The sequence below is a fragment of the Spermophilus citellus genome (genome assembly GCF_964194105.1).
Source record: "Spermophilus citellus genome assembly, chromosome: 9".
Classification (NCBI taxonomy): domain Eukaryota; kingdom Metazoa; phylum Chordata; class Mammalia; order Rodentia; family Sciuridae; genus Spermophilus; species Spermophilus citellus.
The window spans coordinates 4,053,920-4,297,712 of record NC_138191.1 but is presented as its reverse complement, the minus strand read 5'-3'; the positions used below and the strand labels follow the sequence as shown (position 1 = coordinate 4,297,712).

The window sequence follows — 243,793 nt, the reverse complement described above, 5'->3', positions numbered from 1 at the left end:
GAAATGGTGCGGATGACAAATGTTGTGTCATATATATTTCATCGCAACTAAAAAACAGAAACTCATGGCAGCAAACACGAAAGGAATGAAAAGCAGGCATTACTCGGGACGCAGGAGGAAAGTAGGTCAAGATCTTTATTGCTAGGTGGCCTCCTCTGCTGTCCATCAGGATAGAACATGGCTTAAGCTGCTGACCCACAAGTCCTTGTGAGCAGCTGCCTGCCCCAAGAGAGGCACAGAAATTGGGAGATATTCCGACTCCTCGGATGGGAGTTCACAGTCTAGCTGAGCCTATGAAACGGACACACCTGACCAGGGAAGAACAATTCAAGAGAGATTGCGAAGCAGTTGTCAAGTGGGTGGTGTGGCCAGTGCAAGGTGTCCTAGGAAATTAGCACAGGTTCCTATTGGTGGGAAGAGGCAAGAATCTCCAAGGCAGAGGCACTGAAAGATGGGTAGGTTTTGGACGCTGGGTCATGAGGGAGAAATGATCCAAGCAGAGGGAGAGAGTGGTCACAGGCTCCGTAGCATGGACACCTAGGGAATCTCCTAAGGAGCATCCACCACGTGCCCTGGTGGCCTGGCTGGTCTGGCTAGGACTGAAGATGTGTAGGGACGGAGTCGACTTGCTGCTGGAGAGGCGTCTAAGACTGAGGTGTGGAACCTGAGATCATAGGAAAAGGAGCGGGGACGTGGCCTTTGAAGCAGGGAGGCTTTAGGTGACTTTGGAGAGATGCGAACAAGAACACGCTGGAAATTGTTGCTGCTGGAAGAGGGAGAGAAAGGGCAAGGTTTCCCAGGCAGGAGACGGTGGCATCTCGGCCCCTTTAAAAGTAGGCCCCCTTTGCTCCTGAAAAAGGCCCACCTTTGACACCAGCAAAGCCACTTCCCTGGTCTCCGCAGCCACCTGAGCCCTGTGGCTCTGGAAACATATCACCAGGTCCGCAGCCAGCTCCACTCTCTTGCCCCTGGTTGCAACTATATGGGCCGTAGCTGGGGCCTTCCGTGTCTAAACGGCACGGATTGGACTCGCAACAGCCTAGGTCTTGTGGGTACGGGATGGGATTTGGGCTGGAGCAGGGGCTGGGACATCGAATGGGCTCCCCACACGGCTCAGGGCTCGAGCAGGGTGCTGGAAGGGGAATTGGCTCTGAGCGCTCACAGGGCTGTGGGCATGGGCGTGGCCCTGGATTCTCACACTGCACTGGGCGAGGCCTGGGAGCTGGACGCGGAGCTGGACGCGGAGCTGGGCGTGGAGCTGGACACGGAGCTGGACACGGAGCTGGACGTGGTTCTGGGCTCAAGCAGGGTTCTGAAAATCGCCGTGCTGGGGGACAGGGGCGGGGTTCTGGAATTGTGCATGGTTCTGGGCGAGGCCGGGGACGTGGAGCAGGAAGTGGGCATCGTGGCCTAGACGGCTCTGGATATCGGTCAATGCGCTGCGGTGGGCAGGACCTGGGGAATGGACGTGGCTCTACCCGTGGCCTCAGATCTGGGCAGGAAGCACCACCAGAGGGCTGTGGGGCACAGCTCTGAGAGCAGCCTCTGATGGGAGGGATCTGGACAGGACACCTCTGTGGCGGGACTTGCCTGGGGCAGCACGGGGAGGAGATCTCCACTCGGCACTTGGGCCCACATCTCTGCGAGCAGCTTGAAGGGCGGCCTCGGGGACAGTGGCTGTGGTAGATGGGTTCCGAGCGGCGGGGTGGGGTGCAGTAGTTGTAGGAACCTGAAGGGCATCGTGATGGCAGGCAGCTGCTGTAACGTCGTGGCGGGGAACAGCTGCGGTAGGAAGGCTGCAGCCGGCGCGGAGGGAGGCACCGGCCGGTGCTCTGCGACCGACGCTGTCCACTGAAGCTCCCATAGGAACCCGGGGTCTGGCATTGGGGAGCGCAGCTCCCGTAGGAAGCCTGGGACTGTCGCTGGGGGGCGCAGCTGCTGTAGGAAGCCTGGCACTGTCGCTGGGGGGCGCAGCTGCTGTAGGAAGCCTGGCACTGTCGCTGGGGGGCGCAGCTGCCGTAGGAAGCCCGCGACTGGTACTGGGAGGCACAGCCGTGGTAGGAAGCCTGGGACTGACGCTGCCGCTGGGGGGCGCAGTTGCCATAGGAACCTTGATACTGGCCCTGGGTGGAGAAGCCTCCCTGAGCCTGGCCCACTGGTGTACATTCCACGTAGGTGTGCACAGGCTGGGGAGCTGGAGCCGGCGCGTAGGTCTGGACTGGGTATTCCACATAGCGAGTTTCCGTGTAACAAACTGGAGCACATTGTACGTAGCAGGTCTGAGCCGGGCATGGGACTTCATATTGCACGTAGGTAACCTCAGGCTGGCATGGAGCCTGGCACTGGACGCAGGAAATTTGAGTCTGGGAAGGAGCCTGGGACTTCACCTGCGTGGTCTTGGACTGGCATGGATCCTGGCACTTCACTTGCGTGGTTTTAGATTTACTTGGAGCCTGGCTCTTTACCTGGGTGGTCTTAGACTGGCCTGAAGCTTGGCCCTTCACCTGGGTGGTCTTGGACTGGCATGGAGTCTGGGAAATTTGAACTGGACATAGTGTAGGACACTCCAAAATTTGCATCTCATAAGGGGCTTGGACCAGCACCTCGCTATTGGCATATGGGCCGAAGGAGGGTCCCAAGGAGGAGCCCTTGACACAGCACTGGGGCAGGCAACACTGAATCTGCTGCTGGTCACACATGGTCGTAATGCAGGTGGGTGAGTGGAACCTAAGGGCAGAGAGAGAAACGTCAGGGGGTGAGAATTGGGAGGAGGGACCAGGACCTAAGAGAAGACACCTTTCATATTTCGCTGAACTTTCTTCCTCTCCCTTCAACCTGCACCCAAGAATCCTTACTGACTTAGTTGGACCCAGAATTAGTCACCATTGCTCATGAGACCTGCCCTGGGTATGCCTAAAGGCCTGATTGTAGATAGCCAGGTTAGAGAGGTCCAGGATCTTCCCCGGGAGGATGGGTATACCAGTGTCCGACACCAGAGGGCGCCGATGACTGGCAGATTCTCCACACTTCCTAAAGGGCTGTGCTGGGAACAGGCTTAGGAGGAAGGGAAATAAATGTCTTGCTCCCAGAGCTTGGATTTACTCACACGTGCATATTGGCAGCACACATGTATGTGCACACACTTTAAAATGAACTATGGAACATAGTACCGTCTACTCTCACATGAATGTCAAGGCATCCATTGGAGAGTAATGGATCCAGTTACCAGTCAACTCAAACTTGACATTGAATATTTGTTTCTCTGTATTTGATCTTTTTAGATGAATTCAGTTAAATACAGCCTCGTAAAAATATGCAAAATCATTCACATTCAAAACGCTCTAGCCTTGGAAGGGCCTGGAATCAACCTGGTGACTTACCTAGACATGTTGCTGCTGTTAATCACCCAGCATTGACAACCTGCTGGCTTCAGGAATGCTTTGTTTATTTTTCTTTCCTTTTTTTTTTTCCTCCTCAGCCCCACTGATGAATTACTAAGACGGAGTAACTCAGGAAGTACAAGATTCTTAATCACAAGACGGTTGTTCAGTCCCACGTCAAGACCTACAGCCAGGGCCTTACAAACACAACCCAAGGCACGCAGACACCCACTCCAATACCACACTTAGCTTGGGAGAAAACACGGGTGGCTGACACTTCTCTGTGGACAGGCACCCCACTGAGCACTACAGAAGAGGGGTGATTGGATAAAACCAGCTCAGACAACAAAACACCTCTCAACAAACTTCCAGGATGCTGCAGAAGCTCCCAGTGAAGAACAAAGCCAGACATTTTCCATTTATAGAGACTAAGTACATCTCCCCTCGGGGAAGGTGATCCTCCCTCACCCGACTCTGTTCACAAGATACAAATAACTAATTTATTAATTAGTTGTTAGTTTTCCAGAAAGAGCAGGTACTGAGGAGGAAATCAGTTACCTGAGGATGAAGCCAACATTATTAAAGACAAATACACTGGCTTCATAGCCCTGTCTCTTCTCATGAACTCTAAAAATATTCTTATGTCTCTTAAAATGCGCCAGGCTGCTCCTCGGGCCAATTTCCCCCTCTTCCTCTGCTCCCAGCTTCTCCTTCACCTGCCTGACTCCTGTGAATGTGTCCACCCATTGAACACCCCCCCCAACCCCAAGACCCAGCTCCTGCACTCACCCTCCTCAGCAGACACGCGATCATTCAGGCTAAGGCATCTGGGCAGAGGACCGTCTTTATATAAAGGGCCCTGGGTCTGGCTCAGGATGAGACAGCCTGTTGGCATCTTCCTGGCTCATGGCCCAGGTTGGCATTCCAACCACTGGGGCCCTCCCCTGTATGCCTGTCCTCGAAATCACCTAGAGTCGGGAGTGTCTTGCTTCAATGTCAAATCTTCCAGACTACGAAAGAGCAGATCATTGTTTTCTTCCTCTCTCTTCACCCTATCAGTTTCTTCTCCATCCCTAAGAAGGGCTGGTAGGGGGCTTGATGAGGAGTGACAAAGGACTTGATGGTGCTATCCCCTCCCTTCCTTCTTGCCTCAGATTCTCTCACCATGGAAGATTTCCTAAATTAAAGCAACCAAAATTACCTCAAGGCCAGAGACACTATGCAGAATGGAGAGGGCCCAGGGTCAGAGCTGATTCTAAACCCAGGTTGGCTTACTTACAGCTGTGGGACCATTATTACTAAACCCAGTATTAATTTACTCCTTTGCAAAATGGGTATAATTAAATATCCCCTTCTGATTATCATAAAGATTAAGGCAGTTATTATATCCAAAACCAGCCAAGAATGATTTTCAAAATAGCCAACATCCACTCAGAGTAAATGCATTTCATAAGCAGCAGACACAGCTGGATCAATGGGCAGCTGCGACAGCCCCGTCTTGAGTTGAGAAAACTGATGGCCACATAGCAGGTGATCAGCTAATGCTGCAGGGGAGTACTTGACGGCAGCAGGAGGCTGCTGGGGCTGTGAAGTGGTTCTTGAAGGCAGCACCGTGCAGAACAGAAGTATTAAACCGGCATCCTGTGGGTCAGAAGCAGGCAAGATGGATATCGTTCCATGCTTTTCCTGCGTAAGATTACAATTAGTTATTTTATATTTATAAATAGAGAGATTTCACCTGGAATTCCAGACATCCAGATTTTCTTCAGAAATGAAAAAACCTGATGGACGGTCAACCTGCCTTCCACCCACCTGATTCCCAGCGGCCCTCCTTGGACAGGACACACACTTTTCTGCAAAGCTCCCTCATCCTCTACTCTATCTACAATGCTTTTCAAAGTGTGGATTTCCTTGTTTTAATTTACTTGTGCTCTTATTTTTCTTTGCTGAAATTAGAAAAGAAAGTAAAAAAAAAAAATCCTTCTGCCTGGATCATTTCACTTGTTCTAATCACCCTCCAGCCTTTGTGTGCATTTAGAGCCTGAGCAAGCTCATGAGCAGAGATTTTAGATTTAGGCAGCTTTTGAGCCCTAGTACTTACTAATGAAAGCTACTTGACTCTCATGAGCCTTGGACCCATTATCTATAAAACAGAAAAGAGGTGGAGGGGGTGGAATGGTGGATACTTAACCAGCCATTTAGCTCTATGGGCTCCAGGGTCTTCATATGAAGACAGAAGTGATCATACATTTTTCACCAGGTTCTCAGGAAGATACAATCAGATAATCAGTATGAAAGTGATTTGTAACCTGCAGTGCACGTGCCAATCATGTTGATGAAGTCTCTCCCATGGGGATGTCTCCCAGTTGAACGTGACTTCAGAGTCTTACCTTGGGGTCCCGTCACTCATTCCAAAGGAGTCCCCAGATAACATGGTAGACTTGAATAGGATTATAGACTTTCAAATGTTACAGCAGCAAGACCCCCAGAAATGACCTGGTTCTACCCTGCCCTTCTATATAAGAGGACTTTAAAACCCAGGAAGAAAACCCTAATTTTGGAGGTAAAGCTAATGGCTCTGTGTCTTCTCTTCTGTTCCATTGGTCATCTTGGCCATCTTGGTGCCCATACCATGCTGTTTTGCTTACTATAGCTCCATAGTATAACTTAAATCTGGTATTGTGGTGCCTCCTGCTTTGCTTCTCTCTAAGATTTGCTTTGGCTATTCTGGGCTTCTTATTTTTTCAAATGAGTTTTATGACTGCTTTTTCTATTTCCTTGAAGAATGTCATTGGAATTTTGATAGGGATTGCATTGAGTCTGTATAGTGCTTTTGGTAGTATGGCCATCCTGAAAATATTAATTCTGCCTATCCAAGAACATGGGAGGTCTTTCCATCTTCTAAGATCTTCCTCAATTTCTTTCTTTAGTGTTTTGTGGTTTTCATTGTAGAGGTCTTTCCTCCCTCTCTCTCTCTCTCTCTTTCTAAATATCTTTTTTAGTTGTAGGTGGACACACAAGTCCTTTATTTTATTTTTATGTGGTGCTGAGGATCGAACCCAGTGCCTCATACGTGCTAAGCAACTGCTCTACCACTGAGCCACAACCCCAGTCCCCTCTTTTCTCTCTTTTGTTAGATTGATTCCCAAGGTTTTTTTGTTTGTTTGTTTTGTTTTGTTGCTTTTGTTTTTTCTTTGAGGCTATTGTGAATGGGATGGTTTTCTTTAGTGAACTAAATTCCAAGTAACCCTAGTTTCAGAATAGGACTCTTTCCACTTCAAGTTATTTCTCTGGTCACACATTTTGGTCAAGGAGTTCTGAACATGGATAGCATCCGGCTTTGGTGTTGACTGAGAAGGTATTCTGGAAAGCAGTAAAAACAGAAAACTGAGAACATGAACCAGCTGTTCCCACCTAAATGTGAATTCTTGAGTCCTAATAGCTTTGTGTCTCTCCCACACATCTTTTGATGAAATGTGTAGTTTTTAAGGGGAAAAATACCTTTGCATCTCTGTATCCTGACATAATGTGTCTGTTGGTGGATGATTGATAGATGATTGGAAAGCTGGGCATGAAGCTGGGCTTGGTGCACATATCTTAAATCACTGGAGGATGAGTGGGTAGGCCAGAGTAGCACAGCAACCCTCAGTGCTTCTTAAAAGAGAAGAGAAGGCGTGGGTAAAGGTGTAAAGGGCCTGGAAGGTAAGTCTTACAGACGAAAACAGGCCCCAGTGGTAGAGTCTTCAATGATATGATTTCAGAAATGAGTCATTAGACTAAAAGCAAAAATATTTAACTTCCAATCCTCTTCCTTCTCTGAGCTGAAATACTCTAGAGCCCAAATGTTCCCATTGGTTGAAGAACTAGAATGAGTACTGAGGTAGTTTAAAGGCCGAGATAAAGGTAGCATGGTCTTTATTCTTCAATAGTCTAGAATCCTACTTCCAAAGCACATTCCTTATCTTGCAGTGCCTTCAAACTAAATCGCCCCTTTAGATTGCCCTGGGGTGATCTTCTAGTCTCTGTGAGCCCATATGTTTTTAGATTTGGGGGGTTTTGACTCAACCAACTCAAAGATAAGTCATTCTCTCCCCTTAGAAAGTTCCTCCTCCTGAGGGTCTGTTCTTGCACAGGGGCTTTTTAGAATAGTGACCAAGTTACTCTCGGTCCTCCTTCTAACTTAACCCAACATACAGTCCCCACATACTCTTCATTCTACTCCATATTTCTCTCAAATATTCCTCCTAATGTCCCTACCCACTGCCCCTGCTGGATCTTGGTGTTTAAGCACCCACGTGGTACAACAAATCCACTATTTTCTCTGCTTTTAGTCTTTCTTCCATTTAACTTCCAAGTAGCCACTAGAATGATCATCCTTAAACAACAGTTCCCTTTGCTTCTCGCAGTCTCCTGGGGCGATGGTCAAACTCCTTAGCAAAGCTTACAAATCCCTGTATAAACCGCTTCCTTCTGGCCTTCCAGGTTCATGGCCCTCCCCACTTACCTACCACCCCCATAACATCGAATGGAGTCGGCGAAGTGGTTTCCATCCCCACACATGCCTCAGTACCCCTGGCAGCAGACCTGTCTTCCCTTCCTGGGACGGCCTCTCGGCTCTTCTCCACTCAGGAGTTATTATTACTCATCCTCTGAGACAGTCCCAAGTCACCTCCTTGGTTGTGTCCCCGCTCCCAAGGCCATGATTCACTCTCTGCTCGGGCAGCACTTTAGACACACCTGTTTGGGGTTGTCACGTGCTCTGATTATTTACATTCCCAGCTTCCACACTAACTGGGAGCTCCTCAGGGAAAACAAGTCGTGTTGTAAAAACTTTATGTCCCAGAAACAGACACTGGGCTAGTGCATAGGATTTACTTTACCTTCTGGTTTAATTATTTAACTCTAATTTATACAAATATACACACATCCACACATATACACGATGCCTGGTCTATGTCTTATGTTGCAGTTTATACACTGAGTTTTCCATTATCTATTGAAATATAATCAATAGATACATGATAACATATTAAAGCCATATTCAAATCCACAACAGAATCAAAGAGAAAGGGTGAGATAGATAAATACATAAGCAGAGGCTATCTCCAGAGAGAGATCACTAATTTTAGAGAATGGTCCAGAGGATATTTAGATAGAAGGGGCTGTTTAGAAATAGCAATGTAGGTTGGAATACACATGGCTAGAAATATGACATAAATCTGAGAACATTTGATTCACAAAATTCTACAGTTATCAAATTATAAAAATAGATAGCAAAAGGTAGAGATGGAGTTATAGATTTTCTAAAAACATGGAAGCATAAATGGTACAAATTGGGAATGGAACGGAAGTGAAAGAGGCCTAGCGGTACAGGGGAGGACCTGGAGGACCTGCGGACGCCTTGATGCTGAGAGAGGGGAAGCCACTTGAAAAACACACGGGCGTCTCGGGACAATTCAGTGAGAATTTGCTATATCACTAGCCAACGTGGTACAGTTAGTTAACTGTCTTTTTTTTTTTTTAACAGAATCCCTTAATCCATCTTTTCAGATAATTTGATATCCTACTTGAATTTTACTTTATGGGATTTCAAAAATTATAAAGCTTATGATTTAAAGTTTTTCTTGGTAAAATAGGCAAATAGAACTGAAAGATCACACACACTATTTTTATAATTGCTTAACTTTATTTTATTTTTTTCTTTTTTGGTACCAGGGATTGAACCCAGGGGCGCTTAACCACTGAGCCACATTCCCAGTCCGGTTTTTTTGTTGTTATTGTTATTTTAATTTTTATTTCACTTTATTTTTAAAATTCGGATACAGGGTCTATCAAAGTTGCTTAGAACCTCGCTGAGTTGCTGAGGCTGGCTTTGAATGTTCGATCCTCCCTGCTTTTCGGGTTCTTCCATTCCTTTAGCATGAAGGCATGTCCTCTCCCGCGCCTCTGTGGCTCCCTCACCTCAGGGGTCCATTCCCTGCTGAGCTGCTGGGATTACAGGTGTGTGCCACCCCACCTGGCTGTTAGCTGCCTTAATCTTTAAAATAGCCCTGTGTGGTGCATTTCCTTATCATTATGCTATCACTGAGATTCACAAAGAAAGTAATTTGTGGTAGGTCATTAGCTTGGAAATGGCAGAGTCAGAATTCAGTGCCAAGTTATCTTCAAAACAGGCCTGTGGGAGAATATAGATCCTGGGAGGAAGGCGGCCTTGAGTCAGGGATACACAGAGATGCTCTGTGTTTATTGCAGATCCTTTCCAAGAGTTATGACCCTTTGAGACTATAACTTGACAAACCTTAAAAGAATTTTGTGATGTCTTGATTACGAGACCTAGGACATAAATACCTGCTCTCTGCTGCAAAGATGAGTGATTCCAACGGATTCAAGAAGACCCTTCTCCCTTTGTGTCATTTCGTAAGGTTTCATTCTATGCTCCCTTTCATCACTACAATAGCCAGAGGTGGTAGGGCTCATCCCTGAAATGGAGGTGAGACTTGTCGTCTAAGGTGGAGCTGTGCTTTTGAGCATTGAAGAAATCACTAATCACTAAGATACCACTGAGTATTTCCTCCCTAAGCCCAGCTTGAACCGTCAGAGGCAAACGTAAACCACATGGTACCTATGTAAGGGTCCGGCGAAGCGTCGGAGAAAGAGACCACATGAGACTAGCTTCATGCAATGGCAAGGGGGATTTATTAGGGATCCGTTCCAGCGTGCTGGGGCTCTGTGCTCACTCAAGAAGGGAGAGCAGCCCAGAGCCCAGAGCAGAGGTCAAGCAGAGCTTAAGTACACTTTTTGGAGAGGGTGGTGGGCTTTGCATACATCAGAACAAATCATCATGAGGCGCGGGGAAATTGAACAACAACTCTGAGACGTGATTAGTCCATTCATTGGTGGGAACAGTTTGGGCAGGGGTGATTGGTCACTTCTAAGTGGGGTACACATTCAAACTGATTGGTTCTGGGGCCTATATGCTTATGTGCCATGCTACCTGGAACCCTTAGCTATTAAACAACCAGGGAATCAATGGAGATATTTACTGGGCAGTTCCCGCATTGTCCTAACAACTTTACAGAGATTACAGGTTCCGGGGATAGCAGGGGAATTGTAACAATAGGCTTTTTCAATTGTAACAATTGTCTTTTACTTTTTAGCCCAGGCCTTGTAATCTAGAAGCTTTACAATGCCCTGGTCTTTTACACTTTAACTCAAGATTTTGCAGCTTAGAAATTTTACCTTTACACCTATGTGTCATTACACTAAAGGAAAAGGTAAAAAAAAAAATAGTACAATAATATTAGATTTTCACCATAATACTAAATAGCGGAACAAACAAACACACTCAAGGTTTGTGTCCAGGGGATCAAAGAAAAGTGAATATTAAACAGAGGAACTCCCCACTTCTGTTTGCAGCTATCACTAGCAGAGGCATTGAAAGTTTAAACAGAAAGCACAGAAATCAATGGTAGAGAAGGTCAAATGGTTATGCAGGGAGACATGGAGAGGGATAGAGAGAGAGGCTGGTGCTAGAAGCTCACAAAGTGCCCATTTTGACTCTTTTCCACACTTTGAAATTTGATACCATTGCTTCAGTTCAGTGGAAACTTATGTATATTTTATTGGCAGAATGAACACTCACCTAGGCGAGTTGTGACTCTACTTACACGGAGAATTGGGGCTTTTGACAGGCTTACTATTTCACAATAGTCATTTCACTGAACCCATAGCATTCTAGGCCTAATGAAGAGCTAAATCAACTACTTTTTAAACCAGAGTAAATTCTCAGATAATCGTCACAGTTGGTGAATCGTGCTTAATCAGATCCTCAAGTAAAACAGAAATTAATGTTACAAGTTCATCATTGAGCTTTCAATATTCGATGATTTAGAAAGCAGCCAAGGAAGCTCTCTAGCAAAGGTAGAGCAAATACCCACCAGTCTTCCTGGGAAGCCTTTGACTATGTTCAACTCCCTTCAAAATCGCCCCTAGGCTGGGTATGGTGGCCCATGCCTATAACCCCAGCAGCTTGGGAGGCTGAGACAGGAGGATCAGAGTTCAGAGTTCAGAGTCAGCCTCAACAACAGTGAGGGACTAAGCAACTCAGTGAGACCTGTCTCTAAATACAATACAAAATAGGGCTGGGAATGTGGCTTAGGGGTTGAGTGCCCCTGAGTTCAATTCCTGGTATCAAAAAAAAAAAAAAAAATCAGGCCCAGGGACCAATAAAAATAATAGATTGATAGGATGCTAGGAAAGACTTCAGGATGCCTACACTGGTTAGAAAGAAAATAGAATATCAATTATTAAATCAAAATTTGAATATATAGATGAACTTTTTATGTTCAAATTATTTGCTTTGGGTTAATTTAGGACTTCTTACACCACACACACACACACACACACACACACACGTGTATATAACATATATGTATATATAAATAAATCTTGGGATTTATTTATTATTGTAAAATCCATATATTCATTAGAAATCTGTTTTATTACTACAAAGGCATTAGAAGTTGTGTCATAGCCAACAAAAATCACTTAAATTACCTGAGCCTCAGGTGGATTATATAAATCCCCACACTAATTAGAGAGTCAGAGATAAAATTAGGCAGAGAGAACTACAGATTGAGTCAAAACAATTAATGAAATAAATAGAAAGCTGTGGAGACAGTGTGAGCATTAGATAGGAATAAAGATGAGGAGAGAAATATGTGAAATAAGATTACATAGATTGTTTATCAGAAAAATTTCAGGGGAAATTAAGATTAAAAATATATGGTTCTGGGCTGGGGCTGGGGCTGGGGTGTTAGTCACTGGGTTTGATCCTCAGCACCCCATAAAAATAAAAAAAATAAAGGCATTCTGTCCATCTACAACTACAAAAATAATTTTAAATATATAAGATTCCTCACACCATACACAGAATTTAATTAAAATAGGTTATACACCTAGATGCAAATGCTAAAATTGTAAAATTCTTAGAAGAAACATAGGAGTCATTCTCCATGACCTTGGGTTAAGCATTGCTTTCTTAGATATAGCACCAAAAGTAGAATAGAAAAAAATGGGACTTATAAAAATTGAAAACTTTTATGCTATAAGTTATATCATTAAAATGAAAAAATTATCCACAGAACAAAAGAAAATACCTACAAAGGACTTTTACAACTCAATAATAAAAAGAGATAATGCAATTTTAAAATGGGCAATGGTTGAATAGATAAGTCTTCAAAGAAGACATACACACAACCAAGAGGCACAAGAAAAGAGGTTCCACATAATGAACTGTTAAGGAAATGCAAATTAAACTGTTAAGGAAATGCAAATTAAGGCCATAATGACATACCGTTTCACATTCACTAAAATTACTCTAATAAAAAAGACAATTACAAGTGTTGCAGAGGATATTGAAAAATTGAGCACCTCAATATATTGCTGGTGAAAATATACATGCTACAGTCACTGTGGAAAAGAGTTTGGCAGTTTCTCAAAAAGTTAAACATAGCTACTACATGTTTCATCGATCCCACTCATAGTAAAATGAAAATTCCACCCCTGCAAAATGAAAATAAATATCCTCTCAAAAACTTATAAATGAATATTTCATAGCAGGATTATTTCCAATAGCCACAATGCAGAAACAATCTAAATATCTATCAACTGATGAATGAACAAACAGCATGATAAACCCATAAAATGAAATATTAATTGACCATGAAAATGATTGAGAATCTGATCCATTGCTACAACATGGTTGAACCCTGACTCTCTCACTTGCACTTATGCTGAGAGAAAGAAGCCAGTCATGACAGACCACGTAGTGTAAAATTTGATTTGTATGAAATGTCCATAATAGGCAAATGCATACAGACAGAAAGTAGGACTTCAGGGAATGTGACTGTTAATGGCCACACTATTTCAGAATGAGGTGATGAAAATATTCCAAAATCAGATTGCAGTGATAATTACACAGCTCTGTGAAGATACTAAAAACACTGAATTTTAGGCTAATTGGAAGAACTGTATGGAATATGAATTGTATCTCAATAAGAATTATATATCTATATGTTTGTGTATAAATGCATAAGTGTATGTTGCATATATACAGATAGATACAAATGCATAGACATGTAGCTATGTAGATGATATACACACATTTATATCCATGAATCCTAGTGAAAGCAAAATCACATTCATGAAGCACAGTATCACAAACTTTTTGAGATCCAGCCTCCGTGCCACACCTGACACCCTCTGCAATATCCCTAGGGATCAGCCTCTGCTTAAACCTCAGCCAGGGAACTTCCCCAAGCATCTTGGGCATGCAAACGATCCAGACTACACAGTTCACCTGGAAGGCAAACTAAAACCCAAGGAATCAGTGTATTCCTCTTGATGATAACAATTTGTTGGAGGGTGGGGGGTGGTACCTGGGATTAAACTCAGGGGCACTCAACAACTGAGCCACAACTACTGAGCCACATCTCCGGCCAGGCCTTTTTCTCTTTCTTTCTTTCTTTCTTTCTTTTTTTTTTTTTTTTTTTTTTTGGTATTTTATTTACAGACAGGGTCTCACTGAATTGCTTAGCGCCTTGCTGTTGCTGAGGCTGGCTTTGAACTTGCAATCTTCCTGCCTCAGCCTCCCAAGCCACTGGGATAAGAAGCATGGCTATCCCACCCACCAGGCATGACCCTTCTTTTATTTCTTCCCTGCTGATAGTCATTGTCTCACATAATGGACAGGACATTAGTGCATCAAGTGGAGCTTATTCAATTCAGTCCACCTAACAAGTATTTGCAGACCACCTATCAGGTTCCTAGAATAGGTTAGGGACAGTCATCATCCATTCAGTCCACAAACACTCCCTGAGCACCAATTCATAGTCTCTGCCCTCAGGGATCTTATAGGCTAATGGGGAAGACAGGAAGATAAACAATGGTGGCCGCATAATAAGATCTTTGGGAGATCCAAGTGCAGAGTAGAAGCCCAGGAAGAAGAAGCGTCAGGAGTCACAGCCTTCCAAAGACTTTACCTTCTACTCAGGAGGAAAAGCTACACATTACACCAGGGAGAGAATGCAACCAGGAGCCCCTCAACATGAGGCTGCGGGGCCCGGGACACATGAGGCTGGTACCTGGGATAGAGTTTCAAGATTTAGCAAGTAAAAATACAAGATACCCAGAAGAATGTGAATTTTACAAAGACTGCGAATATTCTCAGTGCATGTATGTCCCACAGAGTTAAAACAGTTAAAAACGATGTTTCAGACTAGTACAGATGGGCAGGACGACAGTGATGTGGTAATGGCGCTGACTCATTCATCCCTGCATGCCTTTACTCATGCAGAAAATATTCATTCATCAAGTATTCACCAAGTAAAAAGCGTTGTGCTGCGCCCCACAGATGCAGAGGTAGTACACAAAAACAAACAGCGCAAGCCTTCGGCTGAGCGGGCAAATATTAATGGAAAGGCCCCACAGAGAGCCAGCGACACCCTCCTTAGTGTTTAATAGGGAGATCCAGAGGGCAGTGGAGAGCTCTAGGGCTGGGGCAGGGGTGGGGACAAGCCATGAGACAGAAGGAGCTTTTCTGGGTGAGCAAACATGGGACTGAGTTTAAAGGCTCAGCAGAAGTGCAAAGAGCAAGCTAGAACAGGGGACACCGTACGCCAAGGGACAGCAGGGGGGACTTGAGGGACGGCAGCACGTTCATGCTGCTACAGGCAGTGGCAGAGAGCAGGAGGAGGGAGCCAGGGCGTGCGTGGCTATAAGAAGCCAGATCTGTGTCCTCCGGAGGCTGGTGGTCACTTTAGGTAGAGGCGTGATGTGCTCCAACTCTGGGTGCCCTGGGAGGGACGCTAGAACAGAATCGGGGAGACAGGGGTGGGAACTGGGTCATAGCCCAGGAGGAAGGTCATGGTGACAGGCACTGTCCAACACAACTGACCCTATCTGATTTGACCTCAAGAACAAAGAATAATGATAAAATGCAACAATAAAAATAAAATTAAAAAGAGCCAGTTGCAGGATGGAGCCCACACAGGACAGGGCGGAGCGTGAGAGAGGAACGAAACCAAGGCTCTCACCCTACAAAATTTAAAGCCCTGCCCATCTCCAACCTCTCACTCATGTCAGCCAATACATGCCCTGTGCGGGGAGCAAAATTAAAAAGAAGAAGTAAAAGCCACAGTTAGGGGGCTGAGCACCCCAGGGCATAGTCTTCCAGGTCAGACATTTGTGCCAACGCTAAGCCGGTACTTCCATCAACTGTGTGGCAGCACAAGTCACTTGCCCTCTCTGAGCCTTGGTTAGTTCCGTCATATATAAAAAGGTAAATAACACCTGCTTCCTAGGTTGCTATTAAGGTTAATAAAAGGTATGTGAAGGGTCAAGTCATGAATAGGCCCTCAATAAAGGTAATTATTTTATTAGCATCATTATATTATCATCACTGTTACTTAAAATTATAGGTATTGTTATTACATTATGATTCAGCTAATGGAAAAATAATGATTTCCGTAACAGTTTGCCATGAGCCAAAATTATTTGGAAATCAAAGAATGTGCTCATGTGACATTGGGTGTTATTGAAAGAGTTGCAGATTAGGGCTCAATGGCGCTCCCCAGGGAACCTCTCTGAATCTTCAGTTCCTCATCTCTCCTTTCTGTTGGTTCTATCTGTTGCTTACTTTCCAAAGAATGCTATAAAAATAATACGTATGATAAATATTACAACATTGATATAAAAAGTTGATATAAATCCCTCTAGGCAAGGAGGTTGTACCCCTCTGCTTGTGGGGCAGTTTTAATCCCCAAACCTGGGACTGATTAAATGACGAAATCACTGACCTGCTCTGAGCCTGCATCCTGGGAGTGGCCTGGACAAAGCGATGTACTCCCTAGAATGTGTGGATACTTGAAGTGAGCCACACTGCCTGGAGGAGCATGGATCAGCCCTGGGGTGCAGGAGAGGCGGGGTGTGTGTGTGTGTTGGGGGGGGGGTTAAGTCATGAATAGGCCCTCAATAAAGGGGGGGGTGTTCAAGAGCAAGAAGCAAGAGGCACTGAAAGAAGAAACTTCATTATTTCCCAAAGTGTCATTCGGCGTCTGAGGTTCCCGCAGAGGGGATTTTCAGGGCAGAGGTCCAGGGGAAAAGGAATTTGTTTGGAATATAGGAATGAGGCCTCTGAAAAAGTCCGTTTTAGCATCTCAACCTCCAAGACTGGAGAAGCAATGGGAGGGAGGGAAAGTTGAGAGGAAGGTGGTCAGCGAGCGTTTACCTGGGGCCTCCCACAGTTGCTCCTCTGGAGAAAGGGCTCAGGTCAGCAGCAGCCCCCAGGGCCACGGCAATCTCCAGAACCCGTGTAAAGTGACACTCACAACACAGGGGCTCTGTGACACCAGAACTGGGGGAGAAGATGGTTCTGAGGTGCCCCAGGCGGAAGCCACAAACCCCAGGGCTATAGCAGCCCCAGCAGACAGAGCCTCGGCCACCGCAGGGAGCAATTACACAGGCACATGGAGCTGGGCACTGCGGAGGGGACTTCAGAGGACAGCTGAGGGGACATTTAGGAGTGTGACTTTTTTCGGCACTTGTAAAGGGGCTGGCACTGCTAGTGGTGCTGTTGGCACCCGACTTGGCTCTATATAAGCTCTATATAAGCCTTCTTGTCCCCAAAGGAAACAGGTCATTCGTTCATTTTGATCCCTAATTTCAGTGATGTCTGGTGACGTATTTGAGAATGTTCCTTTTCTTTTCATTCTGTGTGTGTGTGTGTGTGTGTGTGTGTGTGTGTGGTGTGGGTGTGCTGGGGATTGGGCCCAGGCCCTCAAGCCTGCCAAGCAAGTGCTCTACCACTGAGCCACAGTCCCGGCCCAAGGACGCGCACTTTTCAAGGAGTGCATTGGAAGGCAGAGCCCCGAGAACTAAAGCTTCTACAGGCCGCAGCTTCCCTCTCGTCCCCACAGCCCAATAACCTCTTGCTTTTTCTCTGACTTCTGTTTTTCCACACAGCTCTACTCCCCTGGAGCGGTTTTGATGTTTTATTTTGTATTTTACCAAGCATTCACCTGACTCAGTGCAGGAGCAAGGGCCACCACTGACCAGAGATAAGCATCTTTCCTGGTGTGAGGCGCAGCCTGTCTGTGCAGAACAGTCACTTTCACATCCTTGGAGCAGGCTGACTCTTACAACCCTGGGGCTCCAGGATTTCCCTGGGCAGAGGCCAAGGGGAACCCCAGAAGCCAGAGATGGCCCAGATATCTGCTCCCCGGGCCTCCTGTGGTCAGCCATTCCACTGGAGGGCCTTCACTCATTCATTAATTCAATAAATATGCATTGTCTGGTTTGGTCCCATGTTTTGCAAGACGCTTTTGTCATGAAGATGAGCCGAGTTACCTTGAGGACATATGTGTAAACAATGCACAGTAAAAATTCTGCTATGTGCAATAAGAAGGCACCATGACGCAAGTGTGCGCTCCTAGCGAGTGTGCACATCAGGACAGGGTCATGCCTATATGCGTGCTTTTCTGCTTCTCCAGATGGAGGACCTGTGAGGGCAGAATTCATTCATCTCCGTATCCTGGGAATACCATCAACAGAATGGGTAGCCTTGGAAAAGAAATGAATTAATTGACCGACTAAATAAAGGAATGAACAACTGAGTGCTTGTTAGACCCATGGGAAGAGGCTTGGAACACCTTCCTTTGGACTTCAGAAGCTCCTACGGCTAGGTCCAATGGGACGCGACCCAGGGATGTCATTATCTATCAATGTCCACAATATGAGATGAACCGAGAGCACAGGCAAGGAGACAGCCTGGGGAATTGTAGCACCATATTGGAGCAGGTGCTTTGAGGGGCAGTGGGAGCTGGGGAGGGCAGGAGACAGTGCCAAAGGTGATCTGGTCATGAGAGAGTCTGCTGAACATTGCTTTAAGGCAGGGTTTAAGTGTAGAGAATGGTCAGATAAGTGAAAATCCATATTGTCTCATTGGTAAATTTGAAATTGGAGGCAAAGAAGGCTTAATTAAGCAGACAGTTAATTAGTTTCTATCTCTATTAAGTACTCAAAATATAAGAGCAATCCATTTCTGAAGAATTTAGGCTGGTGGGGAAGACGGAGGGGTACACAAGTGGTTTCTCTACCGAGAAGCTCTGGGTGCTGCTGGACCATGGAGGACACATGACTCAAGACAAGGGAGGGTCATAGGGACCCAACTCACGCTAGGAACAAGGGGGAGGCCATTGTTGACGTCAGGATCAAAGACAACCGGGATTCCAGGCTTGAAATGTGGATAGAGATGAAAAGAGGGGACAGGTACCACATAAAAGGGTCCACATTAGTCTAGGAGAAGAAAAAGATCAGGACAAAGAAAAGCTGAGTTATTATTCAGAGGAAGAGAAGATTCTTGAAGATGATCACCTTTGTCAAACGTTCCAATGAGCCCACTCCACTTGACTATTTTGACCATGATTGCAACCTCAGAGAGGCTGATTCCAGAGAATGAAGAGCAGGAGCCATTATTTAATTTCTTTATTAATGAATGGGCTTAATGAAAAGGTAAATAATCCAGGGGTAAAATACAACTTTACATGGGATTAAAAGGACAAATAAAATAAAGGCACTGTTTCTTGAGAGTTAAAAAAAATTTTTAATGGGATATAAAGCAATATCCAATGGAGTACCCCAAAAATGTAGAATTTATTGCAAGAATTTCAAATATTTACCAAGGAAGTGAATAACGAGGGTTGGGTTAGTTAAAGAGGTTTGCTCACAGAATGAAGGTCACCGTTGGGAGTGGCCATGATCACGGGTGAGGTGATGATGCTCTTGTTAATGATGATGATGATCTGAATAGGGTGGTGATGTCAAAAGAAGTGTACCCTGTGGAATAAATGTATTTCTTCGGGCTTTGAATTACAATGATGGAAAACTTACACACACACACACACACACACACACACACAGTACTAGGTGTTTATCCTGGTTCCTGGCACAGAGCTCCAAAATTCTTAGATTTCCTTAATCGTGGGCATATCTTTTGTTATCCAGAGCAAATCCCTTTAGGCCTTACCTGAGTTTATGGTCATGAGGTGCCTTAGGATGCAGCTCTGGAGAGCTTCAAGATTGGGGTTGGCCAACGTGGTCAGAAGGATGGGAACTGCAAGGTCGGGGATTTAATCAATGAGGCTGACGTAAGTAAACCTCTGTAAACTCCCTAAAGCACAGGGTTCGCTCAGCTTCTGGGTTGAACGTGTTCAATCACTGGCAGAGTGGACTGATGCAGGAAGGCGTAGGAGCTCGGCACCCCTGCCCTCCCCACATACAGGCCCTAATGTGTCTGCTGTGGTGTGGGTAAAAGTCCCTCTTAGGTCCATGTGTTAAAGGCTTGGTCCCCAGTCTGAGGGATTGTTGGGAAGCGGGGGAACCTTTAGAAGATGGGTCCTAGTGGGGGGACGTTAGGGCACTGGAAGCGTGGCCTTAGAGGGAATATTGGGGCCCTGGCCTTTCCTTTTTTCTCTTTCTTTTACTTTTAGCCATACGATGAGGATTGCTGCTAGGTTCTCCTACCATGATGTGCTGCCTGGCTGAAGACCCAAGTTCAATGGGCCAACCAAACACGGACTAAAAGCTTCAACACTGTGAACCCAAATCAACCTTTTCTCCTTATACGTTGATTATCTTGGGAATTTTGTCACAGTGATACATAGCTGACTAACACAGCGTCTCTTCCACGTGACTGCTCCTGAGTGGTGTCCTTTATAATAAACCTGTAAATAAGTAAAACACTTTTCTGAGTTCTGAGAGTCATTCTCCTGAATTGTTGAACTAAGAAGGGGTTCGTGGTAACTCCTGAACTTGTAGTCATCCAAGCAAATGTATGGGTAGCCTGAGAACCCCTTTTGCAGCCAGCAGCTAAAATGAGAGGCTCTTGAAGAACTGAGCCAATAACCGTGGGATTTAGCCTTGCTCTGGGAGTTGGTGTTGGAATAGTATTGAATTGTGGGACCCTCAGTGAGTGCTAGGGAATCTCAGAATTGGAGTACAAAATCAACATGTCTGTGGTGTCAGAATGTACTTCTCAGCTGTCCAAAATCATTCACACACATTTATTCATTTAAACTTCATAATAGCCTATGACTTAGGCAACTACACTTAAATAACCCCCAGCCCCCGCTAAAAGAAGTATTTTCTAGTGTAGAGAAGCTAATAACTTACTTCAAGTTCACGTAACCAGTGTTTTACTGACATAAGATATACTCTAATTCATGTGTATCAACAATGAAAAAACATTTCAGTGATGTAATAAAAGGTCCATTCCCTGTGTAAATGGAATAATCATTATTTTGTAGAGCAGCATTTTTAGACAGTGTCCTGAGTGTCATTTGGCTTAGTAAAGGTGTAGTCTCTTCTTGGCCAAAGCAACCCATAGAAAGAGGTCCACACAGAAGCCCTGAGCTGGGCCCCACGGTGCTCACCTGTAGTCCCAGAGGCCTGACATGCTGAGGTAGGGGGGATAACAAGTTTGAGGCCAGACTCAGCAACACAACTTATCCAGACACTGTCTCAAAATACAAACAAACAGATAAAGATGTAGGGTGTAGCTAGGTGGTGAAGTATCCCTGGGTTAAATTCACAGTACCATAAAAAATAAAGCCCTGAGCCCAGGCAGACCTGAGAGGCCCTGTGCAGGCACAGCCAGAATCACAGCTCTGGTCTCCATCATTTGATATTCTTTTGTATCTCCCTTTTGATGCCAACAGAATTATTTGCTTCTGGAAATAATCTGGGGTTATTTTTCTCTTTTTGAAATTCTCTCGCTGCATCACCCCACATGGGGGAAGAGCCCTCTCACCACGAGTCAAAGAAGGGTTTGCTGTGAATTGCAGTCTGCTGTCCTGGGCCCCTCCCATTGGAGATTCCTGGGGCGTCTTGATGACAGGCTGGTCACACACAAGATGTGCCTCTGGAGACTGTCCCTTTAGCCATCCTCATGGTTATGTCCAGTGGGTTCCTAAATCTCTCAGAAAGAACCAACAGCACAGCAGAGGTGGGGGCCGAGTGGTGACCAGGAGGGAGTCCAGGGCTTCCCCGAGACTTTCCCAAGACGTGGTGGATTAGAAGGACACGGAGCCCTGAAGCCTGCACCTTGGCAGCACCAATGCGTCACATGCAAAGAACCCCCAGGCCTTCTGAGAGCCATGAGAGATGTAAAGCCTGGGACTAATGGGTTCAAATTGATGCTTTGGAAAGATTGTGGGCTGCAGTGTCGAGACAGATTGGAACAGAGTAAGACCACAGCCAGGAGACTCCTCTTTAGTGTTTGGTGGTTTAGGTGAGGGGTGGGTTATAAGAGACAAAAGAGTTCAGAATGTGTCTGGTTTCTGGACTAGACAGATAATAATGGCATTATTCACTAAGCTGTAAGTGAACGCAGGGGAGGCTTATTGAGTGGATACCAGGAGTTGAGGTTCATTTTGTAAAGTTAGAGTTTGAAATTAGAATGAAATTCTTGACTGGGGTGAAAACTAACTGGCAGTCAGAGGTATCAAACAGGAGCTCAGGGACTTCATCGTTGATGTGGAAGCCATTTAGTTGAAAATAGCTTTTGCAATCCCAGATAAGCCTGCTGTGGGTGCTAGAAAGACTGCAGGAGGCCGGACAGCAACGCCCCTACTCACATGAAATTGACATTAGAATTGAGAAAGGTGGAAGGAAAAAAAAAGTAGATAAGAAACCAGTAATCTGTGGTAAGGAAATTAAAATAAATAAAACAGAATGAAGTGATTAGGAGTGACACAGGTGTATTTTAGACTCTAGGGCCCTGAGGTCTCTCCGCCATCCACATGGTGGTGTTCACCCATACCAAGGAGTAGGAGAGAATGCTCAGGACAGAGGAGGAGATTGAGAGCTGAGGGAGCCGACAGTAAAGGGCAGATTCTGACAGGCCCAGGGTCTTGCTCTTCCTGTGTGAACCTGGGCAAGTTATTTAATTTCTGAATCTCAATTTCCTTGCATGTAAAATTAATGGAGGATCAAAATAATACATTTTAAAAGTCGTGAGAACTAGTTGAGAACATTATATGAGGGAATGCATAGAACACTTTCTGCAAAAGCCAGGCCGTGGATGTATAGAATTGGAGAAATCAGGATTCTTGGACCGTGACAGAGCTGTCACTGGTTCATGCATGGTCCCCTTAACTTTTTAGTTAGTTAATCCTCCCATCTTCTCATTCATTCATTTGAAAAGAATGGGAACTCACTAAACAAAAGCTGGGATCTTGACAATAACCCCCATGCCCAGCCCACTCTCCATCTCTGCTCCTCCCACCCAAAGGACTTATTGTTCTGAAACAAATTTCCACCCACATTTTCTTTTTCTTTTCATATTGTAGTCATATATGTAACAACATAAAAAGGATCATTTTTTCCTGGTTTAAATGTATGAATAGGCTGTCATGCTTTACATAATCTTTCAGAAATTACTTATTTTGTCTACTCACATTGTTTCGTGTTGATTCAGCTGATTCATTTTAAATGTTGAATCAATCTGCTGAGTACATATCTAATAATGAATCGTCGGCCTTCCACTTAATGGGCAGTGGGTTTGTCCCCATATATGACTGTTGTGGGGAGTGCTAGCAGTGTCTAAGTTTCTGCTCATGTTAGAAATACTATTGTTGTTATTAAGAAAATAGAGTAATAGGCCTAAAATCAGAGGAAATTCACATTACCCAGAAGACGACAAAATCCTCAATGGGCACTAGACTGGTCTCTCTCGGCAGGAAAGGGAAACCACAGGCTGGACTCTGCGTACCCCATGCAGGGTGCCTGGCCACCCGACCCACACTCCCAGGCCAGGCTTCCGTCCCAGCCCGGCCAGGCTGAGCCCTGGGGGATACAGGAACCTGTGGGGCTGACGCTGGTGACAATAAGTGAGGGACACTGAGGTGCAGTAGGAAGACTTTATTATTCTGTGACACAGAAGGAGTGCTGGGGAGGGGAGAAGCTTCCGCAGGAAGGTTTCAGCATCTCAGAGCCCAGGACGTGGGGGACGAGAGAGGGAGGGAGGACTGGAGGCGGGACAGGTCTTCTGCACTCGGGTTGCCCGAGGTCCTCAGGGCCCAGGTTAGCAGCAGCCCCCAGACTGCTGGCCACCTCCACTGCTGCTGCCACAGCAGCCACCGCCACCTCCACTGCTGCCACAGCAGCCACCGCCACCTCCACTGCTGCTGCCACAGCAGCCACCGCCGCCTCCACTGCTGCAGCAGCCAGAGCTCTGGTGTCGGCGGCGGAGAGACCTGCGGGGCCTGTGGTGGCTCAGGCAGCAGCCCCCACCCCCGGAGCTGCAGCAGCCGCCACCCCCCAAGCTACAGCAGCCCCCAGAGCTGGAGCTGCAGCAGGAAGAGACTTGAGGGCTCTTAGGGGGACACTTTGGGGGGCATTTGGGGGTCTTGCACTTTTGAGGGCACTTGGGAGGGGGCTGGCACTGCTGGCTCTGCTGGCAGGACATCTTTGAGAGGAAGGCAGTGAACCTAGAGAGACAGTTGAGAAGCCATCAGCACAGTGGTAAGCAGAACTATGTCCTTCCTGTACTCTGGTCTCCAGATCCTCGCTCCACAGCAGCTTATTTGTGAACAAGGTCTGTAGCCGAAATTTGGAGGCTGATGTAAAGTATGATGAAGACTCTCCCTCCCTCTCTCGCTCTTTCTCCCCTGACCACCTTCTCATGGGCTCCGGTCAGGCCCCTGGTAGGCTGCCAGCTCTGCAAACAGCCAGCCTTGGGCTCAGAGCCTCCTTTGCTAGATGGACCATCCTGAGCCTGTCAGGTGGGTCCTCTGGGAGAACTCACTGGAAGAGGGTTAGAGGGGAAGCACCGAAGGCTCAGAGGTCAGCAGGTAACCCCAGGGCTCCTGTGGTCTCCTCCTGACCCCACTGTTCACAGAGCAGTTCTGCTCGCTCTCCCACCCTAAGCTGGGACCCTCACTGCCTGCTTCTCCCCAGCTCCTGACCAGACCACAAGAAGTCAGGAGAGGAGGTCACCAGCCTGGGCCCTGGTCAAGCACAGTCCCTCACACGGGCTGCCCCTACCTTCCTCTGCCCTCCCTCCATGCAGTCCCATCTGCCTTCCTCCCTGTCCAAGGACTCACCTAGTCAGCGGAGGACGCCGGAGCTGTCACAGGCAAGGCCGAGGACTGAGGAGCCTGGCTCTGGAGCCCTTTTATCTTGGGCCTGCCGTCTTTCCGGGAGTGAGACACAGCCTGTGTATGAAGATCAGTCACTTTCACAGCCCAGGAGGAGGGAGACTCTCTTCCACTCCCAGCCCCGGGGCACCAGGATCTCCCTGGGCAGGTGCCAGGAGGAATTCCAGGAGCCAGAGTTGCCCAGATATCTGCTCCAGAGGCCTGCTGCAAGCCAGCCATTCCACCTTATCCACTCACTCACTGCTTAATTCCATAGATATGCAATGTCTAGCTGGGGCCCATGATTTTGCAAGATATCAGTGACACAAAGATGACCTGCTGCTCTGAGGAACTTATAGTCTTCGAGCATGAATATGGAAGTAATAATCTGCACGTTTATGTGCCAGCTGATCTTGATCTTTTGTTCAGTTCCCTGTAGCTCTTCCCTTGAGTGTTTGATGATCTGTCCAAGTTATGAACCACTTGAAAATAGCATATGTTTTAATTGCCTCTGCATTCCAAGTGCTTGGTGTCGTATCGGGCATAGTCATCTTGAGAAGATTAAACATCAGGAAAGAAGCAGGCAGATATTTATAAATCATGGAGGCAAAGACTCGGCTGTGGTGTGGAGGGCGTGAGAGTAGGTGGGCAGAGTGCAGACCCAGAGGAATCTATGGGATGTAGAAGCTAAGGCCTTGGAAAGCCAAATGACCCCTGGAGAGCAGTGGGCACATGAGGGGGTGGTGCCCCCATCACAGGGAGGGGGAACTCGAGATGTGGAAGAGTCAGGACAGACAAATATTATTTTGAAATTAGAAGTTCCAATAAGGTTTTGCTTCAGGAGAGAAGAGGCCTGAGAATTAGAACAGCTTCGGCATTGAACATCTTTAGGTAACATCTTTAGGTAGCTATTCACAGAGAAGAGGGGTTTTAATGTTGAGGTTAATTCAATGCCTATCAAACAGGGTCACATTGCTGTAAATAAGGAAATATCCCTAAATATAATGAGCTCATAATGTATTCAGGTATTGCCAGCTGGCCGGACTGGTGATATGACCTGGGTTCAAAGGAGCAGCGTGTATCAATAACTAGGAAAATGGTGAAGAAACCTCGAAGTACTGAACTTAAGTTTCTAAGGCAGGATGGCTCGAGGACCCAAGGGTCAGCCCAGCACTGGAAGAAGCCAGAGAGCGAGCACACCTGAAATCTTCTATTTATTGGGGAAAAGACATTCGAGAAAGTTCCACCCAAATAAGGCAAGGGATTGGGCTTGGAAGGGTGGAGTCTTCTTGGTGATGTCCTGTGGTCAGCAGGTTGACCAGCATCTTGGAAAGCCACACCCATCTCAGGTGCTTGTGGGATCACAGGCAGAGCAAGAGAAAAGTCCCCATATGTCACACAGCCCAATCAGGCAGCAATGTCAGGCCAGTCCCCTCATATGCTCAAATGCTCATAGCTCACATCCACAGCCCACGGCTGGCTCACGACATTCAGGGTGTTTTTTCAGAGAACAGAATAAGGAGCTGAGGTTGTGGCTCAGTGGTAGAGCGCTCGCCTAGCATGTGTAAGGCTCGGGGTTTGATCCTCAGCACCACATAAAAATAAATGAAGAAAATAAAGGTATTGTGTCCATCGACAACTAAAAATATTAAAGAGAGAGAGAGAGAGAGAAAGAGAGAGAACAGAACAATTTTCTGAGAGACATCTGCCAGAGTCTAATAGGTATATATCTATAGCAGGGCATCACCTAAAACAAATCTAATTGCCTTCTTGATAATTAAACAATGAATTGAAGAGGTACAGAGGTTGAGGTCTCTAAAAGAGAGCGTGCACGCTAAGAAAAAGAGACAAAATGGGAGCTGGAACTTCTAATGGGCAGGTAGGAGATGTATCAGTCTGCCTTCTGTTACAATCACAAAACACCGGAGGCCGGTATTTTCTGTTACTATAACAAAATATCTACCCTGAAAGGAACAGAGTCTTCCTTTGGCTCACGATTCTGGAGATACAAGGTTTAGGGGCCACATCTGGTGATATCCTCTTTGCTGGCGGAGTCCCAAGGCAATGCAGGGCATCCCATAGTAAATGACAGAGAACACACATGGTTTTGTGTGGTTTCTCTCCATCTTCTTACTGAGCCACGAGGATCTAATCATGGCTCTACCCTAACAACTTTAATGCTGTCACTTTCCAAATGCCCTGCCTGTAAACATCACAGCTAAGTTTCCACCCTCTTAGTACCTCACAACACAGGTTGATTTTTAACACCGGAAGCTCTGGGGGACTCTCAAACTGTAGACAAAACATGGGGGGGAGATGTAAAGCTGAAGCAGTCTGAGAAAGAAAGTTGAGATACTCACCTGAGAAAAAATCAGAAGAAAAATGTGACATTTTAGGGAAACATGGGAAAAGAAATGACAGGATGGCTGGTGAGAAAGAAAGGTGGTACAACCCCTCTAGAAAGTAGTTTGGCAATTTCTTATAAAGTTTAACAAATACTTGCTGCATGAAAATATTGAAATAAAAACTTATGTTCAAAAAAAAAAAAAATAAGAATACTCACAATGTCCAATGCTCCAGAGACAGAGTCCACTGGGGACATGGAAATACTGATTGAGTGGTGAGGACTGAAATTATTTTATAATAATTTTAGAAAAGACTAGACAGGCTAGTCTCTGTAAAACAGAGACAATTATTTCAAGGAGTTTATGGATAAATAAATGATGAGTTTTCTGAAAAAATACAGGAACCACGATTTTTATACTACACAATGCAATTTTTCCTATTATAAATTTGTATTAGGGCTGGGGCTGTGGCTCGGTGGTAGAGCGCTTGCCTAGTACGTGTGAGACACTGGGTTCAATCCTCAGCACCCCATAGAAAATAAATAAATAAATAAAACAAAGATATTGTGTTTATCTACAATTAAGAAAATTAAAAAAAATTGTATTATGCATGATCACAATGGCCAACTGTCCATTAGATTGTGGTATTGTATGGAAATTCAGAAAGCTTAATTTTTGAAAAAAAAAATATTTTTCTTAAAACTTGATTTTTAAGAGAATAGGGAGTCTTAGAAACGATTATTCAAAAGCCAATAAGTGATGAAAGTGGTGATAACACCCACCCTGATTATATCTGTAGTGAGAAGAAGTAGGGTTGACATCAGGGAAAGAGAAGATTGAAAAAGAGCTGAGTGAAACAATGAGAAGCATTTCAGAGATTACCACCGAGATTACTGCTGATCAGTATCTCTTCACATGCTTTGGTATTTAAATGGGCATCATTCTGCCTAACAAGATTCCTTGCCCCAGAGAACTGGTGCTACCTGAGGTAATCAGAAGTCTTTGTTTTGTCCTGTTTTCCTTGTGGGACTCAACTGAGGCCATAGTAGGTATTTATGGAGATAAAGATGGCAAAAGAATGAGGGTTGGGTGTGTCCATAGATAGCTATTGAATGTTCTACATGCAGAACATGAGTCTGGATAATCTGGAAGTTTTGGAGAGATTTGACACCACCCTCACCTTCAAAGATGACTTTAGAAGTAAAGTTTAGCATTTAGGAGGCCAAACAAACAGGTACTCTGCTTTTATATCAGGCAGACAGAGCCTAGTGCCGACAGGTTATTTTCTGTGAGATCAAGTTGTGACTCTCTGGAGGGAGAGACCATGCAATGGAAATGAACACAGGTGCAAGCAGAGATGTGCGAGAGTGAGACGGAGGGACGGGTGAATAAAGCATCCAGGGCAAGGATTTTATACAATTAGAGTGTTAGTAATATGAAAACGGTGAAGAAGAGATTGTGATATAAAGTAATAGGGGGAAAAGAGGTAAAACTCTTTGAACTTAATAAAAACTAGAGAGCCACACGTTACTCTCTAATTGAATGACTGATTCTGTGTAGTGTACAAATTTAGAGAATATTATCCTATGTGCAAGAAAAATGAAGACTCGTTTAATGGGAATTACAGCTAATAAGTACTACAGTGAAATCAATACTAGTGGAGGTCATGTTCGTGATTCAAGAGACTCAAGGGATTGTATCAAATGAGTTGATGATAATCTCCGTATTTTCACTTTTTCTTATGGTAGTAAGGATTGACTCCTTTCTAGATTATCTATTTGCTGGCTGTAGGTAGGAAGTCTGGCTTGTTAGCCACAGTTGTTTTCTTTTTTATTGTATTTGCTCTTTTTGCATATACATGACAGTAGAATGTACTTTGACCTGTTATACATACATGGAGTATGACTTAAATTAGGGTCCCATTCTTGTGGTTGTTCATGATGTGGGGTTTCACTGGTGATGTGTTCACATATGAACAAAGGAAAGTGATGTTGGCATCATTCTACTGTCTTTCTAATTCTATCCCCACTCCCTTCCCTTCATTCCCCATTGTCTCATCCAATGAACTTCTACCCCCAGCCCCACCCCCACTCCCCACACACTCCTTATTGTAGGTTAGCGTCCACCTATCAGAGAGAACATTCCACCTTTGGTCTTTTGGGATTGGCTTATTTCACTTAGCATGATAATCTCCAGTTCCACCCACTTACCAGAAAATGCCCTAATTTCATTCTTTTTTATGGCTCAGTAGTATGCTATGGTGTGTATGTATATCACATTTTTTTTATCCACTCATTTGTTGGAGGACACCTAGGTTGATTCCCTACCTTAGTCATTGTCAATCGAGCTGCTGTAAACATTGATGTGGCTGTGTCACTGTAGTAGGCTCATTTTAAGTCCTTTGGGTATAAATGAGGAGTAGGATAACTGGGTCAAATGGTGGGTCCATTCCTGTTTTCTGAGGAATCTCCATCCTGCTTTCTAGAGTGGTGGCACCAATTTTCAGTCCCACCACAATGTGTGAGTGTACCTTTCTCTCTGCATCCTCACCAACATTTACTGTTACTTGCATTGTTGATGATTGCCATTCTGACTGGAGGGAGATGGAATCTCAGGGTAGTTTTGATCTGCATTCCTCTCATTGCTAGAGATGGTGAACATTTCTCACATGTCTGTGGGCCATTTGAGTTTCTTCTGTGAAGTGCCTGTTTGGTACCTGCCCGTTGGGTTGTTTGTTTGTGTCACCACTGCTTTTCATAAACAAACCACAGCCTTCTCCTCCTCAAGGAAAACGCAACAGCTGGAGAGCTGTATAAACCACACACAAAGGGCAGGACTGGGGGTCTACGGAGGGGTCCCTGCTCACCACCCACCAGGCTCCTCCAGCCCATCCTCAGTGCAGCCTCAGGTCCCCCTCCCCTTTCTCCTGGCCCCACCTACCTGCCCCACCCACCTGCCCTGCAGCCTCTTCTCCTGAGGTCAGACTGTGAGTTCCTCCGCCCACAGGGGAAACCCTACATACCAGGGCAGCACCGCCCTGGATCCCGCCTACAGAGCAGGCCTCCTGACCCGGGAGGACCAGGGGATGGCAGGATGGCATGAGTGTGAGACCAGAGGGTCCTCGTCACCCACAGAGCAGAGAGCGGAGCCACCCAGCCCCACTCAGTTCCAGGCACTCCTTCCTATTGACCCCGGAGCTGGGAGGAGCTGGGGACAGGAGAGGGTCTTGAGGGTCTGCCATTCTGCCTCTGGGAGCAGCCACACTTCTCTTTAGACTGATGACTCGCCTTCAATGTTTAGCGAGGCTCATGGGTGACATTCTCCAACAACACTCAGGGGCTGACTACACTTTGCACACGTTCCACACACTGTGACATTCACCATGTTTCTGGAACCTTCGAAGACTGCCAAGGAGGAGTCTCTTTCTGGGCCTTCACTGAGTTGTAAATGGAGCTCAGCTTGATGTTTGTTCTCATAGCTCTCTTAGCTCCTTCATGGAAATTTCCGTGTTTTTTTTCCTTCTTTGTTCTTTCTATTCCTTTGCACTAATGAAGATCAGGAGACCATAAGGCTGGAGATGATATGGTACAGAGTTGAGTTTAATCTAAAACCTGTAGCTAACTTGTGATTTTGCCTTAGATTGGACAGGTAAGCTTGCCCTAAAATGAAGAGAGTATAACAGCTAATAAAGACTTCTTCAAAACTAACATTTTAACTCTATAAATTTCATTTTCTTTCAGATGAATTCCTCTTCATATCTCCCTCAATACTCAGCCCTCCTTGAAGCCATGCCCCCCAAAAGCACAGTCCCAGAGGTCATGCTCAGGGGGTCAGGAATGTAGGTCCCCTGGCATGTTCCCCAGCAGGGGACAGCTCCATGCTGATAGCTCTATCCCAAAGCACAGTAGAAGCTCAAACTGGGCCTGAACGCCTTTGTTAATCTTCCATGATAAAAGGAGAGCAGCACAGTGTTAAAGATGGGGTGCTTAGAGAAAGGGAGGGGCTTGAATAAGAATGTAGGGGAACTGGATGCTGCTAGGTGATTTTTCTCAGTTTAAAATCTTCTTTTCTCAGCCTGGTGACAGGGACCTCTCTCCATAGTTTTGCTTAATTTTCTAATGTGTGGCACAAGTCATGTTTCTCCCATGTGTTCTATACACATCCGAGAATTCTAGGGGCCAAAGAGAGACAGAAATGCTGACTCCAGCAGTCTTCCAAGTTCTGATTTTCCTGTTAGACTATCTATCTCATGTACAAATGATTGACACCAAGAACACCCATTTAATTAGAGGGACGGTCCACCTGTCAGTCACAGGACCATGGATAGCTCATGGCTCCTTCAAGACAACCACATCAGATACCAGACTCCAGTCTCAATCTGCTCATCCCCCTGCCCCCCCTCCAAAAAACACAGAGCAATAACCAGGAACCTATTAGTAGTGCAGACCCCAGACTAGGTCCTAAAAATTCTTCCTGTAGAGATTCCAGGATATAAGCTTTCTGCTTAGGAGATAGAATAGAAAAGGGGAAGAAAAGAGATGTTATGTATTAAGGACACAAATGACCATCAAAGATGGCGGAAAGATAAGAAAACACAAAGGTTGAATGTCCACAATGGCTTGTAAAGTCTCCATGTATCTTTTTATTTAACCCTTACAACAGAGCCACAAAGCCACTACTGATATTTCTATTTTAGAAATTAAGACTCAGAGAAGCAAACCCCTCCTGCCTGAGTTCACTGAACTTGCTGTAAGTGGTAGAAGTGAAGTCAGAACCTTGAGGCGTTTGATTCCAAAGCTCCTGTTCTTCCCGCTCGATGAGTAGCTGCTTTTGCCTAAGGGTGAAACCCACAAGCTTGTTATTCTGGGGAGCTTGCTGATGAGGGTGTAAGTTAGACCCATCTCTGGACAGGATGGGAACTCTGAGAGGAGACCACCCTGTGTTAGCCTGGCTCACTCTGGGCTGAGCCCAAGGAACCACCTGCACACGCCTGCTGCTGTGCTCTGGGGATCTCCCCCCACGAGCTGTGCTGAAGGTGGTCCCAGAATGGGTCCTCTGGTCCTCAGCAGAAGCCAACGTGAATCAGCTCCAGAGGGCGGCCCTTCCCTCCTGGGCTTTCAGTGGTTCTCACAAGTCTATTTCAAGTGAGAGCCCACTGTCCTCTCCCCGACTCTGGCTTCAGTTTTAGTATGGGCTTTTTGTAGCCTGACCCAGCCTTCCCCTCCAAACAAGATGAGCCTCTTCATGCTCCGTGCCCGTCAGGCCTCATTTATTGTAAGTATCATTTACTTTTGTTGTTGGACAGTGGAGAACACGCTTCCTTCCTCTCCCCCACGCAGCACGAGTACAGAGCATGTGGTCAGTGCAGCAGGCTCATTAGGGAATGAAGGAGCCCTTCCTGAGGGTGGAGCACCTGAGGTCCAGAGCTCCAGGTGGGGATCAAGTGGGAACTCCTTAGACATGAGGCCCAAATCCACTATTCCTGGGCTTTCTGGAGCCTCCTTGGGTCATTCCCAGGCTGAAAGTTCCTAATCACAGGGACAATGAAAATCAAGCTTTTAGGAGATCTGACTTAGAAGGAACAGGCTTATTCCGAAAAGCTCTTTTAGGTGAACAGAGGAACATGAGAACCAAAGGGATCAAGAAGCAGATGGACGAGGAAAAGAAAAAGAGTAGAAAGAACCAAGGAGCACCAAGTGTCATGAAAAAGAGAATTAGAATGTGATTTGTGTGCATAACTCTGTTCTGGGTCCTGCCCCCCCCGCCCCCCCCCATGTGGATCTGGGTCCCATCATTTAACTTCTCTGAACTCCAGTTTCCTCATCGGTTACCACAAAGCATTAATGATATTGATCTTTCCCTTACTCTTGCCTACAGCTGCTTTTAAAATGGGATAACAGACTTAAAATTGCTTTGTAATTCCAAAAGACCATAACAACTAAATTCAACCTTGCTGCTCCCCCCAATTTCAGGGGGATTTTATTCCAACAGGAAAAGCAAAACAATAAACAGATGAATGTGGAACAAAGTATCAGGGAGTAAAACAATCAGGCCGAGCAGCCCCAAGGCAGGGTGAGGGACAGAGGACTGCGCTGAGTCGGGGTGATTGAGGAGGGCTGTGTGGAGCACTTGGCATCATGATGGGTTCGTGACAGTAGACAGGATCTAGCTTGGTGTCTTCCGGTCTGAGAAAGCCTTAGGAGCTGAACCCATGAGTGTTCTCCCGTGTCCCCTGAGTAATCAGAATGGAGTCACACAACATGGGGAACCTTCCACAGGACAGACACAGGAATGGGGGAAGATTCCGTCCTTTATTCGGCAAGAATATATTAAGTGTCACCTTGTGCTTGACCTGGGAGACAACAAAGCAAATAAGGCCTGGCTCCCAGCTCGTGCTGTGCCCAGGCTGGTAGGTTAAGATGAACAGGTCTCCCAGCGGGTCGTCCACGTGGGCCAAACACGAGGCTGGCCACGGGGATCTCCGCGAATATTACTCACCACCGGCCTTTCTCAGCCCGGTGCTGCACATACTATTCCACCCCCTCTCCGTCTCTCGGGGCCCAGCCCACCCCAACACCCGTCTGTGTCACCCGGCAGATGTGTAATCAGGTCAGCAGCAGCCTTCCAGGGGCGGAGCTGCCGACAGGAATCAGATCTGACTGGGACATCTTCTCCACCGACTCCTGTCTCAGGACCTGTTCAGATTCCCCTTCTCGCCCAGCACGGAGCCCAGGAGAAGGGCTGTTCCCAGGGATGGAGGAGGTGACCCACCAACCTCTGCCTATCTCCAGCATCTCAGGAAGACACCTCTGAACTTTGAGGAAGATCCAAGGAATTGACATGGAGGCTATGAGAGCTGGAGAAGGCTCCGGTGATGGCGTTCCCCCACCTTACCCATTTTACAGAGGAAGAAATGGAGGCCCAAAGAAAAAGCTGCTTATTCAATGGGATAACAGAAATTTGTGGTAGAGCTGGCCTAAGGAAAAGTTGGGAAACAACACTTTTTATCTGACATGATTGTCACTTTTTACCAAGTCACTTTTCATATTTATTGGCACAATCCTTCCAAGTGAGGATAGGAAAATTGTGTCACTTAGCTAAGATGTGCTTGGCACTGTTTTAGGCAGTTTTGTGGGACACAGTTGACCTACATGCAGAGATCATGTTACTTGTCTGGAGTCGCAGGCTCAGTAAACACGTCTGTCTGACTCAAAGGTCCAGCTTTACCACGGTGCCAGCTGTCTCTCCCCCCACCCCCAACTTGCCAAGTAGTGCAGATCAGTCATTTTTTTTTTTTATTGTTGGTCGTTCAAAACATTACATAGTTCTTAATATATCATATTTCACAGTTTGATTCAAGTGGGTTATGAACTCAGTCATTTTATTGCTCAGGTAAGAGAATATCACATGTAAAGGGAGCAGTAATGTCCAGCACATGGAAGGCCCTCAACAAATAAAGGGCTATTCTCTCTCTTCTTCCCTTTAGGTTTCAAGAATAGCTTGGAGGGCTGGGGATGTGGCTCAAGCAGTAGCGCGCTCGCCTGGCATGTGTGCGGCCCAGGTTCCATCCTCCAGCACCACATACCAACAAAGATGTTGTGTCCGCCGAGAACTAAAAGATAAATAAATAAATAAATATTAAAAACAGAGTAGATTGGAGTCATTTTTCTTACAGGTACTTAATAACATTGGCTATGTATTCATACACAATCTATTTATAATAGGTGTAAAATAAAAATGTAGATTACATGAGTATGCTGTTCACGATGGATTTGGGTGAAATAGGAAGTCTACCTGTATGCATTAGCCTTATTTATCAGAAATCATTGCAGAAGCACTTTCCTGGAAGAGGAAACATCATAAAAACTATCCTACTCAGGGAAGGGCCTTAGAACTCTACTCTGCAGACTTCTTCTACCACTTCAGAAAAATTGTGGTGAAACAGACTCATTCTGAATTCCAGAGAGCAGCCCCTCAGCCTGTTCAAGAGAACTCTCCTCCGTTTCCCAGGGGTTGGATTTCATCTTCTGGACTTACCGTTCTTTCTAAATCACTGGTAGTTCAGTCTTATACTGTACACACTGTGGAGGGACCCAGAATTAGGACGTCTGGATTACTTAACCTAAGAAATGGGGCATCAAATTTTTTGAGTTATCAAAAGCAGGCTCATGTTGAACTTTTGGTTAACCTAAAAATGTCCAGAAATGGAATATTCTGAAGGGGACAGCCATCAATTTTGGAAATAAGCATCAGTGTCAAGCAGAATGGCCTGATGCTGGGAGGCAAAGACCACCGGATACTGGCACTTGAAAGCACCTTATTTATAATAGGGCCCAAAGAAGGGGAGGTGCACCTGGTGGGAGCCAGGAGGGAGGAGGGCAAACTGATGCCATTGGGCCATTGTTTTGGACTATCTGTTAAATATGCTCTAGAAATATGAATTTCTTTTTGCAGAGAGAACTGTTAAAAGGCCCAACTACTGGGCTGGGGATGTGGCTCAAGCAGTAGCGCGCTCGCCTGGCATGCGTGCGGCCCGGGTTCCATCCTCAGCACCACATACCAACAAAGATGTTGTGTCCGCCGAGAACTAAAAAAATTTTTAAAAAAAGGCCCAGTTACTGATGTGGCACCACCTGTCTGCTGGACACTCCTCAGGGGCGGTCTGGATACCTCTGCAGGGGCAGTGCAGCACTTGGCAGAACCTTCAGGCCCTCTGGCCCTGCCGCCTCGTCCACCCTTCCTTCCTGCCACATCCTTACACTTGTTGGTCCCCCTCCATCCACAAAATCCGCCTGTGCTCTGACCTCTGCCTGGAGAGTATTCTCCCCTCACACTCTGTCATTGACCCCCACTCCACCTGGGGATCAAGTTACACTGCCCATCTCCCCCGTCAGGGGCACTCTGGACTCTCCCCTCATAGTTCCAGTCATAGATGCATCTTCACTTTGTTTATTGGATTATATTCTCTTCTCTCTCTCTCTCTCCTATAAGCTCCGAAAATGGTAGAGATAGTGCTGAGAACAGAGGAGATGTTCTGTACCTACTTATTAGGTGAATGAATGAAAATCTGACACAAGTTGCTTATCCTTCTTCCAAACCACCCAGGCCTCAGGCCACTCAGTCTCCTGAAGCCCATAAAAGAGGAGGTCCCCACTGTCGGGTGTTAGGGTTCACTGGGGGGTGCTCCTGGCTGCCTCCAGAGTCTGGTTCCCTTCATGGCCACATCTCTTTACACTGTCTTTTCTACCCGTCTCCTAAACCCATGGCAGGGCTCTTCCAAAGGTTTGTTCTCCAAACTCAGTCCCGCACTTCATGGGGATTGGGGACTGTATTTATTTTCAAAATGACATTAACTTTCTAGGCTCTAGGTGATGGTCACACAGGTGTGTTCATTGAGTACTAATTTATAATTTGTGTACTTCTCTGGAAATGTGTTATATTGGAAACATTTTAAAAGCCTTAATAGCCACTCAAATAACAAAAGAGAGAGATGGAGAAGGAAAGAGAAAATCATAAGAGAAATAAATGAAAAAACAGTAATAAGGGAATGATCAGATAAATCATCGACTAGACACATGATAGAAATGATAGAGTATCAAAAAAAAGATATGATTACATGCACTAACCAGAATTCATGCTCAACATTCATTTGTTGTAGAACAATATATATATATATAGTGATCCTACAAAATAAAAAAGGGGACTATTAAGACAAGAAATTGATTGAGATTTATTAATGAGTCGGGGTTCATTCCCTGCTCTTCCTTACTCCATATTCCTAAGCAACCACAAAAATCTCATGTTTTTGTCTTTAAGCTTTGTAATTCCTTCCCTTCCTCCCATACAAAATCAATACAATTGGCTAGAGAGAGAATTAGGATAGCAGGAGGAAAGAGGAGAGGTTTTTTTTTCTAGGTCAAGTTCTGCAAAACAGAGACGCCAAGATTGGGAGGAGAAGAGAGAAAATGAAGAGGGAGCTGGAAAGATTCAAACCGCATGATTAGGACCAGAGCCTTGGGCAGCAGAGGGCAAGAACGCGATCAGTAAAGAGAGAGATGAAAGAAGCCACAGAGCCTGGATATTAGAGAATACTGGGGAGTTTAATGAGGAATTATTAAGCAACTGTGGAGGTTGAATAATGAGAGGAATGGAAATCGGGATTTTTAAAAGTATGTGATGGGTGGCAGAGTGGATTCAGTGGATTCCCTACAGTATTCTGTGATACATCAGCGCTGGGCTGGACTCTTCGGATGCCATTCTCTGCAGATTAGACCACAGAGGGCTTCAGGAATTACTTAGCTCGTGAGTTCTATGTATAAGCAATACTTAGACAAGGGTCTAGACCGATAAAACCCAAACTGAGTAAGGCTATCCCTAGAACAAGTACGGAACTAGAAGTTGACCAGTTTTAATTTTGATCTACAACCTCTGTATGTTCTAATTACATTCTTACATAGCTCTTGCTGGCTATATGATTTTAAGTGATAAGTATAAAAAAAATCTCATGCTCATATAAGTTGCAGAATAAGCATATTCCACCTTCCCACTTGGGAATTCAAGAGGAGCACAAGGTCCCCAGTAGGGCTGGCCCTGACTCTGAGGGGGCATCCAGGGGCTGGGCCGCCAGTTTAAGCTGTTTGGATGGGCAGAGGGGTATGATCTGAGCAGCTACGTGTTTTTAGATATCCAAAGGCAGCAAACGACTCAAGCTGACTTTCTGCTAGGGTCCCAGCACAAACCAGAGACTGCTTCCGTAACACAGTCTCCCTGGCTCTCGCTCATTCTTTTATGCATTCACCAAACATGTGTTTTCCTGTGCATCAGGTCTGTGGCATTGTTTAAAATAGTGGTGCTCCCTCTGCCCAATTTTTAATGTGTGCATTTTAGAGTCTCTTGTTATAAAATTCCACCCAACAGAACCCTCCACAGATAGCCGTGCAAAGGAGAAAGAAATGCTAATAATGATGGGCAACTGGCCCGAGGGAGCTCTTCCCACACGTTCAGCTTCCCCGTGGAGACCTCTCACTGACGGCCAGAGCCAACCTGGGCAGTGTCTACCCACTTCAGGAGAGCTGTAGACTCTTTGTTAGGCCTGGACCCTGTGGCCTATGAGATAAGAAACTGCAATCTACCAAAGTCCCCTGTGGGTTCAAGCTACAGCAACAGCAGTGGGACCGTCATCTGGCAATGGTTCAGAGAAGACTGGGTTTCCCAATCCCTTCAACATCCAGAAAGATAAACCAAGAGCTTACATATGTCAGTCATGCGGCCATGAGAGCCTGTCCCTGGCCGGACCTTCTCCTACGACTAATCAGAGGGCAGGAAAGAGGCGGCCTCAGCCCAAATCTTCAGCCTAGATCCTGCTAACTTGCATAGAGGAGCTATGCCCAGCCCTCTAGAAGGCAGGAGGGCCCAGGCTGGGGTTGACCAGGTTGGTCTGCTTGCTCATGTTGATGCAGATCATTCTAATTGAAAAACAAGAGTGATAAGAGAGAGCTTTTCGGACAGAAAAGCACGACAATGTGAATGAAAGAGACAGACAGGAAGCCACCGGGCATTGCATTCATGGTTTTATTCTTGCCAAAGTTTGGGGTTTGCGCTGACTTTGGCAGGCTGCCTTGATAAAGAAGCAAAGGACGGAGGTGGAGTGAGGAGGTTCTGCATCACTGGGGTGGGGGCTGGGGAGGGACAGAGCTGGTGAGGGTCTCAGAAGGCAGAGCGGGGCTGTGCGCTCCGGAGCAGGCCCATCTTTTTATATTTAACAGCAACAGTCATCCTCACGGTCACAACACGCAGGACCTCGGGACCTCATGGGGATGATTCCCAAACAGCAGCACCCAGAGCCGCAGCCCCCAGAGCCGCAGCCCCCGGAGCTGCAGCACCCAGAACTGCAGCAGCCAGAATCCTCACAGCAGCCCGACGATCCTGTGCTGCAGCCCTGAGGACGCTGGACCCAGCGTCTCAGGGGACTGACCCCGAAGGTCCGGGGAGCCAGACAGCAGTAGCTGGTGGAACAGGGAGCAGAGCAGGGGTCAGGGGCACAGCCCTGCGAGGATGAGCCACCCCCAGAGGCCGGAGCGTAGTAGGTCTGGGAAGGAGAAGACTGGACGTAGTACGTCTGGGTTTGGCAGGGAGCTGGACATTTCACGTAGGTCGTCTGGCAGGGAGCCGGGCACTTCACGTAGGTCTGGCAGGGAGCCGCGCATTTCACGGAGGTCGTCTGGCAGGGAGCTGGACATTTCACGTAGGTCGTCTGGCAGGGAACTGGATACTTCACGTATGTCTGGCAGGGAGCTGGGACCCTCACATAGGTTTGAGCTGGGATTGGAGCTAAGTATGTCACAAAGGTCTGAGGCTGCGAGGGAGCAGGGCCTGTCACACAGACAGTTTGGGTCTGGCCTGGACCCTGGCCCTGAACAGCAACACCACCGGACCCTTGGGCAGACCCCAATCCTGAACCTTTCACACAAGATGGAGCAAACTGTGCCTGCTTCTGCTGGTCACACATCTTGCTGTGGCTTTGTGAAATCTGAAAAGAGAGGTCTCATCAACACTGTGAACCTTGGAGGGCTTCCAGAGAAATATGCAGCTTCCCCTTGAGACAGAGTGACAGGCAGGCGGGGACCTTCCAGAGGTCCTTGATAAAGGACCCAAATGCTTGGGCACCCAAATGCTTTACCCCTGGCAGCTGCCAACTGTCTCCAGCCAGGGAGCACCCCGAGAAGGAAAACCGATGTCCACAGACCCTGAGCTAACTCCAGGCTCAAGCTGAGCCTGACAGGAGCCAAGAACAAGGACAAGGTTGGCTACGTGTCTGCCATTTGCTCCCTGATCAGCTGGACCTCATTTTACTTCCTTAATCAGTGGACCTAAGAGAACACCCCACAAGCGCACTCAGAGCAGGGGTTTGGGGAGCACAGGTCTCTGGATTCCCTTCCCACACAGAACCACTCGCTACACCTGTCCCTGGACTCTCACGTCCCCGGCTCCAGGCTTCCCGCCGGCTGTACCGTTGCCTGTCTTCATGGCTGTCCAGGGTCCAGTCCTGGCTCATCCTTCATCCTGGGTCTCTCCAGCCCAACCTCACCTGCTCTGTTTCTTGACAAATCCCGATCCCAGGTCGAGAGATTTACCTTCTTTCCTGGAAGAAGCAAGACTGCAAGGAGGCAAGGATCTGAGGAACCGGCAGTCGGGAGACTTTTTATAGGGCAGCAATGAGGCAGTTTAATGGCATCTAATGAAACACCGCGGACATCACGAGGACCAGGGCTGATGCTGCATTGGCGAGATTCCTCCCCAGTACGCCTGGCTCCTCAGTCACAGGCAGGGCATGTCTCGGCTTGACTTTGAATTTTCCCAAACAGATAAATGATTCCTGCTGCCTTCTTCATGAAACAAGTCTACCTTGAGTGATGCTCATGCAATCTGTCCCTAATGGAGCTGTTTCTAGGCCACTGGAGTCTTCGAAGACTTGTCCAAGAGACAGCTAGATCCGCAATGTTGAGTACATTGTGTGTTGCTACCTGGATCTGGGTATTTGTTCAGGGGGCTTTCTTGGTGGTTTATGCTGGCCTAGGTTTCGGGCACAAGAATGTAGTTCAGTGTTCTCTGGATCAGAATGGCAACCAGCCCCCATGGATCATCAGGTTATTCCAAGTACACTTGAGAAACTGGGTATGCTCTTGGTGATCCCAGACTCTATGTCTAGCTGGTCTCTCCCCAGACACCTCTGTTCTAGGACCTCCTCCTCCTTCCCTTTCTGGGTCTCACTTCCAGGATTAGATTCCCAAGAACCCGGAGTAGGAGGAATCACAGCCCAATGAACCCTGTGAGATCACAGTAATAGTAGCATCTAACACCTAGCTCCATGCTTTTTAGGTGTCAAACCATCGACGAGGTGGGTACATTCACAGATGGATGTTACTGAAGCTCGGAAAGATTTAGGGAGTTACTCTCCTCCAAAGCAGGTAAGTAGAGAAACCGGAATTCGTATGCAGGAAACCTGCTTTCACAGACATGATCTTTATCACTACTGTGTGTTGGCTTTTCTGTTTGGGCAGAGCACCATCCTGGGATCCTGCCACCTCTCCTTTCCCCAAAGCAGTAGATGTTAGAAAGAAAGGTGGGATGATCGCTCTTGAGCACTTAATTTGTACTGTGAGCTCTCTCAGCCTTTTTGTCCGTGTTTAATCTTTGCAGTTAGCTTGTGAGCCGGGTTATGTCAGCCTCATTTTTACATAAGAGGAAACTGAGACCCAGTGGCCTGACTGTCTCAACGGTTAGGTGATGGAGTATCAGTGGAACCCAAACCTGTCTATTCCCAGAGCCTGAACTCTCCTTCCTGAGCCATCTTGGGTTGCTCAGTGTAAGAGGCTAGTTTTGAGTCTGAGCCTAACACTGGCTCCAAATGTCACGTAGGATCAGCCGGAGCCTCTCAGGTAAAAGATGCTCCTGTATTTGTCCAAAATAGATCCTGGATTCCCCTGAATCCAAAAGCTTTTAGGCTCACAAATTTCCTAAACAATAATAACAACAACAACAACAACAAAAACCAAAGCCCACTATTTCAGCCAGTTCTTGTCAAGTATGCTCCTGAACAATTTGGAAGAAATAAAAACAGGAGGTTCTTCCCCAGGCTTGGGAAGTGTCCTGCCTCCTCCTGTCATCCCTGCCTGATGGGCATGTCACACTCCATAACCTCCTCTATGGAGCCCACCAGTCCCTCTTCCAATGGGAGGGATGAGTCGGGAGGGACTTTGGTCCAAGTCCCAATCCATTCCTGCTCCTCGAAGCATCTCTCCTCAGGGGTGATCCAGGCCTGACGTTCTGTTAGTGGAAGGGGAAAGCAGAAACCTCTTAGTAGGGTCAGCTCCTTCACATGAATAGCTTCTCAAATTTAGCCTTCACAGTAGTGTGTCAAAGAAACAAACAAATAGCTTGCCCAGGCTCACATAGCTAGAAGTCACAGAGCCAGAACTTGAACCCAGGCATAAGGGACTGCAGATTTAATTGGTTGTTCACCATGACACATTGCTCCTGGCATTAAAGTCCGTCTTGTCTTAGGAACCATACTTTTCAGTCCCTCAACAGTCGGTCACTAAGAAGCGGGTTATGTTGTATGTAGGATGCAACAGTGCACTTCACAGGAAGGAAATGCCCCCAAAAGCTGGTCAATTTAACTCAGGTCCACAAAATAGAAAAGAGACTGGGGGTGCAAATAGGGAGAGCTGAGCTCTTCTGATTCTACCACAGCCCCATTCTGTGACTCCACAGTGTCCTGCCCTCTCTGGGCATTTCATTTTTCTCTAGCTAGGGAAGCCCCTTCCAGCCATGCTATCTGTGATTGTAGGAGCCTGTTCTAAAAAGGAAAGGCAGACTTCCACAACCTAGCTCTCCATGGAGCTGTTCCCACTGTGATTTTCATTTTCAAGCCACCATCTAGCATCATAAGACCAGAGAGATGTTAACTGAGTGAACGAATTAATGGATGGATGGATGGATGGATGGATGAGGGTGCTCCATCCATGTAGGAAGGGCTGTCCCACATTGGCCAGTCTGTACATCTCACATCATCTGGTGAGGCTGACTTCCTGCTCTGTGGGGTCAGGATCTCACTAATGGTTTTGACATCTCCAGGCAACGCCAACATCCCTGGTGAGAGACACTGCATCCATGTGCCACCTAAACAGGTGGGTGGGTTGTGCTCCACCCACTTTATAGGAGAAGTCAGATGACAGGAGCCAGCTCCAGGATGAGTCATGGGGTTATCTCCAAAAGTCCCCAGAAGTTTCCTCCCATTTGTTTCTTTGGACACCAGCTCATGGAATCGCAGACTTGTGAATCCATGCAATGATAGTCCAGCAGATCCACAGGATCATAGCTGCAGATACTCATCTCTGGAGGGGGAGGGACTAAAACAGGACCTGGGGATCTTGTCTCTGCCAGGATGCACGTGAATACCAGTGTCATTTAGCCCTAATGAGCTGCTCTTCTTAGGAAGATCTACTGTTTTTAAAAGCTCCCTGTAGCCCTCCTAGTTAATTTGTTCCATGATACTTAATAGTTAAGAATATATATTAGATTAACACCCAGGTCCCTTACAGCATCAGCATCCGTGAGACTCAAGCGGGTGGACGGCATGAGGAATAGGGCTCTTCTTTCAATTCACCTGGGCTGCATTCTAGAAAGGTTGTGACCTGTCCGTCCAGCCCCAGCCATGGCAGCCACTGACCTCCGCCCTTTCCCACCCCCATGATGTTGTTGGGTGAGCTCCAGAACCAGAGTTTCGGACAGTGTCCTGTGAGCAGTCCCTGCTCGGCTCTCTGGGAGGACGGAGCCAGGAGGACTGTTTGTTTCCAGCATCCTGAGCCAGCGCAGCTCCTTGGCAGGTCCGAGGACCGCAACAGGAGTTTGGGTGATGCTACCCTACCCCTGATGCTTCCCAGATCTCTGAGTATCTCCAAGATTCCTTTTACTTCTTCAGCCCCTCAAAACCCTTGAGGATAAATAAATCCCCTGCATGGACCTCACTGTTTTTCAAAAAGCCAGAGTGTCTGTTTTCACGGCTGACACTGCTATCCTGAAGCACGTACATTTTGTCTAACATAGAGAATAAGGTCCACTCTTCTCCAGGAAGAAAAAAGAGGCACTTAACAAGTGAAAAGAAAAAAATATGTGACTTCAGCTGGTGTTGAGTGTAAGAACAGGAGCAGCAACAACCAACCAGGCTCATTTCAATGGCTACTCTGGCCCCCACCTCAGTTCTGTACTTGCTCTCAGTAAATGCATCTGAGCTTCCTGCATGACCACATGCAAAGACAGGTCTGCAAGACCAGCTCTATCAAATCCAATGCTTCTGTCCTGGAAGAGAGCCCTCAATCAGCAGAGCTCTGTGGTTAGGGGACTCTTTACCTCTAGGACAGAGAATGGAGAGAAGGAAAATGTTTTGCTGGATTCCAATCCTGACTACTAGGTCTCTGCAAATGGGTTTTCTTTAAAGATTGGGTCTCTATAGTATTTAACTAAACATATATCCACAGTACCACCAGTGAGAGCAGCTACAAAGACCAGTACTTTTCCCCATTCCATTCCCAGATGGACATGGGCAGCTCTGTTGCCTTAACCTCAATCTTTTAGCAGGGGGATGTTGCCTTAAATTGTGAGTGTAAAGCAACAAGTCAACTTTTTACTTACATAGGTAGGATTTTCTGTCTAAAGAATTTGAATGGCATGTCTACTTCATGACCAAAGTATTTTTTAAAGTTAAATTTGTCTGGAATTGTAGTCAACCCTTATTTATTAGTTTCAAAAATAGTGCAGAACTTTTGATTTTATTGAAGGTATAAACACATGAAGAATATTCCCTGCGTGTGTGATCACGTCAGAATGAACCCCACTATTTCGTATAACTGCAGTGCATTAATAAACGCATTTTAAAAGAAGTAATTTATTAATGCTTATTAGACTGATTTTCCGCCAATAGAATCTAGATAAAAGGAAAAAAGTGGTATTAAAAGAAAAGTCGTATTGAGGCTTAAAGTAAACTGACTGTTGTGAAGCACTTGCTTTAGGATATTTTCCATGATCTTATGAATGTAGATATTGACATAAGGCAAAAGAAGACAAGTTCACAAAATGCTCAGAGCTGTGGTGGCCTCTGAGAAGCCAGCCTTGCAGGGTTATTGGATGGATGGAGACAGAGGAGAGCAGAGGAGGGAGGCGGAGGTCACCCCCGAGCCTGGAACACATCCTTTGCCCTTTAGGTGAACCTGTTCTTCAGGGATCTCCTGGCCCAGCTCAGCAGCAGCCTCCAGAGCAGCCGCCCGAGCCCCGACACTGCTGGCCACCGCCACTGCAGCAGCAGCCAGAGCTCTGGTGTCGGCGACGGAGAGACCTGCGGGGCCTGTGGTGGCTCAGGCAGCAGCCCCCACCCCCGGAGCCGCAGCAGGAAGAGACCGGAGGTGGGCAAGGGGCTGGGCACTTGGGGGAACACTTAGGGGGACATTTGGGAGTGGGACACTTGGGAGGAGGCTGGCACTGCTGCTGGCTTTGCTGACAGGACATCTTGGTGGGGTTGGGGGAGACCTGAATGGAAAAAGAAAAGAAAAGAAAGCTACACTGTAACTCAATGTTCAAAGCTGTTAAGTTTTTCCCATTTTGAAGTCTCCCCCCCAGGGTGACAGGGAGGGTAGCTAAAGAATACACTTCTACAGAAGCCTCTCTGAGACAAGGAGTGCGACCTCTTCACTTTTATCTCCAGATTCTTCTGGTTCTTGGCATTCAACAGATGTTAATAAGTGATTCTTAGCTACTAAATTGAGGCATTGGAAGTACTGGAATGGACATCTCGGGCCATTGCAAGGACACGTTTAGTGTACTGCAATTCTACCCACGTGAATCTATGTACAAATAGAGTCTAGAAATTGGTAGAGAATCGCGTATAAAAGAAATTTGGGATATGCCTAGTCAGAAAAAGCTTCCCTCAGAACAATGGGCCAGGGGGCAGCAGGCCAGCCTGAGGCCAGGGACGAGGCAATCCGGATCACTTACCACCTCCCTTCCTGTAAGAGCTCAGAGGCGGCCTTCCCAGTGGGCTCCCGCTTTGTCCAGAGCGGACCCTTATTCCGACCTTCACTGTGGGTCTTCCTCCTCCACCCTCCACTACTCCTTCTCCCAGAGTCTCTCTCCAGCCCTGTCTCTGTCCTGCTCATCCTCTCCCCCACTGGATTTCATGGAAACTCTCACCCTGTTCCCAGACACACTGCAGAGGCTTCCCTGAGGAGCCAGCCGCAGGGACACATTTATAGGGACCCAGGGCTGGGCTTCAGGGTGAGCCAGGCCTCCGGAAGGAGCAGGATGCGTTGTTGCCTAAGTGGAGCGTGTCGGGGTCACTCCTGACATTCCCTGCCTCTCTGCTCCTCCCGGGAGAACAGGGTGTGGGAATGGGCAGGCTGCTTCTCAGGGACAAGGGGTGGAGTCAGGCGGCTGCGTGGTTGGGTGACTCATATTCTTTTCTCAGGCCTGGTCTCCCAGCACCACATGGGAACTTGGACTTCAGGTCGAGGGTCTGATGTTGGGGGTGCCTTCCTTCCCAACCTCCCTCCAACCTCTCAGTCCTTTAGGAAGACCTTTGGCACCAGGAATCCAAGACTACCCAGGGTTAGCTTCCAGCATATTCCAGCCAGATTTAAGCCAAGGGTGGTGGGTTTTTACCAGATGGTCCATCCCAGGTCTCATGTACCCTTCTCCACACCTTTAGACCACATCAAGTCTCTATTCCCACCTGGGGACAGAGACACCCTCAGGCGAGGTGCCCTGGTCTTCATATTTCTCCTCTGGTAACCATTCAACCTGGATCCAAGGCTGCCATGTTTGTCTACGTTGACTTGATTTGCCGATGGTTGTTTATCTATCAAAGGGTTTCTTGAATGGAAACTTTCTAGTTTTTCCTATCGAATGGTGTGTGTGTGTGTGTGTGTGTGTGTGTGTGTGTGTGTATGTGAGAGAGAGAGAGAGAGAGAGAGAGAGAGAGAGGTGTATGATTCTGTTCTATTTAAGTAGCTCGTGAAGAGAACACTCAGGTGGCCTTAAGACTTATGCCAATTCACAAACCCTTTGTAGCTCTGTGTTTATCAAGTGTATGCATACACACATGTACACACACACATGTACACACATACATGTACACATACGTACACACACATGTACACACACAGTTGCAGTTATTAAAAAAAAGATTGATTTTTTTTTTGCTCAACAAATATTTAGAGAGATGATTAGAGGAAAAGATCTTTCCCATAAGAGAAACAACTCTTTACCTTTACCCACTGAAACACTGAAACAGACAAGGAACATTTAAAGACGTGGTACAGGTTCCTCTCACCTTCAGAAGGGCCATAAAGGTAACCAACTCAATGTAGCACAAGGTTGATTTCTCTTTTTACAGACGTGATGATATATGTTACATTCTATTATGTAGTGTACACAATCACACAGCACTTCTGAAGGTACCTATGATGTAAAACAGATGACCGACGATGACCACTGCATATGACAAGGGACATGGCTAAATTCCCAGCCTACATTTCTTCTCTAGGAATACGGAAATTACCTGTTTTTGTGGTCACTTCTGCTATGACTGACCCTGGGATTCAGAGGTGGGGTGGTCCAGAAGTGGGCAGTTTTCTGCAGGTCTGTCTGTGGGAATGACCTCCTGTCCTCCATCTCTCTTCCTGTCCGATGTCCTCTGTTCATGTGTTTATGACTGGCAGTGCACCAGCTGTGCAGGGCTGTCCTACCAAGAAAGGGCCACATCAGAGCCAGAACTGCTCTGGTTATGTGAAAAACGAAGCTTCATTCATCTGGGGAAATAATGAATGTATTAGTAATACCTAAAAAAGAATTTGATCAAATATAGTATTAGATCTTAATGTCAAGTCTTAGAAAATGGTATATAAACGTTATCTATAACATAACCCATGTCCTCATTCAAACTGAGTTTTTTTTGAAGTTTAAAGAAATTTAATAAAATCTAAAAAAAGATATGTAACTATTAGAAAGTAGGATACAAAGTTATTATTTTAAATGTATTAGATTCAGATAACATAAAATATTTCAATGTGCAAACTCTTGGTATTATTAAGAAAAATGTCCTAATAAGATAGCATATACTAGTATAACCTAAATTAAAATTAGGAACAGAAATGCCAATTTATATAATGACACAAAGCTTAAAATTAGAAACTATCTTCATAAAAAGGATCAGATCCCAAATGAATAAGAACTACAAAATGCTCCACAGAGAGTTTAATAAGTAGAGAGACATACTATTCTCTCAGAAGGGATGAAATTATTTTTTTCTTAGACTAATTTAGAGATTTCATTACAAAACAAAATTCAGATTTTTGTTGAGAATAAAAGTCACTAAAATTTTAAATACCCTTTAATATCATTCATATTATTTGGAATTCTGCTGTAAAAAATATTTTTATGTTTTCCCACATGTGTTATCTTTCTGTTGCTGTGACAAAATACCTGAGACAAATCGACTTGATGATTATTGTCAATGAATCTGACTTAAGTGACATTTGACATGGGCCTTTGGAGGGACACCTCACACCCAAATGATAGCACATTTATTTATTCATTCAATCATTGATATCAGTTGGAGCTCATGTATATTTATTTAGGCTATACTTTGAGGTATAACTCAATGCTTCATTATCTATTTTTTTCTGAAAATTTCTCTGCTTTGGCCATTGGAAGTTCTTTCGGTTTGACTTCTATGCCTGTTTGATAAACCGTGTGGGTAGTTGTTCTTCCAATAGTTCTCATATCTTTTCCTGAACAGTGTCATTTCAAAACGAGGATCGGATGACACTATTGGGATACCATGGCCTCCAGGCCCTCTCAGCAGTCAGAGTGAGGTAGTGTGTGTGTGTGTGTGTGTGTGTGCGCCACACTCAGGTGTGCATATGTGGCGTGAAGGGTAGAACCCAGGTCCTCGGCCTTCCAGGCAAGCCCCCCACCACTGAGCTGCATCTCCAGTCAAAGCAAATTCTTTTAAGTGCACTTGACACATTTGTTAACATCGACCTTATTTTGTGCCTTGAAACAAAACATAACACATTTAAAAGAACTGAAATTATATAAAAGATGTTTTCAAACCATCATGGAATAGAAACAAACCAATAACTGAAAGATATCTACAGATTTACAAAACATGGGAAATTAAACATCACGCTTCAAATGATCTGTGAATCCAAGAGGAAGTCACAAGCGCAGTTAGAAATCATTTTACATGAATAACAATGAAAGCACAGAGCACCAGAGGGAAGGACTTGTGCAGTCCTTAGAGGGTGACTTATGGCCTAGAGCTTTACGTTAGAAAGAAGATGTGTCTCAAGTCAATGATGCAACCTTCTTAACAAAGAAAAGAAAACCAAACTAAGTCAAAAGCAAGAGGAAGATAGTAATGGAATTAATAGCATAAATAAATTACCTTGGAAACAGAAAAACAGTATAGAAACTTAATTACTAAAAGCTGCTTCTTTGGGGGAAAGATAAATACAATTGGTAAACTTCCAGAGAGTGACCAAGAAAAAAGACACAATTACACATTTTATTTATATGAATCCTTTGACAAATTAGCTTCTGGCAAATCCTCTATGGCGTCTTGATTTTCTCAATGGGAATGCCTTTTCCAGCGCTGACTTCTGTTGGAATCACTCACTCCCTGTTTCGGGTGCCCTCAGTGCTGCCTCTGGCAGGGACTGTCCCTCGGCCTAATTAGAAATGCAGCGTGGACCAGAGCGTGGACCACTGCGTTTCCTCAGAGGACTTTTGCTTTTCTGACTTTCCCTTCCCTGTTTACCAAGGGAACCAGGAATGATCCAGGAAGGAGAGGGAAAGGGCCCATCATTACATACCAGAAAGACAGAGCCTGCAGAGGAGGAATCGGAGGGAGGGCAAATCAGCTGTTAGGGAAATGCCAATTACAACAAAATGCGGTGACATTTTTCCTGGAAAATATTCAGGACATTCGATAATATCTATAGGCCCGGACAGGAACTTTATTTTATCGACTACTGGAACAACTGTGTGTGTGTGTGTGTGTGTGTGTGTGTGTGTGTGTGTGTGCTGTGTGTGCTGCTAGTTAGAGTTTAAATTAGGACAGTCACTTAAGAAGACAATTTGTAGTTTCTTTCACAAGTAGAATTTTTATACCATTTCCCCTATGAGCCAGTCACCTAAGCATTTCCTTAGGATTTAATTTGTTTTAGTTTTGTGTTGCTGTAGGAGAGGACCTGACTCTGAATAATGTTTAAAGAAAAGAGGTTTTGGCCGTCCAAGGACATGGCGTCAGCATTGGCTTCTGGTGAGGACCATGGTACTGTGTGTGTGTGTGCGCGCGCGCGCTCATGGGAGAGAGAGAGAGAGAGATAAAGCAAAAGGATGAGTTGGGAAAGCCAGACTAGCTTTATACCAACCTGCTCTCATCACCAATCCAGTCCCCTGATGTCTACCCCACTCCTGGAGGTAGTCAGTAACCCCTTTTGGGGGTGGTGTCCCTCCCACTCTGGAAGGCCCACCACTTCCCAATACGACTGCACTGGGAAAGCCCTCAGCCCTTGACCGTCCGGGGCACGTGGTGTGTGAAGCACAGCAGAGTCCTATCTCCACGACTTCAAAATGTCCATCACAGGTATCACACTCAGGTGATGCCTATGGCCGGTTACAGCGCATTTGGTTCCATGGTTTCCTTTTCCGATATTTGTTTCCTATAATTTTTTACTTATACATGGCAGTAGAGTATATTTTAACACATTTATACAAATGTGGAGTCCATCGTATTCTATTTAGGATGCCAGTCTTGTGGTCGGACAGGCTGAGGAGAGTCCCCGTGGTGCATTCATCATTAGGGAAGTTTGTCAGAATCATTTCACTGTCTTTCCTCCTCCTGAGCCCCCTCCCTCCTCTTCATTCCCCTTTGTCCAGTCTACTGAACCTCTATTCATCCCTTCTCCCCTCCTTGTTTCGTGTGAGCATCCACATATCAGAGACAACATTCTACTTTTGGTTTTTGAGGACTGGTTTATTTTGCTTAGCATGATAGTCTCCAGATCCATCCATTTGCTGGCAAGTCATAAAGTCATTTTTTTTAAGGCTGAATAATATTTCATTTGTGTGTGTGTGTGTGTGTGTGTGTGCGTGACGTTTTCTTTATCCATTCATCTATTGAAGGGCACCTACATTGGCTCCATAGCTTAGCTACTGTGACTTGAACTGCTGTAAGCATGGAGGAGGCTGGTTCACTGTAGTATGCTGATTTTAAATCCTTTGGTATATATAGAGGAGTAGGATAACTGGGTCAAATGATGGTTCCATTCCAAGTTTTCTGAAGAATATCCATACTGCCTTCCAGAGTGGTTACACCAATGTACAGTCCCACCAGCAATGTATGAGTGTGCCGTTCCCCCCACATCCTCACCAACACTTATTGTTACTTGTGTCCTTGAATTGCCATTCTGACTGGAGTAAGATGGAATCTCTGTGTAGTTTTTATTTTCATTTCTCTAATTGCTAGAGATGGTGAACATTTGTTGACCACTTGTATTTCTTCTGTGAAGTGTCTGCTTAGTTTCTTTGCCCATTTATTGATTGGGTTAATTTTTTTAAAGTTGTTGATGGATCTTTATTTTATTCATTCGTTTATAAGTGGTGCTGAGATTGGAATCCAGTACCTCATACATGCTAGGCAAGCGCTCTGCCATTGGGTTCAGTTTTTATATGGGAAACATTCTGTACATCTCCTAGTATTTCCTATAAATTTTTAAAGCTTGTAAATTTATTATTACATAACTTGACATTAGAAACACAAAGTTTTCCCTTTTTATTATCTCAAAATTTTCCTAGCTGTAACTAAGTACTGACCTTTTCAAATAGGTCTAGAAATCAGCTTTGCAAACTCTATTTAAAAAATTGGCTTTGATCAAGATTGCTTTGGAATTTTACATTACTTTACATTTATATTTTATTGCATTATCCAAAATATAAATGGTATATTTCTTAACATCCATTCATTTTTTTCTTTCAAGTTATAAGTAATGTATTTAAACATTCTTCCCAATTCTTCTTGGGTTTATTTCAATGTTCTTGACAAGAGTTAGTAGTTGTATTAAAATTGCCTGTAGCTACTGTAACAAATTACCAGAAACTTGGTAGCTTTAAACAACAGAAATTCAACCTCTCACAGCTCTGCAGCTAGACATATGAAGTCATGTAACTGGGCAGAAATCCAGAGAACCGTGAGTTCTCCCAAGGCCCTGGGGGAGAATCTTTTCCTGTTCTCCTTCACTGTCTGGTGGTGGCCAGCATTTGCCCCTTGATCCTCCTCAGTCCAGTCACTGTCTCTGTGGCTGCATGGCCTTCTCTTCCTTGGGTTCACTCTCCCTTGGTCTCCCTTTCATAAAGACACATATGATGCCATTTAGGGCTCATTCTCATAATCCCAAGTAATCTCACTCTCTCAAGATTCTCAATTTGATAACCGCAGAGGCCCCTCTTTGCTAAAGAAGGTTTCAGGATGAGGACGAGGACATATTTGGAAGGCCATTTTCAGCCTAACACAGTCATATTGGAAGTGGGTGTCTTTGTCTGTCTTTAATTTTTGAATCTTCTAAAAAAGATGTTAATATATCCACTAATTAGAAGATATCTGTGCATTAAAAGAGATCCATTGATTTCCACTGATCATTATGTCTATCCATTTTCCTGAATGTTTTCGTTAAGTCTAGTAGTCTTTCATAAATTTTCCTACATTTCCTAGTTGGAGAATAATATCAAAATGGTAAACTTTTTGGGCTGGGGAGGTGGCTCAAGCCGTAGCATGCTCGCCTGGCATGTGCGGGGCGCTGGGTTCGATCCTCAACACACATACAAATAAAATAAAGATGTTGTGGCCACCGAAAACTGAAAAACAAATATTAAAAAATTCTCTCTCTCTCTCTCTCTCTCTCTCTCTCTCTCTCTCTCTCTCTCTCTCTTAAAAAAAAATGGTAAACTTTTCCAATTTCTATTAAATATTTTTGCGTGGTCGTATTGCTTCAGAATCTGAATAGCAGGGTTGCTTCAATGCTGACCACAGGTTTCTTCCACTGGCCTCTTTTATTTCTTTGTCTTTTTAATTCGTTCTTCTGGTGACATATGACAGGAGGATGTATCCTGTCGTATAGACACATGGAGCGTGGGCGCCCGTCCTGTGGTGGCACACAACGTGGAGTGTCACTGGCCATGTACCACGTGTGAACCCAGGAAAGTGACGTCCGCTTCCTTCTAGGGAGCCTCCTTCTATTTCTCGTGAGTGTGCTTATTAGGTGTGGGTCTGCCCAACGCTCTCTGCTTCCTTCACACTTGGTACAACCACTTCCTACTGTGGGTGGCGAGGCCCCATCTGGCCCTCCTTGCCCTTATGACTCACTTCCTAACCCTCTTGTCCGTGCCCAGGCCCTGGCCTCTCTGCCGCACTTGCTGATCCCCAGACAAACCAAGGGTACTTATTGCCCACAGCCTTCATGCTAGCTTTTCTAGCTACTGAAAAACTCTCTTCTTTGTATTATTAGAAAACTAATAATTCTGCCATCTCCTCAAGGTCTCCAATTAGACGGCATCTTTCAAAAAAGCCTTCCCCTTTTTCTCTACTACAACATAAAACTAAACCTGAACATCATTATTCTTCATCTCCCCTTTATTTCCTGCAGCCTTATCATGCATTACAAATTCACCTATTTCTTTTCTTTCTTTGCTACTTGAATGAGGGTTCCATGAGAGCAGAGAGTAAATCCTTTTAAAACACTGATGTAGAGAAATGTATTTTCTAATGATGATACACCAACCTTGCATTTTTAGATCAGTCAGTGACTGGACACAACACGTTCACTCTTTGAACATTCTACTGAGCAAATTCCTCACATCTGGTTAATGACTCTCACACAGATGTTTATAATTGATATGAGTTTAGCATTCTTTTGAGAGATCCTAGTCCAAATTGTAGTATGAATATTTTAATTTTGTGACAAACACCTGAAGAGATCAATTTATAAAGACAAAAGGGTCGTTTGGACTCACCATTTGTATGGGTTAGTCCATGATCAGTGTCAATCAATCATTGCTTTGGGACTGTGGCAAGCATGATGTGACCATATGGCAGAGCAGACCATTCACTTTATGGCTGAGATGGGAAAGAGAAGAAGATAATCTTAATCCCCTTACAGGTATGCCCCCAGTGACCTGAGACCTCCCTCTGGGCCCCTCCTCTTGAAAGTTCCATCACCTCCCACTAGTGCCATGCTAGAGATCAAACCTGTACTATGTGCACCTTTAGGGGACAATTAAGGTCCAATTTATATAATCTTCTAAGCATGACTGTGATTTGTAAGATTTTGTAAGCATGATCATTGCTCTTTGAGGTTATATTTTAAAAGATCCATTCAATGCCTTTCTCTGAGTTCAAGCATCAGAGCATTTACTCATCCATCAAGTCATATATTAGGCACCTGTTATGTTCCAGAATCCAGGTGCTGCATGCATATGGGATGTGACGGTGGGCCAGGCAGAGAGGTCCCGTGCCCAACGTCACCGGCAAGGTCACTAGATGCTCGTTTTTACTGCCAGGGCTGGAGGTCTGAGAAGTACAGGCACCATTCTGTCTGGATCCTACTGACAGGAGGCACCTGGCTGAGAACGGGAGAAGAGAGGTCAGTAAAGATCATTTTGCCTCTGGAGGGACCAGTGGTCCAGGGCTTCAGCAGCAGCAGCAGCAGGGCCCTTAGCTCATGGATTAATGTTCTCTGTCAAAGTTAGACCTGTCGTCTGAGTCTCCCAATACATAACTACATGTGTCTCCTGTAATCTAAAACCTAAATTTCCCAGCCCTTAGTTAGATGGAGTCATTGTTAAGTCACAAAACCACCTGGTTAAAATGTCTCCACTTGAGCCACCCCCCGCCCCTCACTGTGTATCTCCCTCCTCAATTTTCAGTCATGTAGACTGTAACCAAACTCCTCCTAACAGACAAGGGGGCGGTGCTGTGCTCAGGGATAAAACCTGGGCAGACTTCCCACCCGTGTGCTTGCTTGCCAAAATGACTTTTTGGTAGCCCAGGCTCCTGCAGAAGTAAGTAACTCTTGACCATGTGGGCAACACCTTGTGGCACCCCGACATTTCCAACGTCACGGAGAGCAACAGGGGGCCAGCCCTGGCAGAGGAGTAGCAGCAGCTAACCAGAATCTGGGTGAACAGGAGCCGTTGGCCCAGGGTGGTGGCTGCTTCCTCCTCCCAGGGACCACGTCTTTGACACTTTGCTTCTCTAGGTTAGAAAAGAAAGTTTTCTGACTTTGGGGAAATAATTCCTTCGGACGTTGCTTCCTTGGTTCTTCCAACACTCGCAAAATCAATTTCTGATTTAGTGGTTCTCTGTCTGCCAGAGTCACAGTGGTTGGCTCTGCTTTCTGGACTGGACCTTAGGGGAGGTCCCAAACCAGTCCAAGTCAGTCACTGTCACGGGAACATCTCTGTCTCCAGGACAAAAATAAAATCAAAAGAAGAAAGAGAGAGGGAGGGAGGGAGGGAGGGAAAGGAGCACAAAGGAAGGAGGGAGGGGGGAGGGCAGATGGGCAGACAGGCTTCCCCTCCTGTGGGCTGCAGTCCCAGTCCTCTGTATTCCAAGTCTCATGATGAGGTGAACTTCAGCCATTAACCATTTCAGTTTAGTTCCTCGCAGACCAGCTGGTGCCATTAGAATCATAAGTGACTTGGAGAATGCCTTGTCCCTGCTTCTCTCTATTATCTTCCCTGGAATGCAGAACAGATGAGGAACAGCACTCCCAGGCCTGTGCCCTTCTGTCCACCCAGGCACCATGACAACCAGTTTGCAGAAACCCCTTTCTTGCCCTTTACATCTACAAAACCAGACTCCTCAGACACCACGTCAGAGCACTTGTGTTTGCAGACAGTCACACTCACTCACTCAGGTAAACGCTTCTTACGGAATCTTCTGTGTGAGTCTATGTTTTAATTTGATATTTCTGGTGACCTTGAAAGGACCTTAGAGCAATCCACCCCTTGACCTTGGCAGCTCATTCCAGACTCCGTGTTAAGGGCTGGCCTCAAACCCTTTGTGTCCCCTGACTCTGGGGAAGGGGCTGAAGCAGAGGGTCCTGTTTCTCCTGAGTTCCAGACCTCCCGGAAATGTTTGGTAAAGGTTGGACTTTATTTGAGATGCCATCATTCCCTCTCAAAAAAGGAGAAGAGCTGGGTTCAGATTATATCTTTAAGAGGAGGCTAAAAACTGCCTTCCTTTTTCTCCCCAGAATCAGGGTAATTTAAATTTTGAGGCAAAGATTTTTTCTTACTGGTAAGGGTTGTCATGTGCAAGTTTAAGGTAATTAAGATTGCTGCAGGGAGCAGGGTATTGTGGTGCATACCTGTATTCCCAGGGACTTAGGAGGCTGAGGCAGGAGGATGGCAAGTTCAAGGCCAACCTCATCAACTTAGCAAAGCCCCAAGCACTTAGCAAGACTGTTTCAAAATAAAAATAATTTTTTAAAAATTAAAGGGCTGGAGATGTGGCTCAGTGGGTCGCCCCTGGGTTCAGTCTCTGGTATATAAAAAAAAAAAAAATTGCTGCCGTGAATTTTTATTAGACCTCTCCTTAGACAGTGACCGGTTTTACTTGTTGCCAATACCATGTGACAAGGACAGCAGATCCAAAGAGACACTGCTCTTCCAACTCAAAAGGATGCTCTAGACTAGGGGAGCCTTAGCGGAAGTATGGGGACATTGGTCTGTGACAAGCAGAGGTCTCAAAGGAACTTCAACCAGAAGAACATCTTAGGGAACTTTAGATCATCTGGAGGCGCACATGAAAGCCAATCACTTGGCACTCTGAGTACAGGTTTATGGGTCTCCGGAGACCCATAAACCATGTTACTAGCTCAAGGGTGACACCTGGAGGCGCTATACTCATTAGCAACACTCTGACCTGACACACTCACCTCTAGGCTTGGTCACTTTCCACGGAACCTAAATCATGGAAAACCAGCCTTCCAAACACAATCTCCTTTCTAATGGACAGTCACCAAGGGCACTCCAGCTTTATTTTTTCTCCACTCATGTATTTGTTCATTTATTTTTAACTGGTGCTTTGTAGGTAGACATAAAGGTGGGATTCTCCATGGTATATTTATACATGCACATCATGTAATTTTCGTCAAATTCACCCCACATTTCCTTCACTATTCCTCAATCCACCTCTTCTACTCCACTGACTTTCCCTCTGTTTTTATGATATACCCCATCCTCACCTTTTATCCCCCTTATTTTACTCTAGCTTCTACATATGAGAGAAAACCTTCGACCCTTGGTATTTTGATTCTGGTTTATTTCACGTAACCTGATGTGCTTCAGTTTCACCCATTTACCAGCAGATGCTTTCATTTCATTCCTTATGGCCGAGTAAAACTCCATTGTGTATTCATACCACATTTTCTCAATCCATCCCTCTATTGGTGGGCACTTGGGCTCTTTTTATATCTTGGCTGTTGAGAGTTGGGTTGCTATAAACATTGTTGCTGTGTGTCACTGTGGCATATAGATTTTGTTCTTTGGGATAAAATCCAAGATGTGGCATAGCCGGATCATACAGTGATTCTACTCCTAGCATTTTGCAGAATCTCCATACTGCTTTCCAGAGTGCTTGTACTAATTGGCCGTCCCACCAACAGTGGATGAGTGTATCTTGTCCCCACATCCTTTCCAACTTTTACTATTGTTTTCTTGAAAATTTCCCTCTGATTAGAGCGAGACAGAGTCTCAGTATGGTTTGATTTGCATTTCCCTGGTTGCTAGAGATGTTGAACATCTTTTCATTTATTTGTTGGCCATTCATATTCTTTATTTTGAGAAAAGTCTGTTTAGTTCTTTGCCCACAAAGTGAGTGGGTTATTTGATGTTGGTGTTAAGCTTTTTGACTTCTTTATATGTTCTGGATATTATCCCATCCGGGAAGTCGCTGGCAAAGGTTTTCTTCCTTTCTGGAGGGTCTCTCTGCACACTCTAGAGGTTTTGCTGTGCAGAAGCTTTTTTTCAATTTAATCCATCCCACATATGGATTCTTGATTCTGTTTTTCAAGGGACTTGTTTAGAACGTTGGTGCCTGCACCAGTACGTTGGAGTGTTGAACCTATGAGTTCATCAACATTTGTAACGTTTTTGGTCTTATTTGTAAGTCTGATCAACTTTGATTTGGATTTTTGTGCAGGATAAGAGATGGGGATCCATTTCCATTCTTTTACATAACCGTTTCCCCAGTACTTTCTCAACATAGAGTTTGGAAACTTTGTCAAATATTGTATTTATATGGTTTGTCTCTGTGTCTTCTATTCTGTTCCATTGGTCTTCATGTCTATTTTGATGCCAATATCATGCTGTTTTATTACTACAGCTCTGAAGTATAAATTGGAATTAGGACTCGTGATACCTCAGCTTTGTTTTTGGGTTTTTTTTTTGTTTGTTTGTTTGTTTTTTTCCTCAGAAATGCTTTGGCTCTTCTGGGTCTTTTGTGCTTCTATATAAATTTTAGGTTGTTTTTCTTCTGTGAAGAATGTCGTTGGTATTTTGATGGGCATTGCATTGAAACTGTATATTGCTGTGGTAGAATGGCCATGTTGGCAATATTAATTCTGCCTGTCCAACAGGACATGGGAGGTCTTTCCATCATCTAAGGTTGTCTTCAATTCCATTCTTTAGTATTCTATAATTTTCATTTTTAAGATCTTTTACTTCCACGGTGAGATTAATTCTCAACTATTTTATTTTGAAGAGGTTATTGTGAATAAGAGCTTTTCTGACTACTTAGCACAATATACTATTGGAGTATAAGAAAGCTATTGATTTGAAAGCCATTGATCTTGAATCCTTCTACTTTTTTAAGTTTATTATTAGCTGTGGAAGTTTTCTGGTGGTGGTGGTGGTGGTGGTGGTGTGAGTGTGTGTGTGTGTGTGTGTGTGTGTGTGTGTGTGTGCGTGTTTGCTCTTCTAGGACACAGGATCATGCCATCAAACAGAGATCATTTGTTTCTTTTCCTATTTGTATTCATTTAATTTCCTTCTCTTGCCTGACTACTCTGGCTAGAGCTTCAAGAACTATATTTTATGCAGTAGTGAGAAGGGACTTCTTTGTCTTGTTTCTGATTTTGGAGAAAATGCTTTCAGGGTTTTTTTTCCATTCAATATGATGTTGGCTTTGGTTTTGTCTTATAAAGCCATGTAAGTTCATTTTAACCCTAATTTCTCCAAATTTTTTATATGAATGAGTACTAGATTTTTATCAAAGGACTTTTCTGAATCTCTTGAGATCATATGATTTTTTTTCTTTATTTCTATTTATGTGGTGAATTACATTTATTGAACCAAACTTGGATGTTGGGATTAAAACCCCCTTGGTCATAGTGTACTGTCTTCTTTGTGTGTTTTTGAATATGGCTTGCTATGAAGAGTTTTTGCATTTATTTTCATCAGGGATATTGATCTGTGGTTTTCTTTCCTTGCTGTGTCTTTGTCTGGTTTTAGTATTAGGGTTACAGTGCACTCATAGATTGTACTTGGGAGTCCCCACCCCACCCCACCCCGGCTTTCAACTTTATGGAATAATTTGAAGAGAAATGGTTGTAGTTCTTCTTTAAAATGTCTAGCAGAACCAAGCTAAGAAATCATCTACTCTTGGATTTTCTTCAATGGAAGGCTTTTAATTGTTTCAATTTCATTACTTGATATAGGTTTTCTATATCTTCCTGGTTCAATTTGGGCAGGTCATATGTATCTAGAAATTTGTCAATACTTTATAGATTTTCCAGTTTATTTGAGTACACAATTTCAAACTAATTTGAATGATCTTCTGGATTTTAGAAGTGTCTATGGTGATATCTCCTTTTTAATCTCTAATTTTGTTAATCAGGGTCTTCCCTCTCTTTCTTTTGGTTGGTTTGGCTGAGGGTTTACCCATCTTTCTTATCTTTTCAAAGAACGGATTCTTTGTTGCGTTGATCCTGTGTATCTTTTTTCATTCTCAATGTCATTCACTTCAGCTCTGATCTTATTTCATGCCTGCTCCTCCATCTCTGGAGTCTCTCTGTCTAAGCGTCCATCTCCTGATTTCACTCCCCTTCTCAGTGACTTCCTTCCGGGAACATTAGGTCAGCAGAGACTTCTACAGTGACGCTTCTTTATGGGGGGAGCCACCGGGCATTGAACTCAGGGGCACTGGACCACTGAGCCACATCCCAGCCCTATTTTATATTTTATTTAGAGACAGGGTCTCCCTGAGCTGGTGACAGCTCCTTTGAAGGATAAACTTGTCACTGAAAGAGGACGGCCAGCTGAACCAGTCTATTAACCTTGAACCAAATCCAAGGTTAACAGAATTGTCAAAGAATTCCCTGATCTGCACCGAATCTTTGTAGATTTGTTAGGGAATTGGATCTAAATCTTTGCACTTACAATTCTGGTTTCTCTGAACTTCATCAGTTGTTCATACTCTAGTGTTAGAAATAAGGGATGAAGAATAGATTAAAAATGGCAAATGATAATAATAGGTTAGAGTTTTTGGCAAGATAATAGAACCAAATTGAGAACAAGCTCACCATATAGCAAAGGCCCGCCTTGATTTCATACCGCAGGTCTTTCAAAAGGTTGTGTACTGGAGTACAATCCAGCAATGTAAACAGAATCCAAGTGAGTCCATCACATATTACTATTAATTTTTTAAAAGAAAAAAAACAATATTCTGGAATGGCAGAGGCTGGCTTCCAAAATGATAGCCTCTTAAATTCTAATGTTTTAAACAGATTGGATGACAACTTGGTTTTATGTTGATCAAAAGACATCAGCTTAGTTGTTCAGCTACTCAAACCCAAAATTTTATCCATCTTTCATGGACTCTCCAAGAAAAGCAAAGAAGTAAGTCTTCCAGAATAATAAATTTACAACTTCAGCAGTCGAGTTGCCAGAGTAGACATTTTGGAAAACCCAAGCCACTTGACAAGAAGACAGTTTCATCCAGGAGAGGATCAAAAGAAAAGTCTGTTGCAACTGTAAGATGTCAGGCACTTTAAAAAGGATTGTAAAAATCTCCAACAACAACAAAAAGAGGCATAGGGCTATTCTGAGAAAACAAAAGGGGGTTTCCCCCACTTGTTCATGCCAATACTTTAGGGAAATAAAAGTTTTATAAATGGGGAACACACAAGTGCATTAATAGACCCTGGAGCTACTCCCTCTGTTCCCCTTCCTCAGATTAATGAACTAGAACAAACAGTGGGGATTTCTCACCAACCTCTGATTGCACACACATCTCAACCTATAAAGCTCCAACTGGGATTATGATGGTCACATTCTTTCCTATTTGTTCCTTCAGCCCCTTATACCTTCTCAGTAGAGAGGTCTTAAAACCTACAACACACACACTTCTTTCTCTCCAAAGAGAGAAATGATGTTGGAAATGGCACCAAAGAAGCAAGAGCAAGACAGTTAGGCAAGAAGAAAGTGAAATCATAGAAATTCAAATCCAAAAAAGTTTTTTCTGAGTTTGAACTGATAAATGATACTCATAATTTATTACAAACTTTGCCAGACCATTTGTAGTATAAACCATTCACATTTATTGGAAAATTTTCATTCAGATACCCCATCAAAGTTTTATTACCTAACATAATACTACCTAAAAGTAGAAACTATTAGAGCATTTGGGCTAATAATAGAGAAATATATACTGAAAGACCCAATTTTTCCTTGCACTAGTCCTTATAACACTCCAATTTTTCTAGCAAGGAAACAAATTGGAAGGGTTGGCACTTAGTACAAGATCTGAGAGCAATCAACACTACTATAATTCCTGGTCATCAGTAGTGCCCAGCCCTCTGATATTCTTTTATCCACCATTCCCACGGAGGCAAAGCTTTCACAATTACTGACCTACATAGTGTTTTCTTAGCATCCCAAGAGATCTAAGAGATCAATATTTGTTTGACCTGACCTGAAACAACCTTCAATATATGATGTATCATTCAGCTTTGCATCATTGTGACAAAGTGCTGATAAGAGATTCACTTCAGGGAGGAAAGATTTATTTTGGCCTGAAGTCTCAGAAGTTTCTGTGCATGGTAGCTTAAACTGGTTGCTTTTAAGCCTGTGGAAAGCCATACATTATGGTGGACATATGTGGCAGAGGACAGTCACTTATATCATGGTGGCCAAAAAACAGAGAGAAGAAGGACCCAGATACAAAATATACCCTTTAAGTTCATGCCCCCAGTGACTTACTTTCTCCAAATAAGGTCCCAACTCCTAAAGTTTCTACCACCCCCCCATTAGCCCATTAAGTTATAAATCTGTAAATGGATTAATCAATCCATGATATGATCAACTCCTAAATGCCCCACTTCAAAACACTGGTGCATTAGGGACCAAGTTTTCAACATGTGAGATTTTGGTGGACACTGAAGATCCAATGATAACACTTGGAATATAATATTCCACAACTACTTAGAAGGCCTCACTTTCTTTCCTTAAACATTGAAATCTGTTTAAGCACACTAAACTTCTGAATGTGATCCATACCAATTCACTACGTAGCTGATCTCCATATTTGCTCTCCAAATTTGTAGGCCTCTCAAACTGGTAGCATATATCTTTTGACTCAGTTTTCTCCAAAGGGACACAAGTTTTCCAAAGATAAACTTGAATTTCGCCAAACTCAAATAGTACTTAGGACACCTAACTTCAGAATAAAAACTGTTAATAACCCAGACTAAATTTCAAAGGTGCTTCCTTCCCTGAGCCCTCAACAAAAACGTCAACTTCTTGGATTTCTAGGATTAGTCATATACTGCCATAGTAGGATACCAAACTTTTCTCTGATGACTCAACATTTATATACCCTCTTCAGAGAATCCTTCAGAGTAGACTCTTACCTCCTGGTCTTCAAAAACACAGCTGACTATAAACACCATCAAGGAACATTTTAGTAATGCCCTAGCACTATAACACCCCAATTATAACTTTTTCCTGTGCATGACAATAAAGGAAATGCTTTGGGGAGTTCTTGCTCAGAAGTGTAGTGAACAGAACGGCCTTTAAGATATTAGAGCCAATAATCAGATGGAGTAGCCAAAGGGTGCACCCTAAATGGAAGCTATATCGCCCACAATTCAGTTTCTAAAGATGAAGAAAGAGACATGGGCTCTCCTCTAATTCTTATACTCTTCCTTCTGTTGAAACAGCTTTGAACTTTCATGATACGCAACACTACTCTATTAGCGACACGCGTCCCATGAAGTCCTACCCTTAACGTCACCTCATGTCATCATTTCTCATGGCAATATTAGCCCAGCTACTCTCCCACCACCTCCTTTCAACAAGACTCCTCCTGTGTGTTACTTGGCTCAGCTTCTCACTCCCCAACCGGAACTACGGGAAACACCACTGGACAATGTAGACATCATGTGGTTCATGGATAGATCTGATTTAAGAAATGACTCAGGGAAATACAATGCTAGAAATGCCGTTGTCTCTTTTGTGGAAATCATATAAATTACCCCACTTCTTGATGCAAAATCAGGCTAGCAAGCTAAACTGATTGCCTTAGACTGGGCCTGCCAACTGGAGAAGATAAAATGGCTAATATCTACAAAGACCTTATGGATGCATTTGGAGTAGTCAGAGATTTTCAGACGCCCTGGAAGCAACCCAGTTTCTTAACCCCTTCAAGACAACAAATCAATATTAAAAATGGCCCAAAAGTTTCAGATATTTTAAAGGCAATTCAAGAAAGTTTCTTGAACTGAGCTTACGTTGTACAGCTCTCATTCAAAAGAGGTACAAGAAAGACCCTCAAATGGAATTATAAACATGGAAAAGTGGAGGAGTTATATTCTCTCCCAAAACCAACGTATGGTGTGGACCAAATGACAGACCCATTCTCCCCAAGGGACTTCAGTTATCTTTCTTACACAGCAATTGCCCCATGGAAAGCTGATCCCTATAAAATGATAGTACTATTGAACACCATCTCCTACTGTTTCTCCCAATGTGTATTCCCAGTGCACATCTCACCTAACCATCTGGAAAGGCCCTGATGGATGGCAGGGATGCTTCAGTTTTTTTGCTCTTGGGTCCGCTTGAGATGTGCAATTAGTCTTAGTCTAGTTGCCATCTTCTCAGGAATGCAAATATATTTTAAGACAGGACTTGGTGTTCTTTCATTGTGTTAAAGCATCTAATGGCAGGGAAGTGGTAGGGAAATCATGTTAGGAAAAAAAATTATTTCCTTCTGGGGATTTCTTTCTAAATCCTACAACAACTAGGGAACACATTTCACTCATCAACGATTTTGTAATATATGGCCACTGTTCCAACCCTTGCACTGTGTTTATCACCCTAACTCCTCGGAATTAGTGTGATGTATCAACGGAACAATAAAGATCCACCTGGCAAAACTGACAGAGGTTTTGTTTGTTTGTTTTTTGTAATTGTTTTTAGTCATACATTATTTTTATGTGGTGCTGAAATCGAACCCAGTGCCTCACCTGAGCGAGGCAAGCGCTCCGCCACTGAGCCGCAGCCCCCAGCCCCCCGACAGAGGTTTTTAACTTTCCTCTGGTCTCACACAACCTTTCTTCCACTCTATTTGAAAAACACTGTCTTTTCCCCTTTGAAATGTTAACAGGAAGTTCTGTGTGCCCAGACGTAGGAAGCTATGAACCATCTCTCCTCAAGGGAGATGTTCTCCACTATTGTCCAGGTCTTATTAAAATTCTTACCCCCAAATCACAATTAATTAAGGACTCTTTTAATAATGATCTCCTGGAGGGTGAAGATATCATGGAAATCCTATTTCCTGGAAATGACATCAAAGAAAGAACTTCCTTCAACCACATAGAAAGGGATCCTATCGGGTAGTATTAACCAACCCTGGTGCAACAAAATTAAAATACACTGACACAAGAATCATATTTCTCATCTTAGAAGTGGACCTCTCATTAGTGTGAACCTTCACATCTATTTGGAGACCTTTAACTAAAATTGAGTTACAACCCAGTTCTACATCTTCAATAGCAGGACAAGAAGCAGTGAGAATCTGCTTCATGATACAAGACCAGGGCAGTACATATTTTATGATGTTTTTGTTTGTGTTGCTTAAAACTATGTGTCATTCCTTCCAGGAGGAAGGGCCAGATGCCTCTTAATCCCTCCTCCCCACCCCCCCACCATAACCTTAGACATTTGACAGACAACCTATAAATCTAAATAATATCTCTTTAGGAGATACTCTGATCGGTAATTATTTGGATAGATCTGATTAATTGATTAATTAATTGAGCAAATAGGTAGAAGGATGCTAATGTACTCATTTCATTCAATTTTTTTTAGGATATTTCTATTGAGAAACTGATGTGACTCCATTTTTTGAGAAACCAGCCTCTAACTCAGAGCAAAGCCTGTCCAAGGAAGGGGGCGTGACCCTGGTCCTAGGAAAAACCCACAGAGCACTCCTAGGCCCATACCCACCTGCTGAGTTGTTTGTCTGCAAATAACAGGAGAGATCTGCTGCCCCAGGTGTCCCTGACTCAGTCAGGCTAGGTGAGGACCCAGCCTATGGAGCAACCCCCTAGCAGCCACCAATCAGCATGAGACAGGGAAATACCTGGGATGCCAGATGACCCCCCGGTAGTTTATGGTGGTTGATAACATGTTGGGAAACCATGTAGTTCAGCACGTACACCCCTCTTGGCTTAAACCAATCAGTTCAAACGAATCCCCCTCTTGTAGTAACCAATCACCCCTCCCCAACTTGTTCCCTCCAGTGAATGTGCTGATCAATGCTAAGAGTTGTTGTTTGATTTTCCTGCGGTATGGAATGATTTGCTGTGTGATGTTGTGACGCATAGAGTATGCCCCCCAAAACCTATAAAATCTCACTGAACAAAGAACTGGGACTCACTCCCTGGGACCGCTGTGTTGGGAACAGTTGTGAGTCCAGGCTCGAGCTTGCAATAAAGATTCTTGTGTGATTGCATCGGATTCGGCTCCTGGAGGTCTATTGGGGTCCCACGAATCTGGCATTACACTATCACAGAGGTCCTAACTTAGGAAGGAACTTTCAAGAAATTTTCCCTATTAGAACTCCTAACTGTATGGTATATAATTCTTTTCAAATGGACCTCTGTGCTGCTGTTAATACTCTTTGCTTAGAAAAACCCCAGTGCTCTGGAAAATCTCTAGATATGACAGTCAAAAAGTTGTCACAGCACGCATGCCATGCTATCGCATTCTTTGCCCCCAAGCTGACCATTCTTGCTTTTGTGGATGGGAAACTACTGCACAAGAAAAAAAAATACTACACACAAAAAAATACTCCTACACAAAAATAAAAATGAGTATCCAAAAAGACAGCTGGAATTACCTGGTGGATTAAAATTCTCACAACAGCTAATCAGCAATCAGAACTGCTACTGAGGCCATTAAGTTTCCCCCTCCGTTCACAGCTGAAGTTGAAACTAATTGCATAGCCTAACATTCTGAAAGGCAGGGGGAAATGGAAATATTGCCTAAATGTACACTTATGAACTTATTTTTTTGTTTGTTTGTTTAAATAGAATATTCAGCCCTATGTATTTCAGAGTTCTACCTGGTAATATTTTCCTAAAAGTTTGAATCATATTGTAATTCTAATACAACCCTATGTGTATTTAAATTTAATTCATTAACAATCCAATGGTTTGTTAATGTTTAATTAAATCAATTGTTAATTAATTGTTTAATTAAATTGTTATTCTTCTCCAGGTAGCATTAGCTGAAAACTTGTTCTCCTACCAAGGAGAAAGGTTAGAATAGAGTCACAAAAGAAGAGGAGTGAAAAAAACCCAAAGACCTCAGATGATGACTTGACCGTGAATTTATTGCTGTGAATCCCATACTTAGAACACTTTCCACAGCCTGCTGAAAACCAGTATTGATGTGAGTCCCCGAGAAGCCAGGTCCAACCCGTACCACGGGACGGCCTCAGGAAGCTGACCTTGCACATCTGTCAATTGGTTGGGTCAGGAAAGGGTGGATGAGGAGGGGGTTAGACTCCAGGCTGCCATGTGTCTCTTGTCCTCTAATTCTTCAATTCTGCTCTTCAGCGCCCAGGTCCTCAGCAGCAGCCGGAGCCCCCGGATTGCTGACCACTGTGTCTACAGCAGCCGCAGTCGCTGCTACAAGTGCAGTTACTGCCACACGTACATCTGCCACTGCTGCTACCGCAGCAGCCACCACTGCCCCCACTGCTGCCACAGCAGCCCGAGCCCTGGTGTCGGCGACGAAGAGACCTGCGGGGCCGGTGGTGGCTCAGGCAGCAGCCACCACCCCCGGAGCTGCAGCAGCCCCCGGAGCTAGAGCCACAGCAGGAAGAGTCTGGAGCTGGGCCCTTGGGGGGACACTTGGAAGGAGGCTGGCACTGCTGCTGGTTCTGCTGGCAGGACATCTCAGTGACGCTGAGTCAACCTGAATGCTAAGATAGAAACCTATTAGATATTCAATATCCAGAGACATAAAGATTCTTCCCTTTCCCAGGGCCATGGGTCAAGATATATATATATATTTTAATGTGGATCTACAGAAGCCTACTTCAGGCAAAGAGTATGGATGTCTTCACTTTGTACTTCTAGAATATTCTTAGCATGTAATGAGCTGACACATCTAATGATACTCAAATATTGGAACTGATGTGCTATTTTTGAATGAACAAGTCCATTACTGACATGTGTACATCAGTAGGCACCAAATTCAAAACTTAGTGGGACCATCATTTTCTGATGTGTATTTGGGTCTGTGTAACTACGACAAGCTTCCCTCCGAGTGTTGAGCTCAGTCACCAGAAGGAGTACAGAGCACCTGCCCTTATCTCTCAGACTGCAGGGACAGCCCTTCCCAGGTTGGTCCCTGCTTCGTCCAGAGCAAACCATACGCCCGGTCTTTCGTCCTCGTCCATCATTTCGACTTCCTCCTCCGCCCCCCACTTCTCCTTCTCCCAGAGTCTCTCTCCAGCCCCGTCTCCGTCCTGCTCAGCACCCCCCTCTGGATTCCCATAGAACACTCACCGTGGTTCAGACGTAGCCACAGACGCCTCCTGAGGAGACAGGACAGACGAGGAGCCAGCTGCAGGGACACATTTTATATGGGACCCAGGGCTGGACTCAGGGTGAGTCATGCCTCTGGAAGGAGCAGAATGTGACTGCTGCGTAAGTGGGGTGTGTGTGGAGCTGTCCCTGACATTCCTCGTGTGAGGCCACTGTGAGCCATGCTCTTTCCCTCAGTGAGACCCCAGTCTGGGAAGTCCAAACCTTCTAACAGACTGTTGTAGTGCCATGGCTGCTGACGTCTTCTTTCTTGGATAGTCGTGGGTTTCTTCCTTTCTAATCTCCCTTCTGAACCTGCTCTTTCCTACCTCAAGAAAGAGCCTTCGGACCACATGGGGTCCAGCAGGTTCAGGAAAGTTTTAACAGAATGCCGTGGTGCCTTCTTCCCAGCGTCCCCAAACATGTTTGGTCTGTTGTCCCAAGTCCAGGGGTGAGCCGGAGCCAATGGTGTGCGAATCTTCTCAAGTCTGCCTTCAGTGTCCTTGACTTCAGTCACTGGTGGTGGGAACGTCTATACCAGTGAAACTGAAAACATCGTGTCTTTTTCCAGCAGAAATCCCACTGTTGAACATTACCCATAGCCCATTTTCCAAGTCTCAGCCCACTCCCTTGGACTACATATGTCCCTTACTTTTAATTAGGTGGATCTCTGCCTGTCTGTGGGAACAGACCCCTTTAGTCAGTACCTCAGTTTCTCACATAGCTGCCCAGGAATCCTCAGATTGGCCGGGCACAGTGGTGCCCGCCTATAATCCCAGCAGCTCAGGAGGCTGAGGCAGGAGGATTGCAGGTTAAAGCCAGCCCCGCAATTTAGTGAGAACCTATTTAAAATAAATAAAAAGGGCTATGGATGTGGTTCAGTGGTTAAGCACCCCTGGGCTCAATCTCTGTTACAAAAAAAAAAAAAAAAGAAAGAAAAGAAAAGAACCACTCAGGTTGTATCATAAGAGATAGCAGATCATACATGGGCTGGCCTCTGGAGTTAAGGGTACCGAATGCTCTCCTGTGTGGGAGCACCCTGGTTTTTATTGACTGTTGTTCTGTGACTCTACCCTTTCTAACAGAGTCCACAGTGAGAAGCCTGGTAGCCCTGTCCATATTTTTACTAATATTATAAACATTCTTAGGAAGTTGTCTCCCACACTTTTCTCCAAACCATTGCTCTCTCCCCCTCTTTCCCTCCCGCACTCCACTTCTCTGCCTCCCAACCTCCTCACACATAAATGTGTACACACACATACACACACACACACACACACACAGATATGCACTCAGACACAGACACAAGCGCACATTAGCTATGGTAACCATTAAGAAAATAACTGAGATCTTCTTAACATGTAAGAGAAGGAAGGCAGAGGGAATCTGAGAAACCAAAGAGCAAATGTCCTCTCTGGTCTGCAGATGCTAACACACAACAAGGTGGTGGGGGGAAGAACAGAAGTTCACTGGATCAGACAAAGGGAGTGAGGGAAGGGGGGATGGGAATAGGAAAGACAGTGGAATGAAGCTGAGGTGACTTCCCTGTGTTCATACAAGCACACCACCTGTGAAACTCACATCATGTGCAACCACAAGAATGGATGAGTTATAGTCTATATAATATGTCAAAATATACTCTACTGTCATATATCTCTAAAAAGAGTCAAAACTAAAATTTGATTTTAAGAATCAAAAGCAAAACAAAACTTTCCTTCTACTTCAGACCGTAGGCGCCTACGATGAGAAAATCAGTGCTGGATATTCTCACATGGAGAATGTTCCCTTTAGTAGCCAACTCTTTTCATATATTTTCATAGAGAAGCATATTTACCTTCTAACAAGGTCCTTCTAGAAACATCTACTATAGAAAATAAACACCAGATGCTGACAGTGTTGATGCTAGTGTTGAGAAATTCGGGAACTATGATAAGCATGGATGACTAAATTCCCAGCCTACGTCTCCTTCCTTGACAAACCAGGAACTAGCTGCCATTACACTAACTTCTGCTACCAAGTCTGAAAGCAGGTCTTGGTCAAAGAGTTCCTTTATAAGCATCTCTCTAGGAATAGTCACTGTCGCCCCTCTCTCCCCCAAATCATGCCATGCCCTAATCTCATGGCATTCAAAACTCAGATGAGAGTCTCATGGAATCAGAGGTGAAATTGTAGGCTTCAGGAAATAGTCATCCCAACAAACAATCTCCGTCACATCTTGGTCCCTAATTCGTGACCAGTACTACCCCAATATGAAAACCACAGACAAACTTTAGATCCTGTCCTCCTTAATCTCCCAGTCAAGTGGGAGAGAGAGGCAGAGATACCCAGAAGTCTGAAAGTCATGGTGGACCTCCGTGGGAGAGAGGTCAGCAGGCAGGGCATGAGCAGAAGCCGACTCAACCGTCCGCGCCAGGGATTGTCACTAAGCAGTCTTTAAAAATGGAGCCGGGATCCCCTAGGAGAGCAACTGATTTAGAATTTCTGGGAATGGAGACCCAGATTGTTATTCCTTTTACAAGATAACCAGCTGATTGTAATGTGCATCCTGGGTCAGAAGGCTCACTTTAGACACAGAGGAAGAGATCCCTGTTAGATGAAGACGTCTGTTAGGCTTCCTGAGGAGGCAGGCAGTGGGTACTGAGGGGTCCACCAGAATGAGAGCAACCATGCCACAGCACCTCCCCGTGGGAGTCCAGCATCAATGGTGCATAAAGAGGCATTGTCTTATTTCTTAAATGAACACACAACAATATTCTTTTCTATTCATGCAAAAGTAATACTCAACATTGTTTCCAACTGTATGCTACATACACTTGAATTCAAATCTTTAACATTCACTTGTGCCTCCACCAACAGATATTGTAAACATAATAACAAATAAAAGGAAAAAATAATATGAAAACTCAGTGATGTGATAACCTGCATTCTACATCGTTCCAGGTGTCCCACACATTAACTAGTTAGAGACCCCTGGATGTGGAATCAGGAAACAGAGGCTTCTAATAGGATGAACTGGGGGACAAAGAGGACATCCAATGTGACTTCTATGGAGGTTTCTGTTGGGTCACATGAGATAGATAAGATAGATAAGATTGAGAAAGCAAAATTGTGCCAACAGCTTGACTAACTCACACCTCAATAACGGTAAGTAACCGTGAGTCCTTCTACATGCAGCAGGGAGCCATGTCCTGAGCATGGGAACTGAGTTCTAGTTTCAGCTACTTCTACCATTGCTTGTGACTTGGAGTCAGTGACATGACCACTGCACTCCTCAGTTTAATCATTCTCTTTCAAAATGCAAGAATCTCTTAAATACCTCATAGGACAGATCTATGAGTATGCATGTGTGTGTATATAGTCTAGATTTCGACGGAATTTATCAGATCTCAATTTTTACAGTCTTACAAAGTTTGCAGTAAAATGGTCTATAAGCTAATGAACACAATTTGTTGCAAATGAACAAATTATGAACATTATGAATAAATCATAATGCACCAATCACCATAATAATTTAGTTCTGAGCTGAAATTTTAACAAATCTAACAATATGAAAATACATATGAGTGCATATATATTTCATAAAGGATGACATAAAAATAGTATTATCAGCCAATAACAGGATTACATACTCAGAAAGAAAAAGACAATTGATTTGAAAATGGTTAGAATTAGTAATAAAATTCTCCTAATTGACTACATGAATTCAAAATTTAGAATGAAATTATGAGCAGATATATCCCTTTCCATATGAGTCATTAAACATGAAACATTTAGAAATCATCTAATAAAAATTACCAACTGTATTTCACTGCATAATCATTGCAGACTTTATGTACTTGTTTCCTTTTTTGCAAAAAATGATGTTGCAACCACCATGTGACACTTTTAAAAACTGTGCCAGTAATACTTGGAAATCATTTTTTACAGACCTGTCTTTGGTGCAAGATTAGGATGCACAGAATACTCGTGAATGTGTTGATGCTGTGGTGATGATTATGTAGTGAAATATGGTATTTAGAACCCGGAGGATGAGACTACAGAATGATCTAAGGAAGAGTTGAACTATGAAGAGTTCTTGCCATTCTCTTTTAAGAGAAGAATAATTTTCATAAGTAATAAAACACCAAACGATATTTTGACATTTGTTGAGGACATAGATGATTAGGTTAACGACCTTCAAAATCATGTGATTGATAAGAGAATACTGAAAGCATAGAGATAAATAAGTAATGGTTATATTTAAAAAAAAAACTCACAAAATAGAGGAACAAAAGCAACAGTCAATACTTGGGCCATGTTCACTCTCAGGCACATGGAAGTGGCACAGCAGATACACATGTAAAAGTGTATGAATACCTTATGATTCTGCCAGCTATACAGCTTACTTCCAGATACCCAAGGATCCAGTTATATTCTCCAGGAGATAAAAAGGCAACAAATAACAAAGATTAGGACCCCAATCCTAGAGCCAGACTGCTGGAGTTTGATTACCTACCAGGTAGTAGCTGTGTGACCTTGAGCTAGTGAATAAACTTCTCTTTTTCTCAGTTTTCTTGTCTCTAAATAAAGATTATAAAAATACCTTTTCTAAAGGGTGGCTATGAAAATAAATGAACTAATATTTACAAAGATTTAAACATTGCCTGCCAGATGATATAAAGGCATTTGATTTGTACATATACAAATGGAACCGTCAGTTTCCAGATGAATGTATTTTTCCTCTATCAAACAGAATCCTTGTATCTCTAGGTTAGCCACGTGCTCAAATAAAGGATCACATGTGGCAGATTCTTTGTACACAGGGTAACTAATAAGATACAATGAAAGTCATGTTCTGAGGCTTGGAGAGCTCTTTCAGAAGGATCTGCCCTTTTTCTTTTCAGGTTGGGTGACTTTCTCTCTTTGCCTAGTTGCTCTCGGCAGCACCTCCAGTATTGTGCTGAATAGAAGGAGCTAGAATAGGCGTCCTTGTGTTAATCCTGATTTACAGGAAAACTTTGAGGTTTTACAATGAAGTATGATGTTGGATGTGGTTTTGTTATATGTGGCTTTAATTGGGTTGAGGCACATTCCTTTATACCTAATTTTTTTAATCATGGAAGAATTTTGAATTTTGTCAAATGCTTTTCTGTATCTATTAAGGTGATTATATATATATATATATATATATATATATATATATATATATATATATATATAGTGATTGATTGATTGGCTTGTGTTAAATTTTTATTTGTGAATTATGCCTCAATAAAGTTGGGGTGGGGAGAAGAACCTATCATGTTCTCTCTTCTATTTTTTTCTCCTTAGAAGAAAGATGGTTGTGTCTTGTGTGTACTGAGGCAGCACCAAGGATGGAGAAGTGGAAAGATACAGTGGACTTGGCCAGCTCCCTTGCTGGACCCAAAGTGAGGCAGAGCATCGTGGCAGAGCATCGTGGCAGAGCATCGTGGCAGAGGGGATCTTCTCAGGACATGGCAGCCACAAAGCCAGAGAGAGAGACTTCAGGAACAATGAATCCCCCAGGTCATACCCCAGTGACTCCTGTCCTTCAGCCATGGCCACCTGCCTTCAGTTACCTCCCACTGTATTCAAACTAGGATGGACTGATGAGGTCAGAGCTCTCATGATCCAATCCTTTCCCCTCTGAATATTCCTGCATTCACACAGGCGCTTCCGGGGAACACCTCACATCCCCCGTAACTGGGTGCTTGCTGACTGGGCAGAGACTGCTTTACCAGGGCCAGCTAATTCCAGACAAAGCACATTACCTGTCCATGAGCCTGCCTTGAATACACACATCAACCAACCCAAGCCCGTACTCCCAACCAGCTCCTCACACCTGAGTCCCCACACTAAGCCAGTATTTCCCTGACCTCAAGTCAACCAGGGCCAGGTACCAGGCCACGAAGGACAGCCCCTACTCCTCAGAGTCCACCGTGATCATTCAGAGTAGCCAACCCTGAGCTCTTTTCCTTGCCCTTCTTAGCCTCTGCTCGAGGAAAATGCAATAAAGGTTGTGGCCTGGGCTTTCCCTGGCTCCTAACCAAATCCTGGTGCCTCCGCATGGTCTCTGAATGGCATGGTGTGCCCCTCTTTCTTAGGAAATGTAAATAAGAAATGTAAATCCACAGGAACATGTGCAAATATATTTCTAGATAAGACAACAAAAATTAAACTGTTGAGATATAGGGTATTACATTTTATTTGTAATCAAATATGCAAATTAACTGCTGAAGTGATTATACCAACTTATACTCCCATCCTGGCCTAGATTTATTATCTTTCACCCCTATTCTAGTTTTCTCCTAGTGCATATATGGTTTTATTTTTGTATTTGTATCTCTAATGTATTTGGAACTTATATTGATGCATGATGTAAAGAACAGATTCAAATTTTATCTTTTCCCACATGCCAAATCAATTATTTCAACACATACATATTTCTTCCACCTACTTGAGAGACTGACTTATTGAATACTAATTTTATATGCAGTTAGACCAATTTCTGGGATTTATTTTACTTTGGTTTGTCTATTCATGTACCAACGGTACAAAGCTTTAATTTTATACATTTTATAATATATGTTAATATCCGACACCCTTCTCCATTGATAACGCCCCTCTCCATTGATATTCTTCTTTGGAGTTGTCTTATTTATTTATTTTCTCTTTGTTCTTCAAAATAATCAATCCACCTTTCTCCAGGGGGAAAAAATAAGCCCATTACATTTTTAGTGGAATCAGAATTGTGTTGATTAGGAATTAGAAGACTGGTCTCTTTATGTTTCACTCTTTTCTAAATAATCCCTATTTCTGCAGAGTATTTAAAAAAATGAAATAATATTTCCCAGAAAAAAATAAATAAATAATCCCTATTTCATTATGATCCAAAAACATTGTATTACTGCTACTATGGGATTTTTAAAGGTGTCCTTTGTGTACTCACAATAGTCATTTTGTGAAAATTTCATGGCCATTTGAAACTCAGGTATATTCCAGTTATGAATTTGATATACATATTCAATGTATTTGATTGATTATAATGTTTATATCCTCTATGTGCTATTTTATTTTTTTTAAGAGAGAATGAGAGAGGGACAGAGAGAGATAGAGAGAGAGAATTTTAATATTTATTTTTTAGTTATCGGTGGACACAACATCTTTGTTTGTATGTGGTGCTGAGGATAGAACCCAGGCCGCACACACGCCAGGCGAGCGCGCTACCGCTTGAGCCACATCCCCAGCCCCTCTATGTGCTATTTTAATATGTTTCTCTATACTTGTCCCCAAGTATCCTGTAATTTATATTCTATAAAAATTTCTCCTATGTTACTTGGTATACATGATTATTATATTTTTATATTAATTATTTAGCTCAGCAAAATAAAATATTTTTATTTTTTGTTACCATGTTTTATTAGTGCATTATACTTACACATAATAGTGGAATTCATCAGTGCACATTTACATATTCCCACAGTATAATAACATAACCAGGTCAATATCATTCCCCAATATTTCCCCTTTCCCTCCCTTCCTTCCTCTTCCTGGTCTGCTACCTCTTCTCTGCAGATCTCTTTGATTTTCACAGGATACCCCCCTCCACACTTCTTTTTATTTTTTCTCTTTAGCTTCCACACGCAAGAGAAGACACAATCCTCTCTCAACACGATGCACTCAAGTCAATCCATTTTCCTGCAAGTGGCATGATTTCCTTCTTCTCCAGGGGTGTGTAAAACATCATTGTGTATATATACCACATCTTCTCTGCCCATTGCCAGACATCTAGGCTGGTTCCACAGTTGGTCATTGTGAATTGTGCTGCTATCAACATGGGTAGGTATACACTGCTATAGCTCATTGAGGAGTGGCAGAGCTGGTTTATGTGGGGGTTCCATTCCTATCTTTTGATTTCCATAGTGGCTGTACTAATTCATAATCCCACCAAGAGTGTAAAAAGTATTCCTTTTTCCTCATGTCTTTGTCTTTCAAATATTGAAACTTGAATTCTGTCTTGTCCAATATTTGTGTTTTACTGGGTACATTTATCTAGTCCTTGATTCTAGTTCCTGAATAACTAACTGCCTCTTGAGTATAGCACACAGTTGAATTTTCTTTGTGAGCTAGTCTAAATCTGAAAACTTTTTTGAGGTGAATTTGTTTGTATTTATTCTTTTTTTAAGTATCACAAGTATCTAATGCTTTATTTTCCAATATTTCTGAAATACAGCTTTAAAACAGCTTCTAGTTATCCAGTTTACTCAGTTTTTCCACCAGACTCTCAATATCAACTCCTTCCTGATAGATACTACCGTGCAGATTCTCACCTCAAACAACTTCACTCTTCTCTGTGTACATGTAGTTGTGACCGTAGAGAAATAATAAATCAGAAATAGGGCTGGGAGACATGTCAGTCCTAGGTCACATTACTTTATGGAAATGCCCTTTGTCACTAATTCTACCACTGTTAATTGAATTGAAACTGTAATTCCCAGCTGACCCATTTGTTTGCTAAAACTCCCCACCCTCCCCGCACATCCTCAGGGGCTGCCGATCATCTGGTAATTGCATCAGAAAAAAACTCAGCAAGACATAAACCACTGAGATCCTGGAAGTTTAAGCTGTTTGCTGCTTTTCCCACTTGAAGAAAGGCCAAACCAAATCAAGATTTCTTGCTCACTCTCCCGCTCCTGAAACGTCTCCTGGCTGTTACTCCCTATCCTCTGGCACCGAGGGATCCCCGGAAAAGGCTGATTTTCTCTGCCTTAGAGTGACTTGACCTTTCTGTCTCCTCACTAGAAGATTTTCACTTTATTCTTAAAGTGCCATCATTTTACTAGGCTGTGTCTCGCTATTTTAACCTGGTATGCCCCCTTAAAATAGGCACTCAAATCCTTTTAAGAAATGTTTTTGAGCTGTATTCTAAAACACCTGCTTCCTTCATGATTTTGACTCCAACTACATATGTAACTGGATTTTTGCTTGTCTTTTCTATCATTTCTTTATAATTTTTTACATAATTTTAAATGTCTGTTTTTCGTATTTTTTTTATTTCTAATCTCAATGTTTCTTACTGTGTCTTCCATTGGATAGTCCTCTTTGCTTTTGCAATTTTGTCTTTATTTCTGAAATAGTTTTGTCATTTTTATTCCATGTTATTCCTGTTTTTATTCCTATTTTGACCTAAAGTGCTACCACTTCTATTTGATCTAAAGTGCTTCACCTCTATTTTCTAGTCATAGATCCCCTAATTTTTTAATTATTATCATTAGTATTATTGTTATCATTATCATCATCATTTGTAGCTTTTCTTTGTAGTTTCAATTGTTTCATGGAATTTCGAATGTTCACGGTCAATGGTAGGTTATTCTTTTCATCTGCTTTGTGACAACATTCCACTCCTCTGCGTTTTTGTACACTGGATAATTTAGTGCACTTTTTCGCAGTATTTTTGTTTTTTTACAATATTTGTGTTTGTTCTTTCTGTTGTTGTTGTTACAAATATGGGATTTTTCTTGACAATCTTTTACCAGTCTGTGCAAGAGATGGAGACAGGAAGAGAACCTGGCTCGGCATTTTTCGGTGTTTCTCTGTTCCTTGGTGGAGGACGGGTGGCCACGCTTCATCTGACTCTCAGCATCTAAGTGCTTCAGGAGAGGCCTGAAGGGAGCCGTGAGTTCCCGTCACTCACTGCAAACTCAGGACCCCCTCTGCATTCCAAGGACCTCCATTCCCTTTCCCAAAATGCCGTTTCTTCAGATCTGCTACTATAGGGTGCCCTGAGCCATCGCGGCAGTTAGAGTGCCTGCAGACACCCCAGTTCAGCCTTGGTCCTGTTCACAGATGCTGCTGCTCAGAGCCCTGCCCTGGGAGAGGTACTCTCCAGTGACTTCTGAGAACTGTCATTGCCACTCCACGGGCAGAGAGGATCCCTCAGGAGGGGATCTGCATAGCAAGGTCCTGGGGTGCACAAAGACGAGCCCCATCCCCATCCGCATCCCAGGGAGAAGCTTTAGACTTAGGTTGTTCTAAAGATTGCCCCTCTGGAAATCAGTAGAGCAAGCACACCTCGGGAGGGAGGGGGGGAAGTGATCAGACCACGTGCATATAGATAGAGTATAATGAAGACCATTATTGTGTATAATTACAATGAAACAATAAAAAACAAGGGAAAGATTGCCCCTCTGAACCACTTCTGGCTTGATTTTCCCAGATTTCGCACTTATCAAGAGATCCTTGAAAGCGTGCTTCTGAGGCCCTGGGCTTAAGGGATTTGAAAAGAAGAAAAGGGTTGATAAGCACCAGGCCACTTCACGAACAGGCCACAGAACTCTGTTGTGGCAAGGGACGAAGGAGATTGGGATCCAGGACCAGGACCTGGGTCAGCAGAACAGACAGAACCCCTCACAGGCCGGGTCTGCCCCGTGGAGAGACGTGTCACGCTGGGGCAGGTCCCGGTGTTGAGATGCTGCTCAGGGGTTTCTCTGTGATGTCCAAGGCCTGGGGCAGCAGCAGCCCCCAGAGCCAGAGCTGGGGCAGCAGCCAGAGGCCCCCCTCCTCGAGGGCTCACAGTCACAGCACTCAGGACTCCCCGGCCTGTGCCTGTGGAAGGGGCGGGGCCTGTGCTGGCTCAGGCAGCAGCCCCCACCCCCAGAGCTGCAGCAGCCCCTAGAGCTGGAGCCACAGCCGGAAGAGACTGGAGCTGGGAACGGGGCTGGGCATGGGGCTGGGCACTTGGGGGGACACTTTGGAGGTCCTTTGGGAGGAGGCTGACACTGCTGCTGGTTTTGCTGGTAAGACACTTTGATGGGAATTTTCTAACCTGGAAGTTAGTCATAAACAACGAAGGATGGTAATTGTGTCTCCTTAAAACTAAATCGTATGGGATGGTGAATGAAATGCAATATGTATATGTGTGTGTGAATATATATATATATATATATATATATATATATATATATATATATATATATGTGTGTGTGTGTGTGTGTGTGTGTGTGTGTATAACTTGTATATGAGCCGTATACACACTCCTATAACATTTCATTCACTGTCCTGTAAACACACAAATGAAAAAGAAACAGCTTAAATCTTACTAAATAACATATATTGTTGAAAAAATTTATGTAATAAGAAACTTTTTATTTATACAGAACCAGACCAGGCACAGTGGCACATGCCTGTAATCCCATGGCTCAGGAGGCTGAGGCAAGAGGATCACAAGTTCAAAGCCAGCCTCAGCAATGGCAAGGCACTCAGCAACTCAGTGAGATCCTGTCTCTAAATAAAATACAAAACAGGGCTGGGGATGGGGCTCAGTGGTTGAGTGCCCTGAGTTCAATCCCCAATACTCCCCCCCCCAAAAAAGAACATAACAGTATTTCTTAATCTTTATGAACGTAAAGCATTCACACTCCAATGAGGTATCCATTATCTAAATATAAGAATAGATCCTGGTGAAGTTGTGAGACCCACATTTTTCTCAGCTCAAGACAAGGTATCCAGAGACCCGAGTCAGACGGACTCTTATTCCTGCTCTTACAGCCCAGGGTCAAGCGTATAGCTCCCCTTTCTCCATCTCCCTTGCCATCCTTCTGTTATGCTCAGCTCTCTCTGGTCTCCCAAGTTCCCACTCACCCTGCACACACAGGGGAGTCCCTGGGGAGTCAGAGAAGATGAGGTGCTACAGTGGGCACGTCTTTTATAGGGCCTGGGTTGGCTCTGGGATGGACAGGCATGTGCTTGGGTCATTCCTGACATCCCCTGCCTCTTGTCCCTGCCTTCCAGGTGGCCTTGGGAATGCCGAGGACTCTGCTCTAAGGCTGGGGTTTAGAGAGGCTTTAGCCAGTCCCACTCGTTCCTGCAGCTGGTCCCTCCAGTGCTGCCTGGGAAATCTCAAGGAGCCAATGCCTGGACAGGATCTCAAGGAGCGACTTCTGAGGAAATCAGAGATCCACACCACAGCTTCTGGGGCCCAGGCTTAGGGATTTGAAAAGAAGAAAAGAATTGATAAGCACCAGGCCACTTCACGAACAGGCAACAGAACTCTGTTGTTGCAAGGGACAAAGGAGATTGGGATCCAGGACCAGCACCTGGGTCAGCAGAAAAGACAGAACCCCTCACAGGCCGGGTCTGCCCCATGGAGAGACGTGTGACACTGTCTTATTCCAGTTTCTTCCATTCCCAAGGATAATCTTCTACGTTCTGATTCCAAGGCCAGGTAAATTTTCTGAGGCATTGAATCAGGGACCATTCATTCGTGACCCATGTAAGATTATTAAGTGGGTCAAGGTGGTTTCCTCAGATCTGGTGGTGTGCCTAAAATTCTTCACTTAAAAAATCAAAATGCCTTTTTTTATTATAAGGAAATAATTTCTTGAACTGGAATTAGGAGATCAGAGTTCAAATTATAGCTCTGACTTTATGAGCTGAGTGACCTCAAAGACTTCACTTAAGACAACAGAAATTTGCAACTATATGATGGGCATATTAGCACCTTCCTTTCTGAAACACTGAGATCAGTTAAGTTCGACTTAGCACAGGAGAAGACACAGGGAGATGCTTAAACAAGGCCAATTTTTAAAAGAATATGTGATACATTTAGGCACTTTGCTTGGGCATTGTGAGATGGACAGTATTTAATTCCTGTCCTCAGTAATTCCATTTAAAAATACAAGTAGGCTAGTGTGAACTTTTAAGGGTGTGCAATATGTCATCAGGATTCTGAGAAGCACAATTATTTCAGGTCAAAAAGCAAGGGGAATCAAGAATTTTTTAATCTTGTTAGTGAGGAAAGAGCAAGGAATTTTATGTCATTTGGGATTAGGGGTGTGTGTGTGTGTGTGTGTGTGTGTGTCCCTTCATCGTTTCATTTCATTGATTGATCAGAAATGGGTTTACAATACAACATGAACTTGGAATATAGCTTCTGAAAAAGCTAGCCATCCTTCCTTCTCAAACCCTTTGGTCAACTAAGGCACGCTCCTTCTTTAATTTGTTTTTCTTCGAGTCTCTGATATATCTCCCTACCTTTGAGAGTGTTCAGGTCAAGAGTGAAAAAATTTTTGATATCTGAACACAGAGCAACTATTCAAGATACTGTATAATCCCGTCAGGTGCACAGTGCACATCTGTCCAAATCTGCAGGTTTATTGAGGCAAATGGCATGTCTTGAGACCTAGGAACTCCCAACCCAGCGGGCAGCCTGAGGGCCACTGTGACGCCCATGTGCACACACGGTGAGAACTGGGCTGGGAATCTCCTGACTCACTGTTTCCCAAGGAGATTGTGGGGACACTGGATCATCTGATCATACCCTAGATGACACCAAGTGAGGTTCCTCCTTCTCATTGACAAAGACGGTAATGACCGTGAAGGAAGAGACGAGAGAGGCTGTGCCTGTTGGAGTGTGCTTGAGCCGTGGCACCTGCGTGAGCATGCTAGCAAGGCCGAGTACGAGCACAGAGGCGTGGACGAAAGCTGGGATAGAAGACTGCGAAGGTGATGAAATGTTGCCTGTGTTTCTGTTTGTTCAATATGGGTGGCCACTGTGAAGGAATCCAGCTCTGAGCTGTTGATCCCAGTGCATTCTCGGGTCCGTGTCCTCAGGCATTGCATCACCAGAACACGAGCACTTTGAACGAGGTCTTTTCCCTGTTTCTTTGTCTAGGAATTATAGCAATTGCCTGTGTAACACTGATAACATGAATGGAGGGTGGATGAAATGTTATTAGAAAAATGACTTGGGAATCATTTGAGATACTCTCTTTACATTACCTCCCCTTCACCCAGAAGGTCGCTGACCTGCAGGCTGCTCCTGTTAAATGTCTCCCAAAGACGCAAAGGGGACTGGGATTGCAGCTCAGTGGTAGAGCACCTGCCTCGCATGTATGAGGCCCTGGGTTCAATTCTCAGTGGCACCTATAAATAAGTAAAGTTTCCTCAACAACTAAAAAACGTTAGAAAAAAAAACTATTAAAGATGCAAAGGTTTGGGTGTGACTTCAAACTAACTCTATCACAAAACCTACTCACCACCAAACCATGATCTCTCATTGTGGCGTTACCTCTCCTGCTCACCAGACACAGGACTTTACCAACATCATTCACCCCTGTGCTCCATCTTCTGTGAACAAGAGAATCTTTTACAGTTTCTCCCTGTAGAGTTCATCTCTTAGCTCATTCCCACCTCTCCTCTCCAGTCCTGAGCTCCCAGCTCTTAATGCAGACCTAGAGGTAAGGGAGCGCCTATGGTTTCCCAAGAAGCGATGGCTGCCCAGCAAGCTGAGTCCCGGCGACCACGGCACGGTGTCTAGATCCTTCCTAAAGTCATTGTAACTTCTGGACACCAATCTGTTAGACGGCTGGGAATCTCTGGTGACCTTTCAAGCAGGGAAGAGAGGAGGAGACAAGAATATCAGGATAACCAAGCAGGCACCCTTAATGTGTAGGCACCATTTCTTGCTCCTCTAGGATCCAGGAAGGGCCCTAGAGCCTGCCCCTGGGTCCCCATGAAAGGCATCCCTGACCCAGTTCTGCCCCCTTGTCTGCTTACTTCAGAGGGACTTGACCTTCTCCTTCTGCCATCATTGTGTTTCTCCATGGAAGCCATCAAGGGGCTCTGAGCAGGAGAGAAGCAGGCAGACAGACAGCCCCATTCAGAGACTGTGTTTTAAGGAAGGACAGAGGGACATGGAAGAAAAGGGCTTGAGAAAAGGGGGTAGTTTGTGCGGAACAGGAACTAGCCCAGCAACAATTGTATGTGGGCCAGAAAATAAGAGCACAGCGGCTCTGAGCTGATCGAGAACTTACCCTAAGCTGTCTGAATTGCACATGCTGTCAATAGTACAGCCCTTCCTAGCTCCATCCTAGAGAACTAGTAGAGAACAGACTCTGTGGCCCAAGCACCTAGGTTTGAATTTTAAAGAACAGGAACTTGCCATTGAAACCTGAGACAAATGTGTTCAAGTGCCTGTGCCGCTGTTTTTCCATCTATAAAATGTGGATAGTAGCTGTAATTACCTAATAGCAACATCGCATAAATTAATTGCTCCCTTTGTTAAGTGAGTTACACATAAAGCACTCAGAAGAGTGCACGCCACGTGTGAAGTATGTGTTTGGAATTATATATTCCCATAATTGCATAGCTCTGAGTTAGGTGCGGCAGAAGGAGATGCAGCTTGCATGGTGAAGAGCTCGAGCTGAAATCCCACCTAAGGCCTATCTGCAAGGTCAAGGAGCAGCATGAAATGGTGGCAAGGATATGAAAAGGTGTCCAAGTGTTAGGGGCTTTTGACCATTATTATGAGCAGAGAGATAGTTGTTTAGAAAAAGCAAACGCATCCACGTTCTAGGTTTAAACACAGGTTCTACTGTTTAATTCACTTTCAACTTGAATTAATTTGTGTGGAGATAGCCTCTCAACATACAGTGGTCACAGGAATCCCTCTGGGAACCTGCCCACGTGCCCTTCCTATGCCCAGCTCCAGTCCTCCCCTGCACTGTCTCCGTAGGCACCACGGGACTCATCCTTGTGAGCCACTAAATCTGCCACCAGTGTCCGCCTCCTCTCTGGGGGACTGCTGTTGTTCTGAGGGTCAGTGTTGGTATAGGCAAGGTCAAGAATCCATCCTGACCCAAGGTCTCTTTTCCTTGTCCACCCTTCCTAGACTGACCCTTTGGAAATTCTCTACTTGATGTGGATTTGAAAGTGCTCTCTGGAGATTCTGGCCCCAATGACCCCCAACCCCCTTTTTGCCATGTGTTCTGACTACTGTTGACCCTGCTTCAGTCGGGTCCTTTTTCCAATAGCCCAACTCATAGTAGCCCTTAATGGCCCTCTCACCCTCCCACTCACCTAGGCTTCTCCCAAATACAGATTCCGGTATCAAAAAATCTGTCCGCCTTCCCGCTGCGGTGCCTTTCTGGGTTCCTTCGGAGTCCGGGGCTGGAAGGAGCTGGGTTCTGGATAAAAGGCCCTTGGGCCACACCCACCTCTAATTAGAGGCTTTATGGGGAGCCCACAGCACCATCCCTCAGGGGTCCTTACGTCCTTGCTCCACACAAGGACTCTTCCGCAGCCTGGTTCACACGCTCTCTGAGACTCAGCTGTGCCTGGTCATCACTTCCACATGGTCACCCCTCCTTTCCCTCCTGCTTCCCACAACACTGCTTCCTCTCTGCTCCCTCAGCCTCCAGTGAGTCTCCCAACTCAGCCTCACTGGAGTGCTGACAGCAAATGGGCACCACTGATTGGCTACTGGTATTTGGGAAATTCCTTCTCCGTCCATTTGGCATTGACTCCATTCCAAGGAAGACTTTGATATCACCTAGGAACTCGGTAACCTTACATTTTGTTCTCAGGTTGGCCTCAGAATGGAATAAAATTGGAAACAAAAGAAAAAATAATTTCTACACTAATTATCTGGAAGTGGGACCAAATCAACAGTATTTCTTAAAGGCTCTCCCAGGTGGTGCTGAAGTGCAGCCGGCCTTGGAACCCTCCAGACTAGACAAACAGCAAGTTCTTGATGCCAGAAAAATTGATCTGGGAAGGCTCTCTACAGGATGGCATACTGAGGGTGGACTTGGAAAGCTACCTGGGAGTTCCAAATGTGTATTCTTACAGAAAACTGGTATCCTGTGCATATAAGTGTTAGTGTCTAAGAATTAAAAAATAAATCAGTGTTTACCCCCATCCCTCCAAAATCCCTTAAATCTTCATTTAAAGGTGTTAATTGGCTGAAATATTTTTTCTTAAGTATATAGTTTTATTCAGTAAAATGACTAAAATGCAAGCATTTATAAAAACATGTTTTCCCACTATACAATTTCTTGGTAGTAGTTTCAAATCTTTCCCAAAGGATTAAAATCAGCATACTACACTGATTTTTTTGTTTGTAGCAGTTCAATTCACAATATCTAAGCCAGGGAGCCAACCTAGGTGCCCTTCAATAGATTAATGGATAAAGAAAATATGGTACATATACATAATGGATACTCAGCTATAAAGAAGAACGAAATTATGGCATTTGTTGCAAAATGGATGGAACTGGAGACTGTCATGTTAAGTGAAACAAGCCAGTCCCAAAACACCAAAGGACAAATATTCTCTCTAATATGTGGATGCTAACAAGGGAGGGCAGGGAGGGGATGTATAGAAGTTCATTGGCCTAGATGAAGGGGAATGAAGGGGAGGGAGAGAGAGTGGGAATAGGACAGACAGTGGAATGAACTGTACATCAATTTCCTCTGCACATCTATGGATACATGACCAGTGTAACTCCACATCATGAACATATAAGTCTGAATTCTTGCTACAAGCAGCGGGAGCCATTGGACTTTCTGAGCAGGAAGAAAGGGAAGCTTTAGAAATCAGCATTCCCCTGGAAATAAAGAGAACTGTGTTCAAGTCTCAACCTTGCCAATCTTCTTGCTTGCAACGTTTTTTTTTTGTTTGTTTGTTGTTGTTTTTTTTTTTTTTTAAAGTCACAGAAACAGTTCTGTGGCTGTTTCTTCATCTAAACTTGTCTTGACTCCAATAAGAGTCTATGGTTATAATGGAAAATGCTATTTTCCCATTGATTCACTCACCAATCCATTGTTTCAGCTAATAATTGTTGAATGCCTACTTTCTTCTTTGTGCTATAGGGAGCAACAGAAAGCAGACAAAATTCCGGCTTCCCCAGAGCCAACAGTCTAGAGGACATGATTATCACAGCTTCTCTAAAGAGAAACTTGAAAAAACTCAACACTAAATAAAAATCCACAAGAATAAGCAAGAAAATCCTTGTTTAGTTAAAAAAAAAATCTCAAACTGACCAGGCACTATTACATAATAGAAAAATAAAGTTTGAAGCTCTAAGGGAAAATTATGTTGTTAATAAAAACAACAAATACCTAGAAATGATCTCAGTAAAAATCATCTTAAGAAAAATCACCTTAATAAAAGCTTGAGAACTTATGTCAATGATACTACAAAACTTTTCTTCTATCAGATATGAAATAAAAGAATAGAGAGGTAAGTCTTTCCTCAGGAAAGGAGAAATAGATGCTGTGAAAAAGTCAGTTCTTCCCCAAATTATGACTTTGTAAAACTGAAAGCAAAATCTGAGCATTTGAGTACATGAAAAGATTCCTTAATTTAATATGGAAGTGTAGTTATGTGAATGTAATGTCTATATTTGTAAAAACAATAATGAAAGGACAGGAATGTATCCCACTAGACTTTTTAAATTTCTACTAACATGTATTGATTGTACATACTGATGGAGTTCAGTGGGATATTTCCATACGTGCAAATAGCATGCACTGGTCAAATCCAGCCTCCTGTTCCTACCCTTTCCACCCCTACACACACCCTTCTCCTGCTCTCTAGATGCTTTTTAAAGGGATGAAGCTATACAACTAAACGTACTTGCACAGCTCTTCTCAAAACCAAATATTCAGGTTCTGCCTCACATTCTTCTTGCCCCTGAGAGACTGATGGACACCCTGGTCCTTGGACCTCCTCTGGGTGATGGGTGGAGTTCAGGTAAGAAAGAGGCAGAGCATTGAATCTGCTCAGGTGTCCCTGTGTTAGGTTGTGTGCCTTCTCCAGGAAGTCCCCGCGGACTACCCAGCGGAGGTGCTAGGTCATCTCCTGCCTAATGGACCCTTCCACCCACACATTGTCGGCTTGAGAACTTATGTCAATAAAACTACAAAACTTTGATGGGCTTGAAGGTCCGAGTTGGTATGTTTATGTAGATGCTTATGTTGAGAGCAGCCCTTTCACAGTTTCAGATATGAATGAAGCACCCCAAAATAGTCTGTGGCGCCCTTTCCAGGTGACCAGCAACCAGCCATCTTTTCCTAGAAGGTCATGCTGTGCCAGGAACTAGATATGTGCCCAATATAATACTCCCTTTCATTCTTTCTTAGATCTTTAAATTTTGTCCAGAAAAAAAAAAAAAAGTATGTATTGTCCAGATATCAAGAGCTGCACTTCTCCATCCCTGTTGTACAAACAGGCAGCCCATAAATAAGATTCAAGAAGTTATTGGAACTTTAAAAAAAAAACTCAGTAAAGAGTTTTTCTTCCTGCCTAAAACACAGCTTTTAGGATCAGAACTCACCTGAGCACCTTCCCTGAAACAACTGGCAGCAATGGCAAAATAACAAGACCAAAGGGACATCCTCTCTGCTGCGACATGAAGCCACCACATTAGCCAGGAACCAGCTACCTTGATTTCACAATATCTGAATGGAAATAGCCTTTTTAAAAAATTGCTCTGATTTTGAGTTGCCATTAGAGCAAGAGAACGTGATTCTAACCCACATGCACACAGACCAAACACAAGGTAAGACAGACCCAAACTAATTAGATTTGAAGATACCCTGAGTGTGGAAGGCCAGATGGGGAAGAGATTCTGCTCACCATGAAAGGAAACCCAGCAGCCCAGGTAGCAAAGCCCCTGGGGAAAGGAAGGGCAGGACAAGACCCTTACTTCAGGAGGAGGCTGAAGCTCGCCAAGACCCACCTCCCGAAGCCCACCTCCCTTGAGGCTGCTCTCCCTGTGTCCAGCCAGAGTAACTCAGGCCCCCTGCTTGGTAGTGTCCTTTCTATACTGCTTTGGGGATTAATTTAGGGGATTGTTTGTCTGTTTTAATTTTTTTATTGTTTAAATTAGTTATACATGACAGTAGAATGCACTTTGACACATCATATATAATGGAGTATAGTTTCCCCACTTCTTGGTTTATAGCCAAAGGACTTAAAATCAGTATACTACAGTGACATGGCCACATCAATGTTTAAAGCAGCTCAACTCACAGTAGCTAAGCTATGGAACCAGACTAGGTGCCCTTCAACAGAAGAATGGATAAAGAAACTGTGGTATGTGTGTGTATATATATATATGAATATTACTGCCTTAAAGAAGATTATTTATTTTTTTAGCTAAGAGGTAAACACTAAGGACAAGGGTCCTGGGGTGTAGCTCAGCCGCTCAGTGCCTTCCCAGCATGTGCAAGGCCTGGGGTTCAGTCTCCAGCACTGAAAAAACAAACAAATAAACAAAGCAAAAGCAAAAATAAAAACAGCAAACACGTGGACAAGGAAAAACACTATGGACAAGGACATCCATTCATTATTCATTTATTTGAAAGAGCTGTATTGAGGATGAACTTAGAAAACATCATGCAAATTGAAATAGGCCAGCCACAAAGGACCCTATATTGTATGACTTTAGCTACAGGAAATATCTAGAATTTGCAGAGGAGAGTGAGTGTCTTCCAGGTGCTTGGGAGAAACTGAAGCATAATTGCTAAAGGTACAGCATTTCTTTTTTGAGTGACGAAATGTTCTGAAAGGGAGTGATGATGGCCCAAATTTGAGAAGATCCTTAAAACCATTGAATTTATGCTTTAAACTGATGAGCTGTATAATATGTGAATTATATTTCAGTGAATGTCACACAATTAGAGATAAAGAAAAAGAGACATGTGAATACTTCTGATTAAAACAGAGACCCAGACCTGGCCCTCTCCTGATTTGGTGTGGGCAGGGGAGATTGGGCGGAGTGCAGTCTGCCACTGCCTGCTTCTAAATCACAGGCTATTCTCTTCTATGTCCAACCCTATTTTCAGGCCTGGTTCCTGCTTTGGGGGGCTTTTAATTCAAGGAGAAAGTCAATCAACCATGTGACCCGTGCATTTCATTCAAAAGGCATCTGCGGGAAACCTACCACATTCTCAGAGCGTGTTTTCTAAACACAGGGACACAGAGGGAACATGTGGCCTGTGAGCTCCAGGACTGCAGGATTTGGTGGCCTCTCAGAAGATGACTGCAAAAAACCCTGGGCATCCAAAATGAGCATGCTTAAGCCTTACCTCCTGAGTCACCGTGTCACAAGGAGACTGAGATACAATGTCAGTTCATTCCACTATCATGGTGACATTATCCTCAGCTCCCTCATTCTCTTTGAGAAAGATGTGGGGAAGTGAGGGAAGCTAGGCTGTGTGTGTGTGTGTGTGTGTGTGTGTGTGTGTGTGTGTGCGCGCGCGCGCACTCGCTCACACTGTATTTACCATCTACGTGAAAGTGTAGGTGAACATGAACTCTCGTGCACAGCATGAGAGTCTGCATTGAGGGACTGGATACGAGGTGCAAGACCTAATGGGATAAGCAGATCTGTAACATGCAGCCCGTGTCCCTTTACATCTCAGAAAACCCTGAGATTCGTTCACAAATTACTGCAGAAACACCTCCCTGTAGGCATTCTTGCCTCTATCTCTGCAGTCCTCACACCATCGGGTGTGAGCTCCCTGAGTGAGAAGACCCTTTGTCTCATTAGCCCTTTCTATGATTTCCTGGTGTTCCCCAAGAGTTCATGAGTTGCAAACCTGATCCCCAAATTCATATGCTGATGGTATTTGGAGGTGGGGCCTTTTGTAGCCAACAGGGCTAGATAAGGTCGTGGGGCTGGCCCTGTGATGAAACCACCGGCTTTATAGGAAGAGGAAGCGATGCCTGAGCTGGCCCACCCGAGTGGGTACACCCCACTCTCTCACCACGTGACGGCCAATGATCCGTTAGGACAGAAAGAGGGTCCCACACTGGGAGCAGCGTCGGCCAGAGCCACCACTGGTTCCAACTCCCAGAGCCACTGGGTTGTGACTGCTACTGACCACACCTGTCAGGAACCAGACTGCCAAGGCCCAGGGCTCCTCAGCCCTGGGATTCTCCCCTGCTCCTGCCCTCCCAGGGTTACAGCCCTGTCGGGACTTGGGGGCTGCCAGGTAGAAGTTTCTGTTTCCCCAAGTGCTCTTCAAAGGTCTGTGCAAAAATTCGCCTTTACCCTCAGTGACAAGAAACTGTCATTTCATGTTCCCAGTGCATTCTTATCCCTGCTAGCCCCTCTTGAGTCTCCTGGGTCATATTTCTAACATTCATCACTTAGCTTTTCAGGCCCTGTTGAGGATTACTTTTATGAGTTAATTTGACTGGTGGTACCCAGATTTTTTAAATAACTGTGTGGATCTTGCTGTGTAGATATTTTTTCATGTGACTAACTTTCCATAATGTGATGGGCCCCATCCAATCAGTTGATGGTCAAAAGAGCAAAGACAGATTTTTCTAAAGAGGAAGGATTTCTCCTCAAAACGGCAACATAGACACCCTATCTGTGTTTCCAGAATGCCTTTCTGCTGGTGTCTATTTATATCCCATCTTCATATTCTTTTGGTCACTGGAATTACAAGATATTTTCCACAGATGGGGCATCTTGAATGAATCCTTACCAATCATTGCAAACTCACACTCTGAAATGTTCTTTAATCAAGGAACTATTTCCAAAGATTCTGTCGTGAGCAGATAACTATGAAGCAGGATTTATGAGAATAATTGGAGAGGAATATGCTATGGTGATTAAAAAAGAGCAAAGTTTACAAAGGGAAGAATCTAAGAATTGTCTTGGACTGTCCACTGTTAGTAAGAACAGGAATCAGAATCCATTAGTCACTCTGTCACACACTTAGTTACTGACGATGTAGCCAACTCTGGAGACACAAGTCAATATAGAAGAAATATAATCTCTGCCTAACTTGTCCATATTCCAAAGGAGAGACAGAGGGTTGACAAATAGAATCTACCTGACTGTTAGCTGTAGGCTTTCAGGTAAATGAGGCCATTGCACTGGGGGTCTTCAAGTGGTACAAGGAATCCCCTTAAGACCTCGCCGTATTTCTTAGGTTTTATCTCAGTGAGTCCTGGTGGCCCAGCAAGGATGGGTCCTGAGGTAGATTAGTGGTTCATCACGTCCCATCCCTCACCTTCTGGGAGCTGGTGGAGCCGGCTCTGCGAGACATCCTGTCCCAACATCATAGAGTGCGGAGGACAGTGCAGATCCTGTGGCCATCCCCTCCTGGGTCCTGCAGACCTGTTTTAATGTGTGGATGTCAGCAGGGCGTAGTGGAATTAGCTTTTCCTGAGCATAAGAAAGCACTAAGAATCCGAATAGGTGGCTCTGTTCCTCTCCTCCGAACTCCAGGAAGCCAGAGCCTTCCTTTGCACAAGTTCTTAAATAAGAACTAACTTAGCAGCAAAAACTGAGCACAAATTTATAGATTGATCCAAAATTTGACTTAAAGGTGATTTATTAAACATTGTTCAACTTTATAACCTTTTTATAAAAAAATAACATTTCTGTCACAGTTACCTAAAGTTGATTATTAAAGGAACATTTTCAATACATTTTTGCAGTAGGATTCTCCTTGATACATCGTTATACACCTACTTCGTTTGTCTCAACAATGCATTCACATTTTAGGTCTATTAAATCAAAGTCCAGATATGAGGAGAGCCACTCTGGATGATGGGCACCTTCCATCCTGAAGCAAGAGGCTTTGATGGTCACTACATTTCGTAGTGACCTGAACGTTGTCCCAGTCCAGGAAGTTGAAGGTGTGTCTTCAGATGTAGGCATGTACCCCCTGGGGTTGAGCCACACTCAATTCCTTTGTGATATTACCCCTTTATAGGGATAGACTGTTCCCTGGAAACTCCCTTCCTGTGTCCCCTTCTCTTGCTCTGCCCTTGGGTGTGGCCTTCCTAGATGTCAGTCAACCTGCTGACAGGAGACATCAGGAACCTAGACTCAGCCCCCTGAAACCTGACCCCCTGCCTCATTTGAAAGGCTTCTCCTCAATAAAAGGGTTCAGCAGAGCTTTCTCTCTCTCTTTCTCTCTCTCTCTCTCTCTCTCTCTCTCTCTCTCTCTCTCTCTCTCTCTCTCTCTCTCTTTCTCCAGACCCTTAAGGTCAGAGGAGCCGTCACAGGACCTCAAAGAAAAAGGGACTGTGTCTCTTGTGTGATTATTCTGTGCAGCCCAGTTCCCCTGGAGTGACCCTGAGTGTTCTAGTCACATGGAACGTGACATAGATGTATTTTTAAAAATTAATTCCTTTGTTTGAGAGATTGATTTTTCTCCCGATCAGCCAAAGTTAGAAACCTAGGGATCCGCTCAGAGAGGAATAGGACTTGGTAAGTATGGTGGAAAGACAAACCTAAAACAAACAAAAGGTGACACAGGATCAAGGAGATCTCACAGGTTTACTGAGGTAAAGCAGCTGTTTCACCGCAGTCACCTCCAGACATCAGGAAGGGCAAGTGTGGAGCCAGCCCAGGTGGCTGTGCCAGTGGCCACTCCTGACACAGGCCTGGTGTAGCATGTGCTGCAGTCAGGAGCTCGTGAAGGGGTGAAGGCACAGAGACTGGCCCAAGACTGGCAGAGGCCTTTGGCCTGTGGGTTGCTCAGCTGACGCTCAGGTCCCAGGCAGCCGGCAGCCCAGAGGCAACAGCAGTAGCTGCAGCTCTGGCATCAAAGCCAACCGAGGCCACAGCAGCCCTGGAGCTGAGGCCACGCAGGAAGGGACCAGAGCGGGGTGTCTTGGGAGGACCCTTAGGTGGATACTTTGGGGGACATTTGGTGGTGGGCCCTTGAAGAGGAGGCTGCATGGCTGCTGGGTTTGCTGGCAGGACATCTTGGTGGGAGCTCAGTCACTCCAAAACCCAATCCAGATGTTTTATAAACTTGGGAATCTGCAGCCACTGACTCCTCCTTTGGAAGCTCCCACAGGCTTCCTAGTATCTTGAGCCAATCAAAACTACACACCTACACACACATTTTCTCATTCTGTGTGTGTGTGTGTGTGTGTGTATGTGTGTGTCTCATTAAAGCTTCTATCTTTTTTAAAAAAAAATTTTGGATGTTGATGAACCTTTATTTTTTATTTATTTATCTATATGTAGTGCTGAGAATCGAACCCAGGGCCTCATGCATGCCACGCAAGTGCTCTACCGCTGAGCCCCAGCCCCACCCTAAAGCCTCTGCCTTGTCATTTTTTTTTTTTATATCCCTAAGACGTGGTACAGATCTTCAAGTCGTGGAACCGGCCCAGATGCCCACCATCAGACGACTGGGTCAAGAAAGTGTAGTAGGCATACGCAAGGGAGCTGTCTCAGCCATAAAGGAGAAGGAGACTACGGCATTGCTGGTAAATGGATGGAACTGGAGACCGTCCTGCTAAGAGAAATAAGCCAGACAGAAAGTCTAGGGCCAACTGTTTTCTCTCAAAGGCAAAAACTCAACCAAAACAAGAGGGGAAATGGGGAGGACCCCATGGAAACAGAAAACTGATGAAACAGAGAAAGAGGACTGAGGGGGAAGGGGGAAGGGCAGACCAGGAGGAACTGTGGAGCGAACTGGCCACGTTGTGCTATGCACATCTGTGAATACACCACAGTGGATCCCACCTTTCTGTACCCTGTAAAGCACCAATTGTAAAAAGCTATAAACCCACAGAAGGAAGACCAGTGGAGTGGAGCAGGGAACAGGAGGGAGGTGGGGAGAGAGAGGAAGTACTCTGAACTGAAATGGAGCAAATTATATCACATGTGTGCATGATCACATCAAAATGAGCCCACTATTGTGCATAACTATAACGTACTAATAAAACATGAAGGATACGGCACAGTTCTTGTCAGACAGAATATCCAATAAAGTAGAACTGCATTACATAAACCCCCTCTTTTGTACACTTCTATATCCCAATGTCTAGAAAAACACACAGTAAGTAGTAAAAGTTTTACAAATAAGTTTTGCTATATGAAAAATATATGTGTGAATCAATGAATGAGAAAAGAAAGACAAGGGTAACCAGGAAGGAAGGGAGACAGGAAGGGAGGGAGGGAAGAAATTATATTCAGGGTAAAGGAAAAGATACCAGATGGCCCTTCCTGGTGACTTTGGGTCTCACCATTTTCTTTATGTGCATCTGCCTTGCTCCCTGAGCATCTACAAATGTGTATATGAGATATAAGTGGCCAGGGACGAGCCCTCCTGTCCTTACGGCCAGAGGCCACTGAGACACTGTCAAGATTTTAGACTAGCCACTGGGACTCTGATTCCCAGAGCAAAACCTCTCCTCCTCTTCCCTTCTCCCCAGGACCTCCAACCCAGCCACCTTCAGCTGTACTGCTGCCATCCTAAAGACCACTCACCTGGTCAGACCCAGTGAGGACCAGGTAGTCCCTGAGGCGTCAGGACACATGAGGAGTTGGGCTCTGACTGTTTTACAGGCAGCTCTGGCTGACTGGGCTCCCTGTGAGCCAGGCTCTGGGCCAAGCAGGAAGTGGCTCCTCCCACAGTCAGGTACCCACAGGGCCATTCCTGACATGTCCCTCCCGCCTCTTCAATCCACCCTCACCAGGAAGATATCCAGTGACTTTGAACCTGGAGACCTAAGCCTCACAAATTACTTTTTCCCCCCTGGGGTGACGCACAATGAAGCAGCCTAAAGATTTTGGGCTCTTGGACTAGGAATCTGGTTTCTCAAGATATTATGGTCCTGGTTTTTGTTGTTTATTTTTAAGTTAATTAATCCCCTTCTTCCCAATTCATTCTGTGATCCAGCTTTCCTTGACCCTTACAGAAATGCCTCTTTAAACCTTTGAGCCACCTGCCAGCTCTGTGCTGGGCAGCTTTGGGCTCCCCTGCCTGATAAATAAGTAAATAAAATATAAATAAATAAAGTATAATTTTTTACTTGAACTCTGGATATTCTCTCTCTCCCTCTCCCTCTCCCTCTCCCTCTCCCTTTGCTAGTATAAGAATTTATTAAACCATTAAGTCCAAGTTTTCAATTCTGCCAATATTTTAACATAATTGACACAGGTACATTAAAATAGGTTGGAAATAATAATCTAGAGCTTATATATACATATGTTATATTGATATTATAAATATGGTAATTATATCTTTATTCTTATTACATAGTTATATATTCTATATTAAATTTGATTTTTGAAGTTCCACATCTGGGATAATGGGACAAAACGGGCTTAGCATCTACTACATCACACTCTGGAGCACTGGGAGAGGGTCTGGTTTTCTGTCAATGGGCTTCTATAAGAATTGGATACATACATCCTTTCCCCTTACAAAATCTTCCCACTGTTAAGGAACCATAAACTTTGCTCTATATGACACGTGAATATTTAACATTTCAATACCTCTCTGCTAGCAAGGGCTGGCAGATAATAAAGTGAAGAGGGGAATTCAGAAGTGTTTTTTTTTTTTAAACTATCAAATAGAATCTTTTGAAATGGGTATGCTTATTTTCACGTCACATTTTGTGCCAGTAAGATTGTCACTAGTCCTCGACGTGGCATGGGTACACCACGGTTTCAGATCTTCCTTTACCTCCCGGTTCCACCCTATTGACCTGCTAGAGATCTCATCAGTGTGTGTCCAGGAAAATATCACTCACATTGACAGACACAATGAGAACTGGGGGAGACAGGTGTTGGAGACCTGGAAAGACAGATGGGGATGCTACCATGACACCAGCCGCTGTTTCCACACCTGAGCCTGGGGCCAAGGGGAGAAGTGGGGTTCTTGGAAAATGGGAAACTGGACACGGCCCTCTGCCGGGCTGGAACCTAGGCCTCTGAGAAGGGCCCTGGCTAGATCTGCTGGTGCTCCTGTGAGAAGGAGACGATGATTCTAGACACAGGGGGAAATGGGGACCAAACCAACTGCTGCAGCAGTTTTGAGGCAGGAGGCGGGCGGATTGCTGGAGGGGCGCTCCCAGTCCCCTTCTCCTCCCCGGGCTGCTCCTTCCCTCTAGCGCCCTCTGTTCACGGGTTCTGATGGACAACCAGAGCAAAGGAGAGGGAGGCTCCCAAAGCCCAGGCAGGATCCCAGGGAATGGGAGGGCAGGTCTGGGGTCAACAGAGAACCTGGGTGGGTGGGAGGACAGGGAGGCCAGGCTGCATCCGTGCTTTTAAAATGCAACCTGGAGTCAGAAAATGAAAAGTAATGTCTGTGACTCCAGTGGGGTCCCGATTCCTGAAAAACGGGAGTGGGGAGATGATTTCGGAAAAACCAGTTGTGGTCAAGAGACGAAGTTGAAACTTAGGAAGATTTTTTGACAGATCTCCTAGAGTACTTAGGAGTTACTAGTTTTCACAATAAAGGAGTAACTATGTCACTCAATAGTAAGGGGACCCTGCACAGTTTTGTGTGAACCTCAAAGTTGGTTAAGGCCCAGCACTAGATCAGGACTCAAAAAAAAAAGTGGGTTCTAGCTCTGGCTTTGTAGCATTTTCATCTGCGACTTTGGATTAATTTCTTTGCCTCAATGAGTATCAGTCTTGGGTTCATCTGACATAAAAATCTTATAAAGGCAATGTACTTAAAGCAGTTTTATAAATGAAGTGCTTACCTATTGCTCCAAAGGGGGAACAATCATCATCCTAATGAATTTGAAAATGTGTTTTGATAATAAAATGATTGGATACAATTCGTTTATCAGCTAAAATGAAGAAGAAGAAGAAAAAAGACTTAACTTTGGGACTTCCTGTTCAAGAAGGCTGACTGAAGACACCCTGCAGGATTTTACTAGTCACTAGTTAGTAAGATAAGAATCGTCTGCTCAGTGACATGTCATCTGAGGTTTAGATGGAGAATGCTATTGAAGTTTGTCAAATGCTTTCTTTACATCCATTGAAATGGTCATTTTTGGTTTCTTGATAAATACACTGAATTACATGGATAGATTTTCTAATAACAAAATATCCCTTGCCACCTTTCACTGTTGGGTAGAAGGAGGACTAGTTCTTCCAACTAACACAACTAGGAAACTCTGATAAACCACAAGTTGTAATTTGGAAGGCAGCACAGAAATGCCAAGCCGATGGGAACCAAAGGGGTAAAGATTCCAAAAAGAGAAGCTGACTTCTACCCCCACTTTACCCAGGACCGTTGATCAGTGCTGGGCAGGCAGGACGAGAACACAACTGGGAGGCAAAGAAATCAACTGCACTTTTAGCAGCAGAGACTTGGTGGCCCTGAAGCAAGCGGTTGGCTTTTCCCTAAGGGTACTTGCCAAGGTTGGCGCTGTGTACCACAATAAGCTCACACCTACTGGAAAAATCTAGAACATTGCAAAGCTTCTGGTGATTTGTGAGACAAAGATCAGTGCAGCTCCCATCCAGCGTGGGCTACTGAACCAAAGTCACTCGAGTGAAATTTGGGGCAATGCAAAAAGACACGCAGACATGGAATACCTTTTTCTGAGCTTCAGGACAGCTTCTCCAGCTCCTGGCCTCAGGCTCCCACAAGGCAGGCAAGAGAAAGAGAGGCTGATGGGGGGCGGGGGGTGCATGTTCTAGAGCTGGCTTTTATTGGGGGACGCTGTTTCTTAGAACATTCTATCCGAAAAAGGGCAAGGGGTAGGATTACAATGAACAGGTGAGTGCAGATCAACCCCACCTGGTGACGCCTACTCCTGGAGCCGTGCCTCATTATCCCCAGCTGGGGTAAATGTCCTTGTATTGCAGGGCGCAATAATTGTTCAGTACCTCTTTACTCAGGGCTTAAAGGTGTGTACACAGCTACTGTCCAGAGCGGCTCCCCCACAGATTAGAGTTCAGGAATACGTCAGTTGAATGTGGCTTCAATTACAGCAACAACAGAACTCCCTTTCTGTACTGTCAGTTGTGGTTGCTGTTGTCCCCACAAGTGACGTCACATTTTTACATGGGCAGCACCTCCACCAAGACCCACCTAGGCTCTCCTCTCCCACCCAGCACCCCGTGATGCACTTCAGGTGCCATGAAGTTCTCCGAAGAGCTTCTCCAGCCATGGCCCCAGTCCCTCTCTCCCACCCAGCTCTCATTCACATTTCATTCTCAACATCTACCAAGTCCAGCTGGATCAACTCCCCAAGACTAGAGCTGATTACACCACCTCCCTCCCGAGGGCATCGACAAAGCAACAGTGGTGACCCCAGGGCTGCAGCCTTGGCAGGCACCTGTGCTCCACCACTTAGCTCAGAGGATCAGAGCTGAATGTCCAGCTTTCTGACCTCCTGTGAGGCTGTGAGCTACTCAAGGGCAGAAACGCATCCTGTTTATTTCCATATTGCCAGTAACCACAAAGGACGTGTTCTGAATTCAGGGTGTGCGAGCTGAACGGGTAAATAAAATTAGGATGGCAGCCAGAGGGTTTGAGCCATGGTTAATGGGACTGTCATTGAAATTTCCTGTTTACCCTTTGTCATTTCTCAAAATATGTGTAGCACATTGTTGAAAGCCTGGGTGTGTGTGTATGTGTGTGTGTGTGTGTGTGGAGAGAGAGAGAGAGAGAGAGAGAGAGAGAGGTGGGGTAGATAGAGAGAGGGAGAGAGGGAGGGAGAGGGAGTATGGCGCTGCCTCTTGGCGTTGGAACAAGGACCCCCACTTGAGCTGTGCACTATATAACCCAGCTCAGAACAGAGGGCTGGGTCCCGTGTTTCTCAGCCCACAGCTGCCTCAGGAAGAGCCTTCTCTTGCCCCCACAGAACCAGGTCCTCCTGGGGGGAGGAACAGAGCTGGAAGGGGTGAGCAGACACGTTTGTTCTGCAATAGGGAGAGGGAGGTAGGAAGACAGGGTGGGGTGGTGGAGGGGCTGGGGGTGGGCAGCAGGACCATGACCAGGAAGAGCCAGACTGGGAGGAGGAGGAAGCTGAGGAGCCCGCGAGCAGCCGACCTCAGGATCTCCTGCTCCCGGTCTGCTCTCTCCCAGAGATGTCCTCCCTCCCTCTCACCCCTTCCCTCTGGTTCAGTGAGGGGAAGCCTGGAGGATGGTGGAGCTCTGTGTGTGTTGGGGCACTGGATACCTGCAGGGGGCGCTGTTCACGTTGGGTCATGGGATAGCCTGTGGGGACCTGTGCAGAGAAACCTCAGAGACCTGTCATCTGTCCTCTTGGCAGGAGGGAGAGAAGGGAGGAAGGATAAATCATCTCTTGGGGTCCATGTAAATCCAAATCAGTCTTCACTTTCTTTCTCCACCTCCTACTGAAGGACTGAGTTTAGCAGGAAAGAATCTCCAGCTAAACCCAAGAATGTGGAGACGCGGGCCAGAACCTTGGCATCGACACACATTTCGTTTGGGCTTTATTTTGCCCAGGCTCACTGACTCCCGTGGAGATGTCCTTCCAGCAGAAGCAGCCCCAGTGCTAGCCCCCTCCCAAGGGCCCCCCACTTAGGGCCCCCCCAAAAGCCCAGCACAGTGACTGCCTGCGGCCTTCTCCGGCTGTGGTCCAAGCTCCAAGGGCTGCGCTGTCCCCAGATCCCAGGGCGGCTGCTGCCTGAGCCACCGCAGTTCCCACTGATGCCAGGGCCAAAGCTCAGACTCCCGTGACACGGCAGTGGTCAGCAGTCTGGGGCCCTGGGTGTGGCCACAGCTCTGGGGGCTGCTGCTGACCTGAATCCTGACGCTTAGGTGATTTCAGAGGAAACAAGGAGCCCAAGATCCGAGGAAAAGCCCCAGCCTGATGCACCCTTCCTTAGGTATCCCAGTTTCTCCTGAACTGAACAGCCCAAGTGTTCACGCATGTTATGATTTGGATCTGGGATGTCCCCAAAAGTCTCGTGGGTTGAAGACTTCGTCCCCAGGAGCCATGTCCAGAGGGGGGGGCCTCATCGGCAAATTGGTCCATTCAAGGGATTGATCCTTGAACGCGAGGAGGTGGGAACTGTGACCAGGTGGGGAACGACTGGAGGAAGCAAGTCACTAGGGGCATGCTCTCGGGGACAGTATCTTGTCCCTGGCCCCTTCCTTTCTCTTCTCTCTGATTCCCCACTGCCATGAGATGAACAGCTTTTCTCTGCCCCATCTTGCCACCACCAAGGTCTGCCCACCTCAGGCCCAGAGCAATGGAGCCCGCTGGCCATGGACTGAGACCTCTGCAACTGAGCCAAGGTCAACCCTCCCTCCCCGGGTTGTGAGGTAATATGTCCACAGGGAAAAGCAGCAACTAACAAAAGTATTGTGAATCCCAACGTGCCAGGTGACATTTTAAGCACGGGGGATAAACTTGAAACAGACATCCATTAGAGTGCGCACTTTCCCACTCAATGTAGGTTGGTACCTTCATTTTCATCCTTTGTGAGGTGGGCCTCGCTCTAGGGGGAATAAACCCAGCCAAAACAAAACTTTAAAGCATGAAAAGATATTTTTGTGGGGTGGGGGTGGCTAAGAAAGGCATGTATTGACTGTTGTCTCCTCATCTCAGCAGGCCAATACCTTAAGAGGGAAGCGGGTGTCCTAATTACTGCTGTTGCATAACCAATTACCCCATAAGCTTCTTAGTGTAAAAATCAACAACTTAGTTTTCCCACAATTTTTCAGATCAGGTATTCAGGGTAATTCTTGTTTTAGGCCCTTGCAGTCAGATGTTCACTGCTGCTCTGGTCACCTGAAGGCCTGGCTGGGAGGGACATACGAGAAGATTCATTCAGATGATTGGCAGTCAGTGCTGGACAGCTGGAATATATGTCCACAGCATAAGTTGGCCACGTCATTCCAACATTCCTCCCATTTTCCATCTTCTCCACTCTCAATTCTATACTCCACTGACCTCCCTTCTATTTTCATGGGATTCCCCAACCCTATCTTTCTCCCTTATTTTTCTCTAACCTCTGCATATGATGGAGGGCTTTAGCCCCTTCACTTTCTGAGTCTGGCTTATTTCACTTTCCCCAGTTCCATCCAGGAATTGCCGTAACACAACAGGAAATGCCATAACTTACTTATTATTTATGGCTGAGCAAAACCCCATTGTGTATATATACCACATATTCATTATCCATTCATCTGTTGATGGACACCTAGGCTGGTTCTCCAACTTGGTTGTTGTGAATTGTGCTGCTGTAAACATTGATGTGCCTATACCACTCTAGTATGATGATTTTAGTTCTTTTGGATAAATTCCAAATAGTGGTATAGCTGGGTCATATGGTGGTCCCAATCCTAGTTTTTTGAAGGACTCTTCATTTTGCTTTCCAAAGTAGTTGTACTGATTTATAGCCCCACCAACAATATATGAGCATGCTTTTTCCTCACCTCATCACCAGCATTTATTATGATGATTTTTATTCTCATGATTGTAATTCTAACTGGAGTGAAATGAAATGTCAATGTAGTTTTGATTTGAGTTTCCCTGATTGCTAGGGATATTGAACATTTTTTTTTCATTTATTTGTTGGTCATTCGTCTTTCTTCTTTTGAGAAATGTCTGTTTGATTCTTTTGCCCACTTGTTTTTTTTTTTTTTATTGCCCACTTGTTGATTGGGTTTTGCTTGTTGTTGTTTTTTGTTGTTGCTGTTATTGTTTTGGTACCAGGGATTGAACTTAGGGTCACTGAATCACATCCCAACCCTTTATTATTATCATTATTAGTTTTCAGACAGGGTCTCACTAAGTTGCTTAAGGCCTCCCTAAGTTGCTGAGGCTGGCCCTGAACTGGTGATCCTCCTGCCTCAGCTTCAGAGTCACTGGGATTACAGGCCTGCCCCACCTCGCCTGGCTGATTGAGGTGATTTTGGTTTTTGGTTTTTTAATGCTAAGTGTTTGGGTTCTCTATATATTCTGGACATTAATCCACTGTGAGAGGAATGGGTGGAGAAGCTATTCTCCTGTTCTGTAGGATCTCTCGTCATGCTGCTAATTCCTCTCTCTGCTGTGCAGAATTTGAGATCAGGCACTGTGCTGCCTCTAGCATCCCTCTTCTTTCTCAATATTGCTTTGGCTATCCTGGATCTCTGTTTCTTCCATTTGAATCTTAGGACTGCCTTTTCTAGTTTGCTGAAGATTGTCATTGGTATTTTGTTGGGGATTGCATAGATCTGAACACGACTTGGTAGTGTGACCATTTTAATAATGTTAATTCTGCCTCTCCAAGAACATGGGAGGTCTTTCCAGTTTCTAAAGTCTTCTTCAGTTTTTTTTTTTCCTTAAGAGTCCTGTAGTTAAGATGGTGATGAAAGACTAATGTCTTGTCAAAAGATAACAAAGTTATTTGCATTCATCATAGTAAATTGATATCTCACTCTATTAAAACAAAGTGCAATGGGAAACATGACTCAGCTGATTTCTGCCTACCAGAAACACGGATGGAATTTGACCACTTACCACTCTTGTCCATCATGTTCTCATCACTCCCATCAGCTTCCGTTCTGGAGGACACAGGTGCTCCGCAGCTCTGGGGCTCTCAGCCCAGGTTGGGAGGACCACACAGCACTAAGATTGGAAGAGCCCGAGGATCAAGGACCAGGGAGGCTGGAGCTTCTCCTCTTTTCTCCTCTCTGCCACACCTAGGGCTGAGCTTCTGGGGTGTCTCTGAAGGATCCAAACTGGCCCATGAGGCCTATTACCTTTGAGTTCCAAGGCTGTTTGTCAACTCCTAACTCATGCCCCTGACTGTGACCATGTGAAAAGCCACCACTCTATCCTCACCCCGACCTACCAACCCCCTCAAAAGGGTCTCGTGCACTGGGGCGTGTGTATGACTTGCTAGGTGCCTGCCTGCTGCAGGCTCCTGCACCCGATGTCCATCAGCCCAGGAGTAACAAAGACAGGGACGTGTTCAAGGTCGCAGTGAATAAGGACAGCTTTATTCTTCACAGGAACACAAAGGAAGATGAACCCCCGAGTTCCTGGAAACCAGCAGGATGAACTCTGGGGGACACTCTGCTCTTCCAGGAACATCTCAGCAGGGAACAGAGGGAACAGCAAGACCAGGCCAGGGCAGGTGCCAATCATTTCAGAACTTCCTTTTCTCAAATGTTTTCACTTAGTTTCATGATTCAAGTCATTAGCAGCCCCCATATTTGTGGCCACTGCCGGAGACTCCAAACTTCTGACCGCTGCCGCCATCACAGGAGTCGGAGCTCTGGCGACGGCATCGGTGGGACCTGTGGTGGCTGTGGTGGCTCAGGAAGCAGCCGCCCTCGGAGCTGGGGCCAGCGCAGCCCCCGGAGCTCGCAGCGCAGCCAGAGGCCGCAGGCAGACACTGCGCTGGACTCTTGGGGGGGCTCTTGGGTGAGGGGCACTTGGGAGGGGGCTGGCACTGCTGCTGGTTCTGCTGGAAGGACATCCTGGCAAGACTTTGACCTTGAACAAAATAATACAAACATTTGAGCACAGAGTTTCAGACCCATGCCTTCCCACTTCGCTTGTCAAACCTTTCCTCCTCCCATAACTCAGCTGATTTCTCAGCAAAGACCAGTAGGAAAGACGTGGGAGCTTGGAGGGACGCTTGCATTTGGATAAGGCATCTTTGAGGATGTCACATGGATCCGTGTGACAAAAGGCTCAGAACAAGAATGGGAAAGAATCGTGAGGTCCTGTGGCTCATGCAATCTGTGGCTCCCTGACTCCTACCCCCATCTCCCCCCTCGCCTTCATCTCCCCCGGCTGCTCCCTGTGGGCTTCTTCCTGAGCTTCTATTTCAGGTCTGAGCTCATGTCCCCACACACTCTGAGCTGCAGATCTGTTCCTGTGGGGCACTTACCGGGTGCAGGAGGCAGAGAAGGCTGTTTCTGAGGAGCCCAGGGCAGGAGGCCTTTTATCCCGTGCAGAGTGGGTGACACATCACCTGAGCATGCCGCTGTTTCCACAGCCAGGGGAGGTGACAGTGCTGGACACTTCAGAATTACCTGCCTCCAGTGTCTTCCTGGGCACGTGCCTCAAAGTCTCATAGGTGGGGCCAGGATGTCCTTGTGACCACCCAGTTACTTCCCTCTGCTCCTCCCTGACCGTGCCGCCCCGCCCTTGCCCATTCACTCATTCCCTTCCCTTTTGCTTCATTCAACAGTAGTAACATGAGATGCACATGACAGGTCTCTTCCCTTGGAGTACCTTGCAGCCTTGACCATCACTCAGAAAAATCAATATATTGGATCTGGTGAGATGAGCACTCTCCGAGGTGTTTACAAAGACCTCAAGCCTCGGGGCCCAGCCTCGACAGTCAGTCCCCCATTGCACTCCAGGCCCCAAAGAGCAATAGAGCCTTCAAGTGCTCGCTGGGAGTGGCAGCCGGAGAAGGCCATTGGCCTGAAAAACTATGAAGTGTGGGGTGAGGGGACCATCATGCCCCCCACGTGGCCGCAAGTGGACAAGTAAAGGAGTTGGCGAGGATAAGGCCCTTAGAACTCTTCAGTGATAAGACTTAAAACCGAGGTTGTTAATGAAGGACGAGGAGGAGAATACTGTGTTCCTGTCTTCCTGGCTACAGGATGTGGATAGCAACTAAAAGAAAAAGTGGTTCGTGTGTTTGGAGGGATGTGGAAGAAATCTGCAAAGAAGTGATGAATGGCATCGAGCTTGTGTTTAGATGGTTGGTAATTGTGAGGTGGATGATGGTGGAGGGGGTACGTGTGCCCCATTCCACAGGTTGGCCAGGTTTAGTGTAAACCATGCCATTATCCCATTGGATTTCATTCTGAAATTACAGCCGCAGTCCTCATAGAATTTCAGCTCAAGCATGACAATAAAGCATACTACAGATATTTACCAAAAAGAAATAATATTGAAGGGGACTTTAATTCTCACATGCTAAAATTTAATTAGTTCAAATAGACCTTACAGTGAATAGTTCAATCCATTGTAAATTTGAAAGACTGGCAGCCTGTTTTTAGATGCTAAATACATACTGAATAGAAAAAGCTAGTATCCTTTTCCTCTCCAGTCTAAAAATTACTCTTTTTAAATCCGTGATTCCAAAAGTTCTTTCTGATGTGTACAAGAGCACAACGCCCCTGGGACATAGATAAAAGGATTTCTGGTGACAGCAGGGACAATCTGGGAGAGCCCATGGTGCACATATGCCATATTTTCTTTATCCACTCATTCGCTGAGGGACACCCAGACGAATTTCACATCTCGTTATTGTTAATGAGGGTGCAGTAAACCAGGAGATGCAGAAATCTCCTCAACTATCAATGCCCTTTCCTTTGGATATAAGACCAGGAGCAAGACTGACGGATCATAAGGTAGTTAATTTTCCATTGTTTGTCAGATCTCCACACTACGATAATGTACATGCTGGTGTCCATACTCTATGGTGATGGTTGTACCAGTTTACAGTCCCACCAATAGGTACAAGCGTTGCCCTTTGTTCCAGTTCCTTACCCAGGGGTGTTCTCTCTTGTCTTTTGAATAGAATCCGTTCTAACAGGTGGGAGGTAATATCTCATGGTGGCTCTAATTTGCATTTCCCTAATAATCAGTGATGTTGAAACTTTTCACCGACCTGTAGGACATCTGTATGTCCCTTTTGAGAAACGTCTAAAAGGGTCCTTTGCCCACTTCTCAAGTTGCATTATTTGTTTTCTGTTACTGAGCTGTTCTTGTTCCTAAATACATTCTGGCTATTAGTTCATTGTTGGATGTAAGGTTCATAAATATTTTCTTCCATTATTCAGATTATCTTTTCACTCTTGCTGTTTCCTTTTCTGTGCATAAACATTTTATTTTGATGAAATCCCATTTATTTTTGCTTCTGTTGCCTTGGCTTTTGGCGATCAAAATCCAAAACTTTTTTTCAGGCCAATACTGAGAAACTTTCCTCTTATATTTTTTTCCTAGTAGTTTTATAATTTCAGGTCTCATATTTAAGTCTTTAATCCATATTAGCATAGAGAAATGTTTGTGTACACTAATAACAAACTATCCCAAAAAATGAAATCAAGAAAATAATTCCATTTACAATATCTCTAAAATAATACTTAGGAATAAATTCAATCCAGGAATTGAAAGGTCTGTGCACTTAAAATTATAAAGCATTGATGGAAGAAAATAAAGATGATACAAAAATGGAAACATATTCCATATTCCTAGATTGACAGGATTAATATTGATGAAATCCTAGAGGTGGTGTCAGCAAGATGGTAGAATTCCTCAGCTCCACTCTCCCTCACATAAACCCAACTAGCAACTATCTGCAAACATGACCACCTCATGAACACCCCAGAACTCCAGAATGAGGCTGAGACACTTCCTTGGACCACAGAACTAAGATTAGCTACAGGCAAAGGGTAAGCGGAGAGGCTTCATTTTGACCACATCAACCCTCTCCCTGATGGCCCAGCTTGAACACAGGACTCGGGGAGACCCACAGTCTGAACAGGAGTCAGTTAGATGTGAACACTCAGCTCCCTCGCCATTCTAGGCCCTCTTCCGCAAAGCATTCTCCTGTCTACAGGAAACACTGGAGGTATCAGTAGGGTGACATCACCTGGTGTTAGTTAGAAGCAAGGAACATGTGTAGGGCTCAAAATGACCAGCAGCGTGATCTTTTGGTTGCTCTACATTCCAGCCAACAGAGGTAAACTGACGGAAAGTCTAGAAGACAGCACTGTGTGCAGTAAATATGGCCAAGAGGACTCCCAAGGTTGGCTCTCCGGCTGACCTCCCCACACAGCTCTGGTGCACTCCCTGAACCTCCACTGGACAGGAAATTAAACTTCAAGGGCACCACAGCTATTATTTACTAAAGGAGCAACTGAACCCATCTGATCTCAGCTGCTGAGCCTCAACCCAGATAATCCTGAGCATCCGCCTTAACCCTTCCCCAAGCTGAAAATCAGGATCAAGGTTGCACCTAACTACAGAAAGACATCGGGCCCCACCCAGGCTTCTCCGTAGCAGCCAAGTGGCTAATATACCAAGCTCAGTGCTCCACTTAAGGTTACTGTAGGATGGGGCTCAGCCTGTGTGCATGCAGACCTTTTTAGCACATTCTCTAAATCTCCTCACCCTGAAGAGCAGTCCAAGATAACTTACTCAGTCTTTGTGACCAGCATGTAAATTGCAAACTTTAGTCCTCGCTAATAAGAAACACAACTTACCAAAATACCCAGAAACAACCCCAGAGCTCAGCCAACAGCCCTGCCTGACTTCAGAGGTGAGCTCGTGGTCTCACCAAACTGGGGAGAAGAGCCAGCAATTCCATTCAACTCCAGAGCACAGTTGACATTCCAGCTCCACTAGAAAATCCTACAGCCAGGGCTGCAGCAGGCTGACCCAACCGGAATCCCAGGACAGACTAAATAGGGAATGTCAATCCACCAAAGAAGACCAGTGAAGGCTAGAAGAAATAGCTATTCCTCAAACACGCAGGCACGATGCAGGGCAGAGGATTATAGGAATATCAGGGGACAATTACACCTTCAAAGAGAAACTAATCAAGTTCCAATAGTGGACCCTGAAGAAACAGAGACACATTAAATGACTGACAAAAAATCCAGGACAATCTTCTTAAAGAACTAGAAAAAAAGAAAGATCAAAAATTAAATTCAATGTGGAAAACAATTTATGAAGAAAATGAGAAGTTTGACAAATAAATACAAACAATAAAAAAAAAACAGAAATACTAGAGAAAAATACAATATGGAACCAAAAATTTAATACAAAGCTTCAATAGGAAACTTCATCAAACAGAAGAAAAAAAAATTGGTGAACTCGAAGATAGAATGTTGAAATTATCCAGTCAATGGAGCAAAAAGAAAAATAAAGATGAAAGAGAATGAAGAAGGCGTATGGAAATTGTGGTATGTCATCAAGAAACTCACCTTGGCATAATGGGAACATTACCAGAAGAGAGGAAAAGACCCAGAAAACATAGTTAAGATACTAAAGGCTTGAAATTTCCCAAACATGGAGAAAGATGATAATGACCAACTATAGGAAGCTCAGGGTGTTACAGTGAAATTCCACAAAAAAAGGAGTCCATCACGACACATCATTATCAGATTATCAAAAATCAAAGACAAAAAAAATAGACTGAAAGCAGCCAGAGAGACATTGCCCCCATACAGCTGGAGTAGATGTCTTGACGGACACACTGCAGCCGTCCAGGAGAAAGTGGGATAAAACGCTCAAAGGGTTGAAGGAAAAAACTGCTAGCCAAGAATACTTGATTTCACTGGTAAGTTTGTCCTTAGAAATTAGGGGGAAATAAAGATCTTCCCCAGCTAAACAAATGCTGAGGGAATTTATTACCACAGGCCTCCTGTGCAGGAATTGGTTAGAGGATTTATTTCAGTTGAAACAAGGAGATATCAGCTAATAACATAAAACATATGAAAGTAAAAACTCAGTGGTAGAAGTAGAGCATTGACTTATTCAAAATTCGCTACAACCGTAAGAGTAGCATATAAAGCAATTTTAACCCTCTCTACCATGAGTGAAAACTATTAAAAACAAGCATAGCCACAATCAATGTGATTCCCTGCATTAACAAGGTCAAGAATAGGAAGCATGGGACCCTCTAATTGATGCATAAAAAGCATTTGACAAAACTCAATGCCATGTCATGATAAAAGTTCTCAACAGGTAAGTATAGAAGGAATGTATTTCAACACAATAAAAGCCATAAATGGCAAAACCATATCTTGGTGAAAAGTTGAAATCTTTTACTCTAGTACAAGGTACAAGCAAAGATGTTCACTCTCATCACTTCCTTTTTAATAGCTCTCAAAATTTTGTCCAGAGCAATTAGGCAAAAGAAAAAAAAGAAAAGAAATCCAAACAGGAAAGGAAGAAGTGATTGTCTGCACTAATGACATGATCTCGTATAGCAAAAATCCTAAAGGCACCACCAAAAAAAAAAAAAAAAAAAAGTTAGGACTGATAAATTAATTAAGTAAAGCTACAGAATATAACATCAACATACAAAACACCGCAAGATAACTATCACTAATAACAAGTTGCTCAAAAGAAAATTAAGAAAAAAATTTATAATAGATAAAAATAATAAATATTCAGGTGTAAGTTTAAGAAATAAAATTCATATAGTGAAAATTATAGAGCAATGATGAAAAATTGAAGAAAATGCACATAAATGGAAAGATATTCTGTTCTAAAGAATTGGAAAGATTGATATTGTTAAAATGCCCTTACTACTCAAAGTGGTCTCATATTCACGGCAATCCCTACCAAAAGTACAATGCCATTGGTCACTGAACTAGCAAAAGGAATTGTATCATTCATATAGACCTGCAAAGAGGATGGAAAGTCAAAAAAAGTCTTGAGCAAAATTAACAAAACAGGAGAAATCACAATGTTTTACTTCAAAATATATTACGAAGTAATTATGGTCAAAACAGAATGGTAGTGGCATAAAACAAACTCATCAATTGGTGGAGCAGGATAGAAAGTCCAGAAATAAACCATGTGGTTACAGCGATTTATTTTTTACAAAGTTACTAAGAACAAACAATGGGGAAAGTGCAGTCTGTCCAATAAATCATGCGGGGGAAACCGGGTATCTACCTGCAGGGGAATGAAATCAGACCCCTATCTCTATCCACTTAAAAGAATCAATTAAAAATGGATTGAAGAGTTAAATGCAAACCCTGAAATGGTAGAGCTATTAGAGAAAAACATAGGCTGCAGCTCTGTGCCCAGCTCTTGCTCTGTTAACCATGCCCTTTGCTCTGAGGTGGAAGCTTTTGAATTTGCTGCACCTGGCTTGTTGACTCTGGCCATTATTTCCTGAACTATTGGCGTCCTATTCAGGAAGTCATTGCCAGTGCATGTGTTCTGAAGTGTCCCCCTGTGTGCACTTCTGGCAGTCTCCGTGGTTCAGGTCCATTTGAGTTGGTTTTTGTGCAGGGTGAGAGAGAAGGTTCTAGTGTCACTCTTCCACATGGGGGCATCCAGTTTTCCCAGCACCATTTGTAAGAGACAGATTTCCCTCCAAGGCATCTTCTTTGGCTCATTGACTTACCAAGAATCAGTGGCAGTAGCTGCACTGGTTTGTCTCTGTGTCCTCTTTTCTACTCCATTGGTCTGTGTCTGGTTTTATTTCAGCTCCATGCAACTTCTTGTTACTATGGCTCAGTCGTATATTTTGAAATCAGTATTGTGATGCCTCCAACATTGCTCTTTTGGCTTGGATTATTTTTAATTTTTTTTTTCATTTTGGATGTTTGGGGTATTTTTTCTTCCATATGAACTTTAGGATTGCCTTTTTCTATTCTGTGAAGACTGTAAGTGGCATTTGATGGGGGTTACATTGATTCTAGAGATCACTTTCAGTAATATGATCATTTTAACAATAGTAATTCTGCTGATTCATGAACATAGGAAATTTTCCTATCTTTCCGTGTCTTCTTTAATTTCTTTCTTCAGTGTTTTGTAAATTTCATTGTTGAGGTGTTTTACCTCCTTAGTTAGGTTTCTTCCCAATCCTCAGTGTATACCCAAAGAAATTAAAGTCAGAAAATCGTACAGATGCCTGCAGACCTATATTTATAACAGTACTATTCAATAAGTCTAGGTGCTCATAAACAGATAGATGAATAAAAAATATGAGGTATAAATACAAACAATGGAGTATTTTTCGGCCATAAAGAAGAGAAAAATTATGTCATTTGCAGGAAAATGGATATAACTGACATCATAATGTTAAGAGAAATAAACCAAACACAGAAAGACAAGTATCACATGTTTCATTCATTTGTAGATCCTGGGGCAGGGGTCTGGAAAGCAGGACATGAAAGTAGCATGGAGACTATTAAAGAAGAGGAGGGGATGGGAGGTCGTAGGGGGAGGTAATAGGGGTGGGTGGACATGACCAAAGAATGTCATTTGCATGTACAAACATGCTGTAATGAAACCCATTATTGCATTAACTAAAACACTAATTAAAAAGAAAACTATGACATTGCTCTGGACAAGATTTTTTTGGATATGAAACCTGAAAACTCAAACAACCAAAACAAAAAAAGCAAGAGTGCCTCAGACAAAGAACTTCTGCAGAGCAAAGGGAAACGTCAGCAGAAGGAAAAACAACCCACAGTAGGAGATAAAATATTTGCAAACCATATATATGATAAGGAGTTGATATCCAAAATATATTAGGAACACAAATAACTCAATATCAAGAAAACAATCCGATTTTAAAATGGAACAGGGCTGGGGATGTAGCTCAGGGTGGAGTACCTGCCCGGCATCTGCAAGACCTTGGGCTCAATCCCCAGCACTACCACAAAATAGTAAAATAAAACAAAACAAAACAATTAAAATGAGCAAAGGACTTGAATAAACATTCTCAAAATAAAATATGCAAATGATCTTCAAGTTCATGAAAAAAGTACTGAGCATCACTAAACATTGGAGAAATCACATTAAAACCACAAGATATCACCGCCACACACCTCTTAGAATGGTTTTTACCAAAGAGGCAAAAAATAACAAGTATTTCTAAGGATTTTAGGAAAAGATAACTCTTTACATTCTTTGTGGGAAAGTAAATTAGAACAGCCATTATGGAATATGGTATGGAGGTTCCTCAAAAAAATGCCACACGATCCAGCCATACTGCTCTTGGGAATTGTGTGTCAAAGGGCTTCTGTAGTCCTGTGTTCCTTGCAGCATTGTTTACAATATCCAAGTATGGAATCACCTAAGTGTCTATCATAGAGAAAATGTGGTATATACACACATAGTGGAGTACTAGTCAGCCTTAAAAAAACGAATTCTGCAAATTCTGTCTTTGAGACATGGATGACATTATGCTAATTTTAAAAAGGCAAATTTCATATGCTCTCACTTGTAAGTGGAATATTTCAAAAGTTTAATTCATAGAAGTAAAAGAACAGTGATTAGAAGAGGTGGGTCAGGAAAGAAAGGCAATAAGCATTTACTGGTCAATGGATGCATAGTTTCAGCTACACAGGGGAATAGTTTTGAGATCTATTGTACAGCAGGGTAACTCTAGTCAAGAGTAACATATTTCAAAATAAGTAAATTTCAATTGTATCATTAAAAAGATGTCAAGTAAGTGAAGTGATGGATATGCTAATTGGCTAAATTTAATATGTGTGTGCGTGTGTAAAATTGTACTCCATAACTATGAAAGTTATGATTTGTCAAGTTAAAATAATATAAACAAATAAATAGAATAGAATGTCCATACTACCCAACACAGTCTATAGATTCAAGAAAATATCAAAATTCCAATGACATTTTCACAGAATTAGAAAAATCAATCCTAAATTCATATGTAATTACAAAAAACCATAAATAGCCAAGGTAATATTAAACAAAAAGAATGAAATCAGGAAAATATACTGCCTAATTTTAAAATATATTCCAAAACCACAGTAAAAACAATATAATACTTGCACAAAATCAGATATATAGTTCAATGAAACCAAGTAGTCCAGAAATTAATTCATGCATTTAGTCAACTGATCTTTGATAAAGGTTCCAAGCATACACCGTAGGAAAATCACAATTTCTTACGAAAATGGTGTTGGGAAATACTTGGAATCATGCATTAAAGAAAAGTTTAACACATCACCAACTTTATTTAGCATGAGTCTACCAACACAATTCACCAGAACTGAGCAGTGTACAGAGAAATAATTTTAAAAACCCTTCCATCAAATTATGTGAAACTTGTATATGCTTGATCTAAAAACAGGGTACCTGAGAGATTTATAGTGGCACAAGTTGAAGGAATGCAAAATGTTAGGCACAATTACCCAGGATTTTCATTGTCGGCACACTCTTGATCAGGCAAAGGGGAAACTTCAGATATGAAGGAAATATTTCAAAAGTTTAATTCATAGAAGGACAGTGATTTTTTATACATTTTTTATACATTTCACAGTTACTGATAATACTCTACATTATATAAGTGAATACTGATTGGGAAAAAAAGAAAATGGCACTGGGAATCGGATATCTGCATGCAGAGAAGAGTGAGACTCAACCTTCATCTCACCTCATATGGAGAAATCCTCTCAGCCCCACTCGGGTGAATTTTCGGTTTCAGGCTAACTGCTGCCCTGGGAGCAGCCAGCGACTCGCTCTGGTGATGGTCCCAGAGCAGAAGGAAAGGGCATGTTTCATGCCAAACTGGATGAGAAGGCTAAAGAGGGACCAGAGCAGAGGAAACACGGCTTTGCTGGTGGTGTCAAGCCTGCAGCATGGCAGACTCGGGTGGGGCAGCCTCCGTGGGAGGGTGCTCTCAAGGAACTCCGGGTGCTCCGTTGGCTCTACTCTGGCCCATGAGCGGTGACCCTCCCTGGAGACCCCACTCTGTGACTTTTCTCCTAAGTCCAAGGTTTGATCTGGTGCCACCACCAGACCTTACGTCATTCATTCCCACAATCCTCCACTTGAGAAGCCCAAGCTGAGTAGGAGCTAGATCAGTAAGTAGTTTGCTCAGGCTGAGGTTTAGCAGAGAATAAGAGGCACAGTCGTGGCCTCCAGGGATCTGACCACCTGGCCCAGAAGATAGACACTTGACAAGTGTTCACTTGTGATGACTGAGCCCTGAGGGAAAACGCAGGCACGAACAGAGCTGACTTTGACCTGGGGTTCAGACCTAGTTGTAGAAGAGGATAATCATTTTTCCACGAAGAATGATGTTATGGTTTGGCTACAGGGAATCCCCCCAAACCTCCTGTGTTGATGCAGGAATATTTAAAGGTAAATGATGGTGAGGTTGAGAACTGTCACCTCATCAGTCCATCCTAATTTGAACGGACTAGCTGGGTGGTAAATGTAGGTAGGTGGGGCATGGCTGGGAAAAGTGGGTCACCAGAGACCTATCCTAGAAGGATCTCCACCATGCCCTTCCGCCATGATGTTCCTCTTCACTCGGGCCCAGAGCAGTGGAGTTGGCCAACCAGGGACTGAACCTCTGAAACCATGAGCCAAAAGAAATGTTTGCTCCTATAAGTTGTTCTTATCAAGTGTTGTGGTCCCAGTGATGAAAAAAATGACTAATACACGTGGTTTCCTGGAAATAATACAAAGCCCACTTTAATCCCACTTTTGAGTTGCTGTGAGGCAACCCATGTCCCCCAGAGTGACTGGAGCACTTCAGGATCCGTCAACAAGATGATTTCTTTTTCCTCGTGCATCAGAAGCTGACTTGCGGGTGGATTCTTCTCAACCCCATCTCTGAATGCCTGACGTAGTTCCTGTTTCCACATCCTGATGGTCCCAATTTTTTCCTTCTTGAGATGGAGCTCTTTGACTCACACTTCTCTTCTGGAACTTCTTCTCCCACCTCTAGACCCACCCATTTGTTCTCAGATTCTACAGTGAACCTGAGGTGATGGGAGAAGGTTAGTGAACCCTCGGCCAGGTCACTTCTCCTAGAGCCTGGGTCAAATGCTCTGCAGTGAAATTTGGTAATGGTCTGGACATCCCGAGGACCTGGGATAACAATGAAGGAAAAACTTACCCGCCCAGCTCCAAATCAGGATGTTATGACCTAATAACATGTGCTTCTGCTAGTCCAGGAAGTGTTTTATTTGAGGTGTAGTTCCTGGGCGAACCGTCTAAGCAGGCATATAAGTAATAAATGAGCAAACAGTTAAACAAACAAGGACATCCATTCTCCTTAGCAACGTAAGACTGGTGCTATGAAAGGCAGCTGAGTCATTCTTGGAGAATATCAGATGAAAATCCAAAGATGCCCCTGGAGAAGAGATTTATTCCTGGAGTTGATAGTTTCCTACTATAGAGTTTTAGGTGCATAGATTTGGGTTAACCTGTTGTTCATAATAGATTGCTCATCATCAATCCACACTGAATCTTCTTAATTAATAGATCTATCTGCGTAACTACTTGCCCATTTTTTAAATAACACAAACACACACACACACACACACACACACACACACACACACAGGAACCACCTAAGTGAAAACCGGAATTTGATAGTAAGTTATATGTACCTTACACCTGACCTGTCCCATCTGAGATAACCATGATCCTAAATCTTGTATTTATCATTGTTTTATTTCATTTTTTCATGTTTTATCATTTTTTATTCCTAAAAAAAGTTTTTTTGATTTTTATGTTTCTATTTTAAGTGGATTTCCTGAGGTATTACTATACAAGCCAAAAAAAAAAAAAAACAAACATTTAAGTCCCAACAAACACCACTACATGTAAACACGTTTCCAGTTTGGATACAGCAGTCCTATCACCCCAAAATAGTCCCTCATGTGCCTTCAGAGAGTCTCTCCACTCTATCAGCCTTGGGCGATTACTGACCCACTTTCATTTTTACAACTTTGCCTTTTCCAGAAAGTCACGCAATTGGAATCGTATAATATGGTGTAAAGTTTGACTTCTTTCACAGAGTACATATGATGCACTTGAGATTCATTCCTCTCGTTCTGTGCATCAGAAGTTACTCCTGTTTTATTGATAAGGCCTTCTATTGTATACACACACCATGTTTTGTCTTGTGTTAGCCATTCAGCAGGGAAGGCCATTGGGTTGTTCTGAGTTTGGAGCAGTTATAAATAAAATCACCACAAATTCTGGCCTCGGTTTTTATGGAAATATAAATTTTATTTCTCTTGGGTAATTATTTAAGAATAAGATTTCAAGGAAAAATAGTAAATGGATGTTTAAGGTTCTTAAAGAAACAACTAATCTATTTTCCAAAGTGGCTGTTATGATTTTGCGTTCCCACCAGCAAAGAGTGAGAATTCTAGTTGCTCCACATCCTTGATGGTACTTGGTATTGGCAGTTATAGTTTTTTATTTTAGCCATTCCAAGGTCTGTGGAATGGAAGCTCATTTTGTTTTTAATTTGCATTTCCCTAATGATTAATGATGAGTGTCTTTTCATGTGCTTACTTATGGTCCATGGGACTTAAGTAAGCACATGAAATGTCTTACTTAAGTCCAAATATTTTCTCCATTTTTAAATCAGATTGTCTATTTTCTTATTACTGATTTTGGGACATTTTTAATATTCTGGATAGAATTTCTTAATCACGTATGTGTTTTTAATTGGCTCTTTTTAGTTATACATGACTGTAGGGTTCATTTTGACATGATCATTATTATGGCCTAGCTTAGTAAGCACCCTATAGATTATAGGATATCAGTAAATAAGATCCGGTAAAATTATAGGATCAGTAATATTAAGTTATTCTGGTTGTAAGTTAAAGAACTTAGCCTAAGTAACTCCATTTAAAAAAGAAACCATCTTGATTAGAATGGGCAGTTAACCTAATTAAGAAACTTTAATTGCTGCAACCCCTGCCCAACCACAAATGTCACCCCACCCCTAACAAAAAGTCCACAATGCTTGCTATAGACACTTACAACACTGTAGAGGTTCACCTAATTGCTCATTTTAGCTTCTGTAACTGAACTTGCTTTGTAACAGAGCTTGCCTGTTCTGTGCGATTGCAGACCCCTACGCATGGGGGAAGTGGTGTTTATGAATACAGGAAGGTGGGCACTGCACCCTGAACAGCGTCTTGCTAAGGGGCAGTCGCAGGCCAGCTAAATAAAGACCCTCCAGTTTGGACAAAATTCGGACTCAAGAGTGTTTTCTGAGCAGTGGGCACCCAACAATTATAAAAGTGCGGAATATGATTTGTTCTCATTCAGTCCCCAGTACTCCCCCATTGCCTCCCCATCCCTCTCCCCCATTCCCTTTTCCCTACTGATCTTTCAAATAAAACTATAAGTAAATATCACATATGTGTTTTTAAAATATTTTCTATAAGTCTGTAAGTTTCATTTGCATTTTCTTAAGTGTCTTTTGAAAAGCAGAATTTTTAAATTTTGATGAAGTCTAATATTTTCTTTTTGAAATATGCCTTTGTCATAGCTGAAGATTTTTTTTTAAGAGAGAGTGAGAGAGGAGAGAGAGAGAGAGAGAATTTTTAATATTTATTTTTTTAGTTCTCAGCGGACACAACATCTTTGTTGGTATGTGGTGCTGAGGAACGAACCCGGGCCGCACGCATGCCAGGCAAGCGCGCTACGGCTTGAGCCACATCCCCAGCCCCAGCTGAAGATTTTTTACATAACCAAAGTTATGAAAATATTTTCTCTTGTGTTTACAGTAGAAGTTGGGTGGTTTGTGTTTCACATTTGGTATATTATTGAGTTAATTTACATATAACTCCACCTTGAGCTGATCTCTATATAGTAATAGGCAAGACCTTTTTAAGCATATGGATGCCCAAGTGTTTCAGTACCATTTTAGAAATGACTGTTGCCTTTGCTTAAAATAATTTAATCATCTATTCTGGATCTAATTTTGGACTCGGTATGTCATAGATTCACCTCTTCTTTGGGAAAAGCATCTTTCTCTCACTATTTAAGTACAAGATTAACTTATTGTTGTTGTTGTTCATGTCTTTATCACATTGAGGATGTTTGCCTTCTATTCCTTGTTTTCTAAGAGTTTTTATCATGAATTGTACTGGATTTTGTCAAATGCTTTTTTCTGCTTTTGTTAAGATGATTCCATACTTGTAGTTTCCCTTTATTCGATATGAGCGCAGTATGTCTCCTTAGAATCGCTGTCCTGTCTGAATTTTTCTACAGTTACAAAAATGGGTTTGATTTTACGAATCATGCATATCTTTATAATGTGTGATCTAGCTACGAATTGATTTCCTCAGCCTCTGAGTCCAAGATGAGATCACCATCAGTACCCTTGTCCAAGTCACCGTCGCTGAAAGGACCAACCATTCGAGCAGTCACAAGCCAGTTCCATGTCATGCTTTAGAATCTACAAAGGGATGTGTGCCGTGTCACAGAAGCCAGTCGGACAGCTCTGGTGAGTCACAGTCCACCCAGCGCTGCCTCTCCTGCCCCAGCTCACAGCCTCCACGTCCACCCTTCTCCTCTCCTGAGTCACCCAGAAACTTGGGAGCTGACCCACCATGGAGACTGGCCTTGCTCTTCAGATATTGTTGCCTGTTGACTCAAGACTGTGCCTGTTTAAACCAAAAGGAGTCTTTGTATTTGCTTCTCTTGAACAGTATAGAAATGCCGTCCATTTCAGCAGACTGCTGAGCCCCCGATGAGGTCAGCTTTGTTCTTCCTCCACAGAACCTGTCATTTGTACTGCCTACACACCACAGTGGCAATTCGTTACTTGGTGTGTCCCCTGTTGGCTGATTGCCGGCACCCTTGTGCGGGCTCGTGGGACCTCCTTCCTCCACACCTGCGTTCCTGTGGCTGAGCACAGTGGCTGACCCACAGATGATACTCTGACACTCGGTGTTAGCTGAAGGGTGATTGACTGAGCGAGAAGAAATTCAGGAGAACGGGTGGATGACAGCCAAGAGTAGGATCTGGTCTGTGGGAGAAAGGAAATGGGTGATATCCCCATCCTGCTCATTCCCGGAGGTTAGACGAGACTTTCTTGAGGAAACCTGAGTCCTGGCCAGCAGCACCTCCATTAGGCTGGTCTCTTCCTCCTGGTGACCATCTACACCAAAATGCCTTTGGGTAACTACTGTGGGACACAAGTTGTAAACTAGGACCCTCTGGGTAAACCGGGAGACTCACCCCATCCATAAGGCATTGTCCAAGCCTTGCCCTGCCCAACGAAGCTGACCAGGAAAAAAAGAGGCATTTCCACTCTTCTCTCCCTGTTCACCCTCATCATAAGTCTGCACAGAAAATGGTGTCCATCTTCATGGCTCACAGTTTCTCCAATCAAGAACCTATTTACGGGCTCCTCCAACATGAGGGAAAGGGTTGACACACCAACAGGAGGCTGAGGCTGCACACAGGGCCCCCGGGGGGATCAGGACAATGTCAGGGTGCAAATCCCCTCCCCCGCTGTGTTCCCCACCCCTCCAACCTGAGCTGCGTCCTAAGGTCACTGCAAGTCCTTCCCCATGGGGTCGAGAGATAGCTCATAGGATCTGTCGGTTTCAGAGTGGGAGAGTCCTCAGATGGAGTGAGAAAACACAAGTGTCTGAAGGTAGGAAGCTAGTTCTCTAGGTTTTAATGTCATAAAGAATAAAGGACATTTGCTATAAAAATATTTCACTCAAAATATCATATAAAATAGTACTAATAGTGTAAAAATGTAACCAATTGTGTCCACTGCTTATGACCTGCTTTTCACCAAGTAACACTAAGCCATCAACGTTTTTATCCACAAGAAAATATAAACCCAGGATAGAATATTATTTTAATAACAAAAGGTATTTAAATGACAGGTGAATTATTAAAGTTTAATTATAGCCTTAATTATATTTTTTCTTTGACCATAGCATGATGTGACAATTATTCAGATAGGAAAACAGATTTTAGATTACATGAATTTACTAAAATCAAACAGAAGATTTTTTAGCTCTGAATAATCCACTTATTTGTCCACCAAATACTAAGTGGACTCTGCCCCTTAGTGCTCAGAAAATCAGGGTGCCTCCTGGATGACATGAGGCGCTTCCACCAAACAAGCCCACACATTGCCCACGGCTTCCCCATTGCCAGGAACTCAACAGGCCACCGTGGACGGCACCTGGGGGCCACGGCCATTGGTTAGCCTGGAGACTTTGTGCACATTATATTACAAAACATATCGCTTGGAATTTAAAAATGACAATAGAAGGGAGATCAGTAAGGCACAGGAAGGGGATTAGAGGAGGGAGAGGGAAGGGAGAGGGTGGAACTGGGGAATGACCCACAGATTATGTCACGTGCATGGATGAATGTGTCACAAGGAACCCACTATTATGGACAACCAAAGTGCACCAATAAAGAACATTACAAAGAAAGAGAAGGAAGGAAGGAGAGAAGAGAAGGAGTGAGGGGGAAGGGGCAGGCCCTCAGGTAAGCCTGTGGACGGTGTTGGGACAGTCCCGCTTCCTGGAGGTTCCAGGAAGCTGCTGGAAACCTCGTCCTGGGCAAGTGCCCAGCTGTCACCTCCCCTAGTTGTGAAAGCAGCAGCTCAGGTGACGCATCACAAAGCGTATGTAGGATAAAAGGGCTGCTGCCCTGGGCTCCCCATCCACAGCCTCCACAGCCACAGCCTCCTCCTGCATCCTCTGCACCAGGTGAGTGCCCAGCAGGGAGTGGGCCCAACTGGAGGTGTTGGAAAGTCAAGGTCACAGAAAGGGGAAGGGAAATGGTGAGGTCTAAACAGAAGAGTACTGAGTGGGTAGAAGTGAGGAGAAGTGAGGTCAGGAGTGAGCTCCCGTGGGACACGGCAAGAATTCTATGACCTGAAAGGCCATGGGAACTCCGATTCCCTCCCACCCCCTTTCTGTTCAAGTCTCTTATGTTTCCTGTGACATCCGTCCTCCGGAATGGTTTTCCCTGTAGAGAGACACAATCCACCAGGGTTCTTTGGAGAGATGAAAACTTGGGTGTCCAGTTAGATTGACAGCAACCGTCCTGGGTGGAGAGTAAAGTATGAGGCGACTGCTGTGACCCAACCAGCCGCAGTCACAGCAGCGTCCCTCGCCCTCCTGCCGCTCCTGGCTGGGAGGCAGCTGGCCTTCCAGCAGAGGAGGGGTGGCCCAGAGCTTTATACTGACCTTGTCTTTGGTCCATCCAGACTCGTGACTCCCGTGGAGATGTCCTTCCAGCAGAACCAGCAGCAGTGCCAGCCTCCTCCCAAGTGCCCCTCACCCAAGTGCCCCCCCAAGAGCCCAGCACAGTGTCTGCCTGCGGCCTCTGGCTGTGCTGCGAGCTCCGGGGGCTGTGCTGGCCCCAGCTCCGAGGGCGGCTGCTTCCTGAGCCACCACAGGCACCACAGGTCCCACCGATGCCGACGCCAGAGCTCCGACTCCTGTGATGGTGGCCGTGGTCAGCAGTCTGGGGGCCCTGGCTGTGGCCACAGCCCTGGGGGCTGCTGCTGAGCTGGAGCCTGATGCCGAGACAAGGGATTTCAGAGGAAACAAGAATCCAGAGTCCACAGAAGCCCCGTCCTGCCTTTCCAGACACCCTGCCCTGGCTCCCACAGGCTGGGCGGGAGCTCCTGTCCAGGGTCCACTCTCCAGAGGCTCTTTCTGTCTCGTGTCCAGGGTCCCACAGTTCCCCACCCTTCCCCTGCTGGGTACTCGAATGCTCTGCACTCTTCCCTGTACCTGACCCTGTCCTAAAATAAAGCTCCTGCTCCCCATCACCACTGGTGGCTCACTGTCCTTCACTGCACCTCCCCCAGGTGGCTGGTATGTGCCCCCCCCCGCCCCTCGAATCCAGAACTTCCCCCAGGGGGTGCAGGACCATCACTCTAGACTGGAAAAATGGTGCAGGTTTTACTTAGTCATAAATTAAGTTATGTCATTTGCTGGCAAATGGATGAGATGTGAGGACATCAAGCTAAGTGGAATGAGCCAGACGGGGAAAGTCGAGGGTCTATGTTCTCTCTCCTAGGCAGAGGCTGGAGAGAAACAGGGAATTTTAAAGGGGGCTGGGGGTCCCATGAAAATAGAATAGAGAACAGTAAAGTAGCAGAAGGGTTCGAGGGGGAGGGAGGAAAGATGGGACAGGGGAGGAACAACAGAATGAAATTGACCAAATATGCTCTGTACATGTATGAACATCTCACAGTAAATTCCATTTTTATGTTTCTCTATAATACACCAATAAAAATGATAAACTAATAAAAGATCAAAAGACTACAAGAAGGGGATCAGGGAGAGGGAGAGGGAGGAGGGGGAAGAAAGGGGGAAATACTGGAGACTGGAATGGAGCAGATTATATGCAGGTATGAAATGGCCAAGTGAACCCCATTGTTGTGTACGACTGTGATGCACTATTAAAAACAGGGAGAACTGGAGACCTGTCAGGCCTTATGTGCTGGATCTACGTGCAGCAGGGGAGAGGAATGACATATTCTATGAAAACACATCTCATGGTGAACTCCCCGGGCTCTTATACAGAGCTTCCATTCACTTTCAACTAACTGTTTTGGCATTTCAATTTAAAAATGTGAATTTTTAGTAGGCAAGTATATATATATATATATATATATATATATATATATATATATATATATATGTTACATATATATTATATATAGTAGGTTATATATGTTATAATGATTATATATAATATGTAAATATATTATAGATATAAATTATATATATATATATATTGTTGTTGTTGTTGTTAAGATAGAATAAGCCCTTTTTTTTCAGTTGGGGGGAATTTGATCCTCCAAAGGACATCTGGAAATACCTAAGGACATTCTGGGTTGTCAAAACTTGAGCTCAGAAAGAGTGCTACTAGCATTTAGTGGGCAGAGGCCAGGGGTGCCCCTGCACATCCTACAACAGAATTATCAGTCCCCAAATACCAACAGTACAAAGGCTGAAAAGAAAACCTGACTATAATTAAAATATAGGAAAAGGAAGGGTTAGACACAAGAATAGACGACTCCATCTATCAATAAAAATTCCACAGAGATATCAGAGAGTTAACCAGTTAAAGCTAATAATGTTGTGGATCAGTGGAGGAGATAGGCTGAGAGTTTAAAATGTGCAAGAATGTGAAGAGTATTGCTAGAATTGTGAATTAATAAGATTGCACAATCAAAAATTGTTAGTGCTTATCATGTGCTAGGAATCCCCGAGAGACTATAATGAACTCATTTAATTCTCATTTAATTCTCTGTAAGCAATCTGTTCTCTTAATAACTACCTTTTACTAATGGGGAAATTGTAGATTCTAATAATTTTACACCAGGACCCAGGTCACACTGCCAGTAATCCAGGCTCTGGGCCACTTGCCACTTCCCCTACCCTTGAACTTTTCAAGACATCGTTAAAACTGTTGGGTCTTTTTCACTTACCATTTATTTTGGCCTGTTAAACTTTGTGGTTTACTTGTTTTTATTTATTTTTTTAAAATCTGCAGAACTAAGAGCCCAACATATGAGTCATAACTTCAGTAAAACTTTTTTTAAAAATTATTTTTGTCCCCATATTTGGGAACTAAAATATGAAACTTGAATGCCTCCTAGGCTGAAATCATCTCCTTAGGGGTGAGCCTCATCCACTCCACCTGCCAGGGGTTGAGATACTGGAATTAAGGAGTAGTCCATCAAAGGCAGGCAGAACAAGCCCAAGGAACGTCACAGAACTGAATTAGATTCCAACACTGAAACTAAGGGAGAAATTGATATGAGGCTGGTATACCAAGTGAAAAAATAAATCTATGGAGCACTTTTAGGATTTGTTGAATCCAAAATCAGAAAAGTTCCTTAAGTCTTTGGAAAATGTCCAACCATTTTCACTACAACATTCAAAGACTCAGAATTTCCAAAGTATTTGTAGTGTAAGAGATAACACTCTGACCCACTGTCCGGTCAGTGTAATCCCCTGAGTTGGAAACCACAGCTGCCAAGCTTAAATTCATTACCACAAGCTGCCTCTCACTTGAAACTTGAGAAATTCCTGGGTAGCACTCCACCATGGGACAGAAATTGGGTCAAGTAATGTTGAAAATATACCTCAAAAAACGTCCAGGCTGGGTGAGGTTGACTGGGAGGTTGGACTTGCCGCCATGTGTGGGGTCTTGCCAGATGACCCGAGAGTCACGAGTCACGAATCCCACCGATCTTGACAGAGCGACTTCACTCATCCAGAATTGAGGGTCAGTTTGTAAAGAGTGGCTGGAACTCATGGACTACGCTGCTAACTGTGCATTAGCTATAATCATCTACCGAGGATCACAGAATGAAGGCTGAAGGTTCAGAAGCACCTGCCAAGTCTACGCTCTCAAGGCCAAAGTGCGATTTTTGCAGTCGGGGGTCCACCAGGAAGGGAGAAGAAACAGGAGTCAGACCAAGTAATAAAGTTGGGATCTGCAACACCAGGACAATCTAAGACAGCCATCAGTCGTGCCATTCACACTGCTCTGTGGACCTCGAAAGGTGAGAGAGCTCAATGAGTGAGGAGATAACCCGATTCCCATCAGGAAACCACCTCCGCCCAGTCCAGGATCCAACAATTAATAATTCATTCATTCAAAAACTCTGGCCAAGTATGGTGACCTGTGCTAGTAGAGGAGGTAGGGTACGTTCATCCCTCTTTCTAGTGGATTTCCTAGTGGAAATTGGAGACAGAAATGCAAGTTTGAGAAACACAACGAAGGACCCTCACCTGGAACAAAATTGAGTGGCTTTGCTGGTGGCAGAAGGTTCCTGTGATGACATCTTGCTTTCATCCTAAGGCAGCAATGGGGGGACATGAGGGTGACAGAGGATGGCGGTGCATGGCCTTCCCAGCCTCCTTCCTCCAAGTCCCAGTGTGTGCATGGGTGGGGGTCGCACTTGTACCTGGAAGGCAGTCAGCTCCCTTACCTCAACACGGGGGCCAGAGTGTAGGACCCCAGAGCAGGATAAATCAATAAATAATAATATTGATCAAAAACCACGTTTTAATTGCATGTGTCATATGAGAGATTTGTCCTAGTCTTAGGTTTGATTGTGCCTTAGAAGAAATGCTTCTCTACTCTACAGTAAAATACAACAGGAGAATCCTCCATGTCCCCCTTGAATGCAGTTCCACAGACGTTAGCCCATCACCTCAGGACACTGCGTCAGTTGTACACAGTGGCACTCCCAGGTCTATGCACTATGATTCACCTTCTAGTTAGGACAGTTCACCTTTCAGCTAAATTCCCCTGGGCTCTCCAGCCTAGATGGATCATCCCCTCCTCCAACCTACTCCTCAAACTTAGAGCAACTGACTGATGGACAGATCTCTCATCCCACGCAAGTTACATTTCCACTTTAACACCGATGGTGTATTGTGCTTCTTCATCTCCCCCAACTCTTCCACCCTAGGACAGCCATCACCTGAAGAAAGAAGGAAACCAAGGGAGGATCATCTGATCCCCAGCCAGTACACTTAGAGAACATTCTGGACCCTTTATCCGCCACATCCTGCCCTCAGACACCGGCTCTATCTGCCACCACCCCTTTCCAGGACACGGCTGCCCTGGGCTGCGTGAGCTCCCAGGACCAGCTGACCTTGGAGAGGTGGGGCTCCTCATCCCGTGTCCCTGCTGTATGCCATCTCAGCTCCGAGGCCGCTGACCTCACCTCAGCCACTCCCCAGTGAGACGGATGACAACCTCCCAACACACTGGTGACTGATACCCAAAGCCTGGCCTGAGGACTCCCCACATCTCCGTTACAGCTCTTATCACCTCGGGTCACGGACACGGGACCCCTGTCTGTCTGCCCCACCAGGCGGGGAGCCACTGAGTCAAGACCACACACACTCACTCATGATCAGAAGCGCCTGCGGCCTCAGGGACTCTGTGTCTGCGACGCGGCCTGGTCTGCACTGATATTAGGTTTTGAAGGAATCATAGAGAATAAGAAGGAAGCAGGAGAAGAAAGGAGAAAGGAGACGCAAGAGGGACGACACCAAGCAACGGCGGGGCGAAGGAAGGGCACCTGGACAGTCGGGGCCCTCCTCGATCCCTTCTCATAGAGAACGTTAAAATCACCCAGAAAGACACTAAAACTCCCTGGCTGCACTTCAGACCAAGTCAGTCTTTGGGGGAGGAACTCAGAATTCAGTAGTTCTTAGAAACTTTCCCAGATGGTTCCAATGAGCTGCCCAGTCCCCAGCTCCTAGATAGCCTTTGTACCTGGCTATGACTTTCTGAAGTAGCTAGATTTCTTCAGCTCTCTCTGCCTGCCCCCTACCCTGAGGGTTGAGCCCTGCTCAAAAGTGAACACAGGAAAGAGCTTAGCTGACAGGTCCCCCTACGGCCTCCAGAGAGGGTTGTGAGGTCCCGTGGAGTTTTCCAGACACAATGTTTGTTAGCGTTAACATCGGAAGACTTTCACCTCCCTTACCCCAAAGGCCTGAGTTTACGGAGCTGTCATTAATGCCAAGAAGGAGTGTTTTCCTAAAAGCTGTTTGGGAAATGTCACACAACTCATAAAATGTATTATAAATAAGTAAATGATCTATTCACTGACTGAGAGTGGGAAGGGAGAAGGAACCAAGAAAGATCCAGGCTACAAAAATCTTCTAAGAGCCTTTTAACAAGTGCATTAGGCAGTCAGAACTCAGTGGGTACAATTTCTTTTGTCCCTCTCTGTGTTCTCCTGTGCTACACAAGCACCCCTTTGATGATATCTCGAGTGTATTCCAGAACTTTCTAACCATTTTCAGAGATTCAGTGATTCTCCCCTAGTGTCTAGAAGTATATCCCCTAGATATACTGAATTCCTGCCCCCCACCCCTGGTCCAGCATAGCCCAACCATCTCCTAAAGGTCAGTGTGGGAAAGACGCACGGTCAGTCTGTCACCCACTCCCTGCCTTCCCCTCTACCTGGTGGGTCCACTGTCTCCTTCACAGAGGAATTTTAAGGATACTTTGAGGTGAATTAAAATGAAAACACAATATGTCAAGACTTATGGGATACAACCAAAGGAGTGCTCAGAGAGAAACAGCTGTAAGGTACCATATTAAGCAAGAAAAAAATTCTCAAATCAATAACCTAAACTCTTACCTTAAGACTGGAAAAAGAAGAGAAAATTGAACCCAAGAAAAGGAAGGAAACAATAAAGATTAAGTTCATAGCTACACTCTTCATAATATCCCCAAATTGGACTATTAAGTAACTTAATTCCCTCCTCCTCTGAGGGTTGTTAGGGTCACATCATCCACATCTTTCTTCATTGGAAGGCCACAAGCACAACTTTGGAAGTATTGCTTCATGCAGTTGTCTTTTAAATCACATGGAGACAAATGCAAAGTACATTTATCCTATATTGTATATTTGTCTCTGTACTCTATCAGCACTCCTCAGATCCTTATTCCAAATGTTCATTATTCAGCAATGAGAAGGAATGAAATATGGATACACACCACAGCATGAATCAACCTTGAAAAAAATCTGCCAAGTGAAAGAAACCAAAACAGAAGACTATATATTGTGTCATTCCATTTATATAAAGTGCACAAAATAAGCAAGTCCAGGAAGCAAAAAACAGATTAGTGATTTCCAGGGATACAATGGGGAGCAGAGAATGGGGATGAGGGTACAGCCTTCCCTCCAAGAGTCATCGAAGTGTCTGAATCCATGCTGATGGTGTTTAGAATCTATTGAAAGTGACTAAATTGTACATGTTTAAAAGATGGTAGTATTGTCCATTCTCACCTCCCATCTTACCTATGATTCAGTTAGGTGTCACCAAGTCAACCTTGTTGGGTGACAAGAAAGTCTTGACTTGACCATCCACGCCGATCAGTTAAGGAAGATTCATCACTGACGTATAAGTTATGCCACTGAATCAAACTGCACCCAAGGAAGTTAGCCTGAAAAGTCACATGCCTATCTCCATAATACCAGTTCACTGATGAGTCAAGAAGTCCTGCTAAGATCGTGAGCCCAGACGGGCCGCCATGTTTCCTCCACCACCCCAGGATGGTGGGATGCCTGTTCTCCTAGACATGACACTCGGGCAGGGTGACCCTGCAGCGCTGCCCTGGTACTCCCTCCATGTCCAGGGAAGAGCTCCTTCTCCAGGATCAGAGATGAGAGACGAGAGTGTGGGGCACACGAGAAGCAGGCAGCGGAGGAGAGAGGAGACCTGCGTTTCCTGAGGACTCCTTCCTCACTGCTCGCTTCTGAACTCTCTGACTTGGAACTTGACAAACTGGGATTAGTTATCTTTCAAGCACTGTCCACGGCTGACTCAAAACTTCATCTGTTTGATCAAAAATGCTCCTGTCCTTACTTCTGGAGAATCGTGATACATGTAAAATAAAAACCCACTTCTTCAGGGCGTCCCAAGCCCCAGACTTGTCTAGACAAGGTTCACAGAAATGGGAGCACCACCCTGGAAATGGTGTCCTTCCTCTCTTGTCCTCCGGGGTAGGCCGTAAACTCTCCCTTGTGCCCTGGGTATTCCCAGTTGTGTCCACGGTGCCTGGCCTTGGTTCAGGCTCCACAAAACCGTTCTGAATTCAGACACGCAGAAACGAATGGCTTAAATGAGAGGAAGTTCCAGGAGGAAGGGTAAGGGTGACAGCTGGGAACCTGGCACTGGCTTAGATTGTTCAGGTTGCTATAACAAAATACCATAAACTAGGCAGCATGAAAACAAAAAAAAAAATTCTTACATTTCTGGAGGCTGGAAGCCTAACCTAGTCAGTTTCTAGTGAGGACCCGCTCCTAGGCCCTAGTTCTGATAACTTAGTTTTGTATCCTTATACACAGAAAGAAGACTAGAAAGATCTTTGGGGTCTCTTTTATGAAGGCGCTAATCTCCTTATACGAAGGACTCGATCTGATGGCTCAATCACTTCCCAAAGTCCCAACCTCCTAATGTTGGGGATCAAGATTTTACACATGAATTTTGGGGAGAGATGAGCTTTCGGTCCACAACAAGGCCTTGGGCCCAATGCTAAGCCAGGCCGTGAGTGGGTTCTCCTACAGGATCGTAGACCAGAGGCTGGGTGGGTTTTACATGTGACGCTGACTTCCCTGGACGTGACTAGTGCACTGAGCTGTGCCATCACCAGTGTGGCGCCCTCCCAGGCCTGGCACCGGTGGCAAAGCCCGTGGATGGGGGCCGTGTCTTCCTTCATTCTGCACCTGTCTTCAGCCTTACCACGTAGGGGGCAGAAAGGCCTCCCACTGTCCCTCCTCAGGAGCACCTTCTCCTGAACAGCATCCATTGGGTGGGGCACAAATGTGAGTGAAATACACAGAATCTGAAGGGAGCTGAGGGGCTCCCCAGCCCTCCCCACTGACCACCCTGAGCCACCATCTCCTCCCACCCAGAGCAAGCCATTAACCCACATCTGTGAAGAACTAACCACATCTGTATGTTCCAGGAAGACTTGGAAAGGGAGAAGAAGGGAGAGAATGGGGATGGAGGGAGGGAGGGAGAAAGAAGGAGAGAAAGAAAGATGGAAGGAATTAAGCCCCTCTAAAAACAAGTAGTCAATCATATGGTTATATTTAACATTCATTGGAGAACAGGACATGATGTAAAAGTGTTGCATTTAGAATGTCTTATAAATGATCCTTATGTTCTTTTATAAACTGTTACAGCAAGTTATAAATAAGCATGAATATATCTGTCTGAAAATAAAACAATATGATTTAATAGAAAAAAAATAACTTCAATGGTATTTTTAAACTATTTTTCTTTGAAAATGTAGCAGATACACAATAATAATTGGTAAACTCCAATCAGAAAAACCTCCATCTTCCATAGGAGATACAAACTTCACATATTTGTTGACTTTATTTGTTCTACACGACAAAAACCAAGTCAGCACCACTGCCTACTTCCCTAGGAACCCCACGATTGGATTCTTGGGTGACAGGAGACTTCTCAGTGGGCCCTGCTCCACCTACAGAGCTCTATTTCTCCATTCTACACTCATTCCTCTCATCAAAGACTCTCAAGAGGATAGTAACTGCTCCTCTGGAGGTGTCGGGGTGGGGGTTACGTGGAGGTCGGACAGCTCACACCAACGACGGGACCTCAAGCCTGCAGACACTGTGCTGGTTGCCCTTCAGCATCTTGCACCTGACACTTGATCATACTGACAAATGTGAAGGTCTTCATATGTCCATCTCTTTCCTGACAGATTGTGAGCTACCCAAGGTCAGAAAAGTGCTATCTTGATCCTTGTAGTTCTTCCAGCAAAGTCCCTGGGGCGGAGTCTGTGTTGAGAACCCTGAGCTGAATGAAAGCTGGGAAGGGGTCGAATGGCCACCTCCTGCAGGCCTCAGTGAGTGAAGGTGGTCAGTCATCAGAACTCCCCGGCTCCCTCCTGCCAGACATCCTAGTGAGTGAGTCCGAGGGAAGAGGATGAGTGGGTGGACTTGGCCATGTCCCAGCTGTCACCTCCCCGGGTTGTGAAAGCAGCAGCGTGCTCAGGCTGTGCATCACCACCCTGCACTGGATAAAAGGGCTGCTGCCCTGTGCTCCCCATCCTCAGCTCCTCCAGGCTCAGCCTCCTCCTGCTCCTGCCTCTGCTGCATCTGGTGAGTGTCCAGCAGGAGGCCATCCTCATCTAGGAGTGGACGAACAGGGGCGGGCCTTGGAGGGCCTCTGGGGACAGGTCAGGGGTCAGAGAGCACAGAACCTCTGAGGGAAGTTAGAGTCCTGGCTCTCAGGTCCTCCCCGCTCTGGTTCTTCTTGAGAGACCACAGGGACTCTCTGGAGTCACCAGCCAATGAATGCATGTGCTGGTGTTTCTGTGAGGACAGAGGGGGTGGGACTCGGGGCGTCTGGGCATTCTCCTCTGGAAGCAGGGCAGAGGGGAAGGACGGGAGGTCCTCCAGGTCAGAGGATGGAGATGGCTCTCCATTTCCTTCCTGCAGCCACAGCCCAGGAGGCAGAGGGCCTGAAGAGCCAGGGCTCACACAGCCGGTCCCAGGGGAGGAATGGCCAGAGCTTTATACTGACCTTGTCTTTGGTCCATCCAGGCTCGTGACTCCCGTGGAGATGTCCTTCCAGCAGAACCAGCAGCAGTGCCAGCCCCCTCCCAAGTGCCCCTCACCCAAGTGCCCCTCACCCAAGTGCCCCCCCAAGAGCCCAGCGCAGTGTCTGCCTGCGGCCTCTGGCTGCGCTGCGAGCTCCGGGGGCTGTGCTGGCCCCAGCTCTGAGGGCGGCTGCTTCCTGAGCCACCACAGGCACCACAGGTCCCACCGATGCCGTCGCCAGAGCTCCGACTCCTGTGATGGTGGCAGCGGTCAGCAGTCTGGGGGCCCTGGCTGTGGCCACAGCCCTGGGGGCTGCTGCTGAGCTGGAGCCTGATGCCGAGACAAGGGATTTCAGAGGAAACAAGAATCCAGAGTCCTCGGAAGCCCCGTCCTGCCTTTCCAGACACCCTGCCCTGGCTCCCACAGGCTGGGCGGGAGCTCCTGTCCAGGGTCCAAACTTCCCCAGAAGGTCTTTCTGTCTGAAGTCAGTGTCTCACAGTCCCCAGCCCTGCTGAGGAGTGGTAGCAGCTGTCCCTGATTCTGTCCAGAAATAAATGTTCTTCTTCTATTACCATTGCAATGTCACTTGTCATTTTACCTGTCCCTCCCCTCAGTTCCTAGCCAACACAGCCCAGCTCTGGCGCAGATGATGTGCATGGGGGGAAATCACTGATCTTCTTCCCCTACTCATGGAAGGGCTGCAGAGAGTCAGGTTGGAATGAGAGGAAGAGAAGGATTGCAGGCTCGAGGCCCTGCAGCTCAGAGCGGAAAGACTGCATTTCCTCTGAAACCTGAAAAGACCCAAATTTGCAGGCTCTGATATAGGAACTTTCTGGATAAGGCATTTCTAGGGTTTTAATTAAGAAGCAGTGGATCAGGAGATGGGAACACAGACTCTAGGCAGATGAAGAGCAGAATAAAAAGACCGAGGAAGGGAAAAGATGGAGCAAGACTCAGGGAGGAAGGTTAAATTAACTCTATGAAAATCCAGGGAGATGAACGCTTAGAGAATTATTTAAATTATTCAGGTTAATCAGCAGAGACATGGCTGGGAGTGATGGGTATATAAGAAAAGAATTCTCAGAAAAAAGGAAAAGAGAAAATGAGAACTATTGCTGCAATTATAAATAAATATAATTAAAGAAGCAAATATTAATTAATCAAACAAATATTTATTAATTTTGAAACTCTACCAACACATTGAGGTGCTACAATCTTATACAGTAGCATGCTTCGGCCTAAATTGTAAAATCCAGGTTCTCTTGAGGTTGAAAAAAATGCTTCTACGTGTGAACCCAGACCAACATCTCATTTTGCCAGAAAGCCAGTGAAATGGCACCCAGCTCCCGCCCCAGCTCAATTGCAAATATTAAGAGGAATTGATGTTAGGGACTGAGTAGAGCAGGCAGGAAAAAGCTATAGATAATGCTCTATGGCTAATAATTAAGAAAGAATTTCCCCCAACTGTAAAGTAATTCTGATAATTTGGGGGATCAAAAAGACCAGGAGAGAACAAACAAAACAAAAGTCAGAGAGACCCTGAGAGGGACCGAACATCAGACCTGCACCAACTGGATCCAATAAGCAAAATGTTTGCTGAAGGAGGAGCCACAGGTTTGGCTTTCAGTACAGATTCAGTTTAAAATCCCTGGAGAGCACTTAGCCAGCTGGGGACAGGAACCACGTGAGCCATGTGGAGCGGAGGGGCGGGCCAGCTCCCAGGGGGCAGCTGTGCACCCTGAGAGAGCCTGCAAGGTTTCACAAGCTGGGTGCAAGTGACATGGACTTATGGGAGACTGTGCCACAGGCTGGACAGAACCGGAGGATTAGAACCCACACCCACCCCCCACCCCCCCATAGGGGCTGCAGAACATGCTCAGAGGCTCAGAAGCGCCTCAAACCACCACTAGGAAGAACAGCAGAATTCCCGCTGTGGTTAGTCTAACCTGATTGAAGAGAAAAGGGAGCAGTGTCAACCGGGAAGTGCCTTGCTGATACACCAAGGAGATCCTGGGAAGCGGAGAGGAACAGAGCCTCTTAAAAATGGAGCCAAAGAGAGTTCCCAGCAGAGGACAAAAACTAATCTCCCAGACCTCATGAGGGTGACAGAAAGTCCTAAGCCCTGGATCCAAGTATTCATTCAACACATTTTTATTGAGCATCTGCTGTGCACTCAGTTCTGAATACCAGAGATTCCGCAGGAAATCAGAGAGACAAAGTTTCTTCTCTTGGGAATTCAGGATTCAAAATGGGCCCAAGGGAGACTTTTCCCAATTATATGTGCAACACAGAGAGCGAAGCATCATGATCCATGAAATTAGAAGGGAAACAAATAGGTAGGGGAAGGAGATCGGGGAAAGGGAAGAGGGCAGGGTGGAGGACGAATTACAAAGTGAAATTGATAAAATTATGTTTTCTGGACACAAAACCATGCCACAATGGACCCCACCATTCCATATAATTAACATGCACAAAAACATTTTTTATTTTAATTCATTATATATGACAGCAGAATGCATTACAATTCATGTTACACACAAAAAAATTTAAAGAAATATTTGTCTCACTCTTTAAAATGTTGTTTCAGAGAGCAATACACCTTTAATGTCAGGACAAAACACAGTGGAAAAATACTACACACTTACATAATTGCAATTTCTGAACCCTCAGTCAGTCGCGGCCAAGCTTCCCCATTATGGACCAAACCATCGCCACACTCATGAGGATTATCCACAGCTCCACTGATCTCCCTAGCCACGCTGGCCAAGCTGAACCCCTCCCTCCCCTAAACTACTCCTGGAGACCTTAGAATAAATATCCACATCCCTGGGACCCAGGGGCACAGCCCTCGGGGGGTATCCAGTTTTCCAACCGTGGCGCCCTGCTCAGCCAGATTTCTTACTCCCTCTGACTTACCCTTGGCCTACTGTGCCTTTTCCACTTTTAACTCTTTCTCTCCCAGATAACAGCTGTTCCCTGGAGAAGCAGGACTCAGACTACGCTTGACTGCAGAGCCAACGTTCTTAACAAGCCCATTCCACTTTGCCTTAGATCTCCCGGGTGTGTCTGGGCCCTTAGTTCCCCTCTCCTCCAGCACCAGCCCTCTCTCCCACAGGCAGGGCTCCCTGGGCTCCTCATGATGTTCCTGTCCAGCTGGTGGCCCGCACACAGATGGGGTACATACACCTCTGCTGCTACCTATCCAAATACTGTCCTCACAAGCCAGGGACCTCGACTCACCCCCCATGTGCAAGCAATAGCAGGTGACAGCTTCCACACACAACCTCCTCTTCAGAGTCCACTCAGACAGAAGGACTCACACCCAGAGGCCCTGACCTCAGGCCTGAGGACTCCCCACCAGTCATGCAGTCACCATGTTGGATTACGCTTTTATTAAGTGTCTGCCCCATGGAGGGAAGACCAGAGGGCAAGGGGAAGTCCTGGAGACCGAATCAGGACAAACTGTATCATGTTTTATAATATGTCAAAATGAATCCTAGAGTTATATATAACTAGAAAGAACCCATTAAAAAAAAAAGGCCTACAGGAAGTTTGAGTCATAGGTATTTTTTGAGTTATAGGCATATGAGGGTGCTTTCCTCCCGAGAAAACTCTTGGCACCTGGCCAGGAATGTACGAAGGGCCTTAGAACAGAGATTATAAGGAAGTATCCACTTTAGCACATTCTGAAGGAGGAAAAGAGTCTGGGAAGGAAGGAGGAAGGGAAAGAGGAAGGGAGAGAGGGAGGGAGGGAGGAGAGAGGGAAAATAAGAAATGACCACATTTCTAAGAGCCTCCAATAACTTCTTGGCTGTCCCTGGGCTCTCATCCTCTCTGACTCCAAACACCCATCCCCTCCCTCTTTGGAACTCTTAGGTCCACTACCTACCTATAAGGTAAAGGTTATTGTCCTGAATGTGGTTTATCTTGAAAAAAATAGAAAAAAAATTACTATTTTAATATTAGATATTAATTGGATGAGAAATTCATCTCCAAAATTAATGTGAGATTCACAGGGAAAATAGCATTGGCTTGCATCCATTCTTCACACCCAAAATATGGACACTGTCAGATCCCCTTCACTAAATGGGATTCACCCAACCTCACCATCACCCTGATCAGCTGCAACCCATTCAACAAGATCATTTTTACCAATTGCCATTCATGTTTGCAAACTTCCTCAGCCAGGCCAGGCAGAGGGACCGCTCTCCCTGCCCCCCCCCCCCCCCCCCCAGTGCTAGGATCTTTCAGTGAAGCACACTGTCCCCTGGGGTCTTAACAGTGACACTGTTCCTTAGTAACATGCTGCCTACCTCTCCTCACTCCACTGTAGCTCCCTTAGCTGTATTCACTTTTCCATCACCACCCCTGCCAATCCACTCCTGCCCGGGGCCCATGTTGCCTCTGAAGACGGCAGACTCTGTGGTTAGTCACGTTTGTCACAGAGAACAGACTCCTTAGTCATCTGTCTGTCCAGTTACGCAGTTCATTACTCCAAAGCCAGTTACAGAACAAGGCCTCTGTGAGTGCACATGTGGCCTGAGTAGAAGCAGGTAACGGGCTTCCTGGGCCCCTATTGTCATACGCATTGTCCTGCATCCAGGAGGTTAACCAAGGCCTGAAGCTGGGCCACGGGTGTGTGGAGCCATCCCCCTGCACCCTGCTGTGCATGACAGACTGCCAGACTGCGAGTCCTGTCTGGGACTTCTCAGCCCACAGACTCCTCAAGTCAGCTTTCTCTGGCTTCTTGAAATCAGACCAGTGTTTAGCTGGAGGCAGGCCCTGAACTGGAGGAACTGGGAAGGTGAGAACAGGCCTCCATCAAAGGAGAGAATCAGAGGGTCTGGGGTGGAGGCTGCAAAGGGAAAACGGAGTTAGTGAGCGCCTTCGGGGTTCTGGGACTGCAAAGGCCGTGGGCCCTCGGCACACCCTCGTCCTTCGCCTGTACTTGTTCTGAGAGACTTGCTCATCCTGCTAGACCTCCTCAAGAAAGCTCTAGGTTTGGTCTCTGTGATTTCATGGAGATAAGATGCCTTGGGTGCTCAAGAGAAAAAGCATCTCCTTCCAATGAATTAACTCCACATCGGCCTTCCTTTCTGAGTTCAGAATTAGAACATGAAACCATCAGAGAAGAGACACTGACCAGAAGCTGGGCCGCGGGTATATATACCAAGCCTGTTTGAATCTCTCCAGGACCCTCTTGCTGAGATGCCCTGCCAGCCAAAGCAGCAGCCGTGCGGATCCCCATATCTCCCCAGAGTGCCTACCCCGATGCCACTCCCATGCCCACTTCAGTCTTGTGCTGTGGGCCCAGCCCCAGGGGCCCATCTTTTCCACTGGCACCAGATCCAGAGTTAGAAAATTGAGGCTGGGCACACGGGGGCTGAGGCTGAGGTTGACCTGGAAAGTGTGGTTTAGATGAGAAGATTTACAGGAAACCTTCTAGACCTTCAGGAGTCTCGTCTGAAGTGTCTCCCCATCTCCTGCCAGTGGTCTAAGCCCCTGAGCTGAAGTCTTCCCCAGAAGTCCCCTGGCTGCCCCTCAGCTGTCCCCTACGCATGTTCTTGTTGGTGCTCAGCATCACTCATGTCTGACTATAATGAACAGGGCTCCTCCTTTCCACCTCTGTGTGGACTTTGCCCCTCCTGGGCATGTTCTGCTGCTCTCCCTGCTTACCTCCTGGGTCAGCGCTGCACAGGACTGGGATGAGCAGACCACACTTCCCTCCATCACAGGGAGGCTGAGGAGCTTGCCTGGTGGGTCAGGAAAAAGGTTGGGTGGGTAAATGGCTCTGGCAGGGGACGTTCACTTCATTTCTGTGGACAAGAGCTGAGTGTTGATGAGGTGGAAGGGACTCTGACAACTGAATAGACGATGGCTGCAAGGAGAGAAAAGGGGAGAGGATTGCAAAGGATACCCCAAGAGAAACGTAGGGAAAAGAAAGGTAAAAATGAGATCATGGCTAGGGACATATATTCATAATCTCCAAGATTTGTTCACTACTTACTGTGCACAGAGGCCTGGCCTATAGGAAATAATTTAATCCTCACTCTGATCCTTTGGGGTCTACACTACCCTTCTCCCATATTACAATGGTGGGGGGCAACATGGAGTGGTGGCCCACGGTTTCATAGCAGCTACAGCATAAACCCAGATAGGTTAACAGAGGAAACCAGGCTCCTGAACTCCACGGTTTCCTGAGTTACTCTACAATGTGCTCAAAAATGTTAGCAAATGGTGGGTTTCCTCTGTAATTCTTTAAGTCCTCAGTATTTTGGGTCACGAGCCATCCATGGGTTACATGTGTGTCACCGCACATCGAAGTCTAGTGGATAGAAACATCTGGTGTCTGGGAATGACCATGGACATCTCCTCTGGTCAACTACCCAGGGACATTGTGAATTCCTATTCTGCTCTGCCACGTTCCGCACAGCACCTGAGATGGGTGTGACGTGCCAAGATGTCAATCAACTGCTGGCTGCAAGACATCAGGAAGCAAGACTCTGCCCTTGAACCCTTATCCCTGCCTTTGATGCATCCCCTCAAAAAAACCACTGAAGCCATCCTTCCTTTGTCTAGTTCCAGCTCTTGTTTGTCTGACTCTTTGTATTTTGTTCTTCACTAACTACTTTAGACTCTTAAGTTTTCAGCAGGAAGAAGAATCCCCTAATGAGACGCTGGCCATCACCCCCCCCACACTAATTTTGCTTTTTAAATGTTATAACACTAAGACTCCAAACCACATGAGCCTTTAAGGAGTTGTTCTTCCAGAGTTTCCACCCAGAATGTGGCACTCAGCGGCACCAGGCACTGAAATCACGGTTCTTGAGGTGCACTAACAGCACCAACTCATTTTGGGGATGGCGATGCATAGGGGGAAGAGTCAGCCAACATTCAAGCCAGAATGTTTATCAGGAAAATTCAGAAATCCATAGAGATATCATGAACTGTGAGCTAATAAAGTAAATATTAAGAGAAGCTAGTTTAGGGCCAGATATATCAGGGAAATTGGCATATCTGGTAGTATATGAAAGAGGTGAATTTTAAACTTCTTTTTAAGGCCCTAAGGAAATAGCAAAATGGAAATTAGTTCCCTCCCCTATGTTCATAGGCCTTCGTTTCTTTAAGACCAAAAGGAGCCCCAGGAAGGAGCTGAAGTCAGACAGCTCCAATAAGTTTGGATTCACTGCTCAGCTCATCAGGCTATGAAAAGATGTCTTTTAGAAATTGCGACTGCTGTGGGAACTACTGATTCACTGCCACACACCATTCAAAGTTTGAGCAAGCTCTTGGATAGAACCAGTCCAAGGACATGAAAAATGTTGAGTTAAGATGCAATTATGACACAGAGAAAGCAAAGGGTGAATAGTCTTGATTTCTGGAAAATAATTTGCCAGGGGTTCTAAGAGCTTGCAAAGTCTTAGATTTTTTTTTTTTTTTTTTTTTTTTTTTGCTTGGAATCATAAAATGGATGGTAAGTTTAACTCATGGCCTTAAAAATAATATCTCAGGATGGACATGACAGAGATTTATGGGTCAGGTTTACAACTCCACATGGGCAAGGAAAGAAACAGATCTCAGCCTTTGGTTTGCCCATTAAACCCTGCAACATGTCATCATCTACCAGGAATCTCTAGAACCAGGCATAGGGACTTGCAGAGCCCTTCCAGTGAGGTGTAAGCTCCAAGATGCCACCAAATCCCTGCTATTGATGAATCCACTCAGAAATGCGAATAAATGAGACCAGAATCAACCAACAGTTTGTATTTGAGACACGGGTACAGTCAGGGGAATCCAGAAGCCCACCTAAAGTTGACCCAGATAACTGAGTTCTCAGTAGTTATAGAGAAACAGATTGTTCAGTCCCTGTCAGGAGGCTCCTAGACCAACCCCCAGGTTCATTCATTCAACAAGGGTTTACATGGTATAGGTTTAGACACTTGGTGCAGAACAAGACCACGTGCTCTCTCCTGGACCTTTCTTCCAGTGGGACTCTTGGGGACAACTTCTGATTTTCCTTGCAAAAGAACAGATTTAGATGAAGGGGTTTCTATATTCAGTTGGATTCTCATTCTGGGGTATTGGATGGATACACAAAGGGCCTCTAAACTCATTAAAGGCATCTGTCATGGGCAAATTTTTGAGAACTGGATATCATTGTTTTGGTGGATACAAGAGGGACATCTAACATGTGTGCTTGGTCTCACACCAAAGGGAAGAGCTCAGCGACACGGGGATAGATTGAAGATTCCGAGGGTGGCACTCAGCAGCATTGTTCAATTGAAAGGTGATGTGTTCCTATCTCCTTCCTGTCTCCGTTTCTCAATCCCCAAGTCTCAGTGTTAAAACTTGACTATTTCACATCTCATAGCTCTGAATACAAAGTTTAGAAAAACTTACTGAGTAGAGGGGAAAGGGAAATAGAAGGTAACTTGGGTTGAAGGACCTGATTCCAGTGAGGAGGATGAAATCTTGGACGGAGTTCTCTTCCCATTTATGTTTGCAAGCAGGAATGCTCTGAGGGAACACTTTATTCTGTCCCTGAGGTCTGAGATCTTGGGCGCTCCCAGAGCTCCCTCAGCCCCATTCTCCGTCAACCCCAGAATTAACTCTCCCCCTGGCGGCCCCTTCAATACGTCGTAGGTCTCCAAGCTCCTTTTAGTCTCCGCCCCTGGTTTACTACCCCTCGACAGGTACAGGTTCTACACCTTGCTCGTCCCATTCCCCTTCCCTAGAAATGCCGGGTGACAACATCTGGATTCACCATTCACTTGAGTCCCTGCTGAGCCACCCCAAAACTCTGACGTCAGGCCTGAGGTTATCTAACTGCTTCTCTCTCGACCCCACATTGTCAGCCTAAGGGCCGGAATGATAACTTCTTTGTTGTTGAGTCTCCTTTGCCCAGAGCAGTGTATAATATTACTTTAATACAAATTGTTTGAAAGAATGAATGATTTTAATGAATGGAAAATCAAGAATGGCAAAGCTACAGAAAGACTGAAGAACTGATGTTTGAACAGTCTTGGGGTTTCCTGGATTCCTTCTCTCCTCAAAACCCATGGTATCTGCCATGGAGATGCAGAAGGCTAGAGTTAGAGCTGTCCCTAAACAAGACTTACTACCCTCACCCCTTCCCATCCCGTTGCCCACTTCCTGCTTGAAAACTAAAATAAGAGAAGAACTCCGTCCAAGATTTCATCACTCCTCACTGGAATCAGGGGCCTTCAACCCAAGTTATCTTCTATTTCCCTTTCTCCTCTACTCAGGAAGTTTTTTCTAAACTTTGTATTCAGAGCTATGAGATGTGAAATAGTCAAGTTTTAAAATAAATGTTCTCAGACGCCATTATTTGCAGTTTTGTCACTAAAGTACAAGTAAAGAAAGACACTAAACTTCTTCCAAGATGTCCTGGAAAAAAAAACACTAGGGTAATATCAAGGCTGTGCCCAGTGTCTCCCAAGTGCCTGCTCCAACGTGCTGCTCCGAGCCCCCTGGGGAGCCTCAGCTCTGAGGGCTGTCAGAGCCTCATTCCTGGGGAATGTTTCTACTTGATTGATCACAGACTTTGCCTGTCCCACTAGGCATGGTGGCAGAGCTCTGGCTGCTGTCGCTGTGACAGTGGCCAAGGCCCTGAGAGGCATGCAGAAGGAGGATTGGATGGCCACCACGTGAACCAAATGCATGGGCCAGTCTGTTGCTTGTCCTCCTCCCTGTGGCTCTGCTCCGAGGCCGAGGAGGCCCTGAGACATTGCTGGAGATCAGAGGAGGAGTTCCCTCACAACATTTGCTGCTCAGTCTGGAAGTCACACATATCATAAGTCCTCATCATTTTTGTTTTTAAACCATATGCATCCGTATCTGGTTTCCAGCTCTCGGTGTATCCTGGTCTTCGTAACCTGAGGTCTAATTTCCAGAATGACTCTCGGCAGAATCCTCTGGTGTTTCCTAGTCACCATACTCTCGTGGTGCCCAGTCCAGGTTTTCCCTGTCCAATGTCACAGGGTTCCTTCAATGCTCCCATGGACATTACCTCCCGACCACTCTGCTGCTCCTAATTCCATAATGAACAAACCAGAGTTCATTCCAGGTGAGACCTCCCTCAGATCCAACGTGGTTTCCTTGAAGACCTAGTAGCCATCCCTGAAACAAAGCACCTGCCCAGGACCTAGCACAGACCCCCCATGCCCCAGTGTGTCAACTCCTCCCTCACATACAACATAGACAGGAAGTCTTAAAAAACTAGTAGAAGAGAGAATTGTTTCCAAGAATCCCAGGAGGAGAGGGCAGGTATCACAGCCACAGACCTGTCCAGGTCAGGTGGATCAGTTCCCCTGCCTCCCAGAGAGTCTTCCTTTTCCTCACGGACCTGCAGGTGAGTAGCACACAGGTGTTCCTACCATCCCGCGCACAACTTCCTCTCCTCCGCTTCTTCACTTTCTAAGATGCTCCTATCCTTAGGAGACTTCCTCTCTGACCCCCAAACTCCCATCCTGTCCCCCACCCCCAGTAGCTTCCCAGTTCCCATGTCCCAGGGCCTGCTGCACCTGTGTGTGGACAGTGTGAACTTACCTGAACCTGTGTCCTGACTGTCCTTCGTGAACTGGAATCCATCTGGAATTCATTGATTGGAATTGATACTAGAAAAACCAATGGGAATCTGACTGCTCAGATCTTTCAGATCCGAGAACCTGATCTTTGTAACAAGATGCCCAGTTGTTATGAAGGTTTTCTTAGAGCCTTCTAATTAGTATATTAAACATCTGAACTCAGCGTGGTAAAACATCTTCCAGCCATGGTCTTCTCCATGAACTGAGGCAAAGTACCTCTGGGAAATTCCACACTTTTTCAGGCATTTTAATGGATAATTAAATCCAGATCAGTCTGAATTAATCCTGATCAAAACTTTAAACTCAAATCCTCCCTCCCTAGGCACTGCGATTGTTATAGATATGGGAGGAAGCAAGGAACTATGAGTTGTAAGCAAAGAGAAGAATTTTGTGCTTGTTGATTCATCCTAGATCGCAGAGATGCCATGTCCAAAATACACCCCAAAGAACTAAACCTGAGATCCTGCACTGCCAGTTCCTACAGTACCAATTAGAGTGACTAAGTCATAGTATTCCCCCAAGATTCACCCAGCCAGACTACTCTCTGTTTCCTTCAGATCCTGAGACTGCAGAGAACCAAGGCTCCTCACAATGAGACCCCTGGAGGAAGTAGACAGATCATCACCTTAAAACCAGTGTCTGTCATCACAGGATGGAGGCTTTGCACATGGGATCTGCAGAGCACTTGATCTATGAGGAAAAGGAGGGTGAGGAGGAGCGACTCACAGAGGTGGAGATGACGACCAGCTCCGTCTCCAGGTCAGTGATGGGGCCAAAGGAAGAGTTTTTCAGATGTCCCCGTGTGTTTCATAAAAGAGGTAAGACGATCCACTGAACGTCATCAGCAAGGATGTTTGGACCCTTTGAAAATTTTAATGTTGTCACTTTTCAGTTATCTCCCCCTCCCTCTGCCCCCTCCTCCTGTGACTCAGGATCGCAGCCCTGGGGGGAAAGGGCTGCCATGCTTGTTGCTGACAGTAGACAAGGCTCGCATCTCGTAACCACAAAATAGAGAGACATAAAGTTTGTTTTTGCAACGAAATCTAGGCCCCAATACCCCCCCCTTTTTTGTTTTACATGCCCTTAGAATTCCTGTTGGGAGCCATTATTCCTGGTATAATTGATATTTGGTCTGCTAGACGGTAAACTCACTGAAGAGAGATTTTGAGTCTCTCTATCAGCTGCTGTGTGTCTACTCCTGCCCATGACATCTGGTCTGTAACTGTTACCAAGAAAAGAAGGAGTAGACCCGGAGCGCTGCAGCAAACTGGCCGGTCTCTAATGGGTAGGCTCTGATGCTCTTCATTGAACACAAATGATTAACAGAATTTCAACACCAGACAACATAGCTCTATGACCGCGAGGAAGCAAAGCGAAACAAGACCACTCTTGCATCAACAAAAACAAGAGCATTGTCCAGACCACAAAAATAACCAACATCCCCTTTTCTCTGTGAGTGACTGCTATCTCCTCACTAACCACAGAATGAGCCCTACTTCATCAACCCTGATTTCTGGTTAAAAATTAAAATAACAAGTTATAGAAACACCCCTGATTCCTTACAGCTTCCAATCTAGAGCAAAACTTCACTCCTTTGAACCTTTGCCTCAAATTACCTAACACATGCTCAAACCCTGTAACAAACACTTCTTCTTTATTATCATTGTTATTATTTGTTCTAATTAGTTATACATGACAGCAGAATGCATTTCAGTTCATTGAACACAAATGGAGAAAATTAAAAAAAATAGAGTTACTACCCTGCATTCTATCAGACCACAATGGAATGAATTTAGAAATCAATGATACAATTAAAAATAGAAGCTACTCCAACACCTGGAGACTAAATAAAATGCTATTGGATGACACATGGATAACAGAAGACATCAGGGAGGAGATAAAAAGAAAAAGTTCTTGGAGGTGAACAAGAACTCCAATACAACTTACCAAAAGCTGTGGGACACTAGGAAGGCAGTACTGCCAGGAAAGTTTCATTGCATCGAGCTCATTCATTAAAAGAAGAAAAAGCCAACAAATAAATGACCTCACGCTACATCTCAAAGCCCTAGAAAAAGGAGAACAAATCAACACCAATAGTAATAGAAGACAGGAAATCATTAAAATCAGTGCTGAAACCAATGAGATTGAAACAAAAAAAAAAATTGAAAAAGTTGACAAAACAAAAAGCTGGTTCTTTGAAAAAATAAATAAGATTGATAAAGCCTTAGCCACCCCAATGAAAAGAAGGAGAGAGAAAACTCAAGTTACTAAAATTTGAGATGAAAAAGAAATATCGCGACAGATACTTTTGAAGTACAGAAGATAATTTAAAACTATTTTGAAAATGAATGCTCCAATAAAATAGAAAATCTAGATGACACCAATAAGTTTCTGGAGAAGTACGATCTGCCCAAACTGAATCTGGAGGACATATACAATTTAACAGATCAATTCTGAGCAATGACATAGAAGATGCCTTCAAAAGCCTACCAACCCAGAAAAGCTCAGGACCAGATGCATCCTCAGCCAAGTTCTACAAGAATGTCAAAGAAGAATTAATATCAATACTCCCCGAATTATTTCCTAAAATAGAAAAGAAGGGAACCCTTCCAAACTCATTCTATGAGGCTCGTATCACCCTGGTACCTAAGGCAGACAAAGACACATCGAGGAAAGAAAACTTCAGACCATATCCCTGATGAACATAGGTGCAAAAATTCTCAATAAAATTCTGACAAGCACTTCCTAACGTCCCCAGAGAGGGTAGTGTCTTCATCACTTCAATAAGCCAAACAACATGATTTCGTTCTACTACAGGGCTTTCCTGGTGCTCTCTGGGTTTAGGAACATTGGTGATGCTCAATAGAAGCTCACTAAGTGAAGGAATATGGGGTGAATGACTTGAAGGAGAAGGAACTTCACTGGGGAGGAGTACTGGTGGTGGCACTCAGAAATGGGCTGTACTCAGAGCAAACACTGGGATGGTGAGGAGAGACAGGAAGAGGGTGCCTTCAACCAGAGTCACAGTCCAGGAACCAGGATGAACACTTTAGAAGGCCCAAAGCTCCCCACCCAGTCGCATGCCTTCACTCGACTGGCCCTCTGCCCATCTGACATCCTCTTGGCCTCTATCACCAGCAAAACTGGGGGAAAGAATGATGGTTTTTAAACACTGTATCCTTCATCTTCACCACCCTGTCTGGTATGAAAAAGTATCCAATTTGCCTTTCGGTAGCAGTGAGTAATTCCTTCCACTGCACTAACAATGTCTGAAACAACAGGAGACGAATGGATGCTTCAGCATAGTTGTGGATTTAAGCTTTAAAAACATTCCCTGAGCAGGAGATTCCTCAAGTCACAGGATTCCTGGAGCCAGAGGAATATTAGCTCTAACCTTTCCCCTTCCTCCATTCCCAGCCACATTCCTTAAGACCAAGTGCAACTCATTCTCCTTGGACCTCTCAAAATAAATTATTGAATATTCATGCTTTAAAGTGGGTATATTGGAAAGTTTAAACCTTATAAGGAATGTTGTACTGAAAACCATGAACTATAAAGCACAGATAACAATCACATTTACCATACATTTATCAAAAAAATTTTTCTTAAAAATCATCATTTAATTGTAAATAGTGTTTCATTATAATTCTGACCGTAAATTTCTGAAAACAAATAGCAAAATACAGTTATTATGATAGTAAACAAGTTCAATGAGAAATTTATCTCTAATGCTAAAATAAGGAAAATAGGATCCAGATTTTTTTAAAAATTATCCTAATTGTGACTCACAAGATATCAATCACTACCATCATCAATTTCATCATTAGCAGCATATTGAAAAAAAAACATCTTTAAGACTCCAATCGGTTATCTTCAATATTCTATGCTCATGGATCATTTTCTCTTCTTATTCTTATGTGTGTGTGGTTGGGGGGGAGTTACTGAGGATCAAACCCAGGGCCTTGCAAGTACTAGGAGAGCAAACTACCACTGAGCTATATCCACAATACTCATTTTATTTTCTTATAATTAATATCATTCAACTCTCAGAAAGTTAAATATGGGCAAACTGACTTTTTTCACCTTAGTTATGAGTCTCTAATCTCAATGCCGATAGGCCCTTCCACAGTTTATTCCATCACCCATTTAATACTACCCTTAGGTCTCTTAGGAGCCCCACTTGTCTCAGGGGCTGAGATTCCATTCCCCATCCATTACCTAAAACATCTCATTCCCAGGGGCTAATGGTCTCAAATCACCCAACTTCCCCAAGAATCAGATGCCAATTGCATGTGAACACATCGTTCTCTCTTGGGAATACCCAGAGTAACAGGGACATTTGTATTGCAGGAAGAATCACATGATATCAGACAAATAGGTGTAATCTCTGTCAGTCCAGTTAAACTTGAAATGCTCTTGGTCAGGAAATGTGTCATATACATCTCCATTCTCACTGTCCAGCAAAAAAATACAAGGCACAGAAGCCAAGCTAAAGAATATGAGCTGAATGCATGAAAGAAGGAGTAATGGCGGGGCCTCAACACGCATGAAAAGCACTCACCCAGATTTCCTCGTTCCCTCTTGTCCAGGTCCAGGAAGGAAGGAAGGAAGATGGTGGACCTGGAGGGGAGTGGTCGGTCCCCGGGTTGTGAAAGCAGCAGCGTGCTCAGGCTGTGCATCACCACCCTGCACTGGATAAAAGGGCTGCTGCCCTGTGCTCCCCATCCTCAGCTCCTCCAGGCTCAGCCTCCTCCTGCTCCTGCCTCTGCTGCATCTGGTGAGTGTCCAGCAGGAGGCCATCCTCATCTAGGAGTGGACGAACAGGGGCGGGCCTTGGAGGGCCTCTGGGGACAGGTCAGGGGTCAGAGAGCACAGAACCTCTGAGGGAAGTTAGAGTCCTGGCTCTCAGGTCCTCCCCGCTCTGGTTCTTCTTGAGAGACCACAGGGACTCTCTGGAGTCACCAGCCAATGAATGCATGTGCTGGTGTTTCTGTGAGGACAGAGGGGGTGGGACTCGGGGCGTCTGGGCATTCTCCTCTGGAAGCAGGGCAGAGGGGAAGGACGGGAGGTCCTCCAGGTCAGAGGATGGAGATGGCTCTCCATTTCCTTCCTGCAGCCACAGCCCAGGAGGCAGAGGGCCTGAAGAGCCAGGGCTCACACAGCCGGTCCCAGGGGAGGAGAGGCCAGAGCTTTATACTGACCTTGTCTTTGGTCCATCCAGACTCGTGACTCCCGTGGAGATGTCCTTCCAGCAGAACCAGCAGCAGTGCCAGCCTCCTCCCAAGTGCCCCTCACCCAAGTGCCCCCCCAAGAGCCCAGCACAGTGTCTGCCTGCGGCCTCTGGCTGCGCTGCGAGCTCCGGGGGCTGTGCTGGCCCCAGCTCTGAGGGCGGCTGCTTCCTGAGCCACCACAGCCACCACAGGTCCCACCGATGCCGTCGCCAGAGCTCCGACTCCTGTGATGGTGGCCGTGGTCAGCAGTCTGGGGGCCCTGGCTGTGGCCACAGCTCTGGGGGCTGCTGCTGAGCTGGGCAGTTGCAGTTGAGAAAAGAAAATTTAAGAAAAACAGAGTTCAGGACTGTCCCCACCTGCTGTGCCGCAATACTCCAACCCCCTCTAGCCTTGAGCTCTGGCTTTCCCCAGCGACTCTCGGGTCTCTTCTCCAGTTCCTGACAGGTTGCCCACCTGGTATCTTCCAGGGCTGGCCACATCGGCCTGATCAGTTTTCACTCCCTACACCTGACCCTGTGAAAAAATAAAGACTTGTCTTCTCAGCATCTCTGGGTTGTGTCTGACTTTGATGTGGCCTCTGCTCTGTGGGAAGGTCCTGTGGCAGACCTTAGGCAACTGTGCAGCAATCAACTGACCACCTTCATCCAGGACTGAAACCATCGCTTTCCCTGTGAACCCACAGTGACCCTTTCTACTGAACGTGACTGAAATGACCATAAAGCAAAAATAATCCAGGTCTAACCCAGGGTGTTCCTTAAAACAAAACTAAAAAATCAAAAAGACACCATAGAACTCCTCTCCTAAACGTATACCCCGAAGAATTGAAAGCAGGTGCTCAAACAGATATTTGTACACGTCGGTCCATAACAGCACTGTTCACATAACCAAAAAGGAGGAAGCAACCCAAGTGTCCATGGAAAGATGAATAGAAAGAAAATGGTGTGTGTATTATATATGTCATATTCGGCCTTAAAAAAAGAATGAAAGTCTGCTATGTGCTACAGCATAGAAGAGCCTTAAAAACAAACATTAAGTGAAATAAGCCAAATGCAAAAGGACAAATATCCTGTGAGTCCACCTATAAAAGGTACCAAAAGCTGTTGAGTTCAAAGAGACAGGAAGTAGAGTAGAAGTGTCCAGGGGCTGGGGAAATAGGCAATGGGGATTTACTGTTTACTGAGGGCAGAATTTCTGTTTGAGACGATGGAAGTTTCTGGAACTGAACGCTGGTGGTGTCTGCACATTGTGAATGTACCCAATGCCACTGGGTTACACACCAAAAGCAAATGGATAAAATGGTAAATTTTAAGTTCTATACATTTCATCACAATAAAAAAAATAATTTTTAAAAAATATTATTAGATCCTGAACTAAAGTAAATCCAGTGAGTGCCACATGAGTTTACAGAGTTTAAAGGTTTTTTTTAAGTCCCTTGAGAATTGGTAAACTTCCCAAACTTCAGTCAGTTTCTCCTCCAGCAACCATGGACACCAGGTTCCTTAGACTTAAGGAACAAAAATGTACCAAACAGTCCATGAAACAGGACAGGTTGATGGCAGATGACTCTGAGATGTCATCTGGCTCAGACAGGATCACTCAAGGACATGGCTTCGCTGTGGGATACAGCAGGCCTTGGGTTCACAGCCACAGGTTCTTTATTACCCCAAACTATAAGGGATTCTAAAACAGTACTTATCCAAAAAACATAAGGATCTCGAGTTATAATTAAAACACCCCACACACATACACATACATGCAATGGTATCCCAGGGTATAAAACCCTGGCTTCAGGAAAGATGTATTTCTGCTTCTATGAGAGTTTGCAAGACCTAACAGGGAAATTATTTGTGCATTTATGGCCAAGAAAAAATTACTGATTTCTATAAGACCATTTTATCACCTTAGAACACTTATTGGGATTCATAAACCCAATTTGTGATTGCATATGAGCAACCAGCAGTGTCAGTCTTTGGGTTCAAAGTGGAAGCATTGTAAGGAACCATCTACCAGGAGCTGTGGAATGAGTCATGGAGACTCCGAAGTGCCTCAAGATGCCACTCAGTAAAAGCCCCCAGAATTTCAGATGTTGGGACATCTCATGAAAAGAGAAAAGAAGGCAGGATCTAGTATTAGAGTTCAGACCTAAAACACCCAGGAGATCTTGGGAAGCCTGAAGTAATGCATGCTTGGTCCACTTCAAAAACTGAACAGGTCTTAGGGGTTGGGAGAAAGAGATTCCCCAAATACCACCGGATCCTGCTCAGGATTCTACAGTTCTCTAGTAAAGTAAGTATGTATTAAGCTATCCCATATCCCACATGTCAGGCACCATGATAGGAAATAAAAATTTAGGAGAGAAGAAGATATAGAGTCACTACTCTCAGCAATTTGTGTTCTAGTGAGTCTGTTAAAGACTATTCCTTAATCTGCTTCCAATGCAGACCACAGACGCCTTGTGATCAGCAGACGTGGATCCATGTAGGTCTGGTAAATTCATGGACAACAGGACCTGGACATGGGGCAGGAGCAGAAGTGTGGAACCCACCTCTGTGCAGCAGCAGTTGGCCCAGCTGAGACACCCAGGAGCAATTCATGGGACCCTGAGGCAGCAGCGGACTCATGAGGAAGAAGAGAAAAGACTCTAGGAAAGGGGAGAATGGGACTGGGTGGGGAGTCCGTATAAACTGGGAAAAGAATAGCGCAGTGGCCTGAGCAGAACCTTAGCTTTGGATATGTCGTATTTGGTGGTGACCAACAACGTACTTAGTATGTACTTCTTTTCACACCAAACATGACATCAGAGCCCAGAAAGGGATGACATTACTAACACTGATGGGGGATTAACTTGTCACCACAACCCCTTCTCAGGCTCCCTTACTCATTCTCCAAACCTGCATAGAGAAAGTATGTTTCAACCCAAATATTGAAAGAACCCAGTTTTCTCCATGTTTTTAGAGTTTCTGAAAGGTAGAGGCCACTTCTATAGATTTTTATAAATATACTTAACAAGTAATAGCACCTAAGGTAGCATTAACGTTCACTCTCTCAAGAGCTAGCATTTTAATTTATATATGTCCTGTAGAAGAGCTTTGGGATGGTTTTTGGAGACACTATATTTCAGGGAGAAATGCACCTCTAATACAATGAATTCATTCTAAGGCAATGAAATAGAGTGGGGAAATCTCAGCGCATATAAGTCCACTATCCACAGACCTGGGGCGTCGTCACCAGTTCACTGTAAGGGAGGGGTTTCAAAGGTGAAACACTAAAGGGTGTGAAGAAGAAGATGATGATGATGATGACGTAAAGGTGGTGTGGTGGCACAGGAAACAAAACACTGCCGATCATGTTTTCTACCTAAGTTCTGTCAAAAGCAAGCATCATCCCACTTCACCACAATCCCCTGCCTGAAGTCATTCGGTAGATGACGGAAGAGTCACACTACTGAATTCCTGTGGTGGAGACGTTCTCCCACCCAAATCAACGTGTCGGAGGTGGGGCGGTGATTCTTCTGGGAGCTAGAGCCAGGCCCCCCTTGCGGGCAATGCCCAAGGACTTGATGGTATCATCTGAAGGCGGCATGTGGCCACAGAGTCCACAGTGGATATCGATGCCATAGCATTGGAGACTGTTCCCAAGTCCAGGAAGCAAAGATGGAGGAAGGACCCCATGTTCCCCTCAATCGACATTCACATCTGCATTCACCTCCCTTAGCTGTTCCAGTCTGTGTGACTTACTCCTCTCTCTCTCTCTCTCTCATATTCCTAAACCTCTTAGAATCGATTCCACAGCAAGCTGGATATTCAGATTTCCTTACATCTGTCCCTTTTCCTGTTTCGTCATCTCAGCACTCAGAGACTCCTAATATCTAGGCTTGACTCAGCCTTAGTCATCTCTAAGTGCTCCATGGCACTGCAGTCACTTTATGGTCACACCCCTCTCTCAAATCCCTCTCATTAACAGCCATTAAATGAACAAGCAGTTGTGTATCCAAGGTCATGCTAACTGGCAAGTGGCAGAGTTGGTGTGTGTGTGTGTGTGTGTGTGTGTGTGTGTCTAAGTATGTGTGTGTGTGTATGTGTGTGTGTGAGAGAGAGAGAGAGAGATACTTGGGTTGTACTAATAATTCATAGCTGTTATTAGCAGAGTCAAAAAAGGGTCATGAATCTAATTCAACTTAGGAACGTCTGACCCCTGCCAAAAGTCAATCCTCCTTATGAAAATACTATTCTTCCATGAACTCTGCCCCTTCCTCTGGCTTCCCATTCTCCTCTCCAAAGGACAATTAGCTTTCTTCCTTGTGCCCCACTCATGCTGCCTCTAGGGTCCCATGAATTGTCCCTGTGGGTCCCAGTTGGGCAGCTGCCCCTGTACTGAGCTGGGTGCTCCACCTCTCTTCTGCCACATGTTCAGGTCTGTTGTCAAAGACCTTATCTTGTTCACCAACCCAAGTGAGAGCAGATAACAAGATCAGGACTCATCATTCCTCGGTGTCACTGCAACTCAAAGGCTCTTACCAACACCTGAGGACTTCCCACATGTGCATGTGACATGATCCACCACATCAGGTCATAACTGTGCGGGTGTTTGTCTACCTCACTACCCTGTCGGTTACTCAAGAATAGAAACTTAGGGGCTGGGGTTGTGGCTCAGTGGTAGAGCGCTCTCCTAGCATGTGTGAGGCTCTGGGTCTGATCCTCAGCACCACATAAAAATAAATAAAATAAAATAAAATAAAGATATTGTGTTCATCTACAACTAAAAAAAATATTTTTAAAAAACATAATAGAAATTCACTGTCATTCCTTTCTGAATCCTCTTTGCTCGGAGCAGCGTGTGTAATACACGGCAGGCTGGGTGCATATTGAATGCGTGCGTGAACAGAGGAATAAAAAACAAACCAGCACCCCCAGCCTCCAGCAGGTCTAAAGGACAGGAAGTTAGCCACAGAGAGAACTTCCTAAAACTTTTCTAAAAACTCTTCAGAAAAAAACTCTAGGCATCTGTCTAAGGAGAATCAGGGCCTTGGACCTGGAGGTGGAAGCACAAGGAGCTTCCCCTCAACAAGACTCTGTCCTCCCCCTGCCTGATCCCACCACCATTTCCTGCCCATAAAGAGGAACAGGGACAGAGAAATACGTGCTGGCCACCTGGAGTCAACCCCAGGGCCTTGTCTCCTCCCCTGCTGGGAATGGTAGGTCAGGAATTTCCCCCAGCTATGACCACAAGCTCTAAAAGATGTGTGTGGAGATAACTGGCTTTTCAGTGGCCGCCACCACTATGTCCTCGTCATGTCAGCACAATCAGCAACAGCACCAACCCCTGTGGTGTGCCCCACATGCCCTCTGTGGTCAATCCATGCCCTCCACTGTCGCTCCCCTCGCGGCCCCAGCTGGGTTCATTCTTCTGCCTGAATGCGCTCCAGCCTCTGAGCCATCAGAAGTCAAACCAGACTATCCAGAGCCCGGACCGTGGTCCTCAGGTTCCAGCTGCGACGAGGACCCCTTTCTCCACTAATCCACGTGGCACCTTTGAGTGAATTACGAAGGTGGACACAGACTAGAGCTCACTATAGCTGAATCTGGGACACTACGGCTATATTTCAGTCCCACCTTCTCCACGGGCCAGAGGGGCCTCAAAATACGGTTCAGGGGCTACCACTGATGGTATCCCTGAGGACCGCAGAGGGAACAACGTGGAAAGACACAAAGGGGAGATGACCTCCCCCAGCCTGGTGTCCCCTCCAACCTCCTCTCCTCCACGATTGAAGCTGAGCCCCCAGAATGTTCTGCAAATGGATCTAAATGGGCTCCAATAGAGCTCATGCAGTTTGTTTTGGGGGCTTCTCATTCCACACATTCCGCCAACCCCCCGACCTTAGCGGGTCAGCAAGGTGGCCTCCAGGAGGACTCATCTCCAGTGTCAGTGCGCTTACCCAGGGCCTTCGGATCTCTGGCCAGACCATAGCCTGCTTCCCTCCCTCCTCTCTGTGTTTTCCCATTGGCCCTAATGAGAGATAATGCTTCCAGTGACTCAAGTCAAATCATCATCAAAAATACCCAAAGAGATGCCACAAGGTGGGAACAGGTCCAGCATGATCCAGAGACAAAAAGGAGGCCATATTAGAGAACCTGGAGGGAAGGGCAGAATAAGGCAGGCAGTCACCAGCTGTGTAGGCTCTTCAGGCCAAGGATGTCATTCCAAATGCCACTGAGTGTTTTAAAGCAGAGGAAGGTCAGACTTGATCTACGCTTTTCCATATCACTTAATAATTCCGCATGGTCTCCCTCGTTTGCAGAAGCTAAAAAGGATTTAGAAGTGGACAGTAGAATAGAGTAAGAAGGGAGGAGAGGGTGGACAATGGGTACCAAACCCAACGAGAGGGGAATCACTCATAATGTCATGCACAATAACAGGACAACTGTACTCCTACAACAGTAAATCACACATTTCAAAATGATTAGAGAAGCGTTTGAAGGTTCTCAACACAAATAATATTTGAGGAGACGGGACTGTTGACTCCCCTGATTTGCTCATTACACATTATACACAGGCATCAGACTACAATACGTTATTCCATAATAAGTACAATATGATATGCCAATTTAAAATTAAAAACACAGAAACGAAAAAATAATAACTGACTCCCATCCGGAGAGTGAGACAAGGAAAAGGAGACGAAAGTGGAAGCAGGACACCACTTAGAAGGTGGTGTTCGAAGGAGGGGATTGTGACTGAAGCAAGGCAGTGGAAAGAGGAGACGGAGAGACACGGCAGACGTCGGACTATTTAGAACGTGGACTGCACAGTCCCTGCATTCACTGATGGATGCTGTTTGGATTGGATTGGAGACACGGGGAATACAGCAATGAAGACTGAATCCTCTCTCTCCTCTTTTAAGTGACAAATGCCGTTGGGGGACGGAGTTGGCAATCTCCCTGGGTGGAGGCTGCCAGATGCCACCCAGATGGTGGTGCAAAGCCAAGTTCTGTGCTGGGTGCATCTGAGAAGATGGATGGTGGGCATCTGCCTAAATAAGAGCCACCGAATCCCTCCCAGGGAAGAAAACTGCTAAGCCCCCGAAGGACGTCTGCCTCCTACCCAATAATGCCCAGGTCCCTCAGTATCCCCCCCAGTGCCCAGTACATCCGGCCTTACCTGCCTGACCGCATTTCCAGCCTCCTACTGCCTGCTCCAGCCCCAGGAATAGCGGTATTTCTTGGAAGACATCCCACCCTCTGAGCCTGGCTTATGCGACAGGTGCTTGATCTGAAGTGCCCCCTTGGCCTGGGGCAATTTTGCCCTTCCTTCGGGACCCAGATGCCAACTCCATGAAGTCCCTTTTTCCCCGGAGCTCCACACCTTCTTCCTCCCACCCATGACCCAACAGGACTCAGTGCCTGGAACGTCACTCTCCCACCCTTCCCCACTAGAAAGGAAGCCCTGAGGCTGCCCTTGCATGCTGCTCCTTCTCCCCCCATTCATGGTTCTGCATGGTGTCACTGTCCTGCCCGTCACCATACCAACTTGCACTTAGGACCCTGTGCCACTTGTCTCACAGGGTCAGTGTGTGCCTACAAGTGTGTCACCAGACACAGGCTGGCTGGAGCCTTGTGGGTGGATAGCGAGGATCTGTGCTTTCAGATCACAGGAACCATTGCACGGATATGCCTCTAACTCACCCACTGGGCCCGTAGGGACCTGAAGCCCAGGTTGGGCCTGTTCAAGGATGAAGCCGGCAAGAAAAAGGAAAGCAGGCCTAGGTCAATGACAGCATCCAGGCCCAGTTGAAGACAGATTGCGGGCAGTAGCCACGGCTGCAGCTTGGTCAATACCAGGGGCTTGCAACATGAACCATCGCATGAGGTGAGAATGGCCCAGGGCCACCTCGCAGCCATCTGTGGCCAGAAGCACCTTCAGGTCAGTAGGGAGTTGCCCTCAGAGTCGACTTTGGAATTGCAGGACCAGGGAGCAAAAAGACTCTCAAAAGTTTAAAAAAGGAAACAGATGGACAAGCTGAGTAAGAGTATTGTGTAGACTATATTCAGGGATACGAATATTCTTATGTATTATTTGTTCTACACAATTCCCATGTAAGGCAAATGCCAAAAGTTCCAACATCAATACAAAAAAATTATCACCCAAATTTTGAAAAACTGATGAAGAACAAAGGAAATTCACAAAATAACTGTAACTGGGAAAAATACATTAAAATAGATTAAACCTTTTCAGAAAATCAAATCAAAAAAATCCCATCGATATAATTTTGTAACTTGCATTTCTGGGCACTTAAGAGATGTGTGGCAGTCAGAGTGACAAGTCAGACGGTGTGACCAAAGATGTTAAAAAGTAAAATGATTTGACAGAGTGGCAACTCTTTCTAGGAAAAAGTCCCCAGATAAATCATTAGAGATCTTTTTTTCTTCTTCTTTAAAAAAAAAAAAAAAAAGTACGTGTCACTCTTCAGAAGTAATGAAGTAGAACCAGCCTCAAGGTCCTCAATAAGGAAGAGTGAAGTAGAATAGTGTGCATCTGTAAAACGGTGAAATCCTGCTGCATTGCTACAACAGCTGTTACAGATGGGCAAACTCTCACCATGAATATGAGAAAGCAAACTATACAGAACTGAAGTGTGGTCTCAACTGTGAATGCAACACCCTATCCTCCTGTTCTCATTGTCTTCCAAAATTCAATGATCTCACTATCAGACAGTAACTTCTTTGTTTTTCAAAGGAAACACTTAGGCAGGGCTAGATGCCTAAGAATTAGGAGTCCTGAGGCTGCCTGGCCCGGACAAGAAGGGACCTAGGGCCTCAGCTCTGGACAAGCCGTCTCTCCGGCTCTGACACAGAAGAAACAGATGTCCCTGCTCTTCCCAGGTCACAGAACAGTAGCAGTCTCCAGCAACCACTTCTGCAGAACAAAGCCAGCCCCTTGCCCTGAAGAAAAGATGACCAGGACTGCGGCTCACCTGCGCAGTCCCCAGCTCCCCACACCTGTGGCAGCTGCGCTCCGGGACTGGCCCACTCTGCTGGGCACAGCTAAGGCCACCAACCTGCCCTGACCTCAGAGGGATTGCTCGGGTCCCACTGACAGCCTGCTTTTACCGCCTTCTACTGATGATTTACCACTTTATTATTGTTTGAAAATAACTTAATTCTGTTGCACTTATTTCTGTGAACTCCTGGTGACTTTGACCAATTTTATCTCAAACAAAACCCAGACCGTTCAAGGAAGCGCCCCTGGGTCTTCACTAAGCCAAGAAGGGAAGCTGAGGAGGTCGGAGGTCCTGAACCCACTTCCCAGGTCCATTCTAAGCCTGCTTCCCGCCTCGTTGTGCAAAAATCCTTCTTTGCCTGCAGGTGTCTCAGGAAACAGAACTGCACCAGAGAGGGACCTGGGCGGGTTGAGGCTCACGTTCCCATTGGAAGACCACCTCTGTCCCCCCAGGGGAGTGGAGGGGGCGCAGAGGAGACCCTTTAGTGGAAAACAACATCATAGGCTTGTCCAGTTAGGATGTGTGTGAGAGAGAGAGAGAGAGAGAGAGAGAGAGAGAGAGAGAGAGATTGGGGGTTGAACCCACTGGCTTTATTTCCAACCTTTTTTAATTCATTAATTTTTTGAGAGAGGGTTTTGCTGGCCTAGAACTTGGGGTCCTCCTGCCTCAGCCTCCCAGGTCCCTGGAATTCCAGGAGTGCCCCACGGTGCCTGGCTGGCCCCAGTTAGGAATTTTTATTGGGGAAGTTGTCCTTATTCTCTGTCTAATGTTCAATTCAATTTAAAATTAAATTGAGTTATAAAGAGAAAAAAAAATTTAAACTGTCATCATTTTAACTTAGAACATCTCACAGATTTTTGTTGTTAAAAGGACCCAAACTACAATTGAGACTTCAAGAAATTACAATGGTTCCCCGAACTGTCATCCTCATTAATTTTAAAACTACTTTCCTCTTGTAAATTGCCGCCACACTTGCCTCACGGGTGACTGCAGGGATAGCGCCATCCTGTACTCCAATCCGACGACGTCACTGGAGCAGGCGTTCCAATGACAGCCCTTAAGGATGGTTGTCTCCCCAACAACACACACACATGCGCTTAGTCATACATATTTTCCTACACACTAAGCACAACCTGGAGTCCAAAAATAGCTCTCATACTTATTTCACATAATCCTAGAGTAGGTGGATCCTCACTGAAGCTAGAAGTCTTTAATTTGGATGTCCACCTAAGGGTGAACCAATGGCTGCTTCTCTTTGAAGTCCCCTGAGGCGTCTGTAGAGGGCAGCACCGGGCAGGGGAAGGAGCCCTGGGTTGGCATTCCCCTGGCTTGAGTTGAAACGGGGTGGTGCAGCTTCCTCTATTACCTACCCAGGTAATGAGCACTTTCCTGCCTACGAGAAAGGGTTAAAGATCAGATTGAAAGATAATGACTTAAAGAAAATGTGGGCTGAGCCTGAACCTAATAAAATTATTACCTGTGGACAGAGAGAAGGGCGGAAGTTGGGCTTCAATGTGCCTTGTTTGTTAGTTTTTACTTGGGATTAATACAATGTTATTTACATGAGTAAAAATAAAGTGAAAAATAAAGTTTAAATCTTTAAACATCAAAACAAACTAAGACAAATGGGTCTAACCCTATATCAAGTTGAAAGAATTATCTAAAGTAACTTTAAAGGAATGTTTTTACTATACCTCTCTACACCAAGGACCAAATGAGTTCCAAAAACTTACCTAGCATTGAAAGATCCTATCAATAATAATCATGCAAACCTTATCACTCGGAAAGTGACAGAGTCGTAGTGTAGATTAAAACGAGAAAGACTGGATTTTTCAACATAAGAGAAACAACATACAAGTATAGAATCCAAGAAGTTAAGCAGATAGCCTGAAATGCTAAATCTGAATTGGAAATGTCATTGTTAGTTAATAATTTTCACTTTAAAAATATTTTTTCTAGTTGTCCACTAAAAAGACCTGGCAACAATAAAAACTTAGTAGCATTTTACAACCATGGTGCCCATATGAAGGCCTCTAAATACTATTTCCCACCAAAACAAAGTAGAGATCCTTGGAGAAATACCTGAGTCTAGTTCTGAGATAGGTGACATACAAGGTGTGCTGAAATATCTACTGTACCAGAAAGCAGGGACGATAAGGTAGACCATTACAGTTATGTCACAAACACAGGAGAAATTTTTCAAGGATGCCCACTGTCTAAAACGTGGGACTGATCAATACATATTAAAACAGAGAATTCATGAATTCATAATGATTTTTTAAGTTACCTTTGAAAATTACTAGGCCACCTACTCATTATTCTGAAAATTAGCAAGAGAAATAACTTAGCATTTATTAAATCTGTCTTTTCCGTAAAATTGTTACTTCAGGCCAACAAATGGTTAATGAGAAAGGTCTTTTGATTTTAAAAGGAATCTATTCCAGTTAATGAAGAACAAGGGATAGAATTGGAAAATTGCCATTTAATTAACTCCTAATGAAATAATAGCTCTACCAACAATCATTGAGATATGTTTATGCAGTTAATTGAAAGGTTTCTGGGAACCTCTAAAATGGGTAGGTGGACAGTACTGACAATACTCCAGTCTCCACATCCTAGCATCGCTTACATCCCAGAAGTAGAACATCCAGACAATATTTGTCCTCCTTATGGTCCAATAATAATTGTACAATGACACATTTGATATGTTGCCAAGAAAAATTGAACCTGCAAGCTTCTAGATCTAATTACAAGTTTACAAGAACACCAAAAATAAAAAGCAATCAAATTCAAAATTTGAGAAATTTCTCTAGATGAATAAGCCAATTCCTTTTTTTATGCAAAACATCTTGTTTATTTTTGTGTCATCAACAAAAATACATTTTATAATTATTTTAATATCAATAAAGTAAGTTTAAGAGTATACAAAATAAACGATGTGGATATATTTTGTTGATGAGCCCATATCAACCAAATATGTGGACTTTGCTTACAGCTGATTCAAATGAACCAACTCTAAAACCACAATTTGGAGATAATTGTGAAAAAGGGGATCACAAAATAGATGTTCTGTGATAGTAAGGAAGTATTGTTAATGGTTAGGAATAGTAATGACTTTGAAGTTATGCAAAAGAGAGAAATGTCCTTATGTGTTAGAGATATATACTTCAGTTTTTATGAATGGTAAAAGATGTGATTTTTGTATTTTGCTTTAAAATAATCCAGGGGATGGGGGGATGCCAGAATAGATGAAATAATTATTTCCAAATGTTTCCTTTTTTTTAATCCATCTGAGGGCTAATTGATGGATCATTGTCCTATTATTTCTGGTGTTATAAGAATTTGAATATTTCCATAATAAAAAATAAAAATGACATGATTACTGCATTAGGTTAGCATTGAAGCTTCTTTGTGAACTGTCAGGCTGCATGCATGTGAGAGGTGATATCGCCAGTAAGCAAACAGAGGACAGAACTATGGCCAAAAAGTAGAAGCCGGGCTCAGGACAGGAGAGTGGCACAGCTCAGCACACCAAGCAGGCCTTCCACCGTGGCCAGAGGTTGACTGAGCACAAAATGCAGTGATTTTGTCTGTACAGGTTCACCTAAAGTTTATCCTGTGGCTATGTGACCATCTGCCTTCCCTGCCTGAATTATAGACTCAGCCTGTCACTCACTATCTCATTGCCCGGATTTATTTTTTCATAGCAATTATCACTGTTTGTGATTATAGGATCCACAGTCAGTTGCTAATTTTCAATCTCCCTGTCCCTCATCAGAAGGAAACACTGAGGCCAGGAACTTTTTTCTCTTTCTGAATCCTCAGCTCCCAGGATAGTTTTGGGCAAGTTAAAGGGCTTGATTAAATATCTGTTGAATGAATAAATTATGCGAATTACATGTGGATTTATTTATACTGGAGTACTGGAGGCAAGAGTATGCCCAACGAGAAGGAGTTTGTTATATACACAGTGGCCCGTCCATCAAATAGACAACTATTCAGACATGAAAACCAGGCTATGGGTGAATGTTTGCTGTCATGAAAACATTCCATATACCAACCATAGTGCCAAGGTATTATGTTATTGGGTGGAAACTTCAGATAAAGAAATAACATTCACAACCTGAATATGATATTGTTAAAAGAAAAAAATTTTTTCATTAAGAAAAATCTCGACAAATACATGATAGGTGATAAAAATTATCATCTAGAGTTATCTTTTGCTTATTTTATCTTTTTTCTGCAATGAATATAATTATTCAATAATAGGAGAAAAAGTTAACTTTAATCTAAAAACTTAATACAAATATTTTCTTTAATTTTTTTTTTCAAAATAAACTATCATGTGAAGCAATAAACTCACATCCTGTTGCTAGAGGTGTTCCACATTAACTAGGTCACTGTAGAGGGACATTCTTCTGAACTGACTGAGTGGTAACATTATGTGGTCTCTAAGAACCCCCATCAACGCTTAAGGCGTCACAAATTTAGGACTCTTTACTCTTTAAAGTTTTTGAAGCATTCTTTGAACTAAACAAGTAATACATTAATCACTTCCACTTTATTATTGATTATAAATCAGTTCCGGAATGGATATAATGTCAAAAATGAGCCCAGGCATTTTTCGTATGTTTCTGGACTGGGTGGAGTACAGGGTTGGTGTGCTCCTTTATAATGAAATGCACCACACCTTGAGGTAATTTTCTGATGAGTATAAAGTATAAAGCAAGGATTAAATTATATAGTCTGTGCTGTCACAATCAATCAGCAGTGGCGTTGAGCAACTTCTGTATACCAACCACAGTGCCGGCCAAGTCGGCTGAGAAACTGCAAAATGTGTAAGATGCAATCTCTTCTTGTCCTCAAGAAGCTTAGCATTCACCAGTGGTATGAGAGATCCGCCATGTTTAGCAATGGAATGAGAATCAAGAGTCGGCCCCAGGGCCTGGCTTTCTTTTGAGATTCATTGACATCAGTACCAGTGTCCCCTCCATAGCAATCCTCCGGGCATACTTGCCCCTAAAAAAAAAAGCAGAAATTCTTTCATTTCCTTAACACAACTTAGACAGTTTGGATCTTCCAGAGCATCAACTACTGTTTCTGACAGTGATTTTTATTAGAAAATTTAAAAATCTTTATACAATAACCCTTTCAAGTATTAAATAATATATAACAAATATCTTTTAATGCCTGTGTAAGCTTGCAAGAAAGTCAGAAAGATTTCTGTGTTCCATAAAGGAGGGGAGAACTGAAAACCCAAACCAAATAGGAAGTTGCCTGTCTTCTCTTGGGTTTATGAAGAGTAGGAAGAATAAGCCCTTGAAGTTGGTGACCATGGCCAGCACCTCACGCCTGCTTGACACGCTCCAAAGGGTGCTGCACATGTGAGAATCCCCACGCTCGGTGACTAACATGAAAATTGATCTCAGACATACAACAGATTACCTGGGACACCCGACAGGATTGATCTAGAGGGACTTGTCTCCAGCGTAAGCCCCCAGAGGACACCCACAAATTAAATCTCACTGACATGGATTTTTTGGTCTACTTTTTATAATTTTGAATAATGTGTTCAGCTTCACAGAGAGTCAATAAATACTATAAACAATAGGATTAGACAACCAGGAAATTCCAGATTTAAGAACTACCAGATAAATATTTTAAAAAATATTTTCATTGTATATGTAACAGACTTTGAATGATTATGCTGTTTTGATGTAAATTCAATTGTAACAAATGTGCCACTCTGGTGGGAAATATTGGTCATTGTGCACAGGTGGGGACAGAGAGTGTATGGGAGATTTCTGTGCCCTCCTTTCTATTTTGCTGAACTTAAAACTAATCTAAAGAAATAAAGCACTATCGTGCATAATCATAATATACAAATAAAAACATAATAAAAATAAAAATCTTTTTAAGTATGCTTAAATGATTAAACACAATGAATAAGAATTTAAAACATGAAACTATAGAGAGACTATGAAGAAAGAACCCAATAGAAGTATAAGAAATTAAAACTACGTTCATTGGCATTTGAACAATCAATGAATGGTGTAGATGAAAGTTAGATTTGGTTAATAATAAAAGTCAAAAAATATCGTAGGTGAATAAGGTCGGATTTTCACGTATAAAATTGTTTCCCACATAGAATCCCAGATCTTGGCCACACAGCACTGGCATTCAGGCTCCCCGGTCTCTGGGACAGATTCCTCTTCTGCCCTCTGTTGCAAGCCCAGTTGGTGATGCTGGTTCTTGTGGTCCAATATGCAGTTCTAGCCACTGAGGCACATCCCAAGTGACAAGAAGGAGAAATAGATGAAGAAGGAAAGTGGCAAAGGGCTGGGTCTATCCCCTGGGGGAAAAAAAAAAAACTGCCTTACAGAATCTTCCACTTGCATACTGTTGCCCAACTGAGACACACGGCCACACTTAGATGCAAGGGAGGCATGGATTTCACTAAAAATTAAGAGTGTCATTAATGTGGGAGGAAGGGGATATCAGTATGGAAATAAATTAACATTTAAGTGGCAAACAGTACATTAAAAAGAGTTGAAAAGAAGTCGGACACAGCGGCACACACCTATAATCCCAGGGACATAGGAGGCCAAAGCAGGAGGATCACAAGTTCAAGGCCAGCCTCAGCAACTTAGCATTACCCTGCCTCAAAATCAAATGATTAAAATAATCTTCTTATAAACAACTGGAAGTTGTAGCTCAATAGTAAAGCACCCCCTGAGTCCGATCCCCAGGATCAAAGAACAAATACATAAAAATAAAAAGAGCTGAAGGAGAATTCGTGAACTAGAAGATAGACATTCAGGGATGAAGATGTAACTCAGTGACAGAGTGCTTACCTAGCATATCTGAGGCCCTGGGTTCCTCCCCAGTGCTGGAGAAAGAAAGAGAGAGGGGTGGAGGGCTGGGGGGGGAGGCGGAGAGGAAGGAAGGAGGGAGGGAGGGAGACACAGTCATCCCTTGGAATGCATGGGGGATTGGTTCCAGGATCCCCAGGATATTCTAGCCAAGGACACCTAAATCTCTTACATAAAACGGTTTAGTATTTGCATATAACCTACATTCATAGTTTAAACCATCTCTAGATTATTTACAACACGTCATGCAATGTAAGTGCATTGTAAATCTTTGTTCTACTGTATTCTTTAGGGAGTAATGACAAGAAAAAATTCTGTACATGTTCAGTACAGATGCAATTTTTAAAAAATATTTTCAATCCATGGTCAATTGAATCCATGAATGCAGAACACACAGATAGATAGAAGACCGACTGCATGTTGAAATGATTTAATATGCAGTGGATTCTGGAATATAGAATGTGAAAGTCCTACATGCAGCTCATGAGAGTTCTAGAAAGAAACATAAGAAAGAATGAATGAGAGGCATTATTTGAAGAGATACTGGCTGTAAATTTTCAAGAATGAATGAAAGTAATGAATCGTCAGAACCACACATCTTAAGGGAATCTTGTAAAAAGTGCCAGAAGATGAAACAGATTACCTCCCTTTAAAACAGGAAAACTAGGCTGTTCTCAACTTTTAATATCAGAAAATAGTGTAAGAATCTCTCAAAAGTGAACCGAGGCAGTATTTGCCAACCTGGAATTCTATTTCCAGCTAAAATATCATTTAAGGGTGGGAACCAAATTAAGGTATTTTCAGATGAAGATTGATCTTACCGCTGACAGATAGTGGCTCAAGGCCTACCAAAGTATTTAGTTCAGGAACAAGGAATCGAACCCAGAAAGAAAAAAGTGATCTAAATCAGTGTGGGGGGATGAATGTGGATAACATGATAAGCTGACAGTATGCAATAGAAGAAGTGATGATGGTTAATTTAGGGTGCTAAGGTGAAGCTATAGAACACTGAACAATAATATCTAGCTAGCTGGTTCCTGCCGTCTGTCGGCGTGGGTTAACATTTCTACCACTACCCTTCTAGCCCCTTATCCTACCTTTAACTTCCAAATTACCCACCCATTTCCTTGCTGAGGATTCAAAGATGGTGGGTGATAGATAAAGAAGGAAAAGAGCGAGAGGGAGATCTCCTGGGAAGGGAAAGGCAGTGCAGCGTGGATTCTGTTTAGATGCAAGATCAACAGAAAGGAGAGAGAGAGCTCTCATTGCAGTTTTCAGGGTAGATGGTGACAGGGTAGATGGTGACAGGGTAGATGGTGACAGGGTAGATGGTGACAGGGTAGATGGTGAACTAACTGTGTTTGTTATGAGAGACGTCTGAGATATCCAAATGAAATTATGCCAGGAAAATCAGAGACTCTCAAACTTCAGTTTGCAGGAAATTCCATGGCTAGGGATAGAGATTTTAGGGACATCCACAGAAAGGAATCACCCAGTTAGCATCTCCCTATTTGAAATTCTAACATATTAGGTCCTCAAGTAAGCGTGAGAAATGTGTGAATTAATAAAAGAGATTTGTCTGTAGAAAGGAAAAGAACCTTAGGAATAATGGGGCACTTAGAGTTGGGCTAGGACGAGGACCAGCAGAGAAGAAAGGGTGGGGGACTCAACAAGTTGGGGACCACGGAGGGAGGCCTGGGGTGGTCAGCAGTGGGAAGTGCAGAGACAATTGACTCAGAGGGCTGGGGTCCTGGGGACCAAGGAAGGTCACTTCACTGGATGCAGAGCTCACTCCCAACACGACTTTGTGATGATCTCACAGAAGGGTCAGTAGGGTAAGAACTATTCGACAGGGTTAAAGAAGATTTAAGGAAAACGTAGAACTGTGAATGGCGCTCTCTGAATTTAGAAAGACACTAAGAAAAGAAGGTTGGGGACCATGGTAACCAAAGAGGAGCTTCATGTGACCATTTCTTTTTTCTTTTTTTCCCAGGACCAAGAATTCAGCCCAGGGGTGCTCTACCTTTGAGTTACATCACCAGCCCCTTTATATTGTTTTTATTTCTCACCAAATTGCCCAGGCTGGCCTCAAACTTGTGACTCTCCTGCCTCACCCTCCTGATCAACCAGTTTACAGGCATGTGCCACAATCCCACCTAATGGGCCCATTTCTTAAGCTAAGGTTATCTTTTTAAATTTTTTGTTGATGCATATTAATTATACAAAATAGTGGGTGCGTTGTGGCATACTGTACCCACTTAACGATGTGGTCAGTGTAGCTCCCCAGGATCCTCCTGCCCATCCCTCACCCCTCCCCAACCTTTTTCCTCTACCCTTCTATTTTCATGAGATTCCTTTTTTTCCCTTTTTTTCTTCCTAGCTTCCAAATGTGAGATTAATTTAACACAAGAAAGAGACCTAAAAAGTTCCCAAGTGCCCTGATCTACTCTGCTTCCAAGATACAATTCCAAAAGCTTTAGGGACACACAAAAAGCCCTGCCCTGTGCATTCTTGGGCATCCGTGGGCTCCAGCCATGCACGATTGCTGGCTCACCACACATGTTCACCTCTCCCTGCCCTTTGACTTGGTGTTGTTTACTTTAACTTGAATATTTTTCCAAGTCTCAGCCACACAACCTCTATACATCCCTCAGGATTAAGTACAGACAATACCTTTTCCTGTCCCTCAGCTGACTGAGTCATCTCCGTGGTGTTGACTTTATGGGCTGACTTTCAGCATTTATCGCAGTCCACTACATTATGACATTCAGCTCTTGCATTAAACCACTGGGAGAGAGTTACTTTTTTGTACCATGAAGTGCCCGGAATATAATAAATGCTCAATAAATTTTTAGTGAATGAGAGATTACAATAATGAATGGATAGTAAATGATTCAGAAGGTTAGGGTAGAGGGTGAAGTCTAATTCCTGGCTTTCAGGTACATATAATGAAATTTCATATGGCACAAAAATGATCTTTGGAGAGAAAAAAAAGAAAAGATAAATAGTCTTTGGAGAAAATAGAAGAAAAATGGCTCTGAACATAGCAAATTACTTTCCAAACAAGCAAAGTTGATATAACTATTACATTGGAAATACAACTAATAAATTCTTAAGACTGAGATACATAATTAAATGAGATCAGTTAGAAGCCATCGCTTTTTAATTTATTCTAATCTGTTATATATGACAGCACTCTGCATCTCAATTCATATTACACATATAGAGCACAATTGTTCATGTCTCTGGTTGTACACAACATAGAGTCACGCCATTCGTGTCTTCATACATGTACTTAGGGTCATGATGCCCATCTCACTCCACTGCCTTTCCTACCCCTATGCCCCCTCCCTCCCCTTTGCCCTATCTAGAGTTCCTCTATTCCTCCCATGCCCCCCCATCCCCATTATGAATCAGCCTTCTTATATCAGAGAAAATATTCAGCATTTGTTTTTTGGGGGAATTGGCTAACTTCACTTATTCACTTATTCTCCAACTCCATCCATTTACCTGCAAATGCCATGATTTTATTCTCTTTTATTGCTGAGTAATATTCCATTGTGTATATATATGCCACATTTTCTTTATCCATTTATCTACTGGGGGCATCGAGGTTGGTTCCACAGTTAGCTATTGTGAATTGAGAGAAGGCATCACTTTTGTCCTGATGCAATATTTTTAAGAGGAGATGCTTGCTTTCCTAGGACTGACTCTAACTTAGTGAAGGCAAGTGGACATATTTCAGATTTATCAGAGCCAAATCATTTCCATCTACTGTAGTCTCCTCCACAGACTCCAGGATGTCTTCCTCACTCACTGTGAATGCCAGTTGGCCGGTTCAACCTGTTCCACCTAATTCAGACGAAGCTGCTATCCCTCCACCTGAAATTTCTTACTATAACTGTTCAATGTTTGAAAGATTCCTAGATGCACCAGGCCCTGGGCAGGGAGATCCTGTGTGACTAACTTGATCGGGTGACATCCTTAGTGCCTGCAGTCTTGCAGTGTCCTGGTTCACCTCCACCTGGATTTCTAAAACCTAGGACTTGAACTAGCCCTGTGACTTGCCTGGACCAAAGTAGTTTATCTGACACTATCATCAGTGCTGTCTTCACTTGGAACTCAGCTTCTTCTTTACTCTTCAGTTTGCCCCTCAACCCACCTCTTAGGCCCATTCATTCATTCATTCATTCATTTGTTCTCTTACCACCTATTTATCCCATGCCTCTGAGGCTTCAGTCTCTGTTCTTTACACTGATTGCATTAGAATGAATAAGATAGACCAGATCTGCTTCCCCATGACTCTAATCGCAGAAGTGACAAGGACCAGGCCCCCTCACCTGTGCACAGCTTATTGGGTGTATCTCAAACCCCAGTTTCAAGAATTCTGCCTAGAGTTCAATCCCGCTGACTCATGGCCATGTCCTGCGGCACTTCCAACCTGGCACATTGGGGTGGAACTCCCTCTCCCTCCCCCTCCAGTTCTTCCTGGAGACTTCTTTATTCTTCCATCGATGACATCATCATTCCCCAGTCACCAGCCACCAAGCCTAAGAGACACCCCGGTTGCTTCCTCTTCCTCAGCCCTAGGACTGCGCCCAGTTCTATCCATTCTTCTTTCTTTGGAACAAATGCATCTCCCAGCGTCATTTCCTTTCCTTACCCACTGCCATGGGCCAAGGTTCAAATCCCCTTTTCAGAGCGGGACCATAGCATCTGCCTGCAGTGATGGCTTCCAGAGATTCTAATGGTTGGCTACCTGCGTATTCTTAAAGTCACATCAGAGGGCACTGTGGATTTCATAGGTGAATCCATCTTCCTAAAGTCCTTCTTTCAGAGTCATTTTTCTACCACTATAGGTCACAAATATAAAATGGTTTCAATTCTTTGGGATGCCACTCTACCACCCCTGACCTGGACTCCTCTCTCCTCCTCTGAGGCTGCATCCTGCAAGGTCTTCCATGCCACCACCTCCACCTTGTGTCTCCTTTTTCCTCCCTCGATCCAATTTTAAGACTACTTCCCAGGAAATGCAGAGCATCACAGAGGGTTCAGAATGTCGATTTTGGAGCCAGACACACCCAGTCCAAAACTATCCTGCCGATGACAAGCTCTGTGACCTTGGGAGGGTGTATGGGTTTTCTTGCCAAGAAAATTCCAAGACTGAATGGAATATTGCCAATCTCACAGTGTCTGATTGATCTTAGCAAATCCGTGGCCAACCAGCTGGAATTCCAAGTCCCTTTTCTAGTAGTTAACGTGTGTAGTGGGGCCAAGAGAACCAGAAGTACCCCTTAAATGCTTGTCACCTCAGCCTGCCAGCAAGGGAGGAGCCCCGCAGTCATGTGCTTTCCTGCTTCTTGTCTGTTGGGTCTCAGCCATCTGTGGGACTCCAGGTACCACCCTTCCCATGACTGGCCATTGGATGGATGTAGTGTGCCTCCTGTCAAAGGTGTGTGTTCCCATTGGATTCCCGTCTCTCGGGGAGTCACCTCTTTTCTTTCCCCAATCGCAGGCTTCAGCTTCCTGCTTAGGGGTTGCCCCTGGCCTCTGGATGGCTTTCCAGTCCCTTCTGAGTCAGGCGATCCTCCCTTCCTGCCTCACTGTGCATCAAGTCCAGCAGCCTGTGGCTTCAACACACATCACTGGGTTGGAGAAGTCAGCCCTCCGTGGTGATATCATCTGTTTGTAAACAGTTTCCACACATCACCTCCCATTGGGAGCCACAGAATCTCCCAGGCAGAGCTGGACTGCCCTTCAGCGCCTCCTGGCAGGAGGTCATGTGGCCTCAGCTGTGAGCAGCCTGAATGAATCAAGGGAGCATTTCTGAATTTGCCTCTGACCAAATACCTCGGCAGCTGGCTTCTGGGTGGATACCATGAGGACGCTCCCCAGTCGTTGGGTCATTGATGCAGCAGGAACCAAGAAGTCAAGCTGCAATTTTGTAAGAGCCTGGGTGTGTCTGCTGAGGCCTTCTGAAGCCGCAGAGCATGACATGGGAATGAGATGTGGCCAGGTGCTATGGCACATGCCTGTAACCCCAGCCACTGGGGACAAGGAGGCAGGTATCACAAGTCTGAGGCCAGCCTCAGCAACTTAGCAAAACCTTGTCTCAAAATAAAAAAATAAAAGGGTTTGAGAGGCACTCCTAGGATCAATCCCCAGTACCAAGGGGGCGGGGGGGGGGGGGGAGACATGGACTCTGGTGTCAGGCAGCGGTTCAAGTCTCATCCCCATCACTCACCATCATGGGGAGCTTGGGCGCTCAGTAGCTGTACAATTTTGTGCCAAATCACTGATGCTCTCTGAACCCCAGTTTACTCACATATAAAAGTAGGAGAATTAATGTCTGGGGTTTTTTTTCTGATAATTGTAAGGAGTAAGTGGGATAATAAATGTGCCTGGAAAAAAGTTAAGCCTCAATAAATGATAGCCATCTTATTATATTATAAACATCCTTACTCTTCCTTTCTGAACTAAAGGGCACAACTCAGAGGACTTTTCCTGAAATGTTTCCCCTTCCTGAAAACGGATGATGCCGGGGCTGGGTTTCTGTCCTACTCAGCTCTTCGGGAAGCCCCCCTCCCACGCATGCGCATGTGAGTGCACACACACACACACACACACACACACACACACACCCTGTCACTGCCACGCGGCCATCTCTGCAGAATGACATCCCAGAAACCTGTGGTTTGGGCTGCACAGATGAGACCTGGAGAAGACAGTCCCCAGTTCCTCTACAGCTTGGGAAAAGATCCCAGAACCCAGGGGTTAATGATCTTCCATGTGAAGAAGGAAAAGGAGGAGGAGGGGGAGGAAGGAGGGGGGAGGAGGAGGGGGAGGGAAAAGGAAGAGGAGGAAGGAGGAAGAGAAGGAAAGGAGGAAGAGGAGGAGGAGGAAGAGGCCAAGGAAGGGAGGAGAGGGAGAGGGAGAGGAGGAGGGAAAGGAGAGAGTCCGTCCGGGGCCCATTCCAAAGCCCCCCCCCCAAGGTGCCCATCCTAACCTTAGTCACAGAGCCCCCAACCCTGGTGGAGGATGAGCACCTCATGTCAGGGCTCTGCAGGACTTGGGGGGACCAAGCAGAAAGGGCAGTTAGTGCACCTGTCACAGCACCCTTCTGCGGGTCCTTGTGGGAGTGGGATGATGCTTGCCACGCAACACCCTTCCAATACCAAGGCCAACCCGCGTGTGATGGCTGCTGTCTAAGTGGCGACCGGAAAGCCACATTCCCGTGGGGCATGAGGTGGAGTGGATGACCCAGGGATGAAGGAATGAATCGGAAGAGGTCTTCTGGGGAGGTAGAGGCTTTATTACCAAGTCTTCAAAGGACAGTCGAGTCAGTGGGCGTGCGCTGGGCACGCAGAGAGGGGGCCCCCCAAGGCTCTGGGTCCCCAGAGGGGAGACCACTTCGGGGTGTGGGGAACCCCGAGGGCTGAGACGGTGCGCTCAGGTCGGGCGGGGGCGAGGTGCGCTCGGGTCGGTGCAGCGGGGCGGGGCGGAGCGCGGCTCGGAGCGCGGTCGGTGCAGCGGGCGGAGCGCGGCTCAGCAGCCCCCGGAGCAGCAGCCGGAGCCCCGGTTGTCGCTGGGGCACTGGGACCTCTGGCTGCCGCCCCCGCAGCAGCAGCAGCCGCCTCCGCGCTGCCGGCGGCGCCTGCGGGGAAAGCAGCAGCAGCCGGTGGAGCCGGAACCGCAGCAGCCAGAGTCGCTGCCGCAGCAGCCGCCGCCGCAACAGCCGCCGGAGGAGGAGGGCGCGGGCGCGGGCGCCGGGGCGGGGCAGGGAGCCGGGCCCTGGGAGGACCCCTTGGAAAAGCCTTTGGCGGAAGACATCGCGGACTCCTCTGAGAACCTGGGGAAAGACACCGTTTCAGACAGGAGCAGTGGAACCCGGGGCCTGAGAGATGTGGCTTATCGACCTGTCACCCGGGCCCTGGGGGGACAGGGGTGGGTGAGGCACCGAGGAAGAGGGCGAGCGAACACCCGATGCAGGTGTTCCAGGTGCGCTGGACACTTCCAGTGAGTGACACGTGGAGGGCCAGGACACACTACGAAGAATCAGCAGTGAGGACCCGCCAACATGGAAAGCAGAGAAGATGGGGCAGCAGTTTTTCTGTAGGATCCAGTCCAAAACCTACTCTTGGGTCTTCTCCTGTCCCCAGTTTTACTTTGATGGTCAAAGCTCTGTTTAAACATCTCATGGGCTAGAAAATACCCAAATGGCACCTGTGTCCCTGCCTCCTGGGGTTAAAGTATCCAGGGACACAGATGCAAGTCGGAGTCCTTCTTTCTTGCCTGTGTTTCTCACCCCCTGCCATCATTAGGAAGAAGACAAGGCATGCAGAGAATGGGGGCATTTCTGTCCTGAGAGCCAAAGGACCTGGGTTGTAACGGTAGCTCTTCAGCAGACTTTCTGGATAACCTGGAAAAGTGCCCCCCCCCCGCCTGCCTTCTTGCCTTCTTGGCACCATGAGAGCCTGGCTCACTTGAAGCTTACCATCTCGCCCAGGGCTGCTTCTGCATCTACCTGCTAGCTCTGTTCTGCCCGCTCTTCCCCAGACCCTGCTTGACACTTACCAGACCCTGGCTCCACTGGAAGACTCACTCAGTTCTCCAACTGGACCGTGCCACTACCAGGCAGTGAACTGAGCAGTGAACAGCCAGAGAACCTTTTATAATATTCCCACTAAGCACAGGCTCTTGGGAGGGGCCCATTTCTCAACAGATGTGCTCAGATGACACTCACATCCCAGAGACATTCATCATTCAGGTAGCACCGTAGGTGGTGCACGTGCATATCCAAGTCACTTCTCAGAGGTGCCAGGATTGCTGGGCTGTGTTTACTCTCCAAACAGGACACTGTCCATAGCTGGGAGGGCTGTGTGTGTGCTAAGAGAGGCACAGGGCTCAAGTGAGGAGAGGGCTGGGGCCCCCTTCCGTCCTCTTCTACAATGCACGCGTGCACGTGTGTGCATGGTCCCCCTAGCCCACACGTCCGTCCCTGTGTAGTCACCCACCTGGTAGTTGGTAGTTTACTTGTCCTCTTGATTCACTGTCTGCTCTTGGCAGCGAAGGCAGGTTGCGGGCTGTGTGTAAACCTGCTGGGTTTCACAGAGATGCTCTTAGGTGGAATTGAGTGAAGAATGAAGAATCTCATGGTGGTGAGACTCCCAGTAGTGATTTCCCTCTGTCACTGGAGACAGGAAGAAAATCCTGGGCAAAGTTAAGAGACCGTTCAGACCAGAAAAGTTGTGAATATAGTCAGGTAACCATGTCCCCATAATACAGCCCTGTGGGTCCAGGAGGAAAATGAGTGTGGGCTGTGGCCCAAGTGCAAAAGGGCAGGCCAGCCTGGGGACCTTCTGCTGCTTCCCCCACCCCCACCGCCATCTCCCTGGGAAGAGCCACTGTTCAATAGGGAAGAAAAGGAAAGCAAAAGGAGAGGGAAGGAGGAAGGGAAGGAACGAGGGAGGAAAGAAGAGGAAAGAAAGGACGGAGGAAGGAAGAGGGGGGAGGAAGATGGGGAGGAAGGGATCGAGGAAGGGGAGAGAAAGGCTTTGCAAAGGCCCAGAGTGTCAAGGATGGCTGTTGCTTTTAGCATAACTAATTTTTATTTAGTTATTTAGTTAGTTTTGGGTACTGGGGATTGAACCCAGGGGCACTTTACCACTGAGCTTCAACCCAGCCCTTTTAATTTTCTTATTTTGAGACAGGGTCCCAATAAGCAAAACTAACTTTTAAGAATTAGAGGAGACTTTGGACACGAACTGCCTCAAAACTTCCCAGGCAGCACAGCTACCTGGCCATAACTGGGGACAAGCAACCAGACAAGGCCGAGATCTCAAGGGTTAATGGAAGAGATAAAGGGGGATAAGGGAGCTGGGAGTGGCAGGAGGAAATGGACCAGGAAAGGTAAGTCACAAAAGAGACCAGTTTCATTTAACGTGGCTTTAGAGCCTGATTAACAGGTTGCCTGTGCCCAGAGCATCTCTTGGCAAGTACAGGTGAGACATTTCAAGAAGTGAGGTCAAAATTAGAAGTCAGAAGGAAATCATGAAGCAAAAAGATGGATGGAGGCTCTCCTCTGGGAAATCCAGCAAAGTCTTTTGCAAAAGAAAAAAAAAGAGTGGAGAAGCCAGGTGCAGTGCCTGTAATCCCAGCAGCTTGGGAGGCTGAGGCAGGAGGATGGAAAGTTCAAAGTCAGCCTCAGCAACTTAGCGAGGCCTGAAGCAACTATGTACGACCCTGTCAGTAAATAAAGTATAAAAAGGGCTGGGGGATGTGGCTCAGTGGTTAAGCACCCCTGGGTTCATTCCCCAGTAACCACCTCCACCCCCCAAAAAAAAGTGGAGAAGAAAAGGTGTTGATCGGAATTGATATGAGGAGTGAATTAATTGGGCAAGTAGCTGCTCATCAGATGGAGAGCTCTAACCTCTTATGCGGCTGTTAACTCTTATCAAAGGAGGGATCAATTGTTTATCTCATATGGAGAGGCTGTTTGGAATTATCTTTTCAATCACAAGGTGTTTTGTTTTGTTTTGTTATTTGTTTGTTTTCTAGTATCTCCTGACAGAACCAGTCCATTCCTAAAGGAATATTCTCTGGAAACTCCAGCATAGTGGCCGGAGCCTCCCTTCTTGCACCCCCTGCATGTGAGGCGACAGTCTAGACTGAAAGGGTCTCCTTCTTGGTTCTTGGGCTCAACCCCAGCACTCCAGGATCCAGGGGAAATGGCTCAGACAGGTCACTCCTGCCTCCTGACTCCCCACCCAGCTCTCCTCTCTGGCCAACTGACCGCCGCCTGAGATCATCTGAAAAGTAGCGGGTCCATTTATTGAGGCCCCAAATGAGCACTTGAAGAATCATGTGCCCCCAGAATAAGAGAGAAACTTGTCCAAACTAAGACCCATACCTGAAGGAAAGCCTCCCAGCGTGTCACCTCCCTGAGGACAACCCACCTCCTCGCCCCAAACCATTCTGCCCCCCTCCTGCATGTGAGCTTCCTCTCCTGGGGTCAGACGTGATTCTTGCCTTCATTGTTAAAGTTCCCAAATTCAGAGCCTTGAAGGGGGTAGCACCTCCCAGGGGTCTGAGTGGTTTGATTGCCAACACGTGCTCTCAAAACAGAATCTCAGTGTGTTCACTTGCACTTAAAAGAAGGGGAAGGGAGTGGAGGATGGAGCGGAAGGGAAGGGGGGACAGAAGATGGCTTGGTGCGGGAGGGGCGTGTGTTCGAAGAGGGGAGGGGTGAACAGAATGTCACTGGGAGGCCGTGACGTCAGGAGGAAGGAGCTTTATTGTTGCAGAGAAACACAGCTTCATGGCTTAATTTCAACACTCCATCCTCCAAAGAAGGGTGTGTGAGAGAGGACCCAGGCCAGGGAAGGGCAAGACTGCCCAGTGGGTGAGCATGCGCAGGACGAGGGCGCCCCAGAGCATTAGAAGCCCTGGGGGGGGGGGGGGACAGAAGCTGCAGCCTTGGCACATCTTCAGCGAGTGCTGCTTCTCGGTGCTTCTCTGGGCCCAGGTTAGCAGCAACCTCCAGACTGCTGGCTACTGCCACCGCTGCCGCCACAGCTGCCACCGCTGCCACCGCCGCCACCGCTGCTGCTGCCACAGCAGCCACCGCCGCCTCCACTGCTGCAGCAGCCACCGCCGCCTCCACTGCTGCAGCAGCCACTGCCACCTCCACTGCTGCAGCAGCCAGAGCTCTGGTGTCGGCGGCGGAGAGACCTGCGGGGCCTGTGGTGGCTCAGGCAGCAGCCCCCACCCCCGGAGCTGCAGCAGCCGCCACCCCCCAAGCTGCAGCAGCCCCCGGAGCTGGAGCTGCAGCAGGAAGAGACTTGAGGGCTCTTAGGGGGACACTTTGGGGGGCACTTGGGGGTCTTGCACTTTTGAGGGCACTTGGGAGGGGGCTGGCACTGCTGGCTCTGCTGGCAGGACATCTTGGCAGGAACTGAATAAAGCTGAAAGACAATAGAGAAGCTGTAAGTTCAAGTAGCCCAAATCATGAATTTACAAGATTTTCTCTATGATCATCAGATTTTTTTAAACCCGGTCTCCTAACACCAATTACAAAGTACTATGTACACACACACACACACACACACACACACAAACACTTTATACTTTCAAATGAATTCTTTGCAGCTTTACAAAAACACTGATCTCTTGTGCCCTCTCCATATCTTCCACCTTTCCCTTCCAGAACCCTCCCTTCCAAGCCCTCCCTTCTCCTCGTCTTTCTAGGAGATTAGTCTCAATCCACCCAGGTCCTCTTTCTGCCCAAACACCAGCTCCGAGAGTCCATCCTGATCCCCGAGATGCGCTCTACCTGGTTCAGGCACTGGAGTAGTTCACTCGGGATGCGGGTGGACTGAGGTGCTCTTGGAAGCTGCTGCCTTTTATACAGTTCAGCTGTGACCTGGTATCAGATCACGCGCAGAATGCCGATACCGTCTTTCATAAGGTGCATGGGTGGCTCCCTCCCATCCTATTCCAAGGACCCAATTCCTCCCTCCATAAGCATCTGAAGTATTAACACACAGGAGGGTGCCCTTCTAGGACGGTGATGGAGCTTTGCGCATTGCACAGGATACCTGTCAATCTCACAGGCAGCTCTGCTATGCTCCCTATTTCCTGAGCTGGGCCAGGCTGGTTGTAGACCTCTGGGGTGAAGACAAGATCCGTCTTCTCTTTGGAATAGGAAAAGGAGGGGGAGAGTCCCAAGGTGGAAATTAAAATGGTCTTTTTAAGAACAAGAAGTGCTCCAGAATAAGATCCAAGATGGCTTTCTTCCTTCTTGGGTGGTGCCATAACCTGAACTAGGAATGCTTGATATCCTGATGAGGTTATTTTTCACAGGCCTAATGCACATGGTGTGGGTGGTTGGCCTCTCTCACTGCCTGAACTTGACACACTAAAGGAGGTCACAGACAGCCCTGATTCAGCACTACCAGTCTGTTTGAGTGAGCAGAAGCCTAGGAATGGCCTCTGTGTCCTCATGGGGTCCTAAGGAAAGCACTTTGGCGAACCCAAGGTGGGGTGCGGGGACTGGGTACACAGGACAGGAGAACTGGGGCTTCTGAAAGCTGGCAGGGAAGTGAGGCCTCAGCTCTGATCATCTCCAGGGAGAGCAGGGAAGATCCTTTTAGTACAAATGACCTCAAGTGGACACCTTCGATGCAGGGGATGGGGACTGGGGGCTGGTGGAAGGGAAGTGTTCATGGGTTTTGAAAACCCATAATAGAATCCAGAGCTTATTTTCCCTACAATAGTATTACGAAGGAAAGTTAGGTCACCAGGAAAGTAGCCAAAATTGATTTACTGAAAAAAGGTAACTAAAATATGACATATTCAATGTGAATATGTCATATTTTAGTTACCTTTAGTAACCCACACTGGGTTCAGTGGTCTCCTTTAAATTGCAGGGGGTAGCAGTGCAGCTCAATTACAATGCAGACTCCAGAGAGACTGGCACCAGTTTCCAGGTTTGCAATCTCGGGAAGGCCATTTAATTGTCACTGTAAAATGAGACTAATAACAATTCTTAGTTCACTGAAGAAGGAAATGCCGATAAAGTTCTCAGAATGGTGTCTGGAACTCTGAGTTCAAATGCTAATTTATAAAGAATCTGTATCAATATATCAAAACATCACATGGTACCCCATAAAAATACAGTTTTTATGTATCAGCTTTAAAAAGTAAATTTAAATCCTAAAATCTAGGGGATTTCAAAGTAAAAAGAACCTAGTCACTATGGATTATTTCTTTGAAAAAAAAATGTATACTAAATTCCAAATTATTTATCTGTTTATTTTTGGAACAAAAACGATTTTTGTAATATTAGAGCTTAGCCCTCATGTTTTCTTACAGCAAACACTTTAGAGTATTTACTTCTACAATTCATTTTTTTAAAGTTATTTATAATTCCATTCCAAAATCACTACTAGTACTTTGCTATTTTCCTTGCTTTTTTACCATGTATAGTTTTTTAGTGATTTGTATTTTGTTCTGAGCTCACCCAGTCTTTGTTCTCCACATTTTTGGTGGTTTATTATAGTTGTACATGATGATGGGATTTGTCGTTGCCCATGGTTTTTACAGGCACACAAACGATCAATGCAGTCTGGCCATACCACTCCCAGCACTCCCCTCCCTTCCTGCTTCTTGGTCCCTTTCTCTCTTCTACTGGTCCCCTTTGCTTTTCAGGAGATCCACCTTCTTTTTCTTCGTCCTCTCTCTAGCTTCCACGTATGAAAGATAACATGAGCCTTGACTTCCTGGGTTTGGCTGCTACCACTTAACACAATGGTCTCAAGTTCCATCCATTTTCCTGCAAGTGACACAATTTCATTTTTCTTTATGGCTGAATAAGACTCCCCTCTGTATATATGCCACATTTATTTGTCCTTTCATCTGCCGACAGACACCTAGGCTGGCTCCGTACTTTGGCTATTGTGAACTGTACTGCTATGGACCTGGGTTTGCATGTATCACTAAAGTATGCTGACTTCAATTCTTTAGGATAAATACTGAGGAGGTGTGTGGCTGGGTCATGTGGTGGTTGCACACCTAGTCTGGCACTGATTTCCATAGTGGTTGTACTAATTCAAAATCCCACCAACACTATAAAAGGGTTCCTTTTTCTCCATGTCCTCTCCAGGAGGAGAGAACTATAGTTTCACATAGTCTTTATGATAGTAGTTTGATGAGAGTCTATCTTATTAACTCTTCACTTAACATTTTAGCATAAGCACTCCCATGTTATCCATTCTAGGGAGCATTATTTTGGGTGCAGAAGAACATTTCCTGCAGGGTGCAGAATCTCCTGCTAAGTGGCTGGAATTGTTAGTTCTAGAGCCAGTCTCCAGGTCTGGGTACCAGACTCCCACTTATCAGCAGTGCCCTTGGACAAGTCAGAAGAGCTCTCTGCCTCACTATCCTCATCCATGGAATGTGAAAGGAAATCATGCTTACCTCACAGGGTCATTGTATATTAAACGTGTTCATATTTATTCAACTCTTGGAGGAGTACCTAACACATAGTAAGCACTCAATAAGTGTTAAAAATAAAACCTGACACTGTAACACTTCTAAATTTCATCAGATAGGGTATAGAGTGGGCTTAGATAAAGACCACCAGGAGGGGAGGAAAGAGGTTGGCTGCTAGATCTCTGTGTCTTAGGTTGTTCATCCATCCCCCCACCCCCACCCCGCCTTGCTTAGAAATATAAGCCTCAAAACTTCTAGAAGAAGCAGCTTATAGAAGTTAAAGAAATCACCTGTATTACCGCATGCATATTATGAACTTTAAAAGACACAGCGGCCTTCCCCTTTAACTTATAATTATTTGGGTATACAGCCACCTACCTGACTACATGGGTCAGAACCCCTCTGAGAGCTAATTTGGTGTTTGTAGGCATTATACACTCATTTTTATTTCCTTGTTCACTTTAATTTGCTGTTCAGAAAGGAAAACAGATGCGTCCAACAAATCTGGACCCAGACTTTCATTAACAAATTTGGGACATTTCACAGAATGATAGATGATATGGAAAGGATCTTGGCCTTCATCCAGAGCTAGTGGTTTTCAACCCCTGGACATTGACACTCTCTCAAAGTTCATTGGTGGTTCTAAAGCACAGTCAGAATTGAGCCTCCCTTCTTTTATAGAAAAGGAAACTGAGACTTAGAGAGGGACCTAGATGGCACGGAGCTAAAGGCGAAGCTAGAATTCAAGCCCTGCTATCAGCCTTCTCTCTGATATAGCATCTTCCTCTTCAATGATTATTTATTTCTTCTTGTGATTTTTTTTCCCAGTGGGTTTTATGTTATATACAGAGAACCCTCCATATTCGTGGGTTCTGTATCCATGGTTTCAACCAAACACAGATTGGAAATACTCTGGGGGGAAAATGCATCTTTATTGAATATGTACAGACTTCTTCTTGTCATCATTCCTTAACTAATACAGTGTAACAACTCTACACACAGCATTCACGTTTACATTGTATCAGTTATTGTAAGTAATCTAGAGATGACTTAAAGTGGGCGGAAGGGGTCCACAGGGTAAATGCAAACACAGCATCATTGTTGATAAGGGACTTGAGCAGTGAAGGATTTGGATATCCACAGGGCATCCTGGAATAAATCCCAAGGATACGGAGGGACAACTATAATTTGCTTATTAAACATGGCTATTGAAATTGGAGTGAAATAGTAATAAATGTGTTGAATCATGGCCTGAATCGCATATCTGGGGGGAAGTAATCGTCACCTCTCCGACCCTCAGTAACCAGGAGTCAGGCACCTGTGTGTGAAAGACAGTGCCAGGCATCACCAGGGAGGGGCCAGCTGGCAGGTCCCCAGGAACCTCCCGGATGGCACCACCTCGATGACTGCTCCATGGTTCAAAGTTCAGCCATGTGCATGCCTCTGAGCTTATCCGTCTCAGGGACACTGATTCACTGCACCTCACACAGAGACTGATGACATCAGTTGACAAAGAGAAACCTGAGTGACGAAGGTGGGCCTGACAGGTACATCCTCCCCTAGGGAGAACTCCTCCAAGGCACCAAGGGTTCACCTGGACCTGAAAGATGACCTCAGGTTTGTTGGTGGACAAAGCTAGAGAGCTCCATCGGGTCATCTGAACACCTCCGGCCCTGGACAGATGTGGGTGGACTTGAACACCTATGTCCCCTGGCTGCCCTTTCCCTGGGCTCCTTTGTGCTGACCCCAGCCTGGGAACCCTCCGTTGGGGGCTTTGCAGGGTACTGCTCTCCTCTAATGTTGAACATGGAAAAGGCCACTTCTTTATCTGTCTGATTTTCACCACTCGGGTTGCCCTGATGAATAGTTGGGTAGACAAAGAGAAATCCATCCCTCCCCCACCAAAAAGAATCCACATCCTCACCCCCCAAACCTGTGAATGCAGTGCATTACATAGCAAAAGGGATTTGTAGCTGTGATTGACTTAAGCACCTTGAGATTTCCTTGGACTATGCAGGTGGGCTCAAAGCAATTCTAAAGATCCTTATAAATGGGAAGCAGAAAGGTCAAGGTCAGAGAGAGGAGACAGGGCAACAGAATCTCAGGTTGGAGTGAGGCATTATGAAGATGATAGGAAGAGGCCAGAGGCCAAGGAATACAAGCAATTTCTGGAAGCTGGAAAAAGGAAGGAAATCAACACACCTCTGCCAACACCTGAGTTTAGCCTAAAGAAACCCTTGCCAGTTCTCACCTACAGAACTGCAACTTAATAGGCTACCAAATTCGTGGTAACTTGTTACAGCAGCAATAAGAAACTAATACACCTGTTTCCAAAAATAGTTTTAAGTTTCAAAATGCAGCTTAATTACTTTAAATTAGGTCAAATTTATTGAATGTTCTTTCCATTGGTGCTCTGATTTGAAGGCTCACATCCTCTGATGGATAAGAAGTCTTCCTGATACCTTTGGGGTTGTTAGGCCAGCCCTTGGCCAAGGGGGATTTCAGTGAAGAGATGACAGAGAAAACTCTCACAGATAAACAAGGTTTATGGATTTTATTATCCGTAAAATGAGGATAATAATAACAGTGCCTAGCTCATAAGAGGCCCATTCTATGAGGATTCCATGACAGAGTGCCTGTAAATCCTTTAGCCTGGACCTGGCATATAGGAAGTGTTCAGTAAATGTTGTTCTTGTTCTTGTCATTATTACTTTCGTCTTCATCAGAGTCAGTGAAAACCCAGAGATGTCAGGACTGTTCCTAGGACATGCCCAGGGCCCTCTCTGGCCTTACAGTTCCAGCTCCCTATTCCCCCTAGTGTCAGATGGCCAACTTGTACCACCTCGAGAAGATTAGAAGTGTCAAGCTGTTTTACATTCATCCTTCTATTTGAAGCTTTAAACAACCCCAGCGGGTAGAACACTTATTACTCCTGCTATTCAAAGAGAAAAATCAGTGCTCAGAGAGGCGTTGGTCTAAGATCACACAGAGAAACTTACAGCTATTTTTTGGAACCGTGTGCATTAGTTTCTTATTGATGCTGTAACAAGTTATCACAAATTTGATAGCCTATTCACTTGCAGTTCTGTAGTTCAGAGTTCAAACTCGGTTCTTTGGGCCCCAAATCTCATGAATGCTCGTTCCGTGAACCACAGTGACCTTTAGCCCAGTATCTGTCAGAGAAGAGGCACAAAGACTGAAAGTCCCCAGTGGGTTATAGGCTACAATGCACATAAACAGTCTATAACTATTACTCTTCTGGAAAATTACTGCAATATGGCTTCAAATGGAGCTCTCCCCTTGCTCCCAAATGAAGGGAACGCTGGGTGGAAGGGCCTCGAGCAGTCCTGACCTCAAGCTATACTGCTATCTTCCCTTCCTGGGCAGCTCCACGTCCAAGAAATGAGTGTTCAAGAAGGGTTAAAGGCAGGGACACCAGAGGCTGACTCACAGCAGCTGGGGTCCCCAGGTGTGTCAGCACTTCCTGGAAAAGCCCTGCCTCCGGGCCCAGCCAGCCCCCTCAGCCTGCTGGATGGCCCCGAGATGCTCACAGCCAGCTGGGGTGTTATCTGCCCCGTGAGGAGCATTTCCATACCTGGAGCCCAGCCCGAGGCAGGGATGCCCAGGGAGCCTCGAGAGTGAGTAACTAGAGAAAGCAGGATTGCTCCTCCTAGAGAATAAATAAATATCCGGGGCGGAGGATGCGAAGGAGTAAAAATAGCCCAGGAGGCTCCTGGAAGCACATGCACTGAGGCACCTTGTTTACCCAGCTGGAAAGATGGGGACTGACTGGCAGCACAGGTGACAGAAGCAGGCTGCAGGGAGGGGTGGCTGCACAGGAGCCCGACCCCCTCACACTGCAGGGCACCTCCGTCCAACAGGGCGGTGCGATTTCTCTCCCTCTGGGGAGCTGACTTGTCCCTCACAGGTACATAATGTGTCCCTATTTGCCATCATCAGAAGAATAACCTCAGCAGGGAATTTTTTACTTCTCCAACTTCCACTGAGGATCTCCAGGAAGCCAGGCCTGGGCTAGACAACGAGAAGGCAAAGATGACCGAGCCACTGTTGCCCACAGAGAGTTGTCAGGCCCCTGGGGGAGACAGGTGTCCCCCGTGGTCTGCCCTGGGAGAAGAGGTGCTGGGTACGGACCAAGTGAAGTGCATTAGAAAAGGGTACAGCAAGTTACAAAGGCACAAACTATAAGACAATTTATGTGCGACTCTCTAGATGCACCTGTAGGTTTATATGTAATATGGAAATAAATAGAAAAAAAGTCTGTGTGGACATGCACTAAGACCCTAACAGCCATTACTTCTGGGTGGGGGTCACAAGCATTTCTGTTTCCTTTGGCTTACCCACATTTTCTAATTTGTGCAATGAAGATGCGTGACTTGGGTGATAAAATGTTTAAATTGGCACAGAGACACCAGGCAGAATGAGAAAGTCCCACAGATACGGCTTTTGCTTTTATTCACATTTTTAAATGTTTTGAGCTTCTGCTAGCACCAGGCACCACGCCTGGCACGACGGACGGGGATTCCAGCAGGTGCTGTGGGGCCACTCCTGAAGCTCAGCGTGCCCGTCCATCCGTCCATCCACAGCTTGAATGCCTCCTCCTGCCAACCTGGCCTCCCGAGGCCTCCCTGGCAGACTCCACTGCCTCGGATCAGGAACCGTGGGATCTGTCCTTCCACTGAATGCCCACAGTATGGAGTGGGAGACACCAGATGTCCTAGGAACTCCTAGATAGAGTCAGGTGGAGGGCAGGGGCATCCAGACCCACCCGAGGGAGTCTTAGTGCCAGGGGACTGAGGCGCTCCCACTAGGGATCCAAGACGGTGAGCCCCCTCTTCTGGGTATCTCTCACCACCAAAGGGTTGCCTCAGTCATGGCTCACATGTGTTTATGGAATTGAAACGACCCCTGGAGAAGCCGGGGAATACAAGTCCCTGACCCAGAGAGACCCGAGCTCACTTGTTATATTCAAGCCTCGGGGCCTAAAGACGTTTTGTCTGTCTTTGCCCACCTGGGGCCTGCTTTGACTGGGCACCAGGCATGGTTAAAGGGAAGGAAGGGTGAGAAGAAGAGAGAAGGAAAGAAGGAGAGAAAGAGGGAAGGAAAAGGAGGGAGAAGAGAAGGGAAGAAAAGAACAGAGGGGGGAACTGAGAAACAAAGGCAGTCCTCTCCCTACATGTCATCTGACTGCAAGTAGAGATTCTGTTGATAATGATAAAGAGACAGAAAGCAAATCTCTTTGTAACATGGGAAAGACACCCGGAGATCCCAGCAACCAGGACTGGTGGCTCTAGGTTGGAGCTGCTCTTTCCTCTGCTCTCTCCGCCTTCAGAGCTGGAATCCACCCACGTGGCCTCAAGCTCAGGACTGAACCTGCCCTGTGGGGCCGGTGCTGGGGCTTCTGGAGCATGCCCCGTCACTCCCCGCCTCTGACAGACAGGAGGAGCCAGCCTGAGTCACTTTACAGGCGTCTGAGCAATTTCAAAGATGCCTGGAGTCTCTAGGTAAATGGCCAAGAATTTCCTGCTACCTTTGTGCCAGCCTTTTCCGCCAGAATGCAGAAGAGCCATCTGAGAATACCCCAGTCTCCACCCCAAGGGGGCAGATGGCTCTGTCTGAGGAACTGGCTTAGACACTTCCTATTCCCCTCCATGAGTCCTCTGCTCCCTCCTCTGCCTCATCAGCCACAAGTCCGGATTCCCCTTGGCTGCAAGGCAAAGGACCCTCTCCCTCCTCCCTGTCCTTTACCCCTACCCTCTGATGACAGAAACCTTGTTCCTCAGTTTCTAGTAATCCATGCCCACAGATGCCTCCCCACAAGCCTTCTCTATTCACTCAGCAAATAACCCCAAGACCCAAGTCTGGGGTATCCTAGCTTCTATCCCTTAAGTCGACATCCCGATTTCCTCTCCCAGCCCCACTCCCTCCTTTCCTCACATCTTTTCTCTCTCTCTTCCTAAAAGTCTGAGCCTATTTAATTTTTTTTTACCCACAAGGAAAGGTCCCTCCCAGTGTCCCCCAGATTCTTCTCAACTTGACATCTTACATTCACTTAACCCCCAGCCTTGCCTTCTCTGCTCCATATGGACCCTATGGCCACATCAAGTTATTTCCGCCCCTGAGTGCACCTAGACACAGCCCTGCTTAGAACACCTTCCCCCTTCACCCCTACAGGTGCCTCAGGATCCTGCCAAGGACTGTCCCCTGGGAAACCTGCCCAGACAAACCCCAGCAATGGCGCCCGTGATGGAGTCCCTCTGTGCCAGGGTGCCTGTCCTGCTCTGTGATAGCCATCCACCTCCCCGATGTGTTCTTGAGCCCTCCACGTTAGGGACTGAGTGCCCCTGCCTGACCCTGAGGGATATCACAGAGTCCCCACATCATCGACACTCAGGGGAGGCCATTTCTCTGCAGAGGGCTTCTTGGGGACAGGCACCTTGAGTTCCTCCATCAAGTGTACCCTCAAGGCCAAGCACAGAGCTCACAGCACTTAGCAAATATTTGCGGGGTGAAGAAAGAAAGAATTAAAGAATGAGAGCTTGCCAGGGTTGTCATGGAGGGAGGAGGCCCACCACAGGTTCTGACCTTGACTCAGTCTGATCCAGTTCAACTCTGTGGCTGACATCACTTCTCCTGGACATGTTGTCTTGGTCTCCCTGGGATGCTGGGCAAACACGGGGAGTTTGGATCTCGCATGACATCAACTGACCCCAGGTCCTACCTGAGCGGTTCCTGGACTCCGTAGGTCATCTGGAGTCTGTCAGAGTTCTGGCCTAGCCCTCCTCCTCCAGAGGACGAGGCTAACTCCAGACGTCAGATTAGCACCCAGAGCTCCAGCCCCTGAGCCCGGGTCCTTCCCGCTGCCACTGTCTTGACTGCATCCCCCACCAGAACTCGGGAACCTGGGGAACATAACATGAGGACCAGGCCCCGCAGCTCCGGACAGAGTGTCCACTCAACTTCCATTGCCCAGTTAGTGCTGGGAACCCAGCAGACTCTGGGGTGGTCTTGGGGGAAAGTGACTCCAGTTTCTACCTCTGACTCCCCTACTCCCAGCAGCTACCTGAGGAGAGCAAGAACTGGGCCCCTGGTTTGGTGGGGTCAGTTACTGCCCTCCTGAGGAGGCTACTCTGCGGAATCCCTCTGACTGAGGCCAGTTTTCTGAGCCTCTGTCAACTTCTGGAAGATACTGGAATGTTACCGATGCTCACAGGTTTTTGGGTACAGAAAGAGAGCTTGGAGTCCGGCCAGAGTCTTCATGGCCCAGAGAGAGCTGATCTCTCTAGATTTCTAGTTCTACTTGGAGCATAGTATACGCTCCTTAAATACTTGTGGGAAGAAGAAAGAGATAGGGAAGGAAGGGAGAGAGGGAAGAAGGGAGGAAGTTGAGCCATGGCCAGCTATTTGAACTAACTCCCACTGAGCTGACCTCAGGAGCAGGGTGAGTCTTGTGGGCAGCTGGACAACCCATGTAAGAGGCCAGCCTGCAGCCATCCACCACCAAACCCAAGATTCTTAGACACAAATGCTGATTTACCTGAGTAGAAAGCACCCCGGGGTCAGAAATTTTATAGTCCACAGGCATCCTTCTGCACTTAGCAGGTACCCGCAAACCTTCTGCTGTTCTGTCTTTCCTGTTCTGTCTATTTCTTTCCACATATATCTCTGCCACCACCTATCCCTAGTACTGTGGGAGGACCTTGTCTCAGAAGCACTAGGCTCACAGTACTTTGAGCCTCAGTTACTGAGATACCGTGCTTCTTACTGTGAACCAGGGAATAGGGGGACCGGATGAATTCTAGTAGAAGCATAAGACACAAGGACCAGTGGTAAGTCAGTCATATCTTTAGTGTGGAAGAAGAACGAGTTGACCATAATACTTACAGTGAAATAAAATTAAGTATGATACAGGGAAACCTGCCCTTGAGCTTCACCTGTGCCCCATGCACCCTGCGACCTTGGACACGTCCGTCACATAGTTTCTCTGAACCTACATTATTTTCATGTCTAAAATAGAGGCTAATAACATGCTCCCTAATCAAATGAGATCACATATAGCAAAGTACTTGGTGAGCCACAAAGTACTATAAAAATATAAGCTAATAATAACAATGACATAAACATAATCCAATGATGTTGATGATGGTAACTGAGGTCAACCTAAAAATAATGTGGTTCCTGGCATAACTCTACAGCTTTACAGGACGTCAGTGATTCTGGGGGCTGGATGAAGGCAAGGCTTGCAACGAGAAAGACCCTCCTCCAGGTGCAGACTGGGCATCATGGCACTTTGGGGATTGTCTGGTGCCTACCTAGAAGACAGCGCAAGGGCAAACACCATCCTGGCCCAAAGAGCATGAAAGAGCAGGAATGAACCCGATGGCTAATCTCTGTGACCCAGCCCTGACCCCTGTGGGACTCCTCTGATGATGGAGCATGAGCAGTCCAGTCTCCCCAGCTGGTTCTGCAGGCCCTCAGGAACCAGAACGTCGGGTGGGGTGGTGCCTGGATTTGGGCACCCACTGTGCCTCCTGGAGCAGCCCAACCTCCCGCAGACGGGGAGGGAGCTGCGTGAGACCACCGCTGCAGGCCTGTTCTCACAAATCTCCCCCAGACTCTCTCCTTGGGGGCCTGTCGTCCACAGAACTGTGGCCAACACCCGGCCCTGTCCACAACATCTCAGCAATGCGTCCATGCAGGAGCAAGCCTGCCTTAGAGGATCTGACACTTAGAGCATCCCATACAAAAGACATTTGGCCCTGCTGTTGGAAGGCTCATCCATCGGTTCATCATTCACTCTTCAAAAACATAGGAAGTACCAGTAACATGCCAGGCATGGCCTGGGCCAAAGATATGGATGTTAAGAGAGCAGCTTCTGCCCTTAGGACCTTCCCACTCTGGGTAAAGGCAGGGTGAGGGACAGACACACAAGCACGTTCTTTTTTATTATTATTATTTTATAGTTGTGTATGGACACAATATCTTTATTTATTTTTATGTGGTGCTGAGGTTTGAACCCGGTGCCTCGTGCATGCGAGGCAAGGGCTCTACCACAGAGCCCCAGCCCCAGCCCTTCAGCTCATTCTTACAGCACAGGGTGAGAGGTGCATAGACCCTCCCAGGTTACCTTGGTGGCAGTGGGTGAGGGCGGGGGTCTTGGAGAAGATACTCTGTTCTCTTTCCAGAGTCACATGTCCCTCTGCAGTGCCTAACAGGAGGCGAATGACTTCCCACCAGCCTCTGTGTCCACCCCTTCAGCCCTCTAAGCCAGGAGCCAGAAAGTATCACAGTGTCACCATCGATCATGTAGGTAACCTTAGTTAACCTTAAGTTCCTTAGCTTCTTGGGTACTAAGAGCGGATGGGAACCCAGGCATCCAGGAGTGGCTCATCTACTCATCCATCAACTTCACCAATCAAATAAAAAAGACTTTTTTAGCAGCAGCTGTAGTCTAGGCTCTGGGAACACATCAGTGCTGTAGAAATGTGGCCCCTGCTCTGGTCACTTACAGGCCACTAGGGAAGATGGACCTTAAGTGAGGATATTAGTGCCAGAGCTGTAAAAGGAGAAACCAGCCACGATCATCGTCCTAGAAGTGCCATGGACATTCAGCTAAACGGTGAATATGAAGGTGCTCCTTACACTTCCGAGTGTTGTATAAGGTGTGCCTTCCTGTCCCCTGTGGCTTTGTGGCTCCCACTTCATACTGGAGAAGTCAGGGTATGAGAAAGATCAAAAAGAAAACAGGCACCAATTGAGATATTATTAGGTGACAGATAATTCCTCATACCCTCTCTCAAGGTAGATATTATTTCAATTGTTTGCTGACAGGGCAGGGATGCCCCGGGTGGCACAGCTCAGGGGTCAGAGGAAAAAGTCACCCAGGTCCTTCTGCACAGTCCACCAGGTGACAATTCCCCTTCCTCTGCGTTTCCACCTCCAGCCCTGCTCCCCGGCCTCTGGTGAGTGACTCCCAGCTAAGAGAGGGTGCTGAGAGGGGAGATGGGAGGTCCACCCAGGAGGGAGCAGAAGGAGAGGCAAGAAATGGCCACCTGGCAGAGAGCCCAGTCTCTTTCCTCTTCTGCTCAGACTTGTGTCCATTCCAAAGGCTCTGCATGGTGGACAAGCCTCAAGATAAAGGAAGGAAGCTAAGTTCGGGGGTTTGGGGCTTTGTCCCTAGGAGGAGTCCTGGGGAGTGGTTTGTGGTGACCCCAGGAGAGAAAACTGAAGCCTAGAGTCAGACTAGAGGAGCAGCTTGTCCTGGGTCACATTTTCTGAATTTCAGTCCCTTCATGAAAACCAAAGATGCTGTAGACATCAGAAGAGCCAGAGAGGACCCTTCCCCGGCGTCCTTCCTTGTGGGACAGTAATGGTGACCCCACGTGACAAAGGGGAAGTGAGGTCAAGGTGCAGACTGCTCTCCTGACACTCACGGAGTGGGGAGGAATGCTGTTCTCCATGCAGGAAAGACCCCTTGCTAACAGCCTCAGCAGACACAGGATGGTGGGTCCCCCAGAGCCAGGCTCCTTCTCTATGAAGGAGCCTTTCATTGAGTCGCCCCCTGGTGGTGTGATAGGAAAATCTCAGGCCTATCTGTGGCCTTGGGGAAGTCATTCCACCTGTCTGAGCCTCAGTTTCTAAGTCTATAATGATGCCAGAAACACTGGGCTAGGCCTGAGAGTAAATGAGAGCAAATCTGAACTCATGGGCCTGGGGCCTGACATACGTGGGAGACATTCAGTGGGCTCCCTCCCCCATCTTTCTTGTAATAACAATTCAGAGTATTTCATGGAGTTACTTAAAGTCAAAGCGTGAGGTTAGACACACTGAAGTTGGAATCTTTAGAAAACCCTCAGAGTAACTCCATTAAAATAGGCTCCTGCCTCTTTGGGACTGATCACCTCAGAACTTGGCCCAGTCAGTCTTGCATTAAGCAGGAGCCAAGGTGGTAGGTTCTGGCCTTGGATTTGAGGCCCTCACTCGTGGGTCTTAGCTTCTTGTCCAGGAAATGAGAAGAGAGATCAATAACTCAGCAACTATTTATTAAGGCCCTAATGTCTTCCAGACACCAAGTATCAGACCGAGGGAGGAAGGAGAGCCTAAAGCGATGAACATGAAGTAAGACTCCATCTTGGCCACATAGGAACAGAAAACCTGGGTGTGGGAGCCAAGTCGCACACAGGAGCTGGCACAGGACACAGTTAGAAGCACAGCCTTGGAGTCAGTTGCAGGATTTAAGTCTCAGCTCAACCTTGGGCAAGATACTTAACTTCTTTGGAACATGGTTCCTATAAACCAAGGATAAGAAGGTCAATGAATGGAGTTGGCGTACACACATCTAATAAAACAAACTCTACTGGGACAAGACTGGCTTAGGCTTTATACATATGTGCATGTGTGTGCTTGTGTAATTTACATATAACATAATAAAATAAAATATAAAATTAAAACATCTATCACGGATAACATGCCAGTTTATTAAAGCATGTCAGTGCCTGACACCTAGTAATCACTATTTAAGCCTTTACTATTTTAACTAGACACACGACCTAGAAGGCAGACCACCGTTGCCTGCTCTGTGGAGGAAAGCACAGCTAACTCTGATTTCCAGGGAGCGGTACCATTACATGAGGTCTCCAGAGAGAAGGAGAGTTGCCAGGGTCTGCAGAGGCTTCCTGCTCTTACACTCATCCCACAAAACCTCCAGATGTAGTGCCGGTTCTGGGCTCCATGCATTGATTCTGTCTCCCCCTGCTGCCCGGTGCGCGTAAAGCACAGAGAAGGGTGGACAGTGAACAGCCTGATTTTAAAGACTTAGGGCGTGTGTCAGGGCGTGAAATAGGAGTGAACAACAGAAAGGGGCAGCGTTGGAGGAAAAGTGGAACAGAGAAGCCCTCAGGAGATAGATGTCACAACCAAGTGCTCAAGCAAAAGAGACTGATTTCCTCACAATCCTGGAGACTGGAGGTCCACATCAAGACATTCAAGGACCGACCAGTTGGTTCCTCCTGAGGCTTCTCTCCTTGGCTCCTAGAGGGCCATCATCCTTCTGGGCCCGTGTCCTGTCTTCTTCTTGTATGGAGACTAGTCTGGTTGGGCTAGAGCCCAGCCCAATGACTTTATTTTAACTAAATTACCTCTTTACATGCCTTACCCCAAATCACAGTCACATTCTGAGGTATTAGAGTTAGAACTCCAAAATATGAAATTTGAGGAGACATAATTCAGCTATAATAACAGATGAGAAGAAGAGTCTCTCCTTTAGGAACCAAACTGGCCCCTGTAGAATTACAGTACCCATGGAGAGGTGGCAAGATGGAGACAGGTGGAAATAGGCTGAAACGCCCCATGCCCTCCCCAGGAAGGGTGCAGCCGACTTTGGAGAGTGGGTGGAGATTCCCTGAGACTTCAGGGAAGCAACAAGTCTAGGCAATTTCTAAAAGACAGGCTTCGAAGCTTCTGCATCTTGAGCACCAAGAAGTTACTCTCAGTATATCCCTGGATAGTCTATAAATAATTCTCTAAGTACAACATTTCCTGGAGTAAGGAATTGGTATGTTTGAGGAAATAGTGTGGCTTGTTTCTCTTTTCTCCTCTGGTGAATGAGGAGGGTTTATTTTTCCCACTTCCCAGGCTAAGTGAAAAATCCACTTACAATGCTCAGTGAGGCTGGTGGTGACTACAGTTAGTGTGATAGATGCATCTGGGGGAGGCCTGATGTGTGTGGAGCCAGAGGCCTTGCAAGTATGGCACCGTGAGTGAAGAACAGTGAGGGACGCATGAAAGGGCTGCCTGGCGTCTCTGATGTTGGAAAGCATTTCTGATTGCATGCCCCAGAGACATGAAGAAGGAGGGGAGCCCAGGGAAGAGCACATGCAGGAACATACAAGACTAAACCCACCCACTCCTCCCCTGGCAGGTTCCTGGGACAAGGGGGCTGGGTCAGAGTGGATGAGGCAGAAGAGTCTTTTAATTATCCTGGACCGAAGTTTTAGCCCCTGAAAGTGACCAGAAAGCTATAAGAAGCTGCCTGGGAACTGATTAAGATTGCAAATAGCAGCCTGGGGATGTGGCTCAAGGGTAGCGCGCTTGTCTGGCATGTGCGGGGCACTGGGTTCAATCCTCAGCACCACATAAAAATAAAATAAAAATGCTGTGTCTACCGAAAACTAAAAAATAAATATTAAACAATTCTCTCTCTTTTCAAAAAAAAGATTGCAATTAGCATTTCCAAGTATTTGAGTGAATACTTGAATAAGTTATTTTCTGTCTGTAAAACACTAAGTTCTAACTTTTGATAAGTTTTCTCCAAGAACCCCTTTACCACTATCATCAGAAGTTATTGCTGACCTCATGTATGATTGCTGCCTTGCTCATGTGGTGACCCTCTCCACCCACTAGATCAGTTTACGTAAAAAAAAAAAAAAATCGTTCCTCCTATTTCCTGCTATGTATATATAACAATTTTCTTTTATATGATAATTGTATATTGTTTCCACATCACTTAGTGAATTACCTTTTCACATGTTTATTATGGTTCCATATTCTTCATCTGTAAACTGCTTCACCGTAAGTTGTATCTTCCAATTTCCTACACTTCCGCTTTATTCCTTTGTTAGACGCTTGCCATATTCACTTTTTATCCCTTATTCAAAGTCTAGTGGGAAACTATCTCTAATAATCCTGTAATGATACTTTGAAATTCATTGGTAATCCAGCTATGCAGTTTTATTCATCATAGTTCCATTGTGTAGCTATTGTGAATTGAGCTGCTATAAACATTGATGTGGCTGCATCACTATATTATGCAGATTTTAAGTCCTTTGGGTATAAGCCTAGGAGTGGGATAACTGGGTCAAATGGTGGTTTCATTCCAAATTTTCTGAGGAAACAAGTTTTAAAGTAAATGTTAAAAGAATGAAATTATCCTCCATATGTTCTCAAACACAATAAAATGAAGTAATTTGAGATATTCACAAATAAATTGATATTAAACATCATACTCTTAAGATCCCAATGAGTCAAAGAATAAATAACAAAGGAAATTAGAAAATATTTTGAAGTGGATGAAAATTAAAACCAAACATACCAACCCAGGATGCAGGTAAATCAGTGCTTACAAGAAAATTCATAACCCTATATTGCATATATTTAAAAAGAAAGATCTTAATAATCTAATCTTCCACCCTAAAATACCTGGATAAAAAGGAAGTAAACCTAAAGAAACTAGAGGGAAGTAAACAATAAAGATAAGAGCAGAAATTCATGATGGAGAATAAAACAAGAGAGAAAAAATCAGCAAAACAAAAAGTTGACTATGTGAAAAGATCAACAAATCTCTGCTTACATGGATCAAGAAAAACAGAAGGAAGACTCAGATTACTAAAATAAAAATTGGAAGATGGGACATTGTTGCAGACCTTACAAAATAAAAAGGATTAAAAGGAAATACTTTGCCAAAAAATTCAACACTCAGTCATTCCAGCACCAAACGTTGACACTGTTATCTTTGCCTCTGTGTATGGTCTTGGCACCCTTGTCAGTAATAAACTTGCCACAGATGTATGAGTGCACTTCTGGATTCTCAATTCTATTCCATTCACCATCTACGGCTAGATGTCCACATGTACGCTCATGACGTGAACGTCTAGATGCCCGGAGCTTTGAAGTAAATATTTAAATTGGGAAGCATAAGTCCTCCAAACTTATACAAAATTTAACTCAAAATGGATTAAAGGCCTATATGTAAGGGCTAAAACTATAAAACTCTTACGTATATTTTCATGCCTGGTTTGGTAGTGGTTTTTAGATAGGGCATCAAAAGCACAAGCAAAAGAAAAAATTCAAATTGTACTTCATCAAAATTTAAGGCACATACCTGGTGGGATTGGCTGGGGTTTTCTGCTGGCATGCCCTAGGCCACAGCCCAGCCCCTGCCCTCCCTCCTACATGCATAGTACTGTGCCAAGCCAGTGTGTGCCCTGCAATAGTACATCTACTCTGCGGCCCACCACCATGCCCACCTCCTGGAAGGCCACCATTACAGGGATTCTCCATCAGGGACTGGGAGATACCACTCATGGAGGAGCAGAAATGTTGGCAGGCATCAGAAGTTCACATACCCAATGTGTCTCTCTACCCACAGGTCCAGTTATGCCTGTTACACCAAATGTGAACCTGGCTGTGACACCTTGGTGTGACAGTATTGGGTTTTCACTAGATGAAAACAGAAGGATGGGCCTGGTATTAAAGAGGCAGCAGAAAATGTAAAAGCTTTGGTAGGTCAAGAGGTGAAGTGTGATGTTCCTTCTAATAATTATTTTGAAAGGGTTTTCTCAGGGAGAAGCAGGAATGCATTGATAAACTCCTACCTCTGACTGACTGCAGTCACTAAAAGGCTTGTGTAGAAGTATACTGCATAAGCCTTTCCCCGCGCCCTATCTTGAAATTGCCAGTGTTTTCAGTGTTTGAATGCTCTGCAAATACACTCCAATGACACAGACTAGCGAATGTCTCCTCAGGGGAAATTTATGGTCTTTTCAGTTTCTGTGCATGTAACTGTATGACAAGATCCAGCATGTACTACTATTAAAATAAATGAAGGCCCAGCTCCTTTTTCTTAAATGTAATTCAGCAAAGTAGTAAACATTTTTCATTACATTATTTGAAAATGACTATTATGCCTAATGAAAATGTGTCCAGATATAAGTTAGGAGGTAAGATATAAACAACTCATGCATGCAGAGACTTGGTCTATGGGTTTATTCCAAAATTGCCTAGCCACCATGCAGTGTCTGCATCTTTGCCTAGTGTCCATATGTATGTACCAATTGTGATAGGTAGGAATGGGGTGGCACTGCATCATAACCAACAGAAGGGTGACGCTTTGGGGTGTCATTTAATGGCCCTTCTATTTTAGGGACCAGGCTTTTCTTTTTCCTGATATCATTTCTATTTACTATTCTTTTCTCCTCTCAAAAACACATTTCCTTTTTTTTCCTAATTAACCACATTTTGGCTCCCTGCCACAGACATATATTGTCAGTACATGCTGTGACTTGACATTCTGAATCATAGACAGATGGCTTTTAAAATCTATTTACACTTCAAAAGAAGTCAGATATTACTTACAGCTTCCTATACTACTTATCTCAAATAGCTGTGCCTACATCCAAGTTTAGACCTATTTAGTTATTAGAATCTTTAAAACAGGTAACAGGAATAATTAAGCAACTGAAAAGATAAGTCATATTGTAGTATGTTCTAAAATATTTAAGATCAACATTAAAAACTAATTTCTAAGATGATTTGGTTTTCTTGTAATATAGAATTTAAGCATACCTTTTCTATACATGTTTGAAACCAACTACCATAGAAAATCAACAGTCCATTAGAAAATTTTGCTTTATTTCTGTCTATCAAAGATTTATTTGCAAGTATCACTTTAGTCATTAGGATTTTAAAATTTTTTATAATATAAAAATAGCATTTGATTTTAAATATTAAAATATCATTTGATTTTAAATAGCTAAAAATTTCAGATTGCTGGTAAAAATGATTTGAAAACACTTGTGGATAATAAAGGTTAGACAGAATCTTATCCACCTGATATTGTTACCACACAGATTAATAGGTAGCAAAAAATAAAGTATGCTTGATATTTCTAAACTATGTTAATTTTCCACTGTATTCCAAATAAAACCATATTAATAATGCATCTTTATAAGTGGGTGCTAATCAATAATGGAAATAATTTTGTAACAGACCATGGATTTTCATAATGAAACTGTATGATGATGTCAAGACTTAAGCACTAAATAATTGTGCTTTTCCTTGAAACAACATAAATTGTTGTTTCAAAAATACAAACCAACAAGATCTTCTTATTTATGGCAAGAAAGATTCCTTTGAAAGGTGGTACTGTAATATAGGGAAAATGCAAAATTTTTTTCATGTCTCCATTTTTATTTGATGTCTTCAAATATAAAAAAGTCAAGATAAAATATAAATCATTTTTGATTTCTACCCATATGAAATAAAAGTTTAATTCTGAAAAAAAAATTAAACTTTCGTGCTTCAAAAAACCCTTTTAAGAAAGTGAAAAGATAATCTCAAAATGGGTAAATATTTGTACATCATAGAGATGATATGATCACAAATTTAAATCACATATCCAAATCTTAAAAAAAAAACAATACACAACTCAAGAATCATAAAAAAAATCCAATTTTAAAAGGGGAAGAGGATTTGCATAGGTATTTCTTCAAGAACAACACACATGAAAATTACTTGGAATCTGAGATACTCTCTGGAATGTCTATACCCAAAAAGGTGGACAATGACAAATGTCAGAAAAAACGGAAAGATAGCACCTTCGTCTTTCACAAGTCACAATGCAATATGGTACTGCCATTTTTAAAATGTTTGGTGGTTCCTTAAAAAAAAAATGACACAAATTTACCACATGACCCAGCATTCCAATCCTAGGTATAAACCCAAGAAATAAAAGCACTTATTCATATAAAAATATATCAATGAGTATTCCTAGCCACATTACCCAAGCCCAAGAAAGGCCAGTCATGGATAAACAAAATGTGATACATCCATACAATGAAATATTTTTCAGCTATGAAAAAGTGGAAATACTGATTCATGTGGCCACTTCGATGAACCTGGAAACATTAGATGCAGTGAAAAAAATCCAGACACAAAAGACCACATACTGTATGATTCCATTTACGCCAAGTGTCCAGGGAAGGAAAATTCATTGAGATAAAGAGTTGATGAGTGGACTCCAGGGCCGGGAGGTCGGGATGGGCAGAGAGGGAGCAAAGCATGATAATGTCCCCTGGTGGAGCAATGACAGACCGTTGTGAGGGTTTGGAACAACCTAACAAACCCTCCAGCCTCATGGGCCTTACTTGACCTGAAGGCCACATGGCTGAGGATCCATTTTTAGTCCTCCACTGGCTTTGCCACCCATAGCTCACACCTCTGAGGTGTGGGTCCTGATGATAACAGCTGACTAGGCTATTCTTTAGGGGACCCTGAGGCAGCTTTTGCTGAAACACTGACTCTTCAACTTGGGCCTCCAGATGTCCCATGGGTGAATGAGGGGCTGAAAAGGCTTGTCATCTCTACTGTCGTCTCTGTGTGTCTTTTGTTGCCTTAGCCTTGGGGTCACATGCTACTCAGCCTTGCATGTGGGAATGATGGTTATCTGGGAAATGCTTTGTTCCAAACTGTGACAGAGGGTTAACTTGACCTGGACAAACTGGTAAAGGAGATGAGGAGACGGTTCCCAAGCTCCTGGAAGACCAGGACACAAAGAAAAGACCACTGACTCCAATTAAAATCAAATTAAAGCAAGCTTATTATTTCGACCAGCCGGGCTGCCTCTCCCTCCCAAAACCGCGGGAAGAAGACAGCTCCCTGGCTTTCTTGCAGCCCAGCCTTATAGCCCAGAAAGTTACACAAAGGGGGGCTACAGATAACAAAACACAAAGGCTAGTTTACATTTTTGCTGGCCCCGACATCAGAATTTATGACGACCATTAGAGCCTCAGAGAGGGTCGTTGTCTGGCCAGGGAAGGCCAGGATTTATGAGGTGTCACTAAAGTTTCAGAGAGGGCTGCCATCTGGTCAGAGAGCCAGGCATGGGTGAGTTCAAGGCACAGGCAGGCATTCCAAGCAGGTTCAGAATTTGCAGTAATTTATAGTAAAGCAGAAATTAGCTTTTCATGGCTTTGTGGCGAGATGGCTCCCAATTTTAAGAGGGAATCAGGCTGGGTCTATCATTCCCCCCTTTCTTATGTGTCCCTTTCAAATCTTTGATAGGCTAGGGGAAGAGCACTGAGGGAATTTTAATCCCTCAGGTAACAGTCTCCAACTTTTTTTGAACTCATCCAAAACTGGTATCCCTGATTTGACCTGACTTAATTAATTATTTATATTGACTGCCTATTTATTTTTGGCTCCATTGTTGTAAGAAGAGGGGCGTTGCTCATTTTGGCTTCTTCTGAGCTGAGAGGGGGTGGCATGAGGGGGCACGGCGTGAGGGACGTGAGTTCCCTTTTAGAAGTCAGTTCAGTTTGAAGTCTGGTTGGGGAAGAACAGGTTGTAAAGTCATCTGGGGATGGGTGCTTCTATGAGAGAAACAAAAACCATGAGTACTGAGTAATTTTGCAGCAGCTGGAACATATCCCTGTATAATAGAAGTCCTCTCACCAAGAGGTGTGAGGGCTGAGAAGTTAGTGTATATATATATTTACCAGGAGAAGCTGTCTCCCTAATAAGGCCAGAGTGGACAAGGCATTTATATAGGAATGTAAATCTTTAACATGTTTAAAGTTATCAGGAATGTAAGCACAACATTTAACTTTTTGTGTTATAGATGTCCTTCCCCATAAGATACAATTTAATAATGTAATGTCATCTGATCTTGTAAAATCCTTTTACTAATATGACCTCTGTGTCTAATAGAGAAACCTTTAATTCTGTTACTTAGGGCTGCATAATTATGCTAGCAAACATCAAGCCTACTTGTGTATGTTAGGAATATATGTGGGCCTTAAATTAAAAACTACTCTGGCAGTTCTTCTTGATAATCTCTTTTTATAGTTATCAGGCATTTCTGTCTGAGAATCCTTCTTTGTAGCCTCCAGTATTACTTATTTTGGGAGGCTAACATAAGGTATATACCTTAAATAATAATAATAATAATAATAATAATTATAATTATTATTATTATTATTTAAATAATTATAATTATTATTATTATTATTTAAAATGCCCAGGAATTGCTGTGTTTTGGTTTCAACTGTCTTTGCTAAGTCTTTAAGATGAAGCAGTCAGACTGACTTTTGTTTCTATCTATTATTAACAGTCAGCTGAGTTTCCCTGGGAATCCTGGGGAAACTTTACAGCAGCTTCTCAGTTCTGCTAGTGCCATTTGCCCTAGGATGGGTCCAGGCCTTGCTTGACCATGTGGCTTCCCTCGGAAGCACCAGGGATGTCTCCCTTCTCTGATGACCCTCCTCTTCATAGCAAATGCACTGATTGGCTTTCTGTTCTCCAGTGGTCTCATTAGTCTCCCTGATCGGGAGGTTATGTGGCCCAGAGTTGCAAAGCTCTTTAGAGAAGTCCCCTGTTCCCTGGATTCAGACTGACTCAGAGGGCAAGAGCCAAATATTGGTTTTCTTGGCCCTTTTCATTTAACTTTAATTTTAAATCTTAATCTTAAACATCCACCAAATAAATTTTAACAGCCTTATATTAAGAGTACTGGGCTTTAATGTCTATAACTTTATAATTATTCATCTTTTTATTAATTGGGGCCTGTATTATCCTATCTGTCTTGTAGGTGACGGCTTATTATCTTAAATTAACCCAGGTTGTGTTCTTAAAGCAACACCTCTGCAAAACACTAACAGGGAATCTTTAGATCATTTATAAGGAAATTACAAAACAAAATTAACAAGAGTAAAAACATATTTAGTTTGTGTAATAGTACCCTGAATTTTGGCTGAGTTATACATTATATCCCCTGTTTGAGATCCTAGTAATCTTGTCAGAAAAAAAAAAAACAACAACAACTTTTGAACATAACTTTAAATGAACTGAAATCTGGCCTACAGCTTTCGTAGTCATTCTCACATGTGGTAAGATGGGACACAAAGCCTCATCTCAGGTAAGGCAGGGCTCTTCATAAATCTTAAGTGTTCTAGTTCTAAAGCTGATCTTTGCCTTTAAAATATCATTTTACAAAGTTTACATAAATTGGTTGAGGTCACATATATATTGGCTAACACCACCTGATATCACATTTAAAACATGAATTAAAGGAAGGCTGAAAGTTTTTAACCTTTTATGGAAAGGTAGCAAAATACTTTGTGTTTTACAATATTAACCTTTACATAGATTAAAAGGCGCCACTTATCTATGGAGGCCTCCTCCACCAGGTGCTTGCTAATTGTTTTAGGGCGGCAGTTCACAGCAGTGCTCCGGGACGGAGGCTCACTCTGAGGTCTTGGAACATCTCAAGGTGGACACCCCCTAGAGTGGCTCTACAGCCCCGAGCCCTGGAGCGAAGGCCGGCTTCAGAATTCCCAGCAGTCTGGTCTTGTGGTCTGGTCTGGCAGGGTCATCTCGCTGGGGCCTCCAAAATGTTAGACCAGGATGCAAGAAAAGACCACTGACTCCAATTAAAATCAAATTAAAGCAAGCTTATTATTTCGGCCAGCCAGGCAGCCTCTCCCCACAAAATTCATGGGAACAAGACAGCCCCACAGCTTTCCTGCAGCCCAGCTTTATAGCCCAGAAAGTTACACAAAGGGGTGTTACAGATAACAGAACTCTGAGGAGCATAACACAAAGGCTAGTTTACATTTTTGCTGGCCCCGACATCAGAATTTATGAAGGTCATCAGAGCCTCAGAGAGGGGCGTTATCTGACAGGGAAGGCCAAGATTTGTGAGGCGTCACTAAAGTTTGAGAGAGGGCTGCCATCTGGTCCGAGAGCCAGGCATGGGTGAGTTCAAGGCACGGGCAGGCATTCCAAGCAGGTTCAGAATTTGCAGTAATTTATAGTAAAGCCGAAATTAGCTTTCATGGCTTATGGCGAGATGGCTCCCAATTTTAAGAGGGAATCAGGCTGCGTCTATCAAAACCTAGGATGCTTAGAATATTTTGGCCCCACTAATTTACTGGCAAGGTATCTAGAACATAAGGCTTAAAAATTCCACTTATCTTCCACACAACCCTCCTCCAGCTCATTCTCACCCTCTGACTGGGAATCCTCAGACTGTGGCGGTTCCCTTTCATCAGGATATGCCAGTCCATTTTCCTCCCCTCCATCTTGGATCTTCTTAGATGAAACCCGATTGTGGCTGCTTTCCTCTCTAGCACACGCCTTACCTATGAGTTTTGTTCCACTGGCTGCTGGTGAATCCGTCTTTTTCTGAATCAGCGATGACTGAACACTTGGTCTCACTCAGAAGCCCTCTGTCTGAGGTTTATGAGCTGCAAACCCCGCCCTCAGTCCTGAATCACCCCGCCCTCAGCCCTGACTCCACCCTCAGTCCTGACCCCGCCCTCAATCCTGACCCCGCCCTCAGCCCTGACCCCGCCCTCAATCCTGACCCCGCCCTCAGCCCTGACTCCGCCCTCAGCCCTGACTCCGCCCTCAGCCCTGACTCCACCCTCAGCCCTGACCCCGCCCTCAGCCCTGACCCCGCCCTCAGTCCTGAATCACCCCGCCCTCAGCCCTGACTCCGCCCTCAGCCCTGACTCCGCCCTCAGCCCTGACCCCGCCCTCAGTCCTGACTCCACCCTCAGCCCTGACTCCGCCCTCAGCCCTGACCCCGCCCTCAGCCCTGACTCCACCCTCAGCCCTGACCCCGCCCTCAGTCCTGACTCCACCCTCAGCCCTGACCCCGCCCTCAGCCCTGACCCCGCCCTCAGCCCTGACTCCACCCTCAGCCCTGACTCCGCCCTCAGCCCTGACTCCACCCTCAGCCCTGACTCCGCCCTCAGCCCTGACTCCGCCCTCAGCCCTGACCCCGCCCTCAGCCCTGACTCCACCCTCAGCCCTGACCCCGCCCTCAGCCCTGACCCCGCCCTCAGCCTTGACTCCACCCTCAGCCCTGACCCCGCCCTCAGTCCTGACCCCGCCCTCAGTCCTGACCCCGCCCTCAGCCCTGACCCCGCCCTCAGTCCTGACTCCCCCTCACTCCCCTTCAGCCCTGACTCTGCTCTCAGTCCTGACTCTGCCCTCAGTCTGGCCACAGAGAGGGAAAACAGCCTGGGAATAGCCTGGGCTGTTTTTCTTGCTCCAGGCTTTTCTGATAGCCTTTTGCAGTCCTTCCAGCAAATCTTCTGGGGACCATTGGTCCTGCACTTGGTCATCAAAAGACACATTTCTAAAGCAGTCCAGACTTTTTGAATATTTTCTGTTTGCCCCTAGGTAGCTTAGCAGAGACAGCCTTTAAGCAGCCTCCTACCTAGCCTCTCCCAAGTACACAAGCCTGGTGAATCTCCTCACAAAACCACAGGCGTACATCCTTAACTGTTTTCAGGAATTGAGCCAGCTGGGCCCTTTTGACCTGTGTCCCTCTACAGTTAATTAAAGTCTCCAGGATCATCAGCTAAACCGCTTTTTCTGAAGATGTGGAATCGCTCATGTTAGTTCTTTAACATCCCTTAATCCCCATCTGCTGTCTGCTTCTTTCACAACTCCAAAACATAGGTTTCTCTGAGTTTCTAAAGCACACTCTACAGAGCCAACCTGCACATTCACACGGAACATTCCTGTTTGGGTGCCACCTGCCACCCCCGACCAGCACAGGCAACTGAACTAAGGTCGCTCCTGTGAATTTGTAGTGATGCAGAATTAAACACAGACACAATCTACCTTTACACAAGCTTCAGGACGGTTCCCCTGGCTGTTGGCCTCAGGGTCCCCAAAAGGGAGAGCAAGAGAAGGTCACAAGAGGCTGATGAGAAAGAGAGAATGTCAGAAGTCAGCTTTTATTTGAGGGGACACTGTTCTTAGAAAATTCTATACATAAAAGGGCAGAAGGGGTAGCATTACCAGGGAGCAGGTGAGTGTAACTGAACCCCAGGGGTATGCCTACTCAGAAGACGGGCCTTGCTATCCGAGCTGGGTCAACACCCAAGCCACCATGAATGGTTGGTCAGAGCCTCGTGCATCAGGACTGGAAGGCGTGGTCATTCAGAGCGGCCCCCCACAAGTTGTAGCTTGACTGTCTTTGGGGCCTATACCAATCTAGAAGTTCCCAGGGATGCACTTAACCAGAAAGAATGGCAGTTAGGGAGAGGAGCAGGTTAAGACCAGAGAAAAATGGTGACCACAGGTCTGAGGAGTGAGGCTAGGAGGTAAGGGGAAAGCAGATCATGAGGTCAGAAAGTCAGAAAATTAGAAACTGGCTCAGAAGTAAAGCTTTGTGGTATCTTAAGGAACTGGACCTCCCGGGATCTCTCTAATTTGTTAACTGGGTAAAGAAAGAAGAAATAGGTCTATCCAGATCCATTCTTCTAGTCTTTCACATAATGACTGCATGTGAATCCTTGGTAGCATCAAGTGTGAGGCTAAGACCTGAGGCTCATCTCTAGCATGGGCTCAGGATGCAAGGGCTGGGGCAGCTAGTGACCCTTCTGGCCCCTGGCTGGATCCAGGCTCCTGAATACAGGAAAGGAGAATGGAAGTTGAGGGGCCAGTCTTCTGATCTGTTCCTCAACAAGAGCTGTGGTTATAATAAGCAGGACCAGCTGTGTGCATCCAGGGCCCACAGCAAAGTGAAAACACAGCACCCTTAGGAATTTCAAAACAATGAAAGCAGAGCTCTAACCCAAATGTGAGGTCCTTCTCAGTGCAGGCTCCCTGGGACTGCAGGGTGGACCCCTGTGACGTCGGTCCTGACACTGAGGCAACTGTGCATGTGATTATAAGCACAAGCTCTGCTATCCAAAGGCCCAGGGTCATATCCCAGCCCAGCCTCTTTCCAAACAAGTGCCACTAAAAAAAGTTAGGGGCTGGCAAATCCTCTCTGTAAGGGATCAGTTAGTGAATATTTTAGGCTCGGCAAGCTGTACTGACGATCTCTGTGGTAAACACTTGACCGTGTCATTATAGAACGAATGCAGACATAGATAATGCAAATGATATAAGTGTGTTCCCATAAAACTTTATTTACAGATCTAGGTGGTGGACCGGACGTGGTTCACAGGTTGCAGTGGGTCCACCCTGCTCTAGGACTTCAATGTCCTCAACTTGAGATGAGCATAATCACATACCCACCTACAGATGTGCTTTGAGGGTTGGAAAAGATGATGCAAATACTGAGAGGGTCTTGAATGCAGGAAAATTCCACAGGTGTTTGCTGTAACTACGGAAGGGCACGTACAGGACAGGCGAGGTGGCCACAAAGCACGGGCCTCAGAAGTGCCCCCTCCTCACCTTCCACCTTGCTGCTGCGCTCTCAGGCCCTCTCTTCCCATGGCAGCTCCTTCTGGAGAAGGCCCTTGGAGTGGTTAGGAGGTTGGGTACTAACAGTCCAAGCCCGGTTCATGTCCATGCTGCCTGGGTAATGAGAGAGCAGGGGGGCCTGACACGTTAGAGGTTCTGGACTGGGCAAAACTGATTGTAACTCATCCAAAAGCATTAGCCAGAGGTACTGGTGTTCTTATGTGTTTTCAAACCTCCTGCAAAGCCAGTGGAGGAGAAATGTTTACTTAATTTCATGCCTGGTTATTTGCAGCTCCACAACCCTCCAGACATCCAGGGGCCTCTTTCCAACCAAAGAACAATGTTGAAGCATTTCCCTCCAGACACCCAACTACTTGGTATTTAATTGAACTTTATACAGTTTTGAGGTTCTTTGGGGGTTTTTTATATGTAATGAGTCATATATGATACATCAGTCAAAATATATTAATAAGAATCTTATTTGTATTTTAAATCCTTCCTGGCCACCCTCAATTTTTATGATTTTAGCAAGGTATTAAAAATACTTTGAGCTTTCATTTATTTCATCTGTAAAAACCAAATGCTGACATCTTCCTAAGGAGATTCTTTTGTGATGAGAAAACAAGATAACAGATTAAAATGACATTAAAAAATTGTATCTAAATTACATTCTGGGTGTAGTTTGCAAACATTAAATATTTATTTACGTATGAGTCAAATATCCACTGCCCTGTGTCCCTGAATCCCTTGAGAGGGGATGTTCTCCGAGCACCCCAGGCCTATCAAGCTTTATCGTCTATTTACCATCCTGCCTTCCCCACTAGCCTCTGAGGCAGACAGAGTCCCAGTAGCCAGCACATAGCCTAGCACACAGTAGGTATGTGAGAAACAGATCTTGAAAAGGTTTTGAATGAAATGATTTCAAAGAACACAATTTGAACGTGCAATGCAGAGAAACTTTCTTACATTCCATTTCCTGAGCTGCTCTATTTGTGACATCAAGGAAGAAGGAAAATCCAAGGGGTGGAGAGCCTGAAAGAGATGGAGCTTAGAAACCCAGATGGTCTTAGCACCCTGGGTCAAGGATTCCCAGCTTAGAATGATTAAAAGTGTTTTCTTCCCAACTCTTAGTGAAATAGCCCCCAAAAGACCCTTAGCATAATTAAGCTTCTCCAGAAATCCCCACCATATTTACAACACATAAGCTTCTCTCCTGGTCAACAGGATCTTTACAAAGAGTGCACACAGGATCTCACAGGAGTTCTGCAGAAAGCTCAATGTGGTTTGCAGCTCCCTCTTTGTTGAAAAGCCAGGTTTCTCTTTCTCTCTCTCTCTCTCTCTCTCTCTCTCTCTCTCTCTCTCTCTCTCTCTCCTTTAATATTTTTTTTAGTTGTTAGTGGACCTTTTATTTTATTCATTCATATGTGGTGCTGAGGATCCAACCCAGTGCCTCACACATGCCAGGCAAGTGAGCCCCAGCCCCAGCCCCCGGGTTTCTCTTTCTTGTAAAAGCTAGGTCTACAATCAAGTTTGTTGCTATACAAAAGATACTATCTCTGTTTTCCTGGTAAGAACTTGTGAAACCTCCATCTAGCCTAAGAACATGAGACAAAGAGTAATTGTTATATACCTGTCCTCTGTCATGTAACCACCCCACTGAGTGTGAACCTAAAAGAATTTCCAGACTCAAGGTCTAGAGATTTTTATGCCTTAGCCCCTCTGGACCACTTCCGCTTCAATAAAACTGCTTCCTGAAAATTCCTCGGGTGTCCAGCCTCACCCCTCCTATGTCACTAGGGGAAAATATTTAATATATGCCCTTATTTTTCCAGCTCTAAGTTCTTCTACAAGTGTCTCTTAAACATTGGGTTCTTGCTACTCCTTTTCTAACACTTTAACCTAAAAGAACATAAAATGGACTTTAAGGGGGGAATACATCTAGATAGATAAATAGGTACATAGATACATTATATTTCAGTTCCTTACTGTACTCTATAGGCATCTTTATAGGAACCTAGGACTTGAAGGAAGCCTATACAAGTTTGAAAACCACTATTACAAATCAAATCTTGTATTTTACACACACACACACACACACACACACACACATCCAGAGAAGGAACAAGACAAAGTTGTGTCCTGCTTAATAGGGTAAGGACTGCCCCTGAGCCCCCCATGAGCAATTAATTTAGAAATCTTTGCTAGAATGTTAAATTTCCTTCTCTTTAAAATCAACAAGGCAAATATCTTGCCATCACCATATGCAGCACAGTAAGAGAGAAAAAAGATATATGTTAAAATCACATATGTAGGGGCTGGGGATGTAGCTCAAGCGGTAATGCGCTCGCCTGGCATGCACTTGGTGCTGGTTCGATCCTCAGCACCACATAAAAATAAAATAAAGATGTTGTGTCCACCGAAAACTGAAAAATAAATATTAAAAAATTATCTCTCTCTAAAAAAAAATCACATATGTACATACATATTATACTATTCAGTATCTTTAAGATCTCAGTCTTTCCAAAATTAATCTATGGACTTAATACAATTCCAGTTAATATACTAACAGGATTTTTGTGGAACTCAGAGCCATTTCTAATACTGATATTGAAGTACAAAAGTACAAGCATGAACCAGATGTTCTGGTGTGAACTGATAAATACAATCAATAAGAGTGTAAGTTATAGGTTATAGGTTAGTAAAAAGTATAGATTATAGATGTAAGATTTTGATAAGCGAGATAAGACAATTATAAAGCAAGAACTGTCATACACAGAAATAAGACTCCACTTTGCTGCCTTCTATAAAACGCTTGTTACAAGAGCTGTTTCTGAGGAACTGAAGTGAAAGCTGTTTTCTTATTTTTAAAAAATTCTTTGCCCCACCAATTGTACTCTCCTTAGGATGCAATGATGGTTGTGGTGAGCTAATCCTGGTATGAATGCCCTTGTGGGTCTACATGACTTTGAAGTAGATTCTCACCCCACAGACTCTGCCTCAATTCAGGATGCAACTGTATAGCACCTGCTTGAACCCGGGACTGTGGTCAGCTGAACTGCAAAGCTAATGCTATTTAGCGTCTGTTTACTGCTTGCTTGTTGACTGGAAAATTCCAGTCCTGTCTAGAGCCCACAGGTCCCACTTATCAATGTTTTAATTTCTGTGACTGGCTAGCTCACATGACGATAACAAGTCACTGAGTTGGAGTTTTTGTGCTTATATTCTCCTTGGGTGGACCAGGAAGCTGTAGTCCTCCCACAGAGCTTGAGTCTCTGCAGGGGGACAGGCCCTGGCCAGGTAAATGAAGCCCTCTGTTGATTTGAGATTCAGATTTAAGAGTGCTTTCCGGAGTGACTCCCCATGATACACTGTTAAGAAAAATAAAAGCGGAAAATGTGACCTCACAGATATTGTTGTAGGGACAAACGAGGCAAGGCACCAAAGACAGCAGGAAACAGTTTTATTTGGCTGCAGCCAGGTTCAGAGGGCATAGCCTTTGCTGTAATCCATCAATCCCCTGAACCCCGAGTTCAGGGAGTTTCAGAGTTTTATACCCAGTGTGTAAGGGGAGGGGCTCAGAAGTTCACAGTCTGCAGAAGTTCACATAAAAGCAGCTTTTTCTTTCACTGTTTTAGGCAAGATAACCATTCAAGGACAGCACCTGAGAAGGAGAGAGCTTCATCTCCCCTTCCTTTCCTCCCCTGCCAGCTGTTACCATGGAGCCCAGTTGATAATTTATCTTAGAAATGAAGATATCTCTGTGAAGCCCAGCTCAAGGCCAGAGGCCTTGTTTGCACATTTCTACAAACTACTATACTGGATACATTTGTGAAAACTAATAAGGGGTGTCCAGCACCTGGAGTGCTGGTATCTTCTCCGCCAGTGGCCAAGTAAAACAGGGCGACAGGAAAATAGGATAAACTACATTGAACTCTTTTGCAGAGACTCTTTTGCTGAAAGTCTCAAAATCATCCATGGTGAAGATTTCTGGTGAAGCCCAGTTAAGACTTTTCAGTGGAGAAAGTGGGTGCCACTTCAATATCAAGACTTATTATAAAGGGATTAAAATTAGGATAGCATAGTATTGGCCCGGAGGAAGACAAATAAATCAGTGAAATCAATATAAAACCCTGAAAGGACCTCTGTATGGAATGTCACAGATAAGGGGTGATTTCCTAATGGAGTCATAATGGAGTAGTGATGTGTAACATTTTCCCATAAAAAAATAAAAAGCTGAATAAAAAATACAAAACACGTGTTTTCAGCATTGAGCAGAAATCAACAGAGGATTATAAATCCTTGGGGGGAAAAAAGCACACAGGGTAATCCCCACGTTCTATGGGGCTTTCTTCCAGAAGGAAACTAAGCAGAGGAGACGGAGATCAGGTTTCAGGTCCACCAAGTAGGCTGGGCTCCAGAGGAGAAAGCCAGAGCATGGTACCCTGAAATCTACTGTCAGACCCCTGTTAGGGGCTCTGTGTGGCGCAGTGGTACAGCACTTCCCTAGCAGGTGCACAGCCTGGGTTCAATCCTCGGCAACGTGAAAATCTTGAATTACTATTTAATAAAAGAAAAAGGAAGAGGCAGTTAAATTTCTTGCATTGTTTAGGAAGTAGTAAAAAAAACTAATTTAAAGAGAGCTGTAAAAAATTAATTGAACAATATTTTAATGTCTAGGGTAACCATTAAAATAATAATAGAGGAAAGTATGCCGAGGAGAGATGGAATTACTGAAAAATGAATTCAAAAGAAAGTGATAAAGAGGAAAAAATGAGATGGATATAAAGACAAATGGTAACTTCAATCTAACGATAGCAGTAATTATTTTAAATGTGAACAGTATAAATACGCTAACTAAAAGACAAAGAGTGACAGATTTTTTTTAAATCAATTCCATGAAGTTTACCAGAGATGTCCTATCATATATAAGGACACAGAACGGTTAAAAGTAAAACAATGGCGGAAAATATAACATGTGAAAATGAAGAGCATTCAAGAACAAAGAGGGATAGAGACCCCATGACCGTGGTGAAGACCGTAGTGTATCTTTCTCAGTAACCAAGAACAAGCAGTGCGGATGCGGAGGATGAACCAACCTGACCCATTGGACACAGCCAGAACATTCATCAACTAGCAGGGTACACATTCATTCCAAATGTACAGTGGAATTGACCGCAATAGTTTCTCTCAGGACATAAACAAAGTCTTAAAAATTTCAGAGCTCTGAGCCGGGCACAGTGGCGCACACCTGTAATCCCAGCTGCTCTGGAGGCTGAGGCAGGAGGATCATGAGTTCAAAGCCAGCAGCAGCAACTTAGCAAGGCCCTAAGCAATCAGCAAAACCTTGTCTCAAAATAAAAATAAATAAAAGGGCTAGAAATATGACTCAGTACCAAAAAACTTTTTTTTCAGAGATATAAAATCGAATGTTCTCTGAGCACTGTGGAATTATACCAGGAATCAACTAGAAAATCTCTGAATGTTTGAAAACTAAGCAACACATATCTAAATGACCCACCAGTCAAAGAAGAAATCACATAGAAAATCAGAAAATATTTGAGGCTGATTCATAATGAAAATATTATGGGTCAAATGTTTGCTGGAGTTAAGGCAAATCTTGGAGGAAATTTTGTAGCTTTAATGCATATATTAGCAAAGGAGACATATGGACAGATCTGTTTCAGCCTTAAGGAATTAGAAAAATAACAGCAAGTTAAGCTCAAAAAATGAACAAAGAAATACATAACAAAGAGAGGAAATCAATTAAACACAGATATACAATAGCAAAAATCAATAAAAGTCAAAATTTAATTCTTTGAAAATTTTGTAAAATGGATTAAAATTAACAAAGTTAAAAGTTAACAAAATTGATCAAGGAAATAAAGGGAAAATGCAAATTTGCCAATATCAGGAATAAAAGAGAGGAAATTGGTACAAATTACACATTACTGTGAACAACACTATACCAATAAAATAGAAAATTCAGATGAAGTGGTTTAAAAAAAAATACACCAAAACAGACACAAAAATAAAAGTAAACTCTGAATAGGTGTATATTATTAAAATAAGCCAAATATTTTTTTAGGATTTTTCACACCAAAAAAACATCAGGCCCAGAAGTTCCACTTGGTATTGGTGAATTCTTCCAATCGTTAAGGAAGAAATAATGCCAATCTTCAAGTTGTCCAAAGAAAAGTGCCCAGTGATCATTTCTGACATCTCTCTGGTGCCACATGGCGCCGGGGACCCCCAATGCCCTCTGTCCCACCAGACACAGAGTCATCAGTGCCTTTAAATCTAATCAGGTTAAGACCCAGAAAGTCAAGGGTTGAATGTTGCTCTCCTATGTGCATCTAGACCAAACCAAAGGGGTGAAAAGGAATGAGAGGAGGGGGTTCCTAGGAAAATAGGAGGGAGATCAGCAGAGCAGTGGAATGGAATTGACGGGGAGGGAGGGGAGTGGGAATAGATAGGAACAGTGGAATGACCAGACTATCACAGGAATGTCACCTTTATGTACATCTATAATGCACTAATTTAAAAGAAACTATAAATACATAGAAGAGAGACCATTTGAGTAGAGGAGAGGGAAGAGGGAGAGGGAGGAGGGGAAGAAAAAGGAAAGCACTAGAGACTGAATTTGAGCAAATTGTATTCCATGCTTGTATGATTGTCAAAATGAAACCCAGTATTATATATAACTATAATACACTAACAAAAACTAAAAATCTAATCAGGTTAGAGAACCAGTTGCAGGAAACTCAGGATTAATTCAGAAAATTCACCACTAAGGTTCTGTTTCTATACACCACACCCTCACTATCAAAACCTGTATCAGACAGGGTTCCACAGTACCAGCACCAATGCCAATTCTGTGTGTGTGTGTGTGTGTGTGTGTATGTGTGTGTGTGTGTGTGTGTGTGTGTAGTCATCCAACTGGACTCATCTCAGGACTGGGGATGTGACTCAGTGGCAGAGTGCTTGCCTCGCATATCCAAGGCTCTGGGTTCTTCCCTCAGCACTGCAAAAAAAGAAAGAAAAAGGGGGGGGGGGGGAGGAAGAAGATTTACTTATTTTAGAAACATAAGATCTGTTTTGAATTTGATAATTAATGATTGATTAACATGAAAAGGGAGAATATTATATGTTATTACAAGATATGTAAAGAATAATAGCAAAACATAATTAGAGAAAAGCTGTGATTCTTAGATAACATGAGTATGCTTGTATAAAGTAAAAAAAAAGAAACAACTAAAAATTATAACTGAATTTAGTAATAAGTGGTACATAAAAGCCAATTTACAAGAGTTCGATCATATTTGTATTTGTTAGCAACCACCAAATAAAAATGAAATTTTAAAGATACCATTGATAATGACACCAAAAACATCAGAAATCTAATGGAAAATACACAAGTTATTTAGACTAAACACTACACAATATACTGAAAGAAATTAAAGAAGCCCTCAATAAAAAGAGGGATGTAAAATATTCATGGGTTGGAAACTTGATGTTCTTCAGTGATAATTTCTCCTCCTCCTTCCCTTCTTCTTATGCATGTATAGATTTAAATAAATCCCAATCCTGGAAAGTTTTTAATGAAATTTTAATTCTCTAAAATATATGTAGAAATACAAAGAACCCAAAATTTCCCAGCCAGTGTTGAGAAAAAAGGACGAAGCTCTAAGACTGACACACCCCATATCAAGACTCAGTGTGACTTTATGGTGACAAAGACAGTGGTATTGGTGTGAGGGGAGAAATACAGCACAATGGAACAGAATAAATAAAAAGAAAGAAAGCCCCAAACATACCCTCACCCATGCAGTCACCTAAGCTATAACAAAATGCAATTTAGTTGGAATCTTTTTCAATAAGTGGTGCTGGGTCTTTTAGAGACCCATGCGCCGGGTGCAGGGGAATGAACATTAAAACATACCTCAAAACATACAAAAATATTTATTTGAAATGGGTCATTGGCCTAAAGGTAAGGGTCAAAATCAGCTTCTAAATGAAGTCAAAAGAGAACATGTGTATGACTTTGGGCTGGACAAAGATTTCCTAAGCAGGGTGTTAAAAGTGCTATTCATAAAGGGAAAAAGCTTGCAAATTAAAATTATTAAAATTAAAAATTCTAATCCCTGAAAAATATTCAAAAGAGAGCAACTAGGGAAGCAACACACTGGAAGAAGAAATTTGTGTCTCACATATACAACCAACAAAATAGTTGTACTAAATGTGTACAAAGAATCCCTGTGAATCACAATGGAAAAGGCAATCTGATTTTTAAATGACAAAACACCTGACTAGGCACTTTGTGGAAGAAAGAGCAATCTGCCCAATAAGCACAAGAAAAAACAATCAACATTTTCGTCAGAGGAATGCAATTTTCAATGAAGATGTGGTAACCACTACACACCCAACAGGATGGCTGGAGTTTGAAAAGATTGGCAACACAGAGTGTTGCAAAAACCTGGGAAAAGAACTCCCAACTTCCATTGTTGTGTAAACTGGCACAAGAAATTGGAAAACTGAGCAGCACCCACTAACATTGAACATATTCATGTTCTGTGATTCATCAGTTCCGTTTCTGGAACTATAAATAAATAGAAGAGAGACCAGTTGAGTAGAGGAAAGGGAAGAGGGAGAGGGAGGAGGGGAAGAAAAAGGAAAGCACTAGAGATTGAAATAAATGTTTATGTTCACTAAAAGGTACTACAAGAGTGTTTATTGTAGCTTTATTCATAACAATCCCTACCTGGAAGCTACCTAAATGTCTATCAACAGCTGAGTGGTGCAGTAGGCAGAATAATGTCCTCTGTGGATATGTTACTTTACATCACAAAGGGAAGTTGGAAGACCGTGACCAAGTACCTTGAGGTGGGGAGATTATCTTGCTAGGTCCAATCTAAATCACATGGGTAGTTTAAATCTGACAACATCCCCTAAAGGCGTTCCTAGAGCGAGATGTGGAAACAAAGAATGGTCAGACAGATGCAATGCTGCCAGCCTTAAAGATGGAGGAAGCCGGGTACAATAGCCTATAATCACAGTGGCTCAGGAGGATGAGGCTGGAGGATCACAAGTTCAAAGTTAGACTCAGCAATTTAGTGGGGTCCTCAGTAACAGTGATAATAATAAATAAAAATGGTTGTGGATGTAGCTCAGTGGTTAAGTGCCTCTAGGTTTAATTCCTGGTACCAAGAAAAAAAAATGGAGGAAGAGACCAGTAACCAAGGAATATGAGTGACCCCTAGAAGCTGGAGAACACTAGGAAACAGAGCATCCCTACAGCCCACAGAAAGGAATGCAGCCCTTGGGACACCTGGATTTTAGCCCATTGGGACCATGCCGGACTTCTCACTTCAGATTTGTAAGCCACTAAGTTTTTGTTGATTTATTATATAGCAGTTATAGAAAGATATATAGATAGACGTGATATATTCACAAAGTAAAATATGCCCAGCTATTAAAAAAGAAACTCAACAACAAGGATAAATTCCACAGAACATTGACTGAGAAAAGTAAGGTTCAAAAACAAAAATGTAGATATTCTGTCCTTTATTTCTACTTATATGAATTTCAAGAAAAGGCAAAACAAATGGTGGTTACCCCTTGCACTTGGAAAGGGTACCGGAGGCAGCTGCTTGGAGAGATGGAAATATTCTGTATTGTAACCTGAGTGTGAGTGCGTGTGTGTACTCAAGTGTTAAAACTCTACTTTTAAAAGTTGTGATGGGAAAAAGAGCATTCAGTTAGTGGTCATCCACAGGGACAAATAGTCATCCACAGAGGAACAATATTTTTCATAACTTTTAAGTTGATGAGTCTCCACAAGAGGGCGCCCTTCCACCAGCAGGAGCAGCACAGAGATGGCCACGTGACAGCTGCCCGCCCCTGGCCCTTCCAGCTCCTCTCCATCTCCCCACCAAGCTCGATGAGATTATTCACGGGAGACACACACGTCAGGTCATCAGAGTGACTAGCGTTGTGGGGAAAAAAAATTTTTTTTAACTAGGTGAGGCCTGAGAAGAAGATCTGAATGTGAACAGATGAGAGGAGGAGCCTGGATTAGCAAAACCTAACACACTGCAGATGTTCTCTTTGTAAAAGAGTGTTGATTGACATCTGGGGCTTCTGTATGGACTTGGGCACCTAAAAATCTTTAAAAAGGAATGTTCTTGAGTTGCCAGCATCAAAATTTAGTATAAAAAAATTGTTTTGCAATTCCCTGAAGATTAAAGATGCTGGATATTTTTTCATATGACCATTTGCTGTTTGTACTTCTTCTTTGAGAAGGCGTCTGCTCCCCTTCTCCACCCATTTACTTGCCCATTTACTGATTGGGTTGTTGGGGGTTCCGGGGTTGAGTTCTTGGAGCTCTTTCTATGTTCTGGGTATTGATCCTCGGTTAGACGAGCAGCTGGCCAAGATGGTCTCCCACCCTGAAGGCTTTCTCTCCATCTGTCGACTCCTTCGCTGGGTCCCTCTGCTGGTTCTTTCCATGACTGCTGAGCCTGTCCCTTGAAGGGCTTCCCCTGTGTTTGGTTCTAGCTGTTCACAATGTCGGGTCTTATTCTTAGGTCTTTGATCCATTTTGAATGGAATTTTGCACAGAGTGAGAGATGGGATCTACTTTCTCCTCTCCATATGGGTATTCAGATTCCCCAGCGCCATTTGTTAAAGAAGCTGTCTTCTCTCTGACGTACATTTTGGCACCTTGATCAAGAGCCAGACGACTGTAGGTGTGTGGCTTTGTCTCTGAGTCCTCTAGTCCCTCCTGTTGGTCTGGGGTGGCTTTCCAGTACCGTGCTGGGTTTGTTACTATAGCTCTGTACTATCTTTGGAATCAGGGACTGTGATGGCTCCAGCCTCGCTGTTTTCTCTGAGATTTGTTTGAGCTGTTCTGGATCTTTTCTGCTTCCGTATAAATCCTAGGTTTGTGCTTTCTAGTTCTATGAAGAATGTCATTGGTGTTTTGATGGAAGACTGCACTGAATCTGTAGATGACTTTGAGAAATATGGCTATTTGAGCAATATTAATTCTGTCGACCCATGAACATGGGATTTCTTTCCATCTCCTAGTGTCTTCGATTTCTTTCTTCAGTGTGTGTGTAGTTTTCACTGTAGACGTTTCTCTCCTTGGTTAGGTTTATTCCTAGGTATTTTTTAAGCTCTGGTGAATGGAATTGAGGTTCTATCCCCCGCCTCCCCCAGACAGAATGGCAGTCATCAAGAATAAAAATAATAACAAATTCTGGTGGCTGAGGGTGCTGGGGTAGAGGTGTCACAAGAGAGTGAGGAACTGAAGTACTGAACCTTGGTTCTTGTGTCTCCATGAAAGAAAAGCCAAGCAAGGGAATAAGTGAAAATATAAGTGAAAATAAGGCAAGCAAAGAATATTCTCAAAAGAGAAAGTAGGTCATCTTTGAACTATTCTCTGCTATACAGCTACTTTCAAACTTATTAGTTTGCTGTTTACCAGGAAAACTAGGCTCCACCTTCTGCAGTCTTTACCAATAAGATGTTTATCACCTTCTTCATTTCCGGCAGGAGAGTTGTTACCCTACTTGGTCCTCTCCAGAGCTGTCCCGGTGACCATCCCATCCAGGGGAGCTTCACCTACAAGTCCACCCTATGATAATGAAGGTGCTTCAGTCAGTGACCAAGCAAACTTTATCCTAATGCACCTAATAAAATTTTCCTTCTGAAATACATGGAGAAACCTATAAATCCTAACTTTACAATGACCCTGGGTGACCCTGTCGGAGTTAGGCCCATTGATCTTTCCTTCTTGGTGTTTTTTTTTTTTTAATTGTGTCCCTTTTGGTGGTTTTTTAATTGGCTCCCTTTGTTTCCACCTGCTCATTTTCAGGGTCTGCGTCAATGTTGTTTCTCTACACATCACTTGACCACTCGTTAAAGGCGATCCAAAGAAACTCCATGTCCCTGCTTTGTTATTGGCTCACATTCCACTGCCTACCACTAATGATACTGCCTAACGGGGAAATGCACACTGCTGGTGGGGTTGAGATTAGTACAGCCGCCGTGAGAATCAATACATAAAAGTGGAACTACATCATGTGATCCAGCTATACCGCTCTTCAGGTGTAGCCAAAGGAAGTAAAGTCATATACTATAGAGAGCCTCACCCCCCTGTTTACCACAGCACCAATCACAGGATTCAAGTTACAGAATCAGCCTAGGTGCCTGTCAACAGAGGGGTGGGTAAAGAAAGTGTGGTATACATACACAACAGAGTATTATTCAGCCGTTAAAAAGAATAATATCATGTCATTTGCAAGAAAATGGGTGCAATCAAAGGACATTGCTAAGCAAAACAAGACAGACTCAGGAGAACAAGTATCAAATGCTTTCTCCCATATGTGGAGTCTAGGGTGGAAAAGTGACATAAAATAGAGGAAACTATAGAGAAGACGAAGGGGACGAGAGGGAAGGGAGAGGGGAGGCAGAGAGGAGAATTAGGGTGACAGGTGGGGATTATCAACTATCGGTTGCACAGATATGCCAAAATGAAATTCATTATTCTGAATAATTAATATGCACTATTAAAAATTCCAAAAACTCTAAAAATTGTTTTTGATTTAGTAAGTGCGATAACTATTTGGAGATTTCTCATCAAAGTACAGCATTCTTCTTCCACTTAAATAAACTGCACACGTATCTATAGATTGAAGTGCACCTGTGTTCTGTTTTCTGTTCACTGTAGTCTTCTTTCTTTCGACATTTACTGAGCACCTTACTGTGTCCCAGGACCTGCTCTCATTTTGTAGAATCAGAAATAAATAATGCTGATTCCCTGTCCCTCCACTGGGGGGAGACAGACACACCAGCTACACGGTGAGTGGAAATAGGGCCAGGTGACTTGGGGACAAGAAGGACTGGGAAGCAGGCTGGCTTCTGGAAGTCGGTGGTGTTTGAAGCTGTGAGACTTGAACAGAAATTGTGAGGCATCCTGAGTGTAGAGAATCTTGTCCTAACATACCAGCACAAGTAAAGACCTAAGGACACTAGCATGACACTACTTTGTGTGTGTGTGCACGTGTGCGGGTTGCTCTGAGACTGAAACAAAACTAATTTACCAGAGTCACATCTAGGAGGATGTGGTGTGCCAGGTGGACCTGAAAAATGAAGATCCACTGCGTGAAAAGGTGGTTTGCACATACAACCAGCAGGTGGCGCCCACCCTTCTCCACAACATGCAGCCCTACACCAACCAGGAAGGAGCCAAATACTGCCTGGGCCACCCCCAACTACCCCCCCCCCACCACCACCAATCACACACACACACCACTCCTGAGCTCCTCTGCACCCATTACCCGCCCCAAAACACACACACACACACACACACACTCACACACACACACTCACACACACACCACCCCAGCTCCTCTGTACCCACTACCCAGCAAAACTAGAACACATAGGAAACAGGCTAGTTTTAAAATTCCATATTTGCTGTTGTTTTACAGAAGATGCAACTTCTGCGCTTTTTCTTTCAGAGAACAAAAAAATACCTACTTAATGGCAGAAAAAAAGAAAAGAGAAAGAGGGAAAGCAGAACAAAACAGTAATTAATTTTAGGACGATGCAGAAGCTGAGCCTAAAACAGTACAGGGAGGCAGCCTCCTGGGGCAGATGAAATCAGAACACAGTGGGAACCTGCGACTCCTACATCTGTCCCAGGTGGCTGAAGCAGGCTGCCGCAGCAACACTCAGAGAGGCCGGCTTAGAACTTGGCCACGGAGCAGGCGGGAACTGCTCACCCACAGCAGAAACAGGCATAAAGACCGTGGGGTTCTGAGAAGAGAACAAGGGCTCTAGAGCAGAACTTGGAACTTCTGGCTCTATGAACCTGAGCAAGCTCTCTCTCTCACTGAGCCTCTGTTTCCCAATTTAAATGGGTTCCTAACACTCTCCCAGAGGAGGTGACAAGGTCAGCCTGTGTTAGTGCCTGCTGGTGCCCAGCTTGTAAGTACTCAATAGATGGCAGTGCTCGGCCCGCCACTCTCCTCCACGACTCCCTGCCAGCCACACTGGCCTCCATGCTGGGTCTTGCAAGGCTTAGGCTCACTTTCACCCCAGTGCATTTGCTCAGACTCCTTCCTCCATCTGGAATCTTCTTACCTAACATATCTGTTTGACTCACCCTCTAAACCTAGTCAAGCATTTGCTCAAAAGTATTTATTTCTTAATAAAGCAGTAATGACCAGTCCACTTAAATTGCACTTTTCTGGGCTTGGGGTATAGCCCAGTGGTAGATCTTGCCTAGCATGTGTAAGGCCCTGGGTTCAATCCCCAGAACCACAAAAAATAATGAAAATCTTCAAGATTTTTAATCACAACGTACCCTTCATCCCTGACATAAGTGGTCCCAATCATCCTTTATTTGACTCTATTTTTACAGTGGTTATTATCTTCTAATTATCTTTTAGTATTTACCAGGTTCACTGTTCTCTTCCTACTTCCCTCTTGCCACCACCCCAGATTTTATCTGTCATTTTTATTGCTAATACTCCTAGTGTCAAATAAAGGCTTAATACATATTTTTAAATGAATAGATGCATGCTCTTTCATCTTCACAAATCAAATCTCTTCATCTGTCAGAACAAGACAAAAGGTGATTCCTTACATTAAAGGGCCAGTAGAGAGGGGAAGTCCTGCCCCATGCAGACTATTTTCCAGGTGGTCTCTGGAGTGGCCCTTCAGAAGACCAAGATGAAGGGCCACCCCACATACATACCCTTGGCCCACGGCTCATGGCCCCATGCAGAGGCCCACAAACTTGCTGGGTTTGAGCTCTGGGGAAGAGCACCAAAGGGTGGGGCTTAAACGGGGCCCTGTGTCTTTGGGGTTGGCATTTATCAGCACCAGACCCTACTCTGGACATTCGGAAATCAGTAGGGATCATTCCTTGCTCTGGAGATACCCAGGGTCTTTTGGAGTCAGATGACCCTGGAGTTGAATCCCAGCTCTACCCACATGGAGTTGTGATCTTGGGAAAGTCAGGTAAATTCTCTGAGCCTGAAAATCAGGGATAATGATGGCCACCGCCCAACACGCTGTTCACACACCGGGTGCCTTTCATAATCTACATCCCTTCCTCCACCTTGAATCTGACATTTTGCTGGAGTTCCATTTCCTGAGGTATTTCAGGACTTTGCCTGAAGAGGGCGCCAGAGCACCATGGAATCCTACATGGCCGCTGAGCCCTTCAGCACAGGGCAGCTGGGGAAGAACGCAAGTCTACCAAGGCTCTTATGGTCCCCAGACACACTCTCTCTCTCTCTCTCTCTTTCTCTCTCTCTCTCTCTCTCTCTCTCTCTCTCTCTCTCTCTCCTCTCTCCTCTCTCCTCTCTCCTCTCTCCTCTCTCATATTCACTCCTACCAGGGAACATGCATGTACTTTAACAGATACACCTGCGGACAGGTAGCACCAGATGCTAAAGTCAGTGCTGCCCAACTCATCTTTAGACCCACTGCCTTCACGGGTGACATGCTGACTGGGCTTACTCCCGGTGAGCTTATATGAGATGGAACTTTAAAACTGCTCATCTTCCATCATTTTTGACCCGTAAAACAATAATTTCACCTGGTACATAGTAATCTTTCACTCCTTCACCTCCATTTGATTTCTCTATAGACTTTAGATATATTTTTTTTTTCACTTTCCCACCCCATTTCTACCCCAAGTCCTTTTCTCACTCTGTTCTCACCCTCCCTGCCTCTCCATCAGTCCTGGCTCCGACTCCTTGCCTTGGCCGTACCTCACCCTCACAGGGCATCTCCCTGGTGGGCAGCCACCGACAGGATTGACCCCCTGGCAGCTCCAGAGTGTGTGCGGCTTGGGCACACCTGGGGCTCGTCCTGCCAGGAGTACAGGGGCTCCACTTGTCCACATAAGCTCGCCCCAGAGGCCTCTCCCACTCTCCAGCCAACGTCTCCATCCACCCAGACTACGAGAGCAAGGCCCACAGAATGATTCCTCATACCCACCCCCTCCCCCAGTCTAACTCAGCTGCAAACTGCAACAGAGCCTCGCCCACCACCTAAGCCTGTCCTAAGGAATGTATGGAGTAGCGGTTGTAAGAAGCCTGACACCTGCCTGACACACAGTGACCGTTCTGCAAGGTAGTTCCCCTCTCAGGATCCCAGGAAGGGTCTAGAAGACCAAAGCCACCTTCTGTCCCCTCCAAGCCCCTCCCTCAAAGGCCCATTTCACTGCAGCACCCCTGCAGCTCACCATTTGGCAAATGTGGTCGGCCCTGTGCCCCGGGCATTCAGAGGCAGAAGGCTGGGACCCTGATCGGGGCTCAGTGACTCCTCCAGGGACTAAAGTCTACCTCACCAGAGCCTCCCGTCCTGTCCTGGGCCCTGGGGCTTTGCACCCCACACAGAGCAGTGACTGTGCCACCACCTGGCATGGCACTTCCATATTTATGTCACATTTGAATCACACCCTCATCTTTTGTTTAAAGGGAAACATTGCCCTGAACCAACTTCCTCTGTCCTTTAACCTTAAGTCTCTCCAGTTAGGATGGTAAGGAACGAAGCTCTGACGGAAATCAGCTGTGCCAGAGAAAGAGGACTCAGTCCCCGGGAAACGAGTCTGCGTGAAGGTTAATGAAGAGGATCTGTGAAGGGAAGCTGAGAAGTTTGTACCCAGGAGGGGGAAAAGGTGGTCAGGCTGCGGTGAGGGCTCCTGGGCCTTCTCCCCCCTTCCACACCCTCTCTGCCCAGCCTCCCCGTTTCTTCCTAGTCTCTCGCCCCCTCACCTCACCTCTGCAGTTCTAGGGAAGTTTTCCAGGCTTCAGGAAGGAGAGAGACCAGGCTGGCTTCGGAGGATTATAAACTAGTTAGGAAGACAGGGACAACACAGACGCCCAGGCGGGATTTCCCCTGGAGGGGGCAGGGGGCTGCGTGTTTGTTCCATTTGGAATTTTAAAGTGATGTAGAAGTCTAATCACAACTGTGGATCTCCCCAGAAGAATGGTATTAAGCGAGCAAAAATATAAAAATGGAAATTTCCTCCTCCGATGAGAGCAGAATCAAAGGGATGGATATGTCCCACCCGAAACAACTAAAAAACCTGACAAAATCACAGTTTTCAAGACATAGAATCAGGAGCAATGTAGGATCGTGATCTCTCTCTGTGAGATGAGAACCCAGGATAGAAGGGAAGGGGGAAGGGAGGGTGGGAGGAGGGAGGGAGAGGAGGGGGGCTGAGGAAGGAAGAGAGAGAGAGAAGATGGAGGTTTCTTCAGTATTGTCCCCAGCCTAAGAGGGGCTCCACTCCCACCTAATACACCTTAAAAATCAAGATTTCAAAAGGTTGTAAAACTTCCAATTAACTGCCCCAGAATAAGGCTCAAGAATATTCATAGGAAAAAAAAATATATATATATATAGCCCCAACAAGTAAAATTTCCAATGCCTGGCATCCACCACAAAATTACCAAATATTCAGTGAAGCAGGAAAACATGAAATGAAGATAAAAAACAACCAATATTATCCCATAAATCAGCAATGATGACAAATAATGGAATTGGTGGATGAGGACATTAGGAAAGTTAATATGACTGTATTTCATACATTCAAATCACAGCGGAAGGACGAAGTGGAGACATGGAAGATAGAGGGGCAAGACTCAGATCAAACTTCCTTGAAATGAAAGCAAATGTCCGAGAAAAAAATAACGAGATGCTAGATATAACCAGCAGCATATTAAACACGGCAGAGTGACAATGAGTGAAGTTGACACCACCTCGGAAACTACCCAAAATGACACGGAGGAAACAAAACGGAACCGTCAAGGCAAGTGAGCACAGGACAAACTCACGTGGCTCAGGTGACTGGAGTCCTCAAGGAGAGAAAGGTCACGGAGGGGCAAAGAAGGAGCTGGAGAAATAACAGCCCGAATCTCCCACACTTCATTCATTTAACTACGTATCAAAGAATCTCATTGACCCTGGGCTGGGGATGTGGCTCAAGTGGTGGCGCGCTCGCCTGGCATGCGTGCGGCACGGGTTCGATCCTCAGCACCACATACAAAGATGTTGTGTCTGCCGAGAACTGAAAAATAAATATTAAAATTCTCTCTCTCTCTCTCTAAAAAAAAAAAAAAAAGAGTCTCATTGATCCTTAAGCTAAATAAACCAAGGCACATTATAATCAAATTTCTTAAAACCAGTGCTAAAGCAAAAAAAAAGAAAAGAAAAGAAAAGAAAAAGACTTCAAAGCAGCCAAAAGGAAAAAAAATCACTATTTGTATTTAAAAATAAAAACATTATTTTCTATTATTTTAGAGTAGTGTGACAGCAGTTTCTCATCATAAATAATCCAGATCAGACAATGGTGGAGGGTGTCTTCTTTTTTAAATATCTTTTTAGTTGTTTACAGACCTTTATTTTATCTATTTATATGCGGTGCTGAGAGTCGAACCCAGGGCCTCACACGTGCCAGGCAAGTGCTGTTCCCCTGAGCCACAGCCACAGCCCCTGGAGTGGTATCTTTAAAGTACTAAAAGAACTTTCAACTTAGAACTTTATACCCAGCAAAAATATCTTTCAAAAATAAAGTGTCGTGGCATATACCTGAAATCCCAGCAACTCTGAGGCTGAGGCAGAAGAACTGCAAGTTCAAGGCCAGCCTCAGCAATTCAGTAAGACCTGTCTCAAAAAAAAAAAAAAAAAAAAAGGACTTAGAATATAGCTCAGTGGCAGAGCACCCCACGTTCAATCCCAGTACAAAAAAAGAAAAAGAGAGAGAGAGAGCAAATTAAGCAGAAAATAGGGCTTTGGAGGCTGAGATAGGAGGATCACAGGTTCAAATCCAGCCTTAGCCACTTAGGCCCTATCTCTAAAATGTTTTTAAAAGGGCTAGGGATGTGGCTCAGCCCTTGGGTTCAATCCCCAGTACAAAAAAAAAAAAAAAAGACTGCTTGAGACATACAGATGCTGAAAGAATTCCTCACGAGCAAACTTGAACTACAAGAAATGTTAAAGGATCCTTTTCTGGCAGAAGGAAAAGTATGCAAAGGGATGGAGAGAACCTGCCGCGGTGATCATGTGAATCAATCTACTCTTCTTTACTACTGTTCGCTATTGTTTAGATGAAGAGGGGAAGTGGAGTGCTGACGATCTAAAATCACATCACCAGGGCCAGCCCAGGGCACCCCGCAGAAAGGGGCCGCTCCCGGGGAGCCCTGCTCAAAGCGCTTCAGCCCGTGCCCAGCAGGGGGCGCTTGTGGACTTTGCAAGAGGCCGCCTCACCCGCGGCCTGCGCTCCCTGGATGGCTACCTCCCTGGGCTGGCGTTCAGGGCGCTCCAACTGCGGCCCAGGTGGAAGCCTCCGGGGTAAACTGCGAACCCCAGGCCTGGGAGTGTGGGCTCCTGGGCCACCTGGGTCCTCACCAGGCCTTTCTCACTGCTTGCTGTGAGACCTTGTTGGGGACCTGCCGCAAGTCCTGCATTTGTAGCACCAAGAGTCAAGTCTAAGGGGGCCTCCCCCACACTCTGGAATCCCTCTGTCCTGCCCACCATGCGTCCAGAGGCCCTTCTGCTGGGGCTCCCGAGCCACCTCCAGTGGAAGGAGGAGGTGAAATCGTCCTTTCTGAGGAGGATTTGGAGAGAAGACTGAGAATCCAAACCTGAAAAATCAAGCCCTAGAATTCCCTATGCCCGGAGTCAGCACCGCACTGCCCACTGCAACCACCATGTAAAATGCTTTATATAATTTATTTTTCATTTAATTCTTCCCTCCAACCCCCAAGGCAAAGGAAATTGGAATAATGTTAAGAAAGTTGTCTGAAGTCAAACACCTAATAAGGGAAGGGGCTGGCATCTGAGTGAAAGGTATCGGGGCTCACATGTAGATGGCCAGGAAGAAATTCCTCTCTCTGCTCTTTGCTCCTCAAAGTCACAGACCCGACCCAAGAAGGGCCCTTGCAGGTCTTCTGGTCTGACTTCTTCATTTTGCATTTGAAGGAGCCGATTCAAAAGGATTTTCAAGTGTTTATAACATTTACCCCTTCCCCCTGTTCCTACACAGGTCCACTCCAACAAGTGATGGTTTAATGTTAGTGCTGGATTTTATTCTGATTTTGGTGCTTACAAAGAACTGCAGTGAATATTATCTGTGCTTCATGGCAAATGTCAATCAATGTGTGTAATAAAAATGAACTTCCAAAATTCATACTCATCTTTCAATGGCCATTTCAACACAGTTTGAGTGACTTGGTCACAATCACATAACCAAGAGTCACCTAGTCAGAACAGTAACTTTAAACCCCCGATTCCAATCTCATGCTCTCCTCTTTAAGCCTCTTTTCTTATACATGACTGCCAGCACAGACTAGGAGAAGCAAGATGCATGTGTGCATTTGTCCGTCATGGGTGTAAGAGGAAAACGCTCAGAATGAAGCTGGCTGGGTGGAGCAGGGGTACCATCAGCAAGAGGGACCCTTCCCTTCTCTGCTGAGGCAACTCCCAGGGTTCAGCGTGGGGGGGGCTCCCCCCTGCCTCCCTCCTCCTGTGACCCTGGGCTTGGGCCTTTTCCTCTGTGCCTGGTGTGCAGAGCAGGGCTCTCCGGACTCCACATGCTCTGTGTCCCAGTTCTTCCACCCAGGCTTGCCAGAGCTGGGCCCTACCTGACCCCACCACCCTTCCCTGGAAGACAGGGAGGATCCAGGGAGCAGAACGGGGCCCTGGCCCTCTCCCCAGGGTTAATGAAGGAAAGATGTTATCACTTGTCAGCTGCCTAATTAACACCTGCCCAGGTTTCGGTGGCTGATTAGGGCGCTCCTCCCTGGCTGGGCTTCCTGGGGGAAGTCTGATGCAACTTGCTTTAGGTGGGACGACCTGATTAAGGGCAGTGCAAGGGCAGGGGTCCCTCTGGCTTGAACTCTTAGCACCACGTCAAGAATGAGCTCTGCCCTCCTACACCCTGCCAGACCCAGGAGCAAGAGAGGCCCCCCAGTCCTCAGGGTCTCCTCTCCCCTCCATACGCTTCCCTCCCACCGCTATCAGGAGAATCTCCAAACCTTGGGCTATCTAGTTAGGAACCCCGTATGGGAGTCTGGCACGTCCCCAAACTTGAACCCAACTGCTCCTGGCTTGGCCTTCACAGTCCTGACCCCATCTCCATCTCCATCTCCATCTCCTCCCAGATCTACACCTGTTGAAATCAAGCCAGGATTCCTCTGAATGCTTGGAAGAGGGACCAAACAAGCAACAAATAACTAAACCAGGTCAGGGGTGTGTGGCAAGGAAACAAACAGGAGGCCGCTCAAGCCTGCCCGCAGCTGCGGGTGGTGCCCGGGAGGGCTGCCCCGTGGGGCACCCTGCGCACCCTGCACTCAGGGCCACCCATTCTCAACCCACACCCTCCGCCCACCTCGCTCTCCCCACCCCTGGTCCCCGCCCTTTCTCCATCTCCTGAGTCTTCAACATGTTTTATGCATCATGTTGCTGGTGTTAGGCTGCTCGGCTCTTCAGGAAGCTCTTGAGTGCAGGCGGTTTGTGCTGGCTCACTGCTGCTTCCCTGGCACCCAGAACAGGGTTGGGGGACACAGCAACTGCTTGATAAAACATACCAGCTAGATGGAATTGGCTCCCATTTCCCCCCGCAAGAGGAACATGCCCACTGGCCAGCTGCCAGGTCTCCCAAACCCAGCCTTCCTCACAGAAGCCCCCAGCCAAGTCACCCCTGTGGCTCTGCAGGAGCAAGAGGATGGCCAAGTCCCCACGGCCCACAGGCCAGGCTGCAGGGGCAGAATCGCCTCTGGAGAGACACTCAGAGGCCAGGACCCAAACTCAGCGAGAGCTGCTCTTGGCGGGCTCAAGCCCCAAGCCCAGAAGTCCCCAGGATGGTTCCTGTTCCCTCACCCCCACGCTCCGTCCTCTTCATTCAATCAATTTGGTTTTTTGAAGCTTCACACCTTCTCTGTCTCTTCTCTGTCGGCCCCTCCTCTGCTTGGACCCCAGCAAGAACCTCCCCCACCGGCCTCTCTGCTCCTACCTGAGGCCCTTCCAGTTCAAGCTCCCCAGCACCCAGAGGGCTTGCTTTGAAATGTAAAATAAAGAGCGTCTCTTCCCTGCTTAGAGCCCTCAAATTGCTTTTCCTTGCTTTTAGCAAAAATAAAATTCAAAGTCAGAACCTCACCTCCTACCTCTTGGGCCCCCACTGGCTACGTTTAGGTCCCGCTGGACTCTTGTCAAACACAGCCAGATTTGTCCCCCTGGTTTGAGTTGCCCCCCCCCCCCCCCCCCCCGTGAGCTCTCTCCTGTCTTCAGGGGTCATCTCCTGCGGACGCCTTTGGCCTGTTCCCTGAGGAGCACCGCCTACTGTCATCCCTAGCACCCCGCCGTGTTCCTAACGCGTACCGGGCTCTGGGGTCGGTCACTCTGCCCATTGGCGCGTGTCTGCAGACACCAGAGTGCGCGCTCCATCTAGACGGGGCCTTGGCCCTCCAATCCAACTTCCTTCTCTGGTCCTCACAATGGATAGATGCTAAGAGTGTCCCCTTGGAGGGATGAATAGTCCATTTTTAACCCTCTGCAGAGACCCCCCCCCACTCACTCACACCCTCACAGCCACACCCCAAATACACACCGGCAAATGCACGCCGTGGGGGGGCAGGCGCACGTGACACCCGTTCCTCCACACACTCGGGTCGCCCTCAGCACTGACTCTGGTTGCAACCTGTCCAGCCTTGGCCACTCCTGGCATCCCCTCCATTCAAACCACCCCCCTCCTCACAAGGCTAAAGGACTGTCTGTCCAGTGAGCCTCTGGGACTGTCCACCCCTCTGGCTTACCCCTCCTCCAGCCCTGTGGACCAGTTTCCTCCCACCCGTTTCCATGCTTCAGCTGAGGTTCAAACATTCTTTGATTTTTGCAGAATCTGCAGATCCTTGCCACCTCCTCCCTTCCTCCCAGGGCTCTTGCTCTGTTGTCTCAGTGACAAAATGTCGATCTTGCTGTTTGTTGTTGCTTCATGCCTGCCTTCGTCTCCAGGTGGACTGTGGCTTTTTTTTTTTTTGGACCATGGATTGAACCCAGGGACACTTAATGTCAGTGAGGCACACCCCCAGCCCTTTTTTAAACTTTATTTAGAGACAGGGTCTGGCCAAGTTGTTTAGGGCCTGGCTAAGTTGCTGAGGCTGGCTGTGAACTTGTAATCCTCCTGCCTCAGCCTCCTGAGCCACTGGGATTACAGATGGGCACCACCATGCCCAGCAACTGTGGCACCCTCCTGAGGACAGGCACATTTCCTGGTCACTCCTTATTCCAGGGATTAATGGGGCACACACATAGGAAGTGGACAGAACTTGGCAGTGAGATTGCTTGGCAGGCCTGGCCCCGGTGACAGACCAACCGTCATCCCCTTGCAACTGCCTCCAATTCCTGGTTCCTTTGATGACTTTCTCCCATGATCTAAATGTGATTGCTTCCAGAGTCACCCACGGAAACCTCTCCTGCTGGAAAACACAGAAGTAAAACTCAGACCCTGCTGCCAGAGAGACATCAGAGTGTGAAGTTCCTCTTCAGTTCCCAGCACACGGGACCCCTACCCTTTGGCTGTCCTCTGTGCCCTGAGACCAGCTCCTCCGTGACCTCTCCAGCCCTCCGCCTGGCTAGTCAGCAGCGGTGGACAGACCTAATTCTTCAGAGCATCTCTGCAGACCCTCCCTAATGCTCCGTCATACATCCTAGGCAACAGAACCCGGACACAGGTTCCCGCCGTAAGGCCAGCAATCCATGACCTTAGAAACGATGAGTCACGACTCTTGGGACTGGTGCCATGGGGGATGAAGGGCCCCCTTTCAGTACCTTCTGAAAATAAGGTGGCTAGAACGGACAGAAAGTCAAACCAGGGGCTACAGTTCTCCTCTCTTCTAGAGCAGGATTTGAGAGAGGACTCTGTAGAAAGACGGCGTCTGTACGGGATGCATTATCAAGGCACCTGGTCACATGACCTCCAAAGCAAAGCCTCTGCTTTTAGTGTGGTCACCAAGAGCTTAGGACCACTCTCCTGTGACATCGGTCTTGGGCCTGCATAACGCTGCCTGAGGTGACACGTGAAAAATGCCAGCAGGTTCAACCCTGAACCCAGCTCCTACCCACAGCACCCTGTGTTTGCCCTGAGCCTGAACCGATGCTGCCCTGGGTCCAGGTCCCTAATTAAAAGGCACAGCCACCCCTGCATCTCTACCCCACGAAAATGCTTGTCAGCAGCCAATCGGCAGGATTTAAGGGGGAAAGCCCAGGTTTGAAGTGAAACCCTTCTGGGTTTGATCCCAATCCCCCACTTACAGGCTTCACTGGATCAATATTTACTGAAGTCATTCTATGTACGAGACGCTGCTAGTCTCCGGGGTCGGAACCCATGACTTGAACTTGTGGGCCTCTGCCTTCTAGTCTAAACTGTGGAAATGGCTACTTTTTTCTTGTTTATTTGATTTGGTTTTGGGGATTGGACTCAGGGACAGTTTACCACTAAACTACATTCCCAGCACTTTCTATTTTTTTTTTTTTTATTTTGAGATGGAGACTCCATAAGTTGCTGAGGCCAGCCTTGAACTTGCTGTCCTCCCACCTCAGCCTCCGGTTGCTGGCATCACAGGTGTGCGCCACCATGCCCCACATAATAGCTACTTTTAAGAGATGTCAGGAGAATTTTATGAGATAAATGTGTAATTGTGAACTAGTCATACTATCATCATCGTTATAATAAAGTAATAGCTACAATATGTGTGAAAAGCTCTATGATTGTTTAAAATCCTGAACTCAATATTTACCCTAAGGAAAAACACGTGTCAATGCTTCTTTCCCCACTCCCACCCCTATTTACATGAAGGAGAAAGACGGGAAGGAAATAAAGTGCCTACTAACTCTGTGAGGCCCGGGTGAAATACTTTACATTTATCCTTTTAAGAAGATAAGCAAAGAAAAAAAAAATACAAGCAACCTAAATATTCAGCTGTGGCATAATGAATGGAATATTCTACGACCACTTAAAGTAATTATAGTGACTATGTAGCAACATGGAAAAATGCGCATGACCTCACGTTAGGTGGGGAAGGCAGGTTGCGGAGAGTGGGGCTGTGGGTGATGACGGCAGCTATGCCAGGTCCATGTGCGTAAGCCAAGGCCAGCGCTGGCTCCAGGATGATGCGGCTGGTGGGCGGTTCGCAGTGCCTGCTTGTTTGGGGTTGGTTTTGCACTCCTCTGGGAGTACTTTGCTGAAAGCACTCTGTGCAGGTATTTTACTGGTTCCTCTATGGCCTGCCCATCCATTCTAAAAGGGAAAGATATTTTCATACTTGAAAATGATGCGGTAGGTGGCAAATCTTTGAGGAAGCATGAGTTGCACTCAACTGATTGCTGTTTCCTGAACAGTAAATGGAAGAGCTACCCCTTTATACTTCTCTCTCTGACTGTTCGTAGGGAAACCAGAAACAAAGGCACTTCTAAGCACCTTCCCACAGACTCCCTTACAGGCATTAGGCTGAGTCTTCAGTTGGCTATTGATATGAAAGGTCAAGGTCCAGGTCCCCCAATGGGGTCAATGACGCCACAGGTTAGGAACCCGGGAGACGTGCTTCTCATTGTCTTCCAGTCCTTGTGGGCAGTTCCAAAGCTGAACCACAGGGCAGACTCCCAAGGCCCAGCCCAGGAACAACAGGCCTCAGTAATCAGGCCACTGCTTGTCATCAGTCTCAGGTTGTCACAGCAGCACCCAGCTTACTGGCTGCAACAGGATCCTCCAGGCATTCCGAGCATTTTCCACCTAAATCTGCCCCACACCGGCCCGTGGGTGGAGTGCCGAGGCCTGCACTGTCCAGCGCCAGGTGAAACCTGCTTCCGTCATTGAATGATGATCACTGTTATGCAAGGCTCCACTGTCATCAAGCACTAATTGGGGTTGATGAGTACAGCCTGCCCAGGCCCTTCCTACCCTGCACTGGATTACTAACCACGTAGAGTCCTGCCTTCGTCCCCAAGTGGGTCTAGATGGGAAAGCAGGCCTGCGCCCGCGGGGTAGCCAGGATGTGTTCAGGGAGCAGACCCAAGGGCTAATGACCTCTACCACGTGCCTGTGAGCAGGTGCAGGGAGTTTGGGGACAAACCAGGCCCACGGGCTGCCTGCAGAGAGCTCACGGCCTCGCAGAGGAAGGAGGCCCCACAACAAGTCAACGCAGAAGGGGCAAAACAAGAGTAGGGACGGGGTGCAGCCACACTTGTCTGAAGAATCTCAGTGGCATCAGGAAAGGGGCATGGGACTGGGCCTGGGCAGCACCTACCCGTGCCAAGCCCGCCCAGGGAGCAGCAAGAGACAGGCTGCACGGGCCACGTCGCTCATGCTCTGGCCCCTGGGCCGCAGCCCCTCTCTTTGGGCCCCTCCTCTCCCAGCGTCCCAGATGTCATATTTGTCCTATTTATAGGTTGGCTTGTGTAGGTAAAAGACACTGTCCCAGGGCCCTGTTTATAGCACATCTGCGTTTTCATTCTTGCTGATAATAAAGGAGATATAGGCTCTAGATCAGTTTCCAACTTAATGCCCCTGTGTCGATGTTGTTGGGACACTCACAGAACTGAAAACCTGGGGCTTTGTGGGTTAAAGCGTCGTTCAGAATTGACAATGTGAGCCATGGAAGGTCCCCTTCGTGGTCCTCGAACACACTTTAAACCTTCCCCCCTCCAGATGGCTGCTTTTATTCTCTGTTTCTCCCGATCACTTCTCACTCTACCGAGGCCTGAAACCACAGCTGCTCCAAACCACTCAGCCACCAGGCCCCGCTCCCAGGCAGCCTCTTCTGGGAAGCCTTTTTGGAATGAGCCCCCCTGCTCTCCTGGTACTTTGTACCCAGTTCTAGGGTTGCACGGGGAACATTCCACGCAGTATGTGGATCTCAGCAACCTTCATCCCCGCACCCCGGCAGCGGGCACCGAGCCCGGCACCCGGGTGTGCTCAATACCTGACGGCTGAGAGACTGACCTCCTGGGACAGACTCACACTCAGGTGACCAGAAGCACCATCCAAACCCACTTCCTGCAGGCTGAGCATGCTGCTGTGGCAGGGAGCCACCAAACTTGTGAAGAACAAGCCTCCGTGGAGCTCAGCCACTCCCCTGTACACAGAAGGCCTCCACCAGCACCAGTCCCTACACGCGCCAGTTTCTAATGTTCACAGGAAACTTGGAACTGGTCAGGTGCCAGTCACCAATCACCCCTCCCAACAAGTGTTGATGGAGCACCCACTGTATACAAGGCACCCTCGTGTCAGTGACCCTTTCCTGGCCAGGAAGAGAAGTGGGAGGATCTTACCAGACATCAAAGATGAGATAAGATTGCTTATTTTTAGCTACTTGAAAAGACGATCTGATGGATGTTATCCTCAGTATATTTTTCTGAAAGTTCCTGTAATGGGCTTTTCTTACTCTTATTGCCAGATTTTAAAATAAATAAGTAAAGTAAAAGTTTAAGACAGTAGAGTGGAAGTATCAATGGTATAAGGATATAATCACTGATTAATGTTTATTGATTGATTGCCAATGGATTCCACTTTGTCACATACCTAGGTAGTCACTGTTGAGTGTGTGGGAATAGAAAAGGGGCAGCCAGGCACGGGGGCGCAAGCCTCTAATCCCAGCATCTCGGGAGGCTGAGGCAGGAGGACCGTGAGTTCAAAGCCAGCCTCAGCAATGACGAGGCGCTAAGCAACTCAGTGAGACCCTGTCTCTAAATAAAATATAGAAAGGGCTGGGATGTGGCTCAGTGGTTGAGTGCCCCTGTATCTAATCTACAGTACAAAAAAAGAAAAAAAAGAGAGAGAGAGAGAAAGAAAAAAGAAAAATAAAAGAGCGGATGGGGGCAGTGGAAAGGTGGAGAAGCGGGACTAAGAGGCTGAGGCCGTCTGAGGAGCAGTGTCACGAGGTACAGCCCCGCACTGCCAGGGCTCTTCCCTGGTGCCCTTCTTTCCCTGCCCCAGCTCAACCCTTCATAAGGCCTGGGTCCCTAGAGATGTTCTGCCCCTTTAATTACCCTGTCCTGCATGGGAACAAATGATCCTGCCTTCTTGTTTAGAAAAAAGCAGAGATTGGGGGTGGTTTTTCAAAAGGAACTTTATTTGGAAAACCAGGAAGAAAGCAAACACCAGAGGATACATAGGAAGTGGCAGAAACAGGCTGCTGGACCAAGCACAGAGCCCAGTGCTAGCGCATCTGCAGACCAGAGGCAGACCAGCCTGGGACCCCGGCCCAACACCCACCTCTGCTTTGGTGCTCTGCCTGCCCCCGCCTGTTGCCCCACACCTTCACTGGCACAGCCAAGGCACGTGGGAAGAGGGCAGTGTGCTGTCTCTCACCTGGGGTGTCTGAACAATGGAAGTTCTACCTGCCTGCCCCCCACCACCCCGGGAGCATCTCCAGAGGCCCCTGGGTCTCACTTCCAAGCCTTGGCCGCGGGCCATGCACAGACTGGGTTTCTCCCTTCTCTCGCATTCCTGAAGTGCTACAGGAGATACCCCGACCCCGTTCCCCGGGATCAGCAGCTCCTGGGGGTCTAGCTTCTCACTGGCCATCTGGAGACCTCCATCCCCATGCTCACAGGACCCCCCATCACCATCCTGCCGGGCACTCCCCTAGGGTCTCCCTCCCAAGCCGCTGAAATCTAGTGCCACCTCCGCCCTGGCCCCTGGGCAGGACCTGCTGGAGCTTGTCTTCCCAGTGAACATGTCCTGGAGCCCAGCAGCTGCTGCGGGCCATCCTGAGCGGGGGGGGGGGGGGGGGGTGGGGGGGGTGGGGGGTGGGGGGTGGGGGTGTGGGGGGGGGTGTGGGGGGGGGTGCTCCCCACCTCTCAGCAGAACTGTCCTTAAGGTCAGCCAGGCTCAGGTCCCTGTGGCTCAGTTTTGCCCCCACCCCCCGGTGCCTACTTGTGCCTCCGACTGAACAGGCAGCAGACTTGATCCACCCTTAACCCTTCCTGGGACAAGCCACACTGTAAAAGAGGGAAAACCATAATAACCGAATGGAGGGTGCCAGGAGGGGCCGTCGAGCCAACGAGCCCGGTGAACTCATTCTGCGCTGATCATCTTGTCGGCCTCCGCCGCAGGCGGATTCCTAGCCTCGCCCTCTGATCTTCACCACCTCGAATACCTTGTCTCTGGTCCAGGACCCTGGAGTCTGGTGCTGCCTGTGTCGCCTCTCTGCTGTACCCCAGATGAACGCTAGGTGGCAGCCTGGCCACGGGCCTCACAGGACCCAACCTCTAAACCAAGGGAGGCGTCAACCAGTTACCCTGTGACAGGCCGGGTCTCCTGCGACACCCAACTCTGAGTGCCTTCTTTCCCGCGTCTGCTGGGAGCAGAGACCCAAGAAAAACTTCCTGCTACGAAACACAAGCAGAAGGCTTGGTGACAAGAGGGGACTGGGATGTGCTCCAGAGGTGTGACAGAGGTGTGACAGCCCTGGGCCGAGTGTGGACGACGCGGAGGCCTGGGTGGCAGAAGAGGGCGTAGCTGGGTGGCCCGTGAGGCCAGAAGGCTGCTCTGCCTACAGGGACTGGGGTTCCCTGTGGACTGTGGTCCAGATGGCCCTCTGCCATCCCACTGAGCTGGGGCACAGGCTTTCCGCTCTCAACCCTCTCTCCCGACTTCTTTCCCTCGACCCACAAGCTTGGCCAAGCCCTCCTTAGCCCAGGTCTCCCTGGGCCACCGCCCTGTCCTTTTGCCTCACCGTCTTAGCCATGCGTACCGGAGAGTTGTCTGCTCTCTCCCCTCCTGTCTTCCCACTCCTCAGCCAGGTGCATTCTGACTCTGTCCTCCATGTCAAGACCTGTCTTGCTGGGCAGGTGGCACCGGCCTGTAATCACAGCCATATCGGAGGTTGAAGCAGGAGGACTGCAAGTGCAAGGCCAGGCCGGGCAGCTTAGTGAGTCCCTGTCTCAAAATCACAAATAGCAAGGGCTGGGGATGTCACTCAGTGGTAGAGCTCCCTGGGTTCAATTCCAGTACGCGGGCAGCGGGGTGTGTCTCTGGCACCAGCCATCGTCATTGTCAATACCAAGGACCTTTTCAGTCTTTATCTTACTGTGCTCTCGGATGCAGGCCCCTGACCTCTTCTTAATACACCTCTTTCCCTGTTCCCCTCCAACCCTCTTTAAAACATTCTTGATCTGCTTTATACACTCAGCTCAAACCCAATACTCTCAATGTTTTCACTAGAATTTCTATTCTGGAGAGTTCCCAGCACCTGACATCCTCAGCCCCAGAACTGAACTCAGCTCTCTGCCCTCGACCTGATTCAACCTGTTCCTCCTCCTTTGATCTCTTCCTCAGTGAAAGGCCTCACCAAGAAACCCCTGGTGAACACAGTCACCAGGAACCTGCCCTGCGTGACCCCACCCGGCTCACATCACCTGAGAGCCCGTGGGGCCTTGTCAGCTCTGCCTCTCAGCACCTCCCACAGCCCTGGCCCTCCCCAGTCCCCTGCCTCAGCATCTGTCTTGCCCACCCCCATGAGCCTCCTGACTGGTCTCCTGCTTTCACATCTGTCCCCCTCCCCACGCACTATCCTCCATTGCAGGCAGTGTTCTTTATAAAATGCAAAGCTAAGCAAGTCATTTCTGTGCTCACAACCCCTCGGTGCCCTGCAGGTGGTGTGCAGATGCTGCTGCAGGGTCCCCGAGAACTTCCTGACCTGTTCTGCCCATCATCTCTGCCAGGTTGCTTGGCAACCTCCACCCCCTGGAGCTCTCTCTCTCCTCTCTGCCCCATCAGCCAAAGTGTTGGTGGGCATCCTGTGGCTTCGCCTTCTCTTGAACCATGTGTCTGGACTGCTTTTGCCACCTCCCTTTTGCCCACTGAGACTCAGCTCAGGAACTGTCTGTCCCCATCCCTGATTCCAATTCTGCATGACCCTTCTCTGGTTTCCTTGACCAAAGTGCTAAGGGCTGAAGTTGTGTGAGCTCCTGTCACTAGACTCAGTCTGAGGACAAGAAATGTGCACTCTTGGTCTTTGACTTCCCTGCACCAACATTCACCCCCTACCCTAGGAGGTAAGACACATGGTTGTTGGACAGGGTCATGGCTGATGGAAAAACGGAGAACTGTAGTCAAGAAACGGTCCCTGCTTATTCAGAGGTAGTCTGTTCAGCCTCAAGAGCTCGCTGCTGCCAGACCAGGGACACGGGAACAGCGCAGCAAAGCTCTGGTCTTGTCTGCAGAAGGAGGCCAGGGTGTGCCAGCATGCCAACCTGCGGAAGTCCAGAACAAAAGCACAAGGTGGAGCCGCTAGGAACGACTTAAAGGATGCCAACATTTCTAAAGACAAAGAGGGCCTCTTCCTCCACCAGATGCAGGGGCACACCCCCATGATCTCGTGACTCAGGAGGTCACAAGTTTGAGACCAGCCTGGGCGACTTTGGGAGATCCTGAGAGATTAGAGGGACTTGGGAGATAATTCAGTGGTAAAGCACCCCTAGCTTCAGTGCCCAGTTCCAAGTAAATAAATAAATGAGCTCTTGCTCCCACTGATGGAAACAGGGAAGCAACACTGGTGACTCCAACAGCGCTGCCTGACGTTTCCTGCGCACGTTTTCCAGCCTGGGACTTTGTGCGGCTTTGCTCGCTGTCCCCACCAGACCGCAGGACCAGCAAGAATGCCCTACCTGAGACGCCTTCGCAGAGCCAGCCACCCCAGCCTGAACTGACGTCGCATTCCCCATCCCTGATCTCAAACCGTGTTTCACAGGACTGTCTTGGTCTAGGTCCTGGACGAGGCTGTGGACGCCCAGCAGGGAGGAGCAATGTTTTACCCATGTCCCATGGTTCTAGTCCTGTGTCCTGAGCATTGGATAAATACCCCCCTGAATTGAGTCCCAATTTTCTTTTAAATATATATTTTAGTTGTTGAGGGGCCTCTATTTTGCTTATTTACTTATATGTGGTGCTGAAACTCAAACCCCACGCCTCACACACATGCTGAGTGAGCGCTCCACCCCTGAGCTACAATCCCAGCCCTGGATCCCAATTTTCAAAGCACTGAGAAGTTCATAAGTTCAGAGAGAGAAAACAGAAACGACCGTGCGGGAGGAGCTCAGCCGGGAGCACTTCCTGGAAGAGGTGTCCCTGGAGGAGGCTGAGCAGGGAGGGACGGGGAGCAGGCACCCGAGTCCCTGCGTGAGTCGGACTGTCGACTTAGCTCCTGGGAGGGGGAGGCTGGGCTTTTCTCCTTCTTTACCCTTTGCTCGCACCTAAGCATAGGGCGGCAGCAGGATAACTGAGCAGTCAAAAATGCGGCCTCCCAGGACGGACTGCCCGGGTAAATCCTAGCCAGTGAATAGCTCCGTGACCTTGGGTGGCCACTTCATCTTCCTCAATTGTAAAGGATGGATAAAATAATACCCGCCTCACTGAATTGCATAACAATTAAATGAGTCGATCTATGCAGGGCCTGAGTAGCTGTCTAAACCTAAGCTGAGTGCTCTGCTCACTTCATCCTTTAATCCTCAAACAGCTCCATGACAGCGGGTGTTGTTTTCATCCTTAGTCTGCAAGCGAGGAAACCCAGATGGGAAGAATATGTTCACTATTGTGAGCCCACAGCGGGGAGATCAAAGCTAATACAAGGGCAGTTGGCACATTCTACTCAGCAAGGTGGAACATTCCCCCGGAGGTGACACACCTGGTCCTACCCACACAGTCCCCACCCCCAGCACTTCTCATGAAGAACCAGGATCATGACTCATGCTCAGAGCAGTAAATTTCCCTTGGTTGTAATTCATAACCATCTGCAAAACACTTTTACATGCGGCCATCCCTGCATACCAATGAAAGAGCCTCCATCCAAGCTTTTCAGGGGAGCACCCCAAGCCCAGAGAGGCTAGGACCTGCCCAAGATGGCACCGGGGAGTGTGGGGGCAGCTGCTCCAGCCCTGAGAGGGAACAACAGGCATCAGGCAGCTGACCCAAACCGCATGTCCCCCACGCCCTCTCCAGAGCCTGCCCCACACACACATCAGCTCCAGCCTCCGCCCAGAGCCTCCACGGCTGCTAGACCTGCTCACCCACCTGTCAAGAAGGTCAGGGAGTCTATAGAAAGACCAGGGTCCAGAGACGATGGGAAGCAAGCCAGGAGGAAAGTATGGTTCAAGGCTAAAGGAAAAGGATTTAAAGGTCCCTTTCAAAGTAAAAAAGAGTTCAGTTTGGAAGATGGTAGTCAGGTTCCCATCTCTAGGAGAAATGCACTAAAGCAATGAACCAAGAATTTAGACACAAAATACCAACAGCCAATAAATGGAGGAGAAAAAATAAGGTTCTCACAATCAATGAAAAAAATTCAAATCATGCACTGAGATACACGGATTCAAGAGGCAAATATTTAAAATTGTAGCTCCTGGCTTCATTGACTTTGTAGGGGCTGACCTCACTGGATTGCATAACAGTTAAATGAGTTGTTCTATGCAGGGCCTTGAGTAGCTGTCTAAACCTAAGCTGAGTGCTCTGCTCAGTTCATCCTTTAATCCTCAAACAGCTCAATGACAGCGGGTGTTATTTTCGTCTTTAGTCTGCAAGTGGGGAAACCAGCAAGGTAATGTGGCCTGTGGTATGTAAAAGACTTAAAATTACTACAGTTCATTGGCCTCCATGATTGCATGTTTTGGGGGGAGTACCTGGGATTGAACTCAGGGGCACTCAACCACTGAGCCACACCCCAGCCCTATTTTATATTTTATTTAGAGACAGGGTCTCACTAAGTTGCTTAGCACCTCGCCATTGCTGAGGCTGGCTTTGAACTTGGGATCCTCCTGCCTCAGCCTCCCGAGCCACTGGGATTACAAGCGTGTGCCACTGCGCCCGGCTGAATTTCTTAATGCTTATCAAAAGGAAAAGTTTATGAATAGGCACAAAAGCATATAGTGAAGAATATTCATGTAGCATGTTTTATAAAAGGAGAAAAGAGGCAACCGAAATTGCTAAAGAAAGGAATGATTAAATAAGTAATACCACTTCCATTCAGTAGAATCTTTGCCGCCACTACAATGGTGTAAAAAAGTTGAGGATTATTTAATGATCTTTTAAAAGTTGATTTCCCCTTAATAAGTGAAAAGTAGGTAAAGTATACAATAAATGCGCAAAATAGAAGTCTATAGGAGCTCTATAATGGAGTGATGAAAAGCCTAGACTCCAGAGTCAGAACGCTAGAGACTGCGCTGCCCTTCACTAGCTGTGTGGCCTTCAGAAAGACACTTATCTCTCTGTGCCTTTTTTTTTTTTTTTTTTTTTTTTGGTGGTGCTGTGGTTGAACCCAGGGCCTTGTGCGTGCAGGGCAAGCACTCTACCACCTGAGCTACATCTCCAGCCCCTCTCCGTGCCTTTTTTACCTCATCTGAATATGGAAATAATAGTGGAAGCTACTCATTGATGTCGATAAGGTTGAATGACTTTATATCTGTGCAGGGTACATATGATCAGGTAGTGTCATCCGTGCTGTCTGTGTGCATAGGAAAATGGCAGGAAGGATTACACTAACGATTATTTCTGGTGGGTGAAACTACAGTAATGTGTATTCTTTTTGTTATTTTGATTCTCCAAATTTTCTTTCAAGTACATGCAGTGATTTTAATAAGAAAAAAAAGACTTTAATTAAAAATAAAGAAGCCTGGAGTATACTTCTTGAGAAAAAAGATAATAAATAAAAGCCAAGACCAAGTTACTATGGTTTCAGGAGGGAAGCCCTGGGGAGAGCAGAGTGCCAGCACTTTGTGGGTTGGCTGGCAGGACTTGGTGTGGGGAGCCACACTGGGTTGCCACGCCTTGCAGTCCTGATGCACCAGGGGATGTGAAGGATCACTGCAGCCTGGTGCAGTAGTGCCCTGACTCGGGACTCGGGACTCAGCTTTTCCCCACTCGGAGACCAGGCCAGTCTTCTGAGTGGGCACACCCTGGGGTTGAGCTACACTCACCTGTTGCTTTGTAACCCTACCCCTTTGCCCTGTTTGGGGTAGAATGTTCCATGGAAACTCCCTTTGTGTGTCCCCTTCTCTTGCTCTGCCCTCGGGTGTGACCTCCCTAACTGTCAGTCAACCTGTGCTGACAGTGGACATCCTGGAGCTAGGCTCAACCCCCTGAAACCTGACCCCCTGCCTCATTTGAATGGCTTTTCCCCCAATAAAAGGGTTCCACACGTGCTCTCTCTCTGTTTTTGCGGATCCCCTAAGGTCAGAGGAGCCGTCACAGGGCCCAAAGAAAAGGTCTCTCTGTCTCTTGTGTGATTATTTGGTGCACCCAGTTCCCCTGGAGTGACCCTGGTGTTTTAGTCATGAGAAATGCTACACTTTAGTTTCTAGTTTTGGTCAGTCACCAGCCTAGATATTGCCAGGAGAGAATTTTTAGATGTGAGTAGCATTTCCACCAGCAGACTTAGAGTCAAGCAGATAACCCCATGTGTGGGTGGGCTTCACCCAATCAGTGGAGGGTCTCCTGGCAGAAGACTGGCTTCCTCTCAGGGGAAGGAATTCCACCTTCTCTTTGCCTTTAGTCTTGAGACTACAACGTCTGCTCCTGCAGGATTTGCAGCCCATGCCCTGCCTTGTAGGTGTCAGACTGGCCAGCCTCCACAATTCCATGAGCCGATTCCTTAAAATTCCTTCGGGTAGACTCTCGGCCCTCTGTCTTCCTTTCTCTCTAGGCATCTCCAGCTGGTTCTGTTTTTCCGGAGAATTCTAATACACAGACCATGTGGAGCAACAGTGGGAATGACAGGGCACTCTCCTAACGCCAGCGCAGCGCCCCGCATCTTCAGCCTCCCTCTGCAGGGTGGGAGGGTGCGCGGACTGTAAGTTCCAGTGTCTTGGTCCCCTTCACTCCGTGGAGACAGTGGGGACCTGCTGAGGAAAGCCCAGTGAGGCCTGCTTGCCCTGGACAGTGTGTGTGGACACAGCCCCTGGGTTGAGAGACACAGCAGAAACACATTCCCCTTGGTGGTGGAGCAGGGGTGGCCTTGTCCAGGTCACACCCTGAGGACCTCAGTTTCTGCCTGCTGTGCTGGTTTCTGCAAAGACAGGTGACCTGAGCAGAAGCACAGGTGTGGCACCAGGTGAGATGCAGAGACTGTGGACACCGAGTGGCAGTGAGCACCGTCCCCTCCCCCATCAGATAGGACATAAAACTCAGGTCTTAGGAGCTTCAGCAAAAACAACAAAAGGTGATACAACCCACGGGACCATATAAATGTTTTCATCCTAATTAAAACTCATTCGCCACCGAGTTCAAACCTCAGGGAAGTGTGTCCAGGGGACCGCGGCTCCCTCCCAGTTGGCACCTGGTGAGTCCCGCGGCTGCGGTCTTCTCTGGATTTCCTCCCCGTGCAGTTCCAGTTCCGTCTCAGCTGCTGTCGCCCTCTCCCTGAAACAGCCACCGGCTTGCGCCACAGCTTTTACGGAAGTGGCCGAGAATCTCCTGTCTTTCCATTTTGTAGTCAGAAGTTCAGAATTGTCATCTGTAACTCAGATTACTTCTGAGGCACATTGGAACTGAAGGAGGTGTACCCTCTACAGGTGAGTGCACACACACACACCCCTCAGTGTCCAACCATGTCGCATTACAAAACCTCCCACCTGCCACGCGTCCTCTGGTTTTCTGTTTAACACATCAAATCCTCCTGAGGGAGGGCCTTGAGCTCAACCCTGAATATCCAGTATCCTCTGTCCTCAGTGCTCTTGTTCCTCTTCATGACCGGCTTCCGTTGAGAGCCTCCTTTTACCCGTCAACGGGAAGACCTTGAGGACTCTTATCATTTGATGTCGTCCCTCCACCATTGGAAAAGGCATCGCATTTCCCAAGACGAGGTCAAGGCTCAGGGAAGCCACAGGATTTGCCCTACGTCACTGAACTTGTAAGTGAAGGACCCAGGATACATCCTGAGGTCAAAGGCCTCAGTTTCCATTTTAGTGACAACAACGAAAATGTCATGACTGTCTAAGAAGAGATGGACTCAGAAGCCAGGAGAAGCTCTTGGCTGGTGACACCAGAAGAGGCTGACACCCGCTGCCATGTGTCACACCACGTGGGCCTCAGGGCACCACATCTGAGGATCGCCGTCCCCTGGGGCTGCGGTGGCCAGGCCAGTCCTCCTCACTCGGACCCTGCCTGGGTCCTTGTTCCCACGCTGCTCCAGGGCTGTTGAAAGAGGCCTGCTGTTGACAAAAATATCCTCCCCACTGTGTGTGGGCATTCATGGCCCCCCAACACCCACAGCCCACCAGGGCAGCAAGTGCACACAGGAAGAAACCAGCAAGGTCACAGCTCCAGTCTCCTCTCCACCCCAAACCACCAGTGTGACTTTGGACATGTCGTTTCACCTCTTTGAAACTTAGGTCCCTCTTATGAAATATGGGAATAATAAGAAGCTTTCAGCCAGGCATGGAGGCACACATCTGTAATCCCAGAGATTAGGAGACTGAGGCAGGAGGACCTCAAGTTCAAATCCAGCCTCAGCAACTGAGCAAGGACCTGTCTCACGATAAAAAATGAGAAGAGCTGGGGCATTATTACTTTATGTATATATGGGACTGCATGACCAATGTGATCCTACAGCATGCACACTCAGAAAAGTGACATCATATCCCATCTAGGAGTGATAGGTCAAAGTGCATCAATGCATTCTACTGTTGTGTATAACTAATTAAAACAAAATTAAAAATTAATAAAAAAAAATAGAGCTGGAGATGTGGCTGAGTGGTTAGGTGCCCCTGGGTTCCGTCCTTTTAGCACGTGAGAAGGTGAGAAGTAGCGGCATGAATGTGTGGGAGTACCCTTCGCACAGTGGCCAGCACACAGCTGTGCACAATCAACAGCTGGTGCGCCTCAAACTGAGCCCCAGTCTTTTCACCCGTAAATGAGCTGATCACACTGGGCTCCCGAGGTCTCTTCCAGACGCATCCTCTGCAGTGCCTTCCGGTGCCTGTGGTCAGGACATTCACCTCACCTGACTTTTGCTTCTAAGTCCTGTGTGGATCTTGGTTGCTGTGGCTGTTCTTGGCAGCCTAGCATTGCCACCAGCCAGCCTTCTTGCCTGGGACCAGCTCCCAGTGACAGCCAGGGACTTAGACCCAGTTGTCAGGCCCCTACTGGCGTGCACTCCCCGGAACCTCTGTCTTGGTCGCTGCTACCCCCTCACCAGCATTTATTTGAAAATTATTAGCACACACAGGTGCCATTTATGTATTCTATATGGCCATATACGGCAGGCACATGAATTTGTGGAATAACTGTAAAAGCCACCAAGCACCCGAAACCTCCAATCCAGGGAGCAGGGGACTGAAGGCAGGTTCTGAGCACTCAGACGCGAGGACTTCGAACCCAGACAACCCATCCCGTCCCTGTGGAATCTCCATGTGCCAATCAGTGGAGGCAGGCTCACCACACAGCTGTTCTACTCTTGCAACACGAAAGTTGTATACATTGAATATTATTTCTATTTCAAAGGGAACTAGACTTCACTTTGGACAGATCTACAAATAATAGCTCCTCAATGATAGCTTTATGGTCCTGTTACTCTGAAATAATAATGATATATTAACTAATAAGGAAATTGAAGAAAGTCTGTGGTAAATCCTTTTGAGGAAAAAAAATATGTATTCCTGTGTTAGTGAATAATCACTCACTTTTTTTTTTCTATTTTCTATTTTTGGGTTTTCCAAGGTGTGTGTTATTTATTTCTTTATTTTCGGTACCTGGGATTAAACTCAGAGGCACTCGGCCACTGAGCCACGTCCCCAGCCCTATTTTGTATTTTATTTAGAGACAGGGTCTCACTGAGTTGCTTAGCATCTCACTTTTGCTGAGGCTGGCTTTGAACTCGTGATCCTCCTGCCTCAGCCTTCAGAGCCGCTGGGATCATATATTATTTATTATTTATTGATAATGCTTCTTGAAAATTAGAATGATTCATATATGTTCCTTTTCTATGTATTCAAAACAACCTACTCACGTCCACTATTATAATTTTTATTGGTGGATATTAATTATACAGAATAGTGGTTTCAGTGTGGCATGCACTGAACAAAATTTGACCAATTTCATTCCCCACTATTTCCCCTTGCCCTCTCTTCTTCCTTCCCCCAATCCTCTTCTTCTACCCTAAATATTGCCCTTCTATTTTCATGATATCCCTTTTCTCTCTCTCTCTCTCTCTCTCTAGTTTCCACATATAAAACATATGACCTTTATCTTTCTGAGTCTGGCTTATTTCACTTAACATGATGCTCTCCAGTTCCACCATTTTTCTACAAATGACATAAGTTCCATGTTTCTCATAGCTGAGTGAAACTCCATTGTGTGTGTGTGTCTGTGTATCATATTTTTAATCTATTCATCTGCTGATGGACTCCTCCATAATAAAGTGATTCTAAATTGTGCTTCTATAAATATGTGGAAGCCATTGCTAAAGTATGCTGTCTTTAATTCTTTTGGATAAATACTGAGAAGTGATCATGACAACTATTTTAAGATAACAACAACAATATCTGCTTTAGGCAGTTTGTCACCAATGTGACCAAATCACCTGAAAGAACAACTTGGAGGAGTAGAAGTTTATTTGGGGTCATGGATTCAGAGGTCTCAGTCCATAGATGGTTGACTCCAATGCTCTGGGCCTAAGGTGAGACAGAATATCATGGAGGAAAGACCCGGTGGAGGGAAGCTGCTCAGCTAACGGTAGTGTCAGGAAGCAGAGGAAAGAGAGAGGCAAGGGGGAGAAAACCCTTCCAGAGCACACCCCTAGAGAGCTATGTCCTCCAGCCCAGCCTTCTGCCTCCACTTCCCACTCAGACTATTCAAACTCAGCTGGACTGGTTAGGTTACAGCTCTCACACCCTTTACCTCTTTACCTCTGAATACTCCTGTATTAACAGGAGCTCAAGGGAACACTCCATATCCAAACCACAATCTCCTACCTGTGTTTTAAGGTTCCCGAGTTTGCAATGCATTTTCACAGCGTATGTTTTTTAGTTTCACAATAACCATCTGGTGTAAGCAAAGGCTGTCACTGTTTACAGCCAGGGAAACTGAGGCTCCAGAGGCTCAGGGACATGATAAAGTTGTGGCTAAGAACCACATCTGTGTGTCTTCTTATCCTCCCAGTGCCAGCTTCATCAAGGTGGCAGTCATTACAGGAGCCCCCGAAGTGACACTCTGCTTAAACTTTGCATACCCTTGGCGTTCCATTGTTGCTCAGAAACCCTGTCATTACATTTTAATCCTGGGAAGATCCCTTTGGAGGGGAGGTGCTTTGATTAATGGAGAAGGAAACAGGCAAATGCTGCCCAACCCTAGTGAGGTCCAACACTAACAGGTTTGCAGGGTTAAAACCAGCACAAATCCAGTCCCTTAGACTTAGAGCTACATTAAAGATTTTTCCCACTCTGATCCTGGGATCTGCCCTTGGCCTCGGATGCAGAGGTATCCCACTCCACTCCCAATAAGCAGAGATGAAGCACTGTGGCTCTAGGTGGGTAGATATATGGAGACAGGTTTGGGTGACATATCACTCCATCCTTGTGTTTCGGGAGAAGTTGGGCTCTCCTAAGACATGAACAGGGCTTCCATATCAAGTTGTCACATATCTACCGCAAACCAGTCTTGTCCTCAAAAAGGAGCATAATCTACCAAGACGATTAAGCAAATAAACAAGCAATAATCATGATAGTGTAAAAGAAGTTCTGTGAAAGGTGCAGCAACAGGAGTATTGAGCTAAGAGGTTAGGAGAGACCTCGTCTGTTTGGGACACTCTGGGAATCTGTTGTGGGGGAAGTGATATTCAGGTTGTTCTGAACGGGTGGAGGGCATCCCCTGGAGGAGACGGAGAAGGCTTCAAGCCAAATGAAGAGTTTGCAGGGAGTCAAGGAGGCAGAGAGAGCTGTATTGAGGAGGACGGTAGGTCCACGGTTTTGACCAGGACCAAGGACGTAGTGAGCCGTGACATCAGCCAACAAGCCCTTGGCAGCACGAGGACGTTGCCGAGTTCTGGGAAAGGCGAAGCAGGAGAAGGAAGAGCTCCCCTCGCCCCCACTCCTGCTGTGATCCTTCTTCTCTTTCCAGTGGGAAGGAGGAGGGTGGGAACTGCGCTCGCTTGCCCTTGGAGCTCTGCTTCTGGGTTGGACACCTGGATCTGGGGTATTCAGAGTCCCTGAGAAATGGCACACTCCAAGGTTCCTGCCCAAATCATGTGCCTCCACCTGGACTGGAACTCAGAAACAACAAAGCCAACACAACCTGTCAAGTCAGGGATTAGACCCAAAAGTTCCCCAGATCCTCACTAAGCCACTGGAAACTGTGTCAACAGGGACATCTCAGGTATTTGCCTAATCCTTCCTGGTATTTCCAGGGCTGGACCTGGCACTTGGGCTTCTGGGATGCTTCGACTAGGGCCTATGTGGAGTGTTTGGGGAGAATAAGTTCTTGTTGAAGTACAGAGAGGATAAGGAATCCCAGAGCTGTTCACTAGGATTCCCCCCCAACCCTTGCAAGAATATGCACCCAACACCCAATCATTCAGTTAGGATGTGTGGCCAACAGACGCCAGACAATTCCCCCTTCACCCAATCAACTTCAGACAACAGCTCTCTAGCTTCTCTAAAGAATCAGAATTTTTCCAGCTGATATTTTGGAGGGGAGATATTAACAGCCACCTGTTAGCCACCCCCACTGCCAGCCCCTGTCCCACATCACCACTGTGTACTCTTGGGTAAAGGCGAAGGTGTCCTGTGAGCAGGTTGCTTCAAGGGGTGGATTGGCTGCTGCTGTTATGACAGCCAGGCTTTCTCAGAGTTAGCAGTCACTTGCCACCTGACCCCAGAGAAGCCAGATGGCTGACCCTGGCACCTCCCTATTCCTCCCATTCACCAGCCAGTAGGACATGGTGGCAGATACTGATGAAGCTGCGCTGGAAGAGATGCTCAGCTAGACAGACGATGTTTGTCCACAGGACACCCTCTGTTGGTCCCCTTAAGTCCCTTCCTCCTTGGGACAAACCTTTGAACAGTCAGGAGATGATGACATGACCATGACATGTGGCAGGAGAGAAACCAGGGAAGGCTCCCTCCGTAAAAGCCCAGCAGTTCTCCCAGGCTGAGCTTACCAACGCTTTGGCCAAATGTCCTAGATTGTGCCCCTGAAGTGCAGGGTAGTGGACATCAGGGTGAAGGGGGATTCTTCCCTTGGGTTTCCCCCAGAGTCCACAGAGCCACTGGGTCTGTGAGCTTGCCCTACTCGTTACCCTCCGTGGTCCTTCAGCTGGTCCATTTAGGGCTGAGCTGGAACATGCCACTCCAACCTGGGTTTAAGTCGAAGGAGATCCATGTTCAAGAAGCCCAGCCAAGAGAGAGGGC

At 45.5% G+C, this 243,793-nt stretch overlaps 10 protein-coding genes across 13 annotated transcripts; 3 read left to right on the top strand and 7 right to left on the bottom strand.

Annotated features, from left to right (window-relative positions):
- Nucleotides 1–827: 827 nt before the first annotated feature.
- On the bottom strand, nt 828–2,699 carry KPRP (keratinocyte proline rich protein; the record flags this gene model as incomplete). 2 transcript variants are annotated; one of them, XM_081308272.1, is made up of 2 exons in its annotated part: nt 828–1,938; nt 2,074–2,699. In XM_081308272.1, 2 exons carry the CDS (start codon nt 2,697–2,699, stop codon nt 828–830), a joined length of 1,737 nt encoding a protein of 578 aa, XP_081164398.1. The 2 variants fall into 2 exon arrangements, with proteins under 2 accessions (XP_081164398.1, XP_081164397.1); XM_081308271.1 differs by having other exon boundaries at nt 828–2,699.
- Nucleotides 2,700–23,520: 20,821 nt separating this feature from the next.
- On the bottom strand, nt 23,521–44,982 carry LOC308656914 (late cornified envelope protein 2D-like; the record flags this gene model as incomplete). Of its 3 annotated transcripts, none has more annotated exons than XM_081308276.1 (2): nt 23,521–23,801; nt 44,850–44,982. In XM_081308276.1, the coding sequence occupies 2 exons, from the start codon at nt 44,980–44,982 to the stop codon at nt 23,521–23,523; spliced, it is 414 nt and encodes a 137-aa protein (XP_081164402.1). The 3 variants fall into 3 exon arrangements, with proteins under 3 accessions (XP_081164402.1, XP_081164403.1, XP_081164404.1); XM_081308277.1 differs by having other exon boundaries at nt 23,521–23,823; nt 44,875–44,982; XM_081308278.1 differs by lacking the exon at nt 44,850–44,982 and having other exon boundaries at nt 23,521–23,904.
- On the bottom strand, nt 38,678–39,427 carry KPLCE (KPRP N-terminal and LCE C-terminal like protein; the record flags this gene model as incomplete). Its single annotated transcript, XM_081308273.1, has 1 exon — nt 38,678–39,427. The coding sequence occupies one exon, from the start codon at nt 39,425–39,427 to the stop codon at nt 38,678–38,680; it is 750 nt and encodes a 249-aa protein (XP_081164399.1).
- A 21,685-nt stretch (nt 44,983–66,667) lies between the features above and the next one.
- LOC308656847 (uncharacterized protein) lies at nt 66,668–81,072 on the bottom strand (the record flags this gene model as incomplete). Its single annotated transcript, XM_081308195.1, has 4 exons — nt 66,668–66,982; nt 77,165–77,168; nt 78,135–78,424; nt 80,950–81,072. The coding sequence occupies 4 exons, from the start codon at nt 81,070–81,072 to the stop codon at nt 66,668–66,670; spliced, it is 732 nt and encodes a 243-aa protein (XP_081164321.1).
- Nucleotides 81,073–102,312: 21,240 nt separating this feature from the next.
- On the bottom strand, nt 102,313–102,594 carry LOC308656920 (late cornified envelope protein 3C-like; the record flags this gene model as incomplete). Its single annotated transcript, XM_081308284.1, has 1 exon — nt 102,313–102,594. The coding sequence occupies one exon, from the start codon at nt 102,592–102,594 to the stop codon at nt 102,313–102,315; it is 282 nt and encodes a 93-aa protein (XP_081164410.1).
- Nucleotides 102,595–119,830: 17,236 nt separating this feature from the next.
- LOC308656919 (late cornified envelope protein 3C-like) lies at nt 119,831–120,115 on the top strand (the record flags this gene model as incomplete). The annotated part of the gene is made up of 1 exon (XM_081308283.1): nt 119,831–120,115. One exon carries the CDS (start codon nt 119,831–119,833, stop codon nt 120,113–120,115), a length of 285 nt encoding a protein of 94 aa, XP_081164409.1.
- Nucleotides 120,116–129,700: 9,585 nt separating this feature from the next.
- Nucleotides 129,701–130,012, top strand: LOC308656042 (late cornified envelope protein 3C-like; the record flags this gene model as incomplete). Its single annotated transcript, XM_081306672.1, has 1 exon — nt 129,701–130,012. The coding sequence occupies one exon, from the start codon at nt 129,701–129,703 to the stop codon at nt 129,998–130,000; it is 300 nt and encodes a 99-aa protein (XP_081162798.1). The 3' UTR covers nt 130,001–130,012.
- Nucleotides 130,013–145,525: 15,513 nt separating this feature from the next.
- LOC308655379 (late cornified envelope protein 3D-like) lies at nt 145,526–145,810 on the top strand (the record flags this gene model as incomplete). Its single annotated transcript, XM_081305487.1, has 1 exon — nt 145,526–145,810. One exon carries the CDS (start codon nt 145,526–145,528, stop codon nt 145,808–145,810), a length of 285 nt encoding a protein of 94 aa, XP_081161613.1.
- A 23,121-nt stretch (nt 145,811–168,931) lies between these two features.
- Nucleotides 168,932–169,216, bottom strand: CRCT1 (cysteine rich C-terminal 1; the record flags this gene model as incomplete). Its single annotated transcript, XM_081308194.1, has 1 exon — nt 168,932–169,216. The coding sequence occupies one exon, from the start codon at nt 169,214–169,216 to the stop codon at nt 168,932–168,934; it is 285 nt and encodes a 94-aa protein (XP_081164320.1).
- A 3,695-nt stretch (nt 169,217–172,911) lies between these two features.
- On the bottom strand, nt 172,912–173,328 carry LOC308656913 (uncharacterized protein; the record flags this gene model as incomplete). Its single annotated transcript, XM_081308275.1, has 1 exon — nt 172,912–173,328. One exon carries the CDS (start codon nt 173,326–173,328, stop codon nt 172,912–172,914), a length of 417 nt encoding a protein of 138 aa, XP_081164401.1.
- Between the last annotated feature and the right edge of the window lie 70,465 nt (nt 173,329–243,793).